This window comes from Cyprinodon tularosa, unplaced genomic scaffold (assembly GCF_016077235.1).
Source record: "Cyprinodon tularosa strain WSP-4 unplaced genomic scaffold, ASM1607723v1 ctg806, whole genome shotgun sequence".
Classification (NCBI taxonomy): Eukaryota; Metazoa; Chordata; class Actinopteri; order Cyprinodontiformes; family Cyprinodontidae; genus Cyprinodon; species Cyprinodon tularosa.
In genome coordinates this window covers 100,846-371,213 of record NW_024039570.1, presented here as the reverse complement: position 1 = coordinate 371,213, position 270,368 = coordinate 100,846, and the positions used below count along the sequence as shown (strand labels likewise).

General features: G+C 39.0%; 2 protein-coding genes and 2 non-coding genes across 7 annotated transcripts; all 4 read right to left on the bottom strand.

Annotated features, from left to right (window-relative positions):
* Positions 1 to 400: 400 nt before the first annotated feature.
* trnap-agg lies at positions 401 to 472 on the bottom strand. Its single transcript has one exon. It is a non-coding gene; the product is annotated as a tRNA-Pro (tRNA).
* An 813-nt stretch (positions 473 to 1,285) lies between these two features.
* On the bottom strand, positions 1,286 to 1,357 carry trnap-agg. Its single transcript has one exon. It is a non-coding gene; the product is annotated as a tRNA-Pro (tRNA).
* A 29,874-nt stretch (positions 1,358 to 31,231) lies between these two features.
* Positions 31,232 to 207,224, bottom strand: kiaa1549la (KIAA1549-like a). 3 transcript variants are annotated; one of them, XM_038271689.1, is made up of 24 exons: positions 206,838 to 207,224; positions 138,447 to 139,106; positions 133,416 to 134,234; positions 130,676 to 130,791; positions 115,439 to 115,661; positions 110,531 to 110,664; positions 109,578 to 109,746; positions 98,536 to 98,595; positions 97,786 to 97,946; positions 94,397 to 94,568; positions 91,283 to 91,443; positions 88,361 to 88,396; positions 76,851 to 77,044; positions 66,299 to 66,441; positions 52,624 to 52,748; positions 51,762 to 51,982; positions 48,805 to 48,937; positions 44,453 to 44,694; positions 44,037 to 44,202; positions 41,791 to 41,888; positions 34,729 to 34,880; positions 34,487 to 34,641; positions 32,903 to 32,972; positions 31,232 to 31,863 (listed from the first exon to the last, which is right to left on the bottom strand). In XM_038271689.1, exons 1-23 carry the CDS (start codon positions 207,004 to 207,006, stop codon positions 32,943 to 32,945), a joined length of 4,539 nt encoding a protein of 1,512 aa, XP_038127617.1. In that variant the 5' UTR covers positions 207,007 to 207,224; the 3' UTR covers positions 31,232 to 31,863; positions 32,903 to 32,942. The 3 variants fall into 3 exon arrangements, with proteins under 3 accessions (XP_038127617.1, XP_038127615.1, XP_038127616.1); XM_038271687.1 differs by lacking the exons at positions 133,416 to 134,234; positions 138,447 to 139,106; positions 206,838 to 207,224 and having other exon boundaries at positions 52,609 to 52,748; positions 130,676 to 130,792; XM_038271688.1 differs by lacking the exons at positions 133,416 to 134,234; positions 138,447 to 139,106; positions 206,838 to 207,224 and having other exon boundaries at positions 31,232 to 31,835; positions 52,609 to 52,748; positions 130,676 to 130,792.
* A 9,631-nt stretch (positions 207,225 to 216,855) lies between these two features.
* On the bottom strand, positions 216,856 to 266,112 carry LOC119774258 (homeodomain-interacting protein kinase 3-like). 2 transcript variants are annotated; one of them, XM_038271686.1, is made up of 18 exons: positions 265,730 to 266,112; positions 253,010 to 253,932; positions 252,700 to 252,891; positions 252,175 to 252,356; positions 236,002 to 236,125; positions 232,436 to 232,555; positions 231,522 to 231,608; positions 231,209 to 231,393; positions 228,673 to 228,838; positions 228,439 to 228,559; positions 228,238 to 228,332; positions 226,610 to 226,761; positions 226,260 to 226,421; positions 225,812 to 226,183; positions 225,558 to 225,719; positions 224,047 to 224,312; positions 222,479 to 222,609; positions 216,856 to 220,522 (listed from the first exon to the last, which is right to left on the bottom strand). In XM_038271686.1, the coding sequence occupies exons 1-18, from the start codon at positions 265,752 to 265,754 to the stop codon at positions 220,007 to 220,009; spliced, it is 3,981 nt and encodes a 1,326-aa protein (XP_038127614.1). In that variant the 5' UTR covers positions 265,755 to 266,112; the 3' UTR covers positions 216,856 to 220,006. The 2 variants fall into 2 exon arrangements, with proteins under 2 accessions (XP_038127614.1, XP_038127613.1); XM_038271685.1 differs by having other exon boundaries at positions 226,610 to 226,764; positions 265,730 to 266,111.
* Between the last annotated feature and the right edge of the window lie 4,256 nt (positions 266,113 to 270,368).

Here is a 270,368-nt window from a genome sequence, read left to right as displayed (position 1 = left end):
GTACCAAAATATTCTGTCTGTCCATGATTTGTGGACATTAACGTCTGAAGAGAAGAGTTATAACTTGGTCATAACCTGTAATTCAGTGAAAGGGTAGAGTCAGAGTAAAAGGAATATGCAAGAGGGTTCTCTCCATTGGATTGAAGTTGTAGGGACGTGGGCTGCTATTCAGCCAGCATTTGACTGGGAAGGGCCATTATGAATTGCTGCTACTGTAAAGGCTATAGTCAAAAAGTCACTGAGATCTGTTATATTATCACCAAGGTTTGCGATTGCTTCTTGAAGTGACTTGGATTAAACTTTATTAAGTTGCTGAAATTTGTAAAACCAGCTATAGTTCTTCTGTTTCCAAGTTAATTTGTCCTGTCTGCGTTTGCATGCATGGTCAAACAGAAAGGAAGGGCTTGTCCGGGATTTGAACCCGGGACCTCTCGCACCCTAAGCGAGAATCATACGCCTAGACCAACAAGCCCTTGCTCAATTCTTAGCTAGGTGGCGCTCTCGAGTCCAACAGATTCAACAGAAATTGCACTTTCCTACAGCCTTCGAACGATGGCTGCTAGTTTAAGGCAATTCACTCTTTTGTTTCTCCCTGGGGCTCGTTGCTCTAGAATTATGTTTCAGGGCCTTGTTGTGAGTGGTCCTGATAGAAATCCTGGACAAATCATTGGTTTTAATTTTAAGGAAATTTGTGGAATTTTTTTCAAAAAGTGAGATGTCTTGGTTTTGTCTTAGCCTTCATATTTGTTGAATTTATATTCCATTCTTAAACACACATGCCAAGACACACAGTAACAGCCACTCAAAATATCCCCACTTCCTTTTATGGGGCCTTGGCTGGTCTTTCGCAGGTCCCATACAATAAATTTTTAAACATCAATATTTGTACCAAAATATTCTGTCTGTCCATGATTTGTGGACATTAACGTCTGAAGAGAAGAGTTATAACTTGGTCATAACCTGTAATTCAGTGAAAGGGTAGAGTCAGAGTAAAAGGAATATGCAAGAGGGTTCTCTCCATTGGATTGAAGTTGTAGGGACGTGGGCTGCTATTCAGCCAGCATTTGACTGGGAAGGGCCATTATGAATTGCTGCTACTGTAAAGGCTATAGTCAAAAAGTCACTGAGATCTGTTATATTAACACCAAGGTTTGCGATTGCTTCTTGAAGTGACTTGGATTAAACTTTATTAAGTTGCTGAAATTTGTAAAACCAGCTATAGTTCTTCTGTTTCCAAGTTAATTTGTCCTGTCTGCGTTTGCATGCATGGTCAAACAGAAAGGAAGGGCTTGTCCGGGATTTGAACCCGGGACCTCTCGCACCCTAAGCGAGAATCATACGCCTAGACCAACAAGCCCTTGGTCAATTCTTAGCTAGGTGGCGCTCTCGAGTCCAACAGATTCAACAGAAATTGCACTTTCCTACAGCCTTCGAACGATGGCTGCTAGTTTTAGGCAATTCACTCTTTTGTTTCTCCCTGGGGCTCGTTGCTCTAGAATTATGTTTCAGGGCCTTGTTGTGAGTGGTCCTGATAGAAATCCTGGACAAATCATTGGTTTTAATTTTAAGGAAATTTGTGGATTTTTTTTCAAAAAGTGAGATGTCTTGGTTTTGTCTTAGCCTTCATATTTGTTGAATTTATATTCCATTCTTAAACACACATGCCAAGACACACAGCAGCAGTCATTCAAATTTCCCCAATTTCCTTAAAGGTCAGCAGCCATTAGAACTAATCTACATAGCTGATATTGTCTACCTTTGTGCTAATTTAATCTCGATAAAACAACAGTTCAATGATGGTTTGTTCAATACATCCTTGTAATATAAATGACTATGAAACAATGGCAACCCTAAAAAAGTCCTAACACATCTATATCAATATAAAGGAGAGCCTTATTTAGAGAAAAAAAATTAAGATGCTCATGGTAATTGGAAAAGCTCCAGAGATCCATAGATCAGGTTGAAAAATCTAACAACATGACGACCATTGCCTTGCACTCCATGGCCCTGTTCGAATTCATGGGCTTTGTCCTCAGAAGACCAGATTCGAAGGACGATTATGTCATAGTGCGGCGCCGAGGTCTGGTTGGATTCCAACACTCGTTGTTATGCTGCCTTAAAATGCGTCCTTCTTTTAGTCCGATTTGAAGCACGGGTCCGATGTATCCTCGCTATCCTTGGATATCCCAGGATTCATTGCGAGACCAAGCCAGCCGGCTGCTCCGTGATCAGAGGAAAGGTTACTTGGCGCTGAACAGTGGTAAATATTGGAAATTGAGTTTAATATAATACAAGTCTGTGATAAGCTCAATTTGAAATGAATAAAAATAGTTGTTTTAATGGTTATTGAGTCAGATATGTGGCGGTAATGTTTGGTTTATCTAAAGTTTTTATCTGTTACTGTGTGAATGAGTTTGGCTGTAATTTATGGACAGATTCTAATATATCTGCAGTGTGGGGACTATTAATCTGATAGGATTTTTTTTTTATTATTCCTGTTTTGCACAATATGCTTAACTAAGTATTTTTGTTGCTGAATATTTGAGATTTTGCAGATATATTTTTATGCATACATTGTTTAAATTTAATTATATCTTTCTACCCCTTTTATAGAATAGAATAGAATAGAAAATCTCTTTATTGTCCCACAATGGGCAAATTTACAGTAGCAGAAAGATTATTGAAAATGGTCACATAAAAGAGGACCTTAGAAAAATGTCTTAAAATGACATAAATTTAAAATATAAACAATAAAATCCTGTTAAGTGTTTTAAAAATATAAACTGTGTACCTGGAGAATAAATAACCAATATCCAGCTATGGATATTTTTACAGTAATGGATATATGAAAATAGCAGCAACATCAGAGATGTGCAGAATGACAGCAGCAGGTTATTTATCTGACTAAGGTTTATATCATTACGTTTGCTGTTATTTGTTAATGCTTCCGGTGGTTTGGCACCTTTATTCCACTCTGGATTCTCATGATTAAAAAATAAATATATAAATAAACAGTTTTGAAAATTTCGGTTATCATTCTTTTCCTGCTTTGTGTGTCAACTGTCACGGTTGCTAAGCAACATAGTCTACGCGGTAAAACCCACCGAAGGGTAGACCTCTTTGAATTCACAGCCAAAACTCTTCCGGTCTCCTTATTTTCACAGACTTCGAAGGATTCAGTCTAGATAGACCACGTCCTTGGAGGATGCAGCCCATGAATTCGAACAGAGCCCATAAGTCTTGCTTTTACCAAAAAATGGTAAGGAGACCCAGCTAACGAAGGTGATTTATGGCAGCATATCACATGGAAAATGTAAACCTAATTTAAGCCAACCCCAAAATTAAACCCATGATCTCCTTGCTGTAGGTTTAACTGCCAACAGCAGCACCAGAAGCAGAATTCATTCTTCAGTTATTGTGGAATTGTTTTTGAGGTGAGAAAAATGCAGGGAAATGTGAAACTGAAGCAAAATACAACAATAAAAAAGTCTGAAGACCAGGAGATGATGGGAAGGTAATTGCAAGCAAAGCGGATGTTAATGACAGCAGAATCTAAAAATGAACTTAAAACCAGATGGTGTCATACAGAGTGAATAGATAGCAGGTGTGTTGTTACTTAACAGGTGGGAGATGAAAAGCAAGGTGCTCTGATAGAAAACAGCAACAGAGGAGGCAGTGAAATACTTATAGTATTGTATTAACATGCCCTCTATTATTCAGAAAAAAATCTATACCTATGGCGGTGAAATATACAAAAAAAAAGCACTCTAATTAAAAAAACATCAACTTAGTACCTCATTGGCTTAAATTATGGCTTAAACAACTATTAAATACACCCTTTCCCCACAGCAATAAATGCAGTGACTGAAAAAAGAAAATATAAAAGCTGAAAGCTACACTATATTGCCAAAAGTATTTGCTCACCTGCCTTGACTCACATATGAGCTTAAGTGACATCCCGTTCCTAATCCATAGGGTTCAATATGACGTCGGTCCACCCTTTGCAGCTAGAACAGCTTCAACTCTTCTGGGAAGGCTGTCCACAAGGTTTAGGAGTGTGTTTATGGGAATTTTTGACCATTCTTCCAGAAGCGCATTTGTGAGGTCGCACACTGATGTTGGACGAGAAGGCCTGGCTCTCAGTCTCCGCTCTAATTCATCCCAAAGGTGTTCTATCGGGTTGAGGTCAGGACTCTGTGCAGGCCAGTCAAGTTCATCCACACCAGACTCTGTCATCCATGTCTTTATGGACCTTGCTTTGTGCACTGGTGCACAGTCATGTTGGAAGAGGAAGGGGCCAGCTCCAAACTGTTCCCACAAAGTTGGGAGCATGGAATTGTCCAAAATGTCTTGGTATGCTGAAGCATTCAGAGTTCCTTTCACTGGAACTAAGGGGCCAAGCCCAGCTCCTGAAAAACAACCCCACACCATAATCCCCCCTCCACCAAACTTTACACTTGGCACAATGCAGTCAGACAAGTACCGTTCTCCTGGCAACCGCCAAACCCAGACCCGTCCATCAGATTGCCAGATGGAGAAGCGCGATTCGTCACTCCAGAGAACGCGTCTCCACTGCTCTAGAGTCCAGTGGCGGCGTGCTTTACACCACCGCATCCGACGCTTTGCATTGCACTTGGTGATGTATGGCTTGGATGCAGCTTCTCGACCATGGAAACCCATTCCATGAAGCTCTCTGCGCACTGTTCTTGAGCTAATCTGAAGGCCACATGAAGTTTGGAGGTCTGTAGTGATTGACTCTGCAGAAAGTTGGCGACCTCTTCGCACTATGCGCGTCAGCATCCGCTGACCCCGCTCCGTCAGTTTACGTGGCCTACCACTTCGTGGCTGAGTTGCTGTCGTTCCCAAACACTTCCATTTTCTTATAATACAGCTGACAGTTGACTGTGGAATATTTAGGAGCGAGGAAATTTCACGACTGGATTTGTTGCACAGGTGGCATCCTATCACAGTTCCACGCTGGAATTCACTGAGCTCCTGAGAGCGACCCATTCTTTCACAAATGTTTGTAAAAACAGTCTGCATGCCTAGGTGCTTGAATTTATACACCTGTGGCCATGGAAGTGATTGGAACACCTGATTCCAATAATTTGGATGGGTGAGCAAATACTTTTGGCAATATAGTGTATCTTTGGACATGGCTGATCATAGGACGCCCTGGTGACTGCATCCAGTTTTGAACTTTTCAAGATATGCTTCTTCTGGATGAGCATGTGGGGAGAGTAGATATGTAGATTGTAGATACAGAAATCCCCCACGCTGAGCATGTATGCAGTGGCAGTGGAGAGGGAAAACTCTCTTTTAACAGGAGGAAACCTCCAGCATAACTAGACTCCGTGTGAGCGACCCTCTACTGAGGATGACTGGGGGTCAGAGACTGAAGCACTGGAGAATCATAGTAGAGTTTATCCAAAAATATCTTTTGTGTTAGAGAAGGTAAACTCACTTCTTAAGAGGCTCTGTCTAGGAAATAAACAGTTAAGCAGATGAGTCTGAATCAGTTTGACTGTCAAAGTGATGAAAGGGCACACATCCAGTTAGTCATAGTGAAAGCTTAGCCCATTGCTATGTCTAGGAGAGAAACAGGAATAAACACTAAAAAAAAGTCTGAAAGTTTAATCAGGGTAGACAAAAATATTTTTATTAATAAAGCCCAACATGGTGAAATCTGGTTTAATACCATTTTGTATGATGTGGAGATATTTATGGGTTTATTTGCATCCACCAGAATAAAAGTTCTGCCTTCAATGAGGACAGACAAATTTTGATCATTCAATCGTCTCTCCACATAAGTGGAGATTGTTACTCCTGACAGGATTGAACCATTCTGAAAAAAAGATAAAACTTTGTTTTATTGCCTTTTTTAGCTTTGTAATACATCTCTAAATGATTACACAGAATTATTTTCAAAGCTCCGCATGCATAGATGATTAAAGAGTGCTTTAATCTTGTGTGTGTATGTGGGAGCTGCTCTAATTGCCATTGATGTGACATGTCTCTGTCTCTGCTCTCTCCTGTGCCACATGTTCCCCCTCCCACCACAAACAGCCATAAAACAATGTGATAATGTCACTGATATTGATGTGCTCTCCTTGGGAAGGCTGTGAAGATTAACTAGACGGCGAGACAAGGGAGAAAGACACATAAGGGAGGTGGGAGTGGAGCTACAAAGTGAATTACAGAAAGTGGCTCAGACTGAGAGGCCAACCAAGAGAAACACCAGAGGCAGAGATGGAAATGGAGGGACAGAGTTCATGTGGTTGAGGGGAGAAATCAGAACCACCAGAATTTAATTCCCTCTGCTGTCTCTGGAGGAATCCATTGATTTCCTTCCTGCAATTACTGGGTCTCTTTTCCTCTCTTAATCCATCTGAATGTTTGTTTGTTTTTGCTTATTAGTGTGCACTCATAAATAACATAAAAAAAACAACCAAACTATAAAAAAGAAAAAATCCCTCATTACTAGCAGGAGGTTTTTGTTTTTCTTCATTGCTGGCAGTTGAAGTCCTCTTTCATTGTTCAGTATGATTAACTTTGCAATGTGGAAAACACAAAATGCAGACTTGCCCAACTCATAAAACAGAGCTGGATAAAAGAGGAGCACCACTTTAATTAGGAAGAAACCGCTCACGCATTTATAATTTCCACTGAACAATTTCAGCTGCTGTTTTAAGAGACACCTACTTGTTTGCTGGATCATACAGCAGTCTGTGTAAAAAATAATGTTCTGTTTTGACAAAGATACAATATACAGAGCTTTACTTTGCTGAAGTGTAAAATATTTCAGCATCATTTTATGTTATAGGTCATTAAAAGGTGGTACATGATTGTGAAGTGGAGGAAAATAGTGCATTTAAAGTTTTCAAAAGAGGAAAATGAAAGACTTTTGGGGTTTTTAGTTTGTCTGAGTCTATTTTCAGAAACCCTTGAATTATTTCAGTATAAGTTTTTACCTGTTTAAGGTATCAACTACATTACCTTGAAATTCTCAGAATCAGACTTGAAAGCGGCCACGTTTAAATTTGGCAACAGATAATATTTTTGATCCAGACCTGGACCAGAGCAAAATCATTCTAACACATGAAACGGGTCGGGTCAGTCTTTTTTTTTTAAATAATTTTTGCATCCAATTACGATTAGAGACGATTAGATTCACATTGATGCACACATATTTATGATGTACACATATTGATGCACACATATGTATAAATGATAGACAACAGATCTATCTGCTGTATCTCTGCTTCCTTCTCCTTGAACCCCAGGCAAGGCAAGGCAAATGTATTTGTATAGCACAATTCAGTACAAAGACAATGCAAAGTGCTTTACATGATTAAAATACAGGAACATAAAACAGAATCAAAGCAAGTAGGAAAAAATAAAAAAATAAAATAAAAAATGCAGAAACAAAAAAAGAATATTAAAAACAGTTGGATTAAAGAAAATATATTTTAGTTGAACTGTTTAACTAGAACAGTGGAAGGCAATCCTAAACAAATGTGTTTTTAGTCTTGATTTAAAGGAACTCAGGCTTTCCGCACTTTTACAGTTTTCTGGAAGTTTGTTCCAGATAAGTGGAGCATAGGAACTAAATGTTGCTTCTCCATGTTTAGTTCTGGTTCTAGGTATGCAGAGCAGGCTGGAGCCAGAAGACCTGAGTGGTCTGGAGGGTTGATACACTGATAGCAAGTCTGTGATGTATTTAGGTGCTAAGCCATTCAGAGATTTATAGACTAACAGAAGTATTTTAAAGTCTATTCTCTGAGATACAGGGAGCCAGTGGAAGGACTTTAGAACCGGGGTGATGTGCTCTACTTTCTTGGTCTTAATGAGGACACGGGCAGCAGCGTTCTGGATCAGCTGCAGCTGTCTGATCCACTTTTGAGGCAGACCTGTGAAAACACTGTTGCAGTAATCAATTCGACTAAAAATAAACGCATGGATTAGTTTTTCCAGATCATGCTAAGACATTAGTCCTTTAATCCTGGAAATGTTCTTCAGGTGATAGAAAGCCGACCTTGTAATTGTCTTTAAATGCTTTTGGAGGTTCAAGTCTGAATCCAGTACTACACCTAGATTTCGGGCCTGATCAGTGGTTACTAGTTGAAGCGACTGAAGCTGTGTGCTAACTTTAGATCTCTCCTCTATTGGTCCAAAGATTATTACTTCAGTTTTGTTTTTATTCAGTTGAAGAAAATTATGGCAGACTCATAAGATGGACGACTGGGGCTCACACTGGTTCTGCTGGAGGTTTCTTCCTGTTAAAAGGGAGTTTTTCCTCTCCAGAGTCGCTACAACCATGCTTAGTGTGAGGGATTGCTGAAGAGTCAATCAGTCGATGCAATCAACTGGTTTTCCTAAGATGGAAAACTTTGAATCAGTTTGACTGTATGATCTGGTGAACTGTAAAGTGCCTTGAGAGGACATGTTGTGAATTGGCGCTTTATAAATAAACTGAATTGAATTGAACAAATGAACACGAAGCAATAATGCGCTTCTTTGTATTGCAGATGGAAGAAGCAGTGCACGTGGAAGCGAATTAGTCTGCTGTGACTAATTCATAAAATGTCTTTTTTTATTATTCTGTACCATTTTTTGTCATCCTATAAAGGAGCAATATGCAGATTACATGATCTGAAACAAATTCAAGACGGACGAACAGACAGACAGACAGTAAAGAACTGTTTATAGGCAAAGAGGGGACCAATAATGTTTATAATACATGGTGAGTCTGAAAACTAAGACTGGATTTGAAAACTTTAAGCTGATATTGATGTAAAGAACAACTGTATAAATTTGAAAAAAAAAGAAGATGTGACATCTTTAGTTATAGATGTGCTAAATGGGACAGGTCTCGGCTAGCATATTACTACTTTTCACTGTGTGAAATAAATGTTATTCTTATACTGCAGTTAAACTGTTTTGCTCATTTAAGCTGAAATTGCAACTGATAAGATAGGATGCATTAAGAAATGAATCTGTTTGTGAATGGACGATATAAATAGGCCCTGCCTTGCCTTGCTAGAAAAACATTGTTATGAGCTTATTTCAGCTCAGAAACCAGGTCCTTTATGAAATCTGGTTGTTCGGCAGGTTTGCCTAAGTAAAAGATTTAGATATATATCTTATCAACAAATCATAATAAATAATTTTCTAATTATATATCATATTATAAAATAATAAAAATTATGATTTTTCAGGGGTAGGTAATGAAGAAAACTGATTGGAACATGCTCTTTTCATGATGCTTGTTTGTTTCAGCCTTTCTCCATTCACATGTGCAGGGTTGGTAATATCAGAGGTTATTTGCATTACTATTGTAACAGTTGGCAGGGTGAATACACAAGCTTGCAGAGGGGAGAGGGGCTTGTAGGAAAACCTAAAATTCCTAGGACTAACATTGTTAAACTCAAATGTTTGCCTGCTTTCAATAATTTAAAGGAGAGCCAAAGACCTAATAAGTTTACTCCTAAAACCTAACAACTTCACATTTATTTCCCAAGACTTGATCATTTATTCCTGAGACCAGAGGATGTACTAATGTACACCGTAATGTATAATTACAGAACCCCCAATTAATCCCCCAGGTGACGTCCATGGCCAATCCAGTGGGAGGGATCCAAGACACCTTTTGTCCCCTCTAATTCTTTGTTAGACCTACAGTAGTTCTCCCCACCACTAGATAGAACTAAAGAAGCCTCTTGGATGGGAGGAGAAACATTTCCTTGAAAACTTCATGGCCTAAATGTAATTGTCTAGGTTGACCATGATTGATGTGGATGACAGAATCTTCACAGATAAGAATTTAACTTTATTGTCATTACACTGTCACAAGTAGCGATATTAACTCTCTGTATATAACCCATCCCCTTGGGGAGCAGTGGGCTGCCATTGTGCGGCACCCATGCAGCAGTGTGGGGTTAATGGTCTTGCTCAGGGAGGCAGAGTGGGGAGCTTGAACCCGAAACCTTCCAAGCACAATGCCCTAACCAATGCCACCACTCCCCTAAAACAACACAAGATTGCCCATTTCAATTGCCCTGCTTAATTTGCTGAAGTTTAAAACACAGCTGTACTTTTTCTGTTTAGGTTTTTATGTCTGCACTTCCATATATAGTCAAGCAGATAAAAGGACTTGTCTAGGATTTGAACCTGGGACCTCAGACACCCTAAACAAGAATCATAGCCCTAGACTAACAAGGCCTTGAATGACAGAGCTCTATTATTCTCATACTGGAGAAATTAACTCTCTGCATTCAACCCATCCCCTTGGGGAGCAGTGGGCTGCCTCTAACCCTTAACATGTAAGCTTTGGACATACTAAGATCAGGATCAGCTGTGGTTTCCTGGAGTGCTCTGTAACCCTCTAAGCCACTTTAAATTCACAAGTAGATGGTGCTGTGTGATGCACTTGGATAAACATTAATGTACTGCAGGGCAGGGGCGTCTCTAGGTTTAAGACACAAGGGTGGCTCAGCCCCTAGAGTATAATGCGCGCGCACAGCGCGCGCCGAATTTTTTCAGTGCACCTGCTAAGGCGTTGTCTAAGACAAGGGTGTAACTTTGTGTTGAAAGTTGGTGGGGACGGCTCATAAGGAAAGGGAGCTACCTGCGCGACGCCTTTTTTTTTTTGTTGGAAAGGATAAAGCCAAAAAAATGCGAATAACATTTATCAATTTAATGCTTACAGTTGAAAACATAACTGTTACAATATTCACTTATATATTTTGTGCAAAAAATATCACATAAATATAAACAGACAGTACAAATCAAATAAATATATCAATTTTGTAGAACATTTATTGACAGTCAATTTTGGGTCACTTTTTAAAATTAATTTACTTTTAAGCCAGGACTCGGACAAGATCATATGGGACCTTAAGCAGAATATGATTAAGCAACTCCGTCTTTCTGTCAAGAACATCCACTAGCAGGGTATCCAGGGGGGGATTTACCATTAGGCAATACTAGGCAGTTGCCCAGGGCCCCAAGTTCTGGGGGCCCCATAAAACTCTGTTTCCATGTATGGTTAATACAACTAATCCTTATTTGTGCACATTAATTATGTTTTTGATAAAAATCCTTTGTCTAAAATGCCATCAGAACGCTGATAAATAGAGAGAAAAAAGGGACAAGAAGAGAGGGACAAAACCTAGAACAGATAATGGATGTCTATTCTATTAACATTTCTCTATCTGTAGAATGGGTCTGTTTTATGGGTTTTCTTCTCAGGGGGCCCCCTGCCTGTCTTTGCCTAGGGCCCCAAATTTCCTAAATCCGCCCCTGAGGGTATCACTACTGATTTGATAGAATCTGGGAGAGCGGACTATGTTCAACCATCCATTTTCTTTAACCTTATCCCTCAGTGGGATCAGGAGGTGCTGGTGCATATCTCCAGCCACGTTCTGGGTGAGAGGTTGGATCACCCTGGACAGGTCACCAGTCTGTCGCAGTATGTTCAACCAGCTTAAAAGTAATCGGTAATCAGATTTATTATTTGCACTTTTACTAAGTGAACTTTCTAACTCCCTTAAATCTGAAATTCCAATGCCAAAATTGTTTAAATCTTTTATCTTTGGACCCCCTGCAGAGTGACGTCACACCTGCAAGATCCTATCCTTACCTTCCTGCTAGATTGCAAAAAGCAGCTTGCTCATGAGTTGTCAACTTAACACGCTAAATCTTAAATGTACGTGTACATATAAAAGAAAAAGGGGCGCAGTGCTTGCTACTGAATGGCAACACTATCAAAGTCAGGAAAAAGTTTTAAGTAAAGCCGGGATTAAAACAGTAGCTACAAGAAGCTTGAAATAAAAGGTGTTCTTTATGTTCAACCTAAACACCAACTCCGATAGACCATCAGTAGAGCAGGTGTTTAAATTAATCAATCACTGCTGCGAAAGCTTATAGCAGTGAAAGCTAATATACCACAGCCATCACTTAATAAACGCAGAATAAACAACCCTCTAAAAACGGAAAACTGTAATGGACTGAAAGTCCTGTTTTTTATGTGGGAAATTATTTGCGTGTGTTTTAGTATAATTCTGATATATTGGCGCTGTTGTCTGTTTCTATGGCAACGATACTGAATGTAGTGTAGCTTAGAGACCTGCATGGGTCGAGTTTTACCAACCCGCACCCGCCCGAACCCGTTAGGATGACTACCGAACCCGACCCGTCACCCGCGGATATCTTCAATTCAAATGTTATGGGGAGAGGTTGGAGGGGGGTGATGGGGAGAAAGCGAGAGGCAACAGCAAGGGCGTAGGTTTGATTTCAACTTTGGTAGGGACACTATTCTTCAGTTTCATTGGTCCTTTGCAAAAATATGCATGCTCTTTTTTATGCTTAATGTGAGCTTCAGGGCTCATTTTGTTTAAAGAGAACAGCAGCATTTCTTGCTACATTAATACAAATCTTATAAGCACTACATGCACTAGATGCTGTTTATCAATATTTAAAGCATCACTGGCTCTGATGAATGTGGAATTAGGACTTTTTCCACTTTGAAAAGGATTGCATTTAAATTTACATGCGACTAAGACTGTCTGTTTAACCAAATATAGTCTATAATATGTGGATTTATACTGTGTTTTCTTCTGAAGATAAAGAATTGTGCAGAGGTAAACAGAGGTAAACCCCACTCTTATTTTTTTTTATCTAATATGCTCTCTCTGGATCATGCAAAATAATACATTCAAGGGACAGCAAATAAATGTATTGTATTTACATGTGCACTGGAACTAGAAGAGGAACTGACACTTAGCATTTAAAATATTAATATTAGAAGTTGTAGTACATCTGGGCTGTAGGTACTCTAGCTAATTTCATGTATTTTATCTATGGCTGAAACAATTAATCATATTAACAAATTATTTAAATAATCGTGAACTATGTAATTGATTAATCGTTAACTGGAATATAGGGCCACTAAAATGTGCCTTTAGCCGACAGAGCGACCCACTTAGAGCAGGAATTATACCAAGACTGTAAAAAATATGTAAACATTTTGCATTTAAGAAGTAAAAAAAAAAGTTTTTGTCTGTCAATATTCTCCATCCAGAACTCCTCCAAAGGAAACTTTTAAACGTTTCTGTTTTACCTGGTTTCATTTCATAAAAGATCTTCTTTCAGGAGCCTTTGGCTATCTGATTAAAAGATAAAATAAAAGAAATCCTAACGTTGTTAACTTACATTTCTCAAGTTCCACAAATCAAAAAACTCTCTCCTGCTTCTTTACAGAACTCCAATCAGAAGCTTTTGCCTGTTTTAGCGTAGATAATAAGTTTTTTTAATTCGGACTAGTTTCGTAGCCCAATATTAATTTATTTTAGCGTCTTTTTTTTCCGTGCTCCAAGCACCGGCCCGCGCGCACATACAGACTAGAAAACACGCAATCAGAAAGAGAGAAGGCGGAACTTAAGGCAGAATAATCAGAGAGTTAAACCGCGCAGCACAGTTGATTCGCTGCTATTTGAAAGGGACAGGAAAGAGTAGGCAGCTGCATCTACCAGGCAGAGAAGCTGCGAGAGGAAAAGAAGCGGCTGCTGTATAGTAAATTATAAACATGTTGTTCACATCCACTTACTGGTAAGGACAAACAGGTCCGTCCAAAATTTTGGTAGGGACATGTCCCTATGGTCCCTATGCAAACCTACGCCCATGGGCAACAGAATCTTTTTTCTGAGTTTTTTTGTCGGGGTTTGTGGACGGTGAGCAGCGGGGAGAACTTTTTTTATTTTCTTTCTGAGGAGCGGCCTGAATGGGGTTTTAATCAGATATACACAGCACCGAAAGCAAAATACGTGTACAAAATATTGGTGGGGACATGTCCACACCAGTCCTTAAGGAAGTTACGCCTATGATTGTTCAGATTAACTTGTCTTCTTTATGGCTTTTATTCGGTGCTTTACTGCATTTGTTTTGGGAAAATATGAGGAAAAAATAAATACAGAAAAAAAATATATATTTTTTAAAATCGCAAAATAATTATAGGGTGGCTAATGCCAAAGAAAGGGTGACTGAAGCCACCCTTAAATAGGTCTAACGACGCTTATGGGGTAACCAATAAAAAATCTGTGGGGTCCGAATAATGAAAATTACCATGCAGAAAAGGTCCTGAGACATTTTTAATTATAATCCGTTACTTTAAAAGGCATTTAAAACTGAAATAAAATGCAGGTGTTTATGCATCCATGTTATGCATTGAATCTTTAAATAAAAAATAGAATGTTTTTCCATTGTAAAAAAAAAAATCTAAATTGTTTTTGAAGTAGAAAACAACATTCTTTCAGTTTGGTATATAGATAAATTCTTGATTCACCTTTTTTTTTTATTACACACCTGAACTCACTGTTTTGTTTTTTCTTCATTTTTTTATGGCTTAATGAGAGCAGTGGGCTTTATGCTGCCCTGCAAGGCTTTAAACCTGGGTTTGAATGGAGACAAAGCCCTTCTAAAGCACATATCAAGGTGCTCATTCATGATCCTGGATCAATACTTATTTTTGATTCTGTTCATGGTGAAGAATCCTGCTTCACAGCAGCAGGTTGAGCCAAACATACTCAAAATGTGCAGGGTCATCTGAATTTCACTTTTCTTTCATTAGCTCACCAGGTACTTTTTCCAGCAGTCCCCATAATCCCTGCTTTTTTTTTCTCTTCATCTTCTCCTTCTTTCCCATCGCCCAACTTGCCACAGGTTTGCTTGCTGTGTCTAAAAGTAGCAGCAGCAGCAACCCAGACTGACAGCAGCTCATTGGCTGATTTGTGTCACGTGTAGCCTGGTCCTGGACGCTCTGGAGGGCTTTACCATATTAACAGGAGAAGCGGCACAAGTGAAGTTAGACAATGTCGTTCGAAAATAGGCAGTAAAATTAAAACATTTTTAGATCTACCGTAGTTGATTCTGGATCAGCCAGCAGGTGAGTCCGGAGCCGGACCCTGGTCCCCTAATCCGTGACCTCTGATATACAGCATGCAGTGGTTGACTGAGGATTGATTAATATCAAAAGTTTATTCTAAAAATAGTCTGTAATAAAGGTCAGTTTGTCTAAAGTGCGACAGCATTGCCTGGCCTTAAGAAGAAGTCATCATTTTACTGACTTTTGTAACGTCACATCTACTGACTGACTTGTTGTGTAGATCAGTAGCCCTAAGAGTTTCCAGTCACTGACAGATACCATCTGCATCAAGTTCCATCTAACTAAATAAATGTCTTCTATCTCCGTTTGGGAGAAATATGAGGCAGATTTTGCAGGAGTTCAGTTGAACTTTTCCACCTGACTTCATTAACTTTTGAACAGAACTTTGAATTTGGGTGAATTTATGAAGAAAAGCCGTAGTTCTGTTCGCGCCCATCACTCAGCACACCCTGCTTGCCTGTCTCTGTTATTACCAATCTATCCGCTCCTGACAGCACCATATAAAACAGGCATATTTTCCCATGATGTCCTCAAGGCTCTGCCTCTCTCCTCTCTCCATGCTCATGCATTCTGTTTTCATTCATCACTCCTCTTTTCCTGCACCTCTCTTTTCCATGTATTAACACTTTATTTCCTTCTTCTATGCTCGTGCAGTGTTCTGACACCAAGTAGGCAGTGTTATCAGGGTAATTGGTCTCAGATTAATGCTTCTTGTTACTTCACACATCTACATCATTTTAAAGGCTCAAAGAAGTAAGATAATTGAATAACTAGCAGATCAGTGACACCAGCAGTCAGTCTTATAATAGTGGAAAATAAGGCTATAATTTGAAATCCATTTAAAGGATAAAAAGGGTTATTTGCTCATTGGAAGATTTTTTTTAAGCCTCTGTTGAAGAAAATCAGGCAGCTGAAACAAACACAAAATTATGTATTCCACCTGAGCAGCAAATATTTACATTGAATATTAATTTGCACAATTATAAACACATAGCAACAGCATTGTTTAAAGGCAAAACATTTTTTTTATGTTACAAACTTTAAGCTGATAGTAGAGGCGCTGTTTTCCACATCTGCATTACATTTTCTGTTGTAGCACTAATTAGTCAGGAGTAAATGCGCAGAAGGAATTCTTCCCGTTTAAATGACAAAGCATCAGACATCTCTCTTCAGCAGATCTGTGTTTTGGAGGTAAAGAAACTGAAATTTTTATGAAGGAAAATCAAAAAAGGTTTTTCATCTCGTTATCAGAACAGGAGGATAAGCTACAGTCTGAGCTTCTTTTATTTCATCTGGGGCTTTTTTTTTTTTGTCTAACTTAAAACCAGAGAGAAATTAATTAGGTAAATAGAAAATATTCTTTAATGATTGCACTTGTTAAATGGAAAGACACTAACTAAAGTGGTTATATCAGCCATCAGTTGTTCTTTGAAGCTACTAGTACCTTTTTTTTTATTGTTTTAAGAGCAATAGAATTGGAAATGGATTTAAGTCCAGACTTTGGCGATTAAAGGACCTTACTTTACTCTAGAAAATGCTGGGTTACGAAATTCTTTGCCCATCATGAGTCCTATTTAGGGTAGTTGGGTTATTTTTATTTTTGTTGCACTTCCTGGTGGTTTGTGGAAAGACAAGCTCCACCTGGAAACACACCACACCCATGACCGTGCCGATCTGCGTGCTCTTACCACCATTTGCTCAAACGTTTGGATTACCCGACTGACCAGAGCAGATAAGTGTGTGAGTGTGTGAATGAATGTAGTGTAAAGCGCTTTGGTCATGTCTCCTGACTTGAAAAAAGGCGCTATATAAGTACATGCCATTTACCATTTACCAGATAAGGCTGTATGTTGAGTCGAACTTGAACTTTGGTAAATTAATTAGGCTAGAGCATGTAACTGTGTAGATGTGTCAATTCATCCTCATCCTCTTTCAGAATTTTTTTTTTATTTCAGATCAATGGAAATCTTTCATCAACACTCTGGCTGCTGTGGCAGCTAACAGACCTTTTAGACCAGGCATCCCCAAACTCGGTCCTCGAGGGCCGCTGTCCTGCAGGTTTTAGATGTTTCTCTGCTCCAGCACAGCTGATTTTAATTGATAGTTGATTAACAGGCTTTTGCTCTACTGCAATCATTATAATCAGCTGTGCTAAAGCAGGGAAACATCTAAAACCTGCAGGACAGTGGCCCTCGAGGACCGAGTTTGGGGATGCCTGTTTTAGACAGATTTAAAGGGGTCATAGAATGTAAAACCGAGTTTACATTGTCACAGATGAATAACGATAGTTCAGTGGGTGAAATGGACTTACAGAGAAGTTCAAACCCCATCGATACCTCCTTTCTCTGCAAATCTCACAATTCTAAACTTCCACCATAAAACATGTGAATCCAAACGAAGCCCCAAATTGACGTAAACTCAAGGGGTTATGCCTTATTTGGTTCTGATCTGTACTTTTGTCACACCCTGAAATTGACATACAGACCAGCCCACTGGTTCACTGGCTCTTGAACAAGAATAGAGGTAGATGTAAGGCACCAGTTTAGCTGTTTAGTCTACAGTTGGGTTTACTACTACAACAATTACAAAGCAGACAGTTTCTCTATTGAAAATGAGCCAGAACCACGGGCATAAATGCAGTGTTCCATGCTGCACGCAGAAAGGGGAACATTTTCACATTCTTCCCAAGGATCCGAAGACTCCACAGGCATGGATTATTTTTGTCTATCAGAAGATCCCTGCTACTACTCCATCAGAAAGGCACATTGGTCACAAGGTGTCTGGCCAAGATCAACAAGCCGTTTCATGCTATCTTGGTCTATCTTGGTCCAACGATGGGCAGAAATGTAAAAACTCTTCATCCAGACAAACGAAAACCTTTAGAAGAAGTTTTACTGTGTTCCCGAGTCCGGTTCCTGGTGTGGATAACACCAATGGGTGAAGCCATCTTGGACCTTAAAATGGGACCAGAGAACCGTTCCCTGGCTTAGTTTCAACTGCATTTTTAGAAGAATTAGTTTGAAATGTCAGAGGAGTAAAGAACCCCAGGATAGTGGCAAAAAACCAAGCTCTGCCAAAAGCTTGTGTTGTTCCATTTGTTTGCTGTGAATGGGATGGCAAAAAAGAAAAGATGATCTGTTTTTTCTCCTGACAGACTGATGGCAGGGACTTTTTTTCTCATTGGTTCAATACTCTACCTAAAACCATCATCTGCACCTTTATGACATTGTTTGGCTCAGAAAGCAAACCAGACCAAATGAAGGTGGGAATTTCTCTCTATCCATGGACTGATTTCTAGACCAGACCAGCAGTGTGATTTCATCCTTATTTGAGCAGGGATAAGTAATTTCCTTCAGGGCAGTACACAGAGTTGCTCAAGTATTCTCCGAGGGTCATTACAGAACAATTAGACTATTCTCTGCTGAATAAATCTCCTTGTGAGGGTTTGGCTAGAGGAAGGAGGGTGTTGCATCAAAAGTTTGAGCTGTGCACTGTAGAGAGCCTTTATAAAGCAGAACTATTGACAGAACAGCCCACACAGGCTTAAAGTGAGGAGGAGTGAGGAAGTTTGAAGCTGAAAAAGATCATCCAAATCTGAGGTGGCTGCTTTGAATTTGACAGCTTTATTTCAGGAGCTGTTTTCTGATGGATCAATGAGTCCGTCATCTTGGAAAGTAAAAACATTTCAAAGTTTTCCTGATCCACAAAAACACTAAATATGTTATGGTCTGTTACTACCGTTAAAACACATTTTTATTCGAAGAAATTTGATTGTCTTGCGTTATTCATTTCAAGCTTCAAGTTGGTGTTGCAACCTTGGTGTTGGTTACAATCTAACCTAAATCTTTCACATTCAATTTATCTGCACAAATTCTCTCCATCATCATCGGTTGTGGCAAAAGCCAAACAGGCTTAAAGTGGAGGCATTCACATTTTAGCTAATTTTTTTTAAAACATTTTGGCACTTATCAAGGAGTCTTTCTAATATCTGGAGGTTTGCAGAGAAACTTTTGGTCAGGGCACTGATGATTTAAAGCACAGTGAACGATCGGCCTCCATGTTCTTTAAAACAGTAGCAGCCTGCATGCTTAGTTGACTCGTCCTATACAGCCATCCTTAGCTATGCATTGTTGAATAAATACCTTTTTGTTTTTGTTATGTACCATAAAGGGCTGATATGCCTTTGTAAAAGATAAGAAAATTCTGTAGACTTGATAATCATGGTCATGGTAATCTTGTTCTAATTGGTTCAGCAGAGCAGTTACTTCCTGGAACATGTTCACACTGTGATCACTAAAAACCTTGGGGACTATTTTTTTTTCCTATTATTATGATGCATTTGCTATTATTGACAAAAAGTTAACCCATTCTAATCCAGTTAAATTTCTATGATGCTAAGCTATGGCACAACAAGATAATGTGAGGTAAGCTAGCATAAGCGAAGGTTTGCCAAACTTGATAAAATAGGTTACTTAGGTATGAGAATGCCACTCTATGCGTCAAAGCACTGTGTAATTTATTTTGGGTTTCATTGAAAGCTGAGGTTTACACCTGTAGTAATATCCGAAGAAGGCGCTTACTGTCTGAACGGTGGCTTGCACTGTTGTACTTATACTTGTGTAGTCACAGGTCGGGGGGCAGCAGCAGACATACTGTAGCACCTCCAGAATTTCCTGGGTCGTTCCATGGACCTCCTCCCCAGGAATCATCCAGTGTAGCCATATATACATAAACTGAATTGAATTGAATTGGAGCTCAGATGATTCCCGCAGACCCTTACTACTCACTTGGGACTGCCAGTTCTGTTAGACTTCCCCCTTTTTTAGTGTATCCAGCTCACCATCTAAAACTTACTTATGAACCCCAACCTAGTCCTGGCTATACATTGCCCAAAGCCTGCCTTGGGAGACCCTATCAGGGTCATTTGGGCCCCCGACAACATAGCCTCTGTGATCGTCCAGGCAATGTAGTTACACTAACTACATTGCTTTTCCTGCAACAAGCACTGTAACTGAATACTTTTAAAGGACAGTAAGCTGCTACTCATATGGTTTAAACATTTGTTATTTGTTACCATGTATTAATAAGGATTACAGTTTTTTGGTGGAAGCTCATGTGTCCATGTAACACCTACAGGTATGTGCTACTTCAGCATGAACACAGAGGAGAGAGGATGTAGAGCCCATGATTTAATGACAGTGTTCCTACAGTAAAGAACTCACTGAAGGCTAAATATTACAGTGATTTGCTCATTATCTCTGGAAACAAAGACTATCAGCATCGGTTAGAAGCTTTAATTCAAAGAAACTCTTCACATCATCTTAGCACTTAGAGCTGCTGCCTTTAATCAAAACATGTTTGTTACTTTCTTTGGGTTAAAATGATTTTACTTTCATGGTTTACATTTTCTCTCCCAAATATCCTGGGATCATTCAGTCCTGCTAGGGTTTTGTTTTCTCTCGAATAGTGTAACCTCTGTTTAATTTTATTGCAAAATATAAAGTACATTTTAGTTAAACTGCTTGAAAAGCATTATTTTTCAGATTAATTCATATTTCATTGTCGATTGAAGACTGCTAATGTGCAAAAAAAATTTTTATTAATAAACAAAAACATCCGAGTGTGAAGCGGCCAGTATGAGGATCAGCACCTCCAAATCTGAGACCATGGCTCTTCACCGGAGAAAGGTGGACTGCCCTCTTCAAGATGGTGTAGAGTCCTTGTCGCAAGTGGAGGAGTTAAAGTATGGATGGATCATCACATCTACATAACTATATTTCATTTCACTTGCCACACCACACGCATCAATATAGACTGGTTTTCATCGTTTTCAGATGTGTTGACTTTTAAATTAATTATTTAATGTATAAATTATTAACACATACCTTATATTTAATAGTTTAACCACTAGTTGTATTTAAAACTCCAATAACAGGAACATTTTACAAGTTCTTATACACTATAGATCATAAGAAGTAACTACATAGTTAATTTGTGTATTAATGAATTACTTTCACTGAACAGTACCTGAGTTACAAAGTCAGTTATTATTTTTGGAGAAGTAACCAGTAACTATAACTAGTTACCTTTTTAAGTAACTTGCCCAACACTGCATCCAGACAATGAAACCTCTCCAAGGTAATGAGGGGGATTCAGTGATTTGAGGAGGGGTAGTTAATATTGTTGTATTCAACACAGAAATCTAAAAACTGTTACTAGAACTATCTAAAAATATATGCCTTCACATCAAAAACAAAACTCTCTTAGATGAAGAGTATGAACAATTCCCTGGAGCATACAGAGAACTCAGCTGATCTGATTGCATTTTGTTGATGTTGAGGTTATTGTGGACGTTTAGGAGATTAAGAAAAATAAAGGGTCTATTGACCATCAAGGTAAAGGGACTAGAATCTGACATGTTCAATAAAGACCTCTAACACTAGGAATAAAAAAGCTCTGCAAAGATTCCCCCAATAATACATAGACAGGCTGATCAGTAACCTTAACTGCTCAGGAACTTTTATTTAAGCTCTATCTTCAGCTGCTACACTAGGTAGTATTGAAGATTTCCAAGGGAGAATAGCAGGGATCTAATCTGGGAAATAAAAATAGCTAAGGGTCACTTGGGTTACATTGCCACCCCTGGATACAGTATATATGTATTTATAACTCTACCACACCAAAGAACAGCTTCCTTCTCATAGCAGTATCTCCTAATCATCCATCTTATTGGTCATACATGACAATAGATCTGCAATATTCTCATGCAGCTTATTTTTATCAGTAACTGTTTTCATTGTGTTGTAACATGCCTTTTTTCTCAGGAACAAGAGCAGCGAATGATTTAATTGCTTCCTGCACCATCCTTTCCTGCTCAAAAAGCAATAATTACAGTGTCTCCTTTATTATTAGCAGATAAGACTCCCATAAACGGCTCCCCCGAGAGCCTATCCAAACTTAAATAGCCTATTTTTTCCTTCTGCCCCTTCTGGTCTCTGTTCACCGTTGTCCCGCCTCCACTTCTTCATTGACAAAAGGAGCAGCAAAAACAAAGAGCTCCATAATCAGTACGACAGGGCTCTGAAAAGAAAAAATAAAAGCTGGATGTGACACAGGCTTGACCGAGAAAAAACAAAGGAAGCTCTTTGACAGTTATCAGTGCACTAATTTGACTCTCAAAACTCCACAATGTGTGCGAGCAGCTAATTACTCTGATCCATGTAAAACCATGAAATCATGTTCTGATCTCCAGCAGAGTATCATGCTCATCTGATTCCCATTTGTTTGACTTACAGGGATTAAGCATTAATTACAGGCAAGAGGAGTCAAGCACACATATAAATAGGGATGTGTAAGGTTTTTAATGTTGCAGCCATTACAACAGCAGTAAGGTCAGAGAGCTGAGACAGCATTGCTTAATAGGGCTCTTTTTCACACAGAAACACACATACACACACGTGCTGGATTTAAATGTTGGATAAAAGCTGCTGTTGCCGGTGACATTGAACAGGTTTTAGTTTATTTTAACATCAACCTCCCTTATGAGAACAGAGAGGATTAGCAATAAGTAAACAATCTGACCAAAGCTAAGATTAAATGCATTTCACAAACACTATGCACCTGAGGATGTGCCCCAGGAAACATGTTAACTCAGAATCTATTGAAAATGATCAGGGGTGCTTTCAGGGCTTTGAACTACATCTAAAGGTCCATAGTCACATTACATGCCTCCACCAAAAGAATCAAAATTCAGTTGAGTACGATAAAATAAGGCTACATACTCCAAGCCTGTCTTGATGGGGTTTATACTGTGCCTTTGGTTCTAAATAAAACCCCAGCTTGCCTAAACAGAAGTGGTGCCATCTACTGGCAGTACCACTGAACCACAGAATATCAGATGGTTTTCACTGATGCAACTAAGTCTCAGAGGATAGATAGGATATTAGCATTAACTAAATATGAAAACTCGACTTTATAAAACATTTTGCAAAAAAGACAGTGAACTTAAACTGTAAAAAGAGCTTACAAAACAAACTAAACTAAATTTAATTTTGTTTTGTTTTTTGTGTGTATCATAATGCATTTATTTGAGGTCTAGTTTCCAGGTGCAGTTTTCACTGTCTGTATTAAACTAGATAATAGCAGGTATGGGATTGCTTTTTACCATTATTTTTTGTTTTGTTTTTTATTTTTGTCTTCCCCCCTTTAGGTTATATTTGCATGTTTTCTAATGCCAAAACAAGACTTTGATGGGCTATTCTATAAAGCTTGGAACTCAAAGCTAATTCAGACATTTTGAATTGAAAAAGTTTCCTGGATGGGAAGCGAAAAAATGTTCGGTGGGTTGTGTTTTTTTTAGTTTTTAACTTTAACTAATGACCTGGATGACTGGGAATCTTAACCAGCATACAGGAATAAGCACTAAAATATTGGCCAAACTCTATCATCGTAATCAAAGGTGTTGATGGCAGCAGCACAGTGGATATTTCTCTCCAGGAAGGTGTCACAGCCAAACAGGGACAGAGCAGATGAAGCTGCTATGAGGAGAAAAGCAAAGAGAGGATAAAGTTAGAGGTTGAACTAAAAAATGCAGCAGAATGGGAGGATACAGAAAGAAGGAATCATAATGATGAAAATGGGTGCCTATGTCCTCCAGCAGTCTAATTCTATAGCCGCATAACTATAGAGATAGCTCAGGATATCCTAAACCCTTCTAAGTATAAGCTCTATCAAAAAGCCTACAGTAGTCTTAAAAGTACACAAGGTGTCTTCCTTATGTACTGAAAATTGTAGTTGGTTTATTGTTAACACCAGTAGCAATCACATTTTTAACAACTTCACAGCAATATCAGAATTATTTTTGAGCTCCAGCTTTAGTGTACTCAAGCGGTTATACTGTACAGTTTTCACAGCACAACATGAGCTTTATCTCTTTTAGAATCAAACATCCTTTTGCACCTTTTTACCTTTGATCTTGAACTTTTTTTTTACAACTATGCCATGAGGTCACTCAGTTGCCTCCAATGCTTCAGCTTGTTTACCAATTAAACGCACAGTGATGTAATCGCGGGCACATGTTGTTATCAAGATGAATATAAACAAAAAGGCTACATTTACCTACGATCAATCAGAAACAAAGCATAATAGGCAAAGACAGAAAATGTTACACCAGTAAGATGGTGTAATTTGTCATAAAAAAAATCTGAAAATTTTATTACATAATAAAATAGTTTAATGGATCTTTTAGAGAATTGCCCTTTTCTTAACTCAAATATAACACAAATAAAAAAATAAGTATTTTGCCTATAAAAGTGTGACTTCACAGTGGGTGAGTGTTTGCCTCCCTCTGGTGGTCTTAAAAAAGCAATGCTTGGTACTGTACTAAGATCATCAGCATAACTACAGGATCATCTCCATACATAAATTATTTTTGAAAAGTGAATTGATTTCATAAATTTTGTTCAAAAAGGAAGACATACATTTAATAGATCCCTTACATACATATGAAGAGCCTTCAATATTATTGCCTTAAGTTAAATTTTTAGTTGTGTAAATCTTCTCAACAAACTATGGCCAGATACTCATCCAGGGAATGAAGTATGACTCAATCCAACATGGGGGTTATCTCCAGACACAAGAGAGATTGACACAGGTTTTAGAGAGTCCTCACAACATGCGTCCTTGTGGTTTTTGTGGCCTTTTTACCACATATGGACCTGCAAATTGGGCTGAGAGAGATGGGACAGGTGTGGGCACCAGCATGAGCACCTTATCACCTGGTTCGAATGACCGCTTTACACTCTTTGTGTCATACAGTTGTTTCATTTTCCCTTGGGCAGCCGAAAAAGACTTTCTTGGTATTGAACAAGTATGGTATAGACGTTCCCGACATTGTGTAACATTAGATTGTTTCTGAGTGTCGGCTGACAGGAGTTGCTCCTTCAAAACCTTTTGAGGTCCCCTTACACAATGAGCAAAAACCAGCTCAGTAGGGCTAAAACCAAGAGACTCCTGTTTAGCTTAACAGGCTGCAAACAACAGAAAAGGGAGTCCTTCATCCCAGTTTTTGTCTGTCTCATGACAATATTTGTGCATCATGGCCTTGATAGTCTGTTGTCATCTTTCTAGAGCCCCTTGTGACTGAGGATGGTAAGGACCGGAGGGAATGTGTTTAATGCCAAAAGTCTGTATTGTCTGCTTTAAGAGTTTGGACTGAAAATTGCTGCCTTGATCAGTTTCTATAACTCTAGGCAGACCAAAAATTGCAAAAAAAAACTTCAGAAGAGCTTTAGTTATAGAGAACGCTGTCATTTTTCTTAGCGGAATGGCTTCAGGGAAGCGAGTTATTTGCCAGTAAATCTAGCACTACATAAAAAGAAAAAAAAATTCATATTTTTATAGAAAATTAAGATATCAGACTTGACCATAAAACGTTTTAATAAATACAATATCAGCCTACTAAAATCATCATGTACCCTTCTGTATAAGCACTAAGTACTTTATTTAAATCTATTTTACTAATTGAGTGAGTTATTGCAAAAAATTGAAATTTCTTATCCAGGGATGATGCTGAGAAACTAGTCCATGCATTTGTTACTTAAGGCTGGACTACTGTAATTCTTTACTATCAGGAAGTCCACAAACTGTAGTTAAAAGCCTTCAGCTGATGCAAAATGCTGCAGCCAGAGTTCTGATGAAAACTAAAAGTTAAATCATATGTCTTGTACTTTAGCTTATCTTCATTGGCTTCCTGTTGAATCCAGAACAGAATTTAAAATCCTCCTTCTCTCATATAAAGCATTAAATGGCCAAGTTCAATCTTATGTCAGAGATCTGATTGTTCCTTATGTTTCAAACAAAGCACTTTGCTCTCAATCTGCAGGTTCACTAGTGGTTCCTAGAAATCGTATGCTTCACCACTATAATAAAAGTAAAGAGCAAAAGACCCGTAGCTGGCTTGGCAACCAATTTTATAAATAACGGTTGAAACTATGCATGGGATCACAGGGAGGTAGGATTATGTGCCTTAGTTTTCATATGAAATGCAAAGTTTCAAAATGAGTTTCATATAACCACCTAGCAACAGTCTGGCACAATCTGTCTTAAGACCAGACAAGATGCTCTGACTAGATTTCAACAGTGGTTTAAAAGACAATGACAAAACATCTTTTTTTATGGGTTTTGCTCTACAATCCTCTTTAAGATGCAGGTATCCAAATGCTTCAGTGCATTTTCTAATATTTTCTTCTTCCACTCAACTTACAATCAATACATTTTTTTTCCCTTCATTGGCTTCCTGTTGAATCCAGAACAGAATTTAAAATCCTCCTTCTCACATATAAAGCCTTAAATGGCCAAGCTCCATCTTATGTCAGAGATCTGATTGTTCCTTATGTTCCTAAAAGAGCACTTCGCTCTCAATCTGCAGCTTTACTAGTGGTTCCTAGAATTTCTAAAAGTAGAATGTGAGGCAGATCTTTTAGTTATCAGGCTCCTCTCCTGTGGAACCAACTACCAGTTTTAGTCTGTGAGGCAGACACCCTGTCTACTTTTAAGGCAAGTTTAACTGTTTCTTATTGATAAGGCTTATAGTTAGAGTGGCTCAGGTTATCCTGAGCTATCTCTATAGTCATGCTGCTATAGCCTTAGACTGCTGGATGACATAGGGACTCCTTTTCATCATTCTGCTTCACTCTACCTACAAATGTAAACTATTTCCATTTTCAAGAACCAAATTTGGTTTTTCATTTCAAATTCAAATCATTAAATCAACAGATATAAATGCTTTAATCATATCGTTCCATGTTCAATGAAACTGAATTATATTTGTAAAGGAAATGTAAAAACACACCAAATGAGGAAAAAAAACACCCACATTTATTGAATTATCATTTGATTTATTGTTTAAATTCAAGGTTTTCAGCTTAACTACATCCAAGAGCTTTCAAATCACCATTGTGAGCTCATCAACACCAAAGTGACAACAGTGTGACATCATCGGCACCATCATGACATCACAGCATCATGATGGGGTTCAAATTAATACACAGTCCATCGTGAAGCCTTTCAACAATAAAAGCATCTCGCCATCAACCCTTTACAGTGGAAACATTGTACATAAACTTTGAGTCCAGCTTCAAATTTCTTTTAAACGGCTGCTTTAAAAACTAGCCAATCTAGAAAAAAAACATCAACCGCTTTACTACGGGATCTTTGAATAAGAAATAAGGATTTTTTTTCTCTCTCCGTTTTGGCTTAAGTTACATGACTCTGTACAGAGAGGATGATTTTAAAAATACAATGGCAGTTCTAAATGTCCTGATATGACATGGTAACAGTACTGTGCGTGCTCAAACTAATGTTCTCCTGCCTCATTCTTTTGCTTTCTCTCCATATTTGTTACACCCACTGCAGGAAAGAAGAGAAAAGCAACTTTCTTCAAACAAATTCTTACAGTAACAAACAGGGTCTACTTTAAAATTTAAAACATACTGTATTTGTTTCAAAAAAGAAATATCTACAGCAAAGAATCAGTGCATTTTCAATTAAAAACTTAAATTGACCTTAAAGTATTTGTCTTTTAAGTCCACCGTTTCAGAGGGTTCAGTGCAGGTTTAGAAGCTGTAAAAAATTCAGAATTTAACATTCAATAAAAGTAATTGTTGTTCTCATCCTTCAGTGCAAGGAGTTCCCAAATATTGGAGCCCGTGACCCCCCGGACAAGTGATCCCAAAAATACAGATCATTATTTTATCTCTTTATCCATATAAAGTGACCTAGTTATTTGAAGGTTTAAATAATTTTTAAAAAGACATTTCATTATTTAATGCATCATTTTAAATGCAGTTGTACATTTTATGTAATTTATATTTAACTATGGTACATTTCTGTATTTTTTGGAACATTAATATGTATGTATTTTATATATATTTTGCCCTCTGTATACCTCTGCCATCACATCACAGTGATTGTGAAGACCATGACCCATACTTAGGGTTTCTACCCCCAAATTTGGGAACCCCTGCTTTACAATAAGGCTGTTTTTAGATCAAGAGCAAACGGAAAAACAATCTAGAAAATAAGTCAACATTTCTTAATTTAAGTGTATTTCCCCTAATTTAGGTAGGTAAACAAGATGTTTTGCCAATGGAATGAGTATCTTTACACTTAAAATAAGATAATTAGATAACATGCACTTGATATAAGACAATGCATTTTTTTTTTTACTTATTTTAAATGTAAATTGTCTTGTTCCATTGGCAAAGAGTCTCACCTCAATTAAAGAACAAATGCACTTATTATAAGAAAAAAATTATTTAGATTTCTATCTTTTCCAGTAAAGGAAGACTCTCTTGTTCCAGTTTTAACATAGGTGTGTACATTTACAAGGACAGAGTGCTTTTTCCAGCCTTATAATAGGAGCCAAAGATTTTTCCAAAGAACAGATCTCTCTTTGTGTCCTTCTGAATAAACAAACCTTATTGCACGTCAACATACTTTACAGTTTAGGAGTCTGAGCAGCTCAGTACATCACATAAAGTATCAGTTTTGTCTCCTTTTTGCCTTTCAATGCATGTAAGCCAATCATTTCTAGTTTACCTTAAATCTACACTAATTGAAATTCTCAACTGTTATTTTTGACACCATGCTGTTTTCATGGTCACTAACTGGTGTTTATTGTATGGCTATAACCTCCTTCACTAACATCTAAATGATGAGAAGCCGTAAATACAGAGAACTCAGAATTTCTCTCCTTCATTGAAAAATAATACATTTTAGATATTCTTGCTAAGAAAAATATTGCATTAATCCCACTATTTTATGGCTATTAGTGTTTATGATGTGCCACAGAGATCTGTAATAGTGTTGGTTTTGTTCAACATGATGTAGGACTGTACTACGGAGCAGGATTACTGGTTAAACTCCATTTTCTGGTAAGGTTTAACACAATTAGACCAAATTTAAATGAAAAATATGTTCATACTCTGAAAACGAATATTAAAGCTCTATAGTAAGTTGCATTTTGCCCTAACACCCTGAACCCACCAACCTGGAAAAATTCTGTGAATATATTTAAACACTATTCTTGGCAGACATTTTAAAATTGATTTATATTACTGGATTATCAGCTTGTAAACCCACTTTTTGTACAGTCTTAATTGTGACCATTACATGAGCTTAAACGTAGCCTGTGCTATAAACAGTTTTTTTTTTTCTGTGTTTGGAATCTTGACCATTTAATTGCATCTAGCTGTTGATTTGAAGCTCTGCTGACAGGCTGCCTCTTCCTGAATTCCATTAACTCCACACATTCCTAATGTGATCAATTAGATTAGACTTCCTCTAATAATAAATATTTTCTCTCGGAGGAATTCTATGGACTTAATTTTGTTCCATTATTGTTTCAATTGACAAATTTTTAAATGGTAAAAAACTAAATAAAATGCAATCCTGAAATGAAACATCGTAATAAAAAAAAATGTTTGAGAGTTTGTTTTTTTCTCTGATTTCATTTTTACAATATTTTTTTTCAGATTTTGTTAACTGATCTGTAAAAAACAATTTGAAAATCACGCAATTTGTAAAACTTATTCTGAAAAAGTGAAAATAAAAAATAAAAATAAAAAAGAAATAAAATCTGATAAAACAGCAAAGTTACTCTCGAAACTTTTTTTTAATAAAGTTTTTCAAAGTTTCATTTCTGAATTAAAAACTAAACTAAAAACTAAATAAAAAACTGACTAAAAACAGTCAACATGGACAATGCATTGGTGTTGCTGCAGCTTCTTGTTTATAACAGGCTGCAGTACAGCTGGCTGTGGAACTCCCTCACAGGATGATGCTTCCTCTACTGTGCTTGACAGCTGATGCAGAGTGATTTCCTTTGTAAACTTCGCTTTTACTTTGAACCAAATAGCTCTAGGTTTCTAGTTCGTCTCTTCCAAGAAATTCTATTCATCTAAATGGGACAGTTTGGTTCTTTTTCCAGATCATGGCGCAGTGGTTCTATATCTGAATATCTGAAACACGCTCAAAGCTGTTTAATGATGCTGAATGCTCAAGTTAATCCTTCCCTTCATATAGATCTTCCATTAGACTGTCGGACTTTCACATTTTTCAAAGTAATGTTCAATCCAATTATTTCTGTAAAATCCAAGAAAAACTACCTGCCTATTTAAATTACAGCCAGATTTCGTTGGGCCTTAGTTGAGCTCTGAGCTCTACCAGTTAAAGACTTTAGGTGTATTTATCATTTTTAGCATTTTATAGTAGAGACCTTTTAACATACGGTTTAACTTGTGCACCATATTTTTGTTTTCAGAATTCGATGAAGCTCTATAACTTAAAACTAAAATACAACAAACAAACATCAGATTATCATTAGATTTATCTTCATGATTAGAAATGATGGCATTACTGCCAGAGAAAACCTGCTTCGTAGTACAGATGATGCTGAAATATGTGAAACCTTCAGAAAGTCAGAGTTATAAAAACAGTCCGACCATTCCTTAACCTAAAAATGAAGAAACTAAGGAGGGAAATGGCATTCGAATAATGTCCAGCACTTTTTTCCCCACGCTGCTTGCATAAATCTCTTCATTAAATCATCTTTTATTTACAACAATTCATGAGATCCTTATCAAGTCTGGCTCCTCAGAGCCCAACAAGTCTTTTGGACACTCCTTAATAAGAGTCCAAACATTAAACTCCAGGTTAAGACTACAAAAAAAAGTCTGAGATTGTTATACAGTAGAATACGGTAGACAGCTTTCAAGTAAAACAGCTTAACACTGATGTAATCACACGATAAAGGAAAATCGAGTCAAACTACAGCTGAAAATCATTCTAACAAAGCATTATTAGTGGTTGCATGTTCTCAGTTCGACCCCGGTGATGAAAAACGGACAGAAACTGCATCATCAGATGATCAACAGAATGTCGTGAGAGATTCTTCTTTTTGTTACTGAATCTACTGAAGCAGAAATGTTTAATTATTTTGAAAGTTTAGAAAAAGCCATCATAACCACAAACGACTAAGCCGCCGATTTCTCTGCCTCAAAAAAAAAATGGAACACATCTTTTTGCTTGAAAATATTTGAATAAGCGAGTGACTAAGCGACACCCGCATTTTGTTTTGAACAGTAATCCATTGATAATTATCAATGCACAAAAAGATAAGACGAAAGCACACAAATATCCAAAAACTAAAAGTAAGACAGCTCAGGATCAGAGAGATTTTTTTTTTTTTTTTTTGTCGTTGTCGTTCTTTTTTCCTTTTTTTTCCTCACCTAAGTTCAAAATACACATATTAACCAGCTGTATAAGATTTACAGAGGGATTTGGGTTCATCAAAAAAGCACAGTTTTATGTCAGTTCAGCTTTCCTGGCTTTATGGTGGACCTTAAGTCCAGCACAGTTCAGGTCCAGTCCAGACCAGCCTGGTTCAATGCTGAGGAGTAGAGACGGCCTTTGCTGGGGCAGTAATACTAATAACTGTGTGCCATCATGTGCTGGGCAGATGGCAAGTAATGCTGGAGTTTTTTCACACCGTGCCGTATTCCCTCTGTTTGTTCACCCTGCAGGAAGCTCCGCTCAGCTTCACCAACCGGTATGAGGAGCCTCTGGTTGTAGAGCTGGGGGAGATCCAGAGGGGCCAGGACGTACTACAGAGGCCAGAGGCAGCTCAGAATATGGACAGAGAAAAATATGGCTGAGGTGGTCATTGGTAAAGAGATTAAAGAGGAGAAAGTGAAAGATTTCCTGGGGCAGAGGAACTGTGGAACACCTAGCCGTGTTCTCAGGTACTTTGGTGAGGTGGAGGTCAGGGAGGATGAGGGAGAGGAATCTAAAGAAGGCCTTCAGAGGGGAAGAGGTCATCTAGCCTTAAAGATGCCTGCAGGGAGGAAAAGGATGAAACGAAGCTGTGAAAAGAACAACATCAGAATGAAGATACCAGTTTCAATACTCAAACAAAGAATTCACAAGTGTTGTGCAGAGATTTTAAACCCCATTTTATCTGTTTTTCATTTTGCTTCTCCTGAGCAGGGTCAACAGAAATGAATAAAAGATGTAATTTAAGGAAAACACTACAACTAACTAAAACTGTACTGTGCATAAATAAAACTGACAAAAATGTCCTTTAATATTCAAAATACAACTTTTGTTTTCATGCCTATCAATTTCTCTTATAAGTTTTGCAAAGTGGTGTTTTTTCCCTCACAGTATTCAGTCAGCTGTATAAATAAAGTAGTGTCTGTTGTTGAGTTTGTATTACATACATTGTTTCATAAATATACAGTACCCTGACCTTTTTAAATCCTGCAAGTAAAATTTCAATAAGTACAAAAAAAAAATAAAACCGCTACAAGAGCTGATCAAAATAATCCAAAACTAAGCCTTATTAAAAATTAGTAATAAAAATTAGGACAATTATTTTAGACATGATTAAAACTAACTGAATAACAGAAGAAAATAGTTACAACTTAATCAATATAAAATAGAGGAAAAGTCCCAAACTATTAGAACCTGGCTTGTGAGTTTAACTTTCTTTAATTTTACTAAAATGGTCGTAAACAATCAGGGGTTTCTAAAGATCTCTCACAGGTTTCATTCAGACTTGATAAACTGTCCCCATCCCTGTAAAGAGCTGCTTAATCTGTGAAATGAAATACATTTTTGGCCATATTTCCCAAATTGTATTTTACACAAACACATCACTGCACTGCATTTAAAGCTAGAGCCCAGGTTGAAGCAAGGGGGTGGAGAGGCCATGATGTGGGGTTACTTTCTTCATTTGGAAGAAGAACTTTAAACAGAAGTCATCGAAATCTACAACACATAAATATATACCTACGGGCTTAAAACAATGTATTTACTACCAAAGATAAATACAAAATCTATACAATTTTAAAGCTTTAAAATAAGTAAATAAATAAAATAAGAATTGGAAATCTGACCCACCAAATCACAGAGTTATTCTGCTCTCTCACCGCAGCCATCTTCAGCAGATGGTCTCAAGATGACGCGAGTTCTGCAGAGATCAGGAGAATACCAAGAAAATTAAGGAAAACATCCCATTTTAAAATCCTTGAAGGGCACACTGCACACGGCTCACTTTGACTTTAGGGCATTACAGATATTTACAATACAATGAAAAAGAATTCACCACTAAGGTGTTTTTATTTATACTCTTTCTTAAATAATTAAACATTTTTATATCAGACGATGAAAATCTGATTTAGAAATTAGGTTATTTACTTAGACAGATACAGTGAGTCCAAGAAGTATTTGAAATACAATGAAATACAAATTAATTAATATATCTTCCTTAGATTTTTTTTCAGGATTTTCTTTTTGATATTCTGTTTCTCCATGTTAGAATACATCTACCATTAAACGTGCAGAATGATCACATCTTTATTAGTGGGCAAATGAAGAAAATCAGCAAGGGATCAAATACTTCTTGGACTCACTGTATCTCTGACTTAATAAACTTGCTCTAGATGGGAAAATGTAAAATGTAACCACACGATCCCAATGTGCAGAAGTTTAAAGTACGACTCATTTAATGAAAAAAAAAGTCATTTCAGAGAACCTACTTCCACCTACATTGCCTTAAATACAGGCAACAATACAAACATGGTAAGTGGATCAATCACAGAAATAATAGTTTTGCAAGGATTTGTGGAGGATTTCTCACCACACTCTTCACCAGAGACAGAAGAAATTTACAGCGGAGAACATTGGCATACACATTACTACACATGACATTATTTTCCTTGAATGCTGCGTTATTTAAAATGAACCACAAAGTAAAAGTTATACTTTTGTCTTTTTGGTCTATAGAATATTTCACCAACAGTCATGAGGATTATCTTTAAATGTAAGACAGGTTTGTGTTTTTTGTAATGAGGAGTAGTTTTAATCTTTGGTCTCTCTAACTGATGGAATTTAGTCTCTTGCTTATTGTTGAAATAATAAAGACTGATTCTAACTGATAACAGTGACACCTGCAGTTCTTTAGCTGTTATTATGGATACTGCTGTGACCTTCTTGTTCAGTAGAAGCCATCAATGCTTTCTTGAGCCTATTTTTGTAAACAAGCGACTCCTGAGAAGTTTGCTACTAATCAGACCGATAGATATCAGTGACTCTGTTTATAATCTCTTCATTACCTCCTATTGATTGGGGCATGCTGTCTCAAGGGCTCTTTAAGCCTACATCATGTTGCCGGAAAGGTTCTACATAAGGAGTTTCTTTAATTTAAAGGTTTGCTAGTCGTTAAATCTGAATGCAGCAAATTAAATAAAAAAATTTCTTATTCACAGTCATTGTATGATTTCAGAAGTTTTTGTTATCCTGTGGTCTGGCTGCTTTGGATAGCTTAGTGCCTTAAATAGCAGACATTTTTATTTAAAATGCCTTTTTTATAATTTTAGGGAACCTTTTTCATATTTTTATATATGTTTATATTCATTACCTGACATTTTCATGTGTGATCATAAAAAGGCTGAAACATTTTTCAGATCATTTTCTGTGTCTTACAGGAGTGTCGTTCCATTGCCGTGGTAAATCTTCAGGTTCGGGTGGGTAGGACATCCAGGAGGGGCTCCTGTACGAGGACGGAGGAGACATGACGAAGTAATCCGAATAACCCGGTCGGTTGGCTGATATAGCGTAGACTGCCGTGATTGGGTTTCCTGTCATGATAAAATTTGTACTATAAATAAATGTGACATTTATTCTTCTCTCTCCAGAGTTTTGATCATATTAACATTGTGTTTTGCCTGAGTAGTTGCTGATGGACTGATCCACAGTGACAGCAGGGAAAGGTGTCCTGGCCAGTGGCAGATAGGGGGCACCGTTGTGTTGCTGGGTCTGCAGATCTGATGCTTCAGATACACGGGGCTTCAGGCTCACGTCAGGGGTGGAGCTGTTACTGCAGAAGAGAGACTAATGTCAGCTCTAAACAAAAAACCATAAACAACCATTGGAGCAAAAAAAAAACCTTCATCTGAAGATGATAGCTTTATTTATTAACAGCAGGAGATTGTTACACTGCATTGTCACAAGGACTATACAGAGGATATACAGTATTAACATACATATAGATACATACAACAATGTGGACAACATAAAAGGCAAAGTATCCTAGCATTGTTAAAGTGCTTAATCATATTGTGGTGTTCCCAAAGTATCCATCTTAGTGCCCCTCCTATTCAGTACCTTCATGCTTCCCCTTACCCAGATCCCATGCACCTTTTTCTTCCTTTGGTACCTTCTTCTTCTCCTTTTACAACTTGGGCTGATGTAATGAGTAAATTTCTCCAATATGAGATCAAGAAATTCAATCAATTAACAAACAACATATGTTACCATAGTGATGCAGACAACACCCAGCTGTACTATAAACTACGAACCCATCCCAGCTCTGGGTGGGCAAGAAGGAATCAAAGTCACAGGAGGAGCGTTTAAAAGTTATCGCGCAGCTTCAGTTGCTGCGTCTTCACAGGTCTGCCTAGAAAGTGGATCGGACAGCTGCAGCTGATCCAGAATTGTACTATCTGCGTCCTCACTAGAACTAAGAACATGGAGAACATCAGCCAAGTTCTAAAGACCTTCTTCACGTTTCTCAGAGAATAGACTTTAAAATCCTTCTGTTGGTCTACAAATCACTGAATGTCTTTGCTCCAAAATACATTATAGACCGTTTGGCAGTGGATCGACAGTCAGACCTCTCAGGTCAACTGGATCAGATCTACTGTGCAGAACCAGAACCAAATATGGAGAAGCAGTTTTTAGAAGCACCCCTTACTGGCGAGAGGGAGTTTTCAAAAAATGTATTAAAAATACTTTGCACAATTTAGACATTTCTTGTGAATATTTCATGTAATGAGTTTGACTTTTTTTTTTATTTTACTATTATGAGTATTTGGATTTTATTAAATAACTTTGAAATCACTCACTGGTTATTTATTATTGCTATTTAAGAATTCATGTAACTATGGAGTTAAATAACCTGCATAAATCTGCTTCCGTTAAAATGCTTTAATACGTTTTTTGATGCATTTTTTATGATAATTAAAAACTAAATGGTCTTAATTTAAAGTTAAAAACATAGTCTATTTTCATAAATATATTTAATGTTGCATTTCTCAGAACTATTACAATTTGCAATATGGTAAATGCTTTGTTTGGTTTCATTTCTTTCAAAGGTTTTTCACCTGCTTAATTAAATGATTCTGTAAATCTGTAAACACAAGAAGAAAAATAAAAAAGGAAAAGATGAAAGAACAGTTTGGTCATTGAGTGGAATCCAGTTTAATGTTCAGCTTAATACAACCCTTCAAGTGTGGGAATAGCACAGCAAAGATCAAATCACTTGACACTAATCAACACAAGTTCATGGAAGCTATGTTGTTATGGCAACGTCAAGCAAGCTAGTGCGTGGTATCCTGCTCGTGGCAGCAAACTAGCAAATTCACTTAGTCTAATGACAGGAATGAGGGGTAAATATGGCACAGAAACACATTTCGGATTTGTGTGCTTATAAGAGACTTTATCTCCACGACCTCAGAACGTAGCTCAAATTAAGAGCACGGTGCCGCCGGGAACTTTCATATCTATTCATGCAGTTTAGCATAATATGTTGGAGTGTAATAGAGATGTGTTCAATAATGTTTAAATAGTATAATAATATAATTATTTCCTTGTGGTTTGTGTAAAAGGATTTTTTAATCTACTATAGACAAGTGTAACATAAACACACTGACTCAGGTTAATGCCAGCAGACCAAATTGACGTTGTTATAGTGTTAAAAAAGCATATTTACACCTGAGAACTGATGATGTCTGTGTGTTACAGATCCCAATGGCATACACTGAAATGTACACTATATTGCCAAAAGTATTTGCTCACCCATCCAAATTATTGGAATCAGGTGTTCCAATCACTTCCATGGCCACAGGTGTATAAATTCAAGCACCTAGGCATGCAGACTGTTTTTACAAACATTTGTGAAAGAATGGGTCGCTCTCAGGAGCTCAGTGAATTCCAGCGTGGAACTGTGATAGGATGCCACCTGTGCAACAAATCCAGTCGTGAAATTTCCTCGCTCCTAAATATTCCACAGTCAACTGTCAGCTGTATTATAAGAAAATGGAAGTGTTTGGGAACGACAGCAACTCAGCCACGAAGTGGTAGGCCACGTAAACTGACGGAGCGGGGTCAGCGGATGCTGACGCGCATAGTGCGAAGAGGTCGCCAACTTTCTGCAGAGTCAATCACTACAGACCTCCAAACTTCATGTGGCCTTCAGATTAGCTCAAGAACAGTGCGCAGAGAGCTTCATGGAATGGGTTTCCATGGTCGAGCAGCTGCATCCAAGCCATACATCACCAAGTGCAATGCAAAGCGTCGGATGCGGTGGTGTAAAGCACGCCGCCACTGGACTCTAGAGCAGTGGAGACGCGTTCTCTGGAGTGACGAATCGCGCTTCTCCATCTGGCAATCTGATGGACGGGTCTGGGTTTGGCGGTTGCCAGGAGAACGGTACTTGTCTGACTGCATTGTGCCAAGTGTAAAGTTTGTTGGAGGGGGGATTATGGTGTGGGGTTGTTTTTCAGGAGCTGGGCTTGGCCCCTTAGTTCCAGTGAAAGGAACTCTGAATGCTTCAGCATACCAAGACATTTTGGACAATTCCATGCTCCCAACTTTGTGGGAACAGTTTGGAGCTGGCCCCTTCCTCTTCCAACATGACTGTGCACCAGTGCACAAAGCAAGGTCCATAAAGACATGGATGACAGAGTCTGGTGTGGATGAACTTGACTGGCCTGCACAGAGTCCTGACCTCAACCCGATAGAACACCTTTGGGATGAATTAGAGCGGAGACTGAGAGCCAGGCCTTCTCGTCCAACATCAGTGTGCGACCTCACAAATGCGCTTCTGGAAGAATGGTCAAAAATTCCCATAAACACACTCCTAAACCTTGTGGACAGCCTTCCCAGAAGAGTTGAAGCTGTTCTAGCTGCAAAGGGTGGACCGACGTCATATTGAACCCTATGGATTAGGAACGGGATGTCACTTAAGCTCATATGTGAGTCAAGGCAGGTGAGCAAATACTTTTGGCAATATAGTGTATATAAAAAATAAAGTGAATCTCAATTGAATCTCAATCTATTTATTTATTTATTTTTATTGTATTTTAAATAGGGCTATAGGCTCATAGGTCTTTTGTCAAAAAAAGAACAAAAAACAAAAAAACACTCCCTGTTCATAATTGCTTGCGGCAGCTCAGCACTAATCTTAAACAATGATGCCATAAAACTGTAAAAGTGGAGAAAGCCTGAGTTGCTTGAAAGCCAGATTAAGGAGGTTTTTGTTTAGAGAATCCTTCACTCACTATCTAAACATTAGTCTCCTCTTTTAGTATAACTTAATTTTATGTTTTCTTCATCCTTTTTTTTATATATATTTTACATATGCATTTTTATTCTCTTTGAGTATTTGTTCTGCCTTTACTGTATGCTACTGCGATATACTGTTATTTGTCTTCTCATGTACAGCACTAAATTGCCATCCTGCTATAGAAAAAAACTTGCCTTTCCTTGCTTGCAGCACGATGGAAAACTTCCAACTGTTTCTTGAGTGTAGAGGCAGACAGTACATTTGGCCCAAAGGGAGCAGCTTAAATAAAGCCCTTAGGCGATGTTTGAAGTCTGCTGCAATCTCTTTTGGACTTCCTTATCACTCTGTCCATATATATTGTTTCCAGGCATTCCACTTTCCTCTGAACCTCTGTGGCAATGCCAAAACAACATAAACAAAAAAAAAGCTCAAATCTTCTTGATAAGGCAGAATAAAACAATTAAAGCATTAATTAACTTGATTGAATTCTAATTGATTAAATTCTAAATAAGCTGAAAAATCATCCAGGAAAATAAAAGGACACAAAATGAAAAAAAAAGTTCTTTATGTAACATTTCTCAGTCATAATCTCAGCTATTTTTATGCAAGTTTTGCTGTAAAAGCAAACCAGCTCAATACTTGAAGCACTCCAGTCAGTACAGCATAGATTGTTAGCATAGGGTCTTCACTTAACTCAAGGCCAATACCTTTTATTTGCTTTTAATCAATTATTTGAATCAAATTCACCAACATGTAGGTATTACCTGAATCAACTGGAGGAACAAAAACTGACCCTCCGAGGAATATTAGCTTTAATCTTTGCAGACAGTTTAGCTGTCAGCTCACACGGTGCAGCTGCATTTTTTAAAGATTTATGTTTTGATTCAGATTTATATCTATTTGATTTAGATTTATTTTTAATCATTAAATGGGTGATTTTACATATTTTAGAAATAAATATATATAATGCATCTTTAAAATAAGATATTATTTAACTTATAATTTTAAAATTCTTTTTCATTATTTAATTGGAATTTTAATCATTCAGTTTTAAATATTTAAATTTCATGGTATAGCTAATAACCGTGTTTTAAATAAATACATGTTACATCTATTAACTTCATGGTGCATTTATTTATCATCTGAACATCACATTTATGTATTTCTAAGGAACCGATCCGTCTCAAGTTACATGGTTGAGTTTTTGAGAAAGGCAGCCATGATGAAGCACAGTAGCACCGAGTGATGAATATTAACCTGAAATAAAAATTTTATTTCTCATAAAAAGCTAATAAGTGGGTCAAAACTTACAAAGTGTTGCTTTAAAAAAAAAAAAATCTTTAACATTTAGAAATCTAAGATTACATTCCTTGATTATATAGCATGTTTTAGGTTATTCTCTTTCCATTCATTATAAATAACAAGAAAATGCATGTTTTATAAAGAAAAATGACCAGAAGATCAGAAACATCAAGAATCATATAAGTCCTGTTGATGCACATGGAGTAGGAAAAGGTAAATATTACTACTGGAAAAAATATAAATCTAGATAAGTTCTTTCTTCTTGTATTTGTGAGACACTTTGCCAATGGAACAAGACAATTTACATTTAAAATAAAAACAATTGCATTGTCTTATTTGAAATGCATATTATCTTACTACCTTATTTAGAGAGTAAAAATACTCACTAAATTAATGGATTAAGGGTAATTTCATTTAATTTAAGAAATGTTGACTTATTTCTAGATAATTCTTGCAGTGAAGAAAAATCCCTTCAGCTAACATATTTTGATATTTACTTTGCTTGACATTTGAAGGAATTTAGCATCTACCTTCTTAGCATCACTTTTGAATAGCCTTGCTATTGATCTTGAATTTTGTACCTGCTCTGTTTGCAGAGCACAGTTCCTGCTGTCAGACAGAGACTATAAATCATCCCATACATCACAGCACAGTTCCCTGCACTGTAGAAGCACTGGTGATGCTGCACCACTGTGAAGGACCAGAGGACAGATGAGGTCACTGACGGCTCTCTGAGCCATAATGCACAGGGCACATTAATGCCGCATAGTGCATAATAAAGAGGAATTAACATGCTGCTCCCCTCCTCCCAGAGTGACACAGAGGAGCTGGAGTGTGCAAAGCTAAGTGATTATCCACTAAAACTGACATATAAATCAGTAAACTAACCAGGATTTAGGTTAACATTATAAACCACTCTTATTTCCTTAGTATGAATGAAAATCTTAAATCACTTTGTAACTTAAAAAAAAAGACAAAACAATGATTTAATTCTCACAAACACTCATCTCCCTGTCACTCCTGTGAGCAAGAGCTTTGCTCTCTCTGTGGGTTTATCCAAACATACAGTAGCCCACTAGATGGTGCAGCTGTTCCTTCTAGGAAACCTGAGCCTCTGAGCAGTCAGTCACTCTCTGCAGTGGTAAAATGCCCAGCAACACAGAGCACTCAGCAACAGCATTGAAATGAAGAGCATGCTTGGATCACATGTAGGGGACAAACAGATGGACCTGAAGTTAGCTTCAAACGATGCTGATTACAATTCTGATGTTTCCTGTCTGGTTAACGTGCATCAGCTTGACTCATGGTTTCAGACAGAGAGCTATACATTCACCTAGAAACGTTATCAGTCATGGTGTCCTCTAGGCTTAATGAGGAAGCATCTTTGCAAACCAAACATTCCAATAATGAAGTAATTGGTCTAATATATTTTACTGAAGGGTAAGAGTATGGAGTGAATTTTGTTCCATTATTGTTGCAAGTAAAGAAAATGTTTTATAAATTAAGTATATTTTTTTTGGAATTTTTTAATTTGAAAGTACTTTTGACGTTTTTCAAATTTTTTTTTTTCCAAGAGATTTCTTACTTTTTACATTTTTTTTAAATATTTCATATTTATTCAAATTTTTCGATTTTACATTTTCATTTTTAAAATTTTCAAATATCTGATTTTCAGATTTCATTCTCTTCACTTTTGAGGGCGGGCTTCCTCTGGAGTGAGGAGAGAAGACGCGCTTCTATTGGTCTGCTGAATGTTAACAACAGTATTGTTTTGGTCAATGTGAGTGCTTGTGCTTAAGTGGAGAGAAAGTGAACAATAAATTAACAAGAGAAAAATTTCTATTAAATATAGAATTGTATTAAAAATGAAAATTGTAAAAAAAAAAAAATCCCCTTTTAAATTAAGACGTCTTTGGTTTTTCCTGTCTTGATTGCATGCTTTAATTTCCATCAGCAAAGCATGTTATTTTTCAGATTTTTTTTTAGTTCTATTCTTTTTTAGTAAAAACAATTCAACAAAAAATAAACACTAAATAAAAGAGTGCTGTCTTCCATCTCTTCCTGCAGCATATGCTACATCAGAGGAGATATCTTTTTTTGACTTTATTTGATCATCTGTATTTGAGTTATTGTGCGTTACCATCGTATTGAGGTCCCAGGTGGCGGTCCTGGTCTGGAGGGGATTAGAGGCGGGGGAGAACCGATGCCCATATCAGGAAGCTGGGTGAACCGGAAACCCTAAATAGAGCATAAATAGGTTAATACAGAGACAAAAAAAAATACAACATTATTATTACAATACAAATTATTATTCCTATTCATTTCTAAAGCTCATACTTTTAGCTGCTGCCATAAAAAAAACTACCCATTGTTGAGAAAATTAATTTTAAATAAGCTAGTTTTAAAACTTAACATGTCTTGATTCAAATGGCCTAAATTGTGGTTTTAAATCAGTGACTTATTCTGGCCTGTTGACCTTTGTTTTGCCTGTGGCTGCAGCGGATGGTTTGCTAGGATCATTTAAACTGCCTTTTGTCTGTGTCGTAAAACAATATAGTGGAGGTTCTGGCTTTTCACACTCATCTGTGAGAAGCCGTAAACACTGCAAGGGTTTTAGGCTTCAGATAAGGGGTCAGAGATAGCTCCTGGTTGGAGGAGCAAAGGTATGCCTTATTTTAATCAATTAAATACAAGAGGATAAAACTTTCTACACAGAAGTAAAAAATCAGATTTGCCCTTGCAACTCTCCAAAGATGTCTTTGTACGTCTTTGCTTTCTTTCCTTCTCTTCATTTATGTCAGGTAAATGAATGTATGTCTCCGTTGTTCTGCAGTTTCTGGTGTAAGCTTGTGCATTGTCTTACTTCTAAGTTTATGCATTGTCTTATATTGGATTAAACTCTGTAATTCTGTGACGTCAACACGAATTGTTGTTTTCCTTGTGGCTACACATGGCCGCCGAGAGGACCTGGAATCCAAAGGAAGAGAGAGAGACAAACTTTTTTCCAAAGTTAACTTCTTAGAAATTTCTTCCTTAACACCATCTAAAAAATGTCTGGATGTTTCTTATTAGTGTTGGGCCGATGCCATTTTTTTGCCCCAATACTGATACCTGGCTTTGCAGTATTGGCCGATACCGATACCATCTGTTTGAAATTGATGTGTGTGAATATATGAAGAGCTGCATACTACTTGGATGTAAAATAATTAACATCATGGGTTTGTCCAGCTGCTGCCTACCTTTGTAAAGCAGGAGACTAAAACAAATTGAATCCACCTGGAATTGGTGATAATAGTTGAATAAACTTTTGGCTCTCAAACACTGATGCAACACTAGTTCTTACACAGCTTGCAGACCTGGTACAGAAAATAAATGTGATTTCCATCATATAATCTCTGATCATTTAGATTCTGCCGAAGAAATAAGAACCAAAGTTGGTCAAATCTTTTTTCTGTCTGTATGTTGTAAAGAGTAACTCCAACATTAGCGCACTGCCAGTCAAGTGGCTAAAAAGGGGCTTCAATTTGATCCCACTAAAAGGACTAGAAGGGATTTTATAGTTAAAATGTTTAAAATTAAGTTTTATGTCAGTAGCGACAAGCTTCATAATTTCTTTCTTTACTAAAGAGAATAGAATGTCCCTCCGTGGCCTCCGTCGTACTGTGGGTTTCACACGCTTGATGTGGGAGCACCAGTCTGTTGTATCTCATTCATTTAATGCACCGCCAGATGGAAGTATGTGTTACTCAATGCAGCTTTAAAACCTTTTTTTTTCTTTTTCACTGCTTTTTGTCAAACTAATCAACAAAGTCAAGTTTGCAGCTGTAACCATAATAAAATGTTGATATAGGCTGTGTCCGAATGTCCACCCTAAGCATTACATATAGGGCACTATATATGTACAGCCATTTTAAATGAGTGTCCGAGCATTTAATTGATGAAAAAATAGTGGAATTGAAATTTTCCACAATGAACCTTGAAAAGTAGTGATCATCCATGGTCACTAGACAAGCAGATATATGCCATAATGTTTTGCGAGAGGTCTCCTTGCAAAGCATTGTGGGATTTGCTGTCATAGCGGCCCGCTGTCGCCACAGTGGTCAGTAATAACAAAGATGGCGCAGGCACTGCGTGGTGGAGGCGGAGTAACGTGGCCAACGGGGAATGAAAAGTAGTGATTATCTCTCCAAACGCCTGGTTAACTGAGTTCACTATAAAGTCCCCGCTCTATATAGTGATTGAGGGATCTAGAGGTTCAGACACAGCCAATATCTCCTCTTTTTGCTGGGAATATTTTATTTTGGTAGTTTTATTATCTGCATAGAGTTTTAAAAGTAACTTCCCATCTGTTTATTGTAAAACTCCATATTTTAGTTCTGTTCTTACCGGTTTAGGCAGGCTACACTGGTGCATGTCCTCGTAACCTGCGTTCCTCTGCCTGCCCCCACAGGGGTGGTTCATGGTCCCCGGGGCACTGGTCACACCATCATTGTAGTGACTACTGTGGGTGGGGTTGTAGACACTGTGGGCATGGTGGTGGTGGTGATGGTGGCTGAAAATGGAAAAAAAATAAATATGAAAAGCAGAGTAGCTTCTGTATCTCTCTAGTATGCTTTGAAAAAGTGAACAAATATGTTCAGGCTTTAAATGTATTCTGCTTTTTGTGAAACAGCTTGAGAGTGGGATGTTATCTCTTCAAAAGTTCAAACTGTGCACCAGGGGACCTCTTGCTTTTCCACACAGTACAGTTAGAGATGCAGATGTGCTGGGAGATAAAGTATCAGCGAGAAAAATAAAATTACTTAGTTGGAGGGGAGGGAGGGTCATGATCCGGAGGCGCCAGGCTGAAAGCGTTGCCAAGCAACATGTGCATCTGCGTGCGGACCTCGTCAATGGAAGGCTGCGAGCTGAGTGTGGAGGAGTCGGAGCCACGGTGAGCTTTCACCCCCAAACTGCTGTTCCCGGTTCCAGTGGATCCTCCTCCGTAACCCAGCGAGCTCATCAGACGGTCCACATTGGTCTCCTCAAACGGTTCCGGTTCACCCTGGCAACGGAGCACAACTCAGCACACTCAGAAAACAACCTGAAATTGTGAGCGCCATTTGTGCGCTGCTTTCATGATGGATTTCTTTAACGGTGCATCAGGAAATAATTATGTAGATTGGTTTAGAAGGATTCAAGCCAAAAGGCACAAACAAGATAAAGAAAGCAGGGATGCACTGAAAAAAACTTTCCTGGACGGATTTTTTTTTTTCTTTCTGACTCATTTTGACTAATTTAATTTGTTTTTAAGAAATATTATAAGAAAGAAAGTTATTTAAATTAAAACAAGGACAATTTAAACTTGATTTTGAAGGTAAACAGCACATAGGAGGACTACTTTTCTACACATAAGCTACAAAATCTATTTAAAAAGATGTTTGTAGGAGATTATAGACAGCAACGGACAGATTATTGTTAGGTTTGGTTATTGGTAGGTTATTAATAATACGAGACACACAGATCCATAAAACCTACTTTTTCTAAAGCAAAAGTTGTTAAAATTTTCCATTTTAGTAGATTATAAAATTCTTCATGCTTTGAATAAAGCCAATAAATAAATATTGGCAGACATGCAATCCAGACATTAAACTTTAAAAAGTTTTAATTTATAAAAACCTTTTGAGATTAACTTTGTTGTTTATTAATTATTTTAGATATTTAAATGCCATTTGTTCAAATATTTTTTGGGCAACTTTTTTTTTTTTTTTTTTTACAACAAACTTCTCAACAAATTGCATTCTTGTCAAATTCACTTCACTGGGTGTAAATTTTACTTTGGAGTGAAGAGTTAAGTTGCATGTCTATTAAGAATTTTCATTGGTCTAAACCAAAAAGTTGAAATTAAATATAAAATCTGCTTCTGTATTGTTTTCATCTTTGCTTTTTTTCTTTCTATTTTACAGTTTAGTTAATGTAAGGCATTTTGAATAGTCTTTTTACTGAATTGTAATATTTATAAAAACTTGCCTTGCCAAAATGTAATCTCTGGATTGCATTTCTCTTTTAAATTTCCATTTACAAACCATGTTCTTTGCTTTTACCAATAATGTAGTAAAGTTCATAGGTTCTCTCTTGGTTCTCTCAGTTGGTCCCTCTATAGTGCTCAGTGTGTGAACACTATTTAACAATATATGTGCATGGTTCTGTGTCTTGTGTGACTAGACTCTCCAGGGAGTTAGCTGTCTTTCACCCAATGACTGTTGGCGATAGAGACCGGTACCCCCACCCACCCTTCCCACAAACATGCAAGGATAAGAAGGCATATATGGTGAATGAAAATAGATAGATGGAGTTAAGATTATTTACACTTCTGAGCTGTGCACGTACAAACACACTGTTCTCCTTGTCCTGCTTCCGACCTCTCTGTGCATTCAGGGGTATTAACGGCTATCAAGCCTCCCATCTGAATCCATGAACAGGCTATAATCATATTGGAAGTCATTGACATTCAGCTAGGTGGCACGGTCGCATGTGTCATTATGGTGTATCAGAGTGGCAGCAGAGGGAGATTTCACTTATCCTTCATTCTCTTCTCAGCTTTTTACTCCAAATAAAATTATCACTCCATCTGTTCTTTTTGTCATCACTTCCATTTTTCATTTTCATGTCTTTATCTTCATTTTGTGGAGGTTTAAACAGTTCATGGAAGGGTAATTTTGTTAATCCTCTTAGTCTGAGCTGAAGGCTTCAGAGGGAGAATGAGTAAAGGAAAGACAGGAAGTGCAGGAAAGGATTAAAGTTATAAGTACTTAGAGGGAGATTATTTTAACAGATTGACAAAGTGGCAGTGGTTCACTTGGCCACGGTGATTAGTTGACTCACTGGGTCAAAAGGACCTGAGCTGCAGCGTCAGAGAGAATCTGATTTAAAAGCTTTGTTTGATGTTGCTGCTTCTACAATTCAGTTAAAGGAAATCGTTTAGCCCATGTATTAAGTATATGTAAGAGAATGTAAGAGTTTTCTGGCCTTTTCCACAAACTAATTTTTTACTGTTATTTTTTAAATACGTTGGTTATACAGCAACCAACTTCAATAACTTTCAAAGCAAGGATAAAGTGAAAAAGAAAACATTTTTAAGAATTCATAGGGCTGAAAAGAAAAATCAGCTTTTACCTCTTTAGGGGGGCAGTTACAAGTGGTCTGTGACATTTGTCAAAGAAAATGCTGAATTATAATCTAAACCCACATTTGGAAGTAATGACCTCGTGGTTAGAGAGCAGGAAGTTTGGGTCCTGTGGCCACTGCCACAGGCACCAGATGGAAACTCAAGACTGCTGCTCTGACTCTTTGAGCAAGACGCTCCGCACAGATTGCTCTCCATGTGCTAAGAAATGTGTCTGTAGACTGGAATGGACAAAATGCAGCAAGAGACTGAGAGCAATCTCTGCCTTTTCCTCTTGGGGTACTTTGCTGACAGCTAATGTGCTTTGTCAGCAAATCTTTTCAAACCCATATAAAATATGAAGAACTTAATCTCTTAATTCTCATTTACTCATAATTTTGTAGGCACTGACCAGCTTTTGTCTAAACTCTGGCTGAATATTGACCAACAGAAAAAGGTGGCCTGCGTTCTTCAGGTCGGAGTATCTAGGTCAAGTATCTTGGGGTCCTTTTTACTCGCAAAGTGGACACTGCACAGGCAACTTTACTCGTAGCTGAGCCAAAAGGTAAAGCTCTTGATTTACTGTTTGGTCTACGTTCCTACCATCACTTATGGTGATCTGGATCTGGATCATTTCCAAAAGTACGAGATCCTGGATCAAAGCGGCTGAAATTAGCTCTCTCCTCAGGGTGGCAGGGCTTTCCCGTAGAGGTAGGGTCATTCATGGGAGGCTCAGACTAGATGTCTTTCTTAGATGTCCCCATGACACCTCCCTCTGGTGTGGTTCCAGGCATGTCCCACCAAGACGAGGCCCTGGGGGCAACCCAGCACACAACGGAGGAACTATTGCTGAGTTCAAATTCAACAGCTGCATCCTCCAAAGTCCAGATTGTTCAGCCAATTACGTCATAGCCAGGCGCTGTGGCCTGTTCTTTATGTGGCTGACAAGTGCAGCCCTCAGTTTTGCCTGTTTTGAAGGACAGGTCCAGTGTATCCTTCGCAGCCTTGGGTATCCCATGATTCATTGTGAGTACAGGCAAGCCGGCTGCTCCGTGCTCAGAGGAAAAAGGGAAAGGGTGCTGAAGAGAGGTAAATATTGTAAGTGTAGTTAAATATAATACGAGTATTTAAATAGTTCCGTCTGAAATTAATAAAAATAGTCGTTTTAAATTGTTCTGGAGTCAGATACGTGGCAGGTAATGTTTGGTTTAATGAAAGGTTTTTATCCGTTTCTGTGTAGATAAAAACTTTTATTTTAATGGGAGGGTATGTACACTTTCAAGCACAAATGTAAATACATTGAAAGTTTATGAATTGATAGATTGTAGCATTTTAAAAGAAATGTATAATTCACAAAAGAATTTCTACCAAACAATATTCAAAATATATTTTCTATATGGTGGATATCCATACTTAACTTAGACTTAAAAGGAACAGATTTTTAAAAAATCCAGGTGTAGAACAACAATGATGGAAATATGTATTTCTGATAAAGGTGTTTATCTGTGGAAAGAGCTTATCAGTGTTTAAAATCAATCAGAAACTTATTTTAAATTATGTTTAAAAGAAACTTGATATGATATGACAGAGGATAGGCTGATGTATTGTTGGTTTTTATTACTGTTTTCTGTGTATTTGTGGACATGTTTTTTTTTTTTCTCTATGATTGTAATTATCTGTATCCAGAGTTGAATAATTAAAACTATTAAAAACTGGGGCAGATAATATAAGTTTTTAATTCTTTGTGCTCTTTTCTGTGCTTGATTTCAGTTGTCACCTGTACAGGTTTTGATTATGTTGTATTTTCTTTCAATGAATAAATGAATTAAAAGAAAGAATAACCACCCATGTAAAAAAAAAACCTAACAAAAATAAAAAACAGCTAAAACAATTACAAAAAAAAAAAAAAATATATGACGTTAAATTTTATAATTACAGAATGAAAACTCCTCACCAGAACTGAATGTGTGCAGAGCTGCTACAGAGGATAGACCCTGTCCCTATACTTACATCATAGCCGTTATTCCGGATGCCCCTCCTGGATCTCTCCCTCAGAACCAGCAGGTCCATTTCAGTCTCTACTGGGCTGGGGCTGCTCAGAGACTGACGGCTCCAGTATGTTGGCTCTCTTGGATGGGAATACCTGTTTACAGATATTTACAGATGACAGGATCACAGATCTGAACCACTTTTTGGTAGAAACGAAAAAGCCCTAAAACTTATATTTTCAGTTATGCAAACCAAAAGTGACAGTGAAAATTCTAATTTCAACAAGCTTATATTAATAATTAACCTGCTGATAACACATAGACTAATGTTAGCGAGAGCAAAATATACAGGTGCTGGTCATAAAATTAGAATATCATGAAAAAGTAGATTGATTTCAGTAATTCCATTTAAAAAGTGAAACTTGTATATTATATTCATACATTACATACAAACTCATATATTTCAGATGTTTATTTTGTTTAATTTTGATGATTACAAATGACAACAAATGAAAATCTCAAATTCATCATATCAGAAAATTAGAATATTACTGAAGACCAATAAAAACAAAGGATTTATAGAAATGTTGGCCAACTGAAAAGTATGAACATGAAAAGTATGAGCATGTACAGCACTCAGTATTTAGTTGGGCCTCCTTTGGCCTGTATTACTGCAGCAATGCGGCGTGGCATGGAGTCGATCAGTCTGTGGCACTGCTCAGGTGTTATGATAGCCCAGGTTGCTCTAATAGTGGCTTTTAGCTCTTCTGAATTGTTGGGTCTGGTGTATTGCATCTTCTTCTTCACAATACCCCATAGATTTTCTATGGGGTTAAGGTCAGGAGAGTTTGCTGGCCAATTAAGAACAGGGATACCATGGTCCTTCAACCAGGTACTGGTAGCTTTGGCACTGTGTGCAGGTGGCAAGTCCTGTTGGAAAATGAAATCTGCATCTCCAAAAAGTTGGTCAGCTGCAGGAAGCATGAAGTGCTCTAAAACTTCCTGGTATGTGGCTGCGTTGACCCTGGACCTCAGAAAACACAATGGACCAACACCAGCAGATGACATGGCACCCCAAACCATCACTGACTGTGGAAACTTTACACTGGACTTCAAGCAACGTGGATGAAGTGCCTCTCTTCTTTTCCTCCAGACTCTGGGACCTTGATTTCCAAAGGAAATGCAAAATTTACTTTCATCAGAGAACATGACTTTGGACCACTCACCAGCAGTCCAGTCCTGTTTCTCTTTAGCCCAGGCAAGACGCTTCTGACGCTGTCTGTGGTTCAAGAGTGGCTTGACACAAGGAATGCGACAGCAGAAACCCATGTCTTTCATACGTCTGTGTGTGGTGGTTCTTGAAGCACTCACTCCAGCTGCAGTCCACTCTTTGTGAATCTCCCCCACATTTTTGAAGGGGTTTTGTTTCACAATCCTCTCCAGGGTGCGGTTATCTCTCTTGCTTGTACACTTTTTTCGACCACATCTTTTCCTTCCCTTCGCCTCTCTATTAATGTGCTTGGACACTGAGCTCTGTGAACAGCCAGCCTCTTTAGCGATGACCTTTTGTGTCTTGCCCTCCTTGTGCAAGGTGTCGATGGTCGTCTTTTGGACAACTGTCAAGTCAGCAGTCTTCCCCATGATTGTGTAGCCTATAGAACTAGACTGAAAGACCATTTAAAGGCTTTTGCAGGTGGTTTGAGTTAATTAGCTGATTAGAGTGTGGCACCAGGGGCCATCAATTTTGAACCTTTTCACAATATTCTAATTTTCTGATATGATGAATTTGAGATTTTCATTTGTTGTCATTTGTAATCATCAAAATTAAACAAAATAAACATCTGAAATATATGAGTTTGTATGTAATGTATGAATATAATATACAAGTTTCACTTTTTAAATGGAATTACTGAAATCAATCAACTTTTTCATGATATTCTAATTTTATGACCAGCACCTGTATATATATTTAACTGTTGGAAAGTAGCCTAATGCTGGTAGCTTTATAGATAAACTAGCATTATAATAAATGTGTGCGTAATGCCATGATCCATCTGTGGTCATGCAGAATGTACACGGCTGCACGCCAGCTGTTGGGTGTGACCAAATAAAATGTAGCAGCATGGCTGATACTACTTAACTTGTCTAACAGACTACAGCACAATGATGCATTTTTAAAGTCTGACCGACTGCCCACTAACATTGTTATTTAGTCTCGTCGACGAAAACTCACACCCATTAGTCGTCAGTTTTCGTTATCATCATGAAAAAAAGGAGAGTTGAAATAATTACGTCATCGTTGACGAAAACAACACAGGCTGGAGTATAGAAACTAAAACATACCTTTAGCTAACAGAGCAAACCCACTTAGGGAAGTAATTATAAGAAAACTTTTAAAATATATATCGACATTTTGCATTTAAGATAAAAAAAATATTTTTGCTGTCAATACGCTCTATCCTGAACTCCATAAGTGGAAAAGTTTCTGTAAATTGGTTTCATTCTGTAAAAAATCTTCTTTAAGAAACCTTTTGATATCAGATTATTAATTGATTAATCCTAAAAATAATCAACAGATTACTTGAGTTGCGAAATAATCGTTAGTTGAAGCCCTAATCATTTTATTGATAATAGTTTTCAACTATTTCCGTTTAATTTCTGTTTGTTAAATTTCACAATTTCAGTGAAAAGTTTTTACCTTGAATGTTTGACTTGGAGTTGAATAATTTTTGTTAATAAATTATTATATTTTGAATGACAGTTGTAAATGTATTCCATATGTGTACAGATTTAGCTGTTTGACCATTGATTTGAGCTCAGATCACACTTTTATTTATTATCCTAACACACAATCAGGTGGGCGTGTATTTGCAGAACAACGCATAGACAGTCTGAAATTAATTTGATTAAATAGCAGGAAGTCACAACAGAATTTAAATGCATAACAGAGATGTTGTCAAGACAAAGTCAGCTCATTACCTCTTATGACATCCAGCAAAAGAGGCCCTCTTCTCCTCAGCCGTCATGGGCTGCTTGATGGCTGCATCGTGCCGGTTGTGCCTGCTGTCACGGTGACTGTAGCCGTGGTTGAGACTCTCCGACAGTGAGAACTCTCCGTACCCTTTCCTTCGAGCCTTCTGACGCAGTTTGTTTCTGTAGTGCTCAATGTCTGACTTCTGCTTCAGCCCAACGTGATTTGCCTTCAAATGAACAAATAATGAGTAAAAGCATCAGTTTATCATAGAGAGAATATTTTTTGATAAATTTAAAATGTTTCTTTTGTCTCACACAACCAATATTCAGAGAGTATGTGTGTCTTAAACATATTTTTTCCTCTTAGAATGGCACCTATAAAGTGGTAGAGCAAAGAAACCCCTTGGGTTGTTCCTGGTATTATGTTATGTAGGTTAAGGAATAATTTATGGCAGTCTCTGCTTGAGAAATGCACAGAGACAGAGGCAGAATAAGAGTGAGCCTTGACAAATGGGCTGAGAGATTATCTGTTTACTCCAACAACAGCTAAATTCAGTAACTGCACAATATGTCCCAGAGGGGATGTGGTGATTACAAGGTGGGAGGATGGGATAATAAACTACTGAAGTGAAAATGTTTTATATTAGACACCGTTCCTGTAAATTTGAATGAATTTAACACTGGATGTGATCCAACATCCATGATTGTGTAACACACCCATATATTACAAGACTATATGACTGTATGGCATGAGACTTAACATCCAGATCATAAGAAATCTGCTTTAAATCTATCAATCAAACTAGTTACTGCTGCCCTTCCCTTCAATATGTGCGGTTATGTTTAGCTTTACCTTTTCCAAACTCACCTCTCCGTTCACAACCACGGAGTCCTGGCTGTGTGAGGAGGAGGAGGGATACGAGTAGGTGGGCTGGGCTGTCATGGGTTTAATGGTGATGAGTCGCAGAGAGCCTGAATGGTCCTCATAAGGGTCTAGGAAGAGAAAAAGTAAGGCAGTTATATAAAGGTATGGATGGCATAGTCATTACTAAAGTGGTATAGTGATGCATAGGGTATTCTCTCTGTTAAAAGCATGGTTACATGGTTAAAGGCACAGTGGCAACACCTTATGGTCAATAACAACTGCCCATCTCCACCTGTTGATAATAAGTTTTGAAAATAACATGAAAAGTCAAAAACGAAGAGTTGCACACTTTCTTTTTCCAAAGTCATAGGAGCATTGGGGGATCAACCAGAGAGCATGAGCTAGCTGCATCTATATGAGGCACAGCAAGCTAGAATGTAGCATTGACAACAAAATATACTAAAATATACTAAAACACTATTGTTAGTTTTGAAAGTTTCCTATCTACTTTTACATTTTTTTTATAAAACTACTGTGGGCCACCCATGGGCTAAACCAATCACCGTTCACCCTAGTTCTCTGGGGAAACCCTGAATGCCAGTTTGTTTATATAGCGCTAAATTATCGTCTCTGGGCTCTTTATAGAGACAGTTCAATCAGATCATACAGGCAAATTAGTTCAAATGTTTTCTTTCTCAAGAAATCCAGCTTTATTTCATCACATGCCCACCCAACTATTTGCAGTTTTGCTTCATTCTATTTTCCCAGTCTGCACCATTTGCATCGCTACAACATGTTCTTCCCATCGGCAACCATTAATTCACTCTTGATTGTGCATTTATATAAGGATAACATGTAAATCTCTCGCTCCATATGTGTTGTTTGGTGTGTTTAACTTAAAAGAAATGTGGAAAAAATTGTCAAGAAATGTCAACTGTTACTAGTCTCTTACAAAAAAAATCAGACTTCTGTAAACTCAAACTGTCCACTTGAGACAATTAGGCAACAAGTTGATATAAATGGCAATTAATAAGGAGTTGTTCTTCAGTTGGGCACCACAGACCACTTCTCAGTACATAGGCTTTCTGGTTGATGTTTTGGTCACTTTTGAATGATTATGTTGCTTTTACATTCATGGTAGCATGAGATTGACTCTAGACCCATAGAGGTGGCTTAAGTAGTGCAGTTCATCCTGGATAGCACATCAATGTGAGCTGTGGCAAGAAGGTTTGCTGTGTCTGTTAGCATAGTGTCCAGAGGCTGGAGGTGCTACCGGGAGACAGGCCAGTATATCAGGAGATGTGGAGGAGGCTGTATGAGGGCAAGAACCCAGCAGCAGGGCTGCTACCTCTGCTTTTGTGCAAGGAGGAACAGGAGGAGCACTGCCAGAGCCCTGCAAAATGACTTTACGAAGGCCACAAATGTGCATGTCCTCACAGAAATGGGTAGAAACCGACTCCATGAGGTTGGTATGAGTGCCTGATGCCCACAGCTTGGGGTTGTACTCACAGCTCAACACTGTGCAGGAGCACTACTGGCACCACTGGCACCCTCTGCTTTCACAGAGTCAGTTAAAAGCCAGGGAATTCTGAAATTATGTAAGAATGTGGAAACCCTGTATAAAATAACTGTATAATGATTCTCTAGAAAAGTCACATTATATCAATAGTATTATCTTGTATAAACATACCGGGACTCTAAAATAAAAGTTATTCATTTGTGACATTGACTTCTGTCTTGTGATTTATCTTAAGTTTTTAACCTGTCAAGTTTTTTTTAGATTTTAACATTACAATTTATATTTTACCAAGCACACAACAGTTTAAACCAAAGTTTAGTTTGAAAAGAATGTGCAGGAAGGATTGAAAAGCATGTAAACACGGGTAATGTAGGTTGAGTTTATTATCTGACGCATGCATATACACACCAGGAACCTGTAAACTTAAAAAATGCTGAATTAAAAAACACATTTAAAAATCAAACATGTTTCACTGATATATATATATATATATACAAAAATGAATATTAGGAACTATATTTATCAAACATTATACCGGGCAAGTAAAAATTGTTTCTGGGCAAATGAAATGTGAAAAAATCCTTCACGTCAACCCCTGCATTAGGTACCAAGATGAGATCTTCAGACCCCTTGTGAGACCATATGCTGGTGTGGTTGGCCCTGGGCTCCCCCTAATGCTCATAATGGGTCCTCATAGGCAGGGGCGTGCACACATAGACACTAGGTGGTGCTAAAGCACTAGGAAGTTTGCCCTTTATCAACGAAAATGCCCTTTTGAAACTCGTTTTTTTTTTTTATTATTATTAATATTATTAAGATTTTACTGAGGTCGGTTTTGAAATAATCTTTTGAAAACCTGAGCCATTAAAAACGACTGAAACAATGCCCCGAAATGAGCCACCTCCTTACGCACGCCCGACCAGCCTATCTCCCTTCCTTTGTCACGTGAACTCGTGCGGTCGCCCGCAGGGCATGCCAGATGCGCAGCATCATAGCAGTTCAGTAAGCGTCTTCAGATAGCAGGGACGGTCGCTGACAGGCTGCTTCTCCCGTGCCCCATTAGCCAGGTAATAAACAGATCAAGCAAAATCATTTTGTTTTGTATTAAAATGTCTCATTCAGCATCACCAAACACGCATTTTTGCCGACTGGTCACCTGATAAACTAGTTAGACTAGATAAAGTTTTACACTGTAGCCCAAGTCAATGACAGATAACGTGAGGACGACCACATAGGCTACAAATAATTTCGGTAGAGTTTGCAATTGCAAATCTATGTGTTAAGACAAATATTTTCTGTTGTATAGGTTTTGTTAGGCAACATAAATTAACACATTTTGGTCTCTTTATTGTCTTAATTGTATATTGATTTAGTAATTGCAGCACAATGCCAAGAAAGGAGGGTTAATCGTATTGAAAAATCTTAAAAGCTGTTCACATTTTATTTTTAAGTGGTTTGTACAAAATCAGCAGGTATTAAAATAGCTATTATTTTGTAGGCTACCATAAGTCAAATCCACGTGACAAGACTTCCAGTCATGTTGCCCTAATAGCCCATTATTTAAACTAATGTGGCATATTTGTTAAAGCTATTATTATTATTATTATTATCATCATTATTATTGTCATGACGGTTATTATTATTATATTGTAGCCAGTCACAGCAGGGAAGCTCTATACCATCAACATCTACCAGGACAGGAGATGAGGAAGAGTTCAGGGAAGACACAGAGACAGAAAAAGACCAGGATGAGGGAGAGCAGATGGGTGAGGGAAAACAGGGAGATGAGCCAGATGAAAGAAGAAGAAAGATGATCAAGTCTGTTATTGTAACAGACTTGATCATTTAGTCTGTTCTGTTGGTGATGTGACTTTTTTCCATTGAAAACTCACTTTTAGAGAATGTTACAAATAAAAGTCAAATTTCATTCAACATGCGTGTATTTTTTTTTATATAGTTAAGTGTTCCACATGTGCTAAAAAGTGCCCTCCCCCCCCTCCTGAGTACCTGCCCCCCAAAATGTCTGTGCACGCCTCTGCTCATAGGGCTGGACTGTGTCAGTATTCCTGCAAGATGAAGGCACTGAAGCTATGGACTGGGTCGCCAATTTCCCAGACTAATCTGATTCAGCACATCTGGGAAATCATGTCTCGATCCATCCACCAACGTCACGTTGCACCACAGACTGTCCAGGACTTTTTGGATGCTTTAGTCCAGGTTTGGGAGGAAATCCCTCAGGTGACCATCCGCCACCTCATCAGATGGAAGCCACATACAATACTGAGACTCATTTTGACCTGTGTTAAGGACATATCATTAAAACAGCCTGTAGTGTTTTTCCACTTTATTTCTGTGTGACTCAAGGCCTCCAGTGGTTAATATATCTAATTTCTATTAATGATTTTTGTGTGATTTTGTTGTCAGCACATTCAGATTTGTACAGAACAAAGAATGTTATTGGAGAGTTTCATTTATTTTTTTGAGCAGTGTAAATCTCACAAAAGCGGTCCTGAGTTATTGATGCTTCACAGCATTCAAGACATTAATGGAAAATGTGGCATCCACGGCAAAAAATGAAATAGAAGTAAATTAAATCTACTTAAAATAAATGTACTTTACACTGTTTTGACCAGGTGAGACAATATGAAATGGTATAAAAAGATTTACTTGAAAATAAGAATAAAACAACACAATTTCATATTGAAGTGCTTAATATCTAATTACTTTATTTTCATGGCAAAAGGTAATTTTTTAGACTGATCCATTTAAATGCACTGATTTTAAGGATTTATATATACAATTTAGACACATTTAAACACAAATCTTTTCTAGTATGTCTTTGTGCTGACCTTACAGAGTGATTAATTTGTTAAAGAAAGATCCTTGTTGCTTGTGTTTATACATTTAAGGTTAGATAAAAATAATTTTATAACCAGTGTACTTTCTTACCATATGTGCCCAGTCAGTTAAAATAACTAACCGGATTATGATTATTCAGGGTCTTTGTCCATGTTTATATGTGTCTGATGGATAAACTGTCAAGCACTACAAAAGAAAAAATAAAGATTGTCTCATTAGGCTCTTTAATTTAGATCCCTTGTTGTCATGGAAACAAAAAAAAAGATAAGTGAAGACATAAAGATGTTTCAGTTCTAATGTTTGGATAATAACAGCACACAGTTTATCTAGTTAAAACATTTTCTCAAACATTTTCTGAAACTCAGTATATTAAAAACTATATAGTGAGCTATTGCAGAAGGCAACAGATGGGAATTGTTGTGTTGCACTGAATCCACTGTGACTCATTCCCAGACTGACATCATGATAACTCAGCTCGAAAACTCCTGGCGTCAACCAACCTTCATCTTGGCAGCAGCTCACACTATGTTATTTCTTACTGAAGCTGCACGGCATATCAAGCGTGTCAGTCAAGGTCGCGCATCAGGTGGGCGTCACAATAAAAAGGCATGGTGGACCAGATAGGACATTATAACAATGCATCAAGATATTACTAACCTTTGACACCAACGGGTAATTTTAGAGGAAGTGTTTACTGCCATCCCACATACAATAGATTTTAAACACAACGGACCACATGCAACAACATTTTTGTATTCTTGTCATAACTTTCTAAGACTCTTCTACCATTGGCTCCTGGGAGTTTGCAACATCAAATTCAAAAAACCTTCTTAATTTCAGTAAATGATGGTAAATGATCCTCGTAAACCTGATGCAATCCAATTGTGCAAAAGTGAGCGCAAGTTAATGAGAAATGTGAATCTGTATGATTACCACCCAAATAATGCCATGTTAAACTACGACTTCCAACGCTGTCAGAAGGCGTTCATTTACAGGAATGGCAAAGAAGAGGCGCTCAGTGAACTTTCTGAACTGCTGCCAACAGGCAAACAATAATCCAAGATTAAAAACAGGACCATGACGCTGCTACTGCACACAGTTTAGGGTGTCACATAATTTAAAGCTTCTTAAGAGAATGCCCTTTTTTATTGCAGCTATTTTAGGTTTAGTTGATTTTGTGTATTTTAAACTAACAAATCTGCTAGAAATGCCAAAAAATATTAAAAACGGTGTTGTTGGGGATACCATAAATTGAACAATTGATTTTTTTTTTACTTATATTAAATTAAACAGAAACACTAGATCAAATACAGTTAATTCCTAAAACCCATAATATAAAACCTACGTAATTTTTGCAATAACTGCATGGTTCAGGTTTTTAGGGTCTAAAAAGTAAATTTACTAAATATGAAAGAAACATTTTCTGCTTTGATAAGAAAACCTATACAGAGATTAACTTCTTAACCGAGACCCCTGGGACTGGAAAAGTATTTTTGTTAAATGTGTCATTTTTTCCTTCCAAACATTCAATGTAGAAAAAAAAAGAATTTAAAAAAGTTTTAAAACTTGTCAAACTCTTCCTGCAGCAAAGCAAGCAATAACATTTAGTTGTTCTTTTCCAATATCGCAACATCCTTGCTCAGGATGAGGAGTAAATTCAATTCAATTTGGTTTATTTATATAGCACCAACTCACCGCACATGTCATCTCGAGGCACTTTACAGAGACAATTCAACCAGATCATAGTCAAACTTATACAAAGTTTTCCATCAAAGGAAAACCAGGCTATTGTATCGCCTGATTGACTCTTCACACCAAGCATGCTTGTAGCGACAGTGGAGAGTAAAAAAAAACCTCCAGCATAAATCAAGTGTTGCTTAAAAAGAAAACTTTTTAGCAGATAAACTTACACAAAGAGTTTGAAATTGTTGTCAAACCCTGTGCTAGCATCAAATTCTACTGTATGCACCAGAATTTAAATCTACTAAATATTGAATATGTCTAAAAATATTTTGAAGTTAAATGTTTTCTTTATAAATCGTCTTCAGATATAAGTTGTATATGGGTGCTACTAGTGAGTACTAAACTGAGCTGGGACAAATAAAACTCTTTTTAACATTTTCACTAATGCACCAGATGTTTTACTGATATAAGCATCAGCATTAGCATTAATAATCAAGTATGTTAATATTTTTGATGATGCCGAGAAAAAGTAAAAAGTTTCTGACGAGTGTCAAAGTAACGCTTTCAGCAAAATGTTTTGTTCACTCTGCTTGTTTATTTTAATGAAAGCCCTACGTTGAACAGCCTGCAAACATCAGCAAAATACTGCGGCAAACAAATAATCTTGCTCTAGTGTTATCCAATGGGCTAAAATAAAAACAAATTACACGCATTACTGTGAAAATGAGAATGCTTGTACAAAATAGAATGAAAAGCAGTTTCCTGAAATGTGGGGGAAATGAAGCTAAGGCGGAAATTCAACTGAAGAAACTCTGATTACTTCCATTCAATCTGAGGCTGATCCGCCTCCGATGCAGCCAACCCGCTTCAAGCCACTTTCCTCGATGCCCAATCATCTTCCAGCAATCTACTTAAAGCCACTCCAAATCATCTCTAGGCCTGCTCTTCAACAAGCGCAAGATCCATCGCTCCTATGTCGGACTTTGATTCAGACAACCCTCCTCCATCCCCTTCTCCACCATTGTAGTAAGTTCATCCGACTCCTCCTCGATGCTACTTCAACCTCACCTCCAGTGTGTACTCCCTCCAGACTTTCATGGAGTTCCCTGTCACTTTAAACGGTCCGGCAGAAGACTGCCACGTTGAGCCTGGTTCTGCCAGAGATTTCTTCCCAAACGAGAGTTTTTTCTCTCCACAGTCGCTTCCTGCTTGCTCTTCATGGACAGTTTATGCAAACTTTGTTCATTCAGTGACATCTAACTCAAGCATCACCCTGTATACCAGCCTCTATGGATTAACCAAACTTCATCTATCTAAACTCCACCACCAGTTTCAGGCCCGGGGGGAATATCCTTATTCTCATACATCAGTTTATCTGCATTAAAGTATAAATCAGCGTTTATGTTTCCTGCAGAAGCCTGAGCGCCAAAGTTCAAACTATTGTCTCAATAAACTCTTCTAATTGCATCTTTCTCTCTCTGTGAGTTTTTCAGATTGAATTTATGCGACATAACCTGAGCATGCATCATAATAAAAAATATCTATCAATTACAAAATATTTTTGATGAAATGTAGAGAATTTTTCAACAAAAACGTTCATTTTTACTTTCAATATTGCTGTACTTAAACATGGAAAATGTCTTAAAAACAGCACCGCTCTTTGAAAATCATAAAAAAATGAACACAGTGCTAATTATCCATAAATGTCCAAAATCAATCCTCGTGTTTTTTTTTTTTTTTTTATAAACCTCGTACGGTGGTTTTTTGCATACCAGCTAACAGTCTTCAGCAGAGACAAAGATATTTATTTTATCTTACCCCTTTACTTCTGGTTTAAGATGCAAGCTATTTTAGTTTTTTTTTTTTTTTTTTTCTATAGATTCTCTTGGAAAAACTGTAATTTTAAAGTGTTATAAAGACACTTCCCAGACGGCTTCCTAGAAAAAAACAAAGTATGAAACTCAAACTCTTTTTGTCCATATTGAGCAAACCAACATAACACCCACCTACAGGGACAGTGTGTAACAAATTTGACTTTTTTTTTTTTTTTTTAGCAAAACTCAAGTATTTTTTTAAAATAAATTAATATTTATACAGTCCATCCTCTTCTATAATGCAAGAATTTTCAGTTGTTGTGGTCATGTGATCCTGGCTCTGCAAAGACGACGATTGGCGAGATGAATTAGTCCACCTTCTACTCCAATACTATTGTTATCTGTTGGGGTTACTCCAGGACATGGTTGAACTGTGTAGAATAGGTGGAGGTCTCACGATACGGAATTTTTTTTTTTATCATAGTAAACTTTTATAAAATCTGTTTATAAATTTATAAAAAATGTTTTGTAACACACATGGTTGACATGTTAGCAAGGTTTTGGACTAACTGTGTTCTCCAACTCCAGTCCTCCAGACCCACCTCAATCAAATTACAGGATCTTTATCAGGCCTCCGCAGAACTCAATGACATGCTGAAGAGGTAATTAAGCCCATTTATTTGGATGGTTTGGGGTAAGAGTGAATCTAAATGTTGCAGGATATTAGCTCTGGAGGACTGCTGTTGGAGAACAGTGGTTTAGTAAAAGAAAAGATCTATGACATTTGTTTTGACCCGTACTAGGTTTGACCCTTCATTGACTTTTAAAAAACAAAATTTAGATAAGGAAGTAATAAGCTTCTAAGGTGCCAGCTCAGACCGAATAGAGACATTAAACATTGAAGAATCCTCCACCACCTTTAAATTTTATGTTTGTGCTGCATCACTGAAACTTTCTTGGTTTGAGACAAGCAATAAAATTGCAATGCTGCATAAAACTAATCACACTCTGATAAAACGTGTATAATAAAACATTTATTTATTTTAAGAAAAAACATTTTAAAAAGGCATTTTTACTAAAATAAAAAAGATTGCTAAAATCCTACAAGCTATTCTTAGCTCAAGAAGCTGAACTTATGGCATCTCTAGTTTGAAGGTCTTTGGTATTGATTTTATACTTTTCGATAAATAATAATACATTTTTCTGCCTGTGTAATTTTTTTAAGATAAAAAATGTTATTATTTTTGGGCTCACCCAACAAAAGCCCAAGGTCAATGTATAGCTGCAGGCTGTGTTTGTCTTTAAGCAAAGATTCCACAGCAGCATGTTAATAATACTAAATATAAGGAAACCATGATTGTTCTGTATGCCGTTTTCCCACTATGTTGTGTTGAGAAAACATGCAGTGCAATACTTTAAAACAGGAAATCAGCCATCAGTTACTCTATCATTTACACCATGGCTTTGCTGCTGTCACATATAAAAATGCCTGCTGCATGGATGCCGTTTCCACAGCCAGCAGATGTTAAAGTCAATGGGCCGGATTTATCAAGATCCAATTTTGCGTGCAGTAATTTGCGCTCGCAAACTGGAATTTTGCGCGAGGGGCTGAACCATGGTTTGCGGGTGATTTAACAAGAGCGATTGCGTAACTGGTGACAGGTGCAAAACTGTTGGAGACACCCTATTTAAATGATGGTTTTGCGCGTTTTGTGGTTTGCGGCATGGCGAGTTTGGACAGCAGAAGGCGCAAAAGGAAATTTGACCCCATGGAAATGGAGGTATTGGTGGATGAAGCCAACAAACATTTAAGTGAGCTACAGCAAAGAAGTGTGCCTGTCACACAGAGGAACGCTATATGTGAACAAATCAGTAATAAAGTAAACGCTGTTGGTGAAACCTTGCGAACAGTGGATGAAGTAAAAAGAAGATACCAGGATATTAGAAGGCGAACCAAAGAAAAACTGGCATATAACAAAACATCTGCGAACAAAAGAGGAGGGGGCACAGTAGATGAGATGCCTCTGACCAGCATTGAGGAACAAGTACAGCTGACGCTCTGTGAGGAGCAAATCACTGGAATTGCAGCTCCAAAATGGCAATGCTGGATAAACGAAATGTTTTGATGATCGTTTCCTCGTTCACTCCAAAATATTCACACGGAGTGAAAAAATGCGTTCTCTGCGTCTCCTTGCTTCATTTCCATGTCTCCTTCTTGCGACAATAACCGCTGCCATGTGTGCGCAATTACGCATACAGACCATTTGCACCTTCTTTTGAAACGTGCTAAATATAGAGTCAGATACCGTTAGCAAAATTGCTTTCAGGTTTGATAAATCACTTTGCAAGTGCTAAATTAATATATTTACATGTTCTCCTCCCACAAGACGCACTTTTGCGTGTAAACGCCCCATATTGCATATTCATTGCAGAAAAAGTACTAAATGGATTAGAGGCGCTATTTAGCACGTTTTAAAGACCAAATCCTTTTAGCACGCTGTTGATAGATCAGTTTGTACATTTTTTAGCGTGCGCAGTGAAATAGCTCACGTTTTTATACATGCAAACCTTTGATAGATCCGGCCCAATGAACGCAGCACACTTAGCCCAACATGTGTCACCAGCTAAAGCTGAGGAGAAGATATCAGATCTATTTTCCCTTGTAAGCTTGTTTTACCACTTCCCTCTATGGCTAAGGTTCATTGGATAAAACACTTTCACAGATTGCTCCCTTTCAACTGTAAAAATTAATGGTTTTAGAAAATAATACCTGATAAAATATTTTATAGGAAAAATTGAAATATGAACAAAATTGAAAAAATAAAAGTTGAAAGTATAAAACATAAAAACAATTGACAAAAAAAAACATGAAAGATGAATTCTTACAGAAGCCTTGAATGATTCTCCCGTTCCAGCTGCCAGTCTGGCACTAAATAACTAGGCTAGTTTTTAATATTCTAACGGCTTTTGTCTAAAAAAGGGACACACTGATGATGATAAACTGCATCATTTTGACAGTAATTCCATCAAATTCTGGCATTTAAGCTTCTGTGTCAGATCTGCTCTATTTTTGTGTATGTTTAACAAGATCAGGAAGCCATATGCTGTTCTCTAAGCACCGACTGCAGAGATTTAATTGCATAACAGCAACAGTAAAAAAACGAAATAAAATTCCTGCAGTGCTAATTTGCTCTTGATGCTCTCCTAAATGGTTCATATAAGTTGTTTTTTTTTCACAGCTCAGGATAAAAATCCCCTACGTTTAACCATGACTCACACGAACCATAAAGGCTGGATGATTGTGAATAACTTCTTAAAAGACAGCATGCTGTCATATTTTTCCCACCCACCTTCCTGACTGTTCTCATGTGGTTAAACTGAAAAAGAACTCAGAGAACTATCCAGATAAAATTTTAAGAGGATCCACTGGGTTTCTACTACCTTAACCTTTTAGAATTATTTTTTTATTTGCCCTGAAATGGGGTAAAGGAAATGGAGCCTAGGCGGAAGTTCAACTGATGAAACTAATGCTCTCCTACATCCACCTGTGACACAGCCAGTCAGCTTTGAACCAAGCCTCCACGAAAGCCAATCGGCATCCAAAGTTCATCTTAAAAGGCCTCCGATTCACTTGTGTGCTCCTGTGCGCAGGCTGTGGATGCACTGTGTGACTTCATTTAGATGACACCGTTTCAACCCACCTCCAGCCCCTCCTCCACAATTGTAGCCAAAGCTTCATTATAGTGTAATTCCTCCTGGACTCTAACTGCCTTTCCTGTCTCATCTCAACCGGTCCGGCAGAAGACCGCCATGTTGAGCCTGGTTTTGTCAGAGGTTTCTTCCCAACGGGGAGTTTTTCCTCTCCACTGTCGCTTCGTGCTTGCTCATCATAGACAGGTTCTCTAATCTTGTGTTATCAAACTGGACTTCCATCTTCCAGGACCCTGAGTGAAGCTCTAGTATCAGCTCACGCAGTCCACTGGATCTCCCCATAAAGCTCAGCATACTGTCTCTCTAACCAGCAGTCTACAGACTGACCAACTTCATCTATCTCCACACCACCAGTTTCAGGCCTAAGGTCGAAACAGCCCTGTTCTTTGCTCCTGTTCATGCATATCTAGCGAAATTGAGTGCTATGTTTGCTGCCGAGGTCTGAGCGCCAAAGACCAAGTAATTATATAAATACATTTCTCCTAATTGTCTTTTCTCTTCGTGTGAGTTATTCAGATTGAAATAAAAACAAAAAACAAAGGAAAGATCAAACCAATATGGGGTTGATGGTCTAATGATGAAATCATACTGTAGCTAGCGTTGCTCTCTGCAGACTAAACCAACAGCAGAGGTGCAGGATGTGAGTACTGGATGAGTATTTGGGGTACAACAGTGTCAGTGTTCTCTATCACTCCAATAAATAGGATAATTATCATTAAACATAATAGAAAACATTTTACCCTACCACTGTGGACTATTTTCTCTGCTTTTTTAAATTTTTGTCTTCATTTTTTTCTTCTAGATTTGATATATATTATTTTTTCTTCAAACTTAAATTTTTCAGATTGAGATTTATAAATCGCATTCTTCTCTAATTATATTACAGATCAAATTCAATCCACTTCCGGGGGAAGGTTTTCCCTCTGGAGTAGGGTGGCCAACCATCCCTTAAAAAACAGAATTGTTCTGTATTTAGAAAAAGATGTACCTGTCCCGTATTTAGTGGAAAAGGAACGCGATTACTGTGAGAGTAAAAAATAGTAAAAAGCTAATGGAAAATGAAGAATAAGGGCTCATTAGATACAAAACCTACGGTAAACTTGTTCCCGGGCCCTGTCCTGCATTGTGACCAATGAGCTGACAACATTTTTTTTTTAGACTTAGACAGATTTACTTGTCATTTTGTTTACACAAGTGCAAAACAAAAAAAAAATCATTTAGAACAGCTCTCTGGACAATTTCATCTTATTTAAAAGTGCAGCCTTGAAAAATAGCAAAAGAATATATAAAAAAAGCATAATAATAATAACAATAAAACATATATTGAACGATCCAGAATACCCTCATCCTATTGGTAAGTGTTGCTCACGGATAAGATAGTGGGACACAACAGAGCAGTATGAGGGACGAACGTGGTAATTTAAATGCTGACGCTGCTTTTGGGGGGCGGTGCTCCTTCGCATAGCAATGCTCCTCCTCCGAAAAAAAAAGGATGAAGAAATATAGAGAGGAATAGGAAAAAAAAAAAACAAATACCTGGGTGGAAGAAGTCAGGTATAATGAATATGAAGCAGACTGCAAATATGCATCTAATTCAATGTAGATTTCAGTCAATTAGTTAAGAAAATCATTTCACACACAAAGGGGGGCTAAAAAAAAAAGGGGTAAAGGCAATTGGGTCAGCTGGCATGCACATGAGGTGTCCATTTCTTTCCAGGGAGTTGGCAACCCTACTCTGAAGTGAGGAGGAGATGCATTTCTATTGGTCTGCTGGGCGTTCGCAACTATTTCATTGGAATGAGCATTTGTACTAGAATCAAAGTGAAGAGAATATGATTTGTAAAACTCAATCTGGAAAAATGAAATAAAAAAAGAAAAGAAAATCTGTCCAAAAAAAATATGATGAATGGATGTGAAAATAATTTTCAAATACTAAAGTTCAGAGATCAGCAAACATCGTTTTGATTAAAACTTTTCAAACTTTTTTCAAAAGTTTCATTGCTGGTCAAATTTTTATTTAAAATTTTTAAATTAGACATTAAAACTTTGTTGTTTTCATGTGACCCAAATTCACCCCATTTCTCCTTCTCACCGTTGTTGCTCCTCTTGTGGAGCTCCTCCTTGCCGTTCTTGCTGCTGTTGCCTGTCATGGTCCTTCGGGCCGAGGAGCTCTTGCTGGTGTTCAGCTTCCCTGAGCTGTTGCTCGACGCCGAGCCGTCCTCGCTTGGTAACCGTCTGCAGTGGCCATAGCAACAGAGAGACAAGGGAGCGAGGGAGGAGAGGAGAGGAGGGGGGAGTGTGAGTGTTTACACAGAACAGGCATCATTTCACAGTTATTACTGGCAGCAGACTATCAACTTTAATTACAAATGAGAAAACAATGTTAGTGGGTAATTAGCTACAAGAATAATTCAAAAGAGCTTCAGAGAGAAACTCGTTCAAAAAGTGGAGAAAGCAGGTAAAAGGATGCAGGTGGAAACTTTTTGGTAGATTTTTTTTATACTCAAAAGAAAAATCTTTAAACCCAACAGATCTGAATATGTTTCTTCAATATGAAAGGACTTCTATGTTTACATTTACTGCGATGCTCCTCAGAAACGTTCATAAACCTGGGAATAACAACACTGAGCCCACAAAATCGAATTCATACTATCTGGATTAAACAATGTCATTTATCATTTTGTGGGTGGAAATAGAAGGAAAATTCTACCGTTTTGAAATATCATTTTGCAAATAAAAATCTTAAAAGTAAAATATTAAAGGTATAGTGGAGGATGTTCTTTTTCTGGATCGATTCTGGAACGATGCAAACAGCAACTTTTAAACAGAGCGTGCACGAGGAGAAATGGGCTCATGCACGCTCTCACACACGTTTAATTGGCGTTCCCTCTCAGGAGCGGGTACAGGGTTGTGCATGTGCATATTTTTTTTAAAGTGGAGAGGGCAGGTCTTTTCAAAAATTTGCGAAATTCCTACATTATACTTTTAACAAAATTTGGAGTCCATGAGTGAGAGTAAGAGCGTTGATTAAAAAGTCTAGTCAAGTACTGAGTTACTCAGCATAACATAATAAAAAAATTAAAATCATTCAATAAAGAATGACCTAAATTCAATTTCTTTAAAGACTATAAAAATATAATAAAAATAAACAAAAAATGAAATTAAGAAGGAACAAGTCCAGCCAAAAGAAAAAACATCCAAACATATTTTCTTATTAACGTGCACTTATGAAACCAGAAGCACCAGTTACACTGTAACTGTTACAGTATTTACTCCTTCAATTCAAGTCAGCTTGCATTACTTGAATATTCAGAAATTTTCTGCACCTCGGAAAAATAGTAAATATATGGAAAGCTCCGTAGGAAAAAACATGGTGGAAAAACAGCTCCTACTGGTGGGGGATCTCAAAAATACATCTTAAAACAGCTTATTAACCCCACAAACACCACCAAGAGCTGGCTATAATATTAGGTACAAGAAGAAAAGCTGTGCTTCAGATAAAAGCAGCAGATGTTTCATCCACTCGTCTTATTTGCACCGTTACTCAACAGTCAGCCAGTGGTTCATGGTAAAATAAAAAAAAGCTGCTCTAGCCATGACATCTGGGCCCATAAAACTCACTCATTGTTACAGTTACACCCTTTTTCCTGCTTCTAAAAAAACTACAGTTACTTCTGAAAATATTACAGCCATCAATTAAGGGTCAAGAAGATCAGATCTGATGAATCCCTTATTTCATTTTAATCTATCAACACCACAACGGCCATAAAAACTTGGCATCATTTAACGGTGACATCCTCCTAAATATCAGTGCTAGACGATATCCATCAATTTATGACCACAGTTCAACCTCCAACAGGATAATGTACCCTGTGGGAAAACTCAGATCAAACTGGTTTAGGGGAGTGTTGGCCTAGTGGTTAGAGGAGTGCGCTTGTCCTCTGAGAAGGTGGCAAGTACCAAGTTCGATCACCAAGGTCTGCCTTCTGGGTCACTGAGCAACAACCTTAACCCCTTACTGCTCCCCGAGCGCCGCACAGTGGCAGCCCACTGCTCCCCGAGGCAATGGGTTAAGATGCAGGAGTGAATTTATCCAATGTTATATCAATAAAGTTCAATTATTAATATGTTTCTTAAAGATGAAAATGCACATGCTGCACATATCAAACGACTTCTACGCTATTTGATGTCAATGCAACGAAGCACCAGTTTTGGATGTGGTCAAACATCATAGACAAACAGCTCGCTGAATGTATGTTTCCAAAAATCAAGGCAGTTCTCACTGCAATACGAGGCAAATAGATACTAGCAAGGCATCCCTCAAAAAGCAAACAACATAGTTTTTTTTATGTTTCTTCTGATGTACTGGTTGTCTCAGACACACTCACGTACACACATAGCGGACAAACACATGAACACCCAGTGCTTTGTAAGCTAGAGTAGCTAAACAACATGACAGGCTTGTCTACAGGTGGTGTGAAAATCATGGATCACTGAGAACAGAAACGGAAAAACCACAGGCGAGGCAAATGTGTGGCTTACATGTATGCACGCTCACACAACGACAACAAACACACTGCGGCCAGACCGTTAGCCTGTGATTGGCTGCTCTATGGTAAAAGTCATGTGGTATTCAGCAAAAGAGCCGCAGGGATGGAAAGCAACATGCAACAATTCTTCCTTATTTAATCCTCATTTCCCTATGAGGTTTGCGTTCCAGGTCGGGAAAGCTGATTATCACACTTCACTGGCGCCTGTGGCAGTGTAGCATTTCATCATTGTTATACAGAAAGGCTCCCTCTAGCTCGCATACAGCTGGGGTTATAAATATACATGTATTTATCATCCTTGAGAAGCAAAGCACAACTAATCCCACCCCCATTCATTTTCTGTTGAGCAGTGAGTAAATAAGAAGCCGTATCTTTACCTCATTCTTGGATTTTAATTTATGTAAAATTATGAGCGGAGACTTGAGCATCTCATGTATGAAGGAACGATGTCATTACTCATGTGGGTGGATTCATGTGAGTGGTAGCATTTTAAAGTTTACAACAAACTGCTTACTAATTAGTTTGAATGGATTTGATGATCTAGCTCAGAAAGCAAACAGGACAGATTCAAGAGAAAAACAACAACTAACAGATGACTTCTATTTGTTTATGTTGTGTTTCTTTGCAGCTACTTGGGCCTAATCCTTTATCCTTTAAATTGTCCTTTAAACTGTCAGCATAATTCATGATCTGTTCAATTTGTTTTGATGCAATTGATTTAACAACAGTTTTTTTGACTGAAGGTAAAATTTATGTTTATGCATTCAGCAGATGCTTTTATCCAAAGTGACTTATGGCATGTACTTATATAGCGCCTTTATTCAAGTTAGGAGACCTGACCAAAGCGCTTTACACTACATTCATTCACCCATTCACACACACACTCACACACTGATGGTGGCAAGCTACATTGTAGCCACAGCTGCCCTAGGGCTCACTGACAGAAGCGAGGCTGCCGTACACTGGCGCCACCGGGCCCTCTGACCACCATCAGTAGACAATGCAGGTGAAGTGTCTTGCCCAAGGACACAACGACAACGAAAGTCGGAGTCGGGGCTTGAACCGTCAACCCTTCGATTACAGGGCAAACTCCCACATCCAACGCCACTGTCGCCCACAAACTCACAAAGTACTTACAAAGTACTTACAAACTTACAGACTTACAAAGTAGGCATTAGTGTGAAGGGTCTTGCCTAAAGCCGGGCATGCACTGTGCGATATTTTCAATCGCACAGTGCAGCTAAAGCTCACAATGTACGACCAAACTGCAGGGTTTAAAAGTTCAAAGCTCCCGATGCATGTTCTTACACTGTGTGCCCCGACGTTCTGATGCGACGGCCGACTGAATTTCAAACACACTGAAAAATATAATGCAACCATTTTTGGCATTTCCTTAATCATATTTAAGTAACACAATTGTTTCATGTAGCAGGGTAGGACATAAAATAATTGTGTTAAAGTTACTAAATATGATTAAGTAAATGCCAAAAGTGGTTGCATTATTTTTTCCAGTTGATTTTCTCCCGACCTTACGATTAGTAATTGGGAGGTGGTCAAGAGAGGGTGATTGCCAATCGTTACCACCTGTATACTACACGATGCACGATCAGGTTGAAAGTCGGCCTGATCGAAAAAGTTCTTGCATAGCTGGAGAATCAGCCCAAAAAGGGCAAAAAAAATAAATAATCATACAGTGTATGCCCGGCTTAAGGACCCACACAGGCAGTTAATTCCCCCAGTGGGGATTCAATCCCATGATCCAAATCCAAATTAGTTGAATAGAAAAATTAAATATCTAAATTTGCTTAATCTAATGCTGCAGGATAGTTTTATGTCAACAACACAGATGCAATATTAAAGTAATGTTCATGTCCAGTTTATACCTCGAGATGTCAATGAATCCAAAACCCTAGACTTTCTGCAGGAGTTGGAAAAACTCTCTAATGTCTTCATTGTATTAGCCAGGTTACAGGAACATGGAGTATCAATGACTTTAAGTAAAATAAAATAAAAAAGTCACATGTAAGTAAGTCACATACTGACATTAATGGGGCACCCCTCTCATCACATATTGACACCCAGGGTTAAAGGCAGGACATTGTATCACGTAACAAAAAAAAAGAAAAAAAAAGTAGACTATACAATTATCATTGCTAGATCTTTGGGAGTGTACAGGAACACATTCATGTATACTAGTATTTTTTCAGGCTAAAGATTTAGCGTAGAAAATTGGGTTAGTGTGTTTTTCTGCTTTGCAGTTCATAGAACAATTTTGCAAGTTCCTGCCACTTGTCATGCACGCTGTGCCTCAGAGAGGGGCACCCCCATCGCGTCAGTATCTGTTGCAACAGATACTCGTCAATATTTGACAAGTTTGGAGTGACGGTGCTTAGGATTAAATGTTTCTTTTCTAGACAGAGTCACATATGGAGCTATTTACTCTCAGCTTTTCCAAATTAAAAGTTTTTATAGATCAGTGCTTCTATACTCCTTTGGTGTTTCTGCTTATGTCTCTTTGAACCCCAATCACACTGAGCCTGGTTCTGGTTCTGCTGCAGGTTTCTTCCCATTATAAGGTGTTTTTCCTCGCTGCTGTTGCCTCATGCATGCTTAGTGTGATGTATTGCAGTAAGACGACAACACAATGCAGGGGGATGTCTACTGTCGCCACCTGCTGCAAATCCTGAAAAGTCAACAACTTGATGCAATCAGCTGGGTTCCCTTAAATAGAAAACTTTTAACCAATCTGTGTGAACAATTTCATTGAATTGTCTCTGAAAAGTGCCTTGAGATGACAGGTATTGTGAAATGGCAACATATAAATAAACTTAATTGAATTGAATTAAGGAGTGCACATGGGGGGTGCATTCTATACAACTGTTGCCTTGCTGGAAGAAGGTTATGGGTTCGATTTCTAGCCTAGGGTCTTTCTGGGTTGAGTTTGCATGTCCTCCTTGTGCATTTGTGGGCTCTCTCTGGGGCTCTGGCTTCATCCCAAAGTCCAAAGACATGCATGCTAAGTTATATGGCATCCTTTAATTGCCCTAAGGTGTGTTTGGTTGTGTGTGTGCATGGTTTTATGTCTGTGTTGCCCTGCAATAGCCTGGCAAACCTGTCAAGTGGGTACCCCACACTTTACCCACAGACTGCTTAAGGCACAAGCCCAACCATGAGCCTGACAGGGAACCAGAGGATGGATGAATTTAACTGAATTTCTGTTGAAGGAAAAGGAGCTAAAAGCTACAATTTGCTTTATTCTGAATCAGACCAAAGTCTGCCTTAATGGCCAGTACCATGCATGTTTTAGATGTGCTTCAGCACACCTGGATCCAAACATCATTTAACTATTAAAACCATCAGTGTTAGAGTATGAATAAATATCTATACAAGTACCAGAAATGAGCCTGAAGAACTAATAAGGGTGGAGCTATTCATAAAAATTAGATGTAGAAATGAGAACAAAAATCCTCTGGTCTGAACAGGTCAAAAAACTATCTGCAAAAAAATATTAGGCCCAAGAAGTGAAACTTGTTTCCAGACAGAATTTTGAATGAGAAAAGTAGATAGTGAATATTGAGAAAGGTTTGTGTATAGGTTCTGCAGCTGCTGAAGCATGAAAAACACAACATCATTCATGATTCTCCCTATGGACATCTCCCTGAGTTAATCGTCACATTACATGGGAGCTGATTTGAGACAAAGAACTAATTCTGTTGCAAAGCTCATGTGTGGCTGTGTTTTATTGTTTTTGAAACCACTCCCTCTGGAGACACTGTTTGGGGTTAATTGGCTTAATTGTCCACACCTCTGAATAAAAAGCATATCCTGAGAGGATAGCTGAGCTCCATCTCTCTTGTGTAACAGCAGTCTGTTGTACTTGTGCATAGTTTTACCCCTGGTACAACTCATTATACACTTTAGTTGCTTTTTCAGCAATGACTTGTTTTCAAAAGTCTTCCCACCTCTAGTCCAAGATGTAACTCAGGTATATAACTGTGCCCCATGAGTTATCAGTGAAGCTCAGTAGAGCAGCTGACTGCTATAAGTGAGCCATAGGTTGTTTTAATGTCTTATTAAAAGACGAGGAAGCTCATTTTTATCTCTTTGCAGGTGCTGAGGTTTGATGTTCACAATATTTAATCTCCAGCCCAACAAACATCATATTGCCTCATTCAGCTGAAGGGGAATCTAATTACTATCAATTTCATTTCATTTTAATACAGTAGTTAATGTGACCTATATTTCTTCATTCTGCTTCATTCTATCTCTATTTTCCCACTCTGCAGAATCTGTTAGTTCAATCTCTAACGTTCTGCTCTCTCTCCTTTTACTCATAGTAGCTTCATCTGGTCTGTTCCTGTTTGGCTGTGACTCCATCCTGGAGAGAAATATCAGCTGTGCTGCTGCCATCAACACCTTTGTTTCTAGATGTTGGAGCTTGGCCTGTTTTCCAGTGTAGTCCTGTTTCTCTGACTGTGACTAACTGGATGTGCTCTCTTCATCCTCTGACATGGGAGCTGGATCGGAGCTCGTCTGCCTGGCTGTGTGTTTCCTGGACGGGGCCGCCTTTCACAGCTGCTTTTTGTATCTCTGCCTCTGTCTCCTTGAACCCCAGTCGGCCTCGGTAGATGGCCGCTCACACTGAGCTTGGTTCTGCTGGAGGTTTCTTCCTGTTAAAAGGGAGTTTTCCTCTCCACTGTCGCTACAAGCATGCTTGGTGTGAGGGACTGCATTCGAGTCAATGAATCGATGCAATCAGCTGGTTTTCCTTAGAAAACTTTGAGTCAATTTGACTGTAAGATCTGGGGAACTGTAAAGTGCCTTGAGATGATATGAGATGTCTTGTGAATTGGCGCTATAGAAATAAACTGAATTGAACTGAATTGTGATGAAATAAATACAAGATGGCACCTGTGTGATGCTGTTTATTTGTATTCAATGGGGTGACTTAGTAACCAAATCTTAGTCAATAAACAGACCCCCATTAACAGTGGAATTATCTTTACATCCCGTCAGTCTGTCTCTGCTTACTCTCGGCTTTTCTCTGGATTAACACTGTGATACACAAACAAACCCTAAAGTCTGCACTGTAGTGATGCAAAGCTCATGGTTTATAACAGTTTTTTGTTCCGAGTAGAGAAGTCTGCTGCAGACAGCCTCTCTGATCACCTCATTATCTCAGCTATGTAACTGTGTACAAACTCAAAATAATAACTATAATATATAAAGAGCATCAGCACTGTAGAGAATGTGGAGCAATAAAGTCAAAAGTGGGACGTGGAAAATATTTGCCTCATGGAGTCAAGTTTGGATAGCCTTTTTTTATCATAAAGATAAGAAATGAATTCCGCCTTCATTTGAATACATTTTTTTTTTCAGAACTAGAAGGAGGATTACAGATTACATAAATTAACAATACAAGTTCATCAGGTCCATACTTAAAGGGGAACACAGTTTTTTTTTACATTGGGCCCCCAATTTTACGTTATTACATCATGTTCTACTCACCCATTTGAGTTTTGTGTCATTTGGAGCTGTTCTGAAGATATGGTGTTCCCCTTTAAGTCTGTTACTTCCTACCCATTCTGATAACTTAGCTTTGGATCAAATGTGAAAAGGGGTCCTCAGCAAGAAAACCCAATTATATTTATTTATTTATTTATTTTAATTAGTAAGAAAAGATTTTAATGGAATTTCTCCATATTCCAGAGTTTAAAAAGAGATTAGATGTTAAACTGTGAATATTTCTGTAGTGCCACAGCCATAGTATTAATTTTGTACATTGGTGGAACAGGATGCAGGTTTATTTGGTCTCCAAGCTGCAGCCCCTCTGGAAAACTCTCCCATAAAGATGGGGTTTTAAAGGACCTGCCTGTCACTATGCGATCCGTCCCGGAAGCACGATCCGTTCTGCGCATTCGGCTCATTTGCGCATCCAGATATACATCCGGGTCGTCCTTGATTTTATTTAGTTAAAAATACCTAAATTATGTTTATCCCTCCCCAAAAATTAGTAAACGTACTAATGCATAATGTGTTAAAGGTTAATAATATATTTCCTGAGAAAATAAATGCCCTAAAATCCTTTCTGTTTTATCACTCGTTTCTGCCCGATCTGCACCGGAAATCGGATCTCACGCTACTTCTGGTGGCTAACTTTTTCGGCTTTGGATTTAAACATAAATCTAGTCTTTTTGAGTTTTATGGGTTTTTTACTTATGGACACCTGCATGTATATCTGTTCTCGCATGCGCAGGACGGATTGTGCTTCCGGGATGGATTGGGTAGTGATGCTGCCTGTTTGCTATAAAATCTGGACACCCCCACCTCTATTCCTCTCTTTCTCCTGACTCCAATAGAGTTCCACGTTAGGGAGGATGTCACCTGCCAAGGGATCACATTCTCCACAACCTATTCAAAGTTTGTCTGATAGCTGTATGATTTGTGATTCCTGATCTGTTAATTGTGTTTGAATGATAAAGATTTACCAAAGACTCCCTTTTTGAGTCCTGCTTGCTATCAGCTCATAAGCTAAATAAGCTAAAAAAGCTCAACCTTCTTTCAGGGTTCCCCTCCATTTTTAAAACCTCATTTAAAAAACAAATTACAAAACATTTAAAGTCAGTTTTTTAAATGGGTATTGATTTCTGAATGGGAAAATCATTGAATAAAATACAATTTTAACTAAATAAAAGTTTTTATTATTTGGATATTAAATATTTTTTTGTGATTTGAACACATCACATAACTAAAGTAGTTCAAAGGTTTATTTGACCTAATTTCAAACATTTCAGGGTAAACTTTGTTTCACAAATATAAAATTCAGGCTTAACTGTGATATCCTTGCATCTTTTTTTTACTATGCTTTTCAACCATTTTTACTAGGGATGCACGATATAATCGGCCCCCTATCGGTATCGGCCTTGAAACTGAATATCGGACATCGACCACCACACCGATATTTAACCCCATATTTCATCAGCTTCTGAGTTTCTAAAGTCTAAAAAAAAATATACTACTTCTTCCTCAAAAACTTCTTTTTTACAGACTTAAAAACTTCTAAAGACGAGGGAAAAATATTGATACATTAAAATATCACAATATCTTCATATGCTGATATATTGCCATTTAAAAACACCATATCAATCTCTTTTACTAATGAAATATTGCTATATGTCATCGTTACGAAATCCCCCGAAAATTCACAAAATGTTGCCATATTTTTATATGTTGATATATTGACGCGGTATCGATCTATTTTACTAACAAAATCTCACAAGAATTTGCAAAATATCACGAGAGTTTGTAACAGAACGATGAAATTTCACGAAATTTTGAAAGTAAAATAGATCGACACCGCGTTTTTAAAAATCAACTTGATATCAGTATATGAAAATATATTTGAGTATATTATTTTTCAAAGTGTCAGAAATGGATAACAAAACTGCTATTTTCAATGACTACTTATTTTTGTCCAGCTTTAACATCAGTATCGATATCGGTTATCGGCTACATGACTTTTAAAATATCGGAATATCAGATATCGGCCAAAATCCCAATATCGTGCATCCCTAATTTTTACCCACCCATCCCTATATAATCATAGTAGCGTTTAGTTTTAGAGTTAGTTCCATTAGTTTAGCAAGAGATTTTGACTGAAATATGTTTGACTTGAGTTGAATCACTTTTGTTAATGAATTAATATTTTCAAAAGAAATTGCTGTGGATTTCTTCAATATGTGTGTCGAGTTAACTGCTTGACTTTTATTTGAGCCTGAATCACATTTTCATCTGTTGTCCTAACAAGGCATGACACACTGAAAGTTATTTTATTAAATATTACATAACATAAACCAGCAAATTGTATTTATAAAGAATGGAGGATTTATCTGTCACTTAAAATTTGCATAACCTGCAATGATCTATACATCCCATATCCACTAATGAAAAGTTAATATTAAATCAAAGAACAAACACATTTTATTCATAAGTATACATAAGGTCACTTTTTTCAATTATTTACCTGTGTATTTTCAACAAACAGAGACATATTAAAACAAAGTTATAATAAACATAAATCAATAGGTCTCTTACCCTCCTTTGTGTATATCTGCTGACGGAGGTCGTTTACTTGCTGTCCCATCCTGGTGAACCTTCTTATCCAATGACATTGATAGAGGTGCATCTCGAACTGGCATCCCCAACACCAGCGTCTCCTTGGTAACAGAGACGGCCTCATCACCAGTTCGACCTAGGTGCTTCTTGGCGTAGTCAAAGCCCTGTACAGGCTAGCAGAAAGAAGACAACAGAGCAGGTCAACATTAACTCAGAAAGGACTTTGAGGTCATTTAATGCATAAAAGTAAAACAAACTGGATAAAAAGCAACAGCAAACATATAGTACATTAGCAGCAGGAAAAAAAAGGAAATTTGCAGATTTAAAGAATCAGCCTTAAAAGCTCAGAGGTTTTTCATACTTGCTGCAATAACCCATTGAATAAAAAATCATCAAGCTAAATGGCTAATAAATGATGACAAAATCTGAGCAGTTTCCGCCCTGCCACATTTCTGACTCAACAAAATAGCCAACTTATGCCAAAATGATTTAAAATTAATTAATATTAAGGTAGTAAATAACAATTAGTCCATGTTGCAATGATTGTAATTAAATAAAACATTTAATTTCTATCCACAAAACCAGGTAAATAGAAAGGGTTAGGAATAGAGCTGGTGGCTGTGGATCAGTGGCTCCCATCCTTACATATAGTTTCCCCTCAGGGTTCCCTTTTAGGCTGGGCTGCCTAATTAAAGTGAGGTGGTTGGGCTCAGGTCGGGTTCGGTTTTATGGTACAGGCTGGATTTTCTGGGCCCAGTCCTTACTCCATTGTGTGGTTGTGTTTCTCCACATTTCTGCTCACATCATAGAGTAAACTGGGTTGGGGGCAACTTTGTTTTGTTGTTTCTCTTAATTTTGTCCCACATCAAGCTTCAGTTGCTGTATAAATAAGCTCTAAGGAGACTGCTGTTTCACTTTCTAATCATTTTCTGTCCAGCACAACTGAATAGAAATGCTGAGCTGTGTGTTTGTGGACAAACCTCTATGGGGACGAACCTGACAGGAAACCACACACGGTTTATTCTGTGATTCAGAGATTTGACTCAGTTTTTTCCCCAAAGTACATGCTTTTTGTATTTTTCCACCAAATTAATTTTCTTATCTGACTCATGACTTCCTGTGAAACTACTGCTGATTTCAGACCAAGAGACTCGAGAGTGGGCAGCCTGGTTTAATCACTTCGATCAGATAGAATTCCTTCGATTTTCTGCAATTAAATTTTCAGTTTGATCACATGTTTAGTCACTCTGTGTGTGTAGGGCCTGAGGCTTGTTTGTACAACCATGCTATGAGTTGCACATTTGAAACATGTGGATTTTGATTACACTCCTTTAAGAAGAAAAAGAATCGATAGCAACCAGAATCAAGGAGGAATTGGAATCAGAACCAGAACTGTTCACATTTAAATGATGTACAACCTCATTCTATTCTATTCTCTGCTATTTGAATCTATTCTCTGCTATTCTATTCTAATTCACAGCACTGAAGAAAAAAGTTTGGCGTATGCTCAGATCTATGGAGCAGGAGAAAACCTGTATCATCAGGAACTAAGAAAAACTGAGGATAAAAGAGCCAAAAGTTCCATCATCTAAATCATCTCTAGATTATATGTCTTTTAGAAATTTTAATTATGTTGTAGTAGTTAGTCTAATATCCTCCTTATCCCTTTCTTTTTAAGCCATATTATACCATATTACTATAAATAACTGCACTGAGTCAGCCTGAACACCCACAGACAGCCTCCGTCAATTTAATCTTGTGGAAATCAGATTCAATAGCAACAACCATATAACCCCATATATATGGGGGAGGGCTACAAATTTGCCCTCAACTGTGAGCCTACAGTTTCGAAGTGAGATTCTCGCCGTTAGTGATCAAGGTTCAGGATTTGTAAATGGGGTTCCCGAAAGAAGCTTGACTCAGCAATCCTGTTTTGTTTTTTCCCCACATATTCCTTGATTTATTATTACACAAATTCTACCTTTAAAATGTGCTTCCCCTTATTAAATCTGACTCTCAGCCATGGCTTGACTTTAAATAATCACAGTGGTTCACTTGAGACCCTGTTACAATCAGCTAATACAAAACAACATACCATAGAGAGTCCCAGGTTTAGTTTACATGTGAGACTTATTTATTTAACGTCTGATTTATTGTTGTTATATTTTGTTTTACTTGCTTTTATTTAAATATATTGCATCTTAATCAATAGACACCAATATTCAAATTTCATTATTTAAATCATAAAATTAACTGACCATGTAGTTTATACGCAAGACAATTAGGGCCACTGGAAAAATTTTTTTAAAAAGTACCGTAAAATGATTTTAACTGGTTTATTTTATTTTAGCTTAATATGGGGAGAAAAAAAAAATCGGAATTCTGAGAAACAAGTCATAATTCTTAGTTTTTTCCCCATATTAAACTCAGATAAAATACATTAAAATCAGTTAACTTCTTTATTTTTTTTTCAAGTGGCCCTAATCCGCTTCTGTAAGTTTTTGTTTTTGCTGAGATTTTATTCATTTCTCAACTGAAGATAATACCATTTGCTTTCAATGCAACTGGTTTATCTGTATTAAGGTAATTTTGAGAGGATTTGATGTGTTTGAGAAAGCAATGGGCTTCAAACCATAGAATATCAACTTAGCAGCAAATAACTGAGCATAAAATCATTTTATTGTATTTTCACTGCTTCCTTCACCAAGTAGGTGATAACGACAAACAAAAATCTCATAAAAATTGATAGTTTTACGTAAAACAGTTTCAAAATGATCCATGGAGAACCAGCAGGCTTTTAGCTAGGAATATTTCATAGGGTGTACACTAAGGGTGTGCAAAATAATCGCCATGATGATGCATCGCGATTCTAATTTTTGTGATCTACTGCATCGATTCTTGAAGGCAAGAATCGATTATAAAAAAAAAAAATGAACAAATAAAACACATGAATGGTTGGCGCACATCAGCCAAACCAAGTGGAATACAACTTCCAGTCCAGCAGATGTCGCTGCGGATGTGTTGACGCCCGCTGCCTTGTGTCACAAGCATGTCCGGCCGCGGGATACTGCGACGAGTCATATGAAATTAAACATGGAGGACACTAAGAAAATTCGCCCCGCGGCTTCATCACATTTCAAGTTAAAATATCGCAATGCATCGCAATATTTAAAGTATCATGATGCATCGTGATAGAATCGCATCGTGGCATGTGAATCGTGATTCGAATCGAATCGTGACTTCTTTGCCAATACCCACCCCTAGTGTACACCTTGGTGTATCACATCTTTAGGCTTTGCAAGGCGTAGGGGGGTACATTTTCAAATGTAGACTCTCTAAAACACTTTTTCCTGCATTTTGATCTAGAATGCAGCTAACTTTTTGTCTTTTTTATAACACTACTTTTGTCCTGATTATGGGAAGTATGTGTGCTTGACTAGAGGTGGAAAATTCATAAGGAAGACATGAGATCATTTTTATGTACAATATAATGTTTTATAAGCAAATTCAAATAATCAGAAATTATAATGCTATGTTCAGACCGCGATTTGAGAAACAAAAAAGCTTCTGCTGCTTCATTTTTGATGCTTGTACACATCAAAGTCAGATGTGCATCAAGAACATCTTTGAAATTCCTGAAGCGAATCAAGTAACGTGTGTCTAGATGCGTCTGATGCTTCTGCTGCTCCTGTGTTCAATGGCAGAGAGCAGCTTTGCCATATTTGCTGCAATCAGTGGATAAAAAGTAGTTTTAATATATTTTTAAGTGAGAAAGTCCACCTCAAAACATCATCTGTACAGTCAGTTCATCAAGATTATGATCCTGCCTTAAAATATTATCAGAGACGCACAGGCCCCCATATACAGGCGGTGTACCGTCACTGTGAATCCCTAGCAGCAGCTGACTCAGGTCAGGACGCAACTTGGTGGGGTTCCGCTACTGTTGTTGGCGACTGGAAGTACTGGAGATGTTAACGTTTTTCAGGAATGTGGTACAAGCTGCAAGCACCAGGATAATAAAAGAAAACATATTTTGCTGACAGGTTTTGACATTTTAAGTTAATTTAGGCGTTAATTCTCCCTGCCAGCTCGCAGGTCAGCTTCTCTGATTGGTTGATGTGGTGCGTTGAGCAACAAAAATTCAATGTTTCCAACTGCAGCATCTGCTGCTTGTGAAATTTTGAACATCTGAGCTAAGTTTCCGAGGGGAAATTAGAGCATACCAAGCCATACAGTTTCTAATATTTTTGGTAAATGGCATACAATGTACACTTGTACGCATGCTTGCTAAAAAACTGACCAATAAAAAATGATAATGGAGCCCAAAATGCCCGGTGGTGCCAAAGATGAATCTCCATGCAGACAGGAGGCGAATCACAATAACCCTAAAAAGATGGTTTATCATGTTGGACCTCCAAATGAATCCTTTAGTTTCTTGCAGGTTTTTGATACAGGTTGTTATGAACCACATGCCTAGATTTCAAACTTCATAGCACAGAAGTTTGATTTCGGTTTACAAATGACTTAATTTATATGAAACTCAAAACCTGTCCATGAACATTTTGTAGATTTGGAAATTGGAAAAAATGCTGTCAATAATTCAAACTGCAGTAATTTGATGGCCTTCCTCTGTAAGCTATTTTTATCTGTCTCCAGCAGAGCTTGCATAACAAAAAGTAAAAAAAAAAAATAATAATCTGACATTGCAGCACCTTTGAAGTCAGGGGTTTTGTTATGAGGAGACAAAACACTAAAAAGGCATAAGAATATGTTTTTGACAGTAGTCTATAGCTGGGATACTGCATTACTTTATGGATAAATGTCTTAATTGTCAGAAACAGAGAAAAAAGGAACAAAAGACAGCCTTACGAAGATAAAACCTGATTTGATCTTTTGCTCCTCTTGTATTTTTAGCAGCACCAGAATAGTTGACGTCTAATGCATGTGACGATGCATGTTAAATTCTGAGTTTATGTAAGGTTAGGCAGAGCAGGCATCCAGGTGACGGCTTTGTTAATAATTTATCAGTCACACACATGGCTGTGCCTTCAGCTTATTTCAAACACATGGCTGCAGTCATGTTTGGGATTAATGAATATAAACGTATGTAGATGAAACACAAGCCTGCCCACTGTGTTATGAATACATGGATTGTTTGTTCATGTCTGTGGAACTCTGTCCCCTCTGAAATAATAATGGCGACAAGATTTAGTTGCATGAACACTAAATAAACATTTTCCAGTGATATTCATAATTTGAAGAAGAGGTCACGTCGTGGGATGAGTCATAGTCCAGCTAAGCTACAATCTGCAAAAAATCCTCCTCGCTCCTAATTCACAACACAGGAGATTTGCCTGATTCTGCTGGAGGTTTCTTCCTGTTAAAAGGGAGTTTTTCCTCTCCACTGTCGCTAAAAGCATGCTTAGTGTGAGGGATTGCCTTAGAGTCAATGAGTCGATGCCATCAACTGTTTTTTCTTAGATAGAAAACTTTGAATCAATTTGAATGGATGACATGGTGAACTGTAAAGTTCCTTGAGATGACGTGTTGTGAATTGGCGCTATAGAAATAAACTGAATTGAATTACTACGCAGCCAGGTTTCCATTATGCCCATAACGTCTATCTGGCTGTTCACATCTCCCATTTTAATATAATCCATTTCCATAACCATTAATGGGATGTTGGAGAGAAAAACACTGAAAAGCAGCGGTTTACCTGGGGTCCGGGTTAGCCTGGCTTATTTGCCCTCCTTTAAAAGTGGCATGTATTCAGTCTGCTTTCTGTCAGGTGTAGGGTTAAAATAACACCTCTGATGAGTCATCCAGCCATTTCCAAAGTTGGAAAATGAGCTGACATGGTTATTGGATCCGATGAAAGTCAGCTCAGGTTTTACATCGGAGTAGATGAAGAAGGAGCTATTCCCTTAGCAGTGCAACAAAGTTCAGTTACAGATCAGTGAATAAATGACTCAATGCAGAGTAACAGCAGTAATCCATAAAGATGAGTCAGACATGACAAGACCAAGGGATGTAACCTTGAAACGTGTGGCTGACATTTGAGTCCCAGTATTTTACCTCATTGGATTGAGATTAATCTTAATCTCTGCAGTGCTTCCTAACAGACACGTCCTTTTTGGGAGGTGATGGCCTAGTGGGTTAGAGCAGTGCGCTTGTGCTCTGAGAAGGTTGAAAATAGCCGGTTTATCCCCACAGCCTGCACTCTGGGTAGCTTGAACCCACCCTGCACTAGAAAAACAATAAAAAAATAAGTGAAAAATTTTCTTAAATCAAGTGTATTTACCCTTAATTTGAGTAGGTAAATGAGATGATTTGCCAATGGAATCAGTATTTTTACTCTTACAATAAGACAATAATTTGATAATATCCACTTGAAATAAGACAGTGCAATTGAGTTTTCCTATTTTAAGTGTAAATTGTATTGCTCCATTGTCAAGATGTCTCTTTTACCTCCTCAATCCAAGAACAAATGCACTTATTTTAAGAAAAACTGACTTATCTAGTTTTTTTCCAGTTTGCTCCCCAGGAGCTGCAGAGTGGCAGCCCACTGGGTTAAATGCAGAGGCAAGTTTCTCCAGTGTGAGATAAATAAAGTTAAATTATTATTCTACTTTTCTTTTGTTCCAACATCATTAATTTCCCTGCTGTCTCTCCTTCCATTTCTATCTCTCTTCCTTTGCTCCCTAAGAGTATGTTGACTTAGCAAATGCCTGTCTTCCCTCTCATCTAAGCTGGCTTATTTAATGAAGACCTTGGCTGTAGAATGACATTGCTGCACTGCATGGCCCTCTGATCAGACTGTCAGAGAGGAAAGCTGTTTTTCTCCACATCCATCTGGAATACCGACAGAAGGCGAAGAGCAAAAGAGGAAGACGGAGAAAACCCCGGGTTCACCATTTACTTATAAACATGGTGTGAATGACAGTGAGCACTACCCCCCACTGCCAGCAAATCATCTGTCCTGTTAGTATCAAACAGACGCTGCTGCTCATCTAATTTTAGTTGGAGCATCAGCGCAACTTCATCATTTACAGCAGATGGACAAGATGTGCTCTATTCCCCTTGAGGGACCAGAGTGATTCAAATTCAGCTCTTGCAGGGTAGTGGGCACAACTGAACCAGAGTTTTTTTTGTAAAAAGGGAGATCAGATAAATGTAAAAAAGAGAGTTGAGATCACATCTGCTGAGCCACTGTGGTGAGACTAAATCCTTCTGGGACACAGCGAAGAATGATGCAGCAAAATGCTAAACACATTTGGTCTTTTAAACAACATCTGCTGCTTGGTAATTCCATTGAACTCCTTACAAATGAAAAATGGATTTCTAGTACTTTTGCTGATTCCACCTCCATTGCACCCTGAATGCAATGCGACAAGCTAAGCTCATTCAAGCTCACAGGAGGCAGCATAGAAGAAGGAAAAGCTATTTTGAACAACCTTCCAGCTGTGCAGCCAAGTGAAGAAGTGAGTCAAGCGTTGCAGAATGACTCTTTAATGCTTAAATAAACATGCAAACATCACATATACTCCATCATTGATCGGCAGCTTCAGCTTGTCACACACATGGTGACTGATCATTAGGTGGATGGGAGCGTATTGCACACATGATAAACCTCACAGTAGATCAAACTAGTGGAGTCTGTTACTGTGCCGGATGCACTGTACACGGTGCTCAGACAGCTGTGAGAAATCGCCTCACTCTTTGATATTAACTCCTGTTAACACTCTCCTGGGGCAAATGGAAAAATGATTAGCACACAATTTTTGTCAGGACCAATCAAGATTGTAAATTAATGTGGGCTGCAAGACATGATCAGAGGAAAATGGAGCTGCACAGCAGGGGATTAAGGAAAACACACAGGCTCATGCAAGCTGTTCATTTCTATTCATAACCATTTAAAGCAAAAAAAAAAGTTAATAAATACTGGGGGGAAATGCATGCCTTTATTTGCATTACCATTTTTTGTTTTTATAAAGCTGTGGTCATGCCAGAGAATTTATATAAATATGAAGATTATCCTTCGCATCTTGCTCAATTAATTAATCAGGAAAAGCTAAACTAATAAAATATCAACCTAAATTTGCTGATTTTAAAAAGGAATCATGATCAGAATACTTTCTAAAACATGAGAATATAGATAAAATACACAATACACTGCCTTACTATGGTGTTCCCTCTCATGTTGCTCTTTTCATTACTATAGTTTTTTGTGTTTTAAACAGAAATACAGAGAAGCAACACAGTAGAAGGACAACTAAGCAAACTGTTTACTAACATTTTCATCAATCACCCTGAACCTCCCAAAAAGAGACCAGGATGTTATTAGACAGAATCTTAATGTTTGCATCTGGAGCCTCTTATAAATCCAGATGTTATTGCAAGTCTTCATATTTTCTTTAGAAAAAACTGCTTCCAGAAAAACAAGTCACACATAAAGCTATGGAAAGGTTTAAAGCAGAGTGAGATTAGAACACCCTATCCAAAAAACCCTCCAGATTTTATACACATTTTTAATTAAACAGCATGACTAAATTGTAAACTAAAGATAGCATTGTAACTCTAATGGAGCAATTTACAGCTCAGGTGGAAGAATCTGTTAATTATAATCCTGAGCTTTAAAGATAAATGGAAAGTAATAAATTATTGATTAAATAAAGCAAGAAAAAGACACCTGGAAACAGGAGAAAAAAACACTGATTCTTTAACATGAAGGTTTCCTGGTTAAACCTAAATTTAAATTTGTGGAAAAACTTTGGGTGTGAAGGAAAAAGTAGAATCTGAAAACTGAAGTCTACACAAAGTGGCTGAGCTTAAAGTTATAAGGAGTATTTAAGGAAAAGTTGACATGTTTAAATGTAGAAAGTTGGCAGAAAATACTGTAGCTGTAGTGAAAGTATTGACTCAGGGGGCTAAATATGACCCCATACTTTTAACCTCCTTTTGGAAGGGGATGTAAAAGTGGGAAAGTACAGAGTTTAGATTTCAAGAATTCAAACAGTGAGTCTTAATTTTTACCAACAACTTGTTTTAAAACTGGATTTCCAAAGCAGCAAGTATTTCCTTATGTTTAAAGATTATGTAATTTAAAAAAAGGTGTCTTTTTTGCCAATTCGTACAATCCACTCAAAATATAGAGGAAATGCAAATTGTTTGTATGGATTATAAAGATTTACAATGTACAAACTTTCAATGCAGGCAAACTCCACCAGGTTCAGTTAAGGCTGAAATTACTTTTAACTCCATAACATTAGTGAAGTATGGGGGTGGTAGAATAATGCTCTGGTCCTGTTTCACTGCCAGATACTGATATTCTGACCAAAATGATATAAAGAACAAGTAAGGAGCATCTGGAGTGTTGGCCTAGTGCTTAGAGCAGTGCGCTTGTGCTCTGAGAAGGTTGCAAGTACCCGGTACGAATCCCACTGCCTCTACTTCGGGTTCCGGAGAAAGAGTCTTAAAGGAATAGTACACCCAAAACATGATTAGCCTTCATTTTCTACTCACCCCCATGCAGAACAACACTCTGGAGTACTTTTTTGATATCTCAAATGCATCTGGAGATCTGGGAGGCTTCTTGCTGTCTGCTGACATTCAAATAATGGAGGTCTATGGCGCCCGAGGCAGAAAGGTCCATAAAAGTCCACAAAAAACGTGTCAATATTCCTCCATACTGCTCGTCCAATGTATTCCAAGTGTCCTGAGTGGGTAGCATCCAGAATTTACTCGAAACGAAGTCATTTAGAATGTTTTTAGAGCATAAACAGTAGTGTATAGGATTTCCTAAAAGCGCGTTCACGAGTCTACGGAAACCGCGGCAGACCAAACCAGACGAAAGTGCGCATTCAGCGTCTGCTCTGCCGATAATGCAAGCGTAGAAGAAGAAATGTGCTGTTTACCTGTGCAAAGAAAGAAACAACGAAAGAAAAATGTCTGAGGACTTCATTGTTGAGGAAGAGCATGAGTTCTTTGACGAGCTGAATGCGCGCTTTCATCTGGTTTGGTCTGCCGCGGTTTCCGTAGACTCGTGAACGCGTCTGATTGAGAATGAATCGTGTTCTTTTAAGGCAAGTAAATGTTCGGATAACAAATTATTTAAATAAAGTCTATGGAAGACCAACTCTGAGCTTCTGGAGATGAATTTTACAAAGATGAATTCTTAATGAAATGAAAAACATTACAGACAACCCTTAGCATTGTCTTCACTAGACTGTCTTCAGTCAGAGGCCTCTCCAGATCAACTGTATGACAGACAGCTGCAGGAGACCCTTCTTGCCAACAGTCATGAGCATCCACACCACCGCACTGAAGAACCTTCCATGAATATAACTTTTGGATACGAGCAGTCTAATATCCAATATTAATGCTAGATAGTATAAATGGATATTTCCCCAAATATTAGTGGATTAAAAAAAATCAAAACTAATTTAAACATTAACAGACATTTTTTATTTTCTAAAATCCCTGCAGTGGTACGCCGTGCCATAGTTTTCCCTTTGAGAATTTCAAATAAATAATTAAAGATCTAAACGATGACTGTGTAACTTCTGGCCATAATTTTATATCAACCTAGCTTTTTAATTTACTTTTAATCTCTGCCATATCGCCACAAGCTAACCAGAACGTTGCAGTAAAAATTTCCCTTGTTTACTTTAAGATGCCACTTTCAGGAGATGGGAAATGCTACGGTAGATAAAAATGTGTTGCAGCCTTCCGGCATCCCTTTTACAGCCCCTTAGTTTTTCATATTTGATGCACTCGGTTGTAAAATCCAAAATGTTTACAATAACATGGGTTAGTTGAGCAAATAAACCTACTGGCAAAATTGTGCAAATATATCACTTTATGGGAGGAAAAAAAATTTATAAATCTATTTTCAGTGATTTTTACGTCCAGCTGAGCTCTGAAATTAGACCCATTATCCACTGGACTTTGCAAGGGGTGGGGGGGCTTATGGACTGGACCAAAATAGGCCACAAATACAGATGCTGACATCTTCCAGTGGAGCAACCAAATCCACACCGACGTTCCTCCTGAGCCGCTGAGGGACTGGTTATATTTGATAGGATGAATCGTCTGATTTGAAAGAGTTCCTTTGCACAAAAATAATCTAAATATGTAAAGACCTTTTTGTATGTCGAGGATGTTTGCAAATATTCATATTTACAACCTTTTAGCCACTGGATCTGAGCTCATCCTTTCTCTTTTTCTAATTCAGTCTACTGACACCAAAACAGTTTAAATCATAAAAGGAAATTGCTTTTTCTCTTAAAAACATCCTCCCCCTCCGTTTATCGATCTCCCAGCGATGAGAAGAGCAGACTAAGCCACGCCACAGCAGCCACATGCAGGTTTTGCCCAGCAACAACAACTGGCACCACACAGAGGACAAGGCAGCCAAGTCATCCGCTCATTGATTCACTCATTCACTTAATCAGCCAAACAATCCACCCGGCGGTTGTTTTATTGAATACCTGGTGGTGGTAACTGCCCTCCCTTCGATATGACGTCTAAACAAAGAGAGAGTCAAAGGAGCAAGGTCAGGAAGGGCTTTATGCACAACAAGGAAGGTTGATGTAGAGGCACCGTTCATACACACAGTCAAAAAAAAAAACATAAATAAGCCACAAAAAAGGATGTCATAAAAATAAAATCAGGCTTAAAATAAGATTTTAAAATCTTTATTTTTACTTTAGGTTAATTAGAGAACATGCTGTCTAGAGCAGCAACATCCAGACATCATTTATATTTTTTTAGTTTTTCAATCAATAAAGGGTTTCATTCATCAGGATTAATGCACAACTAAAATCCATTGCTGTAATCATAGCAATATGAAGCAGTTTGAACAAGACCAGGGATTTTTCACAGCTAGATTCTGATACACAAATATTTCAAAGAAAAATGCAGCACTGAGGATTTAGTATGTGCAAAAAGTGGGCATGTTTTTGCTATCTGCAAAAAAATGCAGTTATTCTGTTTGGTTATCCTATTTTATATAAAGTTTCCTTTCTGCACTGCAAAAACAATCCAGAAATAAGTAAAAAATGGCTTAAATTAAGTATATTTAGCCTTAATTTGAGCAGGTAAATAAGATGATTTGCCAATGGAATGAGTATTTTCACTCTTAAAATAAGATAGTTAGATAATATTTACTTGAAATAAGACGATAAAATAGTTTTTTCTTATTTTAAAAGGAAATTGTCTTGTTCCATTGGCAAAGTGTCTTACTTACCTCCTCAAATCAAGAAAAAACACACTTATTTTAAGAAAAAATAACTTATTGAGATTTATATTTTTTGCAGTGTGGATGGCATTTTTTCAAATTTTCATTTACAAAATATGTTCTTTGCAACTAAAATGAAACAAAATCCACTCCATATTTTTAAAAGAACACAGCTCAGTGTTCTACTGCATGTTGCACCATATTTCTTTATTTTGCACTGCTAAGAACCTTCCCATATCAATGCCTTTTGCAACATGACTTTAAACTGGTTTTCCTTTTCTCCTACACTGTTTACATACTGATCACTGCTGCACTTTATAAATGCTAATGTTCATTCCACTGTTGCAAACTGCTAATTCACTGTTGAAAAACTATATGCATCTAAATATTGTTTCGTATACACCGTGTATACAAAATGACAATAAATATTGTCTAAGTCTAAGTCCAAAGGCTTGTTTATACTCAGAAACCAGGTCGTCTGTGTGTGTGTGGCAGTTAATGCAGATATGCCCCGTCCCTTCCACAGACACTCCGGTGCACCTCTCATAAATTGTAGGTGACCGCAGACAGGAGGCCTCTGATTGGTCCAATCTACATCCGCTCTACACTATACGTATTTCCTGTTTGGTACCTTACCGGCTCGTCTTGTTTGTATTGTGGAAAACGACTGGTGAAGATGGACCAGCTAGAAGAGCGAGGTGCGCGAGAACGCTGGGACCCTTTTTCCACGTAGATCCCTGCTGTTTTTCGCCCTCATGTCCCTCTGTTGTCTGACAAACCTTCCCCCACTTCCTTACCGCCTTGGTCGTATCTAGACCCAAAGCTAGTTCCTGATTGTCCCTATAGCATTGTGGTGTGGAATAACATAGCGCAGACCACGCTTCAATATTGGGCATAAATCAAAAATATCTGTGCCATACCTGCATAAGCTCACTGCGACACACTGCTGTGGGAGCAAACCAACCCTTAACCTTACTCACTTAAATTATTATACTATTTATCTTCATAAAGGTTTACATTAGTTTTTATTTGTCGTTTCAATTCCATAGAGCAATGAAACCAAATCATCTGACATCTCACTTTGAAGACTATAATAGTGGAACATATCAAATTAGGGCAATTAATATCTTTCTCCTGCTGTGAGAGAAATTAGCTCCACTGTGTTGAATAATAGCTGAGTAACCTTATTTGATTGCAGGACTTGATCCACTGATTCTCACCCAGATTTATTCAAGTTCTGCATCACTTTAGGTTTGAAAGACAGAACAGTTTTATGGGGGAAAAAGTTAACTTTCTTCTCCTTCTATTAAAATGTTAATCAGCAGCTCAGCAGATATCAAAAAGATGCTGTTAGGCCACTTTTCCAACAGAGAGGGATTTGTTTTTCATCCCGTGTGGAAAATACTTAAACTGACTGGATTACTATTTCTTAATTAGAATAAATCCTAATTAGTTTATGTGACTGAAATGTTAAAATAACCAAGTGAAGTTATTGGGTGAAAAGAGGTCTAATCATGATAAGAGTTACTAAGCCCACTTTAGGGTTATTACATTCAAGCTAATTTAGGAGGCGTTTTGGAACAAACATGGCTGGCAGGCCCACTGCTTGTTTCCCACTTCATTGCATGCAATGGCACAAGCAGCTGCTGTTCTGGCGTGACGCACCGCATCCAGGGCGACCATCTGACCGACTCAAACCATCTGCTGGCAATCTATTACCAGCATGTTCGTTTAAAAGGATGGATTTTCAGTTCAAACTTCTGGGAAAACGATGTTTTGAGAACACTCTCTACAGAAGAGCCATCATTACCCGCAGGTTCCCTTCCGGTACAGCGAGCCCTGCCCATTGCTTTACAGCCGATTGGTCTTTGCAGCATGCATGATTAGTAATGACCATGGGCTACTGGGTAGTGAGAAAACAAATGAGTAAAGCCGGCAGAAATGAGATTCGTTTTTCTGTCCTGAAGCAACAGCTTGACACAGTCGGTTATCTGTCTGACGTGTCGCTCGCAATAAAGCTGTGTAATCTTGTTGGAGCCTTACAGAAGATTAAATCCCAGAGATTTGTTGATGTGAGGAACTTTGAGCACCCCAGGATGACAGGAAGAAAGCAGCTAATTTACAGCAGTTACAGAAGGAGGGGAAATGTGAAAAAGAGGTTAAAATGCGTTACCTTGGATCGGGTCTTGAAGGTCCTGAATGCGCCTGATTTAAAAATGACTCGGTTCCTTTTACACAGGATGAAGGCCACCATTCCAATCACCACCATTAATAAGAAGAGAGGTGTGAGAACAGCCATGATCCACAGGTTGCCTGGTGGCGTCTTTACCACGGCTGCATGCAGAGACAGGTGAAAAAAAAACAAATTAAATCACAATAAAAAAGATAAAATCTGTAAAAAAAAAAAAAAAGTTTTTCAAAGTATGATTAATGAATACATTTTTTTAGGAATATCCCAAGCCTTAATTACTTAGTTTAATTAATAAGTTTTGTTATTTCCTAACCTTTTATATTTGTTACAACCAACAGTGTATTCAGATAATGCAGCTGCTGGAAAAGAGGTTGCTTTAAAAATAGGTTTATACTTTTACCCACATACTTTTATACTTCACTGTTGAACTTCTTTTGATTGTTTTTTTCCCTTGTGTTTATCTATGTATTTCCTTTTTTATATAATTTTTTTTTAGAACACATAAAAAAAATAAAACAAAGCCATTAGTTGACTGTAAATTTGCATGGAAATGTTAATTAAAATGTCTGCATGCTGAACTTTATGAGTCAGATTCATGTTTTCCAGACAACCATGGTGTAAACACGCTGATAAAAGTGTGAACAAATATCACTTTTTTCTTTATCTCTCAAGTTTATCTTTTTGCAGTTTAAAGTTTTTATATCTGTAACTCAATGTTCATTTAAAAGACTCAGAACTTTGTGAACAAAATGTTTTCAGGTATTTTAAGTCAAGGAAAAGTGAAACTCAGCTAAATTAAACATTTTTAACAGTTTAGATGCAACATTTTCTTCAGTTGGTCTATAAGCCAATGGTTGGAGCAGGTGTTTTCATTGAAGGCAGACATTTAGCTGGCTTCCTCACAGCCCATAAAGATAAACTAAATGACATTTACTGAGAACACTGTTCTCTCTTCTCAGCATAAACACTTTTCAGGAAGAGCTCTGTGAGCTCCAACAAATCCAATCAGCTCTTCAGTTCATAAAATGTTCTGACGTTTCTGAGAAAACAAGTTATAAGAAATCACAAGTCAAGGGGAGAGAACACTCTTTCCTCTGGAGCTACAAAACATACTAATCCACAGATAGTGCAAGAGAATACTGTTAATATTAATGGGCTTAAAAAAGAATTTTGTTTAGATGAACTTACAGTATTTAAACAGTAAATCTTTCAGCTTTATGCTGCCTGTAAAGTTCTGTCTGTAATAATTATAAAAAATTCCAAAAAAAATTAAAGTTTTTTATTACCATAATAAAAATCTTTACAAACAGACAATAGCAGTAGGTAGTGAATTCATGTGTCTGACGAGAACATGAATAAAAGACTGCGTCCGTTCCCCCTAGCAACGATTCATAAATAATGTTTTAATGAAGACCAACGGTCTCAATCTTGTTAAATAAGACTTTTTTTTCCAGCTAACATAGATTCAAAATATTCACTGCTACTTTAATGCCTTTGTGTCAAATGGCTTTTGAACCCAATATTCATTCAGAAGCCCTAGAGTAATATGTTTTGTTTTTCCCAAGAATTCAAGTAGATAGGCTTCAAGAGAAAAATGACAAAAAATGATCATTTATGATTACTTTATGTCAAAAAAAAACAACTTTGGAGGACGTGATTTTTTTCTCATTTAATGTTTTTTTCATGCTAAACATGAAACCTGGAACCTAGTGTTTGTTGGTTTTGTTTTTGCTGAAAATATGTATAATTAATGAAATTAAAATCATAATTAAAAGCTTAAGCCAAACCCTTTTTTCTCCACCATACAGTGCGCATACACTTCATGTTTGTGTGTGTTTTTTATGATACCTTTCTTCTGTGAAAGAGGTATAAAAATGTTAGAATATAGTGAACTATATCCCTAGTTCAGTCTTTAAAGTTAATTAGAGAAAGGGAGCAGGTGTTAGTCAGTGGGCGGGGCTAACTTCGACCACAGAAGTCTGGAAAGCTCCGACTTACACGCAGCTCACTCCAGGTTATGTAACTTCTGATAGAATTTTTTTCCATTTCACACCAACTGCGTAAAGAGAAGCTCCGACTGCATAGGGTGAGCAGATCTGTAATATCTTTTCACCTCTGACTGTGCCACACAAATTTCCCACAAATGACTTGGAAAAGATTATGAGACGTTATTAAAAGTAAATAAATCAAAATAAAAAAACAACGGCGCAGATATGTCTGTTCAGCATCTCTTTTAAACTAGAACAGAGAATTTTTATAGGTCTATATTGAAACATAATAACAACTACGTATAAAGAAAGGGAAAATTCAGCAAAAAACGCTGTGGGATGTGGACTGAAGCCTTTCTCCCATTGAAAATTACGCATGTTTTTCAAACAAGGGTCGACCCGCTAACAATCGCCATTTGGCTCCCTTCCAATTGACAAAAAAGCTGGGTCTAACCCCCTGCTGGAAAGCTGTGTGGCCTCTACCCCTCCGCAGCTGCGTGTCTGATGACGCTGGGTTAGGGTTGATGTCACCAGTACGACAAAAATCAGGAAAGTAAACAATGGAGAGCAAAATGTAAGGAAGCCAGGGCATAGTAAGAGTGCTTTATTGTTTCGCTCTTTTGTCCGTCCAAATCCCTCTCACCAGTGCTGTATCATGTTATCGAATGTAAACAGAGTTGTTTCGGCTTGTTAGCTCAGACATGGGTGTGTTGACATACGTGCTTTGCATTTAATGGTGTCATGTCTAGGTGATTTTAATGCGGCATGCTTGCCGAGTCATTTGACCTGGGTAGACATGCGTCAGGGAGCTGTTGCCACTGTCACTAAAATCCGATTGTTGCCGGGTTAAAATTTGTTTTTCCGTCAGTGGGAAAGGGGTGATAGAGAGAGCGTGATAGCTGCGCTTTCCTCTACTGCCCCTCACTGTTTTCACAAGGCTCAAATAGAATTACATTTTATGACTTCTGTCCTGAAGAACTTCATAGATTGTTTTAGGAACCCTGTTTTTCTTACTCTTTTACCATGTCTCCTGCGTTTCACCATCTCTGCCTTCTATATACATGAATAACAATCACACATAACAGTGACGGTACAGTCAGAGGCTTACGTTCAGCTTGCACTTGCACAAAGTATCCCAGCGTCAGAGCCATGGTCTGCGAGTCCAGACTGCTGAGGGTCTTCGCCGCTGCCGTTCCTGTGATGGGTAAGCCATTCAGCTGGGCGTAGTAAGTCATCTCTGCCGGGTTTTTGGGACCTGGAAGCCGTCTCATGCTTACCATCTAAGGACACAGTTATATGCTATATTTAGAGAGATTTTATTCTTGTTAAGCACCAGGAAAACATAATCTGTAGGCAGTAAAAGACAGAATCCCTTATCTTGCCACAGCAAAAGATGGCTGAGTCTGTGGCCCAATCTCTCTAGCTTTGATCAAGTCCAGCATTGGCTGGGAGATGAATGCGTTAACTGAAGATACTCCAGGATAAACGAGTCACATGAAATCTCAATTTCCTTTCACCATACATCAAAGATTTTTTTTCAAACATTACACAGCTTTAATTAAGTTGAACAGTTGGAGTTCGTAGCAAAAGAAAAGAGATGTTTTATCTCTGAGAGACTGTCCCTTCTCCACTCTGCAGCCATAGAACCGGTCATCTGTGAAGACCATAAAGCCTCGGGGGTCTGTATTGCATGTGGGCCACGAGGAATGACACGTCATGTGAATTTGGACAATCTGGAGCGCTGAGTGAGAAGGCGACAATCAAAAAAAAAAAAAGAAAAAACTTGCCACAGATGTTTCTTAGCTCATTAGCATTTCCAATCTAGAGGAGATCCTTCCAACATCTTCCTCTGCTGCAACAATATCATTTTACAGATGTGGAGTTAAATTAATTCAAATTAAATCGCTTTCAATCCATTTTTTATTAAAAGTAGTTGGCTACATTGTTGCATAAACATTGGTTGTAAAACACATCAGCTCTCTTTGTATAGAATTTCTTATAACACTGTGTTTCCTGGGAGCGACTGATCGCTTCCTTCATCTGGAGATCTGCATTAAAATCTTTTTAGAACTTGCTAACAACAGTTAGTGCCAAAGCAAAAAATGTTAGAAAAAGAAAAAGCATTTGCAAAACGACTAAGATGTGTGGATTTATCACCCTGATTTAACACCTAATTGCTTCTCTACATCAGGTGCTAAGCAGAGTCAGATCATCAAAAGACAGTGATGTCATAACGGCTTCCCTTCTTACAGTTTTCTTTCATATTTGCTATTTTATAAGCTTTCAATTTTTTAGATCATCAAATGAATTTCAATGAAAGACAAAAATAGCCTTGATAAAATACTAAAATGAATTTTGAAGTAACGTTTTTCTCTATAAAGATAAAAGACTTCAGTTTCCTGTTTTCTCCATATAGCTACAATACTCTTCAAAGATGCATTTTAATCAATCGGTGAAGTTTTAGAAGATGCACCTCTACAAAACTTTTTACCCAAGTATTATCTTAATTACACGTACATAAAAATTATTTTTCAGGTCAATATTCAGCCCTTAATGCGTAGCGATGCTCCATGTGAGCTCGGCTATGTAACTTGAGAGTTTGGATCTGTCACTAAATGAGTAATGTCATGAAAATAAGGGAGGATTCTTAATTTTATTTAACAGGTAGTAACCCCTTGTGCAGTGTTGACAGCAGAGGTGGAGCTAGAAGGAAGCCAACCAATGAAGGCCCCTCGCCTGGGTGATTTGCTGTTCCCATAGGAACATACTTCACCACATCAGCAACTAGCAGTTCCTCTCTAAACCAGAGGTTGGCAGCACTGATACTCTCAAGGTGGGATGTCGTAACAAATTTGAATTTTTACACTGTTCGTTAATTAACTATAAAGTGACAAATACATTTCATTAATTAAATAATCTTTCATATTAATATACTAAGATTAAATAAGGCCAAAGAAAACGAATGCTCTTTTCAGAACTATGTTTTTTTCTTTATGGGGATGAAGGGAAAGTTATGAGTCTCATCATCAAGTAGTCTTCTATGAATTTACAGATATTGAAACAACAGCTCAGTCTGTTTAACATATATTTTATTTAGAACCACAATTAATTTAGATAACACAAATTTTTAAATATGTGTGTAGATTTATTAGCAAGGGCTGCATGAAAATCTAGCCTTCATTGACTTATTAAGGAAATATGGATGATTTTCTTGTTCATTTTCAGTTGTATATGTAGGATCAGTGTAAACTGACCTTAAATAGATTTTTGTACGGATCACTTTGACGACCACTCCGCGGTAGACATTGTTCTCTGCTGGGCCACTACCATGAACATTTTCTGACTAACTGGTTAGTCAGAAAATAAACTGAAAGTTATGCTACCTTTAGACCGCAAGCAGCAAAAGCAGCAAAAACGTGCCAGCTGCTTTATTTTTGATGCTTGTATAAGTTTAGCTCTGATGCGCGGCTGAAGCATCTTTGGTGCTCTGGCTGCATTGTCGAAAACTGGGTCTGATGCGCGTTGGGCGGAGCTACCCTATCCTTTCTTTGCCTGCAACAATGGCAGCTATATTTTCTGTGATCAGTGGGTGAAAAGTAGTTTTAATATGTTTTTAATATGTTCATGAGGTGCGAGGTCCAATGGACTCACAATGTCAAATAAAAATGTTGGATTATAAAATTCGTAAAACAACATTTATTTAATTAAATGTAGTCTAGTAAAATAAATTAATAATTAAATAGGAAACGCGGGGCAACATGAATGGAGCGAGGTTTTACATTGACAGCTGGGAAATGATAATTTAACAGCCAGTGAAAAAAGGCAATATACATGTATCGGAAACATTAAATCAAACGCAGTGTGTCCCAGGACCCTGGCTTAATTACATGAAGGAAAACTGTCAGAAAATTCCTTCTCCTAAAAATCTGAGCGAGCGTGGAGCAATTTTGCTAGAGCGGCAGGAAAATTAAGTGAGGGCAGAGCGGATTTTCAGAGGAGCTTCCTCCTGAGTGGGGAGCGGGAATTGTGCAGTGCTCCGCTCAGTTTACAAGCTCTGGCCTTGATGTGCGTCAACCATTGACTTTGCATCTAAACTAGCTGCTTCTGCTGCCTCTGCTGCTTGTGGTCTGAATGTAGCATTACAGTTCTAGCACCCCTAGTGGCTGAACATTACAGTTTTGCTTTAAAGGAATGAGAGCGATACCAAAGAAGAGGCGTTCGGGAAAACAAAACATATAAGAACTAATGAATCGTATCGACTTGTTGAACATGGTGGTGAGGGGGCGATGAATTGGGCATTCCTTTCACATTGTTGTAAGATGATACAAGATGGCAATAGTTTAAAACAGCGCGTCATTCATCAAATGATAAATATAAAATGTGGTGCAGTTTAAATGGTGATCTAAACAATAAAGCTAACTTGGCTACAGTAAATATCCTTTATGTTGGCATCTTCACATTGCATTTATACAAATAGACTTATCAATTTCCTCCAACCTGCACGGTGTAGCCGCCCACAGTGGTGGCCCGCCGGGACCTCATGGACCGAGAGCCCTGCCTGCCAGCCACCAGGAAAAGCTCAGCCAGGCGCTGCTCCATGAGGCTGGCGAAGCTCTGGTAGTTAGCCTCCAGGGAGGAGCTGTCCACATCCTGGATCACTGAGCAAGGAGACAGGAAACGACAGGCAGATTTATGGGAGAGAAGAGGTGTTCAGGCAGATAAAAAGAAGCCAAACAAGAGATGGACGAGGAGATGAATGAAGGGTTGGGGAAAAAAATACAGTGACAAAGCAAAAGAAAATGGGCCAAGAAGGAAAGTTTGAAGAAAGACAAAAAAAAGTCAGTGAAGTCAGAGATATGTAAGGAGTACGACAATAGAGATGATGGATGATCTTACTCCTGAGAGCCTTCTTTACAACGGGCCATAAGTGAGATGGATCAGTGGACAGACATCCCATACACATTCACTCACACACAGCAGCATCATTCACAGCCATCCCTGATGTGATGTGAAGTGATCTCTCCCTCTGCCCCAGTCAGGAAGCTGTGAATTATACATCAATAGGTTTATCCAAGGAACAGAGCAGCTAAAGTGACTCTGAGCAGAGAGACTAGGAAGAAAAATGGATGGAGGGACAGAAAAAGCTCATGCATAGAAACATCCTCAGCAGCATGAAAAAGGCATCTTAGCAACTGCTGTTTCATCCAGTCACTGCTGAATCTGTCAGCATGTTGAGGAGAAGATTACCTGTGATCACCCAGTAGTTCCTGGTTGCTGTAGAGGTGTTGAGATTGTGGTATTCAAGAGCTGGTGACACACAGAGAGACAAACAAAGGAAAATCTTAGTTACTGTCCGACCAGCAGCCTAACCCACCTTCACTTGGTTTAGCTAATTTTTAGGTAGGGTTTTGCGAAAAAATAGTTTTGGCAATATATCGTGATTTTTGGCTGCCCGGTATAATATCAATCTTTCGGTTCCTCATATTGATGGATGAAAACAAGACATTTTTACCTAAAACAATGATGAAAAATTGACTCTGCAACGATACTGGCAGAGCTGTGGAGCCCTTTCCTGCTTTGTTCAGACCGCAGGCTGCTGAAGCAGCAGAAGCAGCTAATTTACATGCAAAGTCAATGGTTAACGCAAATCAAGGCGCAGCAAAAGGTCCCGCAGCGCGTTTTGAGCAGCAGGAGCGGCACGTCATGAGCATCTGACGCGCTGCAAAACCAGAAGCAGCCGAATTGGAAAAATTTAACTGTTGCTGCTCGACGTGCCACATCAACCAATCAGAGAAGCTGATCTTTGAGCTGGCAGGGAGACAGACACAGCACTGCTGATGCAGGGCGCTATTATCACTCCTCTGAAACAGTTCATTAACACCTGAATGAACTTTTCAGGCGTTAATTTTATTATTCTGCCATTGTTACAAGCAAAGAAATGGTAGGTCCACCCAACGCGACCCACTTTTCGACTGCGCAACTAGAGTAGCAAAGATGCTTCAGCCATGCATCAGAACTAAACTTGTACAAGCATCAAAAATAAAGCAGCTGCTCCTGCTGCTTGCGGTGTGAACGTAGTATTACTGTGCGGTGCAGCGCCATCTGTAGTTGAGGCAGTTACAGTGGAAGAAAAGAAATCAAATCCCAAACATGGATACCAAAAAAGTAAAAGATCAGGATCTTCTGATAAACATAATCAGCACTTGTTTTCTTTTTATCTATAGATTTAATTTAAATGGAAAAACTATAGCAATATATAGTGACATTGCAATATTATGATAATATCGTATTGTGACAAGTATACTTCCTATCCCTACTTTTAGGATCGATTTTTGAGGTCCTATACTGATCTAAAAAAAATGAGAAGTTTCATGTGAATCATTAGAAAGGTTTATAGGCAAGCAAAACTTTAAAATATATGTATTTTCAGAAAACAATTACTCAAGGAGGGTAAAATGACAGAATAACAGGTTCCTATAATGAAAAAAAAACAACTTCAGTCCTGTACTTTGCTTTTCTTGGTTTAAAACCTATTAAATGAATGAAAGCATAACAAGAGAAGGGGGGGAACACAGAAAACCAAGAAACCAGCTGACAACATTTAAGAAGATGCCTGAAGATATTTAAATAAATAACGTGGTTTCATTTAGAAAATTGTTTGTATGTATAAATCTGTAGAAAATAAAAAAAAAAGGCGAAAAATGAATATCTGCGTTTCTCAGATCGGATAAGGTCCCTTATTTCATCTATACAGTCAGAACCATTAATAAAAAACTGGCATGAATCAACTTTTCCATTCCTCCTAGGTGTATCCAGGGCTGTCACTAAAATACAAGGCCAGCTAAAACAAGACCTGCTCCAATTCCTTTGCTTTATTACCAGAAAATAAAGCTGTAGAAAAAGTCTGCAGAAACTACCAGTTCACTGGGGAAGCGTCCTTCTTCACTAACAAGGGGAAACAGTTGACTCCTGGATTTATTAACTGCAATAAAGCTTTTCAGGGTTAAAAAAAAAAAGGACACAGTACTTTCAATCGTGTGGAGCATCCACAACATCCACTCTGTCATCGCCTGCCTTACTGGAAGGGAAACTGGAGATATTTTCCCTATGGTTCAAGAATAATGTTTAAAATCTAAGAGAGATAAAAGAAAAGAAGAAATTCCTCAGTAATTATATTGTTGGTGTATGTTGTTATTTGATGACTGTTAGTATCATTTGCAGCAGTACAAGAAAAAGGGACTTGGCTATAAACTGTTTTCTATAGAACACATTATCTCCATTTAAAACTTAGTTTAAAAGTTGCTTTTTATTCTATGATTCATTTATAAGTATCAGAAAATTACAAGCTTGTGTGAAGCATCACCGGCTGCTTTTGACCTAAATTTTTTTCTCCTGTCCACTTTTTATATTCAGCCTGTTTATTACCTAAAATACCTGTTCCCTCACATCCAATCATCCATCTCCTTGTGTCACACAAACCATCATAACCTCTGACTTTCAGCTTCATTCTGATTCTGTTTGTCTTCTAACGTCGCCCTCTGTCTCCAGCCAACTATAAGTCAGTGGAAACGGCATGCAAGTTCCTTAACCAGCATATGCATTTGCTTTTAATTGCCTTCCAGAGACAGGTAAACTATATGAGAGCACATTTACGTTAACTGGGCTCTCCACTTAACTTAATAGAGCTCATATAAGCACTAGAGACAAACGGCACAGGAGTGTGAAGGTTGAGAGCCCTTCGTTTTGCTCTTCAAAGAATCTGTGCAACGAGCAGATGAATCTGCTGCATTCGTTTTATCCCGCAGTTGTTGGAAATTTAATTGCATTATGCAAAAAGGAAGAATGAAACAAAGAGGAGAGCAAAAGAAAATGCCCTGCTTAGTCAGAAAGTAAAATTAAAAACGAAAGTTAAATCATTGTTTTATTTTTATTTCTAGTCGAGGTTTTAGATAAAGTAACAATAATATACTTATAATAATTAAGAAAGAATTTAGCACTAAAAAATGGCTGGAACAAAACACCAGCAAATTATTTATTTGAGAATTTGACATCTATACTCCAGTAAATCATCCTGTTTCCACACAAAGTTTATTTAAAACATAACAACATCCTGTTGACGGATTATTTTTGTATTTTTGTGTTTTACGTTTTATTTGCTTAATTTTTAGCAAAGAAAGAGCCCTTGCTTTATGCATTATATATTTGCAAAAACAAAGGAGATACGATACATGTGCAATATCATACTGCACATGTGCACAAGGTAAAAACAAGGAAGTAGCCGCACCAAGGCCATTAGCACCTCCCAGCACAGTATTAAAATAATGAAAAAAAGCAACAAAAAAAAGAAAAAATGATCTAATTCCAAGAGGGATGAGATGGGAACAATGCATGGAATACAGTATGAATGCACTGGAAAAAATCCAAATCTAGATAAGTCATTTTTTTTATTAAAATAGGTGCATTTGTTCTTGATTGAGCAGGTAAAAGAGACATTTTGTCAATGGAACAAGACAATTTACACTTTAAATAGGAAAACACAACTGCATTGTCTAATTTCAAGTGTATATTATCTAATTATCTTATTTTAAGAGTAAAAATACTCAACTTACCTACTCAAATTAAGGGTAAATACACTTTATTTAGGAAATTTTAACTTATCTCTAGATTGTTTTCCAATGTGTTGGTGTTTGAAAACTTCAAACTCTTGTGAAATGTCAAAAAAGCTAGTTTTAATAACGTAATATCTTAAAACAAGATTTTTTTCAAGACTGTATCACTTATCAAGATTTTCTAGTTGTATTGTCTTGAAAAAAGTTAGTATATCTAACTTAAATATATTTCCCTAGAAGGTTTTGTATTACGTGTGATAAGAGGTCTTGACTTGATATGACAGCAATATACTTGATAAGATTTTGTGTTTTTTCAGTGTACTGAAGCGGAAGCTAGAGATGTGATCAGATGTAGCTGCTAAGTTGAGAGTTGTGTGGTTTTTCTCACATGGGTCGACCTGCTAACAATCGGCATTAGGCTCGCTTCCCATTCGGGAAAAAAAGCTGGGTCTGACCCCCCGCTGGCAAGCTGCGTGACCTCTGTCCCCCAACGCTGCATGTCTGGTGACGCCATCAGCCTGGGCTAGCGTTGATGATGTCATTGGTACAACAGATATCAGGAAAGTAAGCAATGGAAGGGAGTCAGGATGCAGTCAGTATTCTTTATAGTAGAGCTGCAACTAACAGTTATTTTACAAATCGATTAATCTGTAGATATTTTTCTGATTAATAATCGGGCAGCAAAACTTTCCATAAAGAAGACTTTTTGCGAAAACCAGGTGAAACTAAAACTTTTGCACTTGCAGAGTTCTGCGTAGAGCATATTTAAAAATGAACAAGCTTTTTAAATTTTAAATGCAAAATGTTTATATATTTTTTACAATTTTGATATAATTACTGCTCTAATTGGGTTTCTCTGTCAGCTAAAGGCATGTTTTAGAGTCTCTATACCCCAGTTGATGATTAATCAATTACTAAATTAGATGACCATTACTTCAATAATCGATTAATCACGACTAATCTGATTAATTGTTTCAGTCCTACTTAATTGTATCACTTAAATTAGCGGGCTGACCCCAGCCTGAAGCTCCCACAATATATCCCAATCAGAGCCGAGCTGTTTAAGGGCAGATTTAACCTGAGCCACTTGTCGAGTCGGTGGATGTGGGATCAACGCTGGTCGGCGAGACGTTCCAACTGCCAGTCTACACACTAAGTACAAACAACACTATGGATAGAAAGATCAATCCATTTGGCCGGTTGGTCAGTCAAAGACAGCAGATAGGTCAGAATGAAATTATTAAAGAAATGAAACAGTTTCTGAAACTTTTAGGGTCACTTTAAAGGCCGGTTTATACTCAGAAATCAGTTCGTCTGCGTGTGTACCGCAGTTAACGTAGATATGCCTCCGCCCCCTCCGCAGACCCTCTGCTGCACCACTCCCAAATTATAGGCGACCACAGACTGGAGGCTTTTGATTGGTCAAATCTACATCCGCTCTACACTATGCGTATTCCCTGTTTGGTACGTTACCGGCTTGTTCTGTTTGTACGACCGCCATTGTGGAAAACGGCTCGTGAAGATGGACCAGCTAGAAGAGCGAGGTGTGCAAGAATGCTGGGACCCTGTTTCCACCTGGATCCCTGCTCTTTTTCGCCCTCATGTCCCTTCATTTTCGCACAAACTTGCCCCCACTTCCTCACCTCCTTGGCCGTATCTAGACCCACAGGTAGTTCCTGATTGTCCTTCTTGCGTTGTGGCGTGAATTATATAAATTCCACAAAATGATAAACTGGGTATAGATCAAAAATATCTGCATCAAACCTACAACAACCTCACTACAACACACTGCTGTGGGAGTAAAACCAGCCCTTAATGGTTAAGTAACAGGATAAAAAAAAAGTTATTCAGGGACCAACATCTAAGTTTTTAGCCCAAATTAAAAAAGGTTTGATGCAGAACATAAACGTAAACACGCAATGGTCAGAGTACACTGGAAAAATTTTCTAGAAATAAGTAAAAATGTCTTAGATTAGGTGTATTTACCCTTTACTTGAGTAGGTAAATGAGTTGATTTGCCAATGGAATGAGTATTTTTACTTTTAAAATAAGATATTTAGATAAAATGCACTTGAAATAAGACAATAAAATTGTGTTTTCTTATTTTAAATGTAAATTGTCTTGTTCCGTTGGCAAAATGTTTATTTAACCTTCTCAATTCAAGAACAAATTCAGAATCAGAATCAAGTTTATTGCCAAGTAGGTTTGCACTTACAAGGAATTTGACTTGGTGTTGTTGGTGCAGACTTATTTAAAGAAAAAATGACTTGTTTAGATATTGATTTTTTCCAGTGTAAAACATGGTGGTGGCTGCATCGTGGTGTGGGGAGGCCATTTTTCCAGCAAAGATGTGTCTATACTGAGGTCATTACAAAACCAGGAAAAAACATAATACTGTAATTTGTTTTGTATGAGAGAGACCAGAACTACAGTATCTACAGACATGCCAGTCCCTCTGAGAGCTAATTAAACTTATGTAATGAGTTTATGTAATGAGGCTTCCCCTGGAAAATCCTGCCTGAAAGGACAGGACAGTGTTCTATACTTCATTATGTAATCCCCCCAAAAGTTAGATTTTCATGAAAATATAAAACACACTAAAACGACTCCTAGAGTTAATTTTGGGACAATGAACTCAGAAAACAGTTCTGTACTCAAAGAACCGAGATATCCTCAGCATGCTAACAGAGCCTTAAGGTTTTTGCCAACCTTTGTCCATTGAAATATCTACCATGAGATATACACCTGAACTATGAGCTGTTTTTACTGATGTGATCATTAACAGGAAACCTTTGGCCTTTCATTCAATAAGCAACTAACCTCTTGGTTTCTGATGGAAACATTCATCAGATTTTAGGAAAAGAAGAATGTTCTGTAGGTTTGTGAGTGTGATGTTTGCGCCCTGTGGGTGTTGCAAGCACACACCAACAGATTCTAATCTAATCTCACTCTGCTAAAATTAGCTCATCCAGGGAACACGGAGAACAGATTGCCCAAGGCAGGGCTGAGATGATAGGAGCTCTGCAGCTGTTTGCCCTTTACAAAAAAAATAATAAAATCTCCCAGATAGAATATGGAATATAAACAGAGATCATTTGGTCCAACCATGGAGGTGGGCCCATTTTCTTTGGATTGCTGCAATAAAAAACAGATCTAGCACCTGAGAAAAGGGGCAGAGCAAATTATTACACCAATGTGCTCAGAAAAAAAATAGATAAAAGACAAAATGTTTATTCCTCCAACCCTTCTTGATAGTAAGCATATCATAAACCTCAATGCATTCTTAAACTTGAAGTACTAATCTGATTTTTTCCCCCTTTGAGGATTAAATCTATAACGAGCTGAACATCCCACCCCCGTTTGACACATCAAACACCGTTTTAACTTTGATGCTACAGCCTCTATTGCTCCCATGTGACCTGCTACTTGTGTTTTCTAATTCTGGCAAACAGATAAGCACTAATGCAAAACATTATTTGCTACTTTTTAAGTTATGCTTTAGTAACACAAGAATTTCCTCCCAGGTGACCTTCATGTCTTGTAATGACAGACTGAAAACTAATCATTTCAAATCAGTTTGACTGTGATTTTATAATTATATTCTAACAAGATATACGTAAGCAAGCAGAGAGCTTCATTCAGAGAATCCTCTTGTTTTCTTTACATCCTGTATAAAACTATAAAACTGAATGTGGTTCAAAGTGGAGTCTGACTAACCTGACTCTGCCAGACGGATTTGCTCCGCATATCCATCTGGAAACCTTCCGTAGAAGTAATTTTGGGAAGGGGCGAAAATACTGGTTAGCTGATTGGCCTATGTTGGTGATAGACGGGTCAAATAAACCAATCAGATCAACGAAGCATATGACGTACTAACAGACCGATGACGGATACACAACCACAAGCCAGGCTACTCTTGCCGAAACCAGTTGGGAGAAGAGCAAAAACATATATTTTCCTCTGAGAAAAGCCTCCAGAGCAGTGTTTTGCTCTTCTTTCAGTGAAGAAATACTCTGTAACTCCGAAAGAACTTGCTCGATAGCCACGCTAACGCTAGTTTCATTGGCTGAAGCCGCCATGTTCTTTAGACTGAACTGTTGCGCTTATCGTTGTGTCACACCTCAACCCACCTCAAAGCCAACGCTGATTGGACGTTCGTTTGGTGAACGGCTCTAAATTTTCTTTAACGGAGAGTCTCCAGACTGATTACCGAGTGAAATCTTGAAAGCTCGCGAGATCAGGATGGTCTCACGAGGCTAGAGTCTGACCTCTACACAGGTGCCAAAAGTCTTAATGTTTATTACTCATGTAAGAATATAAATCCTACTGCTTTTACTCAACTAATACTTTAAAGTACACATTTTAAATCTACTTACACAATAAAAGTAAAATGAAAGTTGGAAAAAATGTTAAGGACAGATACGCTAAACCTTATACTGGTTACTGCATTATAAGGAACATGTTTCCATAATTATGGATGATAACTTCCTTATTCTTAATTTTCTTAGTTTTATTTTTTTTTTTTATGGTAACAGTATCAGATTTAATTTAGCATCATCTTGAAAATGTATTTATTTTGTTCAGTAGCAAACAACCAGTTGGTGCAGCGCCATCCACAAAGAAATACATTTTCTGGATGAAAACAATTATTTTGATGGTTTTTATTTTTTATAAATACCAACAGGCCATAATGTAAATGAGCTTAAATAAAACTAAAGAGTCTATTTTTAAAATGTAAGGAGTATAAAGTAGAGATAATTGCAAAATAATTACTCGAGTAAAGTATAGATAACCAAAATGTCTACTCAAGCAAGGTAACAAAGTATTTATTAATTGACAACTCTTCCATAAGTTCAACTATCTCACATGGGAAGCAGGTTAAACTGGTTCTGAATCATTAATCTTGCATTATTCTGCCATTGACTCTTTGATATACTTTCAAATTCTGTCTCAGCAAGAAGCAAAAGACCAAGAGAAAAATAATGTTTGGTTAACTATATATATATGTTAGGATAGAGGCTGAATTGTTTCTGGTTATCTTAATAGGGTAGAAGCAAATTAGAGTCTTTTTAAAAGTCGTAACCAACAGATTTAGTACTCTTAACTTTTCTAGGAACGCTTCAGGTAAACCTTCCTCTAGATTTAATGCTGATGACTTGGTCTCTTGGTGGCCGTCTTCCTCCTGAGCCTTTGAAGACTAAAACTTCAGGGGATAAAACTCCATATAAGTGATGCTCATTAATCTTACTGCTAAAAAAGTAGAAATAAAACACCATAGGTTATAGGTGATGACTCAGTGTTTATACTTTTTTTTATACTGAAGGTAAAATTGTGTCAAATTAGCTACTTAACATGGTTGATTGTAGGGGATAAAAATACATTTATTTTTCTGTCTGATTGGTTTATAATTATTTCCACTTAAACGGTTTAACAAAAAGCTGCAGAAATCCTGGCAAGTACTTCAGCATCAAGTAAAAATAAAACAGGGATTTTTGTTTCAAATGAGAAAATAAGGCGGTGAAAACAACTTTGGATGTTATTTATTTGTTTATTTTTACAAGAAATTAGATGAAATAAAAAATTTGGGGATAAAATAATGAGTCAGTATGATAGGATATTTAAATATGCTTTCTTTATGTCACTATTTAGTCGTGACGTTATGAGATGAGCCGAGGCTTCGAGGCGTGTGTCGAGTAACGGAGGAGGCGTTTCCCTGAAGCGCGTTTCGACGTGTGATTCATTTAGGGGAGGGGCTAAAATTGATGACGTCCGAAGCCTCACTATCATGATTCTACATGACCTCTTCGGCAAGTGGTTCAGAAAGTGCAAGAAGTCAGTCAAGATGTGGGAGTTTGTAGGACGGTTGCTGTCAGTTGGATAGAGTTTGGATATATTCCAAGAATAGATTGGTTGTTTTTCCAACCAATCTAGTTGGTTAAAACTATTTTAGTTAGAATAAACAATGTAGTGATCAAAATCTGAGCAGACCACTGGACACAGTTGTAACTTTAGTGTTTACTTCCAATGCCATCTGTTACCAATAGTTACCAATGAATGTGGCGTCAGCTGTAAGACATTGACTTTCACTCCTGAGGTTGATGGTGCAACACCTACTGTAGACTTTTGAATGTTGGGATTATACTTAAGGTTTTGAGGATGCAGAGGTGAGTTCTTGAAGATTTAATGAAAGTACTCACAGGCAACTGAGGCAGGAATCCAAAAATCAACATAAAAAGTACAGAAAAACTAGAAAGATGGAGACCTCAGGGAAAACATGCATGAGGAGCCAGGGAAAGACGAGGAACTAGCACTGAGGAACTGCACAGGGAGAGTATATAAGAGAGACTGAACAAAGACAGGACTAATGAGCTGATTGGAAACAGGTGTGGAGAGAGGATTCTAGAAGGGAGCTAGGGAAAAGGAGACAAACACAAAACGGCAACAAAGAAAAACCTTCGAACTCAAATAAATCCAGAAAACACAACAAAATAGGAATTAAACTAATAAAACTAGAAAACATGGATCAAAATAAAACTGAATATTCAAAAGAAAACTTAACAGCAAGACTGTGACAATAACTAATTTAAACTTCCACTGACATGTTTGTTAAGAAAGAAAAATACTTTCATATAATCCAGCAAAGGCTTCAAATGTTAGCTTTATCTGAGACATATTTATTTTCTATCTAAAAAATACAGTAGAAATACTTAAATCTGTTTAGTTTTTATACATTTAAATAAAATCTTGTCACACGGATGCCATTGTGCTTTTTTTTACACAGTAATGCATTGTGGGTAAATGATGTATCCAATGTCTTGTAGCGCTACCTTTGCCCAATCAAAACAACCAGTAACATTAAACATTTTCACTTTCAAATGAAGCACAATGAAATCGATGAGAAAACAGAAATAAGAGGTGATGAAGATGAGGAAGATACCCATAATGCGGCCTGGAGTACTTACCGTTCCAATATTGATCCAATACAAAATCAGGCTTACTCTATGGTTTATTTTGAAGTGTAAAATGTTAGAAAAAGCTTGATCAAATACAGTAATATTATTCAAACAATAAAATTGGAATACTACTGATACTAATATCGCACATTTTAGATGCAGGCTGATACATATTCCAATATTAGTTGTTTGGCGAACTGATATCAATATCAGATCAGGACATCCTTGGGTTGAATAAAGAGAAAGCATAAGAGAACAGAAAACTTTGTTTTCAAATGACAATTTCATTTATAAGGTAAAAAAGGCTATCATGATTCACAAGCAAACAAAAAGAAAGGTTTTAAGAAAAACTTCCTCGATGATGCACAAGATTTTTGGGAAAATTTTCTGAATTAGTCTGTGAACTAAAAGATTTGTAATGTGTGCATCATCTTAAGTTCAAATCGAAACAAAACATATATGACATCAAACTATTAATAGATAGACATGGTGTAGCCAGACGTCCTGACAGACCTAATAAATAATCTTCTACAAGCTGTTCATGTGTTATTATAGGGAACCTTTGATGGTTTTACTGCCTAGGAGAGAGTTGGTTCGTATGTTTTTTGGGATAATGCTTTTTTTCTTTGGTTGAATTGCAAAAAGCGAAGAAATCAGTGAAACGCTTAAAAAAATAAGAAATGGCAAAACCCAACACCCCATTAAAAGAAAGTAAATCTGCGCTTACGTTCAGCTATCATCAGCGGCGGGTAGAACAGGAAGTATCCCACCAGCTCAGCCGTCAGCTGGTTGAGGAGCCCGCTGGATATTGTCCCGTTCAGAACAGCGTCCTGGTTTTTAACCACATACACCAGTGTAACGGATGGGGAGCCAGACTCCTGAGAAACACTCTGGATCTGAGGATAAACACGCCAACCTGAATTAATTAGGCCGCACTCTGCCCTGCAGATAAAAATCTTGAGAGATTTCTGATTTTTTTTTTTTTTTTTGCATTTGTAGAAAAAACCTAAACAAAAACATGGCCTTATTCATAATTTAAACATCTTTTCAAAAATATCTACAGCCATCATGCCTAATATCCAAGACGTGCACGGGAATGCACATCGAACTCCAGTGGACAAGATTTTCTTCTCTCCATAATAAGGCCTTTCTCCCAAAGTTATGTAAAAATGGATAACGATACAAGATACAGAGAACTCCCATCACATTTCTCTGCGAGCGTTAATATTTCAGGGCATAAATTATGAATGGAGCCTATATCTGTGTTTGCTTGTTGAGACCTACTTTACGGTTCAGCCTGCGTTTGTATGAACAGCAGATATTCTGCAAATAGAAGAAAGACTGGCAGAAAATATACATGATTTATGTATAAAAACCTGATTTGTTACGGATTGATGTCTTCATAAATATAAACAGCATGACTCAGAAGCTGGCCTTTGAGTAAAGTGCAGAGTGTTACTATAACGGTTGTTTGAGAAAGTCACCTGATCACAGCGAGAAAACCTGTTTTAAAAAAACTGCAAAAAACAAGAATAAGTATGCTACCATCTGAGCTTCTTCAAGAAGCTGTAAATCCTCATGAATTTGTATGGTACTGTTAGTCTGATTTGCAAGCTGCATGCAGGCGCGACACGTCAGGCTGTCTGCCTCATACACAGACTCAGTGCACACATCCCGTACCTCCACCGTGAGTCTGTTGTAGTTCTCCAGTACTTTATCCTGAGCCTCTTCAAATGCGTTCTCCAGTCGCTTCTCCAACATCTGGACAAAACTGCATGAGTAGATGTTGTCTGTAGGCCCCACGAATCTCAAAACTGTAAACCAGAGAGAAAAAAGATCAAAGATTATCTATATACCATCAAAGCAGCCAAAAAAGAACAAGTTGCTCCCTATGAGGGATGGATCTAATCTCACATGAGCTATATCATGCAAAATTTACTTCTTTGCAGGTTTAAATCTTTCTAAAAGGTTATTTCTGTCTCAAAAAATGTGTTGAAATGTTACTCTTACTCATTGGGCCCTCCTTTAAGGTATTTTTGAGCGTTTTATAAAAGCCACCTCTCCACTTTAAAAAAAAAGATTGTGTGCAAGAGCATGCACGAGCCCATTTCTCCTCGTGCACGCCCTGTTTAAAATGTGCTGTTCTCATAGCAATAAACAATAAATATTTGTTTCTCTGGGCATAGGTTTATTCAATCATTTAGGAGCAAACATTATTTTTTTATTTAAAAGGTTGGTTATTTTTTATCTATATATGACTTTACCAAAAAAATTATAAAGAACCTGTTATTAACTCAATAAAAAAAATTTATCAAGTCCCATCACTACTTGTAGCATAAAAAAATGCTGTATTGTTTGTCTATTTGTCTGCACATAAGAGCTCTTTGATGCTAACAATAAGGTATGGGTGTAGCTTCATGAAGCTTCTCCCACTGATTTCAATGGCTGGTGCAGAGTTGACCATATGGCATCATATAGGACCTTTAAAACACCATCAAATTTATTGACACAGTAGTTTTTTTTTATCCCTGTACTGTTGTTACAAATGTGCAGCAAACTACATATGGACAATATGGCCAAAACTTATATCATAATATAATTTTGTATTTCAGACGATACCATATAATTTCAATAGTGATATAAAAAAGGTAAAAGCTAACATAAAACTGCCAAGAATTCCCAACAAACATTGGGTATTCTTTTGATATTGTGACATATATTGATATAAAATTATTGTCCAGCCCTGCATCAAACATGATTTTATGATTTTATGTTTTATTTGCATTTGATCACACTCATTCATTATAAGTAAAGGTGCATCCTTTGATTTTGACTGTGTATTTAATGTATGTTTGTGATGGTTGATTTTATCAACCATCATTTTAACTTCAATGTTATCATAATAACAATCCCTGAGTACGGCATAGATGTAGTATTTGGTTGGTTCTGATATTTATGGGGATGTGCATTCACAGCATGCAAAGCATGTATTTGGCCAGTTAGTTGACTATTTCAGCCAAAGATTGACACAAAAATTTGTCACAGCAAACTGCAATAATGGAAAACAAGGATGTAAATAACAATCAGCAAGAATTATCAAGGGTGATGCAGCAGTTTTCCTAATATTTTTAAGTCCTATTTTTTGAATAACAACGTAAGTAGCTCTTGATTTGCCGGGTTTTGTTTACAGCTTTACCTAATTGAAACTGCTTTACCACAGGTTTTCTCCGGCTTCTGTGTGTTCCAGATGACCAATTGACTTTCACTGCAGGAACTGCGATGTATACCACATCAAATCCTCCAAGTGCATTAACACAGTTATGCATGCGAAACAAAGCACTGAGGCACAGAATCAACCTATGAGTTGTTCAGCTCATTAACCATAAATACATTTCCCAATTTACCCACGGCAGTGCAATCTGCATTGGATTATGTGTTTGCATCTGCAGAGTTATTCAGAATGAGAGCCCAGTGCAAGATGTTGGGTCTTTGATGGCAGACTGCACTTATCAGCATCATGTTCGAATTTAGGTCAGAACATGTTGTTTAGAATTAATTCACAAAACAAAAGATATTAAGCATGCAATAGAGCGAGGAAATAGAGAGCGACTGGTACCGAACGTAATCTGCTGATGGATGCGATATTGTTTACCCCAAGCTGTAACTCTCCATCATGGATGTAGAGCTGCTGGTTTTAGCCGGGTTTTAGTTCAGAAGGTGATAATCTTTTTTTGTTTGTATTGCTGCTTAGGTTTACTGGTCACCCAGACATCCCTTTCTTTTTTTTTTCAACATTACAAACCAAACATATACATTCCACATGCAGCATGAAGGATTGGATATCTTATCCATGGTGCTTTATTCTTTAGACTTAACCTCAGATAGTGTTTGTTTTTGCTGCTGAAGATGTATCAGCTGTTGGCTCAGGTCAGACGATCAATGATCGCACACAGTAACAAGACACTATAATTCAACACCAAACAATTAAAAAAGAAAGTTATAATACGAAAAATTAATTATACAGGTTGAACTTTTGTACATTCTATTGGTATCATAGAGACACACAAAATCCTGCATATTGAGAAGCAGAAGGAATCAGAGTCTTCTTCTGTAGGATTAAATATCAGATTATCTATCATGAGCGACTATCTGCAAATCGATCGAAAAATGTTTGTCTATTTGAACGGATAGGCTGTAGAAGAAGAGCATTGGTCAAGAATCAAGCCATGGAAACTCCGGAAGAATCATACAGATCCAACTCCCTGATCAGACAGTCTATCAGCAAGAGAACTATTAGTTCTGCAGTCCACAAACACGGTGTAATGAAAGAAGAGGATTGGTTTGAGGTACATCACAGGTCATGTAGGGCTCACAAGTCTGCAGCTGCAGATCTACCTCCTAAAAATCCTGCAGCAGAAGGTAGTGATGGTAGTTTGGGGTGGGAGGTAAATCTGCATGGGACATTTTTATCTAATGAAAAAAAATCATCTTTCTTCCTTTTCGCAGGTGTGCACCTTTTTGTACAATTATATTAAAATCCCAAAGTAATATATTAAACATTTCTAGTTGTTATACTGTTTATATGGGAAGGGTGTAACTTTACTGTGTGGGTTGTAATTTTACTTATTTTACTTTTTTATTTTATTCAGTCTTATTATGTTATATCTTATTTTGCTGTATTGTTCTTACAATCTTATTTTTCTCTGTTTTCTAAAAATTTGCACTGCAAGAAAATAATTTTCAGCAAGGGATTAATAAAGTAATTATGATTCTGTTTATGGGGCTGCTCAGTAGGCTTGCAGCAAGAAGGTTCTGGGTTCGATTCCCGGCCCGGGGGTTTTTCTGCATGGAGTTTGCATGTTCTCCCTGAGCATGTGTGGGTTCTCTCCGGGTACTCTAGCTTCCTCCCACAGTCCAAAAACATGACTGTTAGGTTAATTGGCTTCTCTAAATTCTCCTTAGGTGTGTGTGTGAATGGTGTTGTGTGTCTCTGTGTTGCCCTGTGATGGACAGCTGGAGATAGGCACCGGCAGCCCTCACAACCCCGCTTGGGATAAACGTGACAGAAAATGGATGGATGGAGGATTCTGTTTCTGAATTGTTTTACATTGCAGAAAGATTGACGCTGACTTTCTCCTGAGCCTTTACCAAGTATTTAGGATGTAGTGCAACACAGCGGTGTCAAAAGTACACATATTTGTTACTAAAGTAGAAGTATAGATACTGCAGTTTAAAAACACTCTGGTAAAACTTGAAGTATCAACTTGATCTCTTTACTCAAGTAAAAGTCAAAAAGTATGTGCTCCAAAAACTACGTAAGCAAAGTGACCTTTAAAAAATAAACAGCCAGATGCCACTATATGAACTGAAAGCTCAATTTTTCAACTATTTCTAAAAATTCTTGGAGATAGGGTCAAGGATGAGGGAGGTCTTATTGGTCTCCATCTCCCGATACGCTCTCGCCTGTGTCCGACCTTTCAGACATTTCAACATCTTTTTCTGAATCCAACATTGTAGCATGGCATAGACAATTCACGTTAGCAGATTGAAGAACACCTGCTTGCTTCTGATGATTTCCTTTAGCTAACCAATGAGTGTTTGCGTTATTTGACTCATCCAATCACACTAGTTTCCACTAGATGTGGATGGAGCCAATGATCTGCATTGGATGGCGGTCATGACGTGAAATAAATATTTATAAACATTATAAACATTGGATTATCTCTCACTCCAGACTGACTGTGTTAGAGGGGATTTCATATTTGTCTTACTCTGAAATAATCAGATCAGCACCTTCCTTTTAAGCTGCTTGGTTTATGAATTTGTGCCATATTCCAACTTTGTTCAGATCTTTTCTCTCATGTCCTTTGGTATCACTTTGGATATTCACATGAATATGGAGAAGATGGACGGAATAGAGGAGAGGTGCACTTCAGATTTCACAGTTCTATGTGTAAAGTATTGGATCTGATGCTTATTTCACTCAGAAAAACAAATGAATTATTTACTGTGTTTCAATTTTCACAGTGAAAGATGCACAAGTGCACAACACAGGAGACACAGACCACATGCTGCACCAATTAAATAAATGATCATGCAACAAACAAAATTCATCCATTAATGAAAGTAATTACAAAGGAATTTTGCATCAATGCAATTTTTGAAATGTGGTTTTGTTAAACAGCAGGGTGGTTGGTTTACTTTATTAGTTTTAATAAATTCAGATTCAAAACTAGGATTTGATAGAGAAATATCATAGCAGACTGAACATGTAAAATGTGGCAGAAAATCTCTTGCCTGTTCTGATTTGTCTGACCTTGCTCACTTGTTCGCTGGAAAGTGTTTTTGAGGCTTAAGAGGTAACTAGGTGATTGGACAAATTGTTCTGCAATCACGGGGGTCTGCATGGGGTATTAAAGGAGAGCACGATCAGGCTTTTTCTAATTTTGTCCCTGTTCTAATCTTCCAGGTGACATTTTTATCCTCCAATGACGTAGCTGTTTCTCTTTTTACGATTCAAGTCCATCAGTAAGTTGTGCTTTAGCTGGATTTTCGAGTCATAAGTTTTAATCTAAAGTTTCCCCTCACCTGTTTTTAGCTGCAGGTAAATTTGTGGAGCGCTGACCCAGGTTGCCACGGGAACCAGAACCGCCTTAACTAGCGGGGTGTGTTGCCTGATGTCAGACAGCAGCTTGTCAAAGCCGTAAACGTTCAGCGCCTCAACAACCATGGAAGAAACGTAGACGGTTTTCCCACTGGTGACGTAGTAACCCAGAGTCAGGTTGTGGGGGCTGCATTCGTCTCGCTCCACCTGCGACAGACACAGAAAACAATTAATGCATTTTAAATGCATCCTTATTCAGGACAGGTGGCTTCTGCAGTTCCTCCATATTGTTCGCTGCAATAAGCATAAACTTACACCAGAAAGTGACTTTAAATGGGGGACAATGTTAAGTTGTTTTAGTTAGCAGTGCCACAGTTGTTGTTATCCCCAATTACATCTATAGAAAGAATGTAGCTGAAGCATTATAACAACTTAATGTTTCCCTGAGACATAAATCAGAGCAACATATTGGTAAAGATAGGCGCTGTGTATGCACCTTGAAGCTCTATCGCTTCATAGCTTATATGTATTAAATAACCAGGAGACATGACAAGATTGTGATAGAAAATGTAATCTTACTCAGATCAGAGAAATTGCTTAGAGTTTAAAGAAGGCAGCCATAGCCATATATATATATATATATATATATATATATATATATATATATATATATATATATATATATATATATATCCAGACAGAGGATCTGTCTTAATTAGATTAACTATTGTGGAAAACATCAGTTCTGACACACAACAGGCAGCCAATACCAAGGTGTAATAAACTGACACATCATCAATGATAATTATCCTAACAATATAAATAAATCATGCAATAATTATATTATTAATTATATTATCGATCAGATGTACAACTACAGATTGCTCTGGTCGAGCCGACAGAATTGACAAAGAACCCTGAAAAGGCGTCAAAACCTGAGTGGAAGTCTGGTTGCCTCCGATTTAAGCCTGTTTTGTGGCATATTGAATGATTTGTCAGGTGAATATTCAGATCTTAGTAACTCTCCTATGTAACTACAAAACAGGCCTAAATTGGAAGGCAACCGGACCTTTGCTCAATGTTTTTAAAGAGGTTTCAGCACCTATCCTGGAATCTTTGTCAGGTAATTTACGGGCTCTATTGTGAGTTGAAAAAGGTGTTGAAACATCGTTGAAAAAACAGAGAAAGGCCAGTCCTCCTTGATTTAAAAACTGGTCAGAAGCACTCCACACCACATACAAAACTCCAAAGACTGTATTCCCAAGGTTTGAGAAACTACTTTCTCAGGGATGCTAAACCTGGGAGTGAAAGGTTAGTGCCCCCTAAAGGCTGAAGTTACAAAGTGCTAATTTACATCTTTTTATATTACTATTTTTGGTATATTTCATTTTCCCGGTTGGCACATCATGTAAAAGATCTTCTTATTTGGTTACCTTGCAATGAAAATGAATTTTTTTTTTATTTGGAAATTCACACTGACAAAAATACATCTTGTCAGAAGCCAAGAGATGCCTTGGGACCAACAAAATGCAGTGAGATGTCTGACATCATTGGTCAACCAGAGGTGGAAGGCTGAACCAAAAAAAAACTGCTGGAAATGCCTCTATTGCATTTGAAAAATTAGTAAGGACGCAATTTGTGCTTTATGGATGGAAAGATGTTTTTTGAGTTTTCTCAACCAGATTTGGTAAGGGTTTCATTTGTCAGTTAACTCTGTGAAACAAATCAAGAATGCAAAACATCTCAGCTACTACTGCTGCTGTGATTGGCTAAAAGCACGACATGGAAGGCAGGTACCCAGTCAGCTCCAAGGATTGTACTGAATGTCCCTCCCTTTTACAAAACCGTTCTACAGGAGGCATCCCAGACTGATCCATGTGGAATTCAAATTGAAACTACTCATAAATTGAAACTACTCATAAATCCCCTCCTTGAACCGCCACCTTCACGTGGTGGAGGGGTTTCAGCGCCTGAGTGATCCCAGAGGCTATGTTGTCGGGGGCTAAATGCCCCTGGTAGGGTCTCCCAAGGCAAACAGGCTCTGGGTGACAGGTCAGACGAAGAGCGGTTCAAAAACCCTTATGATGAGGACTACAGCGAGGCACGTGACGTCGCCCGGTACGGCGGAGCCGGGACCCCACCCTGGAGCCAGGCCTGGGGTTGGGGTTCGTCGGCGAGCGCCTGGTAGTCGGGCTCTTCCTCGCGGGACCCAGCCGGGCCCAGCCCGAAGGAGCGACGCGAGGCCATCCCCCAGTGGGCCCACCACCTGCAGGGGGAACCATGAGGGACCGGTGCATAGAGGATTGGGCGGCAGTCAGAGGCGGAGACCTCGGCGACCTGATCCGCGGGCGCTTAGACTGGCTCTGGGGACGTGGAACGTCACCTCACTGGCGGGGAAGGAGCCCGAGCTTGTGCGGGAGGTGGAGCGATACCAGCTAGAAATAGTTGGGCTCACCTCTACGCACAGTCAGGGCTCTGGAACACAGCTCCTTGAGAGAGGCTGGACTCTCTTCTACTCTGGAGTGACCCGCGGGGAGAGACGGAGGGCGGGGGTGGGGCTGCTTGTCTCCCCTCAGCTAAGCCGTCTCGTGTTGGAGTTCACCCGGTAGATGAGAGGGTCGCATCCCTTCGCCTTCAGGTCGAAGGGAGGACTCTGACAGTTGTTTCGGCCTATGGGCCGAACGGCAGTACAGAGTACCAGGCCTTCTTAGCATCCTTGGGGAGGGTGTTAGAAAGCGCCCCTCCCGGGGATTCCATCATTCTGCTGGGAGACTTCAACACACACGTGGGAAACGACAGTGACACCTGGAGGGGCGTGGTCGGGAGGAACGGGCCCCCAGCTCTGAACCTGAGTGGTTATTGGACTTCTGTGCAAGTCATGGATTGTCCATAATGAACACCATGTTCAAGCATAAGGATGTCCATCGGTGCACCTGGCACCAGGACACCCTAGGCCGAAGGTCGATGATCGACTTTGTAGTCGTATCTTCTGATCTTCGGCCGCATGTCTTGGACACTCGGGTGAAGAGAGGGGCGGAGCTGTCCACAGACCACCACCTGGTGGTGAGCTGGATACGCCGGAAGAGGAGGAAGCCAGAAAGACTCGGCAGGCCCAAACGTGTAGTGAGGGTCTGCTGGGAACGTCTGGTGGAACCCTCGGTCAGGGACGTGTTCAACTCCCACCTCCGGGAGCGCTTCTCTCAGGTTCCGAGGGAGGTTGGAGACATGGAGTCCGAATGGGCTGTGTTCTCTGCCTCTATTGTCGATGCGGCTGCCCGTAGCTGTGGCCGTAAGGTTTGCGGTGCCTGTCGTGGTGGCAATCCCCGAACCCGGTGGTGGACACCGATAGTAAGGGATGCTGTCAAGCTGAAGAAGGAGTCTTATCGAGCTTGGCTGGCTTGTGGGACTCCTGAAGCAGCAAGCAGGTACCGTGAGGCCAAGCGTGTCGCGGCCCGGGCGGTTGCAGAGGCAAAATCTCGGGCCTGCGAGGAGTTCGGAGAGGCCATGGAAAAAGACTATCGGTTGGCCTCAAAGCGATTCTGGCAAACCGTCCGGCGCCTCCGGAGGGGAAAGCAGTGCTTCGCTAACACTGTTTTCAGTGGGAGTGGGGAGCTGCTGACCTTGAAGGAGGATATTGTCGGGCGGTGGAAGGAATACTTTGAGGATCTCCTCAACCCGACAGACACGCCTTCCATGGGGGAAGAAGAGACGGGGTGCTTGGGGCTGGATTCGTTCATCACCCAGGCTGAAGTCACCGAGGTGGTCAAAAAACTCCACGGTGGCAAGGCTTCGGGGGTGGATGAGATCCGTCCTGAGTATCTTAAAGCTCTGGATGTTGTTGGGCTGTCATGGTTGACACGTCTATTCAGCATCGCGTGGAGGTCGGGAACAGTCCCCCTGGATTGGCAGACTGGGGTGGTGGTTCCCCTCCATAAGAAGGGGGACCGGAGGGTGTGTTCCAACTATCGGGGAATCACACTTCTCAGCCTCCCCGGAAAGGCCTATGCCAGGGTGCTGGAGAGGAGAGTCCGGCTGATTGTCGAACCTCGGCTGCAGGAGGAGCAGTGTGGTTTTCGTCCTGGCCATGGAACAGTGGACCAGCTCTACACCCTCTGCAGGGTGCTTGAGGGTTCTTGGGAGTTTGCCCAACCAGTCCACATGTGTTTTGTGGACTTGGAGAAGGCATTCGACCGTGTCCCTCCTGCTGGCCTGTGGGGGGTGCTCCAGGAGTATGGAGTCGGGGGCCCTTTATTAGGGGCCATCCGTTCTCTGTACAATCGGAGCAGGAGTCTGGTTCGCATTGCCGGCATTAAGTCGGACCTGTTCCCGGTGCATGTTGGACTCCGACAGGGCTGCCCTCTGTCACCGGTCCTGTTCATAACTTTTATGGACAGGATTTCTAGGCGCAGCCAAGGACCGGAGGGGGTCTGGTTCGGGGACCAGCGGATCTCATCCCTGCTTTTTGCAGATGACGTAGTTCTGCTGGCTCCCTCCTGCCAAGACCTACAGCGTGCGCTGGGGCGGTTAGCAGCCGAGTGTGAAGCGGCCGGGATGAGAATCAGCTCCTCCAAGTCCGAGGCCATGGTTCTCGACCGGAAAAAGGTGGCTTGTCCCCTTCAGGTTGGAGGAGAGTCCCTGCCTCAAGTGGAGGAGTTCAAGTATCTTGGGGTCCTGTTCACGAGTGAGGGAAGAATGGAGTGGGAGATCGATAGACGGATCGGTGCGGCTGCTGCAATAATGCAGACGCTGCACCGGTCTGTCGTGGTGAAGAGAGAGCTGAGCGAAAAGGCAAAGCTCTCAATTTACCGTTCGGTCTACGTTCCTACCCTCACCTATGGTCATGAAATTTGGATCATGACCGAAAGAACGAGATCCCGGATACAAGCGGCTGAAATGAGCTTCCTCCGCAGGGTGGCTGGGCTCTCCCTTACAGATAGGGTGAGGAGCTCGGTCATTCGGGAGAGGCTCAGTGTAGAGCCGGTTCTCCTCCACATCGAGAGGAGTCAGTTGAGGTGGCTCGGACATCTTCTTCGGATGCCCCCTGGACGCCTCCCTCGGGAGGTGTTCCAGGCACGTCCCACTGGGAGGGGGCCCAAGGGACGACCCAGGACACGCTGGAGAGACTACGTCTCTCGGCTGGCCTGGGAGCGCCTAGGGCTTCCCCCAGCAGAGCTGGAGGAGGTGTCTGCGGAGAGGGAAGTCTGGGAGTCTCTGCTTAGTCTGCTGCCCCCGCGACCCGGTTCCGGATAAAGCGGGAGACGACGAGTACGAGTACGAGTACTACTCATAAATCATATTACTTATTTGACACTAGTCTACAAAACATATCTCTGCAACTACATAACATTAAACAACAGAGTCATCTTACGGCAGCTAATACTGAAAACAACGGAAATCTATGGAGTACATATTTCAAATACATTTAAGCACCTTCACTACCTGAGTGGACTAAAGTGTCATAAAAATTGTTTTGTCCTAATAACTATTCATTCATTGCCTGAATTCTGTTATTTACCATTTTTAGGGATAATTTTATCCTGTAATTTTTTTCTCCTCTTAGAAATTATTGTTTTACAATAACAATCACATTCTCGTTTATTGAACTAGTGCTTATTTTTTTACATGCTATTCTGTTTTAAAATGAATAATCATAACGGACGGTTAATAATGATGGTATCAAGAAATATTGTTAAGTTTTAAGACAAGTTTATTTCAAATTAAAACAATAAAAATATTTAAACAATCAAGGTTTGAAAAATTGACAAGTTCAAATTCAGCGGGATTATTTCTGTAACTGAGCAGCACTAAGCAGGACAAGTATTAGATTCTATTGTCAGACGGTTTTGCAGCTTATAGTGCATCTGGCCTGAAACTGATAAAAATATGGAAAAGCACCATATTCAAACTGTTAAGGAGGTTAAAGGGTCTGTGAGGCTATGGGTCTCTTTCTCTAACGGAGGCCCAAAACCCTAACAAGAATTTGTAAATAAGAAAATCAAAGCGAGTTTGCCGGGAAAGTGAAAATAGTTCTGCACTGGATTTTTGAGAGGATTAATATGTAAACCCGATTGTTGAAAGGAATTATTTAGACTAAGTAGTTAAAACTCTTTCCTTTATAAAACCTCTCCTAACTCAAATATGCTAAATTCCATTCATTGATCCTCTTCCACTTATCTATCAGCATTGCTATTTTCTGCAGTCTACTGGCGAAAGACAGGGTACACCCTGGATAGGTCCCCAGTCTGTCACAGGGTAAATATGTTGAGCTAGTTTATCATATCCTGGATTTTTTTGTATATTTAACTAAAGCTATGGATTAATCGGAATCACTTGTGAAGTAATTAAGCATAAAATAACTTAATAAAGATCAACTTGCAGGAAGTGCTTGTGCAGGTTTAGAAAATGGTATCCCAATGTCTGACTATGGGACATTGGATTATGACAATGGATGCAGTGAGCACTGCAGCATCATGAGCGAGGGTGCTCTTATATTTAATGGGGACTGCAGGTTGTTAAATGTCAGAATCTCAAAACCTTAGGTTTGTGCAACGATGTTAATAAATGTGTGGTGTTATTACAACACCCTGCTGTACATAAACTGATCTAAGATCTAAAATTCTATGTTAAGACTCTTCCTACATCGTTTAGATCAGTTGCATTAAACATGGAAGCCAGTATATTTCTCCTGATAGAAACAATGGCTATCACTGTTTTGTCCAGAGGATATTTTGTTCTCTAGTTATTCTTATTTTTATTTACAGTTGAAATAGGCATATAAAGCATTATTATTAAAGCACATTCTACCGGCTACTCACTGTATTTGATTATTAAAAGTTAAGGCACAAACATTAGACCATGAATATTAATAATGCCTGGGATCATTTCAGTTCAAGACAACCTAAAGGCTAAAATTTAGCTCGTCTGCAAAATAAATGTTAATAGCTGTGTCCTAAAACACACACACACGCCCACAGACAACAACTGTGGTGAATCAAAGGCTGCATTTCTGGAACTTAACACCACCCACCTTCATGTACCCTCTACCTTCAACCACACCATGTAGCTGAGGTTGTTGTTGTTATGGATTGTCTTTCTTCTCCCTCCTCAACCATCTTTTCCTTTCTTCTTTCTCTCCCTGAGCATAAGCTGGCTGCTCCGGACTGATCTTTCTATCCTCCCTAAATGAAACTGTATCCCGGCTCTCCTGCAGAATTCTATTAAAACCTTCAGCTTCGTTTTCTTTTTTCCAAGCAACTCTTTAATCAAAAACTTTTTCAGCTATAATCAGACATTCCATATGATATTCATAAAACCACCTTAGTGTTTTGCATTTCCTTGATAAACAGAAAAAAGAGGCCTTGGATTCTGCCTTTGATCTCTTAACTGAAATGCTATGAGCACAAAATTAAATAATTTATTTTCCTTAGATGTTTTATTTTTGCCAATGGGGGGTCTTGTGTTCTCTCATTTTTCTATACAAACAACTCCCAGGAAAAACTGAAAACAAACAGCCATGTTTGAAGCTCACCAAAAACTGACTCGCGCCACCTGCAGGGTTTCACCACATTAGATTTTTTATCGTATCTAATGCTTCTGAGTTCCTAAGACTTAATCCAAAATGTCTTTTTATTCACATTCATACATTCTGTGGTGTTAATTTACAAATTCTTTAGCTCCTATTCAGCAGCAACAAACGTCACTGACTATGCAGTCAAATAAAATTTTAAAGAAATAACATAAGTTTATGTGAAACTCCACAGAAGATGAAAGAGTTAATGTATGTCTTTTTTTAAAAGGGGTGGTTTATGTTGCTTTAATCCTTGACAGATTAAATCACATGTTAGAAATTGGACAATTGTCAGGTACCAAGACTGTTTCATGACCTAAAACATGAACATTTGAGAAGAAAACATTTTTGCGGCACAATGTTGTTGTTTTTTTTTTTATGTACAGCCCCTCCAGACCTCTTAGGTCTCTTGAAATAAATGTTTTATTGATGCATGAAGAGAAAATAAAACTAAGTAATGGTACAACGATGGCCAACAATTGCTGAAGATCTTTCCTGAAGGTTTGAGAATGAAAAAAGGTTTGGATCTTTTTTAATAGAAAACCCACAAGGCTTATCTTTAGATTTAACTCATTTTGAAGTTTATATCTATTCATGTTCTATATTGTTGGGATCTGGAGATTCTCCACCTTCTCCAGCAGAGTGCGCTGTGGATCTCCTGGGCTGGAGCCCTCCAGCACAGCTGACGTTCATTAGCCCATCAGGAGACCTGCCTATATAAGCAGCTGCCAGACCTTCCTTCAACGCCGCAGTGTTGACCAAGTTTGGTTAGCGAACCTGAGCCTCTGTATCTACTAGAATCGCTGTCTCTAAGGAGAAACCCTATTCTAACCAGTTTCTGTCTTCTCGCTCACAGGAAACCTGTCTCTTTTCTGAAGCACATCCAGAGATGAGCTTAGCCTGTTACCTGCCTGCCTGCCCTAGAGAGCCACACCTGAAGATCTCACTCTGGAATCCACCTGCTGCTCTTAGGGAAAGAGCTAATCACCCCAACCAAGGTCTGTCACTGGAAAGCCAGAAGCTAGACGCTGCTGCTGCTGAGCACTCTGCTGAACCAACAGTCTCTGGACCCAACCGGTTCCCCCTCTCAGAAAGAAAAGCCTGGACCTCTTCAAGGTATTCTCAGAAACATCTGAAAAGCAACGATTCATCAGTTAACCTGGCTAATCAAACTATCTATCTCTGCAGACGCCTGAGAATCCCGCCCGGACCAGTTTACCTGAACCCAGTTCATGTTATCTTTGTGCAACCTTTAATAAACTCTGAACTTTTATCAGTCTCCAAGTGGTGTTCTGCATGTGGGTTTAATTCCTAAACCAATCATGACATATATCTTTGTCAACATTTACATCTATTTTAGTAATCAGTTTTAGCAAGGATAACAGCTATTTGATTTTTACTTGTTTATATCTTATCAACGATCTAATCGGATTGGTATTTATTATTTGGTATGTTTCAAATTTTAAAAATGTTCCTTTATGTATAATTTCAGTACATTTATCTCTTGCTTTTAAGAACTAAAAAACATGAGTATTTTAACTTAGCTCTGTAAATTATGAGATAAAGAATGTATAAATAATTAATCAAATTCCATTCAGTATATTTATATAGCACCAAAATAAAATGTATTACATCACTTACAGGTAGAGTGGCTAAAACTATACTGATATAGGCTTAGACTGCTGGAGCACATAGGAACCTCTTTTCATCATTCTGCTTCATTCTATCTCTATTCTCCCATTCTGAAGTATTTGCTAATACTTCAGATTAATACTGATTTTCTGATCATAGTAGCTTCATCTGGTCTGTTTCTGATTCTTATCCTGGCCGCTTCACACTTGGACCACCCCAGTGCATGCTGTAGGTTTTGGCCGGAGGGAGTAAGCAGAACCACGCCAGCCTCAAAAAGCAGGGATGAAATACGCTCCAAACAAGACCCTTTGCAGCCTAGAAATCTGTTCCATTAAGGCCAGCTGTGCCACCCTCTGGAGTTGAGGGACCAAAGTGGGAGATTGGTGGAGCCTGTGGTCACATTTAAAAAGATCAGATTCTATCGGATTGAAGATCAAGTAGCCATATGGTCTGGGTCGCAAAAGGAAAAAATTGGATCTGTTGTTCAGACTGTCAAGAAAAGATCAGATACAGGTTGCTATGGGTAAAAAATCCATATAAAATCAGATCTGGGTCACCTCAGGCAGCTGTATGTACGTAGCCATATAGTTGGAACACACCTTCTTATCCAGGGACCCACCAACACCATAAATATTACCAGCATTAAATGAATTACTTGTTTTTAGATTTCCTGGCTGATTACTTAATTAGGTTTCAACTTAAGTGCAAACAAACTGTTCTTTATTATTTTTTTAAACACTATTTTAACAATATACATCATTATTCTAGGACAGTATACTGGTACATTTTTTGTAACAGGTGGGCTAACCTAGTGATGCCTACTACCAGGCTTATCCTGTTATATACAGTAGGGGAAACCCTGATAGAGGTACAAATACTTTAAATATCTGTCATTTAAAAATAATTTTATAATATAATTGTGTACTTTTGTCAAATATATCAAGGGAATAAAGAAAAGATCTGCTCAAAATTACCTATTGGTGTTCTTCTCTCTATCACTCTTTGCTTGTAATAAATGATTTCCTCATTACATAATCCTCTTTTCCACTGCAATTAGCGTTTTTTTCACACACGGATTGACCCGCTAATAATCAGCATTTGGCTCGCTTCCCATTGGCAAATAAAACTTGGTCTGACCCCCCCTGTTGCAAGCCATGAGACCTCTGTCCTCTCACCACTGCGTGTTTGGTGATGTCGATGATGACACCAATCTGACAGAAATCAGGAAAATAAACAATGGAGCACATAGAATGGAGCCAGGGCATACTAAGTATGCTTTATTGTTTGGTTATTGTTTTTTCCATGGTTTTAGAAAGGGGAAATTGAGTACCAACACTAAATAAAATATCCACTTTGCTTTTTTAGGCTCCCAGGTAAAGCTGCTTCCCATTTTGCATATCTAAAGAGGACTGCTGAACCAAACCCAGGCAGCCAGCACTGACCTCCTTTGCTCCCTGCCAACAGATGACAGCTGTAAACCTGCCCAGTTTGGTAAGCAATTATGGTTAACAACATTGTTCAATGATGCAACACATTAAGCATCACTGCACGTTAATTTCATGCTGTTTAATGGTGGACTGTTTGTGTTCATCAATACTGCACCAGAAATCAGACTTTTTTTCAAACATAAACCATTTTCACCTCATTGTTGTGTTTTTCGCCATCAACAGATTCATTTTGATTATCAAATCACAGCCTAGGTTTTCAGATGGAGAAGATGAGAGTCGAGGAATGTGCCTGAGTGTAGCAGGGGGTAGATGAAAGTGCTGTGGAGCTTAGAGACACTGAGTCACTCCCCGGGAAGGCTCACAAACAACTGGATAAAAATAGAAAAAGCAAGCGGATGGGGATAGAAGAAAGACAGAAAGTGAGATGAACAGAGGCAGGTGGACAGACGGAAGGCAGACAACCACAACGAGCCAACCAGCAGACAGCCAAGACAAGCATGTTGGCAGAAAATCGATCTAGTTGGATCAAAGGTTGAAGCCTATCCGGAAGATAGAAGGGGTTGTGGAGTAATAGGATAAATGTAAATATTAGGATACACAAAAAAGTCTCATTGAGATGATTTCAGAGCGAAGGAGAAAATAAAGGCTTAAGATGAAACCATGAGGTTGAGACAAGAGGAAACTGTATTAGGAGGGTGAAGGACTCTATGGCCTCCCTAAAAACTCAACCTCACTTTCAACAGGTCATTACAAGTCAAACCCAGCCTACATCAGTCACTTGTAGCTAACGTTTTCTAGTATCATTCACAAGCCCTTGTGAGGTGAATGAAGCAGAAGAAAAAACAAACAAAAACAAATGACTGATGGAACAAGAAGCCTGTAGACTTGACAGACAGGCCAGCAATAAATAAAATTATAAAAATATATGACAATGTCATGGATTAGCCCAACAAATGTTTTTATAATGTTAGGTTTATTATTTATACATCATGTGCATTATTACTTTGTTAGCCAGATTAGACGGAGTAGAAGGCCTTCCTTCACATGGTTGATGTCACTGTGTGAACGGAGGTCATCTAATCAGGACAGGCTTCGTGTCTTTAAAAATACACAGGATATGGGCACATCTTGGAGCCGGACTGATAAAGGAGAGCTATGTGTAATCCTGGGGTAAAGAGGCAAGTGTCATGGTCTTGGTTCTGTTGTTCTTTACTTTGTTCCTTGTTTTCTAGTTTTATTGGTTTAATTCCAGTTTTGATGTAATTTCTAGATTTATGTTCCCATGTTTTTCTGTTGCCCTCTTCTGTGTTCCTTTCCCCTTGGCTCCCTCGTTATCTCCTCTCACACCTGCTCCTTGTCAGCTCGTTAGCCCTCCCTTTGTCTCTCTCTGCTATATATTCTCCCCCTCTGCTCTCACTCTTTGTTGGTTTCTTGTCTTTGCTGTGATCCCATGCTGTGGTCTACAGGTGCTGGTCATAAAATTAGAATATCATGAAAAAGTAGATTGATTTCAGTAATTCCATTTAAAAAGTGAAACTTGTATATTATATTCATACATTACATACAAACTCATATATTTCAGATGTTTATTTTGTTTAATTTTGATGATTACAAATGACAACAAATGAAAATCTCAAATTCATCATATCAGAAAATTAGAATATTGTGAAAAGGTTCAAAATTGATGGCCCCTGGTGCCACACTCTAATCAGCTAATTAACTCAAACCACCTGCAAAAGCCTTTAAATGGTCTTTCAGTCTAGTTCTATAGGCTACACAATCATGGGGAAGACTGCTGACTTGACAGTTGTCCAAAAGACGACCATCGACACCTTGCACAAGGAGGGCAAGACACAAAAGGTCATCGCTAAAGAGGCTGGCTGTTCACAGAGCTCAGTGTCCAAGCACATTAATAGAGAGGCGAAGGGAAGGAAAAGATGTGGTCGAAAAAAGTGTACAAGCAAGAGAGATAACCGCACCCTGGAGAGGATTGTGAAACAAAACCCATTCAAAAATGTGGGGGAGATTCACAAAGAGTGGACTGCAGCTGGAGTGAGTGCTTCAAGAACCACCACACACAGACGTATGAAAGACATGGGTTTCTGCTGTCGCATTCCTTGTGTCAAGCCACTCTTGAACCACAGACAGCGTCAGAAGCGTCTTGCCTGGGCTAAAGAGAAACAGGACTGGACTGCTGGTGAGTGGTCCAAAGTCATGTTCTCTGATGAAAGTAAATTTTGCATTTCCTTTGGAAATCAAGGTCCCAGAGTCTGGAGGAAAAGAAGAGAGGCACTTCATCCACGTTGCTTGAAGTCCAGTGTAAAGTTTCCACAGTCAGTGATGGTTTGGGGTGCCATGTCATCTGCTGGTGTTGGTCCATTGTGTTTTCTGAGGTCCAGGGTCAACGCAGCCACATACCAGGAAGTTTTAGAGCACTTCATGCTTCCTGCAGCTGACCAACTTTTTGGAGATGCAGATTTCATTTTCCAACAGGACTTGGCACCTGCACACAGTGCCAAAGCTACCAGTACCTGGTTGAAGGACCATGGTATCCCTGTTCTTAATTGGCCAGCAAACTCTCCTGACCTTAACCCCATAGAAAATCTATGGGGTATTGTGAAGAAGAAGATGCAATACACCAGACCCAACCATTCAGAAGAGCTAAAAGCCACTATTAGAGCAACCTGGGCTATCATAACACCTGAGCAGTGCCACAGACTGATCGACTCCATGCCACGCCGCATTGCTGCAGTAATACAGGCCAAAGGAGGCCCAACTAAATACTGAGTGCTGTACATGCTCATACTTTTCATGTTCATACTTTTCAGTTGGCCAACATTTCTATAAATCCTTTGTTTTTATTGGTCTTCAGTAATATTCTAATTTTCTGATATGATGAATTTGAGATTTTCATTTGTTGTCATTTGTAATCATCAAAATTAAACAAAATAAACATCTGAAATATATGAGTTTGTATGTAATGTATGAATATAATATACAAGTTTCACTTTTTAAATGGAATTACTGAAATCAATCTACTTTTTCATGATATTCTAATTTTATGACCAGCACCTGTATGTTCCTCGTCTCTCCCTGGCTCCTCGTGTTTGGTTTTCCCCAGATGTCTCCTTAGTTCTGGTTTGCTTTTCATTATTAGTTGGATTTTTGGATTCCTGCCTTTGTTTACTGTTTTTGCCCCATTAAAACTCCCAGAAATCTCCTCAGCCTCTCTGCCTCTGCGTTTGGGTCCTCAAACCTCAACTAACCCTGACAGCAAGATGCATAAAGGTCAAGGCATGGATGGCGTTTCAGTTTCTGATAAAGACAGTTAAGCATCCACCTGATGCAAAACATGGACTCATGAGGTATAAGAACGAGGAGGTGACTTTGTTCAGGTCTCAATCTTTGCTCAATCTTTGCCGGACGCTCGCTGACGGTTTTTGAGCCCACAACTGTGCCGACACTAATCCATTTCTCTGTCCTGTAACGACCTGACCTGGAATAAACGCTGTAACTTTTTTGCTTCTATTTTATAGTCCATTTTTATATGGTTTTAACCAGTTTGAGTTAAGAGTAGTAGCTCATGAACACTTTGAAGCAGTGATGTAATGTGGGATTGTTTAAATTTATATCCAACAGAATATGATAAGAAAAAATAACCCTTCTGTTAGCCTCCCTTTTTTCTCTGTAGGTCCAGTAAGACCTAACAGAGTCATCTACCCAGCATGCATTGCACAGGTGAAAAAAATGGAAACCTCCTCGGTTGAAAAATAAACAGGATATATTACAACTCATAACTACTTCAAAAATCATATATCCTTTTTTATATATTATTTTTTGGCAGTAACTCATAATAACTTAGAAAATAATATATAACAAAGGATATATCAATTTTTAAGTAATTATGAGTTATTACATATCACAAGCTTTTAAGTCAATAGGGAAATTCTAACAAATTAAGGCCAATATGTTTAACTAGTCATGGATCCTTTTAAATTATTCACATAGTGAACATGTCAAATTGCTTATTAATGTCACCATAGAAAGCTCCACTCGGTCTGTGCAAATACGTGGAGCTTAATTTATTACAAGCAAGATGTTTTCATTACAATTGTGTACTTCTGGAGAATTGACATACTTTTAGTAAGCTATTCCTTTGTCTATTAAGTTACTTAGCTGTTTTTCAGCTATAAAGCCAAATTCCTCTTCATTTTCAAATTCTAGCCTAAAAAAGGCTTCATACAACAGTTTACTTTCTGCACAAATGTTCAAAGGGCTCATTTAATCTTGAACCACCCAGCTCAAGCTGAACAGAAGCAACCTAAATGGATAAAGGAAAAAAAAAGGCTTTCAAGTCTTGGATTTAAGAAAAATTTTCTCTGCTTGTTTTTAACTTCTTCCAAAGGTTTAGAATTTTATAAAAATAACGAGCAAATATAGAACTTAATAGCACTGAATCAACTTTAAAGGAATACACATTTGTTAATAAAGCCCATTGACTTGGCTAAGGCTATCTACTAAAATAATAGTGAGTGTCTTAACAAAAGAAAAACAATGGCAGATGAAACACTGACCTGTGCAGAGGCTTTGGAATCATTTAAGGCTCTCTGCAGAGCGTAGCTCAGTCCCTTTGAAAGGTTCTGTTTAAGGATCAGGTCCAGGCGGTTCCTGCGGAGCTCCATAGACAACACTGTGGAGATTCAAAGAAAAAAAGGGTTTAGGGGTTGGTCTGGATTTGCATTAACAAGAACATATCACAAACAGGTTAACAATCAGCACAACTGTATTTTTAGATGATGTATGTTGATTTTATACAAACTTAACTGTAAAACATGGTGCTAAAAACCGTATAAAAGCTCTAATCCCACTGCATCAATGTGTACAAACGTTTAAAGCACAGAGTGTTTCCTGTTATGATGGATTTTATGTTTAAGCCTTAGTTCTGTGTAGTTTTTTAATCAATTAGGCATTTCTAAAACATAATCCAAAGATGTAGTTTTGTGGACTTGATAAAAACACAGGGGTATTTTTCATCAACTGGGTCTCAGTGATTGGCTCAAAGCACCAGTTCACTGCTGGACCAGAAGGAAGAAGGACATTTGTCATGAAGTACAGGCAGACTAATGTGGAACAGAAGCCACTTATATTGTTAAACAAAAAAGCATAATTCTACTATAAAAATAACAATATAACGACAACAAAATGATTAGCTGAATCTCTCTTATCTTCCTTCTGTTTTTTAATTCACTTTAATCATTAAGTGTCAATGTGCCACATTGGTCATAATATTTTATTTTATCAAAGAAATTCTAATTCTCGGCTCCTTAACAGTGTTGGTCTGGTAAATATGACCAGATAAAATATGGAACCCTGTTCTAAAAGTTGTTCTTTAAGGTTGCAGAGTCAGTTTAAATTATATTTTTTCATTTTATACAGAAACATACACAGTTTTTCTGAACAATTACCATGTCCTGCTAACATACTATTTGTTATCATTGTAATTTATGCTGTCTTTTTAAAACTTTTTTGGTAAATATGGCCTTTCGTGCATGCCCTACCAACAGCCTTTCACCAAAGATACGATATTACACATGTCTGCAAAGCGTAAACATGGAAGGAATGTGGATATGCTGGTTAGCAACTCCAAGTGAAGTTCTGAAAATAATGAGGAAAAGTCCAAGATGCAGTGAAGAGACGGCAAACAATATTTGATTCTAACAGGAATAAAAAGAAGCAAAATGAGGTTGGACATCAGTCAAGCTTTGAGCATTGCTGCTGACTTAAGGAAGCAACGGGGCTCAGAGGACACGCAGAGATTCCCGCTTTTCTTCTCAACTGGTAAGAGTTTCTAAAATAGATCTAAAAACACTATTAAATGGTAAGGAACGCAAATAAAACTGATTAAAGTAACTAGAATAAAATAAGTCATTTGTTTACAAAATTCAGAATGAATTCAGTTTTTTTTTTTTATTGTTGTTTATCAGAGGTTTTTCAGACTTTCTGGAAATCTCTTTAAAGTCTCACTTTGAACCTCAGGGGCCATTGAATCATGAGGACATATAAACCTGTGCTGAAAAAGATCATTAAAATTTTTCTTTTTTTTATGTTTCTGAAAGAGATCTTCAACTTAAAGGCATTTTAGTAAACAGTGGATTACTCTTTTAGTGGAATAAGAGTTTGTCTGTGGAATTTTATCTTTGTTGCACTCCATGGAGTCAATTGCACAGGAAAAAAAAAATCTTTTTACTCTGACTCCATCCTTTCACTAAATTACAGGGTCTGACCAGGAAGTGAATCTTCTCTTTCGATCTTAATGTCAGCAAATCACGACAGAAAGACTATTTTAGTACAAATATTGAAGTTTAAAAAGGAATTGTAAGGGACCAGCCAAGTAGCCTGGGTGCGATTTCGAACTTAGTCCCGCCCACAACGTTTGAGGTCGGGAAGTTTGGTCTGGCATTGTTCAATAGTAGCGTGAGTATGCTCGCACAATATCTTGCGGGCCAATCAAATTGTCAGGGCGGGCTTTATACGATGATGGACAGATGATCAACAGTAACGTAATCAACCACGTGACCAAAGCGCGCTTGGGTGACAACAACAATGGCTGCCGCTGGAGAGTTGAGGTGTGTAGATTCTGCTATTAGGTCTGTTCTAGAAGATATCGACAGCAAATTAATTTTAAAAGAGGAACAGAGAAACGCGATCAAGGCTCATCTTTTTATTCTAGGCGTGCAACTGCACGCTTTGATTTTTAGTGACAACAACTATGCGTCGCTTAACATACGTCACGCACTCCGTTGCTCTTATTGGTTGTAGGTCTATCCAATTGAGTGCAGAGACATTTTTTTTCCTGGTTCGTTCGAAACACGCCCCATAATCACAGCTCTATGGAGCAGCATCAGACTCATTCTGACTAGAATAGAGTCGGACTACGTCAGGCTACCAGCCAAGGGCCCATCAAGAAAATTTTGAAATGTTGTACGGCGTATAAGAGCTTCCAAACGACTAATTTCCACGTGGAACGTACCAGTGTGTGCCAAGTATAACTGTGCCCTAAGAATCAGAATTTGCTAAGTCAACTTATTGATCAAGAAAATATTGATTTTTATGTCTTTAGATTTGGATTTTTGTGCCTGAATGATTCATAGGTCAAAGTTAAATGGTGCTGTGCCTTATTGTCCCTCTACCAATTTTCATGGACTTGAAACAAAGTTAATAAAAAAGAAGCAATAGTCCAAAAACAAGTTGCTTGCAGATATTATCTCAGCATTATGTTTTGAAAAGTTAAGTATTTGTTGTAAAAGGTCCTACCTGTTTTCACCCAGAACTTCTCTGTCACGTTGCATGGCAGAGGCATTTCCTCTGCGTTGGTAGCGGAGAGACTTTGTGAGGTTGATGTTAGAGGCAGAGTGGTTGGAACTGGGATGAGGACAGTGGTGGAGGGTGCCCTGGTGGTGGTGGTAGTTGTGGTCGTGGTGGGGGCGGCGGTAGTAGTCGATACAGTGGTGGTAGTAGTGGGAGCCAGGGTAGTAGTGGTGGTGGTGGTTGTGGTTGTAGTAGTTGGGGGAACAGTGGTTGTGGTGGTTGTAGTTGGGGGTGGCGCAGTTGTAGAGGTCGTTGTTGGCAGAGTAGTTGCAGTGGTTGTGATTGGTAGGCTTGTAGTTTCCTCTGTTGTTGCAGCAGCTGTCGTGTTTGGAAGCGGATCTACGGCGCTCCCAGTGATTGGCGTCCCCTGCGTTGCTATCTCTGTGCTGCTAACAGTGAGGGTGGTTGTTGAGGGTGAAGTTGTGGTTATCGTTGTCAGCTGAACGCTGCCACTGGTCACAGTGTCCGTGCTGGTGTTGTGTGTGGTACTGTTGGGTTCTAGCCCTGCATCCATCCTCCTCGTGGTAGAAAAGGGCACGGTTGAAGTGGTGGTTGTAGATGGGGATGTCTGCATGGGCGGGGCTGCTGTAGTTGTGTTCTGTGCAGGGATCCTGGGACGTACAGGCATGGTGGTATTCCACTGGTGGGTGGAGAAAGGGCTAGTGACGTTGGGGGGAAGTGTGATATCATGGTCGCCCACTGTGGAGAGGAGTGATTCAGGTACAGTTGGCAGATCCCAAGCTGGTAGATTGCTCACTATTTCATCTAAAAGGAGAAACAATACTGGTTATTAAAAAAAAAAACTTTTTTTCCTGAATACAGAAATTCAAAATAGGGAATGTTAGCAGGAATGTTTAAAATAAAGCAGTCTGTAGACTTTTTTAATAATTTTTTTTTTTACATACTTGTCTTATTTAAATGATTCACTCATATCTAATTATTAGCATTGCCTCTATTTTTGTCATGTACACCACTTTGAGGAATTGTCTTACCACTGAAATGTACTATATAAATAAACCTTCCTTGCCTTCCATTGATTTGCCCTTTGAGATCATGCAACATATATTTGGGGGTTATAGTTTTAGTATTTGAGGCTCAGCTTCACTGAATCTGTATCTGTGCTGCACATTAGCTTAATTTATGTACATGCACAAAGAACTGTGTAAGCCTATCTTATGATCACACTGTGTTAGCATCAGATGTGATATAAGATAATCCAGTAAAAGACTGTCCTGCTGAAACTCTTGTTTCGGACCAAACAAAACAAACAGCAAACTGCAGTGTGCACTTCAACATCACTGAGGTAGTAAAGTGGAGAAAAATCCCAATACGAAAATATAAAGCTTGTAATCCTGATGAAATATTCTGTGCCTTAAAGCTACTTAGTGAAGTATATGCAGCACACATCACACTAATTCCTTTACCTATAAATGAGCCGTGGATTAGGATTTAGAAAAGAAAAAAAATGACCTTAAAATATCTCTATCAAGGACAAAGACTCTTAATTGAGGGATTTCTATGAATTCATTTTTCTCCATCTTTTACTACTACATCTCTTTATAGGTCCTGAACATTTTGTAGAGAAAAGAGAACAAAGATAAATTGGTATAAAACACTTTTAAATATTCCGGAATCTTACAGTTGTACATTAATTGTCAAAAAAAAAAAAGGCTGCAATTTAATTAATCTGCAAATAACATTTAATCTCACTTTTGGATTGATAAAGTATTTTAGTTAAAGTGAACTGAAATGTTTAATTTGAAGTTTCTTCTTTTTTCCTAAATTAGTTCTCAAATCCATCTTTTTCAAGGCAAGGCACATTTATATCTATAGCGTAATTTAGTAAACAGACAACTCAAAGTGGTTTATATGAATAAAACAACAAAATAGAAGAAAACTTGAGGCAGAATAGAAGGAAGTAAAGATAAAAGCATGATACAGGCAGGTAGTACAGCAAATAAAACAGTTGGACCAACAACCCAAAAATAATGCACCTCAGTTTTTAAATGTATATTTCCCAGAATATCTGATTGTGGTACTTGTTGGTGTGTTACTGTTAGGTGCAATAATAGAGATGTGTCAAAATGAGAGCGAGACTAATAAAAGGTAGGTTATTAAGTCCCAGTTATCCATTTTAGTTAATTTCAGAGTAATGTGGGAAAAAAAATATTTTTCTAAAATACAGATCGATGTGGGGAGCAGCACTTTGTTATACCAGCATAGGACTGTGGTGAATATCTTATGAAGTCAGATGGGAACTTAAATGACCTCTTACTTTTTTCCAGGTATTCATTGAAGGATTAAATGCTGTAATAATTACCTGTTGGTTAAGATGGAAATCGACACAGCAAACCAAGAGAGATGAGAGACAGGAAGGTGATGATGGCGATGGTGATGATGAAGGCAACAAGTTTAAAGTGATAGCAAAATAATAAAGATGATGGTGACAGTGATGCGATGATGATAATGATGAAAATAAAGCTGAAAAAATGACATGATCAGAATGTTTATGCTCAGTAAAAACTGTTTTTGCAAATTACTTTTGCAAAAACTGCTTCTTCTATGTTGGGGTAAAGCACCCCTGGAGCATTTGGCAGTCAAGTATTTTTTATATAAAATTTTCTGAGGTAACTGAACCGATCTAAGTTGTCACTGACTGACTTCTTGAGTTTGCTTAATCCTAATGATCACTCTGTTTGACTTTGTTAAAGGTCATTGCTGCAACTTCTCTATCAAAAAGGTTCATTATTCAAAAATAGAACATTCATTGACTAGTGAAGAATAAAAGTAAAATTCTTTACTGAAAAAAATAAACTAAATATTTTGTTTTATCAATTTTAAAAGGGTCTGAAATACATAAAAATTTACTTCTGATTAAGACGCCAAAATCAAAACAACAGATTCTGCTGTAATAGGAATAGCAGGTAAGGCTGAAGGATTTTTCCTAAAATTGTTTTCACCCAGTGTTGCAATTGTAATTTTATTGCGATTTTCCTTTTCACTAAGCACAAGCACGTTGATGTTTTACTTCAGCTTTTCCTTCAGCTTTTTCCCGCCCTTGAAAGCCTGATTGTCCAAAGTCCAGTGTTGCAGGACTTTGCTGTAACATATGCAAGAAAATGTTCTAACTTCTGCTATAATGCATAGATCTAGGTGCTAGCTGCAACTCAACTTACCCACTTTAATCGTTTTACTGTCCCCTGAAGGGCTAGAGGGAGAACTTAAGTGTCTTAAATATTTTTAATGTATTGTAACTAAAAATTGAGTGCCTCTGTGATTTGTAAATTTTTCTAAATTGCGATTATATTGTATATCTGTATGGCTATTTCTGTCTCATTGGACCTCAGTCGGCCTTGGCAGATGGCCGCTCACACTGAGCCTGGTCCTCTTGGAGGTTTCTTCCTGTTAAAAGGGAGTTTTTCCTCTCCACTGTCGCTACAAGCAGGCTTGTTTTGAGGGATTGCCCTCAGGTCAATGATTTGATGCAATCAAATGGTTTTTCTTAGATAGAAAACTTTGAATCTGAATCTGAAACTTGAGTTTGACTGTATGATCTGGTTGAATTGTATCTTTAAAGTGCCTTGAGATGACATATTGTGAATGGGTGCTACATAAATAAACTGTATAGAATTGAATTTTTGCTAATTAAATTAATTGCCAAGCCCTACTAGCAGGTCGACGTCACTTGAGACGAAGCTCAGGTGCTGCCAGATGGTGGTAGATCCAGATTAGAACTGGATTCTTCAGAAGAAAGCAAAACGAGGGTGAACATCAGTCAGGCTTTTGAGCTCTGGTGACGATTTAAGGAAGCGGAGGGTCTCAGAAGGTGCAGAGAGGTTGCTGCTTCTTCTTCTTCTGAACTGGTGAGTTAGTCTGGTAAACAGTACAGAGGGAGAGCGGGACAAGTGCAAGTGCTCAACTCACTGACCGGGAGGAGCTAACTTCGATTTCAGCTTTAATAACTGATTCTGTGACAGTTCGCTTAAACTCTGCAGTTTATTCGTTTGGTTTTTCTCTGAGAGATGAAAACATCCTAACATCCCAGGTTCTAAAAACTCATTTCAGGGAGATGCTTATCGAACACCAACAGATATGCACAGGTTTCACAAGCAACCTCCTCCCCACACCCCCTTTTCTTTTCGTGACTGCGCAATCGAAGTAGTCATAATCCACACATGATGCATGATTTATTGTATTGCCTGCACTCGCTTTCACTCGCATAGTTTAAAATCCGGGCCAATTTATCCGACTCGCGGACATCCATGAACAACTATCTATATCAGGGAGACTCCTGGAACTTCTGAGAGACTTTGGATGTCTGGAAAACAATCAGCTCTGCTTAACAGTGTCTTTAACGTCGTCAGAGTTACTTCAATGAAAAAATGTTTGTCTGGTTCAGCCTGTCAATTTAGATGGATGTTTGTTCCTTGGTAAGTTTACAGGTCACTCAAACTCTTTGTATCTTAGAAGATGGATCAAACAGTGATCCATTACACCAATGAAGATTGAGATATTGTTCGAAAACCGTATTGTCTTTTAAACCTTTCCACAACCTTATCTCTGACCATATCTGCTGTGTTTGTTGGATCTATTCAAGCATCTTTAGTTACTTTAACATAAAACAATAGTGTTAAAGTGGGTAAATATTATTTTTCTGTGAATTTTTGTCATTAATGTTGTGTAGCTAACCTCTGAGGCCTTCACAGAGCAGCAGTCTGTATACAAGGACTGCAGATGCATCCATTCTGAAGTGAAAGACTGTGATTGATTTTTAATAAGACAAATGATTGCCATATTTTTTAACTGTCAGTTCAACGTGTTTAACACAATAAAAGCTTTTTCTTCCACTTTGCAACCTACACTCCTGCCTGTTGGTCTGTCATAAACTCCCACTGCGATAAACTGAGCTATGTGGTTGTGAATGACGAATGAGTGGAATTAAAACCTTTGGCAGGCGTCTGAAAGTCGAATACCCACCCAAACTGTAGTTAGTTGAAGAGCCGTTGTTTCCGAAAGCCACAGATATGTTGATTGATGCTGTAGTCTGACTCAGTTTTTTACTGGGTGGAGAGGAGGGAGTGGAGGGCAGAGTGGATGCTTTCATTGTGGACGAAGATAAGGCCTTGGATGATGAAGAAGAGCTCCTAGACCAAGCTGCTTTGGAGAGCAGCCCCAAAGGTTTTCGGACTGCTGCAGTGTGCAGTTCTGCCGACTCTGTCAGCATGGAGAGAACAGATGACAGGGCCGCCTGCTCCCTTTGGACCTCTCCACCCATCCTCAGCTTTTCCTGGACCAGCATATGAGCTGGAACTTCGGGCACGCTTGGCAGCGTATCATCCGTGTCTGCTGGCCTCCATCCTTCAGCCCAAGCTTGAGTTTCTGTCATAATCCCAGCCTCTGCAAAGACTTTTCCATGTGCTCCTGCGCCCACTTCTTCACGTGTTTCTGTCCAGACTGCTGTTTTCGCCTCGGCAAACACTTTGCCCTCAGGCCAGCGCCTGAGTTCCACGTCAGGACCAGCTCCAGGAGACGCCTCTTTAACCCCAGCTCTGTCTCTCATACCAGGAGTTACTGTGAGGACTGTAGGGTCCAGAGAAACGTCCCTGTGCTCGATTGACACATGATGTTCGCTCCCAGCTGCTTGAAACACAGAGAGAAAGAAAACAGAGAGAAATTCATGTTTAATTGGGGGCATTTTGAGTCATCTGCCTGCAAAGAGAGAAAGTGACTCACTTCTGAACACATCTGGAAGCCTTGACTCATTACTCCCCATAAGGTCATTCCAACTGTCCCACTGTCAGTAGATTTCAACCTGCACTGCCTGCACCCAAACTAAGACTCCCATAAAAATGTCTCTGTTGTTCCTCTGCCTCACACACACATAATGGAAAGGATTAAAACTGTGACTACTGGAAAAAAAAACAGTAATACCGCAAAAATAGGTCACTTATGTTTCAGAGGATAAAGCATAGGGAATTAATTTTCATGTTCTGGGACCCATAAATTAGGACACAAATGCAACCTAATCAGCTGCGATTTCACAGATACTAATCTCATCCCTTAGGTTAGCCACACAGGCTCATGGGTTTATTATTTCCACAACAAACATGCTGCCCCTCTGCTTGGTCCAACATGAATAAGGATGACATTTGCTCTCAAAGCAAACGTGTGTGTCGGCTATTTATAGACCAGAGAGGGTAATTTTTCTTTTAATAATTATCAGAAAATACCTGAAAATACCTTTCGAGAGAGACGGATACATGGGGCAGCAGGTATTTTAGTTTGATATTTACATTTTTTTCTTGTTCAGTCATACATGTTTTCATTATTGCCTTCTGCAGCCATGCTTTGAGATCACCTGAAGCTCATGTTTTGCCCTTTCCTTCTTCTGAAATCCATTGTTCATGTTTTCTCTAATTTGCTAAAAAGTGTTTATTCTTGTTTAAAATTAGGCTTGTTTGACATTTATTATCATAATTTTTATCATATAAAACCAGAAAGAAAAAGTGATATCAGCTTCAAAAATCGATCATAAAAAATATATGCAGCGCATATCAGCATTGGGTTGACAGATGTCGGTTTCGGCATCTGCCTGTCTGGTCTCAGTGATTTTGATCATTTTGATTATAACTAAATTCAAACGTTTAATTCACACAAAAAAGATGACAAATTTACAAAGATTTTTACAGCATCATTCAAACGTTAAACTTTCCATTTTGTCAAGTCACAACCAGACGTACTTATTTTATAAGTATTTTTTATGAAAGTACATTGTATCCTGAAGTAATACAAGGTTTTAAAAAACACTGCAAAGAAAACTCTAAAAAAGTGTGGAATAATACGGTAATATAAATCCAGCTGTTCTCTGAAGGCCTCTGATGTTTGTTCAAGAACATTAGACAACAATGTTCTGATGGCATGGCCAGCCAGAACCCCATCAAGAGGTTAAAACAGATTTAGGTTCTAAAATAATATCCTGTTTTGAACCTTTCATGAGTCGACATTGAAATCTGAAGGAGTTCAGCGCAGCTGTAAACATTTCAAGACATTTTTGTCTAAATTGACAGGAGCTGCATAGATCCACGGCTCAGCCAGAATCTGTCCATATGACCGACTATCAGTTATGCATTGCACATATCTGACCTTTGTAGAGGAGTGCTGAATAAAAAATCCATAATAATTCCTGTCAATTTCTTTAGGCAGGTCAACCCAAAACATACATTTACATAAACAATGCAGCATCCAGTTTTCTGGGTCAGAGAGGAAGGGTTCAGTCAAATCCCAACTAAGAATATAAGGCAAAATCTGCAAAACTAAGGTTTACGGATTTTTTTTTTTTTTTCTAAACTGACATTTGTGCCATTTCTGCACAGAAAATTGAAAAAAATATCTTTTTGTGACTGTCTTAAGGAGGGTAGAAGCAAATATGAAAATAATTTGAGCAGAGAGGCCAACTTGCACCATCAATCTTATCTAATCTTTATTTATGGCATTAAATACCTATGAGAAAGTTTGATAATTTAAAAAGCTTATTAAGTATGGAAACTTTTGCACTTCAGAATCTGTTTTCATATTTCAACACCTCCTCATTTCATCTTCTAAATGTGTCAACGCGTGCTTGTGTGTCGCACATTTCCCACGCTCCCCGAGTCTCTGCGGAGGTTCGGTTAATTAAAAAGCGGCCATTCTGATCTAGAGAGGCTTTGCAGCACACAGCTCTGCTGAGCTGCTGCACATCCTCCAGAAACTTCCGATAAAAACATTTCAAATATCACGTCATTAATTACCATCATTCAGCAATCTGTCCCTCGTTACACCATGTCATATCATAAATGTCATTAGAGGAGGAAATTAATCCACTGTCTGTTTATGTTCATGCATCTTTGGGCTCAGATGGGAGCCTTAGTCACTTTCATAGAGTGGAAAAAAAAGATGACAGGGGCATGAAGCTCGGGCGCCACTGGGTAAGTTATATGCCAACTAAATTTAACCTAAAAGTCATCCCTCTGCTGATCAAGATTCTCTGGATTCTTTATTTCTTAATACCATGTATTTACCAAGAAGGTGGTCATCATACATGTTTTACATTAAATAAAAAGGCATTCATCTGCAACTTTCGAAACCTAAAGAGAAAGTGTGCTCCAAATCCAGCATAATAAAAAAAGGTTTAAAGCTGCCAATTTTAATATAACTTTTTAAATATGAGCTATTAATGGTCAGATCCTATTTATTAGAATGTTTCAGTGTTGAAGTGAGGCAAAACATAAAATAGTTTTTAAGGTAACGATCATAAAAAAAAAAAAAAACATTGGTTCTTTTAATGTAATTTCTTTGGGAGAATTCAACTTAGAAACTCTTTGAAAAAATTTCTTAAGTTTCCGACACTTGCATATGTTTTGCCTCCATATAAACCTTTTAGTTGCTTCTTTATTATTTTAGACACTATTGGGAGCTGTTATTGTCGCGGTGGGGTGGAGCTTTTACAGGGCCCAAATGCAGACACTGAAGCTGAAGTTGGTTACTTGCAGATTCAATTAACCAAAAAGGGCAAGAGAAGCAAAAATCCCAAAACATAAATCCTCAGAATCCACAAAAATAAAGAAAAACCAGGAAAACTTACTTGAAGGGGATGAAATTGCAACAAAAAAGCAACAGTAACTGAGCAGGAGGTGCATATACGGGAGAGAGAAACAAAGACCAAGCTAATCAGCAGATTGGGAGCAGGTGTGAACAGAGGAGACTAGAAGGGAGCTAGAGAAAAGGAGGCAGACACAGGAGGGTAATAGAGGGAAAACAAGAAATACCTAAGAACTCAAATACAATCAAAATGACTACAATAACACAAAATGGAAAACAAACCCATGAAACTCAAAGATAAAACTTAAACAGAACAAAAACCATGATTGTTATAAAGTGTCAAAAGAGCTTTATAACTGTGGAGCAGCACGTTTCAATCTAGGTGTAAACCTTTTATAGGGAATTCTGTGAAATACAAAATCTAAATTTCAGGCCAATAGTGTTATTGGAATCCAGGACAAGACCATATTATCTTTGTTACATTCAAATGACATGGATATTTTGATAGCAAAAATTAATGTCAGTGTAATAACAAGAAACACCAACTTTCCCGGATATATTAAGAAAAATAACTAAAGTGCTTCTATAAAAAATTCGTTAAAAAACACTCAGAGGGAAAGAAACATATTTTTTGGAAAAACATAACCTTAGAGGCATTAATGCTGATACTGGCACTTAATTTTTTAATTCATAAACCTTAATATAAACTTAACTTTATATAAAATATAAACTATTAACTTTTTATCTTTACTTTTAACTTTTCAGTTAGCTTTTTACCTTTTTTCTTGACTTGTTAACATTTTTTTCAACTTAACTTAAAGTAGGTAATATATCATTCAAAGGCTCATTTAATTGGTCAAATGACAAAATAAGATGTTCAGCCATGTAGAAGTATCTTTGCTGAATGGCTGAATATAGATCTTGTGCTTCTGAACCTCACTGAGTGACAGGGGGAGGGGGGACTCCATTTGTAAGGGGTATGCAAGTGATCAAAAACGATAAATTACCCTATAGAGGGTTAAACATTTTAGTGTTGCGTGTTAAAATTATCTTAAACTTAACAGTTACAGTTACTAATGGTTTTGTCTGTTATTTTGTTTACATTTCTCTAAATCATTGCTCATAATGTCCAAGTTGCACCTCTCACCCAACAGATCTGGGGTAGAACCATAGAAGGACAGCAAGCTTTGCTCAACAATTAGCCACAATAGATGTCTGTCTTTGTGCTAATGGGTGATGGATCATGTGACCAAGGGTTGTCAGCTAGAGAAGACACATGGCCCTGAATGAATGTCAATGTTTTGTATTTGCTCCAGTGAATAATCGCTCAGATATGAACAGATAATCACTAATAATAATGTCAGCTATTGCCTCTATGACATTATAACTTGGCAAAGTCAGAAACTCCTTCAATAGCAAATAATCTTTTTCCAAAAGGGTGCAGTCCATCAGAAGTGAGGGTGTCACAGTGATGAATGAATAGATGGTGAGAATTACAGAAGAATTGATGGATAAAGATCTACCGTATGCGGGGATGGTTAGGAAAGCCACCTGCTCTAGCTGAGAGCAGCATATGTGACTCTACTATCAGGACACCAGGAAGGAGGAACCTCTGCTGCGACCAAATATGTACAGGATTGTTTGGATTGTGGAGAAGAAAGAGTAGATTAAAGGTGGATAAATGCGGATTTAAACTGCATTAGCTTTTTGGACATTTGCATTTTGCATATTTTCATGTTACATTCGGCTTACACCCGATTATGAGAATCACAGCATAGAGAGGATGCACAAAGCACGGTGGTCATTTACAGGGCTTTTAGGCTAGACTCATATTACGCTTTGACCATGGTGTCTTGCCAGCTGGATGTGGAAACGCTGCTGCTGCATCTCTGCAGCTGCCAACACAGAACTTTGAAGCCTTTACAGATCAGTACAAACCTTCTGATTATTCATGGTTATCTTTTTCAGCTGCAGTTATTCATGCACTGGTAAATGCTTCATGCATACACCTGTGCATTTTTGTCATGGCTTGTCTAGAAATGCTCCAACAGTGAGCAGGACAGGTCAAGTGCCAAACACACAGGAAGTGCGAAGGTAGTGCTGAGCCAAACGGTCAGAGCTATGAAGCTCGGAGAGAGAAGATGAGGAGGGGGAGTGTTGGTAGTTCAGTCTGCCAACTAGCCATCTGCTATTCCACACACAGCAAAAAACATTTTTGCAGCGTGTAAGAAAAAAAAAAAAGAAAAAAAAAATATATATATATATATATATATATATATATATAATTCACTTTATTTGTACAGCACCAATTCACAACACGTCATCTCAAGGCACTTTACAGTTCACCAGATCATCCAGTCAAATTGATTCACTTTTCTATCTAAGGAAAACCAGTTGATTGCATCGGTTCATTGACTCGAATGCAATCCCTCACTGTAAGCATGCTTGTAGCGACAGTGGAGAGGAAAAACTCCCTTTTAACAGGAAGAAACCTCCAGCAGAACCAGGCTCAGTGTGAGCCTGGTCCATAATTTACTCGAAACGAAGTCATTTAGAATGTTTTTAGAGCATAAACAGTAGTGTATAGGATTTCCTGAAAGCGCGTTCACGAGTCTACGGAAACCGGCAGACCAAACCAGATGAAAGTGCGCATTCAGCTCGGCAAAGAACTCATGCTCGTCCTCAACACTGAAGTCCTCAGAGATTTTTCTTTCGTTGTTTCTTTCTTTGCACAGGTAAACAGCACATTTCTTCTTCTACGCTTGCATTATCGGCAGAGCAGACGCTGAATGCGCACTTTCATCTGGTTTGGTCTGCCGCAGTTTCCGTAGACTCGTGAACGCGCTTTCAGGAAATCCTATACACTACTGTTTATGCTCTAAAAACATTCTCAATGACTTTGTTTCGAGTAAATTATGGACGCTACCCACTCAGGACACTTGGAATACATTGGACGAGCAGTATGGAGGAATATTGAAACGTTTTTTGTGGACTTTTATGGACCTTTCTGCCTCGGGCGCCATAGACCTCCATTATTTGAATGTCAGCAGACAGCAAGAAGCCTCCCAGATCTCCAGATGCATTTGAGATATCAAAAAAGTACTCCAGAGTGTTGTTCAGCATGGGGGTGAGTAGAAAATGAAGGCTAATCATGTTTTGGGTGTACTATTCCTTTAAGACAATAAACATTTCCATCATATATAAAAATAATTGTGAAGGTATTTTATGAGGATTAAGATTTACACACTGATGTTGCTATGAGAACCAGTAGGAGAGAGCCTTTGGCAGATCGTTTTATTGAGCACTGTGTTTTCATCCAACAGGATAGACCATAATACCACTTTCCTGGAACTATTTGTGGCATCCATCCGTCAGTGGAGGAAGGAGACAATTTGGAAGGACTACTGGATAAACGGATGTATAAGCAGTTCTATCAGTGGACCATAGTGACAGGACTAACAATAAAAAAATGATTTGTGTGCTTTGACATTAGTTTAGACACGCTTGTGACATTTCATAAAGCCAAAAATATAAATTTAAGGATGAACGTTACAAATTCCAGCTGAGTTTTAGCTCTTTAAATTGGGTTGCCTGATTATTAAACAAAGTAGGTTTGCTCAGGAAAGAAAAAAGGAGGTTTTCCATTTTCTGAAAAAGCAGCCAACAAAGTCTGAGAAGTGTAACAGCCTCATTAATACTTCGAGGAGCTGCCAAAGTGTAAGAAAGCTGCCTGGCAACAACTAAACCTAGAGAAAGTGTTAACCGAGTGCAAAGAAAAATCTCACACTAACTGAGAAGCAAATGAAGCATAATTAGTGTTAGATTGGAATTTACAGTTAAATGAAGATTTTACCATGAGATGCTTATTATTGGTATAAATAATAACCAGTAACTATAAGAATCATTAGCTGAACAGAGGAACTCACAGCTGTGGGACTTAAAATTGATCAAAAATGATAAGAAATAAGAGGATGAAGCACTGCTGGGATTAATGTGAGATGTTAGATGGAAAAGTCATGGATGCAACCTGGGAAGGTAGCAGTTTGTGTTATTAGAACCGCTGGTTTATCTGGTGGAAACAGAAAGCTTAGTGCTAAGGAACTTCTAGAGCTCCAACTTAAGTTCATCACTTGAATTAGTTGAGTGATTAAAAAAACAAAACCCTTTGAATTTCTTTATTACAAGGTAAGCAGTAAAAAAAAAAAAATGTTTCACCAAGACCAAGAATATCTGTGCTATATTATGTAGGTGTCCATGTCTCCCCCCTATTTGTTCTTCCAGAACATTAGACATGAAGAAAAAAGTATCAGACACTAAGCAAAAATGACAAAGCAATTAGGTTTGCTTTAAGCTGCTGATTGCACCCTGTGATGTGAAGAACATCTGTCTGCTACTGTATCATCTGAGTAAATGTTTGGGATTAGCACTGAGTCCAGGCCCCTTTAACTGAATACTGCTGTGCATGCCTGGTTTTAACTGGCCCAGTTTAAAGGGCCTGAAGGTTTTGAGGATATTGGAAATCTCAAGAAAGAACCATTAAAAATGCCTAAGATTTAAAATGGAATTCATATATGAGTTAAAATAAAATGTTTTAGCTATATATATGTGGGATTTTTAAGTGTTTAGGTTAAAAACATCATTGCAGGGTTCATGTTTTTTGTTTTCTACCCATATTTTCTTTCTGTCTTTACTAAATGATTCCACTTTCATTTCTTCTATTTTCTCTGCATGTTGGGAGAAACCCCAGCCCTAAATATGAACCCTGACTCCCTTTAATATGCAAACTATCAGAATGACATAATTAGACGTTGCTGTGATCCACCTGCAGCGCACCTGTGGCTAAACATGGTGCAGGAATGATTCCTTCCGTTCCTGGACACTCCACTCCTGCCTCTACGGCAGGGATCTTCAACGTTTTCCAGGCCAAGGACCCCCAAACTGATGGTGAGATGGAGTGGGGACCCCCTAATTATATATATTGTATGAAATTGTCTTATATTAAACTGGTCCTATAGTCACTCTATTACAGATTGAGTAATGTAATGAAAGTAATTCCTCCCTGGGATTATTAAAGTATTTCTGATTCTGATTCCTGGTTGATGGGACAGGTGTTGTGAATGAAACGGTGCCCAGCTTGAAAGAGCTCCTGTGTGTCGCTGAACGTGAGAATGGATGACTGAAAGACATCTTCTGCTTTCATTTATCTGTTTACTACAGTCTGTTGAATTCATCTTAATGTGGATTTAAAGAGATTTCAATTAGTGGAAAAATTTGCAGGGGGGAATATTAAAAAAGTCTAATCAACCAAAACTTTTGCGACCCCCATGCAGTACCTTCGTGGACCCCCTGCTCTAGGGGCTTTTCTCTGCCTGCTGACGGAACAGTAGCCGATGCCATGACCTGCCTGCAAGTACACTGACAGGAAATATGGGCTGATGGCAGAATCTAATGAACGCAGGGATTACATTTTTATTGTTTCACAGAAATGTGCAAATTAGGAGTTAAATGTGCAAAAACAGCAGCTGTTACCCTCATTGGTATTCACCGTTTCAAACACATTTCAGCATAATTTTGAAAACTTTCAGAATAACTCAAATGAGGCCGACAGAACCGAGGGAGAAGGAGGCCTAACCTCTGACACGTCATAAAAAGATAGCTTATCAACCGTAGCACTGATAAATTTAATGTAGCACCTCCTTGACAAACTTGCATCAACAAAAATGTGACTTTTTCATGTTAAAACGTGTGTTGGCGCTGGGCCTCATTTAAAACGTGCCAGACAATCCAGAGGGTGAAAGTGACTTGTTGTTATTCATGAGTTTCTGTATTCAAACCAGAAAAGCCCAAGAGAAAGCTAGGAAATGTAATGAGCTTTTAATCATAGAGAAAAATTTGTAATTCAGCTTTAGCAAAAACTCAGACTGGAAGACTTAAATGAGCCTCACCTCTCGTCCAATCGCCCTCCGATGCTTTGCACGCCTCTGCCGCGGCCAATCATCATTTATCAGAATCAGAAATACTTTAATAATCCCAGAGGGAAATTACTTTTGTTACACGCTCCAGTTACAGTTTTATATATATACATTATATACATATATATATATATATATATATATATATATATATATATATATATATATATATATATATATATATATATATATATATACATTATACATTTATGTCTTTGCTTTAAAAAAAAGACAGTTCTGCCAATGGCCTTCTACTCCAGACCGTCTCCAACATCATCTTAGTTTTCTAGCTGCCTTTCTCCTCCGGTCTCCATTCCATCAATAGTTTTAGGCCCCAGGGATGGAGGACATGCTTTATTCATCTGCCTAATCATAACATCATAATTCTCTTTGCCTATGTCTTCATCCGGGATCTGAGCGCCAAAGGCTGTATTTCTCTTTTCAGTAAAACTCTGTAATTGTTGCTTGTCTCCTGTGTGAGTCTTTGCAAGTTGAGTTTTAGATTAATCGTAGATTTACTAAGTTAGCAAAAAAAAGAGAAAAAAAAGTTGTAAATCCAGCATTTCAAGAAAAAGCCCTAAGAACTAAATGGGGAAAAGCAAAACATAATGACAGTGTAAAGCGATGACTCTAAACACAAATGATCAAAAACTAATAAATTATTAAAGTGTGTTTTTTATGTGTTCGAGTGATGTTCGTTGGGCGGGGGGTGGGGGGGGGGTGATATTTCAGCACAAAAGTCACAAAATGCCAAACTGAAATGTCATCTCTAACAGCTGTTTGTTTGAACTCAAGCTCAGTCTGCATAGAAGAGATGTAATAGCAAACTTCATTTTTTATTTGTCTCTGTCAGTTTGCACCAAAAGCTGGATTGACAGAAAAATTCAAAGATTACTTGCTACCTTTTCTACCCTCCCTGACTCTGCATCTAAAGAGTTTTTTAGTCTTGTCATATGTGTACTTTAAAGAATTGATCCTCAAACATAAAACAGGACAGTTCCTTAAAAACCCAAAGGCAGCGACACAGAGATGGGACCTATTTGAGGAAACACAAATCAGCAGCTCTGTTCAGCTTGACAACAAGGCTGCTTCTGATGCTTAGTTTCCACAGTAACCACAGGGATGCTGTCACCAAGGTAACCATTATCACAGATAAGGAAAGAAACAGAGCGTTCTGAACTTAAATCATGTCCACCCTGCCCGCCGGGTGTTACCTTGAGAAGGAGCAGAGAGCTGTAACTCTGAGTTATGATGTTATCAGAACAAACCATATTAATTCCAAGCGACAACCTTCAAGCAGAGCACAAAATTAATCTGTCACTAAATAAAACATGGAGAAAATCAGAGCGACGGTGAATTAGTTAACTGCTGATAAAATGAATCATCAGAATGTTATTATTTATTTGACAAGAGCAAGACATGCTTTGACTTCCACATGATCATAATCACCCTCAGACGCTTCATACACACCCGATTAGAAGCCATCTATACACTCGCCGCTGTCTCTGCTCAAACAGTTTATGATAATGAGGACTTAACACATGCTGAAGTCGGGATAAATGGTAACATAAATTAATTATTGATCTTTTTGGATAAAAGCACAAAGAATTAAAATGGATTCGTCGGCTGCACGAACACAACAAAGAAAGGCATTGTGTCTGCTTTCAATTGATCTTCAGGTAGCTTTTTTTTAATGGAGATGGATCATTGAGAAATACATTCTGACTGAAACTGAAGCTAATAAAATAAGCTGTAGATTATATTTAGACCTGAAGCAGTGGGACCTTCTGTTTGATGTGGATGCCAGTGGGCTGGGAAGGCTCCCACCACCACTGAGTGTGCCGCATTCACATACATGGCTCTCCATGCAGCATGCATCAAACCACACGAGATCTGATACATAAAACGAGAGGAAAGATGGTGTTGCATCAATTTTCCACTGCTGACATTTAATGAAGACCTGGCATTAAAAATAAATCTAGAAGAAACCAATGTTTACAAATGAAGAATGTATCAGACTATTACACGCCACCCCCCCTACATTGATTTCTAGTGTTATTTAAGATCTAATCTGAGAAGGCTGATTTTGACCAATTATACTTTTTTTTAAGGATTTATCAAATAAAACCCATAAATACATTTTTTTTGCAAGTAATATGATAGAGTAGTTGTAAATTCAATGCAATTATGCATCAAAGCATCAGTCACACTATGTGATTTTTGTTACTTTTTAAGATAATAATCCCATTATAAGCTATTGTTTCATACATTTGTTGTGATTTTTTTATTTTTTTTTTTATTATTATTATTGTTTCAAAAAGCAGATACACTGAAAAGGAAGTTTTATGTCCTACCTGTCATGGTCTTGGTTCTGCTGTTCTTTTCTTTGCTCCTTGTTTTCTAGATTTATTGGCCTAATTCCAGTTTTGTTGTATTTCTAGATTTATATTAGTTCTCATGTTTTTCTGTTGTCCTCTTTTGCCCTCTTGTGTGTGTGTGTATGTTCCTTTCCCCTTGGCTCCCTCGTTGTCTCCTCTCACACCTGTTCCTTGTCTGCTCGTTAGCCCTCCCTTTGTCTCTCTCTCCTATATATGCTCTCCCTCTGCTCTCGCTCTCCCTCTGCTCTCACTCTTTGTTGGTTCCTTGTCTTTGCTGTCCTCCCATGCTGTTGTCCACGTTCCTCGTCTCTCCCTGGCTCCTCGTGTTTGGTTTTCCCCAGATGTCTCCATAGTTCTGGTTTGCTTTTGATTATTAGTTGGATTTTTGCATTCCTGCCTTTGTTGCTGTTTTTGCCCCATTAAACTACCCAGAAATCTCCTCAGCCTGTCTGCCTCTGCATTTGGGTCCTCTACCAAAACTAAACCCTGATAATAGGAACCAACCACAATGGACCCAGCAGAGCCCAGTCTGGACACCCTGAGGGATTTTTTCCTGAAGCTGGGAAAGGCTCTGGATACTATTGCCAGTCTCAGCCCGCCTGAGGAGAGGGTGAGTGCAGCTGGCCAACTAAGGCAAATTCTCCTCACAAACTCCAAACTCATTTCTCCCCCAGTGCTGTCTGAACTGTTTGAAGAGTTGGAGTGGAACCACCAAGCAGCCAGCGCCCAACTCTTCAACAGTCCTCCACCACCCAAACCATCACTTCACCTCCTTCCAACTCTGCTCTCAATCGCCTCCAGTCCGGTTCCTCCACCTTCACCAGCTGTTGGTCCCCCCATGCCGTCTGCCTCCTCCAGGCGTAAGCGCCGCCGGGGGAAGAAATCCATTCCCTCTCCGGCGGGTCAGCCTGACGCCTCCACTCCCTCTCCGGCGGGTCAGCCTGACGCCTCCACTCCCTCTCCGGCGCCTCCACTCCCTCTCTGGCGGGTCAGCCTGACGCCTCCACTCCCTCTCTGGCGGGTCAGCCTGACGCCTCCACTCCCTCTCCGGCGGGTCAGCCTGACGCCTCCACTCCCTCTCTGGCGGGTCAGCCTGACGCCTCCACTCCCTCTCTGGCGGGTCAGCCTGACGCCTCCACTCCCTCTCCGGCGGGTCAGCCTGACGCCTCCACTCCCTCTCCGGCGGGTCAGCCTGACGCCTCCACTCCCTCTCCGGCGGGTCAGCCTGACGCCTCCACTCCCTCTCCGGCGGGTCAGCCTGACGCCTCCACTCCCTCTCCGGCGGGTCAGCCTGACGCCTCCACTCCCTCTCCGGCGGGTCAGCCTGACGCCTCCACTCCCTCTCCGGCGGGTCAGCCTGACGCCTCCACTCCCTCTCCGGCGGGTCAGCCTGACGCCTCCACTCCCTCTCCGGCGGGTCAGCCTGACGCCTGCTTCAATCCCACTCTTCTTCAGGTCAGTTTCCCCTATGGCCTTGGCCGTCACCTCCATGATCAGCAGTTAGCTCCTCGAGTTAGAGGTTTAAAGTCAGTCACCATGATTACACCCACTGCAGTCAGAGCACCACATATTGAGGAGTCAGAGTTATGGGACTACTTTTATGGGCAAAGGGAGGATCTATTCCCTTTCCTTCCACCTCCATCAGTTCCCTGTCAGCCAGCACATCCCAAGCCCTTCAGCGGGCCAGTGTCCTTAGCTCCAGAGCCCTTTAGCGGGCCGGTTTACCTAGCTCCAGAGCCCTTTAGCGGGCCGGTTTCCCTAGCTCCAGAGCCCTTTAGCGGGCCGGTTTACCTAGCTCCAGAGCCCATTAGAGGGCCAGTTTCCCCAGCTCCAGAGCCCATTAGAGGGCCGGTTTCCCTAGCTCCGGAGCCCATTGACGGGCCAGTTTCCCTAGCTCCAGAGCCCTTTAGCGGGCCGGTTTACCTAGCTCCAGAGCCCTTTAGCGGGCCGGTTTACCTAGCTCCAGAGCCCTTTAGCGGGCCGGTTTACCTAGCTCCAGAGCCCATTAGAGGGCCAGTTTCCCTAGCTCCAGAGCCCTTTAGCGGGCCGGTTTCCCTAGCTCCAGAGCCCTTTAGCGGGCCGGTTTCCCTAGCTCCAGAGCCCTTTAGCGGGCCGGTTTACCTAGCTCCAGAGCCCATTAGAGGGCCAGTTTCCCCAGCTCCAGAGCCCATTAGAGGGCCGGTTTCCCTAGCTCCGGAGCCCATTGACGGGCCAGTTTCCCTAGCTCCAGAGCCCTTTAGCGGGCCGGTTTACCTAGCTCCAGAGCCCTTTAGCGGGCCGGTTTACCTAGCTCCAGAGCCCTTTAGCGGTGCTGGTTTACCTAGCTCCAGAGCCCTTTAGCGGGCCGGTTTACCTAGCTCCAGAGCCCATTAGAGGGCCAGTTTCCCTAGCTCCAGAGCCCATTGACGGGCCAGTTTCCCTAGCTCCAGAGCCCATTGACGGGCCAGTTTCCCTAGCTCCAGTGCCCAGTAGAGGGCACATGATTAATTGTTTTAAATAATTCAAACAGTTTTTTTTCTTATCTTTTAATTTGACATAGTTAATACTTTCTAACTCCCTGCGCTCAGCTTGGCCTCTGCTGCACTAAGCAGCAGATTAAATAGAGTTTAGAGGCATTTGTTTTCCTTAATAAGACCATTTGCAAGATTATTATAAAACCATGCATTAAAAGAGCATTAAAAGCTTCATATTTTCCAATGTACTGAGGGGGTGAGAAAGGATACTCAAGAAATGTTACGAAAAATGCTTTTGTGTTAAGGTGTGTAGGATAATAAAAAAATAAATTATAATTTGAAATGAATTTGAAGTTTCTTCATACAGTAAAGTTAGCTTAGGAGACATTTTGTGTTGCAAAAACAAACACAAAGAGCTTGTTATCAGTCATTGTAAGCCTATGATTAAGAAAATAAAACAACTGTTTTAGAGAAAGGAAACACAAATTGTAATTTTAAGGTTAAAGCTACAGTGTGTAACTTTTAGCGACATCTAGCGGTCAGACTGCAGACTGCAGCAACATGAAAATCTCCCCCCCAGTACGGCGAGCGTTACGGGACAAAATGTCTTCCAACGTCCGCATCACCTACCTTCTCAAGTGATGAGGTTTGTTTACATAGATAATTTTACAGATAGTATTTCATTAGTCTGTGTAGGGTATAGATTTCATGTAGACTTAAGATAATAAATATACCCGTTATTTTTTTCACATCATTGTGACGTTTTGGCGATCTCGCAATCGCTAGTTTGTTGGCTCTGCGATGCCGTAGTGCAAAGATGTCTGCCTCCATGGCTGCGAGACCCGCTCCTATGTAATTATAAATAACGAATTCTAAGGCAACGCAGATATTAAGGCAAAGAGGCTGAGCTCGTAGATGATGATAAATAACATAGTTATGTATAATATATTAAATTTCTGACTGTATATCCCTGTAATTATTACACACTGTAGCTTTAAGGTTTTAGGATTGTACTAATGGAATAAAAAGATTAATTTCATTTGCAGGTCACTTTTTAAATTTACTGTCTTATTGATAATTTAATTATTAGATTTTTTATATACTTTTAATCAGAGTGATTTTTTTTTTTCATTTATGCCTGTTTTGTGGTTTCCATGAACATATTATATATATTGTTTTCCCCCTACATCTATTCCACCTATTTTGTCACCTACTGTATCAAACAAGTTAATTATTCTGAAATTCTACACTGACCACAGCTAATCAAATACACAAAGACGTCATCAATAAACAGAAAAATATGGGCCAAAGCACTGCAGCTTGGCTTCCAGTCTGACAGAAAAAGGGCTCATATGGTGTTCATGGTATGCAGAATATGTTCAAATGATTACAAAGTGAGATGTTGACCAAACACTGTGACTGCATCTCCAGCCGTCCGACCAAGAATGGATCTACTTTGGCCAGATCTACGAGATCTAGGCAGCCGTTTGAGAAGAAAGTGTTGCACACTCACTGCACAGAATAGAAAATGAAATAATAGAATAATACAGCCATAGGTAATTTTAATCCACAAAGGCAAAGAGGAGCTTGTGACTCTGGAGCTGCAGGTCTCAGGCCCCTGATCATGCAGATAAAAATTGTGATCCTGTCTCAATACGGTAAAGGTAAAAGACCAGCATGTTCACTTTTAAATAATTCCTAAAGCAAAAATACAGATGAATGTAAAACAAAAATAAAATATGCACCCTAAATCAGGTCAGTAAAGAAGATTTTAAGAGAGATTTTAATTATTAACACTTGGAAGAATGAGCGCGGACAGAGAAACATAAAAGTCTAGAGATGTTATCTTTTTATAGCTATTTTCACAGCTGAGAGTGTCACTAGGAACAGTCCCTCAGGTGTCCAATCATTAGAGAACCACCCCTGATCACAGAGGCCTGCATTTTAAGTGAATAAAACTTATCAGACTTGAACGTATGAAAACCATGAAGCATTTAGATAATAGTACTTGACCATGGTAGATCAGAAGCTCAGAAAACTTTTTAAAAAGTAAAATGGTGATGTTTGAACGTGTTTTAAAGCAGGTGCGGTTTCTGTTCACTCAGAAGTCGGTTTTCCATAATATACCTTCAGCTCAAAGCCTATGTGGTTTAAATTAATCACATTGGACAAAACCCTGCAATAGACTGACAACCTGTCTAGAGTGTACCCCGTCTCTCACCGTAGACAGCTGGAGATTGGCACCAGCAACCAGCGTGACCCCAGCAGGGATGAAGCATGATAGAAAATGGATGCATGGACATTGAACTCAGGCGGTGAGCTTAAAGGGCTGGTTATACTCCCGCAGCAGTGTGTCGCAGTGATCTTGTCGCAGGTATTAAGCAGACATTTTTGATTTATGCTCAATATTAAAGCATCGTTATTCCACGCCACAACGCAAGAGGGACAATAAGGAACTAGCTGTTGGTCTAGATACGGCAGAGGTGTCAAGGAAGTAGGGGCAAGTTTGTGCGACAACGGAGGGACACGAGGGTGAAAAAGAGCGGGGATCCAGGTGGAAAAAGGGTCCCAGCGTTCTCGCTCACCTCGCTTTTCTAGCTGGTCCATCTTCACGAGTCGTTTTCCACAATGGCGGTCACTCAACCAATACAAGCCGGTAAGGTAGCAAACAGGAAATACGCATGAGTAGAGCAGATGTAGATTTTGTATTCACTGCGACACACATGCAGAAGACCAGGTTTCGAACTATAAATTAGGCTTAATGCATCAAATCCCCCGAATTTAAAGACTAGTATCAACAGCCTTCCTGGCATTAACATACCTACAACCTTACAGCCATATAACAGATGCAGTCAGGAGATGAATATGTAAAAACTCACACAAAATGACCTGTTACATATGTTGACTAGAGCTTTTGCAAATACAAATAACATCTCTTGTGATTTCAGGTTAAGGCACTGCTGGAGGTCAGTATAAATACAGCAGCTCAAGTCAAATCATCAGAGCAAAGCAGTTAAGAAATGTCAGAAAGTTGGAAGCTAAACCATATAAATATTGCCTTGTAGGCGTTTTTTATTTTATTTTTATTTTTTATTTAACCAGGAAAGTCCCATTGAGTTAAAGTAACTCTTCTTCCAGGGAGTCCTGGCCAAGAAGGCGGCTTAAAAAGTTACATTAACATAAAACCACAGGAGACAAGACAACCACAGCTACATATCATCTAGGCAAAATTAAACACAACACAACAAGATTGGGCATACACATACAACCAAAAAGCAAACAGCAAATAAGGCATCCAATCAAAAACAGTTGCATCTGTCAGTTAATGATGATTTTAACAGGTCTTTAAAAGAATTTATGGATGGAAGTACTTCAAGATTTAAAGTGGCTTGAAGTTCATTCCATACTTTAGGTGCAAATGATGAAAATGCTGTTTTTCCTAGTTCAGTTCTTGTAAATGGAGTATGTAAAAGTATTTTTTCTGATGACCTAGTCCTGTAAGTACTATCTTGAATGGAAAGTAAATTAAAAATGTATTGAATGACATGAATTTTTCTCCTCATGTAAAGAGAAGACCACTGTACAGTTTCATAGAGAGTGCAGTGGTGAGTCCTAGCTGATGCACCTGTGATAAAACGTAAGGCAGAGTGGTACAGTACATCCAGTTTTTTAAGTAAGAATAAACTGGAGTGAATATACAGTGTATCCCCATAGTCAAGCACTGACAGGAATGTGCTCTGAACTAGCCTTTTCCTCGCAAGATAGGGAAAGCACTTCCTCATTCTAAAGAAAAAACCCAACTTTGGTCTAAGTTTCTTACAGAGGCTCTCAATATGGACACCAAAGGACATCTTATCATCCAACCAGATGCCTAAATACTTGTAAGATGATACTCCTTCTATTTTAGTGCTATCTTGTGTTGAAACACTAATGTTAGGTGAGGATCGTGAATGTGTGAATGTCATTGTTTTAGTTTTTTTAGCATTCAGTACCAACTTTAATTCAATAAGAAATGTTTGTACATGATTAAAAGCAGACTGCAATTGTGCAAATGCAGCATTCACTGATGAAGCTGTGGTGTACAAAATAGTGTCATCTGCATAAAGATGCACTTTTGCTGTCTTCAGGTCCTTACCCAAGTCATTTATATAAAGAGAAAATAAAATTGGACCCAAAACTGACCCTTGCGGGACCCCCATTGTAACTTCTAATGATGTTGAGGTATAGTTATCAATTACAATACACTGCGTTCTATCATTAAGGTAATTTGAAAACCACCGTAGTACAGTATCACTAAAGCCTATTCTTTGTAATCGCTTCAAAAGAAAATCATGGTCCACTGTATCAAACGCTTTAGAAAGATCAATGAATATTGCAGCACAAGACTTCTTATTATCTAAAGCATTCAAAATGTCATTTGTGACTGTGGTAACAGCTGTGACTGTACTATGACCTTGTCGAAAGCCAGACTGCAATGGGTTTAAAATTGAGTTCTCAGTTAAAAAAAGTTTGAGTTGCTCGTTTATAAGAGATTCAAACAGTTTGGCCAGCACAGACAATCTAGAGATTGGGCGATAATTGTCCAATAAGGAAGGGTCTCCACTTTTCAAAAGTGGGAGGACAAAAGCAGACTTCCAAGATGTAGGTATGGTACCACTACATAAACTAAGATTAAAAATTGAGGCAATAGGCTCAGCAATCAAGTTAGCAGCAGTTCTAAGAAAATACGGTTCAATCTGGCCAGGCCCAGCAGACTTTTTACAGTCTAGTCCTTGCAAAGCCTTCTGAACTTCATAAGCAGAAATACAGCTGAAATTAAAACTATTTTGACTCATATTTGGATCTGGAACAGTAATTGTAGGCCTACCTCTGCTAACATTTGCTGGAAGAGTTGACTGAGTAGTAATTCCAGCATTGATGAAGTGCATGTTAAAAGTGTCTACCATATGTTGTTTATCCTTAATTTCTCCCTGACTAGTTACAATATATTCAGGGATAGTGGGAGGTGGCACATCGCCTGATGATGATTTTATTGCTTTCCAAAATTTCTTAGGGTCATTGAGATTTTCTTTTATTAAATTAAGGTAATGCTCATTTTTTGTACTTTTTATTAGTCTTGTGCATTTATTTCTTAATACCCTGTAGTTCAACCAGCTTGCATCACTATTATATTTTTTTGCTTTTACCCATGCCTCATTACGTTCTCTTATTGCAGTAGCAATACAATCATTAAACCAGGGGTTATCCCTGCCCCTCACTCTAAATCTTCTAAAAGGGGCGTGTTTATCAATGATGGCTAAAAAAGTTTTCTTAAAATAATCCCAGGCCATTTCAACATCATCCATAAAACAAACTGCATTTAAGTCACTGTGGAAAATATCACGAAGAAATGCCTGCTCATTAAAACGCTTAAGATGTCGTTTAAAAACAAACCGTAACTTGGTCTTAACCATTTTACAGTCCCTGACGCATGCAACCATGCAGTGATCACTGACGTCATTACAAAAAACACCAGCCGCAGAAAATTTGTGTGGAGCATTGGTCAGGATAACGTCAAGCAGCGTAGATTTGTCCATACATTTAATATTAAGGCGTGTAGGGGACTTGATCAGCTGAGTCAACTGCAGTGCATCACACAAGTCTCTTAATGCAGAGGACGACGAGAGATAGTCCCAGTTTAAATCCCCCAAGACGATGTACTCGCTTGACAGCTTTCCCAGGAAGTCAGACAGCAGCGCAGATGCTCCAGCCACTGCCGATGGTGGCCTGTAGCAACCTACTACTGTCAAGGAAGCGCCATTGGGGAGATTGAGTTTAATGGCACAGAGTTCGAAAAACTTTGGTTTACTAATTGCCTCGACGACGCAGCAGTCCAAGGAGGCCTTTACATATATGGCCACCCCTCCTCCTTTTTTCCCACGGTCCGTCCTATAGATATTGTACCCTTCGATGTAAACCACATTGTTCGCAATCGCAGGCTTGAGCCAGGTCTCAGATAATACGAGTATATCACTGTCCGTCGTGTTAGCCCATATGCGAATAGCGTCGATTTTATTTATAAGGCTGCGCACATTGACATGGATGAAACGCAAGCCACTGCTGTTTTTCAAAACATCGGGACTCGACAGTTCAGTCACTAGTGGTCCTGGGTTTGGATGTATGTTACCTGACAAACACAGAAGAATGGTGATCCAAAGCGCTGATCTTGTTGCGCTGCTGGCGGCTCCCCTGCCGCGCCTGCTACAGATGAACCGAGAATGTCCAATTTCGGGCCAGCTGACAGGTTCGGTTGGGCAAAGGGGCTCAGCAACACATCCAGTTAGGGGTGCAAATCCGCTCGTGTCAGTACACAACCCAGTTCCAGCATTCGATAGTACAATCCGCCAAGAGGAATTATAAAATCCATCATCATTTGCAGCTCCCACGACGCCCATGAACGGTGAGTACAGCACAAACACAAATGATAGATAAACTGGGAGTCTGAAGGTGCAGCCAGACCTACGTGACTGAGTAGGCCTAGGCCTGGGTTTGCATAGTTGTTTATGGCTACTCATCGCCATAGTGTTACGATTTTTGTGATGCCACTTAAAGAAGTGCTCTGAGGAAAACGTGATCCAAAAAAATCTAAGAAATATAGCCCAATTAATCCATTAAAAACACAGACACAGGTAACGCAGACAGACGTGAAAACACCTATGCCGCCATCTTGGTAACTTGGTAATGTTTGGCTGTGCAATCAGCAAGCTCAATCCGGTCCAGAGTCCAGAGTTGTGAGAATGCCAGGTGACTAACAGGAAGCAAAGTGGTTCAGGGCGGTCAGCTGGGATCTCTACTATTATGTGTTAGTTGTGGCTGCCTGGCAGACTGCCTCCATGCTGCTTTGCTTCTCATCAGGCATCTGGCATTGTCTTAAAACATTTAGGCTGCCTGGCTGCTGCTCACGCCAACTGCCTGGGCTCCTGTGAGTTCTTCATTTGTTGCTCTGCATCTCCTGTGCTTTGCACCCACTGAAGAAAGAGTAAATAAATATCTTCACTACTTTATTGAGTTCTTTTTTTTCCTTAACTTTTTCTTCAATACTTCACAGTTGCCTGACCATTTTGGGCTGAAAGTTCAATGCTAAACACACAGTATGAGTGCTTTTTTTTTTTTTTTTTTTTTTTTTTTTTTTGCTGTTTTTAAGTCTCATTTTACCCTTCAGCGCTTCGCTGCACCTAGAAATCTTGTCCAAAAAGGTTTTGAACAGGACCGATGACAGAGGGCAGCCCTGCTGAGGTCCAACATGCAACAGGAACACGTCTGATGTAATGATGGCAATGCAGACCAAAGGCTGAGAAGTGTGATTCTCTCATTTAGACTTATTTTATTCTAGCTATTATCTTGATCATACTTTTATTTACCTGTATATTTTTGAATTGTATCTTTAATTAAATTCACAGCTCACAACACATGTCATCTCAAAGCACTTTACAGTTCACCAGATCATCCAGTCAAACTGATTCAAGGTTTTCTTTCTAAGGAAAACCAGTTGATTAAGCATGCTTGTAGCGACAGTGGAGAGGAAAAACATAAAAAAAACTTTTAACAGCAAGAAACCTCCAGCAAAAACAGGCTCAGTGGAGCCGCCATCTGCCGAGACTGACTGGGGTTCAAGGAGACAGAAGCAGAGATACAAAAAGCAACTGTAAACGGCGGCTCCGTCTAGGAAACACACAGCCAGGCAGACGAGCTCCAGACCAACTCCCAGGTCAGTACATGAATTTTAAAGTACTTACATATTCAAAAATACAAATTGCATTTTCCAATATAAGTTTATTTTTGTCTAATTTTCAGAGAACCATGTAAGTTTCAGAAACCCCCTGATCTATTGATGCGTGAAACCTCTGCTGCATATTCTACACACCAGTGAAGAACTTCAGCATTGTAGCATTATTAAGAAACAAAAAAAGAAACTGGTTTGAGAACTAATCCCACTGAACAACTTGGCCACTTGGCAACAACTAATACTATACTATTCAATAGTATAAACTACAAATATTATCTGCAATGAGTTTGTGGTTTCTGGCGGACAGGATGAGGATCAGCACCTCCAAATCCGAGGCCATGGTTCTCCACCGGAGAAAGGTGGACTCTTCAGGTCAGTGGAGAGTCCTTGTCTCAAGTGGAGGATTTACCAATCGATCTACATTCCCCCCCTTACCTATGGTCGTGAGGTCTGGGTAATGACCGAAAGGACAAGATCACGAATACAAGTGGCCGAAATGTTTTCTTCGCAGAGTGACTGAGCTCCTTACCCTTCGAGATCTTGTGAGGAGCTAAGCTACCCGGGAAGAGCTCGGAGTAGAGTCGTTTCTCCTCCACATCAAAAGACTCCAGCTGAGGTGGCTCGGCCATCTGTTCTGAATGCCTCCTGGTCGCCTCGCTTGGGAGGTGTTCCAGGCATGTCCCATTGGGATGAGGCCTCGTGGAAGGCCCAGGACAAGCTGTAGGGACTATGTCTCTGAGCTGGCCTGGTGTCGCTTTAGGGTCCCCCCCAAACAGCTGGAGGAGGTGTGCGTGGATCGGGATGGATGGATGGATGGATGGATGGATGGATGGATGGATTGCATTTCAAAGAAAAACAGCAACAGCTAATTTCTAAGCTAAGCTGAGCCAAAAGGAACAAGTAATTAGCAGCTTCCTAGAAATGGAGTGGAGTAGAAAGTGCAATATTTGACTTTGAAATGTAGTGCAGTGAAAGTTATAAGTACTCCTTAAAAATGACTTAGGTAAAGATACACAAAAAAGTACTTAAGTACAGTAATCAAGTAAATGTAATTTATTACTTTCCACCACTGCATGCTTTATATGTGCCTGTAATTCCTCCCCTACTCACATGTGGACCTGTTTCTGTACGGTCAACTTTGCTCACTTTAACGGTTGAACCAACCCTACAAAATGAACTGTGTGATTGGTTGCTTCTCAGAAAATCCTCCCCTTTAAAACAGTACTGTAGGGAGAATTTGTGTGTGTGTGTGTGTAAGATTATGCTGCTGGAATATAAGTGAAATTGATTAAGACTTTTTACAAGACCAGGGATGTCAGTAAAAGTGAAGAGTTTTGTTTTTCACAGCAGAAACAAATCTCTTATAATTTCAAATTTATTGCCTCTCATAATCAAGTCACAGCTCTTCTCGGCTATTTTGGTCAAATGAAAGAACATGGTCTCTGTAATGAGTGCAAATTGTAAAATATTGTGAACAGTGAAGAGAAAGAAACCCAATTGCTTTATGTTGTTTGCAGGACGGATGCTTCGCTTGAAATACTGTTCAGTAAACAGCTGCATGTTTGGTTCGAAGTCAGCCAGGGTGAATCAATGCTCACTAAGACTGAAAGAGACACTGAGTGCAGTTTAAAGTGGTTTTGTAGAAAATCGTAATATTTCATGACACAGCTGTCTTATTCATCAGACATGACGGAGGAAAACTTTCACAAATATCAACTAGAAAAACACACCATAAAAAAACGTTTAATCTGTATCATCCTGTTTTACAAGGTTATTCATTTATTGTATTATTTTATGGATTTTTGATGGCAGCCATCATGTAACTGTGTATCTTACACAGGAGAAAGATGAGGACGAAAGGCAATGGTTGAGTTTGAAAATGACAAGCGGGAGCAATAGAGCAGGGAGGAAACTGAATCATTTTGAGCACATAAATGCAATATAATAACAAATACTAACAAGGCCTCTAAGTTCATGCAAAATGATAAGAGGTTTATGTATATTTATAATGTTTTAGCTTGAGATGAAAACACCCTAAAGGGGCTTTTAAGTCAGTTAAAAGGAAATAATTTCTATATTAAACACTGTATTGTGAGACTTTTTTTTATTTAATGTGATAATACTAAAACAAAATAATGTTTTACATTTAATAAGATCCATCCATTCTATTTTCTGTCACGCTTATCCCTCCTGAGGTCATAAGGGGTGCTGGTGCCTATCTCCAGCTGAGAGGCGGGGTACACCGTGGACAGGTCGCCGGTCTATCGCAGGGCAACACAGAGACAAACAACCATTCACGAACACACTCACATCATGTTTTTGGACTGTGGGAGGAAGCCGGAGTACATGGAGAGAACCCATACATGCTCATGGAGAACATGCAAACTGCATGCAGAAAGACCCCGGGCCGGGAATCAAACCCGGAACCTTCTTGCTGCAAGGCAGCAGTGCTACCCACTGCTAAACTGAGCAGCCCCATTTAATAATGATCCATGCATAATCAAAAATTTGAATAAACAAAATGAATGCAGTGTTAAGCAACACTGCAAAACCCTAGCCCTTATGTTTGACCCAAGTACTAGCTTATTCTGAGACATATAAGATTATTTTTTTTAGTCCGATATATGGCACTTGGTGTGTATTGATTCTCTCTGCGAGCTGCTACTCTTAAAAATTCATCTATGTAACTTGAAAGGATCATATCCATCTCTGGATGAGTCATGTGACCCAAAGCTCTGCTTTAAGGAAGTCTGAGTTTCATCTTCAACACAAAGGTTAACTAAGCTAAATGTGGCTGTAAGGCAACGAAACATGCTTATAAAGAACAAAAATCATTTGATCTGGATAAAATCAGGTTATAGAAACCAAGCATCCAACATGATCATGTTTAAATAGTCCTTATTGAGGGTTGCAATATACAGTATATCTTAAATCAGGGGTCATCAATTAAAAATCAGCGAGGTCCGAATAAAGAAAATCATCAACCAGTAAAGGTCCGGAGACATTTTTTATTATAATCTGTTACTTTAAACAGAATTTAACATTGAAATAAAACAAAAATTTTTATACATCCATGTTATACATTGAATTTTTAAATAAAAAAATATTTTAAAAACAATAAAAAAAAATTCCATTTTAAAATCTGAAGTGTTTTTTTAAGTAGAGAACAACAATCTTTCAGTTTGCTATATAGACAATTTCCTGATTTACATTTTTTATAAAACACCTGAACAGACCGTTTTTTTTGTTGTTTTTTTCTTTTTTCTGTCTTAGTGAGAGCAGTGGGCTTTATGCTGCCCTGCAAGGCTTTAAACCTGGGTTTAAATGGTGACAAAGCCATTCTAAAGCACATATCAAGGAGCTCATTTTGAGCCTGGATCCAGATTTATTGTTGATTCTGCTCATGGTGGAGAATCCTGCTTCACAGCAGCAGGTTGAGCCAAACATCCTCTAAATGTTCAGGGTCATCTTTGAGCACCATTTCACTTTTCTTTCACCAGTTCACCACAGTTCTTCCAGCAGTCCACACTTTCTCTGCTCTCTTTTTCTCATGGTCTTCTCCTTCTTTCCCATCGCCTGGCTTGCCACAGGTTTGCCTGCTGTGTCTAAAAGTAGCAGCAGCAGCAACCCAAACTGACAGCAGCTCATTGGTTTACCATACTAACTGGAGAAGCGGCGCAAATGAAGTTAGACACTGTCGTCGGACAACATGCAGTAATTTATAAATGTTTTAAATCAGGTTGGGTCTGGATTAGCCAGCAGGTGGGTCCAGATCCGGACCCCGGCCGGCTAATCTGTTAGCTCTGTATTAAACAATTCCCATTGGGTATTTGTTGCATCTTGTTCTTGTGCACCTTTTCCTATTATTTAAAATGCATATCCAACAGCATCCCATACAGTAAAAGCAGCACACTCTACACTCCCTCAGATAGCTTTGAAAATCTGAGCTACCAAATGTGCCACTACAACACCCCCTCTATCCAGCAGAGACAGAGCTACATGTTAAAAGTCAGTCTCGGTTTGCTGGAGGTCACATCTAGAAAATACATCTACAACTAAATATAATATAAATAAATATAATAAAGATAATAGTGAAGCAGATACAGACCAGAGTCCCTTAAATATTAACATAATTCAGTCCGAGTTAAAAGAATCAAGTAAAAAAAAACAAAAAAACAAAGCCTTTAAAGAACACCACAAGACAAATCACTGCAGAGTATTTTTTCGCACGGATGACACTCACTGAAAATCCTTTTCCAGAAAATAAATCCCACTTTAAGATGGTAGACAGCCGAGGCTGCTGCTCTTTTTAATGTTTCACACAGTAGACGGTCCCTGATGACTAAAGTCTGCTTCACATTTAGGCCACAGTTATTGCAGCTATTTGTCCAGCTTGGAGCAAGAATCACTGTGACGGAAACCCGGCTGCAGCTTCTCTCTTCCTTTACTCTTGGCAATAGAGCTGGGGAAACAAACTGAAAATAGCAATAACATGGTCCTTCTTATACAAGCTCTCCATTTATACTTCATTTCCATGCACACTCATTCCACACATGATTCAATAGTCTCATCTAAATAAAGCAAGCTTCACTCAGCAGCTCCTTTATTAGGTGAGCCAGTCGTTGCACTCGATTGGACCAGCTTTGTTCTTAAAAGAATGAATTCCGGAATATATAGAAAACATTTTGAACATGCATGGTGAATAATAACAGATTTTAAGGTGCTGGTTTGTTGGCTGCACATCCATTATGTGAATCAGGTATTCCACCTCAAAGGTGATCTGCTGGACTGTAACCTGCTCCAGGAGCTACTAGACAACAGCGACCTCATGGGTTTGGTCCAGAAACCAGTTTGATGCGTCAATGTGTTTATAAGAGGATGGAAATGGTAAGTAGTGATACCCCTGTATGCCTTGGCAGCTAAATTATGCTCAGATGGGATTAAGAAGTCCAAGAAATATATCCCCCACCCCATTACACATGGATAAACAGCTGGATGTACTTTCATTATAGTCCAGTGTGAGTGAGCCTGTGAGAACTGAAGCTTCAGCTGACAGTGTGGTCTTCTCGTGCTTCAGCCAATCTGCTTCAAGGTTCGACCGCTTTGGCATTTTGAGACGTTGTTCTGTTTCCATTGGTTGGAACAAACGGATCTGGACTTTGATCTCAAACAATCACTTTCATGAATCATTTTTTGGCTATCGTCTCTTTTTTTTCTGTTCTCTTTACAAGCGATAAAATACCGCCATGTGGGAATATTCCAGTAAATTAAAGTTTGTGAAATCCTCAGATGGGCTGCTCAGTGGAACAGTGGGTAGCACTGTCTTGCAGTGAGATGGTTCTGGGTTCGATTCCCAGCCCAGGGTCTTTCTGCATGGAGTTTGCATGTTCTCCCTGACAGTGCGTGGGTTCTTTCCTGGTACTCCAGCTTCCTCCCACAGTCCAAACACATGACTGTTTGGTTAAACGGTCTCATTAATTGAGATCAGTTTGTCAGTCTTGATTGGTTACAGATATTTTTAGTAGTTTTGGTTCCTTTGACCTCTTTTCTGGATCCATTTTTGTACTTGTGACATTTCATATTTTTTGGGTTACATAAAAGAACGCTGTTTTTTGACATACACCTGTGCCCGACTGTTCTTACTGCTCGGTCCATCACACGACCTAACAGTTGCTAAAACACAAGTTTCTGTTCGTCTGCAAAGTCCTGAATGTTTTAAACAGCTTTTTATGAAAACAATGTTGAATCTTTGACCTTAACCAAAACAGCCATCCACTTTATACCTCTCCCATGATGAAAGTCTGCACTTTGAACAATTAGGCTTAGATAAATTAGATCAATTAAATCTACGTCTGCCAGTGTCATGAAACATTTGGGGTTGAATTTTACTGTTATTTTATGCTGACACTGTTGTAACATCCCGTGGCTGTCCAACTGGGATGAAGACAAACTTCCCAGACTGTGGCATCAAGGTAAGTTGGAAAAAAAAAAACTCAGCGGTGAGGAAGAATGGCACTGAGATGCAGTAGTTATTTGTAACATTTACAGACACATCTAACATTTTCCATTCTGCAGGAGGATCAGAAAAATAACCTAAATGCCTTACCTTTAAGTAGGAGAAAGGAGCAGGTCCTTTTCCCCATCATTCAGAGAACTTTTCATGTCACTTCAGTTTAGCTGATTTGGTAAAGTTATCATTATAGTTTTTACTAGTATAAAACTTATCAAAAAGCCTATAGGGTGTGATAAATTGAACATTTATGCAGCAATACATTTTTATTAGTTGTGAAATCACAAATATTTATGTAAATATTGTTGGAAGTAATCAGAAATTATCAGAAATCTGTTTCAGGCAGCATGCCTATCTTAAACTTGCTCATACAGAGGGGTCTTTCTAAGATGTAGGTGGTTAAATTGCATGGAGTTTGCATGATCTCCCTGACAGTGCATGGGTTCTTTCCTGGTACTCCAGCTTCCTCCCACAGTCTAAACACATGACTGTTAGGTTAAACTGCTTCTCTAAGTTCTCCTTAGATGTGAGTGTGTGTGTGAATTGTTGTTCGACCTGTTTGTCTCTGTGTTGCCCTGCGATGGACTGGCGACCTGTCCAGGGTGGACCCCGCCTCTCGCCTGTAGACAGCTGGAGATAGGCAGCAGCAGCCCTTGTGACCTCAACTGGGATTAAGCATGACAGAGAATGGATGGATTGATGGAAATCCATAGATCAGCCTATCTGACACTATCCCTCATTAACTTATTCAGATGCTTGATTTAAACTTGGTCAAATCCTCTTCACCGCCTCTAGATATCCATGTGACTGGCTGTTACTGGGTTACACGTCTATCTAATAAAGTGAACAGTAGCTGTAGAATAATTATTAGGTCTAGACTTTTGCCTCTTGTTACCAGACTATACAAACTGACTCATTTAAATGGTGTATTTAATGTTTTATCTTCCCTGTTTCTCCTGGCCTTTAAATCCTATGGTTGGCACTATGCGAATAAATCTGTCTTCTCATCTCATTTTTTTTTATTGGGATTTTATATTTAAGGGGATTTTTGGTTTCTTTCTACCATTATTGCACATAATTTCCATCCAACTACTTTAACTGCAGAAATCCCCTTTTTAGAAATCAAGAAGGTAGCTCATCATGTTCCAGATTTGTTTGTTCTGCACAGATCAGCTCGTATTTCTGACGTGTTACCAACACTAGTCCTTAAACTGAGACGCAGAAACACGGAAACATGAGCTGGGCCCTCGCTCCTCTCTATCACAACTTTCACTTATATTATCCCATTATTATTTTACTACCTAAGACACATGTATTATTTAATTCCATCTTCACAAACCCGCTGCTAAAAGCCTCTCAGCGCAGTGGGGACTTTTATTTGTTGAATCATTGAAATATCACTCAGGTTAGTGAAGAAAATCAGAGGAGAAGATGTGAAAAGTTCCTTTGAGTGATACCAGAGCAACAGACAAACCAAATTTCTGGCGTTGAATCTCTGTTCTGCTCAGAAAACCAGCAGGATTTTAAATTTTCTGTAGCTTTTTTTCCCTCGTTTTTTTCCGTTGCATATCTTGTCCATTTAACCTGTTTAATCTCCCATTCTAAAATAGAATAAAGGCACAATAAATATGATTTTTTGTAATGACCCAAAGGGTAAAATGAACATTTACTTTCTTACAGTATTTAAGTAGTGCTTTTAAGCATTTAAGTACTTCTCTTTACTGTGATTTTCACTTTCACCAAAGTAATCTTTTGTTAAGATATTCTTACTTTATTTACTTATTGTAAATTTTGAGGACTTTATACACCTCTAGCAATGACCAATATTGGGATCATTTTGATAATAGGGATCAGAAAGATTGTGTGTAAGTGGAAAAACAAAAGGTACATACAGTATGGAAATAGATAAATATACACTTAAATGTATAAATAAAGGAATATCTTTTGGTTTATTTCTTTTTGTATTTCTCTTTTTATTTACAGATTCATTTGTGTATTTTTTTCCACACTCATTTATTTTGAATTTTATTTATTCGCATATTTATTTCTGGATGATAAGTTAACTGGAAGCATCTCACAAAAAGCAAATAAACATGAATTTTTTTCTTCATGTTTTAAGTGACCTGTAGGACAATACCTGTATTTTCTTTTCTGTTGTTTTTATGTTTTTTGGTTCTCCTTTTGCTTTGCTTATTCATGTTATTTCTTTCTCATTTTTACTTTAAGAATATTGAGTTTTGGTTTTGCCTTAAGCCTGTTAGTAGTTCTGCTATTTAGGCCTAAACATATTTAATTATAAGGTTTTCCATATTGGTTTAAGTTTCTCTTAGATGTTTTCACGTCTGTTTGTCTTGCTTATTTCTTAGAGCTTTTATGTTAGATTTTTGTCTTTACTTGATCTAATGTTTAATCCTATGTTAATGCAGAAGTTCTCTCTTGTATTTCTACCAGAGCTACAGCATTCAGTTATGTACATGATTTTCTTCACCTGTGCTTCAACTGTGTCTGCAGTGTCACCGCCTATGAAATTCCGGAGTCGACCTGTGATTGCTGCACTTACAGCCACAAGGATGTAACAAACAAAACTTGTGTTATTTAGTTTTTTTCATACAGGGTTTCATTTACAAAGCCATCTTATTATTTGGAATTTAGTCGTCACCATTACACTGTAATCCAAAATTATATATATATATATGGGGTTTTACTTTATTTGGTTTAGTTAGTTATGCTTTTGTATGTTTTGTCCCATGTGTTTCCTTTGTGGACTGGTCAGCCACAGTTTAAAGGAATAGTACACCCAAAACATGATTAGCCTTCATTTTCTACTCACCCCCATGCTGAACAACACTCTGGAGTACTTTTTTGATATCTCAAATGCATCTGGAGATCTGGGAGGCTTCTTGCTGTCTGCTGACATTCAAATAATGGAGGTCTATGGCGCCCGAGGCAGAAAGGTCCATAAAAGTCCACAAAAAACGTGTCAATATTCCTCCATACTGCTCGTCCAATGTATTCCAAGTGTCCTGAGTGGGTAGCGTCCAGAATTTACTCGAAACGAAGTCATTTAGAATGTTTTTAGAGCATAAACAGTAGTGTATAGGATTTCCTAAAAGCGAGTTCACGACGCTACGGAAGCCGGCAGACCTCTGGAAATCTTAAATAATTGTTGTTTGCAGATGTGCCTATTAGTTCCCATTGATTTTGGTTGTACAGTGGGGAGAATTGCGCTAGGCTTACCGCACCGTGACGAAAATTAATATTTTATTTTTTTACTGATTAATGCTAAATTTATTAAACCACTGCGAATATATTAGTTTTAGGTATAAATAATGATCCATTGATTATTCCTGGGTGACCAGACTTTTCCGTAAATAATATATTGAACAGAGCTCCGAGTTCCATTCAGACCGTAACATATCGTTAAAGGAATAGTACACCCAAAACAAGATTAGCCTTCATTTTCTACTCACCCCCATGCTGAACAACACTCTGGAGTACTTTTTTGATATCTCAAATGCATCTGGAGATCTGGGAGGCTTCTTGCTGTCTGCTGACATTCAAATAATGGAGGTCTATGGCGCCCGAGACAGAAAGGTCCATAAAAGTCCACAAAAAACGTGTCAATATTCCTCCATACTGCTCGTCCAATGTATTCCAAGTGTCCTGAGTGGGTAGCGTCCAGAATTTACTCGAAACAAAGTCATTTAGAATGTTTTTAGAGCATAAACAGTACTGTATAGGATTTCCTAAAAGCGCGCACCTGCGAGTTCACAAGTCTACGGAAACCGGCAGACCAAACCAGATGAAAGTGCGCATTCAGCTTCTGCTCTGCCGATAATGCAAGCGTAGAAGAAGAAATGTAGGGTTAACCTGTGCAAAGAAAGAAACAATGAAAGAAAAATGTCTGAGGACATCAGTGTTGAGGAAGAGCATGAGTTCTTTGCCGAGCTGAATGCGCACTTTCATCTGGTTTGGTCTGCCGCGGTTTCCGTAGACTCGTGAACACGCTTTTAGGAAATCCTATACACTACTGTTTATGCACTAAAAACATTCTAAATGACTTCGTTTCGAGTAAATTCTGGACGCTACCCACTCAGGACACTTGGAATACATTGGACGAGCAGTATGGAGGAATATTGACACGTTTTTGTGGACTTTTATGGACCTTTCTGCCTCGGGCGCCATAGACCTCCATTATTTGAATGTCAGCAGACAGCAAGAAGCCTCCCAGATCTCCAGATGCATTTGAGATATCAAAAAAGTACTCCAGAGTGTTGTTCAGCATGGGGGTGAGTAGAAAATGAAGGCTAATCATGTTTTGGGTGTACTATTCCTTTAAGTTCACCTTTGTCTCATTAATTGAGATCAGTTTGTCAGTTAGTCTTGTTCGGTTACAGATATTTTGAGTAGTTTTGGTTCCTTTGACTTCTTTTCTGGATCCATTTTTGTACTTGTGATTTTTCATTTTTTTGGGTTAAATAAAAGAACGCTGTTTTTTGACATACACCTGTGCCTGACTGTCCTAACTGCTTGGTCCATCACACGACCCAAAAGTTGCTAAAACACAAGTTTCTGTATGTCTGCAAAGTCCCAAATGCTTTAAACATTTTTTTATGAAAACAATGTTGAAGCCTTGAGCTTAACCAAAACAGCCATCCACTTTATACCTCTCCCATGATGAAAGTCTGCACTTTGAACAATTAGGGATTATGGTTTCACAATAAACTGAGTGGCTTCAAGGCTATTTTTAACTCGATGCAGCAGGAGATTATCCAACACAAACACACAGTCTGCCACACAATGAACTCCAAAGCTTTTGGCTCATGTGAAGTGACACTCAGGGGACAAAAAATGTTACATCATCTGCCTATGTCCATGCACCTTGGGACACAAGCACAAAGAGCAACACATAGAGTGACGATAACACACAGCGACGCACAAAGCCGAGCTCCAAACAGTCTCAAGCACAGAAACCTAAAACTGCAGCAGAGCGACGCACGGACAGATGCAGAACAGAAGAAAGTAGCTTTACTCAGGGAAAATACAGAACTCAAGGAGGAACCTGACCCCACATCATGGACGCCAGCCTCAACCATCCTCTGCTTCATCTCCATCAGCCAACCTGCTGCTGCTGAGGCCTTCCTCGCTCCTGTGACACCAATTCTATGACGAGATCACAGTGGCAGGTTTAACCACGGTTTCTTTGGGAGGCTAAGCGTGGCAGATAAGCTTGATGGATGGATAAATGCTGCTTTTTAGGATTGTTTCTCTGTACTTTAAAAGGTTTTTAAATGAACTTTCCCTGCAACAAAGGGAAACGCAGTTCTTAGCGTCTGAAGGGATCAGACCACAGCAGCTCAGAAAAGAATGGAGGGAGGGGAAATTGTATTTGTTTGAGCGTTGATGGATCTGAGCCCAGAACAAAGATTTATACTCCATCTAAGAACAAAGAGGAAGCCAATAAAAATGCCAGCAAAGATATCAGACACATTTGGATCAGGCCAACGATTTCACAGCAGCACTGTGAAACCTGTGAAGCCGATTCGCTGGCGAGAACCAATAAATCTCACACTAAAGGCAAAATGTATCACAAGCAGGCCGTTAGGATTCAAAAATGGGTTTTAAATCAAAGTCATTTGAAAGTGTTGAAGGATAACTAATGATGAGAGCATGATATGAGAGAAATCTCACAATTAGTTGGGGGTTTTTCAGTCACCATGAAGTTAAATCTGAACCTAAAGCACAACAGGATGCAGAGAACAATATGATTTTACCCAAACAGGTGGAAAAGCTATTCATCTTAAGAGTGCGAGGTGAAATTCAGATCTAAAATGCTGCATATGAAAAGTTGTTCAAACTGTAAATGCTTCAAAACGTACATTTTTCAGTCTTTAAAGGTAAAGTCCAGTCACATTCAGCATGAAATTATTACCTACTTTTGAATAAATGCAATAAGTGCTTATTATTTTTATTTTTTTACTGATTAACGCTGAATTCATCAAATGAATTCAGCGAACGTATTAGTTTTAGGTATAGATAATGACCGGACTTTTCCTTTATGATCATTTGATAAGCCTCTAAAATAGATTAAAAGCACTTAAATGAGTTTTGATGCTTGGCTGTGTTTAATCTTGGAAACATTTCGAATCATTCCCTAATGATTGTTGTCTATATTCTAAGTATATGAAGTAGAATTGGGCTCCGCCAATAAATAATCGATTTAAACCAGGACAAACATTGCAATTCTGCTGGACTGATTCAAATCTTTTTTTAGAGATCCTTTGGCTCCATGTACCTCAAATTGGTAAGGAGACTTAAATGTTTCAAGAATCCCCATTTTAAGTGCTATGCTAATAGTGCTGGAAGATAGAAAGGATGAGAAGGCAGGATGCTTCCTATCGCCTGTTCATTCAGCATAGGAACCTCCTGATGTTCCTGCCTCTGTTTGGAGCAGTATGGTTGCCCACAATCCTTTGCTTTACAGCACATAAAGACCTAACCCAAATCATAGAGTTTAATTAATTATTTCTTCCCCCGTGTGACACATGCTAATTTACACACCTTCAGTGGTGAGCTACATTTGTGTTACTTTTTGTTAGTTATTTTTCTGGAAGGCTCTAGTCCCAGTTTGAGCAGCGTCCATCCCATGATGACATCCATCAGCACAGCAGTCTGGAGGCTCCTTTCCAACCCAGTTTATCTGGGCTAATGGAGCTACAGCAATAAGGAGGCGTCTGCATTGAGCCTCTGTTTCAATACCCGATCCACCAACCGGAGGAAGGAGAATACCAACAAAGAAGAACGTGCATGAAATATGAGCATAAATGTGCATGCAGAAGTAATCTAAAGAGTGATATATCTTTCATTTTAAAAATGACCCGCTGTCTAAGTGGAAGACTTGCAATAAATTGTATCACACAACCAATGTGATTAAACACCTCAGCATTCATGGTAAAGAAATACCAGAGTCCTGACTTTGAAGTTGTGCTGAGTAAGATATCTGTGACAGGATTTGTTTCCCCTGCATTGGGAGGGCACTTTCTGCAGGAGGAGAAGGTCCCCCTTCTAACCTTTGTACTCCTTTTGTATTATTATCTTTTGACAGATGCCTACCTGTTTCACCCTTACTGCTTGGCTAAATTAGATCACTTAAATCCACATCTGCCGGTGTCAGGAAACATTTGGGGTCGAATTCTACTGTTATTTTATTCTGACACTGCTGTAACATCCCATGGCTGTCCAACTGGGATGAAGACAATCTTCCCAGACTGTGGCATCAAGGTAAGTTGGACAAAAACGACTCAGCGGTGAGGAAGAATGGCACTGAGATGCAGTAGTTATTTGTAACATTTACAGACACATCTAACATTTTCCATTCTGCAGGAGAATCAGAAACATAACCCTTAATGCCCCACCTTTAAGTAGGAGAAAGGAGCTGGTCCTTTTCCCCATCGTTCAGAGAACTTTTCATGTCACTTCAGTTTAGCTGATTTGATAAAGTTATCATTATAGTTTTTACTAGTATACAACTTAAGTTATCAAAAAGCCTATAGGGTGTGATAAATTGAACATTTATGCAGCAATACATTTTTATTAGTTGTGAAATCACAAATATTTATGTAAATATTGTTGGAAGTAATCAGAAATAATCAGAAATCTGTTTCAGGCAGCATGCCTATCTTAAAGTTGCTCATACAGAGGGGTCTTTCTAAGATGTAGGTGATTAAATTATATGAAGGGCTTCAATAAAAAGAGAATCATTTATTTACCACAATTTGAGAAAAAAGTTATTTTACAGAACAACCCTGGTAAGGATGTACCTGACTTATTAATTCCTAAATGTTTTTCCTCGTGTAGAAAATGGTGTTTATGATTCATAAAACTAAACATCTCCAAACCAAAGGTCATATTTCAGAATAATCTGATAAATCCAGAACAGCATATCTCCCTATGCGGATTATCAAACACCAGAAACTATTATTTACTGGGTTTTATTCCTCTGCATCCGAACAACAACTCATCTCGTTTTATTTTTAGGTTTCAATTTAAACTCCACTAAAGGTAAAATCGGAGAGCCATGCTCCGTTAGATTAATCGGTGTCTCTTCTTAGAGCCAGTATGTGTCACTGGAGGGGAAATACAATCCGGCTTTATTACGTCAGGACATCAATATAAAGCCAGGCAGCAAGAAAACTGAGACTTGCTGCCAGTTCACAGGGGAAAATGTCAAAGAATGAGCTCTTCTAAAAGTTGGATAAGGCGACAAAGCAAAGTAACATCCTGACTCGTCACTGTTGACCCGCTTACCCTACAGCAGTCACTGGGCCGGAGGTGAAGTACACCCTGGACACGTCACCAGTGCAACCACAAGCAACAGAAGTAGTTTTAGTTCATTTATTTAAACATGATCAGTTACATCATTTTTTACGCTTTCGAAGAAAAGTTTTAAATATTTATAAACCCCTGATATTCTGTAGGAGGTTTCTTCCTGTTAAAAGGGAGTTTTTCCTCTCCACTGTCGCTACAAGCATGCTTAGTGTGAGGGATTGTCTTTGATTCAATGAGTTGATGAAATTAACTGGTTTTCCTTAGATAGAAAACTTTGATTCAATTTGACTGTATGATCTGGTGAACTGTAAAGTGCCTTGAGATGACATGTGTTGTGAATTGGCGCTATATAAATAAACTGAATTGAATCGAATTGAAATATTCTAAGCAACTTCTTAAAAAAACTACCTCTTCAGAAATGTAAAAAGTGCCTGGACATTTGATATAGCACAATCCCTTCCATCGAATTAAAATCTAATTATAGCAGCAAGGCATTCAAAGCTGTCTTTATTTCCTATAAACAGAAGTTAAAGTTCAGTTCCTAAAACTGACAACAGAACTAACAGTACAGTTGTGCGTAAAGCATTGCCTTTCAGAGTTTAACATTTGCTTTACAACAGTTGGTGCATTTCAAACATACACTAGATACCACTGAGGCCATTTTTTCCCCTTCAAGCCAGTTACTAAAACAGTCAATGTTCCAACCCCTTTTACTTTTTCAGATGTAGATTCACTGTTTGCTCTGAAGCTCGTCATCTGGTCGGATGCGGGCTGGTTGGAGAATTTGCAGATGCTGACATTACTGTTGCAAACGACTTTCCTGCTGCAACATGAGTCTGACTAAGTTGGTTTTTATGCTTGATAATCACCAGCTGACCAACACTTGTACGGCGATTTTTCCACTAATAGAAATGTCTTTAAATACACATTAACATGAATTCACCATACTGTAGTAAACAGATCAATGGAGGCAGAAGATGTCTTTCAGTCATCAATGCTCACATTCAGCGACACACAGGAGCTCTTTCAAGCTGGGCACCGTTTCATTCACAACACCTGTCCCATCAACCAGGAATCAGAATCAGAAATACTTTAATAATCCCAGGGAGAAATTACTTTAGTTACATTACTCCATCTGTAATAGAATGACTATAGGACCATTTGGATAGAACACAATTTCATACAATTTGGGAGTCCCTGCTCCATCTGGCCATCAGTTTGGGGGTGCTTGGCTTGGAAAGGTTGAAGACCCCAGCTTTACAACAAAGGAAGTATATCAGAGTTCAGCAATAAACCCATTTTAATAATTTACAGCACTTCTCTAAACTAGAACCTATATCAGCCACCTCTGAGAAGCAGCCCAAATCACTGCGAAGGAAACATTTTGTATTTACACCCCGAGCCCCCCCACTGAGAAGGATTAATGATTTCAACTCCTCAGTTTCTGTTCAGTTAAAAATGGATCTTTCCAAACGATTCTATTTTATTTCAGGCAGTGATAAATAGATCAGGCTCCAATTCAATTTGTCTCCTCTGAGCAAATTGAAGAAAGACTTTAACTGCAGCAGAAATCTGACTGTCGGTCAGTTTATAAACTTCGCTTCAATACACTGTATGTGTAGACTTAGTTTTAAATGTTGGGTCAAAATTATTTCACACTAAAATCAAACAAACAAAACTGATAGATTTTAAGGATGTGAGATATAATATCCTTGGAATAACGTTTTGGATGTGTCCGAATGTCCGCCCTAACCCCTAAATCCCTCTGTCAGGGTCCTGGTCTGATTGTTCCTGTTTTCCTTAGTTATCCATTTGTTGTCCTCTGCCGCCCTCTTGTGTCCTCCCTTGCTCTGTTTCTCTGTCCTGCCAAGCACCTGTTGCCAATTTCCTCGTCAGCTCTCTCTCTGTCTCTGTCCCCTTTAAAAGCCCTCCCTGTTCAGTTCCTGTTAGCTGGATCCTCGTCAAACATCCTGTCTAACTTATGTCTGTATACCTCCTCTCTCCCTGGCTCCTAGTTGGGATTTACCACTGATGTCTCCTTGGTTCAGGTTCGTTTGCTGTTTTCTTTTGGACTCTGATTCCTGCTCCTGGATCTGTGAACTTTAATAAAACCAGATCTCCTCGCAAAGCATTCCGGGATATATCTACTCATCGAGTGACCATGGATGATCACTACTTTTCAAGGTGCATTGTGGGAAATTTCGAGTCCACTACTTTTTTTATATGCTCAACATACTGACACTCATCTAAAATGGCGTAACCACTATACAGTGACCTATATAATGATTACGGATGGAAATTCGGACACAGCACCTGACCTACATTCCTGAGGGGTATTTCATAAAACACGCTCAGAAATGTCAGACTTAGGCACCGAATTCTGATTCAATTTAGGTCCAAAATGTCAAGTTTCGACATTTTTGTTTTTCACCAAAGGATGCATCTAGAGCTGAAACAATTAATGAGATTAATCAGTTATGGAAATAATCGTCAACTAATTTATCAATCGATTAATTGTAAACTAAATTTACAAATATTGTCCTTCTAATACAAATAACCCATTATCAACGTCCCCACTCTCTCCTACTTCAAATGGGGCGTTTCCACCAATCCATCAGCTCCATTATTTTCCAATCAAACAAATGAAAAGCTGTTCATAGGGCTGACATTTCCCCCTTTCTTGAAAATAGATGCATACATTAAAAATAAACTATTTCAAAGAGGACCTTCCCTTTTGAAATTAATAAAAAAAAAAATTTCTAACTGTGATTTTCTGTCAGTCTGACAAAGATGCAGCAAACCAATGGAACCTATTGTGAAATGCAGGTGTTTCCTCTGCCATTAAGTCGACCTACCCACTACATGTTTTGGACGGCCCTTAATGTGGCGGAGCCTCTGCATGAACGCACAGATAGAAGGCGAATGCGGTAGAGGTAGTCTTTAGTGGTCAATTTGGGATTGGGTCTATACCAGAGGTCACATATTAGCGGACTGCGGTCAGGATTCTCCACCATGAACAGATTCAAAAATAAATATTGAGTCAGGTACAAAATGAGCACCTTGATATGTGCTTGAGAATGGCTTGCCTTTGTCTCCATTCACACCCTGTTTCCTCTCATTAAGCCATAAAAAAAAAGAAAAGAAAAAAATTACGGTCAGGTGTTTCATAAAATATGTGAATCAGGAAATCGTCTAAATACTGAACTGAACTAGGGATGCGCAATATAATCGGCCCCCTATCGGTATCGGCCTTAAAACTGAATATCGGACATCGGCCACCCCACCGATATTTAACCCGATATTTGATCAGCTTCTGAGTTTCTAAAGTCTAAAAAAAAAAAATACTACTTCTTCTTCCTCAAAAACTTCTTTTTTACAGACTTAAAAACTTCTAAAGACGAGGGAAAAAATATCGATACATTAAAATATCCCAATATCTTCATATGCTGATATATTGCCATTTAAAAACACCATATCAATCTCTTTTACTAATGAAATATTGCTATATGTCATCGTTATGCTACGAAATCCCCTGAAAATTCACGAAATTTTGCCATATTTTTATATGTTGATATATTGACGCGGTATCGATCTATTTTACTAACAAAATCTCACAAGAATTTGCAAAATATCACGAGAGTTTGTAACAGAACGATGAAATTTCACGAGATTTTGAAAGTAAAATAGATCGATACCGCGTTTTAAAAAATCAATTTGATATCAGCATATGAAAATATATTTGAGTATATTATTTTTCAAAGTCTCAGAAATGGATAATAAAACTGCTATTTTCAATGACTACTTCTTTTTGTCCAGCTTTAACATCGGTATCGATATCGGTTATCGGCTACATGAGTTTTAAAATATCGGCATATCGGATATTGGCCAAAATCCCAATATCGTGCATCACTAAACTGAACAATTGTTTTCCCTACTTAAAAAAAATGTATCTATTGTTTTTAAAATATTTTTTTATTTGAAAATTCAATGTATATAAAAAAATGCATTTTATTTCAATGTTAAAATTTGTTTAAAGTAACGGATTATAAGTGCATTATTCCTGTATGTTTCCACATATCTAAATGTTTTGGCAATTTTATGATGTAGAAGCCTGGTGCACCTGTGATCTAGCGCAAAGTGAGTGAACCTATGATGAATAAAGAAGCCAAATTTGCTGCTGTGGCACCATGTGACACTGAACAGGCCAATTAGTGAGTCTGATTGGCTCTGGGCTGCTGATATGCGTTTGTCCTGTGATGGCACTGCGACATATTAGCTCACAACCACTGTGAGCACACAGTGCCATTTTACTCCTGGCCTCAAAAATCCTAATCTGATTAAGTTTAGTCAGTACCGTATTCAACCAGCAGCTGGTGACGAGAGGATGACGACAATAAAATCTGCTGTTGTCAAATAACAGGAGTGAGAAAATAAATGCACGATTAATTAGTCACCAACCATTGCGTAACTGTCTGGACCACACACACACACACACATACACACACACACAGGGCCGGATCTATCAAAGGTTTGCGTGTATTAAAACGTGAGCTATTTCACTGCGCACGCTAAAAAATGTACAAACTGATCTATCAACAGCGTGCTAAAAGCATTTGGTCTTTAAAACGTGCTAAATAGCGCCTCTGATCCATTTAGTACTTTTTCTGCAATGAATATGCAATATGGGGCGTTTACACGCTAAAGTGCGTCTTGTGGGAGGAGAACATGTAAATATATTAATTTAGCACTCGCAAAGTGATTTATCAAACTTGAACGCAATTTTGCTAACGGTATCTGACTCTATATTTAACACGTTTCAAAAGAAGGTGCAAATGGTCTGTATGCGTAATTGCGCACACATGGCAGCGGTTATTGTCGCAAGAAGGAGACATGGAAATGAAGCAAGGAGACGCAGAGAACGCATTTTTTCACTCCGTGTGAATATTTTTGCAATGAATGAGGAAACGATCATCAAAACATATAGTTTATCCAGCATTGCCATTTTGGAGCTGTTGGGGGAACTCCGAATGGATTTGGAGCCAGGCACAAGAGGACCCATGCAATACCAGATATCACGAAACTCCTTGCAACATTGCACTTTTTTGCATCTGGGTCATTCCAGCGTACGGTTGCAGCGAAAGCTGGGATCTCCCAATCTCGTTTTTCAGAAGTGCTGTCCGACGGGGTCGGGGTTCTCCCCCTGCGCCTGTGGAGCAACGTGCCAAATGCTGCGGGGATCTCATCCACAGTCACAGGCCAATACAAAACACCTGTTTTTTTTTTTTGTTTTTTTTTTACTGCAGCACATACCACCTTAGGGAATAAAGGTTGCCAATTTATAAATATATATATATATATATATATATATATATATATATATATATATATATATATATATATATATATATATATATATATTTACTTATTTATTTTTTTTGTTGGGGGTCACTGTAAGATTTAAATTTCTTAATGCACTAGTTTGTACAGACTACAAACTACTTTGCCGCAAACCACAAAACGCGCAAAACCATCATTTAAATAGGGCGTCTCCAACAGTTTTGCACCTTCCACCAGTTACGCAATCACTCTTGTTAAATCACCCGCAAACCATGGTTCAGCCCCTCGCGCAAAATTCCAGTTTGCGAGCGCAAATTACTGCACGCAAAATTGGATCTTGATAAATCCGGCCCACACACATAGAGGAGTGTCTTACTCTCTATGATGACATAACTGACTTTCAAAGGCAGTCAGACATTCACGGTCTAAGTTTTAAAGATGCTGATCTGCTTCTAACATGTTTACAACTGACCCCCCCTCTGGTTTCACTGGGAATTCATACTAAGCCAACAGATGTGTTGCTTTTCAAACATTTCCCACTTTCAGAGTCCAATCTGGGTTGCTGAGTGCGTCCAGCTTCCTAACACCTAACTAGGTCTCGAACAGCGTGTCTGATTATGCACAGCAATGAATATTTTATGTAGATTTTCTTCTTTTTTTTTCCTTGAGGCCAATAAAAGAAACCCTCTGCAGAGTGAGCCGAATGAGGTTGAAATTATGAAGCCTTACTTTGATTAGTCTCTGGGAGATAATTAGCTTTTGGTCATTGAAACAAATTTTTCCCATTTACAGACCGTTGAGGCTTTGGCTAAGTAGACAAACATGATGGGATAAATAAGCTGATGCACGGCAATAGATTCCCTAGATTGTGGTTCTGAATGTAAGATAAGGGAAGTTCTTAAGGTATATTGCTGAGAAGTAGAACAATCAGGACTGAATAAACATTAAAAACACTAAAATCACCCAAAACCTTAAAACCTTTTTGTTTAATGCCAATCTTAAACCAAGACAGGTTTCACACAAATGCTTTAATACTACAGAGAAATAAACATCCATCCATGTTCTTGGGCTTATCCGGGGTCGGGTCACAGGGGTAGCGGCTTCAGTAGGGGGGCCCAGACGTCCCCTTAGGTCAGCCCCTCCGGGGCGATCCCAAAGTGCTCCCAGGCCAGCCGAGAAACATAGTCCCTCCAGTGTGTCCTGGGCCTCCTCCTGGTGGGACGTGCCTGGAACACCTCACCAGGGAGATGTCCAGGAGGCATGCTAACCAGATACCCGAGCCACCTCAACTGGCTCCTCTCTAAGTGGAGGAGCAGCGGCTCTACTCTGAGTCCTCCCCGATGACTGAGCTGCTCACCCTGTCTCTAAGCAATGGCGTAACTATCGGTAAGCAGACACTGCAGTTGCTTAGGGGCCCCTGACCTCTTAGGGGCCCTGTCACTGACACCTGATTGCCCCCTACGCAATTGTGGACAAGGACGTCTCTTTGGGGATGTAATGGTGCGAAAATTAACTCTCAAACCCACCTGATACTCAATTAACTGACCGGACCTTCTTTATACACCAGCATACGGTGTTGTACTTCATATGGGGCCAGATAATATTGCTTACGGGCCTATTGTTGTGTCGTTACGCCATTGTCTCTAAGGAAGAGCCCAGACACACTACAGAGAAAACTAATTTCAGCCGCTTGTATCTGGGATTTCGGTCATGACCCAAAGCTCATGGCCATAGATGAGAGTAGGAACGTAGATCGACCGGTAAATCAAGAGAAACAAAAGCCACTAAATATGATGCAGTATTCATGTTATGTCTCATACATTATAACAGCCACTTTTTAGGTGTCTTTTTTTATACATCTATGATTAGATCTAGACAGCTAAGAAATGAGTCATTCCATTGGAAAGATGCCATTTATATTTCTTTATCCAGTATTAAATGCTACCTTTTAAAACATAATTTTTAAATCCTATTTCTAAAAGGAAATTTAAAAAACACAATTTACAAGTTTGAATATAAATTCCTTTCAACATATATCACATATTTGCATTAAAAATACAATTTACGAATTCTCTTTAACAACTTATTGTAAAATATGCAATAACAAAACGCTTTTTACTTTGGATTCTATGATTTAAATTAACCAGTTAGCAACTTAGTGCTAGTAGGTTCCCAATGGGAAATTACAGTGGGGCAAAAAAGTATTTAGTCAGCCACAAATAGTGCAAGTTCTCCCACTTAAAAAGGCCGGTAATTTTAATCATAGATATACCTCAACTATGAGAGACAAAAAAAGAAAAAAAATCCAGAAAATCACATTGTCTGATTTTTAAAGAATTTATTTGCAAAATATGGTGGAAAATAAGTATTTGGTCAGTTACAAACAAGCAAGATTCCTGGCTCTCACAGACCTGTAACTTCTTCTGTAAGAGGCTCCTCTGTCCTCCACTTGTTACCTTCATTAATGGCACCTGTTTGAACCCGTTATCAGTATAAAAGACACCTGTCCACAACCTCAAACAGTCACACTCTAAACTCCACCATGGCCAAAACTAGAGAGCTGTCAAAGGACACCCGAAACAAAATGATAGACCTGCACCAGGCTGGGAAGTCTGAATCTGCAATAGGTAAACAGGTTGGTGTGAAGAAATCAACTGTGGGATCAATTATTAGAAAATGGAAAACATACAAGACCACTGATAATCTTCCTCGATCTGGGGCTCCACGCAAGATCTCACCCCGTGGGGTCAAAATGATCACAAGAACGGTGAGTAAAAATCCCAGAACCACACGGGGGGACCTAGTGAATGACCTGCAGAGAGCTGGGACCAAAGTAACAAAGGCTACCATCAGTAACGCACTACGCCGCCAGGGACTCAAATCCTGCAGTGCCAGACGTGTCCCCCTGCTTAAGCCAGTACATGTCAAGGCCCGTCTCAAGTTTGCTAGAGAGCATTTGGATGATCCAGACGATGACTGGGAGAATATCATATTGTCAGATGAAACCAAAATAGAACTTTTGGTAAAAACTCTACTTGTCGTGTTTGGAGGAGAAAGAATGCTGAGTTGCATCCAAAGAACACCATATCTACAGTGAAGCATGGAGGTGGAAACATCATGCTTTGGGGCTGTTTTTCTGCTAAGGGACCAGGACGACTGATCCGTGTGAAGGAAAGAATAAATGGGGCCATGTATCGTCAAATTTTGAGTGAAAACCTCCTTCCATCAGCAAGGGCATTGAAGATGAAACGTGGCTGGGTCTTTCAGCATGACAATGATCCCAAACACACCGCCCGGGTAACGAAGGAGTGGCTTCGTAAGAAGCATTTCAAGGTCCTGGAGTGGCCTAGCCAGTCTCCAGATCTCAACCCCATAGAAAATCTTTGGAGGGAGTTGAAAGTCCGTGTTGCCCAGCGACAGCCCCAGAACATCACTGCTCTAGAGGAGATCTGCATGAAGGAATGGGCCAAAATACCAGCAACAGTGTGTGAAAACCTTGTGAAGACTTACAGAAAACGTTTGATCTCTGTCATTGCCAACAAAGGGTATATAACAAAGTATTGAGATGAACTTTTGTAACTGACCAAATACTTATTTTCCACCATATTTTGCAAATAAATTCTTTAAAAATCAGACAATGTAATTTTCTGAATTTTTTTTTCTCATTTTGTCTCTCATAGCTGAGGTATATCTATGATCAAAATTACCGGCCTCTCTCATCTTTTTAAGTGGGAGAATTTGCACTATTGGTGGCTGACTAAATACTTTTTTGCCCCACTGTATATTGGGACCAAGTAGCACTAAATTAGAAACGACACTGTCAAGGAACGCTATGGACAGCGGAAACATGCAAAAGGAGGAGAGTTTCCATCACACATTTCTTATTTAGAGGAGGAAAGCAGGGATGAAGTTGTTGTGGAAGAGGACGCCAGGGCGGCAGAAGCTTGGTTTGGTGTAGAAGGCTTCCAGCCGTACATGTTTGAGCCCTTGCCTCGCAACGCTGCCAGTTCTGTTAGCTCTACGCCTGCTGAAGACACAGACGTCCATCCCTGTGAACACTGGGACGCAACTCAACGGGAAAGGAAATGATTATTATTTCGTATTTCAACCGTTGCGTATATTAGCATCAAGATTCTATGACCAAAAAATTGGATTGGCAGATGACAGTTGATATATGATTGGCCAAATTTAGGTGTACAAGCTGAAGTATAACTAACTGGCCTGCATAAGATAACGAGAAAAAAACAGAAATTTTCTAACTTTGGGACGATATTGTCTGATAAAGAGCACATTTATAAACATGTTTAAGCCAGAATGATTTGACATTTAAATACGACTTCCCTAAGCCTTTAACTTATGAAAACTAAAATATAATTTAGTTAACAACAGATTAATATTTCAGCCTGAGCTTAAAAATGTTAAAATGATAAATGAGAGAACCAATGTTTATCTCAAGACTTTCAGATCAAACTAATCAGCCTCCTATGGAGTAAATGACTCCTGGAAATGCCAAATTTACTGATAGGGTGATATGTTATAGTAATAAGACAATGAAAGCGCAGGGACATAACTAAAATGTGTATTTTAACAAAATATTAGAGATTTCTTTTAAAAGAAAGAAACGCAAATCATAGATAAGATAAAAAGTTACAGAAAAATAGCAGATAATTCAATTCTTTAGGATTTTACCTGTAGTTATGTTTTATTGTAAAGTCTAATACCATAAAATAAGGGCAGGTGAAACATTCATTGATGTTAGCTTTTATTAATCCTCTTGAATACATAGCCCTAATTTCTCATTAGATCACATACAAAATAGTTATAATAAATTAAAAATATATATTTTAAAACAAATTTTCATACAGATTTATAGACAGGAGACAGAAATGTATTTATTTCCAAAATTCTCACATTAAGAGGGTTTATTTTCATCTACCTGTCCTGTAATTAAAAATAACATTAGTTTTAAACTGATAAACACAAATTTCCATCTTTAAGTAACAGAATGCTGCAAATGGCAGCATAATAAAAACCAACAGACAGAAAAACACATTGCTTTGGCCTACAGGCCAAATGACATCAGGAAGTGACATGAAAGGGCGCCTGGACAGAGGAACCCACCCACTCTCAGGGCAGTGAGTGATGGAGGGAGATCAGCAGATGCTCACACTCACGACACACAGAAGCAGGGAAAGACAAAGTAGCTGTAAAGTCAAACCCCGGCCAGAAAGAAGCAGAAGCTTATCAATTTTTCATTCTGCCTTTCACTTTGATTTTCTCTCTGTTTTTAGATGCCCGGAGCCAAATAAATCTCTGCTGGTTTTTTCTTGTCAAAGCTGAAACAATAAACCGCAATTTGAAAAAAAAAAATGGACTCCCAGTAACAAAAACGCCTCAACAATATAAATATGTGAAGGACTGATCTTTGTCATTATTAATTCCTCGAATAGGATTTGTACACCCCAGAAAATATTTTAAAACATGATTTTTTTAATCCACAAACATGTAAAAAATGAAAAGACAAAATAAGTTGAGCAATAGCAAAGAAGAGGAGGCTTTTGAGGACAAAACAAAGCCTCCAATCAGACTGACGATATAAAAGCCTCAGAGAAACAGCCGGGAGCTTTGGAAAAAGAAAAAGCTCTTTTATGAATTTCATTTTCCTCTCCGAAAATAATCTTATTGATCTTTGCTCCTGAGGCTGAGGATGGAGGGGGAAAAAACTAACAGGAAAATTAAAGAATGAATCTCTCTTGTTTCTGACAGAAACAAACGGAAACTGAAGGCTGTGAAGAACACAGCCTGACTTTGGTTTGCATAACACCGAGAACAGCTGATGGGGATTATGATGATAACAGCCAACCTGCTAAGTTTAGTCACAACTCGAACTTCTCTCAATTCCTGTTGGATCAAAATCAAATTTTGTTCTCCTGTTCACACAAACAATGAAATATAAATGTTTTCATTTTGGGATAATGTCCTCTAATCTGGTCACAACTGACATAAAGAATAATTTATTGCACGTTCAAATAGGGCCGTCATGGTGCAAAGATTTCAAACTCAATATCAATACCCTGGAAAATATTTGATATGAAATTGCATTTTTTAAACCATGGGGGTTAAAAACTGCAAATAATCAAAGGTATAAAATGTTTTTATTACATTAAAAACTCACCATTTCATGTCAACATGGACCATGCTTTATCAACAGAATCACTGATGTTCTTAAAATGGATCGTGTTTTGCTAATTTGGTTTTTAATTGTTTGGGTTGCTCACAGGTTTAGTGAGTATCACTGCTGACTTGCAGCAAGAAGGTTCCAGGTTTGATTCCCAGCCTGGGGTTTTTCTGCATGGAGTTTGCATGTTCTCCCTGTGCATGCGTGGGTTCTCTCTGGGTACTCCTGCTTCCTCTACCAGTCCAAAAACATGACTGTTAGGTTAATTGATTTCTCCAAATTCTCCTTATGCGTGAGTGTGTTTGTGAACGGTTGTTTGTCTCCGTGTTGCCCTGCGATGGATTGGCGACCTGTCCACAATCTAATCCACCACTTGCCCGTAGACAGCTTGAGATAGACACCAGAACCCCTCGTGACCCCGCTTGGGATAAGCGTGATGGAAAATGGATGGATGGCTTTCTATTTGTTAAACTTAGATCATGCTTTTCTAAATGCATATTCTATGCTAATAACAATCAGATAAAAGAAACAATACTGTTCTCATGGCTTAGGATGAATTGTTAATAAATACATATGTGGCGATACTCCCTATGGAGGACGACGTGTTGCGTTGCTATTGTTGATTGCAGTAGCCTAAAGGGCAGATTATACTTCTGCAACCTCACACATCAAATGTCGCTTGGGTCTGGTCGGGAACCATTTCTGCTGCTATGCTTCTGCACTGTCGCTCTGTAATTTCTAGGGAAGCACAGCAGTTTCCCGCCAAAGCGCAAGGGGGAGCCTAATCAAGAACTCGAGAGAACTTCGGCGAATGGTCACGGGAACTTGGGCAGCGCCGGCGGGAGTGCTTATCTTCCAAAACAACAATGGAGATCATTGGCATTTCCAGGAGTCATGGAGAGGGATCTAGAGTTGCAAGACATAGAAGAGGAAAGAAAGCCCGATGAACCTTTCATCGTAGTTGTCCATTGGTCCTTGGTTTTTAAAAATGGTGCGCTACAAGGACACACCAAGGACCAATCATAGCTGCCGTCCGACGCATAGTCAGGATTTTTTTGGAGTGTGCGACGACGGTTGCAGAACCTCTGCGAGGGGGGGCGTGGTCGTGCAGAGAGACAGATTTGACGGTTGCAGAGGCTATGCGTCAGAAGCATAAATTTAATTGGCCTTAAAGGACACAAACCTTTTTGCCTCGTTGTTTTACTTGTATGTAAACAGCTTCTCTTGATGGAGGAGTAGCTATAAAACAAGCAAAGACCCTCGTAAATTTTTCTACTTGCTATTTGAAAGGAAGGAAGAGAAATAAACAAGGGAAAAAGAAGCAGCAGTAACAAAAAACAGCTCCATAAACGTAGCTTTTACCAGCTAGAGAGAATTCATGCTTGATACAAACATTTTTAATATTTAAGTTTAATAGAGCTGTAGCTAAATATTATTTTGCTAATCTATTAATCTGTTGATTATTTTTTTCGATTAATTGATTAATAATCGGATATCAAAAGGTTTAATGAGGAAGATTTTTTACAGAATAAAACCAGGTGTTTTAGAGACTTTATACTCCAGATTACTCAATTACTTAATTAGTTGACAATTATTTCAATAATCGATTTATTACTATTAATCTGATTGTTTCAGCCCTAAAGTTTAATATGTATTTGTATATATAGAAAAATCTGCCCACCATTGATAGTTAATTGCAATTGGTATTGTTTTGTATTAATGTTTCTTTATTTAAAAAAAAAAATAATACTTTATGGAAATATGCAATAAAATAAGCGAATAATTGACTTCATGCCTTTTATTTACAATTCTTTACCTGTAGTAAAGCAGCGTGTTGTACAGTAGGTGTTTAAATGCACTGCTGTCTCAAGATAATTAAAAACCTTAAAATAAATATACTTTTTTTCTCTCGTTTTAGATTTTTCATAACAGAGAGTCAAACATTACACTAATTAAGAAGCTGCATCTTTATTACATCACATGACATCTTGAGTGAAACAAGATGAGAATGCACACAGATGTCAGTGGTTCCTGATAAAAAGCCAAAACAAAAAAACGATCACCTTTGTGTTTCCAGCCAAAGTCAGTGTAAACAGACACAGCGATGCATGGCGGCAGACGGAGACAAAGGTGCATGCGTGCAGATGAGCTTTCAGTTCAGCTCGTGTAAAGACGCTTTGTACATCAAAGTGCTTCTCACTGGAGGCACCCTGGAAATAATTAACCTTCCTGAAACACACCGGCACCAAAGCTACTTCCAAACACACACAGCCCCCACAAGATTACAAAAATACAAAGTGAAGCTAATTGGGATGATAGAAGCCATGTATCCAAAACAGTTTCCGAACAACCCGGCTGATTTGCAGTGTGGAGCGCTCCCCTCCATGCATAATGGATTTCAGTGTTCAGGCAGGAGAAATATTTACAGTCTGCTAATGAAAACTCTCTTATGCAAACATATTCCAGAAATAGATGTTTAACTTCAGAACGCAGAATGCTGTCTCGATCTGATCAAAGTGTTTAACTGTTCAGGGGTAAAAGGATGAGCAGCAGATATTTACCCTTTATGAAGAGGATTTAGTTTGGCTTCTCATTCGAAATCAGGAATGGCAGGAGCCAAAATCACAGATAGGAATGAGTTGTTTTTTTATGTTTAGTAACGAAGGAACTCTGTGTTTCTGCCTGGCAACAGTAAGAAACTGCTGCTGCCAGAGGAGATGTGTAAGAATGACAGCGGGCATCATTACGCACACTGCCTGCAGGAAGCTACAGCCCCTTAGGTACAGGCAAAAGGGAGAAATATTTACCATCAAAATGTCTGATTAAGATAAAAACACCATCATTACAGCCGAGAGGCTCCTATTCACGGGCTTCCATGTCAAGCTACTGTATAATGTGAATATAAATGTGCCAGGTTTAAATAAATACTTTTTTCTTTCTAGGTGGTTAAAAGATTTCCAGCAGAGCATAATCAGAGCGACGCAGAGGACTACACAGCAGAGTGCATTCAAGCAGGCCGATGCAGAATGAGCCGCTGCTGCTTTAAAGCTGAGACATGTGCTGGTAAGATGCCCCCCCCCCCACAAACAGCAGCACAACCCCCTATATCAGCAGCATGCACCAGATGTAGGATCTTTGTCCGTCTATCTGCCTCTGAATGAAAGAATTCACTTCACTCTGATCCTCTGAACTCCTAATAGACACAAAGAAGGAAAAATAAGTCAATCAGTGAAGCTGGTGTTAGATGATGACAAAATGAGGGACAGCTGATGTCTAAACATGAACAGCTGGCATGAATTAAAGCTAGAATGACAGTTTTCTCCTTGAGGCGTTGAAGTTGAGCTCCAACTGTTTCATAAAATGTTTTTGAACCAGGAATCCCTTCTTAAACTAATGTTCCTGCCCCAGTCTTACCACCTAATCCTCCGTCTCACAGATTTTTAAAGCAACAATTTCTGTGATCTCCTTGATGAGTAGAAATTATTTTTAACATTGCAAACAGAGAAAGGATGTCTGTTTTCTCTTCTGCCTTCCTTCCTCACAGAGGTGCTGCAGCAGAAGTGTTAACAAATATCTGTCCTACTGGGCTCTGCAGCATATTTTACCACAAGCAGCAAAGATGATCAGGAACCAGAGCAAATAGCATGGATCACTTTAACCAGACAGTCCAACCACATGCATACCATCAATCTATCCCAGCATTCATCAGTGGGAAGAAATCAGTGCAGGAAAGCCTCAGTTTTCATCATGAAACATGATCCGATCCATGTTATAAGTGATATATATATCACTGACCAACTTTAAACAAGTAAATGAAGTAAAGTTCATAACATAATGTCAGTTATGCATAACTCACAAATGAAAGACTCCACTCTGATTATGATGTATATCACAGAAGGTGTGTCCTTTTTATGGTGGCTTTTCGGGAGTCTAACTTATTAAGGAATATTCAATAACAGGAAAAAAACATATTGGTAGCAATTACAGCATTTTTTTTCTTTGCATTTAATTCAGTTCAAAAGTACTTTATTAAAGCTGCAGTCTGTAATATTGAGTAGAGAGCAGACTTCGACTGAAAATTTGAAGAAAAACAGGTTTCACGCCACTCCCCCACCCTCTCTGCTTCACTCATGCCCCACCTCCAAGCTCCACCCCTCTCACAGCACCTGCGCGGCTACCGCATGCGACCAGAAGCGTCCAAGCAGCGTACGCGGCATGGAGTGTGAACCGGTAAGAGCGATAACACTCACCTCCAAGCAGCTAGATATAAGATGCTGGTTATACCGATGTTTGCCGTGTAAGCAGTTGTCGGCAGGGGCAGTAAGGGCAGTTTCTCTTTCGCTGGTGGCTGTCGCTCCACCATGACTTCCACGCGCGTCCTCCTGACTGCAGCAGCCGGGCGCTGCGGCAGGTTAAGCGGTGAGGGGGGGGGAGCTGTGATTGACACTCCATCAGACGCTCCTCTGGCTGTGATTGGTTGTTTTGACTCGTCCCGAATTATTCTTTCCAGATTGAAATACAGGCAGTATGTGGGACCAATTGAAGCAGTTTTTTTCACAGGTTACATATCACATGTACTGCTGTCTGGGCATAGGGACAGTTTTAGCCAATATGACAAAAAAGTGATTTTTAAAAACTTACAGACTTCAGCTTTAATCCCAAATGACAGTTAAATGTTTTTACAATAATTATTTCAGTAAAGTTGTTCCATTTCATAATTCAAAAGAACAAATTCAAACTTCAGTTCATACAGATAAAAGATGAAAGACGTTCATAGTTCACTTTTTCAAACATGAACTAATTTCGCAAACCTATAAATGAACTGGTTCAAGTTCATTTGATAAATTAAGTCACAATTCTACACAATAGAACCTGATATTTCACCTTTTAAAGCTACAGTGTGTAATAATTACAGGCATATAAAGTCAGAAATTTAATATATTATACATAACTATGTTATTTATCATCACCTATGAGCTCAGCCTTTTAACCATAATATTTGCGTTGCCTTAGAATTCGTTATTTATAATTACATAGGAGCGGGTCTCGCAGCCATGGAGGCAGACATCTTTGCGCTACGGCAAGCGCAGAGGCAACAAACTAGCGATTGCGAGATCGCCCATTACGCTCGAAAATAACTACGGCAAGTTGAGAGAGATGAACTGAGACGGTACTGAACAATAGATGGCAGTATTATGCCTGAGAAGCGTTTAGTCTGCCTGAAACCAAAGAAGAAGAAGAAGCAGGTATACTGCGCATCAGTAACAAGAAAGGTGAACAAGGCGGCAGGCGTGAGTGACTTTGCAAACTGTTTGGCACTGTGTGGCCAAACATCAGACGAATGGAGGATCATGCCTACTCTGTATCACAACGAAAAGCGGCGGACACCGAACCCCCGTCATCTAAGAAGCGGAAACACGACGAGAATAAACGCAAGCGTGACAAGAAACGACAAAAAACACGGATTAACATTGGCACGGCATTTACACGATGGAAGTCACTGATGGAGGAAAAAGGTTTTCAAAGTGACGCTCAAGTTGCCAGTTTTCTCTTGGACAGGTAATTAATCCTACACACACAATTGTCTAATATCACTGCAGTTTTTGGAGTACAGGATGCTCAGACCTGTCTAAAACAATAACATGCTGCGTGATGATGCTGTTACTCTCCAGTATACTTATTCAGCAACGTCCCTGACGTTTCACAGGTAATGATTCAGTAATTTTCTGTAAAATAATTTTCTGGATATATACCTCGGTTACTTCTCTCCGGCTCCTTTGGAGATCTTCAAGCCTTTCCTCCTCTGCTCTAGTCACCCTGCTGGCACCTCTCCCTCGCCTGGCCCTGGCTGCATGCCCACCCCGGCCTCTCTGCCCTCTTCCTCGCCCTCTTCCTCTCCCTCTTCCTCGCCTTGTAACCCCCGTGCCACAAACATGACTTGGACTCTGTAAACGGGGAATATATATTCTTCCAGCGAACACAATCTCGCTGTTAAACTAATGACTACAATTACTTCGTCTGTTTATATCACCATGCAAAGCAGCTCGCCAAAACGTCACAACGATGTAGAAAAAATAACAGGTATATTTATTATCTTAAGTCTACATGAAATCTATACCCTACACAGACTAATGAAATACTATCTGTAAAATTATCTATGTAAACAAACCTCATCACTTGAGAAGGTAGGTGATGCGGACGTCGTGGAAGACATTTTGTCCCGTAAAGCTCGCCGTACTGTTGGGGGGGAGAAGCGGTGGGGGGAGACGTTCATGTTGCTGCAGTCTGCAGTCTGGACGTTAGATGTCGCTGAAAATTACACACTGTAGCTTTAAATGTGTGATCATTACATAAAGAAAGAAATGGAAAATACTGGATGCAGTCAAGGTATACTGTATGTGCAGTGAAGCCTTAATTGAGCCAAATCAAACAGAACTGCAGAAACATACAGGTACAATCAGGTTCTGCTGGAACGATCTGGATCAAAAATGATTCATTTCATTCCTCATTCAGTACCAATTTTTTCACAAGATTGTACTGGATGCTTTAACTCAGGGCCCTTCATCCTTTCCAGGCCAAGGAACCCCAAACTGATGGCGAGATGGAGCGGGGACCCCCTAATTATGTATATTGTATGAAATTGTGTAATATCCAACTGGTCCTATAGTCTCTTTATTACAGATGGAGTCATGTAACAAAAGTAATTTCTCCCTGGGATTATTAGAGTATTTCTGATTCTGATTCCTGGTTGATGGGACAGGTGTTGTGAATGAAACGGTGCCCAGCTTGAAAGAGCTCCTGTGTGTCGCTGAACGTGAGCATTGATGACTGAAAGACATCTTCTGCCTCCATTGATCTGTTTACTACAGAATTCATGTATTGAATTCATGTTAATGTGGATTTAAAGACATTTCAATTACTGTAGTGGAAAAAATTGCAGGGGGGAATAAATATATATACATAAAAAAAAGTGTAATCAACCAAAACTTTCGTGACCCCCATGCAGTACCTCTGTGGATCAAGGGGGTCACGGACCCCTTGTTGAAGACCTCTGCTTTAACTATATGTGTTGCTTTAAATGTGAAGTGGACGTAGCTTAGTACTTGTTTGTTAAGTCACTGTGGGCACAGTTTGCACAAAAACCTGATTTTTTTTCTGTCCGAGTCTTTCTTTTTTAGATCATAAAACTCTGCCAAGCTCTCTGCAAAACTGGCATCAGAAATACCAGAAGATGAGTCTGATTCGTGCAGACCAGTACAGGCAGCAGAAATGCTGGTCCATCATGCTGTTGGCTGTAATAAGTGCCGTAAAACCTGACGTTATCCAATGAAAAGTGTTATTAGTTCAATGTGAATGCGAGCTGTGTGTCGCACATTCTCCTCAGAGTGAACGTCGCTCTCATTCATATTTATTACTTCAGAACTTTCCATTCAGTTAAGCGTTGGGGTTGAATTTTAGATCAGACATAAATTATGAAATTATAAGTTGTAATTATGTTCAGTAAAATTTAGACTGTTGTTTTGCAGAAATTAAGATGTTTTATTATTGAAAAAATACCCCATTGATGAAAAGCTTAAAGCTTTGACCTCTGAAAGTATTATAAATCAGTTGCATGCCAAAATCTAGAGTATGTTAAAAGCTACATACCATCCACTGGCATACGAGTGGAATTTCATGGGCGTCCCCACCCAGTATGCCAGCTGGTATACTGGGTGAGGAAGCCATCCCAAAAACAGATTCACTCTAAGCCATGGCGCCTTCTCCCTCCTCTCTATGTAAAACCCAAGTCTGTGTTTTAATTATTCAACCTAAATGGTTTCATTAAATAAAAATTACCTTTCTGACTCTTTAAATGTTTTCTGAAGCAACTTCAGACTGATGGGTTTAAGTAATTTAGTAATTACTTAAATTACATAAATACTTAATTATGTCATTTACTACAGAAAGAGAATTACATACATGTGAATAGGAATTGTAGACAACCATCCATGCATAACCAGGTTTCTAAAAGGTTTCTGTCAAACACATTTTCCATTATATTGTTTGAAGTCCTTGTAAGGAGTGGCCTCATAAGATGCCAGAGTATAAAGAATCAGCTGCATGTTGTTGTTGCATGCTGCAAGTCAGCTGCCTGACGAAGGTCACTGCAGCTGCAGTTTCCAATATAAAAGCAGCCAACTGCAGGCTGATGGCTGATACAGTCAGAGCAAACAGCCTGACTAATCAAACAGCTGAGATCAGCCTGTTGTTATTCTGTTTACCAACCAATTTAAAATTAAATTGGGTGGGTATTGTGATAAAATGTTTGTGCAGAAGTCTCAATAATTAATATTAATAACGTAAATTTTATTAAAGTAATTAAAATTTTTCAGGCGCAGGAGGTATAAATGCAGCTTTTGTGATTCAAACAATAGTAATTTAATCATGTTATAGTTTGTTGTGTTAATACTGTGATTCTGTGGTAGTTTTACTCATAGTGATCAATGGGTCTCTCATATACAACCTATTGTCATGGTTTTGGTTCTGTGTTAAGTTTTATCCTCAAGTTTTCATTGGTTTTATTTCCATTTTGTATTATTCTGTTTTTTTTTTATTGTATTTGTGTTCTTAAGTGTTTTTGTTTGCCCTCTGTTGCCCTCTTGTGTCAGTGAACTTTCCCCTAGCTCCCTTCTAGATTCCTCTGTCCACATCTGCTCCCAATGTGCTCATTAGGTCTTTGTTTCTGTCTCCCATATATGCACCTCCTGTTCAGTCACTGTTTGTTGGTTCGTCATCATCATTTCTTACCCTACATGTAAATTTTCTGGATTTCAGCATTTTTGGATTTTGTGGTTTAATGTTTGTGGATTTTTGCTTCTGTTACCCCTTTTTTTGGATATTTAACTTGCAAGTATTGAAGGGTTAATGAGGCATCTTGAAGCGTTTCGACACATTGCCAAACTGTATTGATACAGAGTTGATACTGTCTCACAGAATACTGACACCTGCAGGACTTTAAAGACACTACAGGTAGCTTATTTGACAGACTAAACCAAATTGATTTGATGACCTAGTGCAATGATATAATTGAAGTTATTGTAGGTTATATTGTATTATTTCCTGTCTATGTTTGAATTGAAAATATCTGACATTTTTAGATGCAGCTGAAACCTTCCTGCTCCAAAATTCTTGATCATTTTAACAATAAATCACAAAAGATGAGACATTGTTTTTTTAGCAGATGCCTCATGCTGACAGATACGTTTCTAAACAGACTTTAGCAGTGGTGTAGTCTATGTTATACGCAGGTATACGCTGTATACCCACTAGAAAAGCTTGTGAATTTCCGTGTAACCACTTAAAAGTGCCCAATAATGCTGCGTTCACACTGGACGCAGCAGGCGCGAAAGATGCAGCGAGTTTACATGCAAAGTCAATGGTTGACGCGCGTCAAGGCGCAGCAAAAGGTCGCGCAGCGCTTTTGAGCAGCTGACGCGCGCAACGCGCCGCAACCACGCTGCTGCTCGAGATAGAAAAATTTAACTTTTGCTGCTCGACGCGCCGCATCAACCAATCAGAGACGCTGATCTGGGAGCTGACAGGGAGACGGACAGATCGCAGATGATACAGAGCACTTTTTCTCACTTTTTCAAAGCCACTCATAGACATCAGAGTTAAAAAACATCTAAAATTAGCTACAGTTACTTTTACTAAGGGAAAATAAATCGGAAATATGATATGAAATTGATATTAAACAGTTTTATTTCTTGTGAAATAAAAATACACAGCAGGCTGAGACAGAGAATTTGTGATTGCTCCATTAACCTCATCATGACTGTTGCTGTGGTTTTCTACTGAATACTAGCATCTCAGGAGAAATGTTTCAACTTTATAGACTCAAAATCAGGGAAATACTTTATTGGAATTTCCGGTTCATTGATTCATTTCAGGAATTAATGTAGTGCAATGCAGAAGTAATTATATTATCACCTCTAGCTGCTCTTAATAAGTCAAAATGCTGTAATCAACTTGAGTTTACTTCATATTTCACTGCAGGGTGCATGTGACACCCATGCAGAGTCGATGTCAGGACTCATTATAGTTAACATTTAGCCAAATAAATGATGGGTTTTCCATCCATGTTTCTTTAATTTGATTAAAACTTTTATAAAAGATAATTTAAAACGTGGTTATCATATAAAGTAAATCTGGATGTCTGTGGGGCTATAAATAAAATGTTGAGCTATAAATTAAACAGCCTCAAAGGGAGGTGTATGCTAAAATGGAGAATAAAAGGGATATTTCTCTATTTGTCAGACAGCATTATGCAATTTCACGTCTCATTCCAGCTAACATAGTTGCACATATATCAGGACGGCTACCATTATCCCGGACTTATAACAGCTTTTAGCTAACGTGCAGCGACACTGTACTTTATTTGCCGGTGTTTGATCGCATGCTCTTCATAATACATCTTAACGCTTTGACACAAACTAGATTGAGCAGAAGTGAAATGGGGCTCAGCAAATCTTTTGGATTGAATCTCAGAAATGTTATTTACTTGAGTAGCGAAGAGGACACAGCGGACCGTGTGCCTCCATTCACTCCATTTGTCAGGGTTCCTAAACGGAGGACCGGCTCTCAGCTCTGCGTGAGTGGGAGCACCAATCCCTGCAAAGTCAAATGAATGGCTTTAAATAGAGCAGGTTGCAGCAGGAAGTCCTCTCATCTGTCAACCATCATCAGTGTTTCCAAACCATGTTCATGTCTAACACTGTAGTAAGTGGAGCTGGAAGATTCCACAGTTCAAGATAATTATGAATAAAATCTTCTAATTTTAGCAAAAAGACACAGAAACCTGCTTCCTAGAGTGTTAAAGTGTTGAAAAACCCCATCAAATGTTTCAGATAATTTAACTAAATTAAAAATATCCACCAAAGATACCTGAAATAAAAATATTTTTTTTAATAAATAATTAATTAATTATTACCGTACTAATTGGCAGACCTTAAGAATTGAGAAATCATAAAGCATAATAAGGGATTCAAAATACCACCCCATATACATTAAAGAAACATCACGTTATTTGACTTTACTTTTTATTTTTACACCAGTAGCTCAACATGGTTGCATAAAACGTTTTTTTGAAATGTACGTATTGTTTATGTGTTTTACACTTTTCTTTGCTCCATGTGTCAGTAAATTAATGTCTTAGAGTAAATTTACAATAAAGCATGTGTGGGTGGTGGTAAATAAGGAGGTATCCTATCAGGGCTAAGCCAGTTAGCATTTTCCAATGAACTATAAAAAAGAAAAACATGATCCTGAGCGAAAAACAAAAAAATATTTGATTCTAATAAGTCTTCCTCACTGGCTAAAAACACCTGCCAACAATCGGCTCACAACACCCGCATTGACTGGTTTCAAACAACTCAGAAAGCAACGCAGGTTAAGAATTGCCTTAAAATGGCTCGGCTCCAGAGCATGTGACCGGAGCGGAGCGTGGAGTGGAAGAAATATATATATATATATATATATATATATATATATATATATATATATATATATATATATATATATATATATATATATATATATATTTTTTTTTTTTTTTTTTTTTTTGAGTTTTCACGGCACTAGTGGCTCATTTTATTTAGTTTTAAGTATGCTGAGAGGAAAGGGGGTATGAGAGAGGCAAAGGAATCCAACCCGGGTCAGCCGCATCGAGGACTAAGGCCTCCATACATGAGCCGTGCTCTCTAACCACTGCGCCACCTGCACGCCCGAGGTGCTACTATATTGTATCTCTCATACTATACCTGTTGGTTGTACTGTTCTTTTTACGTCTCTTTGCAGGTAATGAAGCAGACTGAAATTTTTTTTTTATCATTGTCTCCATTTATTTCTCCTCTTTCTTTCATCTTTTCTCCTTTTTGCAGTTTTTTCTTTCCTGTTCTACTTACAGTACATTTCAGTGTCCATATAATCTGTAAAACTCCCTGCATGAATTATAATAAAGCTATTTATATGCATAAATCAAGCGGAACACCATGGCAATAGCCGTACTGCTCCACTTGTGAAAGCAAAATCTGTTGGGCTCTTTTTGGCATCAAGACAATTATTCTTATTATACAGGTCACTGTTTAAAAAAAAAAAAAAAAAAAAAGAAATATGGTGGATCGCAGATCGGTTTTCAATTCAAAAGCAGGAGCGAGGATTTTGCTCCGCTCCAGTTCGCTCCGATGCGCTCACAACGTCAATTAAAAATGCTGGATTACAAAATTTGTAAGTCTATGTTTCAACTTTACCACGGAATCGCCGAGATGAGGATTGTATATTGTGGGATAAAAAGTGGGATGAAATATCATAAAAACATACGCTAACTATACTTAACATACAGTTAAGTATAGTTACCCACAGAGTGGGTTTACATAAAGTGATCGTTGTGGTAAGAGCCTGTCTTTGAAAGTGAATCACATACATGCATTACAGCTATTATCTCATTTGCAATTATACAAAATGACCTTTTTTAATGTAGTCTAGGGAAATAAATTAATAATTAAATGGGAAACGTGGGGCAACATATATGGAAACAGTGTGATAATTTAACAGCAAGTTAAATAAGACAATCCACATGTATCAGTCACATCATAAAATCAAACACTGTGTGTCCCTGGGCCCTGGCATAATTACATGACGGCAGGAAAAACAAGGTGAGCACTGAGCAGATTTTGAGTGGACCAATCAGAGGCCTCCTGTCTGCAGCAGGGGCAGGGGCACATTTTCATTAACTGCGACACACGCAGACGACCTGGTTTTTGAGTATAAAATCAGCCTTAAGAGTTTGAGTCGTTAAAACAGAGCCATCTTGGATCCCATCCACAATAATGATCCAAAGAACAACAGCAAGTCCACCTCAGATTGACTTAAAAAAGAGAACAAATAAAGGTTGGAGTGGCCTAGTCAAAACCTTGACATGAGATGCTGGAGCATGACTGTAAACAGATAGTTACCCCTTAATTGTTGAATTAAAACACATCTCTAGAGGAGGGTTGGTCTGAACTCCCCCCACGGTGAGGTAGAAAAGCAGCTGACTGCAGCTGGTTGGCTGCTATCTGTTCCCGTAGGCTCAGGTTAGTTTGATTCTCCAAACCAACCTGCAGTCTGGCTGTATCTGGTAAAATCCTGATTTTACCAAACCATGCATCAAATGAGCCAAACGGTCCCCTCTAATCAGTTCCCTGTTTTAAAAACCTTGTATTTATCTTCTGCTTTTCCTACACAGCCTGAGCCAAAGTCACTAAATAAAGATTTAATTATGTAAATGCAAGAAAGCAGTGTGCATAGGATATAAGCGCATTTTAATCTAAAGCTAACTAACACAAATTTAATTTAACCTCAGCTTTTTTTAAGAACATGATCTGGAGCTGAACCACAACACTTCCTGTAAAATTCAGCTATTTTGCATAGTCTTTCACACAGAAAAACCAACAAAGAAATCCACCCATTTGCAAAGGGAGAACTTTGTCTCTGCAGCACAATGGAGAGTAAACTTTTAATCCGATTGTGGGGCTCTCAGAGCTCTGATCTTCGGCCAAACCGTGCAGAACGACAAACCTCCGGAGACTAAGAGGAGCCAAGCTTTGCTGTTCCTAATCAGCGCCATTGATCATTTTAATTGATTACCGGAGGATAAATCATCATCGGCATCAGGATTTATTACCGACTCTGCAGCCAGACATTTAATCCCTCTCAGTCCCGCCCTGCTTATTAGATTCCCTAATACCAAATTATTTAAGACCCCAAGACATACAAAGATATTCCAGCCCCAACCACCATTACAGAAACATTACATGCTTCATTTGCATCTTGTTTTTTATCCTTCTCTGACACCAAAGAGCCTACATAGTAAAAGCTTCGTACAAATCCGTCCAGAAAATGACCACCTAAAGTGCATTCATTTATTCATTCGTTTGTTCATACAGTTTCGCACAGCTTGATCATAGATCCATGTAAAAAAATATAACCTTCTTTACGTTAGAGTATATTTTATGTTGCCTAAGAAATCCAGGCATACTGCCAGACACTTGATGAAATAGGCAGCATTCAGATAGATCTGTTCATTTTGCTTCTTTTAGATTGAATTTCCTGGGATTTTAGATGAATAGGATGTGAATCCTCAGATCATTTGTGCTTCATTTTAAACGTAAGACAAACAGGTTTAAAAATGTCAATAGTAAGACTGATCCCATCCAGTCAGAATGGATTTATATACCGTCTCAGCTCATCTCTCTTAGAAGAAAACAGATTGTACTCAGAAGACAACAGTATTTGTAAAAGATTAATCTTTCTCCATTTCTCTGCTGGCTGTGATTCTCTCTGCAAAAACCAAAAGTCTAAAGTCCCCTCCTGTGATCAACTCTTCAAAACGGGAAGAAACGAGACAAGTCAATAGACATCCTCACCTGTGGTGAATAATTGCACATATTCTTTATTTTGTAACAGATGCTTTAAGAGAGAGGAAGAGAAAAACATCCTGAATATAATTAGTGTAATTTATTTTTCTTAATTACACACAGTGAAGCTGTCTCTGCTATCAGGACTGGAGCTGGGGGGTGGAGCATGGCCAGCCCCTAGCCAATCACTGCCCTCCGCTGGCACAAGCAGTTCTCCTCTAAACCAGAGGGTGGCAGCAGTGATACTTTCATCGGGAATGTCCTACTTTGACATAATGTAGGAATATTAACCATAAAAAGAACGATACAGAAATAATGAAATAAATAATCAACAACATTAAACCATCCTTAATTATGGGATGGGGGGGGGGGGGGGGGTCTTCTCTGTTGTAATCTAGGAGTATTTTATGTAATTAAAGATAATGAATAACTGCTCAACCTATTTAATGTGGCTTTGTTAGCAGGGACATCTTTCTTCAGTGATTTATTTGGAAAATAAAAAATGTTTTAACAAGTTCATTTTCTCTTAGTTAGAGCAGATTGATCCCCAAACGGTTTTGGCACCTATAATTTTTCTGTCCACTCCTCAGTGCACAGTGGTCCCTGCTTGATCACCCCTATGAAAGCGTTCTACGTCATAAAAAAAACGTCATAAACACCCAAACTCTTGTGGAAAGCCACTCCAGAGGATTTTAAGCTGTTAGAGCTACAAAATGTAATGTTACATTATTTAAAACCACATGGATTAAGCTCACGATTTTAATCTAATCTATGCTTAATGGTGGATAAGGGTATATATATTTGTGACATATAGTATGTTTTTAAGCTAAAATAGACTATTAGACAATGGAAAAGTGTGGCCTTCTTTCAGCCCACTGATCAGCAGTGCTTAGCTGCTGCATGATGGAAATCTTTCAAAAACTGCAACTTTTTGAAAGATTGGGGCGATTATATAGCTTTAAATAAAAAATTTAAAAAATCTTGTAATTAAAAGCATCCTTTTAGCTACATCCACACACACCAGAGACACAACAGGGGCAGCAGATTACATGCAGCACGAAGTAGGTTGAACTGATAAATAGACAAGGGTTCAGCACACACTCTGGTTCATCATGCATCGCTGGTCGTTGTGCACCGCTCCTCAACCTGGCAGTCAGATGGGTTTTTGTTTTTTTTTAGCGACAAACGAGGTGGGAAAAGTATAAGCTGCAGATCTGTTCCCATGGTGACAATACATCTACCCAAATAAGGAACAGAAAAAGTGTAAGACCCATGTAATTACATTCTTAATATGGATATAATGGCGTTACACGGAATTTCATGAACGCACAAGAATGTCAAAGTATCAGTCAGGCCTTATCCTTTAAAAAGAAAACCAATAACCATTTAGTCCCGCTCCTTCCTGCCTGTTAGATGCTAGAAGATGCACTGCTTTTATTTCAGTTACAGCTACGGACTGAGGATGTAGAACCAACAACGGAAACACCTACACATACTGAAAATGGCAACGATGCCTACAAACGACAGACACAAGCTGAAAGCCTCCAAAACAGCCTGACTATAAATGGAACCAAAGAAAAGAAAAAGAGAGGTGAAGAGTAAGAAAGAAATCTAGCAAGTCTAAACATGGCTGCTAACCTGACAGATATTGGTTTCAATCTTTACATTTTTAAAGGCATATTTTTGTTGGAATTCAAGTCATTTTATCTGGGGAGCGATGGCCCAGTGGGTTATAGTAGCGCGCTTGTGCTCTGAGAAGGTGGCAAGCACCTGGTTTGATCCCCACAGCCTGCACTCTGGGTTCCTGAGCAAAGAGTCTTAACTCCATACTGCTCCCTGGATGCTGCACAATGGCAGCGCTCAAATGCAGAGGTAAATTTCTTCATTGTGAGATCAATAAAGTTCAATTATTATTTAAAAAAAAAACAATACAGGAGCATTAAAATCAAGCCATGAGTGCAAAGAAGGATTTAGTTGCATAAAAACATAGAAAAATGTGCATAGAGAGTAGTTTAGGTGCATAAATCTGCTTGTATGAATATTTATTATGGATGTGCACTTTTTGAATAGTTATTGCTTATCCCAAGAATCAGTATAGTAACTGTAAAATGGTCATAAACATTATAAAAATATAAAGCACATTTTAACTACATGTCTCTTATCTATAACCTCTGTTTATGTCTTTAAACTATCTGTAACTGTTTTGGCATCTTTTGATGTGTAAAATTTGTTATCATATTGCGTTAATCTTAAAGATATCGTAGTTTATGTATGTATTGTTTCTACGTCTGCGATATATAAAATAAAACAAAAACATTTGCAACTCATTTAGCTATCGTAGTACCATTTCCAAACAATCTGTGTTGAGCATCCCTGCTGAAATCCCAGTAAAGGTCAGAGCACACAATCCTAAGAGAAAGGAAAAGCTAGATCCAAGTCCGACTGTAAAGGCTTCTAAAGGCCTCACCCTGAACAGTTCTTAGCCCAAAGCTGCATCCAGCGCAGCATCTTGGGTTTGTGAAGAGTTTTAAATGAGAAAATGTCCTTTAGCCACATTAAATCAAAGCAGAGATACTTGCCCGCCAAATACGACTTTAGAAGAAACCAATCAAACAAAGCATAGAGGCTGTCGAGCACGATAAAGGAAGGGTGGTGATCTGGGCTTCTTTTGCAGATAGACCATGGCGCCGTGCAGATTGTTTGACTAAAAAGTGAACTTCTGTCTTTACCAAAGTATTTTAGAGTCAGCTGTGAGAACCATGACTCGTTTCCTAAAGCTAAGCAGACTTGCTTACATCATTTACACAGCATATTAGTCCAGAAAGGAGAAGATAGAACCCAATTTCAAAGGTGGGACTAACACAGAGTCAGCAGTTAAAAATGGTTTAGAATCTATCAGAAAACTATGGATGTGATCCAAAAAAAATATCTTAAAAAAGTAACAGTTGTTGGTATTTAATTATACAAGCAGCACTTTATTGACATATCAAAGGGCATCGTTAACATTTTTTGGTCCATTGCAGCTGCAATTGACTGTCATGGTTACAAAAAAGCATTGTTGCAGTATGGGCCTGCCTCCTGCGCTGTGATTGGTCTGTTTTACACCAGGAAGTATTGAGCATTAATAGCCTGAATGAGGTAAATGTCTGGCTGGTTATGCAGTCGTTCCCAAAGTGGGAGGGAGGGATAGGTGTAATTATAGGGGGGCATGGTAGAAGTAAAGGGAATAAATGACTAATCTGGATGAGTAATTAAAAATAATAAGTAATAATGTCTAATCTGAATTAGGGCAGCCTGCAACCAATGATTATTTTGCTGTTGATTTTTTTTTTCTTCAAATATTCGATTAATAATCGGATATTGAAAGGTTTCTTAAAGAAGATCTTTTATTAAATTAAACCAGATTTAAGTAAAAATTTCCCACTTGAGGAGTTCTGGATAGATCCTAAAGACAGACAAAAATGTTGTTTTAATCTTAGGCCCCGTCCACACGAAGTCAAAACGAAAACGAAACGCTGATATTTTCCAGAACGTTTGTCGTAAAGACGGAGACGTAAAATAAATGTGATCGTCCACACGAATGCATGAAAACGCTGCAAAATGTAGGCCAGGCCTGTAAGTGGCGCTGTGGTGCCAAAGCAAAAATAGGCGACGAAATGTTGGGCATGCGCACTAATATTTATACATGGTTGCCCTGCGGGTCCATTTTCGTGGTTCAGTCAAATTCAGGTGCTGAACTATGTGGTCGATATTGCTCTGTTCTTCCTGGAGATATTCCAGAAGAAGAAGATTCTGTTGTAAGCCCGACAGCAGGGTGAGTAGCATGAGCAGCAACCATTCAACACAGTACGGCGCCATTGTTGCTGTGATACTGTGTCGCACATGCGTGTTTAGAGGCGACGCTATGACGCATGCGTGTAAAAAAAAAAAATGCGGTTAGAGCTTAAAGATGGAAACGCGAAAACAGCGTTTCAAAATCTTCCCACTCTGAAGGCTTAATGAAAAAAAGATCGTTTACAGACCCCCGAAACGCCGGCTTCGTATGGATGAGAGGCTGGTTTGGTGAAAAATTTGTGCGTTTAGGCCAGGGTTCGGCTTCGTGTGGACGGGGCCTTAAATGCAAAATGTTTCTATTTTTTTTTTTTTTTCAGTATAATTACTGTTCTAAGCAAGGGCGGTTCTAGACAGGGGTCAACGGGGGCCAGTGCCCCTGTAAATCATGTCCTGGCCACTGTTATGGCCCCTGCTCTGAAGAAACAATGCTTAAAAGAAATTCTATTGATGATGTTTTACTAATTATTTAAAAACAATGTGGTGATAGCTTCAGTGGTATTGAAATAGGATCCCAGTTTTCATCTGCTAATTTTTACAGCTGAATTTATCAGCTTTTCTTGAGTTCTTATTCAGATTTTATAGAAAATTGTAATTTTAACTTAAATTAATTAAAAAATATGTAAAAATTTCTCAATTATGAATGTATATTGACCTCATAAGAAATATTATTTTTATTAAACCTAATTGAATAGAAATTTCACTTCATGCAGCTCTCTTAATACATTTGAATCCCTTGCCCTGTTTTTTATTTCATGCTTTTCTGTGCCCCCATGTAAACATGCTGGCCCCCTCCTTACCCCCTGGTACATTTGGTCTAGAACCGCCACTGGTTCTAAATATGTTGCTTTTTCAGCTAAAGGCATGCTTACAGTCTGTATACTCCATTTAACCAGTTAATCGATTACTAACTTAGTTGGTGATTATTTCAATAATCGATTAATCATGATTAATCTGATTAATTGTTTCAGCCCTAATCTTAATTCTGTTAGACAGTAAAATAAACACTAACTTCTAATAGGTAGTTTTGTGCTTTAAAGGGCATTATAGTTTATTTTTCTGCAACATGGACACATGGAGAAAAGTTAAAGATCCAAACATGTAGCTATATAAACCTAAAATTAGAGTAACTGTCATTAAAAAGTGGTTTAGATTTCTATTAAAACGCGTATTTCTCTTTAGCCTATTGTTGTTTCTGATCTTGTGAGATCTTATTACCTTTTCAGTGTTTGGAGAATTCATGGATGTGAAAAATGGTATGTCTTGTATGTTAACCAGTAAAATGCATTAGAAGCATTAGGAAAAGCTCTATCAGAGACATTGATGTGCTCTCAATGTTTTCCTCCACTTGTTCCTATGTAAGATGTTAGAATTCCCTGCTAAAATGATCTAGAAATAAGTAAACATTTCTTAAATCAAGTGTATTTACCCTTAATTTTAGTAGGTAAATGGGAAGATTTGCCAATGGAATCAGTGTTTTTACTCTTAAAATAAGATAATTAGATAATATGTACTTTGATAAGACAATGCAGTTGCTTTTTCTTATTTTAGATGTAAATTGTCTCACTTTCCTCTTCAATTCAAGACAAAAAGGAACTTATTTTAAGAAAAACCAAACCAGCGTCCTGATTTTCTCAGGCAGTCTGCAGCTGTTGGGCAAAGCACAACCTATGACTAAACATGACATTCCTGTGCATTTCAAAACACCTGCCATCTTTTATCAGATGCATCTACCCAAAGATGTTTCAGTGTCAGAAATGTTTAAAAGTTTGGCTCTAGATCCAAAGCTTTGGACCCCTGAGATGAAGGAGCTGTGGGTTCCCAGCGCGCTGCGCTCCATCTGGCTGCCTCACTGAAGGCCTTTAAATCACATGGATCACATTCCCACAGGTTAAATACCACAACATTGATTCTGCGGATCATTTAAACCCCAGCAAAGTGACCCCATGGTGAACAAGGCGCTCCCAGAACAGAATAAATGTTCCGCTCCATCCTAGAAACAAACAGTTGGCAGCAGCTCAGTCAGCTGATTGGATGAAGGTTGTTTCTTTGATGGAAGGAAGGATCAGTCTCTGATCTGGTGAAAGCAGCATCGCGCTCTTACCTTCAGCGGCTGAAGCGCTCTGCATCATCAGGACCAGGAGCGCTCCGATCAGCATCCCAGCCGGGGTTCTCCTCTGCGGACACCGGGCCACCATCCCCGCTTCCCATAGCGTCTGCCTCACTGCCGTTTTATCACCTCCTCTGCGAAGGAGCGCATGTTTGGGAGCCATTGATTAACCAATTATTCCCGGATGAAAAGCATCTAACGGCGCAGATGTGGTAAAAGGCATCCGATCAAGCTGCCCTTTGTTCGGACAAGCAGGGCTCTGCTCTCCATGAGCCGCTGGATGCTCCCACTGGCTCCGCTTCTCTCTCCCTGCTCGCCTCTCAGACCGCGGCGGTCTGTGCGTGAAGCGCAGCTGAGCTCCGAAGTTCCTGCTGCGTCCGCAAGGCGCGCGGATGCGTCAAAGCGCAGCCGCAAGGCCGGAAGACCACTGTGGATGGTTTCAAAATAAAAGCCTGGCTGCATTTAGAGAGGTTGGCATTCATGGGGTGTTTTAAGATTAGATTAGATTAGATTAGATGAGCTTTATTGATCTCACAGCAGAGAAATTCACTGGTCACATATTGGCATAGTAATTAAATAAGGTGCAAACAGGGAGGAAAAGGTGCATTAAGAATAAGAATAAACAAGCAAGCACTGTATATACAGTATATCAAGATAAGAATAAGAATTAAGGTGCAAGTGTATATGTATCACACACAATGAAAAAAAATAATAAATAAAAAATAAATAAAAGGGAGAAACACAGAGATTGAGGTGACATATGTACAATCAGGATGGCTTATATACAGGTGGATTGACTTTTACATAAAAGTGGTATGACTAACAAAGGGCAGCAGACATGGGCGGTTCTAGAGAGGGGCAAACAGGGGCCAGTGCCCCTGTAAATCATGTCCTGGCCCCTGTTATGGCCCCGATACTGAAGACATAATAGAAATTCTAATGATGATATGCGCTTGAACAGACATGGTTACTGATAGGTCCTTTTTATCTGTTTCCTTTTTTTTCCTTTATAAATTATGTTTTATTATTTATTAAAAAAAAAAAGGTGATATATTCAATGGTATGGAGATAGGATCCCAGTTTTCATCTTCCAAATGTTTTTTTCAAAACAAATTTAAAAATATAATCCAATTTTTACAGCTGAATTTATCAGTTTTTATTGAGTTCTAATTCAGATTTTACAGAAAACAGTAGTTTTAACTTATATTAAGTGAAAAATATGTAAAATTCCTAAATTATGAATGTATTGACCTCATAAGAAGTTGAATTTTTATTAAACCTAATTGAATGAAATTTCACTTCATGCAGCTCTCTTAATACATTTGAATCCCTTGCCATGTTTTTTATTTCATGCTTTTCTGTGCCCCCATGTAAACATGCTGGCCCCCTCCTGGCCCCCTGGTACATTTGGTCTAGAACCGCCACTGGCAGCAGAACAAAACAAGTCCCAGAAGCTTGATCCAAACTGTTTCTAAATGTCAGCTTGGACATTTGAGGCGGGGGGTTAAAATACAACAGTGACAGACAGGGCCGGCCCAAGTCACACACAAACTACTGTACAAATACTTTTTAGGTATCTATACTTTACTCCATTACTTATTTTTCTTCCTACTTCTGACTTCTACTCATTACATTTTCACACAAGTATCTGTATTTTCTATTCCTTACATTTTTAAAACAAACGTTTCTCGTTACTCTTGGCTTTGGTTTAATGTTTATAAATATTTATTTCCCATCATGTGCTCCATCCAATGTAGATCATTGGCGCAATCCACATCTAGTGAAAACTAATGGAATTGGATTTCTATACAAATAATCGAATTGGATTTCTATATAAATATTGTAACCAGACACATGTACATTTTATACATGAAGAAAAATTTTTTTAATTTTTGGTCAGAATCAGATAAGGTCCAATGTAAACTTAGAGAAACTTGTTTCTTGTTTTTGAACAACAGGTTATTTGTACACTTTTCTGTTGATGTTGTAACCAAAACTTAAAAACCACAAACAGTTTAACAGTAAAAAAAATGTATACTAGTTTGTTTTATTATTTTCAGCAATACTGAAAATGGACACAAATAGGAAGATGTAAAAATAGCAGTGTAATGTTCTGATCATCAGACTGTTGATGATAAGGGGGGGGGGGCAAAATCACATTTTGCTTAGAGCCCCATGGACATTTGTACCGGCCCTGGTGACCAATATAGATTTATCTAAAACAGAGGCACATCTGTTTGAAGGCTAGTATGAAGCCTGGACTTTTCTTTCTTTTTCCTTTTATAAAAACATTCACTGTATTGACAACTGGTTTATGGAGCCCGTTTCCAACAAAGGCAAATATTAAACATCTTCCAGAAGGTTTAGACGAGGTGTTCAGGGTTAAATCAGAGCCGGAGGATTCACTCTAACGGGCTCCATGCACAAGTCCACTACTTCCTGAAGTTAAGGAAGCTCTTTAGTTAATCCAGGTGTGCATAACCTCAGTAACCATGACCAGACACACCTGGATTAATCAGTTCATCCAGTAATGGAAGACAGGAAACAAAAGAGCTGCCTAAAGTTCAAATAGTAGTGGAGTTGTGCAGTCCTCCCAAAGTTGTTCTATGCATGGACGGTTCTAGACAGGGGCCAACGGGGGCCCCTGTAGATCATGCGCTAGCCCCCTGTTATGACCCCTGTACCGAAGACAAAATACTAAAAGAAATTCTAATGATGATATGCCACAATGTTTGCAAAAAATTACCACAAATCTCCTGAATAAATCAGGAAATAAAACAACGTGATTGGCTCTAAGGAGAGCGGAGACGGAGGACACTCTGAGTTTACTGAAAAAAACGTGCTCACGACCAGCTTAGCAGTGGGAGAATGTTACTATGGCAACAGAAACAGGTTGAGGAAACTCTCTTTGTGAAAGTTATAACTCCTGATTTTACGTTTTTTGAAACGTACCCCTGGTTTCATGTGCTGTTTTAGATTCTCTGCTGGATGTGACATGGTGTTTGTCACACAGGGTTTATCTAACCGTGCCGTGGATGTCACAAAACGGTGTTGGTATGGAGGACCCGAATGCAGAGAAGAGTAGGTTGAGATAAATTTAAGTGGTTTAATTAGGTTCACAGGTAGTGAGGCAGGAGTCAAAAATCCAACAAAAATATCTCAAGAACTAGAATCTAGAAGACATCAGGGAAAAACCAAAAACTAAGAACCTGGAAGAGACGAGGCAGACAGACAGACGATTGTTCAGAGGTTGAAGAGAAGTAAGACGAGGATCCAGCAAACAAGAACTGAAGAGGGAGGGCTTTTAAAGGGGACAGAGACAAAGAGAGAGCTGACGAGGAAATTGGTAACAGGTGCTGGCAGGAAAGAGAAAACAGCAAGGGAGGACAGAGCAGAAAACAGAGCTAGGGATAGAGGACACAAGAGGGCAGCAGAGGACAACAAATGGAAAACCAGGAGGACAGGAACTAACAAGAAAACAACAAAATAATAATTAGACACTAAAACAAGGAGCAAAGTAAGACTGAATACTCTAAATAAACATAAAAAAACCAAGACTGTGACAGTGGAGCTCTGGCTGTACGTTTGTGCTGCTAGAAGCAAATGCTCTGCACCAGTTATTTTATAAAATTTTTATATTTATATTTTGAATATTTTGCGTAAAGAGATGGATGATGACTTGTAGCTGTTTAGTCCTTTAACAACTAAGACTGTTTAAGGCTACAATGTGCCATTAACGGGGTTAACACACCATAGATTGTCCATGAATTTGTATCGATCATCCCTTGTTCTGTTTTATCGCAGTTTTATTTCAACCTTTAAACTTTTGATATGATCTTTCTGATCTTCTAACTACCATTTTAGATCTCATGATTTTACAAATCATGAAATCTAAAATACAAAAACACAATGTGAGTAAATCCTTTATTGTCATTGTCACAAGGTTAATGTAGCTTTTGTGATTTCAAGTTTTCGAATTTTTAAGTTTTCTTTATTTGAAATAGAATTTTAACAGATGGACATTTTACTCTATTTTAATAATCCTTTTAATTCGTTAGTTCCATCGTTCTTTGGTAGGAGTGTTCAGCTTGGGTTTTCCCTTTTTCCAAAACATCATTTGATCTGAAATCTACCCAGACTGCTTACAAACAAATTTTATTGGGATATGCATGGGGTTGGCGTGACTGAGAAGGATGGGTGGGAAAACATGTGATCTGCTGGGTGATCCATAAAAATGACTCATTTTGGAAAATGACAAATAACATCATAAAGCGTTTACATAAAGAAATTAACCATCCAACACAAAACAGGATACAGATTAGATGCAGAAAAACATGTCATGTTTTACGTCAGACAGGAGACATATAATGAATTAACCCCTTGAAGCCTGACTTGATATGTTTTGTGTGTGTTTTTCCATTCAATTAGATGCCATATTAAAATGGTTAATGATACTAAATAAATAGAAATGAAGGTAAAGTATATTTTGTAACAGCATTTATAACAGTGCATAACAAACACTGAGACTAGCAATGGGTTGATGCAAAAACACTATAGCTGCTGTTTGCCTACACTGCAAAAATGTTCTAATATGATTAAAATGTCCTAAAATAAATGCATTTATCCTTAATATGAGCAGAAAAATAAGATGATCTGCCAAAGGAATGAGCATTTTTACCCTTAAAATAAGATAAGATATTATGCACTTGAAATAAGAGACTGCAGTTGTTTGTTTTCTTATTTTAAAAGTACATTGTCTTGTTCCAATGACAAAGTGTCTCACTTACCTGCTCAATTCAAGAAAAAATGCTCTTATTTTAAGAAAAACAGTGTAATACAAGCGGTTTGTTGCTTATTAGCAACAACAGGCATCAAAGGGTTAACTCTATGAGCCACAATGAATGAGAAATGTCAAATAAGACAGACTGATGTAAGAAGAAGAAATGTAGTGGGAAGATGAGCCATGAAGCCACCACAAAAATGAACTGAGACATGATTAAGGTGCAAAATAATAAAAGATTTTAATTGATCTGCATAAAGAAACAATCATCAAGCAAAAAGAAACACATTTTCAAACGACAAATAGTACTCAGCTCAACTTATATCAATACAAATGTATTAATTTCTTTTTAGGCATAGTACCAGTTTACAGTTGACAATCACCGAAATGTTCCCATTGTGGGACAACAAAGGGATTTTCTATTCTATTCTAAACATGTCCAACTGATTAATTATAAAGAAACTAATTTTATCCGGATTTCAATAAATTATTGTCAAGCATCTCAAACAAAGTCCCACTTTTCCAGAGAGTGACCTCAATGAAAAGATGAAAAACACAACTTAATCACAAAAACACGCATAGACGATCTCCACTGACCTTAAGTGGAATCAAAGTGACATTTTTATAGCAGCTATTAGAATAAAGCAAGCCAGTTCATTTCTATTTGTCTGCATTTCATTTTCTCTAACATCAGAATATGTCTAAATCTGGTTTTTAATGATGTATCATGATAGTTTTGTTTTTTGTTTGTTTTCTTTTTTGAGAGAAAAAGTTCTGATTTATTTTTAAAGGTCATTTCCTGTGACAAGGTAACTTATCAGCAGCTTGATGCAGCTTCAGGGAGCCTTTAGTCTGCCTGTTTGGTAAAATTAACAGCAGAAGATGAATTATCTCCAGTTCTTAAAATGATATGAATCAACCCATTTGTGGAGTTTGCATTGCTTTTGGAGCTTGAAGCTGCAGCAACATCTGGAATCAGGCGACAGACAGACGCACTGGTCATTTCAGGTGAATTTGGCGCCCCCTGGTGCCAAGCAGCTGTAAGACTCCCTGTGAATGAACACTGGAGCAAATGGATGCACTCTCTCATCACTGTTTCTAAAGTGGTCAAAAAACGTTATTCCACTTTTACCTATCGAATTCTATAATAAATAATTCATTGGAAACCAAAAAGTGGAAATTGCTTTTTTTTTTAACCATGCTTCAAAGGAACCATTAAAAAAAAAGTATGAAAGAGGTCTGGACAAAAATGATAGGACCATTAAATATTTTGTTGCCCAATCTTTAGAGTCAATCCCTGCCGTAATCCATCCAGGGATATATATATATATATATATATATATATATATATATATATATATATATATATATATATATATAACACATTACCGTTTAAAAGTTTGGGGTCACCCAAACAATTTCGTGTTTTCCTGAAAAGTCACACTTATTCACCACCATACGATGTGAAATGAATAGAAAATAGAGTCAAGACATTGACAAAGTTAGAAATAATGATTTGTATTTGAAAAGGGGATTTTTTTTTTTTTACATGAAACTTTGCTTTCGTCAAAGAATCTTCCATTTTCAGCAATTACAGCATTGCAGACCTTTGGCATTCTAGCTGTTCATTTGTTGAGGTAATCTGGAGAAATTGCACCCCACGCTTCCAGAAGCAGCTCCCACTAGTTGGATTGGTTGGTGTAGGGTCATTGTCCTGTTGTAGGATGAAATTGGCTCCAATCAAGCGCTGTCCACTGGGTATGGCATGGCGTTGCAAAATGGAGTGATAGCCTTCCTTATTCAGAATCCCTTTTACCCTGTACAAATCTCCAACCTTACCAGCACCAAAGCAACCCCAGACCATCACATTACCTCCACCATGCTTAACAGATGGTGTCAGGCATTCTTCCAGCATCTTTTCATTCGCTCTGCGTCTCACAAACGTTCTTCTTTGTGATCCAAACACCTCAAACTTGGATTCATCCGTCCACAACACTTTTTTCCAGTCTTCCTCTGTGCAATTTCTGTGTTCTTTTGCCCATGTTAATCTTTTTCTTTTATTGGCCAGTCTCAGATATGGCTTTTTCTTTGCCACTCTGCCCTGAAGCAGCCGCCTCTTCACTGTAGATGTTGACACTGGTGTTTTGCAGGTACTATTTAATGAAGATGCCAGTTGGGGACCTGTGAGGCGTCTGTTTCTTAAACTAGAGACTCTAATGTACTTATCTTCTTGCTCAGTTGTGCAACGCAGCCTCCCACTTCTTTTTCTACTCTGGTTAGAGCCTGTTTGTGCTGTCCTCTGAAGGGAGTAGTACACACCGTTGTAGGAAATCTTCAATTTCTTAGCAATTTCTCGCATGGAATTGCCTTCATCTCTAAGAACAACAATAGACTGTCGAGTTTCAGATTAAAGTTTTCTTTTTCTGGCCATTTTGAGCGTTTAATTGACCCCACAAATGTGATGCTCCAGAAACTCAATCTGCTCAAAGGAAGGTCAGTTTTGTAGCTTCTGTAACGAGCTAAACTGTTTTCAGATGTGTGAACATGATTGCACAAGGGTTTTCTAATCATCAATTAGCCTTCTGAGCCAATGAGCAAACACATTGTACCATTAGAACACTGGAGTGATAGTTGCTGGAAATGGGCCTCTATACACCTATGTAGATATTGCACCAAAAACCAGACATTTGCAGCTAGAATAGTCATTAACCACATTAGCAATGTATAGAGTGTATTTCTTTACAGTTAAGACTAGTTGAAAGTTATCTTCATTGAAAAGTACAGCGCTTTTCCTTCAAAAATAAGGACATTTCAATGTGACCCCAAACTTTTGAACGGTAGTATATATATAGGAGGATAAGCCCCCAAACGGGATGTACCACCAAAACATAACCGAAGTGGCAGATATATGGAAATCCTACCAATGGCTAGACAGAGCCGGACTGAAGGACAGCACAGAGGCACTCATCATGGCTGCACAGGAGCAGACCCTGAGCACTATAGAAATGGAGGCCCAGATCTACCACACCAGACAAGACCCCAGATGCAGACTGTGCAAAGAGGCCCCTGAGACAATCCAGCACATAACTGCAGGGTGTAAGACGCTGGCAGGGAAAGCTTACATGGAGCGCCATAATCAATGGCTGGAATAGTGTACAGGAACATCGCTGCAGAGTATGGGCTGGAAACCCCAAGGATACTCCGCAAAACCCTTAAAGGAAAATTCCGGTTTTTAACACTTTTAGCCCCTTTTCTGTAGTGTCCAGGATGAAATCGAATGATCGACACCAAAATTTTGACGATTGGTCCTGTCTCGGCTATTTGGCTCATGCAGAATCCCCCCCTGGCTGCTTCAGAATGGCTTGCATAGTGCATGTCCGATAATGTCCTTAAAACAACCTTAAACGCTCTTTTTTTTTAATATGCTACTCATCGGGTCGTCAGCGCTGTTCAATGGCGTTCCAAAAAAGTTTCGTGAAGAAAAAACGTTCCTGTCTTGTTTTATTTAGCATTTTGTAAATCCCAGAACTATTTTTTCCAATACATCACAACCGCTTATAAACTTCCGCTTCGAATCTGAAGCGTTGCACACTCCAGACCACTAGTTGGCGACGGTATCCTCTACCGTCAAACTCAAAGTCCAATATGTCCTCCTCAAGAATCCACCTTTCGTATTCCATTTTCAGAGTTTTTTTAAGTGTTTAACAGAGACGTTAGCACCTCGACGTCGGAGTACACAGAGTGAAGCAGAAACACTTGGGCCTTGCGAAAAAACTACAACTAGGCGTAAACAGGCCCCATTTCCGTTTCCGGTGGCGGAGGGATATTGACTATTCCAACAGAACTCAATGGGATTTACAAAATGCTAAATAAAACACTACAGGAACGTTTTTTCTTTACGAAACTTGTTTTTGAACGCCATTGAACAGCGCTGACGACCCGGTGAGTAGCATATTTAAAAAAAAGAGCGTTTAAGGTTGTTTTAAGGACATTATCGGACATGCACTATGCAAGCCATTCTGAAGCAGCCAGGGGGGGATTCTGCATGAGCCAAATAGCCGAGAAAGGACCAATCGTCAAAATGTTGGTGTCGATCATTCGATTTCATCCTGGACACTACAGAAAATGGGCTAAAAGTGTTAAAAACCGGAATTTTCCTTTAAGCTCCCAGGCCTCTGGTAGAGGAGCCTAGCTTTGAATCAGCTGGATGATCTGGTGAAGTGTAAAGTGCCTTGACATGATATGTGTTGTGAATTGGCACTATATAAATAAACTGAATTGAATATACACTCTGGGTCTTTTCCTCCTGGTCAACCACCATCTCCAACTCTAGACCTCAGCAGCTGATGCCCTGAAACCTGCAGAGATGTCTTTCTCCTGCAGACCTCAGTTAACTCAGAAGAGATTAAATTAAATCAGGAAAGTTAAATCAGGAAAGTTAAATCAGGGAGAAATCTAACAGTTACTTGGCAGCCTTTAACCGTTTATAGGGCAATATACTTTGGAAATCAAAATTTCAGGCTAATAGGGCTATTGGAGGACCTCAATTAGTATTGTAACATTTAAAAAATGTGTGTATTTTGATGGCAAACATTAAGGTCAATGTAATAAGAAAGTCCAACTTACCCTAAAATATTAAGAAAAATAAAAGTTATTCTATAAGAAATCAATGAAAAATACAGAGCGAAATACTTTTTTTTTTTTTACAGCATAACCTTAGAGCGTACATTTTATCTTGGCTTTTGAACATTTTCATTGTTTTTTAAAACTTTAACTTAAGCTCAACTTAAACTTTTTCTCAAGGTAATGTATGTTAGGTAATATATTATTCAAGGTGTCATCTAATTGGTCAAATGCCAAAAATAACACGTACAGCCATGTAGCAGTATGTTTGCTGAATGGCTGGATATAGATCTTTCACTTCTAGACCTCAGTGAGGGACGGAGTGGGATTCCACCTGTAAGAGGTATGCAGGTGATCAAAAACGATAATTTGCCCTATAAAGGGTTAAGAAATAAACATTAGGGACAAAGCTGTAGAGATGTGCTCCTGCTTGAGGGCTCCAGCCTTTATAAATTGTTGGAGTTTTTTTGTTTTTGAATTTTCCGCTTCTTTTTAAAGTTGCTTTACAATATAAAGTACTCCTGGTTCAAACTGAGCTATTGATGCCATTAATCTGTGCTTTTTCAATGCTTTACAATGAAGAAATTACCCAAAAAGAACAACAGCCACTGAAGCAAAAGATTTTTTTTTAATTCAAAGTGAATCTCAACATATTATACAATAAATTCATAATTTGACACTCACCAATAAGAGTCACCAAGAAGGAACCCGCTTTTTGTGACAAAGTACATAAGGCTTGGTCACATTGAAACTCACTGAGAACTAGAGAGGGAGGGAGGGGGGGTGACCGCAAACTGTTAAGACACACATCAATACATCCAAACAATTATTTTCCCAGTCCTCATATATGGTTGTATATTGCACAGTGCAGTGGCTACAAGTCACACTAGAGTAGCATTTAGGATTAACAAACAAAAAATCAAGGAATAAAAATCATAAAGCCACAAAATTTTACACACATTTCCAACAGTAACAGCTTCAATTTTGCAATTGTGTCGACATGTTTGTGCCTAAACATGATCAATCAAGTTTAATTTCATATGGATTCAAATTAAGCAGAAGTTCATCTACATATTCTGCAGCATGAACATGTTGATTGATATGAGATTTTTTATTTTATGTTGGTTCCCAGTGATCAGGGTGCTGTGGATTACATCACCTGATAAAAAAAAAAGCTCACCACAAGCTTTTAGAAGCATTAACTTTGGTTTTAAACGTTTTTAGGCCTGTTGTGATGCTAAAGGCTACAGGGCTCCATGTGCTGGGGATTTACCCGCCCAAAGCAATCAGTCCAAAGTGGTGGTGGCTGGGATTACAGCATGGGGCGCCACCAGTCCCCAGGGGGTGGCAGGGATGCACACCACAAAATAATAAACCAGAAACCATTGGGTGAGCACAAACACTAAACCTTAAACATGAGCAAACAGTAGAATAGCAAACAAAAAAATACACCCAAATACCTAAAAACATAAAACCATTCCACTGTTCTGTAATAATGAGATCAGGGAGGGAAACCTTTGGACCTAAACCTTGATTATGACAGATGGATAAAGCATTAAAAAAAAGGAAGAAAAAAAAAAACAGACCCCTTACAAAACAATGTCTACCAATGGTAATAGCTGCATACAAGTACTATCAACACCCAAAACTGTGAAAAACACTTTACTTTCAAACCAAATATTGATTTCTTGACTTCCACAAATACATTCACAATGAGAGATAAAGCTTTGCATTTGTGAACGTCACTCAGGCCCCATGGATTTTAGTGCTGCACGGTGTTCTTGGTGAGTAAAACATTCCCTGATTTAGGATTTTCTTAGGATTCTGTAAAAATTTTAAATAAAATCGAACGCAAGATTGTTTTCACCTTCGTCTTGTGAACAAAACTTTGGGGGGTTTCATCACGCGGATACAGGATCCGACCCCAGAAAGGAGCTCAGCCTACATCTGACCGACCGCTTTGATATCGCACACATCGTCCATCGGCCACCGGCGGAGGAAAAGGCACTACGTTATACAGTACGGAGAGTTGCAAAATACAGTCCTATAACGGAAATAAAAAGCCGCGCGTGGAAAGGAAAGACGGTAATACATCACAACGGTTACAGAATCGAAGAGCGAACCCAGCCTACGTTTGAAATACTGACGCTAAATACACACACACACCCAAAAGAAACAGAATAATAAAAAAAAGGAAAACTGAACTTCCAATACAGCAGTTTACAAACACTTCAAAAACAACAAAGTCAATATACAGAGGCACTAGCATAAAGGAGTAGCATTCAATGCACTCTATGATCAGAAGAAGATCCACGGATGCTTCATCTAGCTGTCCAAACTACAACACTAAGCAGAGACTGCAGGCCAGAAAGAGATTAATCCTCTAAATTCACAGCTACCAAGTGGCGGATAATCAGTACATAGCAGCTTATTATCTATACATTCCAAATACAATTAGCAAACAGCTCAGAAAAATAAAACCTCAACCTCTAATCATCTTTAAAATAGAGATTTTACAATATATTCCAGAAAATATTAAATCCACGACTGCAACGATATACACCGGAGGTGACAGAAATATGATCGACCGTGCTTCCGAAATGATTAACGAGAAAAGTCTTTGGTGTTGATTGGAGTGAAACGCCGGCTAAAGATAACGACACACCGGGAAAAAAAAAAACGCACACAAAACAAAAATAATAATAATCACGGCTTCGCTTCCACCCTGAAGGAATGTATGAAAACCGACGACGGGTTTCGACACTCGCGGGGGGAAAAGGGGGATAAAAGCTCCGTCGACAATAATTACTGATACGACTAATACTCCAAAGCCCAGCAGTGATACTGTTAAATCGATAGGTTACTTCCAACACTGAGAAGAATGGTAGAAGCTAAAAACATTTAAAGTTCACGCCACTCCCAAAAACTAAAACGCATGGATGCAAATCAAGCCTAAATGCAAGATAATAAAAACACAGCAACCCAGAGGATCTAGATTGTATTGCAGTTACAGTAAACAGTGACAATACTGTTATGAATTAAGTACTATAGTGAATAGAAATCGATTATCAAAATATCAAATCACTCTTTATGTACATTAAAAGCTAATTCAGTCAGAGCCCTGTATGTGCAGCCTCTAGTCCGATTAAACCCACGCCGAGTTAAAAAGTGGAAAGTAAAACAAGCCCAACATCTGATCCTCATCCGCTGTTCAAAGCCCGTCGCTCACAGAGCCTGGAGGTTAAGTGCTGCAAGCCCATTTCAATTCAAACCTACAATCTAAACCGTCCTGAAGTGACAAAGACTGGAGAAGAAGGTTAAGGCACTAGAAGGAACTGGTCACACTAACAGGAGACTTGGATCCGGGTTTGCGCTGCCGAACCAGCAGATCCGAGCTGCAAGGCAACACAGATAAAGGGAACGGAGGCTGAACGACCCCAACCAACAAACAAGGGGAAAAAAATCATTTCCAGCCTTTATTAAGATCGGATCGTTGACAGGAGGTAACGAACAGACGCGTTTAGAGGAAAGTCTTCCAACAGGAAGTCTCTGCTTGAACAGACAAACCCGTCAATTACAGAAAACGTTCTTTAAATCACTTCTTTAATTCATCCAGGTAATAAAAACACTCCTCTTCCTCAACAGAAGTGTTCGTGTTGTGCTCTGCTGAGGGGGGGTCTCCCTGCCCAGGTTGCAGCCCCGCCCCATTTCTCCTTCAGCCTCCTGGTCAGCAGGAGGCGCCGCTCCTCCGTGCCGCTCCTCAGATGTAGGAGAACTGGGGGTGGTGGCTGAGCTTGGTGGGGCTCAGGTGGAAGCCTGTGAAGGCGGCGGGGGAGGCCAAGTATGGGTGAGGTGGGGGCGGGGGAGGAAAGGGCGGCTTGAACTGGTGGGGGTGGTGGGTGTAGCTGGGTTGATGGTGGGGGTTTACAGTCGGGGAGGGAAGGAGCCGGTGCGTGGCGGCGGGGTGGTGGGGGTGTGCGCTGATGCCCAGGGTGACCTGGTGGAGCAGCGCTCCGCCTTGGGGGTGAGAGAGCCCAAAGCCATGCTGGAGGAGAGGGGGAGGGCGAGAGGGCAGGATGGGGTGATGGGCGGCGGCGAGGGGCCCGCTGGAGGGGTAGGAGAGCAGGGTGTGGGGGGCGGTGGAGGTGTGCGTGGGGCTGCTGTGGTGCAGGTGTGTGAAGGTGTGTGTGTGGACAGTGGGGGGGATGTAGGCGTGCGGCCGCAGCGGCGCGTAGTTTCCGTTCCACTCTTTGCTGCTGAGGTTGGAGGCGAATTGCTGCAACAGAAACACGAAGCAGGTGAGAAACTTTCAGGCGAAAAGCAAGACAGGATCAAAAAAAGTTTCAGAAAAGTTAAAAAACAAACAACCGGATTTTATTTTCTCAAGTTTGAAGACGCTTCGCTTCCATTCCAGGAAGCCTTTTCAATTCAAAATGGCTGAATTAGCGCTGAGTTCCAAGCATTATAGAGTAGCTCCGTAAAAATTCAAAAAATATCCACTGGACTTGGTTTTCAAGATTTGAAGACGTTTCTCCACCTCTCCAGGAAGCTTTCTCAATTCAAATGTCTGGATCCGCAGTGAGTTTGAGTCTTATATAGACAACGCCTTGTATCGCTTGGAAACATGCAATAGAAACTGAATAGAAACTGACTGAGAACCTTCATCAGCATTATAGAGTAGCCCAACGATCAAAGTTCACCGAGAAAAAAAATCCTTAGGTTAAGTGTATTAACTCGACCCTTAATTTGAGTAGGTAAATGAGATAATAGGCCAATGGAATGACTATTTCTACTCTTAAAATAAGACAATTAGAAAATATCCACTTGAAATAAGACAATGCAATTGTGTTTTTTTTATTTTAAATGCCAATGGAATGACTATTTCTACTCTTAAAATAAGACAATTACATAATATCCACTTGAAATAAGACAATGCAATTGTGTTTTTTTTATTTTAAATGCAAATGTCTTGTTCCATTGGCAAAATGTCTGTTATCTCCTCAATTCAAGAACAAATGCACTTATTTTAAGAAAAAAATGACTTATCTAGATTTCAATTTTTCCTGTGTTGTATGCTTCTAAATAAATGTTCAAAACATTATTTTCCTATCTTCCTTGTTGTTGGACTTTGGTAGCAATCCAAACTTCAGGACCAAAAGTCAATTTAGATTCGTTTCCTGGATTTTAGATTGTACAAAATGTGAGACGTAGCTCTTAGTAACTTCTAGTTCAATTTGATCCCTACTGACCAATGGCGTAATGACACACCAATAGGCAACATTATCTGGGTGGGTCCCATATGAAGTACAACACCTGATAAAGGTTCAGGATACGGCGCCAGTTTAATAAATCAGCCAAGATACACCCCCCCTCCACCAACAGCTCTTCCTTCCTTTTTCTCTTCTGGAATCCACTTAAGTACCTATTTTCGGTATACATCGTCGCTAACACATTGTACGTAACAGCAATCTCAAGTTATTAGGATTCTATTATTGACCGTCCGGTGGTGGTTCTTGCTCCTCGAGTGCCTGATTGGGATCTTCTTTTGGTCAAAGCTTTGTGCTGTTCCCCTTTAGAGCCCCTGAGTGGGTTTCATAAGGCTGCTTTTTTGTTAGCCATTTTTTCAGGTAACAGGGTTGGTGAGCTGCATGCCCTTTCTATGGATCCCTCATGTCTCTGATGGGATCCAAATGGTTCTGTTGTTAGCTTGTGGCTAAACACTGCATTTGTCCCCAATGTGTTGCCCCATTCGCATTGCAGCCTGCTGTTCAGGTCCGATTTCAGTCTGGTTCCACTGAGAAGGGGCCTTAGTGGTTGTGCCCTGTAGACGCTCAGACCAGCTTTTGGTGTGTGGTAAGTAGGCTCCAAGCCCTCTAGCGGTCAGTAGGAACAAAATAAAAAGTTCCTTTGACTATAACTACAGTTCAAATGAATCCCCAATAACCGCCTGAGATTCTCTGTCAGTCTGAATACTTGCTTCCGCAAGAAGATTCTGTAGGAACAGAGCCCTGGATGACGGCAGCATATATAGCCTCAGAGGGGTCATCCAGGGTGTCACAGGTGGGACTCTGTTGGTATAATTACTTGAACTGTGCATGTGCGAAGGCAACATTCAGTGGTTTCAGCAAAAACGTTTTCTCCTGCCTTTCCTAATTTTACCATTCCCACCTTTAAACAGCAATTATTCCACAGCAGTTAAAACTCTGAAAGGGTCAGTAATCACTGAACTAACCTGACCAAAGACCAGGTGGTTCTGCTGCCGCGTCAGGATGGGGGCGGATGGCAGGAGGGGGACGGAGGAGGCAGTACTCTGCTGTCCTAGGAGGCTGCAGCACCCTTTGGATCGGGACCAGGATTCTGAGACTGAAGAAAGAAGAGCAGGAGGAAGTTAATCAAGTAAACTCTAAAATGGAAAAAAAACAAAACAAGCTAAAAAGGTAAGGAAAAAAGACGCAATCAATCAATCAACCAGATATCGGAATCTGAAAATCTGTCATGATCAATTTTCCCAATGTTGTCTTTTAAAAAAAAATCACGCAAGAATTTGTTTTTTGATAAACCAATAAAGTTACATAAACCAAATCAGTATGGGGTAGATGCACTTGATAAATAATTTAGGAAGACTTCATAATTATACCAGTTTCAGTTGTTGAGAATATTGATTTCTCTCATAAATTATACATTTAAAATTTTTATGCTTAAACTCCAAAAAAATGGATGACTTAAAAAAAATATTTTTTTATGTTGTATTGACAGAATCATACAACAGGATTATATGCAGTTATTGTAGGATGTTTAGAGATATAAATTACAGTTCATTTCGTATTATTAGTTATTTTAAAAAATGAACTCAAAGAATAAAAAAAAAAAACACTAAAGACTTTAAAAATTATTCAAAAAAAAAGCAAAGGCTGCTCTTTAAATGAAAATGCCCTCGACGGGAAAACTTGTCAAAGTGAATTCAGTCCTGATATCTGACTTTTTATGGTTTTATCACTGAAGGATTTAAAACAGAAACACAGCATCGAAAAAGTAAATGAAAAGAAAAAGAGAACCTGAAGGAAGAAGAAATTCCAGGCACTCAGAAAATGAAGTGAAAAACAAATGACCCCACAGACGCCGATGTGCATCAGTTTCAAACCATCAGGATTTTAACCAACAATCACGGAGGACAGAAAGTTAGAAACTGATCTCTCATCGGTGACCTTGGGCAACTTTTGCTGTTGTAAAGCGAGAACCAGCAGAGAAAATTAAATTAAAAACAGCATGGCCTCTCTCCAGATAAAATGCATCCATTATTCCCTCAATAGGAACATAAATGTTGAGAAATGATTCATGATCTCAGAACAAGCTCTTCCTCTTCTCCTCTTTATCTTAGAAGAACAGAGATACTTAAAAGGAGAAATAGTGACTTAAAGTTCCCAAAAACTCTTAGTCTTTTTTCTGATCAGAGCTTGATATACTAAAAGGAAAGTTATTAGAGATAAGCAAAGCCAGCAGCTTGCTTATTATAGATGCATCTATGAGGAGTAAAGGCTACAGCTGAATAAAATCTCTGCTGGTGTCTCTGGATCACCTGTTATGGCCGCTACGACCCACTAGGGGGCTGTAAGGCCCTACTTCTTCCATTTGACCTACAAAGCAGATGCAGCCAAAGCACAGTTGACACCGCATGGCAGGTGGTAGATGAAGAAACGTTTGTGGTTAAAAAGAAAACATGTTTCTTGGTGGATTAATGCACAATTTTTCACTGGTAGCGAATAAAAAAAAAAAAAAAAAGAAGATCTATTTTCCTCTGACCTGTTCTCTGGACTCGCTCCTGCAGCTTGTGGGTTCTGCTGTTGGTCTGCACCCTCATCGGTGGAACTATCATGGTCCTGATGCCTCTGGGGCTCCGGTCCTGCTCACAGGGGGGGGTTAGCGGAGCCAACACGGCAGCTAAAGGAGAGCGGTTGTTGTCAAGGTAACGGTAGGCGCTGTTGCTGTGCTGGGATTTTGACGTGTCCGATGAGGGCGAGCCTTCCACCGTGTCACAGCCGCTTTCATGGCCGTCATCCTCAGACATGCTGAACAAAAAGGTTGGAGGAGGCCATTAATGCAGTTAACCAGCTACTGGGTGCTCAGATGGGTTCTTCTGAATAATAATAAAACTACATTTCATGGTCATCTTTTTTTTTTTAAGGTTATGCAGCCCTGAAATCCTTTTCTCATTAGATCAACAAGAGGAGCAGCAGAGAAGAGGGGATGATCAATGACCCAGAACTGAAGTGAACCCAGGAGGGCTTAATCTTTCTTTCTTTTAGATGTCATCTCACCAAGAGTTTGTGCGCAACGAATCCAGCTAGTCATGCGGATCCATTTGTTGTAGGTTGATTTTAACATTTTACCAAAACTCAAACTAGTAACATTCACTGGATTACAAGTGTCTTAAAATAAATAAATTCTGCTTTTCACAGCAACTACACTGACTGACAATGCAGGCTGTGGATCGACGGCTCACTTTGATGCCTCCCAACAATAAAATAAACTGTTAGAATATGACAACCATATTACTGAAGAACAGTGAACATTAATTCTTCCTAGAGTCACAATAAGGTGGATTAGCAAACTTTGTAACCTTCATCAAAGTAACCGAGGAAGTGATATGAAATGTTGAATTTTTGACTGAGAAAGAATATTATCAGTCTTTTCTTAAAATTTGAACAATACTAGATTAAATTCTTTAGCCTATGAATAAAACTGATCAATAGAAGAAGAAAATACATTATAAAATGTTCAATAATTCCACTGAACTCCATCCAGAACCACATGGCATTCTGGGGGATGTAGGCAGAGAAAAGAATTTAGCCCTGAACCTAACAGCCAAACTAAAAGCAAGGTTGATGGTAGGGCTGATCTGTGAGGATGTAAACAAACATTTTGCTTAAAACGAACTGTCCATTTTTTTAGATTAGATTAAAATATGTTTGATTAAATTAATTGATAACATTCACTATAAAGTTATTTCTGTCATTGTTTTAATGTTGCCTTTATCCACTAAAAGGCGCTGCTATTTATTCTTAAAGGTAAAAATAGATAGGACTTAGTTTGGGATTATTCATGTCATTTACATTGCTACTTATTTAAAAATGAAAAAGCATATTGATAAGACCACAAAGTTCACACAGCTCATCTAAAATCCCTGCAGCTTGTTTCATGCACAGTACAGAAAATGTCAAACAAAATGGTGCTAAAGCTAAAGGTGACCCTCTGCGCCTCATCTGCGCTGATGGGAACAGACGGGTAGCTCTTTGTTTGCGTCAGGGGGCTACCTGTTTGGCCTTTTGCACGGTGAGACGGAAGGGCTGGACTGCAGAGAGTTGGAGGCGAAGGAACTGGTGCTGAGGCTGCTGTCAGGGCTGCTGAGGGAACACACCCTCTCCATCGACACACTGGTGTTTCTGCAAGCCTCACATCCACATTTTCCTTTACATCTGTTGGTGATTTAGTAGATTTATTTTACATCAATGCAGAGGATCAACTGTCACCACGGCAGTGTCACAGCAGCTGTTTTATCTTTACTCACTGATTCAGATGGCATCCCTGACCGCCTTCGTTTCCCACCTGGTCCTCTTCTTCACTCAGATCGCTACGGATACTGATCACGCTGGGAGCCGGACTCGGCGTGTCGGCCATCAGGACCGCCACGTCGCGTTGCGGCTGCCTGGACGCGTCTAACTGTCTGTTTCCACTTGCCGTTGTCTCTTTAAAGCAGTTTTCTTTCAGCTCTGGGCCATCTTTTTCCACATTTGTTTTTTGGATATCTGGTCGTCGGGATTCCACCAGGGGCGCCTCCCTCTGCGGCTGCCCTCTTCCTGCCACTGCATGCCCGACGACGTCGGCCATTTTGGGAGACCGACATGCTGATACTTGAACGTTGCTAGGGTGGGACAGGTTCCTTTCATGGAAAACGATCAAAAGGTCAGATCAAACCAGATGTTGGAGCAGTTTAAATATAGGAGGCAGAAGCTCACCGGTTGTGCCCTTGTCTGTTCCGTTTATTGGCTGGTTGCGGCCACACAACATGAGCTATGCCGATGTTGATTGGCTGATGTGCAGAAAGGGATGGCATCTGATTGGTCAGGAGAGGCTGCTGCATCACTGCGCTGTAGTGGCTGTTGTGTGGGCGAGCTTTTCTGAAATAAAAAAAATAAAGAAGTTTTATACAAATGCACTGAATAAGTAAATAAAGTCTTAATTTGAGTAAGCAAAATAATTAAAATCTGATTTTTAAATAATAAAGTTAAAATTACAACATATTTCCATTGAGTCCACGTTTTACAGGTGTGCACTTTCCTAAACGTTTGGAATGACTAAGACTCACCCCCAGTCACCTATCCTTTGTGGTCCAGCCGTGGTGTCACCGGTAAGGGCAGGAGGGGGCGGTTGAGGTGGGTGAGAGGGTGGGGGCCCCACAGGAGTCATCTGCTGCCACGCTGCTGGCACCAGCAGCTGCTGGCCTCGGCCAGACCAGGCCTGCTGCAAGAAATAAGAAAAAAAAACAATTTAAAATGCATTAAAGCAACACTGCAACTGTTAGCCACTATGGGGCTACACCTGCAACTTCTAGGGTTAGTGCTGCTGAAAGCGACTGGCACCACCGCACTGTGCTTGACAATCAAACCATCTCCCTCCATGGTTCTGGTTCCAACAGCAGACCACAGAGTCCCTGATAAAGGCAAGGAAACATTCACCCCCTAGATTAAATCCCATATCAGACAACCTAGTAGTATGTCTGATCAGCTAACAGTCAGATCTGTTTTGGTGGCTAACAACTTTGAGCTAAGTTAGCTCTGGTGTTTAAGAAGATCTGAGATACAGCCAGACATTTTTTTCAATCGTTGCACGCAGATACAAGTCACTGTTCCACGAATCTGCAGTGTTTAAAAGTTAACAGCTGTTTACATGGTGTATGTTCCCACACTGTGCGACCCGACGCTCTGATGCGATCTACCTGCTCACACTGTACGTCTAAAAACCACGTTGGACTCAGTTCCACAGTGAGATGGCGCTACTCGGACTCGTCTCTCCGGAAGCCACTAGAGTGAAACGCGCTGCCTTGGCAATTTGTGCAATTTTGTGCTGAAAGCCCTAAATAGAAAAGACAACAAGGTATTTGGACAAAGACATGGCTGAGCAAACATGGCTACTGCGGTCTGTCATTTTAACAGAAAGAACTCCTTTTCACTCGCACCGCCGCCATGCTTCTGTGTTTACATCTGAGAGGAAGAAGAAGAAGATTCATTGTTTGTCCACTGTGCGTCAGACTATATCAAACATGTTTGATTTTCTCCCAGCCTCACAACTCCTGATCCGGAGGTGGTATTGAGAGGCTGATCGCCCCTCGTTACCCCGTGTACACGACGCACGATCAGGCTGAAAGTCGGCCCGATCGAAAAATTCTCGTACAAGGAGAAAGTCGGCCTGAAAAGGGCAAAAAAAAAAAAACTCGCACAGTGTAAGCCTGGCTTTAGCGAGTTCTGAGAATAGAGGTCCACATGGAGAATCGATACGCACCAAGTCCTGCATATTGACCTGAACAACCATTTAATACATCCAATCTCAGATTAAGTTAGCCTTTCTTTCAAAAGCAACAGAGTGCTGTTAAAGTTACGGTTTCTACACTTTTCTTACTGGGCTCTACTTTGATTTACAATGTTCATGTTTCCAGAGAAATCAGATGAGACATGGCTTATTGGTTAATTCTGGTCCCCTTAAAGCAATGTTTATTGTCACAGTCCAGAAAAATCAATAAACTAATTAATTCTAAAAAAACTTTAAAATGGGTTATCTATTCAGTTCATCTCTACTATCAGTGATATAACTGTTGATATCAGATCAGTGATCAGAAATTAACTGTAAAGACAGTCAGGGTCCGACTCTTGAATCGAGTGTATGAACATTAAAATGGAAACACGCTCTAAACGCTGTATGAATGAGTGTGCATCTTACCTGAGCTATTACTCCAGGCCTCACAGGTAGAGGTTGTATGGGAGGGGCCTGAGTTACCATGGGGACAGAATAGGTTGCCGGCTGATTAAGGTTACCTTTGGAAAGAATATAGACATTCAACATTTCTAGCCTTTTTCAGTGGAATCACATTTTAAAACAATAAACCATCATTATAGGAGGGATGTAGCTGGATCTTCATACCTTGCATTGTGGGAGGACAGAGGAGGAGGGCAGGCGGGAAGGAGTCATTGCACCCGAACTGCCCGTTTCCTGTTAAAGCTATCCCAGGATGCAACAAGGATGTGGCAGACTGGGAGATCGACTGGATTGGAAACGTTTAAGAGAAAGAAAAGCAGAATTAATGACAACCAACCATGAAGCCTTTAATCTACAGCAACACTATATGCAGAAGATGATGTGTCTGAAACAACCTACCTGGGTATGGACCTGCATGTTGCCGTAGCTCATTGGAAGGCCAGAGGACCCAGCTGGAGCTAAGGGGGCTCTGGGCAGATGAATGGTGTTCTGGTTCAATGCATCAAAGACGGCGCTGCTGGGCCGGGTGTGACACATGTCCATGATGCGGAACGATGATTGAACACTGAGAGAGGAGGGTGGCGTTATGAGAAAATCCCATCCATAAACAAAATCTTTCATTTTGTCAACACAGACTTTGATGTAGCCCAGATGAACCTGGAAGCTTCCTCTTCATTCAAAATGCAATGCCACTGGTACAGATTAGGAGTGTGAACTGTTATCTCTTTGGTTAAAGATAAATAGTCGTTTTTCCTGCCTGGTTCCTGTGAGAAAAGGTCTCCCAAGGTTCTTTACTTTCTGCCTCCCACATGTGTTCCTCAGGAATGTTCTGCCATGTGCAGCGACGTGTATAAATCGATGTGATCACTTTCTGCTCATTGCACATTCACTAACGCCGTCTTGAATGCTGCTCGCCTTCGAGATGGATCCTCTCTTACATGACTGAAATGTGTCCTACTCCTTTTATTATTCTAATTCTATATAGTTTATAAAAGATATGAAATTAAAACAAAGCTGTTTTTTATATTTCTTTAAAAATAAAGATCTGAGAAGTGCGGTGTGATGCTCTGTCTCTTCCAGGTTTTCACATGCAGTTTACATACGTACAGTTACACTCGTTTTTAAAAAGGAGAAGTCCGCTCATATTCAGAATATAAACTTCTGATAGTACTTTAAATATGAAATGATTACATACTGTTCAATAAAAAGGTGCTTTAAATTAAGAGCAATTTTCATTTGAATGTGCTTTACTGGAGGCCTCCATGTTTGTTAAAGATCACTGCCACCTACTGGTTTGTAACGTCACGGTGCGGTATCGGCAGTTGAATAAGTCCCAGTGCTGTATCTAGTATCTAGTGTTTGTCACAACGCGCTATTATCCAAGTCATCTTGAGAACATTCTTCTTCCAAATGTTGGCTACATATTACGGGTTTTTTCTCTGGCCAGAAGTTCGATGGCAAATCCTCCTTACAATATCCAGCTGCGATGCACGTGGGCATTGTCAGTTTAACTATGGCTCTGGTGAATTTCAGTGGTGAAGTCCTCTGGAAATCTTAAATAATTGTTGTTTGCAGATGTGCCTATTAGTTCCCATTGATTTTGGTTGTACAGTGGGGAGAATTGCGCTAGGCTTACCGCACCGTGACGAAAATTAATATTTTATTTTTTTACTGATTAATGCTAAATTTATTAAACCACTGCAAATATATTAGTTTTAGGTATAAATAATGATCCATTGATTATTCCTGGGTGACCAGACTTTTCCGTAAATAATATATTGAACAGAGCTCCGAGTTCCATTCAGACCGTAACATATCGTTAAAGGAATAGTACACCCAAAACATGATTAGCCTTCATTTTCTACTCACCCCCATGCTGAACAACACTCTGGAGTACTTTTTTGATATCTCAAATGCATCTGGAGATCTGGGAGGCTTCTTGCTGTCTGCTGACATTCAAATAATGGAGGTCTATGGCGCCCGAGGCAGAAAGGTCCATAAAAGTCCACAAAAAACGTGTCAATATTCCTCCATACTGCTCGTCCAATGTATTCCAAGTGTCCTGAGTGGGTAGCGTCCAGAATTTACTCGAAACAAAGTCATTTAGAATGTTTTTAGAGCATAAACAGTAGTGTATAGGATTTCCTGAAAGCGCGTTCACGAGTCTACGGAAACCGCGGCAGACCAAACCAGATGAAAGTGCGCATTCAGCGTCTGCTCTACAGATAATGCAAGCGTAGAAGAAGAAATGTGCTGTTTACCTGTGCAAAGAAAGAAACAACGAAAGAAAAATGTCTGAGGACTTCAGTGTTGAGGAAGAGCATGAGTTCTTTGCCGAGCTGAATGCGCACTTTCATCTGGTTTGGTCTGCCGCGGTTTCCGTAGACTCGTGAACTCGCTTTCAGGAAATCCTATACACTACTGTTTATGCTCTAAAAACATTCTAAATGACTTCGTTTCGAGTAAATTATGGACGCTACCCACTCAGGACACTTGGAATACATTGGACGAGCAGTATGGAGGAATATTGACACGTTTTTTGTGGACTTTTATGGACCTTTCTGCCTCGGGCACCATAGACCTCCATTATTTGAATGTCAGCAGACAGCAAGAAGCCTCCCAGATCTCCAGATGCATTTGAGATATCAAAAAAGTACTCCAGAGTGTTGTTCAGCATGGGGGTGAGTAGAAAATGAAGGCTAATCATGTTTAGGGTGTACTATTCCTTTAAACTTTATCCTCCTCTAAATATCTATCTTCCTTTATGTTCCTTTGAATTCATGACGTCCCTTTGCTCTCAAAAGCTGCTTAATCATAGAAAAAATCCCAATGTCAACATTTAGGTTTGTTTGTTATTAGATAAGAAAAGAGGAAAAAGTTTAGGGGTAAGAAAGAAAACAAATGATAGGCTGTGGTAGCAGATAAACAGCCGTACTGGTTGCTGTGAGGGTAGTCCAACAGATGAGTCATGGTGAGGAAGGGGTGATTAAGGACACTGGAGGGGACGGTCCTGTCCTCGGCATCGATCAACAGCATGGTCTTCAGGAGAGAGACAAACTCGCGCCGGTCTGCCTTCTCTGCCTGCATGTCGCTGGTATCAGGACTCAACACCAGGTTCACCTGAGGCATGAAGACAGGAAACTTTACGGTCAAAGCACAAAGAAACATTTGTTTAAAGGCAACATATTCGATTTATATATGGATGTTTTTTGTTTGGATCATTTCAGGTCCATTCTTGTTGGACCTACGTGTGCTATGTCATCCAGACAGCTGAATATGTACTTTCTGGCCTCTTTGGATTTAAGTCCCGTCTCTTTCTCATGCTCCTCTGTCGTCTGTAGAAAAAAAACAAAAACAAACAGGAAATAAAGGTCAACGATCACAGAGGTCACACACGTGACGACTTTCACTAAGATAAGCTGGCTGGTTTGTCTTACGCCTGTAAACTTTTTCTTACACCCTAGGATGGTAGAGTAAAGATTACGAGCACATGGAAAGCTTCACGTGTTAAAAGACATTCTGCTTTAGGATAATAATAATAATAATAATAATAAATCCAATTTTGTACCGCACTTTTCATTAAGAAAAATCTCAAAGTGCTACACAGTGCAAATAAAATCAAAGATAAAAATCAACCATAAAAATCATGTGGTCAATAAAATCAAAGATAAAAATAAACAACATAAAAATCATGTGGTCAATAAGGATAAGGATAAGTTTGGATAAGGATAAGTTTGACTGATAAGCAGGGGAAGGTCAAAACCGTCAGAATATCAGAGAGTGGTAGGCTGTCAGAATGTCGATCTCCTTTATGACAGGGTTTAAACTTGTTTTTTTTCTCTATGGTGAGAAAAAGATAAGCTTAAATTTGTCTAAACTTTGTACACAGGAACCTCAGAACATTGTCTCAACACAGCTTTGTGCTTCCCTGAGCTTTCCGCAGGCTGTTCTGGCTCTGTCCTGTTTTGACAAGCAGCTGTTTCCTACCGGTAGACCCAAGAATCTCCATAAAATATTCTCAGCTATTTCCCCTCAGTTCTTACTCTCCCCCATGACTCATTAACCAGAGCTCACTTTACCCACCAAGAACCAGATAAAGAGTAAAATATGACATCCCCATAATGTTGTGATGGTGTGTATTTGCATGATGTGAGCTGCATACTTTTAGTCTCCAGGAGGCGTAGGGAGAGTCTGACTCTTTGGTGAAGAAACGTGTGGTCTTCGTCCCCTTGTTGAGCAGCTGCATTGCAGGCAGGCCCTGCGTCTGGGAGATGTACCGGATCTAAGGAAACGGAAGAAAACCAGGAGATGCTGAGAAAGGGAGTAGAAAATGTCGGAACCCCTTCAGTTAATAACCTGAATTTCATTCAGTGAATCCGATTACTTCCACTTATTGTTTCTATTATTGCAGCCCTGGAAACGGTCATATCTGAAAGAGCAAACCTGGTCAACTCTGATGGACGTTTGAGATCATTGAAGCTTTGGTTGAAATAACCCTAAATATCATAGATTGTTTTACTTTTTTTTTTTTTTTTTTTTACAAATAAATGAAATAATTCAGCATCACATTAGATGGCTGCATGTTTTCTGATATTTAATTCAGTGAAAGAATGGAAAAACAGCAGCTTTTCCTCTCTAATATGGATCCATTTTCCTTTGAGGTTTGATGACTGGAATGAACCAAAAAAACAGAATAAAATCTGTTGCTGTTTTTTTTAAAAGATGTAATTTTATAACCATCATAAGTTAGTCAGTTCAAAACGGTTGCTCTATTTATACATCAGAACGGATAACAGCATTTACAGTCAATTCAAAATAAAGTGCATCAAACGACTTGATGCGTTTATAGACTGAACATGGGGAAATTCCTCATTTCTATCCCTTCTGCAATTATTAGTCAAATGCTCTCATATTTGACTGTTAAGTTATGTTATTCGTATGGCGGAAACAATTAATTGGATTAATCGCGATTAATCTAACTAATTCATTACTTGTGTAATCATAATGGATTTGTAACCATTGATAATGTATCTTACATATTTTTTTTTTTACGTTTTGTCACTGCAATTCCTTTAAAAAAGTGCAATAAAGTTTTTTTTTCTGTATTCCAAATGTTTATTTAGAAAGATTAACTTACTTAGATTACGACAAACTTTGTCATTTTGTACACATAGTGTATATAAAAAAACTAATTTCAATCAGTACAGCTCTCAAGATTTTTCCATTTCTTGAAGTGCAGAAGTGATCAAATGTAAACATGATACTGAGATATGGTTTTTCCAACATACAGCTTTTTTCCTTTTCATTTTTAAGTACTTAATGCATCTTTTTATATTAAATGAAAAAAACAAATGACAGATTCATGGATTTCTAAAATAACCAATAGGTGAAGTCTTAAATATTATTGATTCATAACCTAAAGCTGAGTCAAAGTAAGTGAATTACTAGGCTTGGTTTTCTAGTGTTTTTCTTTTTTGTATTTATAATTATCAACAAATGTAAAATAAAATAAAATAAAAAATATCTATTGAGAGATCCACTAGGAAATAAATTCAATACCTACCCAAAAAAATTTCATATTTTCTGCCTTTTTTGCTCATTTTATACCAAATCCTCAATAATGTTTTAACCACCTCACTACTATGGAAAAAAAAAACCTTTGGACAAATATGGCCTTCTTTTGTAACATGTCCCCTCATGGCAAAGACTGAAAGTTATGGATAAGATGGAAATGAGAATGAATATTCTGTTCAGAAGATTAAAACACGTCAGTTTGAGAACAGGCATAACGTTAGAATAGCTGTTAAACAAACTTTTCTGATAAGCAGTACTTGAACCCAAACATGAAAACGAAAGCTTCTGCAGCTTCCAGCCTTCATTAACCTTTGTGGATTTCATCAGTTTATAAACCCCCCCAACAATAACATGATACCGGTGCGTTGCTGCTATGAATAGATGCAATGAGGTTCCCCTATCTGTCTGTGAGTGTGAGTGGGCATGCACGTGTCTGCAGCCTAGAACAAACACACCGAGCAGCCAGAGAGCACTGGACTGAGAACCTGCTGATGAGGCACTGAACGGGAACCAAACTCGGTGTGTGTGCACGGATATGCGCCCGTCTACCCTCCGTTTATAAATACATTTTGCTGTGTAGAGTGGAACTGCAGCGGGCCTTGGCTTACAACGGCGTGCTTTTTTGGGGGGGGGGGTCTCAATGTGCTCGTGTGGGTGCGCGTCCTGACACGGCCCGTTAATGTAAACCTTTTCAAGCCCACCATGTTTGAGGACCAGTCCAACTTAAGAAAACAAAACTAATATTAATCTGTCACACAATGGTAGGGTTACCACCAGATGTGGGTACCAACTTGATACATGTAAAGGAGAAATATATAAAAAAAAAATGTTTTATTTTTAAAAGTTATTTTCATAGACTGTACTTCAAAGTATTGCTAATCCTAGATGCGTCCGGCCTCTGACCATCACTGCAAAAACAATCTAAAGATAAGTAAAAAAAAATTATTAAATCAAGTACATTAACCTAGTCTAGTAAACTAGCCCCACCCACCAGCGGCCAAAATCATTTTGGCCTGCAAGTGGTCTAGCTTCAATCAGTTCCCTAGAACTGGTGGGCCAATCACAACGCAGAGATGTGTTTTGAATTTTTTGGATGCAAAGCGGGCGGGGTTTGGAGGGCGTGACGACAAAGCTACACGACGCTGGAGAAAGCACAACAAGGAATATGGCACCAACTATTGAACAGTTCTCATTGGTCAGAGCGTTGGCCAATAGGCACAGACATGGTTTGAAAAAAAGGGTTCTCATCAAAAATCTTCCGATGTCTCATTCATCAGACATCGGGGCCAGACTAAATTAAACATTTAATCTCATATTTAGTCTGGTTTACCAGGCTAGTATTTAATTTGAGTAGGTAAATGGGACAATTTGTCATTGGAGTACTATTTCTACTCTTAAAACAAGATATTTATATAAAATGCACTTGAAATAAGACAATGCAATTCTTGTTCCATTGGCAACATGTCTATTTTACCTTTTAAGAACAAATGCATTTATTTTTTTAAGAAAAAATGACTTATCTAGATTTTAATTTTTTCCAGTGATCATGTAATTTTTCAGTCTTTGAAAAAGAAAATACATTTTGCAAATTAAGTGTGTTTGTATTTTTTAGACATTATGATCCAACATTATTCTGTACTTTTGAAGCCTTTTTACTACATGCTTTTAAAACCATTGCTTGTTTACAACATTTAACTTTTAGTGGCCTTAATCTTGAGTGGACTTATCTTACTTGAGTGCAAATATTGGATACTCTACCCACCTCTGTTTACTGCAAAACTGTTTATTTTCTAGATTTATGAGTGTCCAAGTTTGTTTATAACACTTTTTAATTAACCCTCTCTAATCCCGAGTTGTGCATGGCTAAACACAGGACGACGCAGTTCTCCTCTGTGAATGGAGCCGGGGCCTGTTCCCATGCTCCCTCTTCCTTGCCTGGGGATTCCAGTCCCAGTTGTGCAGTTCAGACCACACATTACCCCTCCATGGGAAGATAATCACACATTGCAAGTACTATTTTTCTTGCCTGTTTGAGCTGCAGATGGGTTTTCTGTTTAGTTTGCTAAACTCCAGTCATACAGAAAAAGACCTTGAGCAAACGATAAAGACAGTAGGAGTCTTTCTTCCCTTCATTATGTGTAAATAGCTTGTTACCTGGTCATATTCCAGTGCTCCAGGGTAAAGGGGCCAGCCCAAGAAGAGTTCGGCGATCACGCAGCCAAGCGACCACATGTCAATGGCCTCACAAAACGGCAGACCCAAAATGATCTCTGGAGCCCTGCAGGAGGAGAGAAGCAAAAAATTGGCCACAGATTCCTTAGTTTCTCTCTTAAATTGTTAAAAGTTTGGGATTTTCCATCATCATTACAGTACAAAATATTTGACAACAGAATGCAAAGTAAAGCCAATAAAAGCAAGATGTGGAAAAGAGTCTCATCTCTCAACTTCTCATTTTTCCAGACTCCCTGGTTCAGAGTTCCTAAACCTTTTTTTGACCATTATTGTTTCAGCTTAACATGAATTTGTTTTGTAAATTACGACAGGCCCTTCAGCTTAAATCTGAGAGGAAGCCATAAGAAGCAACAAGGAGGAAAGAAAACTAACAAGAAAGGAAGGAAGCCGAGGAAGCAAGGCCAATGGGAAAGGAAGCAAGAGCAGAAGGAAGCAATAAAATATGACAGAAGGCAAATAAGAATGGAAGGAAGATAAGGAGAACAATAAAAAAGTCAAAAAAGAAGGGATGAATTCAAAAGGAGAGAAGAGTTAGCAAGAAGTAAAGGAAGGATGAAAAACTTTTGTACAGATGGTGACAGAGACCAGATCAAAAAATGTTCACATTTAATTTCTTTTGAGGTTTAAAAACTAAATCCAAGCACCTTTAGTTTCATTTTTTTTATGATTCTTTTATTTAGACCATAAAGATGTGGCAAATCAGCTTAACAAAGGAACTTGGGTCTATCTGGCTAAGGGCTATAAATCAGGGAGGAGAAAAGGAAATTTATCCACCTAAAATTCATAAGAGATACCATCTGTCTTTCTCTAGCCTCAAGAAGCTATGGGTAACTACTCTCCTAAATGGACTGGTGGGCGGGGGGGTATTTTTCTGGGAGGTTGACCAAGCCAAGTCACCTGAATGACTTAGGCTATGTTCACACTGCAGACCTTGATTTTTTTGTGACATCCGATTTTTTGGCGTTGCCGTATACATTTCCAAATATATGCGACTTGTTGGTGATCTCATGTGTGAACTGCAGTGATACAGCTTAAGTGTCCCACATGCGCAGTAGAGTACGCAAAGACGTCACAAGCCAGCGTGCTCTGTGTTTACGGAAGTAAACATGGATGGTAGAGCTGGGGCGTATATTTACTGCTCTCCGCATCATCGTCCGCCACGGTGTTTGTTTTTCTTGCGGTTCTGTGTAGCAAGACGCAGAACAGTGACCTATGTCGGCTTCTCATGGCGTTCAGGTTGGAAGAATGCGACCTGGCCGTTCAGACACAGGTCGCATGTGAAAAGATCAGATTCGTATCGGATTAAGGGCAACCTAGCCAAGTGGCCTGGGTTGCATTGCAATAAATTGGAACTGTGTTGTTCAGACAGCCATGAAAAGATCAGATCCAGGTCGCATGTGGGCAAAAAAAAAAAATCGGATTTGGATCACCTCAGGCTGCAGCTGTGAACGTAGCCTAAGACTGTGCCTGTTGGGGGACAGAAGTTAGGGGCCACAGTTTGATTAAACAGATTTCATATTATTTGATACTAGATTTGTGACCCAAGGTTGTTTAATTTTAACGCCACAGAAAAGACCTCGGACTGAAAACCTTAAAACGTGGAGACAAAGATTAAGAAAGTGGCATGTGAGAAGATGCACAGCAGAAATTAGGTTGTGGCAAAACACTGGGGCAGTCTTCACTCTTATACGTCTACAATGTTATAAATGTGTGAATTACTTTGTGGACTGAAATGGTTTGCTAATATTTATCTGCATTCCTGTCCGTCACTCTATTTTAGGTTGTTTTTTGTGCTTTCTTCTTAAGTGTGAAAATATAAAACTTAATAAAATACTGAATATCAGAAAAATCCAACATGTTTTATGCTTTAAGCCAAGTGGATATGTACCTTTTCATACAGAGAAACATCTTTGGACATTTATATGGGTTGCATCATTAAAAGTTCCTACTGATTTCCACTTTAAACAATTTACTGTTAAAACAGCAGCACTCAACACTAAAACCCATGCTACATCACTTCCAAGAAGACACAATCACCGTTTACACCAGATCTAACCCAAATCCGTCAGACTACTAGTCCAGCAGTGTGGGTGTCGTGTAAACAATAGACTTTTAGGCTGGGACTCAGCAGCCGAGCAACAATGCCACAAATAGCAACCTCTGCTGTGGTGACCACAGGGGGAAACACTCGTTTCTCAGCAACAACCGAACTGGACGGCAAGCAGTCCTGCAACAGTAACACAGGGTTAAATGCAGCGCGTCAGTCATCGCTCTCTGGATGACTCTAGATATGCGTGCAGAGACAGCTGCAGACCTCAGGCCGTATTATTTTACACAACCCTCTGTGGCCTGCAGGAAATTGAACTTTCCTCATTTCTTGCAGTTGCAAGAGGAACAAGATCAGTTAAGAAACACATAGAAAAGCACAGGGGGAGGGGCTTAAGACATTAGGACAAAGTCCTTGGATATTCACTGGAGTCTTACTGGGCTACGGTTGTTTGTTTTTGCTGGTTGTGGAATTACCCCATTTGTTTTAAAATGAATTCATTTTTCCTTAATTTAAGCAAGTAAGACACTTTGGCAAAAGATTAAGATTATTTATGTTTAAATAAACTCCATATTATTATTTCAAAATAATAATAATAATTATCAAATACTTATTTGATTTTCATTCTTTTGGCAGATCATCATAACCTGCTCAAATTAAGGGCAGTTACAATTTTTAAAGAGATTTTTGGATCAGTTTTTTCAGTGTATGAAAGTACCTGGTAAAATAAAAAGTAAACAGAGCAAACTGAAGAATGCAATAACTTCAAAACCCCCTGCTGCACAAATTCCCCCAAAGCACCACATGCATCAACTGAGGACAGAACAGGCAAGTGCTTTTTTCTAAAAACAAAATGCACTGATCTCCATTTCTGATTATAAAGGAGGAAGTGGTGTTAAAAGTACAAACTGCAAAAATCAAGCGGCAAGAAAACAAAAGCATTTAAAAACCTCAGTGGTTTTAAGGATATGTTGTTCTTGTGTCCTGCTTTCTGTAGTACATTCAGACAAGCTGCTACTACAATGGCCTCAACTTTCCAGAGATATTACATAACTTACACTAAACACTCAATGTTTGACGGGCAGACCAGGTTCCAGAACCAACGAGTCACTCTACACAGCAGAACAAGAACAGTGCACACACTATGGTGCAGTTAGCTGCAGACGCAGTCAAACCATTAGACAGCACATTAAAGTTACTGATGCTAAACATAAAAGAGCTTAGTAAAGGATATCCAAGCCTGTTCTTTCACACCTGCAAACAAAAGTGATTCATGATTACTGCACAACAAACAGGTTTAACAGCATTACTGAAGCCGCGTTTGTGAAGCTGCACAAGACCGAGCCTGCAAGTGCAGCAAAGAGACGGCATTGTGCTTCTGCATCGCTGTTAATGGGATAAAACCTCAGCTATGATCTAATGGAAAAGAGGACTTTAAGCAGAAAGCAGAGGGGGAAAAATAGCAAAACAAATTAGGATAAAACTTTCAGATAAGAGAAGAAAGCAGATGGATGTTTAAAATGGGTGATGATTGAACACGTCGTGCATTTCTCCTTTAACATCAAAAATGTTCCTCTGCTGCAGAATTTAACCTGATTAAACTGAAAAATTCTACTTTTGAGATTTGATGCATGTGCCAGCAAGTTTAAACTGGATCGATTAAGGACGCACCCAAAACCGGCCGTTCCAAACGTCTCCTCTGACATCTCAGCTATGAGAAGAGGAAAGAGTTTGTGCAGAAAAATGTTCTACACAAGGTTTGCAGAAATGTGTTTATGAGGTGGTGGAGGCATGTTGGGGGAGGAGCTTTATTTGCTGAGGAATTACACGACTAAATGGAGTGAAGACAAACACAAGCAGAAACAAGCATCCACAGCTACTGGATGCAAACTCAAAGGAAAAATGAGAAACACTGAAGTGTTAGGAATGTCCAGCAACATTATAAATATCTCAAGATGCTTTTCTTTATTACCGTATTTTCACGACCATAAGGCGCACCGTACTAAAAGGCGCAGTCTCAGTTATGTGTGCCATTTCTTTATTTAACACACACATAAGGCTCACCGGACTATAGGGCGCGTTTTTTATATACAGGTACATGTCCTCTACTACCTTTAAATACCTCTACTGCGTATTTAAAAATACAGCGGGCCCAAAACTGAGTATGACTGTGCTTTATTCATGTATTTATTACAAAGTTAATCAAACCTGCGAGCTGGCCGTGAGACAGACACATCGCAGATGACACAGCGCTGTGATCACTCCTAAATTAACTTAAAATCCTGAAACCTGCCGACGGAATATGTTCGCTTTTATTGCCGGTATCCTGGTGCCTGCAGTTTAAATTATTTAGATGAAAAACACCTGCCAGCCGCCGCGGTGAACCCACAGGCTGCCCAGCCTAGAGGCTGCTGTTGAGGGATTTCTACTGTCGGTGCACCGCTGGTATGTGGGGGTCTGAGCGCCTCTGACAGAAATAGATAATCTGGAAGAACTGACTGCAATTATGTTTTCAGGTGGCCTTTCTCACTTAAAAACATAATAAAACTAGTTTATTCCCACTGATCACAGCAAATATAGCTGCAAGATTTAAATTATTTAGATGAAAAAACACCTGCCAGCCGCCGCGGTGAAGAGGAGGAGACCCGCCCAGAGGCTGCTGTTGAATTAAGTTTTCAGGTAGAAAAATACAGCGGGAGCAAAACTGAGTATGATTGTGCTTTATTCATGTATTTATTACAAAGTATTAATCAAACCCATCAAAGTCATCATCCTCTGTTTCTGAATTAAACAGCTGCGCTAAATCAGACATGCCAATTTCCCCTTCTGCGCTGTCAGAGTCACTTTCCGTGCAGCGCGGCTCCTCAGAAATAATGCCGGCTTTTGCAAAAGCTTGAACAACAGAGCCAGCAGACACGTTAGTCCAAGCATCTACAATCCATCCGCAAACGGAGGCGTAACTTGCCAGGCGCTGCCTTCCACTTATCCTGAAACTGTGGTCTCTGTCGGCCATCCATCGCTCCCACGCCGCTCGCAGCCTTACTTTGAACGGCCGCTTCACACTGAGTGTCGAGCGGTTGAAGCTCCTTTGTCAGACCCCCCGGGATAACGGCGAGCACAGCGTTCATTTGATTCACCTTTTTTTTTCACATCGGCTGTGAGATGGGCACGCAGCGATGGTGATGCGTGGAAAAAAGCACCTGGTCTCCTCACATACACCTGCCTCAGCCACGCTTTCATCATCTCCTCATCCATCCAGCCTTTTCCATTTGCCTTAATATCATATGTCATCAGAGCGCTGTGTCTGTCTCGCTGTCAGCTCCCAGATCAGCTTCTCTGATTGGTTGATGCGGCGCGTCCAGCAGCAAAACTTCAATTTTTCCATCTCGAGCAGCAGCAGCGCGTTGGCAGATGCTTAAACGCTCCCGACGCGCTGCGCCTGCTGCTCGAAACGCGCTGCGGGACCTTTTGCTGCACCTATACGCGCGTCAACCATTGACTTTGCATGTAAACTCGCTGCTTCTGCTGCACCTGCTGGGTCCGGTTCACACCGATGTCGAGCGGTTGAACAGCGAGCACAGCGTTAATTTGTTTCCCCATGTTTTTCACATCAGCTGTGAGATGGGCACGCATGGAGTTACATATTAACAGCGATGGTGATGAGTGGAAAAAAAAACACCTGGTCTCCTTACATTCAGCCACTCTTTCATCATCTCCTCAATGAGGTGGTCTCAAAAGTCGCAGTTACAACACACATAGGGCGCACTGCACCAAAGGGCGCACCGCACATTTTGAGGGGGAAAAAAAGACGTTAAAGTGCGCCTTATAGTCGTGAAAATACGGTACTATTGCTTGATTTCTTTGCAACATGCATTTATTTTCCCGTTCTATAAAGGCTGACTTTACGAGGGACAAATGAAAGATTAGATCAGCAGATCGTGCGTAGTGAACATTAGTGCGATGTGGTTACCAGAGCTCTGCTGTCCTTTGTCATGGTGGCAAATGACGTCTGGATACGACTCACTTAGAAACTTTCCTGTGTAAAGCTGCGCAAACGTATGAATTTTTGCCCTTTTCGGGCCGATTCAGTCGAGCGAGAATTATTATTTTTTGGTTGGGGCCGAGTTTCAGTCTCATCATGCGCCCTGCAAGGGCCGATTAGCCTCTTACGGCCATCTCCAGATCAGGAGTTGTAATGTCGGAAGAAAATCAAACATGTATGAAATCCAGTCGGCCATTGTAAGGTGTTTGTGAGCAAATCCTGCTGTTGAAGCAGCGCTACGAGCGTTTACAAGCCGATTTACCTTAACCTCATGCACTGCACATGTATTCTTCCAGATTGACGGGTCCGACCAGCGCCATCTCTCTGCGCCGAGTCCGACATGGTTTTTGGACGTACAGTGCCAGCCGTTAGATTGATTTGTAGTTTCACCAATAAATGAGCTGTTCAAAATGTCGGACTTGGTTTTTTTCCCTCGAAGGACCAAACAAACAATTGTTAAAATGATTGTTAATTGCAGCCAAAGGTAGAATATTTCATTGGAGCGCGCGTTTCCTTTGTCAGTATGTCGCATAAAAAAATACTACAGAAACGTTTAAACCCAGTCAGATTCCATGTTGACTGGTTAGGCTCAAATTTGAATTGATGATGAACTTTAAATTCCATGTGTTATTCTTACTCTGATTAGTGGCCTTGTTTATTGGAGGAAAAGTGTTTTATTGACTGTTTGCATGCTCTCATGCCTGACTGATCTGCACTTTCATCAGTGCGGGGTTCGGCAAATAAGCAGTGGATGGTTCAAAACATGGCAGCAGGTGAATATATTCCCCCTTTTCTCTTGTTTAATGTTGTTCTTTTTTAGGGCTGAACGAGACAAGAATGTAATGGTTTCAGTCAACTTTCTCCCTCTTTATTTTTGGTAAACATATGTAAAAAAAAATTTTATCAACAGCAGTTGGCAGAAAAACAAGTTATGCATGTTGCAAAAAAGTTAAAAAAATATTAGGCCAGGAAGAGGTCCAAAGTATAAGACAGCTTCTTTTATGTGGCATAAGAGAATAAAGATTTGAGTAATAGTTTTCCAGACCTAAGAAAAGTCTGGTTTCTAGAGAAAACCGGTCAGCAAGAAGCAGAACCCATTAATGTGTAGCTAGACAGTAACACCCACATTTAAGACGCATCTTTAATTTTAAAAGTATTACTGTTTGTTTGAATCAGCAGAACTTAAACTTTACTTTCCTTGTCTAAGCTAAGCAATAACTCACATTACAGCCAAGTTAAACCATGGAGGGTTTTTTGGACTGTAGCCAATTGCATATAAAAAAACAAAAAACAAATGTGATTTTGAATTACTTTTATTGTACTGTATTTCTTATTTTTACCCGAGTTTATATTCTCGTGAAGCATTTCTACTCCCACTGGGGTTACATTTCTGACTGCTCTGTCCACTCTGAGTAACCTAAGCCATGCAGAGATCAGGTGAGAATACAGGAAACACTCGATACTGTCAGAAGCTCTTTATCTCGTCTTAACATATGAACCGAATCCCTACACTGAGAATTGTACACAAGTTTTATATTGGAAAACGAAATGTAAATTGGAGAAATATTTTTCCTGCATTAACTTATTTTGTAATAATAAAACTGTTTCTACTTATTTAAAATGTAGTTTAATCCTTAAAAATACCACAACTTGCACATAATGTTTGTGACTACATCATTTCTAAGCTTTAAATAAGATGTTTTAATACAACCATTACTTAGTACTTCTGGATAATTTTTACCACATACTTAGATTTTTCTTTTTTTTGTTTTTAGATGAAAACTTTCTATTTTTACACTGGCTGAAAAACCCGTTTAACCTGCGAACAACCGACTTAAGTTGCATTGGGAAGTGGCTCGCCAGTCGACCCAGATCAAACGACTAAGCGAGCGAAGCGAGCGAGAAAGGCCAGGTGCAGATTCCATGTTAATTCTAACCTTCCAGCAGCACTTCAGCTTCATTTTAAGCCACAAAAGAGGGTTTATTTATTTGATTTAAATGTAAATAAGTATCTTTGAATAATTAACTTTAACCAATTAGTGATTATTTTGGTAATCCTGGTAAGGGAATAGAAAATTCTGAATCTGTACAACTACAAAGCTTCCCATTTTCAGAAACTACTAAACCTCTGCTTACTAGCCAAATTAAAATGCATTGAAAGAAGGAAGAAACAGAAGCTAATCAGCTGTTACATACATCTTCCTACTATTGTGACCGTTGAAGGTGATGGGTTTTTCCAGTTATAGCAAAATAAAAAGATTATTTTTTTTGGTTAGACTTGTAAAACATTAAATGTGGATCATACTGAAATTATTGCCTTTATGAACTATGTGCAGTTATACAGTAACTGAAACGTGTCCGAAAGAGAGATGTGTAATGAAAGTTTGAAAGTGAAATTAAACCTTCACACCAAAAAGCTTCGGGCTCAGATATTAATTTTTCTGAGCTAAAAAAATAATGGATTAAAGTTAGTTCGCAACAAAAACAGAAATGCACACAAAACGATACAAAAACAGAGGTTCATTTAACTAGAGGACAAACTAAAAACATTTTAATATTTCTAAGGCTGAAAGGAGAAAAAAAACATACCGGTACTAAAACCAGAGAGTCTGCCAACGTGTTACATAAACAAGCACTTCCAGGGAGTGCTTATGTTTTAGTTATTGCGTACTATAAACACTTTCTTAACCCAGCCAGTAAGGGCTCCAGTGTCAAATCCTGTTTCTTCCACAGTCAATCACAACAAAACAGGATTCCACAACATAAATCAACAAACCTGGCGTCTCTTATATTTCCCTACTTTCACTTTCAAGTTGAACAACAACAAAAAAAAACATCGGTCTTTCAGTGAAACTGCAGTAAACCCAACATGCTGGGTCAATATGTAACTATTTTAGAAGGAAACATGTGGTACACATATGGCTGCCTAAACAACACAGCCGAGGAAATGTTTGTGTGTTAATGTGATGAGAAAAGGTACCGAAAGTAAAGCGCCACCCCCGTTATCAAGAAAATACCTCATGATAAGCCTAAGCAGAACATGCTTGAATTTATCAGCTACAAGAAACGATAGCCGCCGTCTTCTCCACCTGATCTCAGAACATTAATTATTAATGAAGGCCTCTGCTCGGTTTTCATTGTGGGTAGTTTGACGTCATCGTCCCCCGCAGGACAGACGAGTCGCCTCATCAGGCCCCGCTGCCATGGCAGCGACACAGTCTGGCATGACAAGCACTGAAAAGCTGGGCAATGTTATACCTGAAGAGTAACGACAACAAACGGATCAGGAGCCCATCGGTTTACTGCAGCTCTACCTTCAGTGGCTGACAAAAAAAAATAAATTAATTCTAAAAACAAATCCAACTGATTTTAATCTTCAACGTGCAAAGAAAGCAAAAAAGCGTTAATTTAGTTAATCTTTCCGTATGCGAGGAGGGAGACGCATTAATGACCCATTAACTATTGCAACAACCTAAATACAGAAATATGATTTTACTTTGCTTCTCTCAATGCTTAAATTCCCTAAAAGGATGAAGTAGTAGTAGTGGGACAAAATGCAGGCGCATACCACCTTTTAACAAATCGTTTAAAGGGAACTGTGACCATTATTGATTTTAGAAAGGAGTTTTTTCCCCCATTCACATCAAGTGCACCTCGCACTCAGTGTATACGACTTTTACACTCATATCTGAAAGACAGTTCTATTTCTTGTGTAAATTCTTAATTTTTCCAACATAAATTCCAGAAAGAACCTACTGGAGCAGGAAAAACAGGCATAAAACGATCAGCAGGTGGTTGGTCAAATAAATCAATGACGACTGGAAGGATGGATAATCGGATAAAAGAATGGGAAAATGGATGGCAAACAGAAGACAGAGGTGACAACGAGACAAGAGCATATAGCCTGGAAATATCAGTGTTTCCATACATTATGCCCAACATCCACACTTAAAAAAACCCTGAAAACACTTCAATTTTAAACCCTAAAAACTTCCCTGTAATCTTTCACAATGTTACTGCAGACCCCATAATAAAGCGTCCAGGCAAATAAGCTCTAGTTTAAGATGGAAGAGAACCACAGATTGGTTAACAATTGTGGTAACCACTGAAGAGTTGAACTCATTAACCAGCAAAAACAGATCCATAATTGGAAAGCACGTCGTCCCCACTGATGACAGATAAGGCCGTTTTTCCTTGACACCAAAGGAGAAAAACTGTGCCCCCATTCAAAACATTTTTGATATAACCATAAACACGAGTACTTTATTCTTCAAAGAACAAGTGAAGCTTGCAAACCTGTACTTAAGATTTCAGTTTACATTTCAGACTGACATTTAAACTTTTGAGTGTTTAAAAACTTTGCCTGAATAAAAAGCCCTGGAAAAACCAGGGAAAACCCCAGATTAGATTTAGAAAAACAAAGAAAGTGAAGAAATGAAAAAAATCTCCTGATGACCCGATGTTCAAAGTAAACCGATGACAAAAAGTCTGCCTTGCAGGTGAAAAATGTTGACATATCCAACCAGTGGTAAACAACACAGCAGGCTCCATGGGCCTCTCCTTTCTATATACTGTCGACCTTTTTACAAAAACAGCAGTACAAAGTGCAACAGATAAAAAAGGCTCTTTTTATCTGCTTTGCATATACCATCACCCTCATAAAAATATAAAAAATAAAACGAACAAGCTTCCCATCGTTAATCCTCTTGTGAAAATATTGTTAAACACAGACATCTGAATTAGACCTTAACCTGCAAAGATTCATTTCTACTGGGTCATAACTTTGCTAACTTTCAGCTCTGGTCGAAATAAAGTATAAAGTAAACTAAAGCATGTGGTGTGCAAGAAAACTTAAAGTGGACATATTTAGACCTCACCAGAAAAAAGAAATAGTCTGAAAGTCTCTGCTTCTATGTGTGAAACATTATGTGTGTGTGATCGTATTTCAACAATCATTCTTGAACTAATCAGACTCAAAGGATATTTATGACTAAAGTGAAATTGAACATTTTACTTGCAGGTCTTGAAAATTGTTAGTATTGCAAGTCTAAAGTCTTTAGGAACAAAATAAACTTTTTTTAAAACAATCTAGACTCATGTTACATTATTGGTTTATTAATACCATGGGGGAGGGAGGGTTCCCTCTATAGAAAAGCACTTTATTAAAAATGAGCCACAAGAATATGCAAATCCAAAAAGCCTGATCAACCTTACGGATTCTGATGCAATATCCATTTCTATTTTTATGATTCAGCTGAGCCAAAATGCTGCAGCCAGGGTTCTGATGCAAATTAAAAATATAGATCTTATCTTTTCTATCCTAGCTTCTCTTCATTGACTTCCTGTTAAATCCAGAATAGAATTTAAAATCCACCTTCTCACATATAAAACCCTAACTATCCAAGCTTCCTACCTAAACACTTTGCTCTCAATCTGCAGGTTTACTAGTGGTCCTTTGAATTTATAAATCTTTCCTTTTTGATAAAGCTTATAGTAAAGAGTGGCTCAGGCTATCCTGAGCTATCTCTATAGTTATGTTGCTATAGGCTATACTGCTGGAGGACAGAGACCATTTTTCATTATCCTGCTTAATTCCATCTCTATTCTCCAATTCTTAATGCTTTTGTTAGTTCAACCACTAACTTAGTTCTCTCCGCTTTTTGTATTCATAGTAGCTTCATCTGGTCTGGCTGTTTGGCTGCGACTCCATCCTGGAGCAAAAGCTGGGCTGCTACCATCAACACCTTAGATTATAGATGAAAGAGCTGGGCTTGTTCTTCAGTGATTAGTGCTGTTTCTCTTCTAGACACAAAGCCATAGCCTCAGCTTATACAGATTAACCCGATGTACTCTTTCATTCCTTCTTGATATGAAAACTGGTTCAGTGCTCGTCTGCTTAAATGTTTCTTTCCCAGAAGGAACCACCTAGTTTACCGTTACCTTTTCAAACAAAGGAAGTATTTATTGATCGATTAATAAATTAGCTTAATGTAGCTTCTTCTGCTACCAAGGTTTTAAAAGTTTAGATGACTAGATTTTCCCACCCGTAATTAGCTAAAGATTTTAATCACATCAATTTTCTAATGTGATAAATATTACAGCAGAACAAGTAACAAGAGATGTAGAACCCATCCTTTGCATTCACCGCATCAGCTCGTACATATGAACACACCCAGAGACACAAACACACAGGCAGGAATGTCAGAATGTTTTTTCCTGGATCTAAATGTGGGGTTTTCATAAACCACATTCTTCCCTCGCCTCTTGTGTCCTTACTGACCTCTCCTAGATTCATGGCAGCCTCTTTTTAACTGAACTGTGATCTCAGTGTTGCCAACACAGCATAAGACAAAATACACAGACACACAGGAACATGAGCTCAGACTCATACACACTTTACTGGGTCAAATGCGGAGCAAATCCTTCACGTTACATAACAGCTGTGCACCACACCAAGCTTCAGAAAGAAAGGGGGGTGCTAGGGAAGGACCCATTCGTGCTAAAAAAATAAGGAAGTGTGTTACATGATTACAGCCGATATTTCACTGCTGTAATGCTCATTTTAGCTCAACCGAAGTTGCATCAGAGCAGGAAGCTCATAATTTCACATCCCCTTATTAACATAAGCAGCATAAATTAAAGCCAGAATAACAGAGGAACTGCTTTGTTCCTTATAGATCAATAAAACAATTGGTAAGAAAAGTGGAGCAGAGGGTGTGTGCAGTGGATTTGCTGTCGACAGTCTCCGTGTGTGTAATAGCTTGCACAACTTTGGCAGACTTTGTAAGACTTAAGAGGAAGAGCTGTCCAAATAGGAATGCATTTGAATTACATTTCCAGCATCCAGCTGTGTGGTTAATAAAGAAAAAATACAGCAATTGTCGAATATTTTTGCATCTAATCAAACATGGGACAGAAATACAATGACTGAAAATTTTGCAAGAAATCAGGGGTTTAATTTATTTTGCCTTAAAAATATGAGCTTAAAGTTTAATTACCGTATATTAAAGTCGCAGGCAAATGGCCATTCGCATTTCCAAATTCTCCCGAGTGGTGCACGACTTTAGACGAGTGAAGAAAGTGAAGGACATCGGTCGATTATCAACGTATTGTTGCGGCGGAAGGTTCGCAAGCAAATTTGCTGTGGCCAGTTTCTCGGAAGCATCTTGCTAACCAGTTAGCAACTTAGTGCTAGTAGGTTCCCAATGGGAAATTCCATTGGGACCAAGTAGCACTAAATTGGTGACTTAGAAACGACACTGTCAAGGAACGCTATGGACAGAGGAAAGATGCTAGAGGAGGAGAGTTTTGTGTCAGAGGTCGTGGATGAGTCCCCTCCCTCATACATTATTTATTATTGGGAGGAAAGCGGGGACAAAGACATTGTGGAAGAGGATGCCAGGGCGGCAGAAGCTTGGTTTGGTGTAGAAGGCTTCCAGCCGTACATGTTTGAGCCCTTGCCTCGCAACGCTGCCAGTTCTGTTAGCTCTACGCCTGCTGAAGACACAGACGTCCATCCCCGTAAACACTGGGACGCAACTCAATGGGAAAGGAAATGATTCTTATTTCAACCGTTGCGTATATTAGCTGCGACACATGAATCAAGATGCTATGACCGAAAAGATTTGATTGACAGATGACCGTTGATATATGATTGGCTGAATTTAGGTGTACAAGCCGACGTATAACTAACTGGCCTGCATAAGATAACGGAAAAAAACCACCACAGATTTTAAGACAGAATGATTTTTATATGTACATTTTCTAACTTTTGGGACCATAAAGAGTCTAATAAAGAGTACATTTATATACATGTTTAAGCCAGAATGATTTCCCTACAACTTTAAAGTTTTAAAACCTAACCCATGAGCAGTAGCTCCTTTTATCTACAGGTGCTGGTCATAAAATTAGAATATCATGAAAAAGTAGATTGATTTCAGTAATTCCATTTAAAAAGTGAAACTTGTATATTATATTCATACATTACATACAAACTCATATATTTCAGATGTTTATTTTGTTTAATTTTGATGATTACAAATGACAACAAATGAAAATCTCAAATTCATCATATCAGAAAATTAGAATATTGTGAAAAGGTTCAAAATTGATGGCCCCTGGTGCCACACTCTAATCAGCTAATTAACTCAAACCACCTGCAAAAGCCTTTAAATGGTCTTTCAGTCTAGTTCTATAGGCTACACAATCATGGGGAAGACTGCTGACTTGACAGTTGTCCAAAAGACGACCATCGACACCTTGCACAAGGAGGGCAAGACACAAAAGGTCATCGCTAAAGAGGCTGGCTGTTCACAGAGCTCAGTGTCCAAGCACATTAATAGAGAGGCGAAGGGAAGGAAAAGATGTGGTCGAAAAAAGTGTACAAGCAAGAGAGATAACCGCACCCTGGAGAGGATTGTGAAACAAAACCCATTCAAAAATGTGGGGGAGATTCACAAAGAGTGGACTGCAGCTGGAGTGAGTGCTTCAAGAACCACCACACACAGACGTATGAAAGACATGGGTTTCTGCTGTCGCATTCCTTGTGTCAAGCCACTCTTGAACCACAGACAGCGTCAGAAGCGTCTTGCCTGGGCTAAAGAGAAACAGGACTGGACTGCTGGTGAGTGGTCCAAAGTCATGTTCTCTGATGAAAGTAAATTTTGCATTTCCTTTGGAAATCAAGGTCCCAGAGTCTGGAGGAAAAGAAGAGAGGCACTTCATCCACGTTGCTTGAAGTCCAGTGTAAAGTTTCCACAGTCAGTGATGGTTTGGGGTGCCATGTCATCTGCTGGTGTTGGTCCATTGTGTTTTCTGAGGTCCAGGGTCAACGCAGCCACATACCAGGAAGTTTTAGAGCACTTCATGCTTCCTGCAGCTGACCAACTTTTTGGAGATGCAGATTTCATTTTCCAACAGGACTTGGCACCTGCACACAGTGCCAAAGCTACCAGTACCTGGTTGAAGGACCATGGTATCCCTGTTCTTAATTGGCCAGCAAACTCTCCTGACCTTAACCCCATAGAAAATCTATGGGGTATTGTGAAGAAGAAGATGCAATACACCAGACCCAACAATTCAGAAGAGCTAAAAGCCACTATTAGAGCAACCTGGGCTATCATAACACCTGAGCAGTGCCACAGACTGATCGACTCCATGCCACGCCGCATTGCTGCAGTAATACAGGCCAAAGGAGGCCCAACTAAATACTGAGTGCTGTACATGCTCATACTTTTCATGTTCATACTTTTCAGTTGGCCAACATTTCTATAAATCCTTTGTTTTTATTGGTCTTCAGTAATATTCTAATTTTCTGATATGATGAATTTGAGATTTTCATTTGTTGTCATTTGTAATCATCAAAATTAAACAAAATAAACATCTGAAATATATGAGTTTGTATGTAATGTATGAATATAATATACAAGTTTCACTTTTTAAATGGAATTACTGAAATCAATCTACTTTTTCATGATATTCTAATTTTATGACCAGCACCTGTATAAGCCTTACATGAAAAATCTTCTTTTAGACACTTTAGTCCCTTAGTTCCCTTCAGTCATAATGAAGCAGAATAAAGCAGGTAGAGCTACCTGCTTCAATAGAGATCAGACGCAAAGAATGAAAACAGAAAGGCATGCTGTAAAGTTAGAGCATGCAGGCCAATACAGCACATGTTATATAAGAACAGACTTGGGCTGAGAAAAGACTTCGCAAACTCTGTGGGAAAAGTTCAGATCGGTACAGCGTACGCGTTACCTTTACGGTACATCAGGTTTTTGTAAAGTTCTCCTTCTCATTTCATCTCTAGAAGGCAACCTGCTCTTTCTACATCAATAACACTGAGCCATATTTAAAATGTCAAACATCAGGCATTTTAGACTAACCAACGCATGAATGAGGAGCTCTGGATAAACCAATTAAACCAGCTAATGGATCTGATTGGTCAGTAGAGTCTTGGATCAATACCAGGCTGTTTATGCGCCTATATGGTCCGAAGTCTTACCTGTAGTATCTGGACTGGAGATAAGTGGAGCACACGGCCTTGGAGACATGGCTTGCAGAACCAAAATCAATGACTTTAACTCTGTATGGCTGCCTGGATGGATCCACCAGCATGATGTTTTCTGGTTTCAAGTCGGCATGGATCAATCCCAGATCCTTCAACTTCCTGAGAGCTGTAGCCACCTGGAAAAGCACAAGGAGATACACATTATTATTAAACTGCACAATTATAAGTTCCCTTTATTTCAACTCGATAAATTATAGAAGGCAGGATATACTTAACTTGAAGTGAACCTATAAAACCCGGCAGGGGACTGTGTTATAAACCTGACTACTACCCTAAAAGGAATCACCTAACAAACAAACACCCAAAAAAAGGTTGTTGGAAAAGTACAACTTGACTTTCCAAAGATACCTACCAGGAGAGATGGATCGATATGTACTTGAAGTGTTTTTTTGTTTTGTTTTTTACATAAAGACCTTAAATAGAGGGAAAGTAAATCATCAGCTAACAGGTGAGTTTTACCTGCTGCAGAATAGGTCTGATGATTTTCAGTGGCAGTGGGCTGAACTTGTTCTGTTTCAGGAAGTCGTAGAGGTTTTGCTCCAACATTTCAAACACCAAGCAGGTGTGGCTGCGGTGCTGAAAACACTCCAGAGCCCGGACCACATTGTGTTCCTCCGCATTTTCACTACTCAGCCGAGCCAAGATCTCCACCTGAAGATAAAATGACCAAATTTCATTAGAATATGACTTAAAATATTATATATATCTATGTTATATATAACAAGCCACTGCTGGCAGTTTACCAAGCCACAGACAATGAAGTTCTCACCTCAATCTGTCCCTGGCGTGCATAGGATGGGTGGTTCTTCAGGATTTTGATGGCCACCACTTCATTTGTCGCCCTCTTCCAGCATTTCACCACCTGACCAAATGTCCCTCGACCCAGAAACTCTAAAACCTCGTAGCTGTTCTTCAGCGAGTAAAGGACTTCGTGCTGCACCAGCTGATAGTCGCCGTCTCCTGATCCGTTCCTGTTTACCGTGGCGCCTGCCGTGACCTCATTGCCAGAGGGCTCAGGCCCGTCGGCTGCTACGCCGACGCCCGTCGCCGCCTCGGCTCTGCTGTGCTGAGTGGTGAGATTTCCTCCACCCCCGACTCGAGCAGGGTCTGCATTGTTCCCAGTGTTGGTCTGCAACATGGCCACTGGTAGAGGAAGTGATGGCATAGCAGGTACGTCCTCCACTATCTGCATGGTTCTGATGGTGTTGCTCTCCCGCTGTCGTTGCCCACCTTCACCTGCCTTCTGTTCACATATCTGGGAGGCACCGGAATCAAGAAGGCTGTTGTAACCTCCTCTTACTTGAGCTCTTCTGTATTCGCCCTCCTCCCCCTCTGCTCCTAAACAGGCTTTAGTCAGTAACCCACACTCCAAGCCTCCAGCTTCCCTCTTAGAAATCTGGTGATCCTGGGACTCAGCCGGTCTCTCCGTTTTAACAACTGGTGGCCCCAAGTTTGGCCTTCCTGGATCAGAACCAGCTGAAGATGGGATAACGTTATTGGGCAATGCAATTCCGTAGTTGACTCCAATCACATATGGCTTGGGCGGGGGTCGTTGCTCGAAGGCTCTGCTGGTGTTATGACTGCGGGGGGCTTCGCTTGCGTGTCTGCTGGTATCACTGTTGCTCTTTCCTAAGGCACTTGTTTGAGCTGAGTGCAGGTGTGATGGGTAGGCCAATATTTGCGAGGCCATACCTGAAAGAAAAGGGCTTGAGTTAATTGTTTGCCGCATTTTTTTTTTATTTTTATAGTACCAAAACATATTTTTCAATTCAAAATGCCAAGAATAGAGTTCTAGTTTTTTTTTTTACAGTAGCCCAACAGCATTGGATGGGAAGCAAAACATCTTCAAACTTGTAAACAAAGTCCAGTGGATTGTTTTTAATTTTCTTTTTTTTGGAATGACTATGACCTGGATGACTGAGAAGCTTCACTAGCGCATTGCAATCTAATTTAATGCTCTTAGCAATAACTTTAATGCCGTCAACAAGTACACATGACTCTCATATATATATATATAAATATATAAAACTGCAAAATCCTTCGTCATCTTTACCGTCGACAGGCTGCAGCCATGTCAGGAATTCCTCATTTTCCAGCCACTTTTATTAACATTTTCCCATTCCCTAGCTTTTTCTCTATCTCAAGCTTCCTTTCCCAACATACGGCTTTATGATCAACCAGAAGCAGTTCAACGCAAACAAGGGGAACCAGTTACCGTATTTTCACGACCATAAGGCTCTTAAAGGTACTAAAAGGCGCACTCTCAGTTATGTGTCCCATTTCTGTATTTAACACACACATAAGGCGCACCGGACTATAGGGCGCGTTTTTTATATACAGGTACATGTCCTCTACTACCTTTAAATACCTCTACTGCGTATTTAAAAATACAGCGGGGGCAAAACTGAGTATGTTTGTGCTTTATTCATGTATTTATTAAAAAGTATTAATCAAACCTGGCAGCTGGCCGTGAGACAGACACATCGCAGATGACAGCGCTGTGATGACTCCTAAATTAACTTAAAATCCTGAAACCTGCCGACGGAATATGTTCGCTTTTATGGGTGCCTGCAGTTTAAATTATTTAGATGAAAAACACCTGCCATCCACCGCGTGAACCCGGAGGCTGCTGATGAAAGGATTTCTGCTGTCGGTGCACCGCTGGTATGTGGGGGTCTGAGCGCCTCCGACAGAAATAGATAATCTGGAAGAACTGACTGCAATTAAGTTTTCAGGTGGCCTTTCTCACTTAAAAACATATTAAAACTACTTTATTCCCCCTGATCACAGCAAATATAGCTGCAAGATTTAGATTATTTAGATGAAAAAACACCTGCCAGCCGCCGCGGTGAAGAGGAGGAGACCCGCCCAGAGGCTGCTGTTGAATTAAGCTTTCAGGTAGAAAAATAGAGCGGGAGCAAAACTGAGTATGATTGTGCTTTATTCATGTATTTATTACAGAGTATTAATCAAACCCATCAAAGTCATCCTCCTCTGTTTCTGAATTAAACAGCTGCGCTAAATCAGACATGGCAGTTTCCCCTTCTTCGCTGTCAGTCACTTTCCGTGCAGCGCGGCTCCTCAGAAATAATGCCGGCTTTTGCAAAAGCTCGAACAACAGAGCCAGCAGACACATTAGTTCAAGCATCAACAATCCATCCTCAAACGGTGGCGTAACTTGCCAGGCGCTGCCTTCCACTTATCCTGAAACTGTGGTCTCTGTCGGTCATCCATCGCTCCCACGCCGCTCGCAGCCTTACTTTGAACGGCCGCTTCACACTGATGTCGAGCGGTTGAAGTTCCTTTGTCAGACCCCCGGGTTAACGGCGAGCACAGCGTTCATTTGATTCACCTTTTTTTTCACATCGGCTGTGAGATGGGCACGCAGCGATGGTGATGCGTGGAAAAAACCACCTGGTCTCCTCACATAGGCTACACCTCCCTCAGCTACGCTTTCATCATCTCCTCATCCATCCAGCCTTTTACATTTGCGTTAATATCATATGTCATCAGAGCGCTGTGTCTGTCTCGCTGTCAGCTCCCAGATCAGCTTCTCTGATTGGTTGATGCGGCGCGTCCAGCAGCAAAACTTCAATTTTTCCATCTCGAGCAGCAGCAGCGTGTTGGCAGATGCTTAAACGCTCCTGCTGCTCAAAACGCGCTGCAGGACCTTTTGCTGCACCTATACGCGCGTCAACCATTTACTTTGCATGTAAACTTGCTGCTTCTGCTGCACCTGCTGCGTCCGGTTCACACCGATGTCGAGCGGTTGAACAGCGAGCACAGGGTTAATTTGTTTCCCCATGTTTTTCACATCAGCTGTGAGATGGGCACGCATGGAGTTACATATTAACAGCGATGGTGATGAGTGGAAAAAAAAAAACACCTGGTCTCCTTACATTCAGCCACTCTTTCATCATCTCCTCAATGAGGTGGTCTCAAAAGTCGCAGTTACAACACACATAGGGCGCACCGCACATTTTGAGGGGAAAAACAGACGTTTAAGTGCGCCTTATAGTCATGAAAATACGGTATATCTGATATATGTCTTTCGAACTTTTTTTTAATTAAAGCTGTTTAAATGCTGAGATAATCACACTTAATTAATTTTAATGCCGATTAAAAAAATACTAATTTCATGACTTTTAATGACACGTGGAAACCCTGAGGGTAGAGGTGAGACCTTCCTCCCACTATCACTGGAGAAACGCTGTGGCTTAGATGAAAAAACAAAACAAAAAAAAAACCATAAAGCCACCAGAGCAAATACAAATGGAGATCTTAATGACACACTTACTAGAAAAGGGAACAAGTCTTCTGTAATAGGAGACGGGGGAAGCCCAGTACACCTACAGCTAGTCCCTTCACGCTACACTATCGGGTCAGTTTCACACAAACTGTCAGCAAATAGAAAACAGCTCCCCAGAGGGAAATATGATACCATCTCCACCTCAGCGGCATCTTCACAAATGTATCAATGATAAAACTCTTTTCTTATTCTTTAAAACATGAACAGATAGCCTGTTCTATATATAGAACATATATGTTCTACCCGCCAGCGCAATTATAACCCAATGTGTTAAAAACCAATAAACTTGAAAGCTAAATGTTAAATGCAGAAGCAAAGTCATATGAGCCACGCAACAGCTTCAATGATGCAACCCAGTGACTTTCCACTGTTACGAAACAAGTGCTCATTTCTCTACCTTTCAAAATCTAAAATGAATTTGTAATGAAGCGTGAATTCCACTTTTCACTCTCTACCTCCAGCTCTAAGTTTTCGCTTGTTCCAGGGAGCTGGGGTTTCCTGGTTTAAAGGAAATAACAGTCTGGTCCTTTAATCTGACGTCTTTAGGACCACACAGCCTGCAAAGTACAGATTCACCGACAAAAATCTTCTAATGACTGTTGCACAGAAAAAAAAAACTTTCTGCAGGTTTTCAAAGATTTTTGTTTGGATTTAAAAAGAAAATTATGACCTTGCCCCACCTTGCTTACTATCCTTTTTATCAAAACCAAACAATACATATTCCGCTGTGTTTATGGACAAAGACACCTTAAACATTTTAGCGCTGATTTAATTAAGACAAAAATTAAAACGTGAAAATAAACAAACTAATATTGAAATTATGGTTTGGTATACAGTACCAATTTGAAATGGTTATATCTTTTTCATTTATCCAGAATGTCCGCCGACTGGAAGAAAAAGCTTCCTAGTACCATCTAAGGAGAATCCACAACAGTTTATGTACGCAACAATCTATTTAGGCGACAGCGTTCAAACAAGGGGATTAACTTTGATTAAAGACTTGATCGTTAAGCTAAGAGTGATACTTGCAATAAAATTATCTTAAGCCAGCCCAGGGTGGGAGCCTCATCTTTGACCCACAGGGTTGTGCTAAAGCTGGGAACTCGCTCCCCCCTGCAATCCTAGCTTCTGTAGAGGAGCAGGGCCAGCTTTTCCTATAACATCATGATTCAACAGATTCAGATTTATTTCTGTAAGCATTCTTGATAGAATGGAAATCATTTCAATTTAGATCTGCCAGAGATAAAAAACTAAAAGTAACCTAATTAGTTGTTTCTTATATTTGATATAATAAACCTCTAACTGAACTAGGGAAATTGAAACCTCATCCTTCTCGGATCTTCCACATTTGGTTGAACTGAGGTACAATTAACAACGACAAGGATTAGGGCTTAAACAATTAATCAGAATAATTATGAGTAATCGATTATTGAAATAATCGTCAATTAATTCAGGAATCGATCGATCATTAACCGGAGTGAAGATACTCTAATGTAGGGATGCACGATATAATCGGCCCCCTATCGGTATCGGCCTGTATCGGCCTTAAAACTGAATATCGGACATCGGCCACCCCACCGATATTTAACCCGATATTTGATCAGCTTCTGAGTTTCTCCTTCTTCCTCAAAAACTTCTTTTTTACAGACTTAAAAACTTCTAAAGACGAGGGAAAAAATATTGATACATTAAAGTATCCCAATATCTTCATATGCTCATATATTGCCATTTAAAAACACCATATCAATCTCTTTTACTAATGAAATATTACTATATGTCATCGTTATGCTACGAAATCCCCCGAAAATTCACGAAATGTTGCCATATTTTTATATGTTGATATGTTGACGCGGTATCGATCTATTTTACTAACAAAATCTCACAAGAGTTTGTAACAGAATGATGAAATTTCACGAGATTTTGAAAGTAAAATAGATCGATACCGCGTTTTTAAAAATCTATTTGATATCAGCATATGAAAATATATTTGAGTATATTATTTTTCAAAGTGTCAGAAATGGATAACAAAACTGCTATTTTCAAAGGCTACTTATTTTTGTCCAGCTTTAACATCTGTATCGGTTATCGGCTACATGAGTTTTAAAATATCGGATATCGCCCAAAATCCCAATATCGTGCATCCCTACTCTAATGTGTGCCTTTAGCTGACAGACAAACCCATTTACAGTAGCAATTATACCAAAATTGTAAACATTTGGCATTTAAGATAAAAAAATCTTTTGAGTTAGCAAAAATTCTTCTTTAAGGAACCTTTTCCTATCTGATTAGCTAATCTGATAAAAAAAATTGAATGAAAAGTTAATCAAATTGTAAAAATAATCGTTAGTTGCAGCCCTAGCGAGGACATAAATCCTGCAGGGATACGTCCTGTAACAAAACGCTGCTTTTTTTCTTTCAGCTCTAGAACCACACATCAGTCAGAATCAGCTCAATAAAATAACATTTTCCTCAAGAAGGAAATAATGTTCCCCTAAATCCAAATGATCTTGCTATCATAACTATCATTGCATGAAATCTGATCAAAGTAAACTTGAGAAACATTATTTGGGAAAAATTACAATTGAACAGAGAACCTGGCTGGAGACCGAGTGGCTAATTTTCACCATGGTTGGTAAAAAAAAAAAACCCGACCAGAAGAACTGACAGAAAGATTCAACAGACCAAGGATAAAACGACAACAATGTTCTTTGATGTGGATGATCTCACTCAGTGAAGAAAACTGAAAGTTATCATCAGTATCCGAGTGAAAAAATAGAAGAGGTAAGGGGAGGCATGGTATTATAGGAGGGTAATATTAAAGAAGCTTTATTTTCTAGGACTTGTTGGGGCAGGTTTTCTGCTCATTCTGGCATTGAGATGGCTAAACTTTTAGCAGATAATAGGCAGACTCAGTGAAAATATGCAGAAAACCCTCAGAGATAACATTTTTGGAAAGGTTTAAATTCTGATTCTCTTATATTACCATAAGATAACAATAAATGATTTTAAATTATAGTTTATAAGAAAGATCAGAAATAGACCTCTTTCAGCGCATATATAGCAACAAAATGGGAAAATTAGCTTTGTATTTTCCCTGAGAATTTTTTTTAGAGCCAAAACAAGTGAAGGTGTTATCTAAATGACTCTTTGCATTACATATAGTTAATACAGCACTGCTATTTATGGATCTAAAATGAACAGAAAATAAAAGTTTGTTAAGTGAGGAATAGAAACTGGGTAAAAACATCTAAATCAAAAACAATAGAGAATGTTTTATTTTTAAAGGCAAGTGCCCATTATCAAATATCGGGCTAAGCAATCCCACATATTTGCTGATTTTTTTTCTTAAAGCTGATTTTAACATAGTATGACCCAATGATATCAGTGCTACACTAGTCTAAGTTTAAACAAACATTACCCAATCAGAGCAGCAATGGACAGCAAACAGAGGAAGCAGCAATGCATGGGCTTCACGTGACCTCAAGGAATCCCTGTTCAACGCTCTATTGAATCTGTCAACGCATGTTATCAACCAATATAAGAAAAAAATACTATCCGTCATCTCTTAATTTCAGTATGTACATTTATAGGAAGAAGCTTGAAGGGATTACTTTTTTAGACTGAACTAGTTTTCTTCTAATAGAAACGTTAGCCAGGTTAAACATGAACACATAAAACTTTTCCCAATGTTTAATCTGTAAACTCTCACTGCGCCGCTCAGACAGTCCTTCAGCATGACCACAACTTGTGACCTGCTCATGCTGCATGAGTCAATTGATTGGCTGCCCATCCTCCGAGCAGGCTCAGCTCTTTTTGAATTATCTTTTCACACCAGAGAAAGTTTTCCAATCATCTCATTAAAGCGGTGACTTCATTTCAAACTGTTAATAGTTATGTCTGGGTGTTTTTTCTCAACTTTATGGAAACAAACAGCTCAGTCCTATGTTTGACTTGCTACTGATCTGATAAACTGAGAAACCGCCTGTTGACTGAGCTGATATTCAGCCTCATAGAGGCCAAAATCTGACAAGGGAAAGGGCTACAAGGACACTGCTCCGTGTATGGGGCTCTTGACTAAACAACACTCCAAGTTAGCCACTTTCAGTTTTGCAAGATGGAGAAAAGAAGCACAGAAATCTCTAAATCTTTCAATAAACAGGAACAGCTGATTTTCAAGTATACGACCAGTGGTCAGTGCAAATGGCCAACTCTGTCAGGTAACTGGAACATGGGATAAAAAAGCCAAAAAAAAAAAAAATCTACTTAAAACTACTTTGCAAAGTATATATGTAGGGACATTCCAGGTTGTTCAACCACATCAACAAGCTCATCAGGCAAACTTCCTGATAGTTTCCCCAACAGAGAGACAGACCGTGCCTGTCTGGACACAAAAATCAAAAGACTTGAGGGTTTAGGCTCAATCATATGTCGCATGAGCACTCCTTCATTTAAAGGCAGCAAAATAATCAGTTTAACGGTGAGAGGGTAGACTCCCAAACGAACAAGGCTTGTGCACAGGCTCAGACAGGCAGTGGGGTGTGTCTCTTAGTCAACTTTACAAGAAGCGGGCTTCCTCAGTTCTTCTGACAAATAAAGCAGTGAGCTTTTTAAAAACAAATGGCAACGTCTCAAATCTGGAACTAAAGTCATTTAAAACACAAAAGACTGAACTAATTATGCATCCAGTTACTATCATCATCCACACCGGAGGTCTTCAACAGGTGGTCCACAACCCCTAGGGGGTCCACAGAGGTACTACATGGGGGTCACTAAAGTTTTGGTTGGTTAGACTTTGTTTTATATTCCCCCCCGCAATTTTTTCCGGCAATTGAAATCTCTTTAAATCCACATTAAGATGAATTCAACAGACTGTAGTAAACAGATAAATGGAGGCAGAAGATGTCTTTCAGTCATCAATGCTCACATTCAGCGACACACAGGAGCTCTTTCAAGCTGGAGACCGTTTCATTCACAACACCTGTCCCATCAACCAGGAATCTCAATTAGAAATACTTTAATAATCCCAGGGAGAAATTACTTTGGATATATTACTCCAGCTGTAATAGTGACTATAGAACCAGTTTGATATAACACAATTTCATACAATATGTATAATTAGGGGGTCCCCGCTCCATCTCGCCATCAGTATGGGGGTCCTAAGCCTGGAAAACGTTGAAGAGCGCTGATTTACACATATAGCCCCCCCCTCCTCAGAGGGTAAACACAGATTAAATTAAGCACAGTTGGTAACTGCTTCACCCAATCGCCACCCACAACAGCAAGTCAAGCAAACTGATAATAACTCTATGATGCAATTGATAGAGAATTTCAGCCACTGCAGCAGAAAGGCCAGCCAGAGGGGGGGGGGGGGGGGGGGGGGGGGGGGGGGGGGTGCTGGTTTGGTGTACATGTCATCCATGCCATGCTAGCTCCAAGTCCTTTGAGGGACAGTTTTGTCTGTTACACCAGGTGCCAAACTGTGTAACCTGATATCTGAGGGGATTCAGCTGAAATAGAGATCCAGCTTCAGAGAAGCAAACATACACAAGAAGCAACCCTTTAGAATCTCTTTAAAAACAATGAAGATTTTAAATTAAAAATATATATATATCAAAATATCACCATTGTGCCATTTTACTAAAACATAAGCTTTTAAGCTGGGAAAATGGCATCAAGTATGCAAACCTCTGTTTTACAAAATAATCCATGGTCACTCAGTCAGTTTGTAAAGATCAGAAACCCACTGGCAGTAAGCTAGAGGAGACTGTTGTTCCCCTGCGTAAAGGTGCTTTTAGTCAAAGAGCCTTTGCAGTCACAAAGGCACGGGAATCTGTCCCTCAGAACATAAGAGATCTTAAAACATTCACTCTTTTTAAAAAAGCATCTCAAAAACAGGCTTATAACACATCAGTCATGTCAGCATTAGTTGACTGTGTGCATGTATGTATATGTGTATGTATGTATGTGTGTACCGTATTTTCATAAGGCGCATAAGGCTAAAAGGTGCAGTCTCAGTTATGTGTCCCATTTCTGTATTTAACACACACATAAGGCGCACCGGACTATAGGGCGCATTTTTTATATACAGGTACATGTCCTCAACTACCTTTAAATAGCTCTACTGCGCATTTTAAAAATACAGCGGGGGCAAAACTGAGTATGACTGTGCTTTATTCATGTATTTATTACAAAGTATTAATCAAACCTGCGAGCTGGCCGTGAGACAGACACATCGCAGATGACAGAGCTGTGATCACTCCTAAATTAACTTAAAATCCTGAAACCTGCCGACGGAATATGTTCGCTTTTATTGCCGGTATCCTGGTGCCTGCAGTTTAAATTATTTAGATGAAAACACCTGCCAGCTGCCAAGGTGAGGCTGCTGTTGAATGGATTTCTGCTGTCGGCGCACCGCTGGTATGTGGGGGTCTGAGCGCCTCCGACAGAAATAGATAATCTGGATGAACTGACTGCAATTAAGTTTTCAGGTGGCCTTCTCACTTAAAAACATATTAAAACTACTTTATTCCCACTGATCACAGCAAATATAGCTGCAAGATTTAGATTATTTAGATGAAAAAACACCTGCCAGCCGCCGCGGTGAAGAGGAGGAGACCCGCCCAGAGGCTGCTGTTGAATTAAGTTTTCAGGTAGAAAAATAGAGCGGGAGCAAAACTGAGTATGATTGTGCTTTATTCATGTATTTATTTATTAATCAAACCCATCAAAGTCATCATCCTCTGTTTCTGAATTAAACAGCTGCGCTAAATCAGACATGCCAGTTTCCCCTTCCTCGCTGTCAGTCACTTTCCGTGCAGCGCGGCTCCTCAGAAATAATGCCGGCTTTTGCAAAAGCTTGAACAACAGAGCCAGCAGACACGTTAGTCCAAGCATCTACAATCCATCCTCAAACGGTGGCGTAACTTGCCCGGCGCTGCCTTCCACTTATCCTGAAACTGTGGTCTCTGTCGGCCATCCATCGCTCCCACGCCGCTCGCAGCCTTACTTTGAACGGCCGCTTCACACTGAGTGTCGAGCGGTTGAAGCTCCTTTGTCAGACCCCCCGGGATAACGGCGAGCACAGCGTTCATTTGATTCACCTTTTTTTTCCCACATCGGCTGTGAGATGGGCACGCACCGATGGTGATGCGTGGAAAAAAGCACCTGGTCTCCTCACATACACCTGCCTTTCATCATCTCCAGCCTTTTTCATTTGCGTTAATGTCATCAGAGCGTTGTGTCTGTCTCGCTGTCAGCTCCCAGATCAGCTTCTCTGATTGGTTGATGCGGCGCGTCCAGCAGCAAAACTTCAATTTTTCCATCTCGAGCAGCAGCAGCGTGTTGGCAGATGCTTAAACGCTCCCGAGGCGCTGCGGCTGCGGCTCAAAACGCGCTTTTTGCTGCACCTATACGCGCGTCAACCATTGACTTTGCATGTAAACTCGCTGCTTCTGCTGCACCTGCTGGGTCCGGTTCACACCGATGTCGAGCGGTTGAACAGCGAGCACAGCGTTAATTTGTTTCCCCATGTTTTTCACATCAGCTGTGAGATGGGCACGCATGGAGTCACATATTAACAGCGATGGTGATGAGTGGAAAAAAAAAAACACCTGGTCTCCTTACATTCAGCCACTCTTTCATCATCTCCTCAATGAGGTGGTCTCAAAAGTCGCAGTTACAACACACATAAGGCGCACCGCACCAAAGGGCGCACTGCACATTTTGAGGGGGAAAAAAGACGTTGAAGTGCGCCTTATAGTCGTGAAAATACGGTATGTATAAGGGTGTATATGTATGTATATCAGGGTTTATCCAGGAATGAGTAACTCTAATTTAATGCTTTTTAATGCTCTTAGAAATAATTCTAATGCCATCAACTAGTACCTTTGACTCATATATATAAACATCTATATAAACATTCGTCATCTTTACGTCGACAGGCTGCAGCCATGTTCCAAATTCCTCGTTTTCCAGCTACTTTCGTTGACATTTGCATTTTCCCCATTCTCTAGCTTTTTCTCCGCTTCTTTTCCAAATATATGAATATCCGATCAACCGGAAGCAGTTCCATGCAAATATATCCCGATATAATACATCTGATGAAATTGTTTTTATAAACACACTTAAATAAATTAGAAAAAAAGGATTTTAAATGCTGTGATAATCACGTTTAAACAATTTTAATGCCAATTAAGGCCTTAGTTAATTTTTTTTTTTATGACCTGCAGAAACCCTGTATATATATATATATATATATATATATATATATATATATATATATATATATATATATATATATTCTGTAGTTTATTTTTATTTTTTATTAACCTATAATCTGTAGTCCAGCGAAGACTTATTCTGTATTTTTAAACAAGTTTAGAAGAGACATAGCTGTTTGTATTTATTTTTATATTTTTCATTGTAAAATTTTTACTGTTGTGTTTTTAGGAAGAAAATGTTTAGATCTGTCCAGGGAGCATAGATGAAAAACAGCCTTTTGGCTAATTCTGGTGCATTAACAGGAATGCTTATTAATGCAGACTTTCTCTGTCAAATAACTAAATCAATCTAAACACACAGGGCGGTGGAAACACGTCTATGGGTTCAGCAGGTGTTCTGGTTGTTTTGGTAGTTCGGGAAAACGTCTCACAGTTTGCTGCTGATCAATCCAAGTGACAGCCTGCATATGGCAGCAGCAGAGCTCTGTGTGTTTATGTATCAGAGTACGTGCAAGTTTGGGGGATGGGCAAACCTCCCCCCCTCCACCAAGACACCTGTTGAAAGTGTTTTTATCACCCTACCATCAATAACAGCTGTTTGATGGTGTGAGTGGGAAGCTTACTGCGACTTCGTCCCAATAAATACTTTAACCTCACTTTACGCTCCTTTAGATATAACTGTCAACGTCTTTTACTTTACTTCAAAACAACAAAAATATACACGGTTTATGTCAAAACGACACCCTAAAATAACCCCAAAAAGATAAGCATTTATTTTAAATTAAAAGAAACTTCTAGAACTAATGTTAGCGCTGCCTATAAAAAGATATAACACTGAAGTTAGCAAACAAGCTAACGGCGAGCGAAGTACTGCGGACGTTAAAAATAACAACAAATATGAACAAATGTGAAAAGGCTAAGTGTGTTTGGCTGCATGTTTCAAAGAGATAATGTCACCTACCTTCAGTAGGAAGAGTGAAACGCATCCCTCAGAGTGTGGAAGAGCAGACTAGCAACAAACAGCCGAACCACCGTTAAACTCTGCAACGGGGCTACTGTTGCTGCTGCCATCTTGTTCAACGACGAGGAGGACACGGAGCGACTTTTCACACATTCAAAGCTTCTAACTACAAAAAACAACTATTTACAAAAACGAGCTATGGTCCATGTTTTAGAGGGTCTTATGGAGTCTCGTTAAACGTTAGTATGGTGACTAGTCGAGGCGAAGTTCGGGGTTTCTAAACTTTTGCATGTTAACACGCCTCGTCCCCCCCCGACCGAGTTAGCTGCTGGAGGTTAGCTTGTTGCTTCTGCTGCTTCGGTAGCTTGTTGCTTCTCCGCATGTGTGGAATGTTGGGGAGGGGAGGAGGAGGAGGAGCTGTGAGTCAGACTGACACGACTCAAAACATTCAAAACTTCCATGATCCAGCTGCGGTCACCAGCGTACAAACACTACAACAATGCAGACATACATGTCATGGTACTGAAGAGGATAAAGGTCACTGAAAAATAGAAAAAAGTTCTGACTTTCTTTCTCAGTCGGAATCTTGAGATTAAAGTTTGAATTCTTAATAAAACAAGTAGGAATTCTGGGATTAAGGTTGGAATTCTGAATAAGAAAAGTTGGAATTCTGAGATTAAAGTCGGAATTCTGTTTTTTTTTCCCCCCACAGAATTCCAACTTTTCTTATTCAGAATTCTGAGGGGAAAAAAATCAGAATTCTGTCTTTCTTTCTCAGAATTCTGACTTTTCTTAGTCAGAATTAAAGTCGGAATCCTGAGATTAAAGTCAGAATTCTGAGATTAAAGTTGGAATTCTGAATAAGAAAAGTTGGAATTCCGAGAAAAAGTCAGAATTCTGTTTTTTTTGTCCCCTCAGAATTCCAACTTTTCTTATTCAGAATTCTGAGGGGGAAAAAATTAGAATTCTGTCTTTCTTTCTCAGAAGTCTGACTTTTCTTAGTCAGAATTAAAGTCGGAATCCTGAGATTAAAGTTGGAATTCTGAGAAAAAAAGTCAGAATTCTGAGATTAAAGTTGGAATTCTGAATAAAACATGTAGGAATTCTGGGATTAAGGTTGGAATTCTGAATAAGAAAAGTTGGAATTCTGAGATTAAAGTCGGAATTCTGAAATTAAAGTCAGAATTCTGAGAAAAAGTCAGAATTCTGATTTTTTTCCCCTCAGAATTCCAACTTTTCTTATTCAGAATTCTGAGGGGAAAAAAATTAGAATTCTGTCTTTCTTTCTCAGAATTCTGGCTTTTCTTAGTCAGAATTAAAGTCGGAATCCTGAGATTAAAGTTGGAATTCTGAATAAGTAAAGTCAGAATTCTGAGAAAAAGTCAGAATTCAGATTTTTTTTCCCTCAGAATTCCAACTTTTCTTACCGTATTCAGAATTCTGAGGAAAAAAATTCTGAATTGTGACTTTCTTTCTCAGAATTCTGACCTTTCTCAGTCAGAATTAAAGTCGGAATCCTGGATTAAAAGTTAGAATTCTGAGAAAAAAAAAGTCAGAATTCTGAGATTAAAGTTGGAATTCTGAATAAGAAAAGTTGGAATTCTGAGATTAAATTCGGAATTCTGAGATTAATCTCAGAATCTTGAGAAAAAAAGTCAGAATTCTGTTTTTTTTTCTCTCAGAATTCTGAATAAGAAAACATGGAAATCTGAGATTAAAGTTGGAATTCTGAGATGAATCTCAGAATAACAAATAAGGCAATTAATTTTATTTGTAAAGAACAATTCATCCATCCATCCATCCATTTTCTGACACGCTTGTCCCAATTGGGGTCACGAGGGGTGTTGGTGCCTATCTCCAGCAGTCAATGGTCACCAGTCCATCGCAGTAGAACAATTTCGTACATGGGCAATTCAAATTGCCTGAGTAAATCAATAAATTAACATGAATTAGATAATAAAATAGAAGAAGAAAAAAGGAAAAACTTTGACACTAAAAAAAACCCACAAAAAAGCAGAATAAAAGCAAGTGAAAACATGATAAAGTAAGTAAAACAGTTGGATCCCAACCTTAAACTAATACCCCACTTAGCATTTTATCTTCAACAGTCAAAGGCAGCTCTAAGCAAATGGGTTTTTAACTTTGACTTAAGAGAACTCAGGCTTTCAGCACTTTTCCAGTCTTCTGAAAGTTTGTTCCAGATCAGTGGAGCATAGGAACTAAATGCTGCTTCTCCATGTTTGGTTCTAGTTCTGGGTGTACAGAGTTGGCTGGAACTAGAAGACCTAAGTGATCTGGGAGGTTGATACCAAAAGGTGGCTTCAGCTTTCAGGCTGGCGTTAGGTCCAAACCATTCCAAACTCATGGCTGTGGTGTCAGGATTTGACATAATATATCATATATATCTCATATGATAGTCATTCCAAAAAAGTAAAAAAAAAAAAAAAATTTAGCCTGCAATACCCAATACTGGTCTGCACCAGTGAAATTGGGGAGATTTTAGGGGCTTTGGATGGAAAGCAAAACATCTTTAAACTGGGAAAACAAATTTCATTGGCTTGTTTTATATATATATATATATATATATATATATATATATATATATATATATATATATATATATATATATATATATAACCCATACATATACCTATTTTTTTCCACCTGTTCCTCCTTTTGGCACTTTCTTCTTCTTTTTGACTATTGAGCTATGTAATGAGTAAATTTGAGTAAAGTCAATCAATCAATAACAGCTTTGCAGGACTACAAGGGTTATTCCAGTTAGCTTCCATGACTTGAAACACAGACAGATCTGACACCCAAAATCAAACCAAATGGAGCACCAACACCAATTATGTCTGGATTAATCCTTCTGGTCAAAAAAAGGATTTCTGAGACAAAATGGGGAAAAAATACAGTGCATGCGGGAACATTAGGTGGTATTTACTTAGTCTAAATTTAAAGCAAAGTTGCTTATGTGAAACTGACAAAGGATTATACGGAAAAAGTCTTTTGATTCATTTAATGGAAACATGAAAACCTTCAAGTTGACATAAAAAAAATTTGTTTGGCTTTTTTTTTTATGAGAGCTATAGCTCCATCTGCTGTCACACATGTGTACTACATGCATAAGACCTACCGGTAAGTGATTATCATTTTACATTAAATGGCGTTTTAGAAACAATTATCTTCAATTGTATAATGTAACTAGTATAGATACAACAGGTTACACTTATGTTACAATCTAAAAAAAAAAAAAAAAACAGACCTCTTTATGTGGGAGCAAACTTTAGCTTTATTTTTGGACAAGCTTTATTTGCATGTCAAATGAACACCTAAAGACATATAACAGTGAAAACAAATATAAACTGTGCAATTTTTGTGAATAACAGCAAACAGGGCCAACAAAAGGTAGTCAACTGATATAAGGAAGAAATTAATGTTTATAAAGAAGAATCTAATGTAAACATAAATATCAGAATAAAACTAGAGAATATCTAACAATAAGTTTACAATGAGCAAATAAGAAGTAAAAGTTACACTGAAAACATCTACAGGACAGTATTTTGGGTCAATATCCTTTGGTTCATAATTTCCTTTCCTTTGTGTTCTGAATGAATTGAGAAAACAAAAGACTCGTACCGACCAAAAATGTTTAAGGTTGTATTTTCTGCAACTGGAGATTTTCAGAGAAGCCAGAAAACTAGTTTAGACGACCGATAGATTTTTTTTAAAGGTTTCTTTTCTTACGATGGATCGAACGGCTCACAGTTCTGTTCTGTTCATTTCTGTCGGCTCAAAACCACTAATCTAAAGGTCATCAAATTTCATTTCTCCTCCATAACTCTAAAGTGTGGTATTATTCTCAGTGGTCGACATAACACATGCAGGAAATGTCTTACTTGAATTTATATGCTTTCCATCCTATAATGCATATATAAGAAGGGTTTTGCTTGTTTACTTACATTCATTGCAAATATCTCCAAAATTAACCCCTTACATCCCTAAAACACCCTTTATGACAAGTGGACCAGACCAACTGGTCTATATTTTATGACCAGAGGATTTTTCTACAGAAGAAGCTAACAAATCTTCTATTGCTTAAAACAGTTTTGAAGCTGAAAACATTCAAGTCTATCTAGGGATTTAAAATACAATTAAACACTAGGAGACCTAAAAGCAGAACTGGACACATAACCAGTGTAAGGTGACTTACTGTGATCGCCAGCTTAGCTGATGATACGAAGTGGACTTAATTACAGTGCTTTTAAAAACTATGTGTGATCCTCATTTACACTTTGTTCTGTTAAAACCATGAAATTTGTTATATTTTATAGATTTCCTTTAGCAAGCCAGAAAGATGGTTCCTCATAGTTCTGGTCCAAGTGCTTTGACTACATCTGCATGCCATAGATTTAATATATCTTTTTGCCTAAAAACGTGACACCAAGTACCCTTTCTTTTTCACTTCATAAACAGGCACAGACTTCGCTACGTTTCTCCGTCCAAATATATAACATCAAAGTTTTGGTGGCAATGATTTGACAAAGTCTGTAAAGGTTCAAGTGATATGAATACCTCTGTAATTTCACACTGTGCCTGGTTATAATAAAACTACAGTACCAACAGTTTGGTTATC

What these genes read in the sequence shown, in the direction of transcription:
- kiaa1549la (XM_038271689.1), bottom strand. Translation starts at nt 207,006, where the DNA reads ATGGCTCCCAAACATGCGCTCCTTCGCAGAGGAGGTGATAAAACGGCA. An exon ending in ATTCCAAAGCCTCTGCACAG is followed by an intron (nt 115,662 to 130,675) that starts GTCAGTGTTTCA and finishes TGTCTGTCGCAG; the next exon opens with GTGGAGCGAGACGAATGCAG. An exon ending in TTTGCTGGATGTCATAAGAG is followed by an intron (nt 48,938 to 51,761) that starts GTAATGAGCTGA and finishes ATCTGTAAACAG; the next exon opens with GTATTCCCATCCAAGAGAGC.
- LOC119774258 (XM_038271685.1), bottom strand. Translation starts at nt 265,754, where the DNA reads ATGCGTTTCACTCTTCCTACTGAAG. An exon ending in TTTCACTCTTCCTACTGAAG is followed by an intron (nt 253,933 to 265,729) that starts GTAGGTGACATT and finishes CTTTTCTTTCAG; the next exon opens with GTATGGCCTCGCAAATATTG. An exon ending in TCAGACCTATTCTGCAGCAG is followed by an intron (nt 252,357 to 252,699) that starts GTAAAACTCACC and finishes GTGCTTTTCCAG; the next exon opens with GTGGCTACAGCTCTCAGGAA.